General features: G+C 41.4%; 16 protein-coding genes and 2 non-coding genes across 26 annotated transcripts; 10 read left to right on the top strand and 8 right to left on the bottom strand.

The window, feature by feature from the left end:
• Positions 1 to 31398: 31398 nt before the first annotated feature.
• trnal-cag (transfer RNA leucine (anticodon CAG)) lies at positions 31399 to 31481 on the bottom strand. Its single transcript has one exon. It is a non-coding gene; the product is annotated as a tRNA-Leu (tRNA).
• Positions 31482 to 37087: 5606 nt separating this feature from the next.
• Positions 37088 to 42542, bottom strand: znhit1 (zinc finger, HIT-type containing 1). Its single transcript, XM_085403360.1, has 6 exons — positions 42385 to 42542; positions 39382 to 39479; positions 38774 to 38849; positions 38163 to 38242; positions 37907 to 38076; positions 37088 to 37517 (listed from the first exon to the last, which is right to left on the bottom strand). Exons 1-6 carry the CDS (start codon positions 42407 to 42409, stop codon positions 37496 to 37498), a joined length of 471 nt encoding a protein of 156 aa, XP_085259486.1. The 5' UTR covers positions 42410 to 42542; the 3' UTR covers positions 37088 to 37495.
• A 5619-nt stretch (positions 42543 to 48161) lies between these two features.
• On the top strand, positions 48162 to 52977 carry tob2 (transducer of ERBB2, 2). Its single transcript, XM_085405127.1, has 2 exons — positions 48162 to 48366; positions 50689 to 52977. Exon 2 carries the CDS (start codon positions 50891 to 50893, stop codon positions 52100 to 52102), a length of 1212 nt encoding a protein of 403 aa, XP_085261253.1. The 5' UTR covers positions 48162 to 48366; positions 50689 to 50890; the 3' UTR covers positions 52103 to 52977.
• A 3596-nt stretch (positions 52978 to 56573) lies between these two features.
• Positions 56574 to 68575, bottom strand: LOC146671169 (thyrotroph embryonic factor-like). 2 transcript variants are annotated; one of them, XM_085403357.1, is made up of 4 exons: positions 67963 to 68575; positions 62326 to 62889; positions 61244 to 61446; positions 56574 to 60894 (listed from the first exon to the last, which is right to left on the bottom strand). In XM_085403357.1, exons 1-4 carry the CDS (start codon positions 68144 to 68146, stop codon positions 60679 to 60681), a joined length of 1167 nt encoding a protein of 388 aa, XP_085259483.1. In that variant the 5' UTR covers positions 68147 to 68575; the 3' UTR covers positions 56574 to 60678. The 2 variants fall into 2 exon arrangements, with proteins under 2 accessions (XP_085259483.1, XP_085259484.1); XM_085403358.1 differs by lacking the exon at positions 67963 to 68575 and adding an exon at positions 63890 to 65625.
• A 1962-nt stretch (positions 68576 to 70537) lies between these two features.
• LOC146671168 (zinc finger CCCH domain-containing protein 7B-like) lies at positions 70538 to 91812 on the bottom strand. Of its 2 annotated transcripts, XM_085403356.1 has the most exons (22): positions 91585 to 91716; positions 91263 to 91330; positions 91106 to 91142; positions 88312 to 88509; positions 86751 to 86909; positions 84812 to 84892; positions 84641 to 84683; positions 84366 to 84538; positions 82424 to 83027; positions 81841 to 81902; positions 81656 to 81749; positions 81318 to 81479; positions 80082 to 80296; positions 79309 to 79409; positions 78985 to 79166; positions 78448 to 78533; positions 77698 to 77858; positions 76671 to 76776; positions 74239 to 74347; positions 73950 to 74086; positions 73659 to 73828; positions 70539 to 72918 (listed from the first exon to the last, which is right to left on the bottom strand). In XM_085403356.1, the coding sequence occupies exons 2-22, from the start codon at positions 91319 to 91321 to the stop codon at positions 72738 to 72740; spliced, it is 3120 nt and encodes a 1039-aa protein (XP_085259482.1). In that variant the 5' UTR covers positions 91322 to 91330; positions 91585 to 91716; the 3' UTR covers positions 70539 to 72737. The 2 variants fall into 2 exon arrangements, with proteins under 2 accessions (XP_085259481.1, XP_085259482.1); XM_085403355.1 differs by lacking the exon at positions 91106 to 91142 and having other exon boundaries at positions 70538 to 72918; positions 91585 to 91812.
• A 4361-nt stretch (positions 91813 to 96173) lies between these two features.
• On the top strand, positions 96174 to 107145 carry LOC146671167 (ran GTPase-activating protein 1-like). Of its 2 annotated transcripts, none has more exons than XM_085403352.1 (16): positions 96174 to 96266; positions 97065 to 97184; positions 97283 to 97410; positions 99349 to 99408; positions 99498 to 99677; positions 99810 to 99944; positions 100160 to 100318; positions 100706 to 100819; positions 101266 to 101365; positions 101495 to 101579; positions 102538 to 102685; positions 104638 to 104754; positions 104854 to 104959; positions 105867 to 105955; positions 106031 to 106152; positions 106511 to 107145. In XM_085403352.1, exons 2-16 carry the CDS (start codon positions 97073 to 97075, stop codon positions 106590 to 106592), a joined length of 1737 nt encoding a protein of 578 aa, XP_085259478.1. In that variant the 5' UTR covers positions 96174 to 96266; positions 97065 to 97072; the 3' UTR covers positions 106593 to 107145. The 2 variants fall into 2 exon arrangements, with proteins under 2 accessions (XP_085259478.1, XP_085259479.1); XM_085403353.1 differs by having other exon boundaries at positions 106031 to 106195.
• A 2462-nt stretch (positions 107146 to 109607) lies between these two features.
• Positions 109608 to 116095, top strand: chadla (chondroadherin-like a). Its single transcript, XM_085403347.1, has 11 exons — positions 109608 to 109767; positions 110321 to 110479; positions 111042 to 111236; positions 111314 to 111469; positions 111569 to 111714; positions 111960 to 112198; positions 112406 to 112668; positions 113314 to 113650; positions 113745 to 114097; positions 114318 to 114484; positions 114567 to 116095. Exons 2-11 carry the CDS (start codon positions 110321 to 110323, stop codon positions 114856 to 114858), a joined length of 2307 nt encoding a protein of 768 aa, XP_085259473.1. The 5' UTR covers positions 109608 to 109767; the 3' UTR covers positions 114859 to 116095.
• On the top strand, positions 116011 to 116082 carry trnaq-cug (transfer RNA glutamine (anticodon CUG)). The gene has a single exon. It is a non-coding gene; the product is annotated as a tRNA-Gln (tRNA).
• A 146-nt stretch (positions 116096 to 116241) lies between the features above and the next one.
• rbx1 (ring-box 1, E3 ubiquitin protein ligase) lies at positions 116242 to 119498 on the top strand. The gene is made up of 5 exons (XM_085403351.1): positions 116242 to 116369; positions 117197 to 117275; positions 117411 to 117481; positions 118620 to 118705; positions 119339 to 119498. The coding sequence occupies exons 1-5, from the start codon at positions 116295 to 116297 to the stop codon at positions 119349 to 119351; spliced, it is 324 nt and encodes a 107-aa protein (XP_085259477.1). The 5' UTR covers positions 116242 to 116294; the 3' UTR covers positions 119352 to 119498.
• A 359-nt stretch (positions 119499 to 119857) lies between these two features.
• st13 (ST13 Hsp70 interacting protein) lies at positions 119858 to 129909 on the bottom strand. Of its 3 annotated transcripts, none has more exons than XM_085403348.1 (13): positions 129751 to 129909; positions 129214 to 129353; positions 126645 to 126693; positions 126455 to 126551; positions 125057 to 125130; positions 124845 to 124911; positions 124637 to 124721; positions 124420 to 124530; positions 123225 to 123327; positions 122941 to 123057; positions 122804 to 122843; positions 122478 to 122584; positions 119858 to 120666 (listed from the first exon to the last, which is right to left on the bottom strand). In XM_085403348.1, the coding sequence occupies exons 2-13, from the start codon at positions 129321 to 129323 to the stop codon at positions 120532 to 120534; spliced, it is 1095 nt and encodes a 364-aa protein (XP_085259474.1). In that variant the 5' UTR covers positions 129324 to 129353; positions 129751 to 129909; the 3' UTR covers positions 119858 to 120531. The 3 variants fall into 3 exon arrangements, with proteins under 3 accessions (XP_085259474.1, XP_085259476.1, XP_085259475.1); XM_085403350.1 differs by lacking the exon at positions 129751 to 129909 and adding an exon at positions 129561 to 129669; XM_085403349.1 differs by lacking the exon at positions 129751 to 129909 and adding an exon at positions 129471 to 129589.
• A 1201-nt stretch (positions 129910 to 131110) lies between these two features.
• Positions 131111 to 140324, top strand: xpnpep3 (X-prolyl aminopeptidase 3, mitochondrial). The gene is made up of 12 exons (XM_085403346.1): positions 131111 to 131246; positions 131330 to 131443; positions 134657 to 134779; positions 134865 to 135052; positions 135193 to 135412; positions 136823 to 137007; positions 137107 to 137169; positions 137512 to 137625; positions 137745 to 137830; positions 138514 to 138697; positions 139268 to 139388; positions 139469 to 140324. Exons 2-12 carry the CDS (start codon positions 131377 to 131379, stop codon positions 139633 to 139635), a joined length of 1518 nt encoding a protein of 505 aa, XP_085259472.1. The 5' UTR covers positions 131111 to 131246; positions 131330 to 131376; the 3' UTR covers positions 139636 to 140324.
• An 8649-nt stretch (positions 140325 to 148973) lies between these two features.
• ep300b (EP300 lysine acetyltransferase b) lies at positions 148974 to 180157 on the top strand. 4 transcript variants are annotated; one of them, XM_085403345.1, is made up of 30 exons: positions 148974 to 151109; positions 152693 to 153279; positions 154262 to 154441; positions 156044 to 156353; positions 156797 to 156910; positions 157060 to 157296; positions 158139 to 158244; positions 158341 to 158469; positions 158607 to 158724; positions 158841 to 159024; positions 159243 to 159320; positions 159953 to 160032; positions 160169 to 160327; positions 160433 to 160933; positions 161201 to 161440; positions 161545 to 161725; positions 162280 to 162398; positions 164301 to 164540; positions 165357 to 165445; positions 166542 to 166622; positions 167902 to 167958; positions 168109 to 168186; positions 168659 to 168726; positions 171587 to 171737; positions 172829 to 173089; positions 173200 to 173365; positions 173597 to 173764; positions 173850 to 174011; positions 175278 to 175559; positions 175697 to 180157. In XM_085403345.1, the coding sequence occupies exons 1-30, from the start codon at positions 151016 to 151018 to the stop codon at positions 178763 to 178765; spliced, it is 8289 nt and encodes a 2762-aa protein (XP_085259471.1). In that variant the 5' UTR covers positions 148974 to 151015; the 3' UTR covers positions 178766 to 180157. The 4 variants fall into 4 exon arrangements, with proteins under 4 accessions (XP_085259471.1, XP_085259469.1, XP_085259468.1 ...); XM_085403343.1 differs by having other exon boundaries at positions 162280 to 162431; XM_085403342.1 differs by having other exon boundaries at positions 162280 to 162431; positions 166512 to 166622.
• An 8373-nt stretch (positions 180158 to 188530) lies between these two features.
• cbx7a (chromobox homolog 7a) lies at positions 188531 to 193478 on the bottom strand. The gene is made up of 6 exons (XM_085403340.1): positions 193095 to 193478; positions 191941 to 191984; positions 191742 to 191807; positions 191557 to 191623; positions 189556 to 189856; positions 188531 to 189463 (listed from the first exon to the last, which is right to left on the bottom strand). The coding sequence occupies exons 1-6, from the start codon at positions 193161 to 193163 to the stop codon at positions 188937 to 188939; spliced, it is 1074 nt and encodes a 357-aa protein (XP_085259466.1). The 5' UTR covers positions 193164 to 193478; the 3' UTR covers positions 188531 to 188936.
• Positions 193479 to 196755: 3277 nt separating this feature from the next.
• top3a (DNA topoisomerase III alpha) lies at positions 196756 to 216093 on the bottom strand. Its single transcript, XM_085403339.1, has 19 exons — positions 215533 to 216093; positions 214351 to 214410; positions 214188 to 214261; positions 214021 to 214096; positions 213755 to 213863; positions 213495 to 213638; positions 213223 to 213393; positions 213024 to 213124; positions 211614 to 211688; positions 211406 to 211488; positions 210903 to 211113; positions 210574 to 210759; positions 210291 to 210420; positions 209514 to 209627; positions 209255 to 209420; positions 208979 to 209125; positions 208227 to 208349; positions 201397 to 202145; positions 196756 to 198936 (listed from the first exon to the last, which is right to left on the bottom strand). Exons 1-19 carry the CDS (start codon positions 215761 to 215763, stop codon positions 198773 to 198775), a joined length of 3114 nt encoding a protein of 1037 aa, XP_085259465.1. The 5' UTR covers positions 215764 to 216093; the 3' UTR covers positions 196756 to 198772.
• Positions 216094 to 216601: 508 nt separating this feature from the next.
• On the top strand, positions 216602 to 227324 carry smcr8a (Smith-Magenis syndrome chromosome region, candidate 8a). Its single transcript, XM_085403338.1, has 3 exons — positions 216602 to 217792; positions 219423 to 221183; positions 223798 to 227324. Exons 1-3 carry the CDS (start codon positions 217191 to 217193, stop codon positions 224252 to 224254), a joined length of 2820 nt encoding a protein of 939 aa, XP_085259464.1. The 5' UTR covers positions 216602 to 217190; the 3' UTR covers positions 224255 to 227324.
• A 6985-nt stretch (positions 227325 to 234309) lies between these two features.
• Positions 234310 to 241145, top strand: polr3h (polymerase (RNA) III (DNA directed) polypeptide H). The gene is made up of 6 exons (XM_085403336.1): positions 234310 to 234570; positions 235627 to 235723; positions 235903 to 235989; positions 236928 to 236991; positions 237122 to 237356; positions 240590 to 241145. The coding sequence occupies exons 1-6, from the start codon at positions 234460 to 234462 to the stop codon at positions 240638 to 240640; spliced, it is 645 nt and encodes a 214-aa protein (XP_085259462.1). The 5' UTR covers positions 234310 to 234459; the 3' UTR covers positions 240641 to 241145.
• Positions 241146 to 241283: 138 nt separating this feature from the next.
• Positions 241284 to 249485, top strand: csdc2b (cold shock domain containing C2, RNA binding b). The gene is made up of 4 exons (XM_085403337.1): positions 241284 to 241855; positions 243357 to 243727; positions 244448 to 244570; positions 247413 to 249485. Exons 2-4 carry the CDS (start codon positions 243546 to 243548, stop codon positions 247573 to 247575), a joined length of 468 nt encoding a protein of 155 aa, XP_085259463.1. The 5' UTR covers positions 241284 to 241855; positions 243357 to 243545; the 3' UTR covers positions 247576 to 249485.
• Positions 249486 to 250939: 1454 nt separating this feature from the next.
• pmm1 (phosphomannomutase 1) lies at positions 250940 to 261491 on the bottom strand. The gene is made up of 8 exons (XM_085403335.1): positions 261072 to 261491; positions 259938 to 260055; positions 259002 to 259078; positions 258709 to 258800; positions 258382 to 258481; positions 256798 to 256873; positions 253742 to 253857; positions 250940 to 252521 (listed from the first exon to the last, which is right to left on the bottom strand). Exons 1-8 carry the CDS (start codon positions 261153 to 261155, stop codon positions 252399 to 252401), a joined length of 786 nt encoding a protein of 261 aa, XP_085259461.1. The 5' UTR covers positions 261156 to 261491; the 3' UTR covers positions 250940 to 252398.
• Positions 261492 to 284333: the final 22842 nt, after the last annotated feature.

Genomic DNA, 284333 nt, shown 5'->3' with positions numbered 1-284333 from the left:
CCCGTGGCTGGATTGGTAAAGGGCAGAGAGCTCCAGTCCGACTCAGACGCCAGCAAGGTGGAGGTGGAGTACTGGTTTGGGCTGGTATCATCAAAGATGAGCTTGTGGGGCCTTTTCAGGTTGAGGATGGAGTCAAGCTCAACTCCCAGTCCTACTGCCAGTTTCTGGAAGACACCTTCTTCAAGCAGTGGTACAGGAAGAAGTCTGCATTCTTCAAGAAAAACATGATTTTCATGCAGGACAATGCTCCATCACACGCGTCCAAGTACTCCACAGCGTGGCTGACAAGAAAGGGTATAAAAGAAGAAAAACTAATGACATGGCCACCTTGTTCACCTGATCTGAACCCCATTGAGAACCTGTGGTCCATCATCAAATGTGAGATTTACAAGGAGGGGAAACAGTACACCTCTCTGAACAGTGTCTGGGAGGCTGTGGTTGCTGCTGCACGCAATGTTGATGGTGAACAGATCAAAACACTGACAGAATCCATGGATGGCAGGCTTTTGAGTGTCCTTGCAAAGAAAGGTGGCTATACTGGTCGCTGATTTGTTTTTGTATGTCAGAAATGTATATAAGGTCTTTACAAGCTAACAGATAACAGATAAGCTAACGGATAACAGACGTCTCTGAAAACATCGGAGCACTTTTGCAAATATGTGATAACTTGATAAAGCTTATGTTGCGGCTACTCCAACCAATGGCCGCGGCAGGCTAAACATGAGGACCCTGATGACGCGCAACAATAAACGCATACCATACACTTCTGTATCATTTGCTTCTTTATTTCCACATGCAACCGTCCAATATCGGCACATAGGATTATCTACTAAACAAACGCACAGATTGCACAAACAAATAACTGCAACTTATCAATAACTGCACTAACTATTATGTCAAATTACAACCTGGTCTATGGCATCAATTAGTACTCAAATATACAAACACCATTAGGGCTGCCACGATTAGTCGACTAGTCACGATTATGTCGACTATTAAAATCGTCGATGACTAATTTAATAGTCGACGCATCGTTTGAAGCTTTGTAAGATCACAAAGGACGCAGGAATGAGTAGTAGGATTTAAGGGTGTAATAACGGACTGAAACAGAAGATGGCAGCACTGCATGTACAAGGATGCCAGCTGCCGTTAAACCCCGAAGAAGAAGAAGCTGTGTCCCAGAATTCATAGCGCAACCCAGCGCAGTTGTCAACAATGGCGGCAGCTAGTTAGTTTTAACTTTACTCTTATTATTCTTTCTGGGTCACAAAATAAACGTTTAACATATTTTCAGGCGAGAATGTAGCTGTGTAAACCTCAAATATCTGCTCAGTTTATCAAGACACCACATATTTTCAAAAGCTCTCCGACGTTTTCGGAGACGTCTGTTACCCACTAGCTCGTTAGCTAGGCGGGGGCAAGGCTAACTAGAGCCGTGAGAACACCGGACTCCCGGCAAATCGTTTTCAAACCCACCACTGTCTTTCGCTACTCAGGTTAAACATGATATATAAGTCACTTAGATAACTTAAAATGTTATTGTTTGGCTTTCTTTAGTATTTTATTTGTTCCTGAGTAAATCGGTTTGGCTAAGATTAAAGTTATAGTTTTTGCACAGCTAAATAAACTTCAAGCAGACAGCTGATCATCAGAAGTTTGAGACGCTGGATAATATACTCCGGTGTCCTGTTATATTTTAGAAAGCAAGGAGTTTATTAAACTTCACCGAAACAATCTGCAAATTTCATTAAAAATTAATAAACTACCATCTTGTCTTTATTTTTAGTTAGCACAAACACTTCAAGCTGTAAGCTAATGATAGTTATATAAGACCAGATGCTGCTGGTGCAATAAGCTGTATGCTGTACGTCCAATGGATGATGATCTGATTAGTCGACTAATCGCAAAAATAATCGGTGACTAGTCGACTATCAAAATAATCGTTTGTGGCAGCCCTAAACACCATCAAGTTACAGTCAAATATATCAAATCATTCAAGTTGCGCTCAAGTTGCGATCACGTTGTGTTCAATTTGCATTTATATTGCGATAATATTACGAACATGTTGCGGTCAACAGAAAGTTTTGCCTCGTGCTCACCCTACCTTCTGCTCATCACATCAGGTGCTGTGAACTAGTGAGTGCAACCACATTTATCTTATACCACACCCATGAGACACGCCCCACACCCATGCACCAATACAGTGAGTCCATTTAAACCAACCCACTTAGTCAGACGGAAACAACTCATATGGCTCCTACATACCGGCCCCTAATTATTTTAGAGCAATAATTACATCATACTTACCATGGTAGGAGACATATTGATAAACATGATCTATCCTTTATCAAAACATTCAAAGATACAAATTCAAAATAAACAAATACACATTAATACAAATAGACATTTGGAAAAAGTCAATCTTCATGACTCTTCTGCTTCCTGTAGAAGACACACTTTAGTGATCGGCCTGTCCAAATAACCAGTCTTTGTTTTAACACGAACCCGACGTACAAGTCCTTTACTGTCAGAAATTGCTTCCACAATCCTTCCAGTCACCCAAGAGTTACGAGGCGCAGAATCATCGACAACAATAACCACATCCCCAGGAATGAAGTTCCGTCCGATTCTCTGCCACTTCTGACGCTCTTGAAACTGGGGCAGGTACTCCTTAACCCAGCGCTTCCAGAAGAGGTCAGACATGTACTGAACTTGCCTCCATCGACGTCGTCCATACACGTCCCCCTTCTGAAACACTCCTGGTGGTATCAATGGCTTGGTCTTAAGCAGCAACAGATGGTTAGGAGTCAAGGCCTCCAAATCATTAGGATCAGTAGAGGCTTTAGTTATTGGTCTACTGTTCACAATAGCCTCTGCCTCACAAAGAACTGTACAAAGGCCTTCTTCGTCCAAATCCTGCACTTTCAAGATGGAATTTAACACCTTCCTGACAGACCTTATGAGACGTTCCCAAACACCGCCATGATGGGAACCAGCAGGAGGATTAAAAATCCACTTTATGCCCTTTTGCAGCAGCATCTCATGAATCTGTGCCTGATTCCATCCTTCCACTGCCTCTCTCAACTCGCGTTCACCACCCACAAAGTTTGTACCATTATCCGATCGTATCTCCAATACCTGACCTCACCTTGATATAAATCGACGAAGCGCATTGATAAAAGAGTCTGTGCTCAAAGATGACAACACCTCTAAATGCACAGCTCTCACTGCCAGGCATGTAAAGATAATTCCATATCTCTTTACTTCACACCTTCCACGCTTAACTTGAAAGGGTCCGAAACAATCCACTCCAACCCGAGAAAATGGAGGTTCATCGGGTGAGATGCGATCTTGTGGAAGGTCTGCCATCATCTGACATCCTGATGCCGCATGAAGTCTGCGACACACTATGCATTTAGCCAAAATCCTCCTTATGGCAATGCTTGCACCTGGAACCCAATACCTTTGCCGCAATTCGGACAGCATGTGGTTACGTCCACCATGCCCTATTTTCTGATGTACATGTTGAAGTATTAGGTCAGAAATATGCAGATCCCTGGCTATAATTGCGGGATGCCTTGCATCTTCAGGCATAGCTGCTCTACTAAGCCTACCTCCCACTCTCAACACACCATTCTCAAGCTTAGGATTAAGCCGATAGAGCTCACTACTCACTACATATCAAACTGTAGCACGTCCTAGTGTTACAGTACTTGATGACGCTGCTATAATAATGCAGTAATAACAGAATGTGGCTAAACATTTACACTTCCTTTCAAAGATTTAAGTTCATTCTAGTTAATTCTCTGAATCGAGCACATCCTAATACAGTAGACAGCTCCAAAACAAAAGGGAGTACATTTTTGAGTCAGTCAGCCACTTTTGAAAGAACAGTAAATCGAAATTGTAACTATGTAACAAGAAGTAGACAAATAGCCTTCTAACTAGTGGTGGTTTCTGCACATTTTTTGTATGCAACTCAATTAAAACTAAATAAATTATAAATATTGAATTATTCCGTTAATTTTAGCAGTAATAAGACTTACAGTAAAAGTAAACACCAATATATGTGATTTAAGTATAATAAAACTATTATAAGGTCACAAAAAAATAAATGAATAAATAAAATGATGTATAAATGGGTCAAATCTGTCACTGGATCACTGTACAGTGATATGCAAAGTTCTGGCAACATCAAATATCCTGTTTACCTATGTTCTATGTTTATTTATTTATTTATTTATTTATTTATTTATTTATTTATTTATTTATTAGGAGGTTTTTTTGTTTTTCTGGAGTTTTTTTTGTTTGTTTTTTTTGTTTGTTTTGTTTTGTTTTAAAGATATCATGGCTCCTTAGATCTGTCTGGTCAATGTCTAATACCTGCTGCTAATTTTAAGTAAACAGGTCACCGTCTTTATACTACACATTTCACTAATTTCTAAAAGTTAAACAATCTTTTAAATTTTTCTAATGCAAGGGTTTCATTAAGTTACCCCTGTTTGATGTTATGATGACCAGTGTTGGTCAAGTTACTTGAAAAAAAATAATTAGTAACTAATTACTGATTACTTCTCCAAAAAAACATAATCCCGTTACTTTACTGACTGCTTATCTTCAAAAGTAGTTAGTTACTCAGTTACTTTTTTAAAACATGATACACAACCTGAATAGGCAATAAAGCAATAGACCTTTCAGCCCAATTCTACTTTTTCTGCATAATCCATCATACAAAATGTAATCAAATAAAAAAGTCAAAACTATGTCACAAATGTCAGCAGTGCAATGATTTGATTTGTGGCCTCTCAGCAACTAAAATAAAATAATATTTAAAAAATCCCTGTTTCAGACCCCCTGATGAGCTGGGGTTTGTGTTCTCATTTTCTTTCCCCCCACAATCTGAAATAAACTCAGATGTATAAACCAAAAAAATAAACCAAAAAAAGTTCTTTTAGTGATGCAACAACAAAGCAGATACTGTATGCCATAAACAGTATAGAGTGAGAATGCATGTCAATGTTATTTAAAAAACACTATAAAAGGGTATGAATGTGTGTGTGAATGGGTGAATGAGGCATGTTTCATAAAGTGCTCTGAGTGTGCAAGTGGAGCAGAAAAGTGCTGTATAAAAAACAGACAATTTACATTTATGTATTATTATGTATTATATAATTGTCCCTTTTTGTTTTATTTAAAATCTTCTTTCAGATGTAACTGTTTTCTGTTTTGAAGACCGCAACAAAACGAATGTCAAAAACTGACCACAGGGCGATATATCAAACTAAAACATCTTAAATCCATTTCTGAGGCTGGGACAGACTCATGAGCATGAGCCAACAAAAATGTCACCACAGACTAAGGCACTGCAAACTAACAGAGCATAACAGAGATTTTTATACAGACACCTTTTGGAAAGAAGTTATTACTGCAACAGATCTCTCTAGCGATTGACTTTGGAGCTGTACATAGCTGGTTCCACGGTAAAAGGGTGACACCTATTGGTGAAAGTGGGTAGTGCAGCGGGTTCAGTACAGTGAGTAGAAAGAGAGAATTTGCTACTCTCCGGGCCATTTATAAAATAAGCACAACTTATGAAATCCAGTAGTTTTCAAATACAATGAGCTGCTGTGATATGCTGTGGCAAATAAAACCACTTTTGCTCTGTTTTGACGTATTTTCGTATGATCATTACGCACCACTTTGATGGAGTAATTATGTGGATGCCTAAATATTAAAAAAGCCGCCATAAGTGAGGTTGAACTGAGGGAAAAACTCACTAAAAACAATTGTTACAGTGATTTTTAACAGTAGGTACAAAAATGCGTGATTTAACATGACAGGTTGCGTGGTTGCTATGCGTCTCCAGGTTCTATTTGCATTGCATCTTTTGGTATAGTTCTATGGAACGCCAGGACTGCCATAATGAATTAATTAAATACACCATTAAATAATTAATTAAATGTGGCAATAATTAATTAAAATTGGAATTAATTAATTAAATAAATAGTTATGACACATGTAATTAATTAATTATTGACACATTTAATTAATTATTTATGTATTTCACATTTTAATTAATTATTGACACATTTAATTAATTAATTATTGACACATTTAATTAATTATTTATGTATTTCACATTTAAATTAATTATTGACACATTTAATTAATTATTGACACATTTAATTAATTATTTAATGATATATTTATTTATTTCATTTTGGCAGTCCTGACGCCTGGCTCTCGTCATGAAATAATTTTATCTGTCAGCCTCACCCATCAAACTCAGGGGGCGGGGTTAACGCTGCCCATGCAGCTTCTCTAACATTTGATTGGTTGCCGTGCAAAGTAAGTCAAAACAGGTCGATCCTAGATAATCGATTGCTTGTGTAGACTTGGGGCAGCCAGTTATCCCAGAATGCAGATCAAATCACAGGCAGCAATGGTGGTGGTGTAGTTTTAAAATACCCCGTTTTTCTGTCACCAACTACACTTTTAACAGTGTTTTAGCCGCGAATGTCGCGACGTATGTCTGGTCAGGTTGTCAACATAGAACATGTTTGCAAAAGTGCTCAGATGTTTTCAGAGATTTCACTAGCTCTGCTAACAGTTAGCATGCAGAGTGCACCGAGGGGGTTACGTTAACCGGTTTGTTTACATATTCCACTCTCCGTGTTCCACATGTTGCATTCGCAGATTCTCATTTTCACCGAACGATCGTCTCTTTCCGCCTGGTCTTGTGTCTCTGTGCTTCTGTAACATAAAGAACGAGCTGACATTTTTCTCACGAAACCAGCGATCAGCTCAACAGATCCTCAGTTTACCTGCATGCATCCTCCTCCTCATCTGTCAGCTGTTTAACACCTGCTGCTAATTCAAGAAACACGCCTAGTTACCTGGTGATAGTCACAGTTTAACTGGGCAGCCGGTGCTCGATATAACGCAATGTCAGCGCATTTTTCTGCACAAGATAAGTAAATATAGTGTTTTCCCCGAGCGCAGAGCTGCTGGAGCTCGTTTCCTTACAGAGCACTTTATAGGCGAACAGCTTTATCAGCGGCTGATGTCCAATCACCGGCACACAGCTTTGAAACCTCAGCTGAGTTTTAGCTCTCAGTGGTTAAACGCTGGACTTCATTCACTCAGGTTCTGTCTGTCGGGTCACGTTTACTTCGCTGTTTTATTTACAACTGAGCAAATCGGTTTGGCTGAGGTTAAAGTTACGTTTTATAACTGCATAGTTTCACAGACGTTTAATGGTTCACTGGCACATGTGTTAGACTGAACTATCATCTAAATATCATCTGTTTTTTAATAGTTATTCAACTGTATTCTAAGCACCAGCTGTCTGTTAGAATGTGATTTTTTTTTCTCTCTCTGTTGGCAGAGGTATAAAAATGCGCAGGAAAATCTGACATGCATGGCGAACTTCACCGACGATATTTAGGGAGGAATAAACACACATCAAACATAAATGAACCATTTGTCTGTCTCCATAATTGAGAGCATTTTCTCTTCTTATCTCAACACTCTCTCTCTTTTTTTTTTCTTTTTTTTTTCTTTTTCGGTCATGTTATGTTTACCTGTCAAAGGCTTGTTACAAACTATGAAACACATGGTGCAGACTTCTGGATGTTAGAAGAAAACTAATACTGCTCATGAATGAGACTAAAGGCAGGAAGGTGTCCTTTAAAACTAAACATGTTAATAGGACCTCCCTGTTTATATCATAGTTTATGATATAGCACGTGTATTTCAGTAATAGCCTGCTGAGGCCACTATACGTGCTGGCCTCATATCAAATGTGAAGGCAGACTGAGTCTATGTTTGAGGTTTGTTTATATCTAATCTTCCTTTTCAAACATTTAAACAGCAGCGAGTCTGCAGCTGAGGGAATACAAACTCAAATTGTCGGAACAGGTTTGCTCGTTTCTTGGATTCATTTGGTGATTTATTAAATGTATAACTGTTATTCTAATCTGCTGCTGGGTCTCTTACACTTTTCTTTATGCTGTATATTTTCACGTCTCTGGAATAGTTGGAAGTTAGATAGTCAGCTGGGAAACTCTGTGTTAACTCATGGAGCTGAGGATATCGTGGACATGCTGACCTCGCTGCGTGGTGTACAGAGCGAGGTCAGCATGATTAATATTCACAATAAAAATATTAGCCGAACATCATGAAGTCTGTATGTGTTTCATAGTGTCGAACAACCTTTGTACAGTTAAAGCCAGCAGTTACTACATGACGGAAACACCAACGTTATCTCTTTTATGTGTTTATACACAGGTCACGCTGATTACTGAACAAAAACCCAAAGATCAGATGTTAAACAGATTTATTTGCTCTCTCTCCTCCTTAAACATGTTTTTAATGTTAGTTATAATTCAGAATTGGCGACTGAAACACGTAGGACACATAAGAACATCAGGAAATAAAACACCGATAAATATAACCTCAGTAAAAGAAGTCAGCGGGGGTTACTACAGCTGTGTACCGGGGCCTGCGCTTTGTCGGTGGGATTGCTTGCGAGGCGAGCGGGTCTATCCCACGCTTTGCCGTGAGACTGGGCAGACATCTCCGAAATCATCGAAGCACTTTTGCAAAGAGGCTGTATCTTGACAAACCGACCAGACACATGAAGATTAAACCACTACATTCTCGGCTAAAAAAATATTAAAACGGTATTTGGTAACACACAAACAGGGTTTTTCAAAGCTCAGTTCTGTTAGCTTCCACATGCCGGTTGTTGTGTGCTAGAAACAATGGCCACCAGGCCAAAGCAATGGTTTTGACTCGATCAGCGTTAACCCCGCCCCCTGAGTTTGATGGGTGAGGCTGACAGATAAAATTATTTCATGATGAGAGCCAGGCGTCAGGACTGCCAAAATGAAATAAATAAATATATCATTAAATAATTAATTAAATGTGTCAATAATTAATTAAATGTGTCAATAATTAATTAAAATGTGAAATACATAAATAATTAATTAAATATGTCAATAATTAATTAATTAAATGTGTCGATAATTAATTAAAACGTGAAATAAATAAATAATTAATTAAATGTGTCAATAATTAATTAATTACATATATCATAACTATTTATTTAATTAATTAATTCCAATTTTAATTAATTATTGCCACATTTAATTAATTATTTAATGGTGTATTTAATTAATTCATTATGGCAGTCCTGGCGTTCCATATAGTTCAGACAGATTTCACTCGGCGTGTTGTGCAAAGCTACAAGGGATTTCTGCAAATTTCTGCAAAAGTAAGACAACTTTCTGCTCAAGACTTCTTGCAGCCTTACAAGTGTCCAACTCCCATGTCACGGAGGAAAGCGACCCAGCAACCATCATCCATCATGGAAAAATGTGAGATTTTATGACCATTTTCAATAAGTTTTGAATATTTACTCGACGGCCAGAAAGAGTTCACTTTGCAACAGGGCAACATGAAAATATAGACGACATAAATGTGGATAAAAAGCATTAAAACTTAGGCCTGTGCATGTGGGAGTTATACTTGCATGTTAGACTGTTGCACTGTAGCTGTAAACGGGTAAACTGTGCATAAAGTCATTTAAACTAGTATGTTACCTATAATAACGTTTTCTTTTGCGTGTATTAAATGATCTTGTGGCAGACATGTCACCAAAGTTTGCAGCTGGGATAAAAATTTTCAGTTTTTGCTAATAAGTAGAGTATCTTACATCTCGAATTAACTCAAGTGCATAATGATCACCAGGCCTGTTTCTAGCTTTTTTTGGGGGGGTGGGCTGTGCATGTTCCTGATTGGGGGCCTTTATTTTGTATTTAAAACTAAAATCAGGGAATAAAACAAGTAAACACTGAGACTTTATTCACTGTAGAAAAGCTAATCCCCAAAATGTTTATTTACAAATATGCAAGCCATGTTCTGCAGCATCATCTGAATTCTCAAATGTACACACTGTCACATGTTTACAGGAGCCACATGTAACTGTGATCATCTTTAAAATCCTCAAAGCTTCTGCTTTTGGGCTTTTTAAACTAAAGTTTTAATCTCCTTCTTCATTGTGGCTTATGCTACAATTATTCACCTGACAAGACAGTCACCTCTGGGTAGAGGTCCCTCATTACACCACAGCCAATGATGATCTTGAACTCATTACCCCCCACACACAAGGCAGGGCTCTCCTATTATTGTAGCTTGCTTTTCTTTATATCCTACATGTCATTTTAAACCATATAAGTGCCACACGTGACCAAGCTTAGCCAGTTACAAAGGTATTTTGTGCATCTGCATTGTTCAAAAACGGCAATAAGCAGCAATGATTATAACAGAAATTAGAGTTTAATACAACATGGACTTTGGTGTTTGTTTAGCTTATGCAAATTATTATTTGACATGTCATTTGGGGGTATGCAGCAGTGAAGCTCTAACACGACGAGCCCATAAGTTGACACGTCTTTTATTACACTGACCTTGATGCATTGTCCTGGTTTTAGTTCTTATGATTTTATGTGAACATGTTGGATATTTTTTGTCGTTACAATCACTGTGGACAAGTTATTCAACCATGCAAGTGGTTTAAGTAGTTTATGGACATATGAAAGGGTTTGTTATTTTTTAAATGTTTCATGAGCTACTAACTGATGTCTGCATTACTGTCATTTTTGTGTATACCTGCAGCTTACTGTGCCCGATCACCTCAAAGACCATAATTATTGTAAGAGAAACACTGCATGCCAGGCCCGTGATGCAAAGAAACCCAGAGCCAGCAGGAAACAACCGTGCTGCAGCAAGGACCAGGTTGGATGTGTAAAATTTCAGGAACAGAATCATTTGAGGGTTTTGGAGTTTGGACTTCATTGTGGTTCATCAAATTTAGATTTTTGTCTTGTTTGAAAAAAATGAGGTCGCTATTAACTACTGACATTCCCTTGTGTGCTTCTGACCTTTCCCCAGGTTGTTAATTCAACCCAGAGGCCCCGGCACCGTGACAGAACAGTCAGTCAGCCCCGGAAAAGGAAGCGAAGCCCAGCATCCAGTGCCTCCCTCTGCAATCTCACATGATGACCTGCCAGTGGCAAAAAAATTGCCCCCCAGACCTGAGCCATGCAGTACCGACCACCAGCCAACCAGCTCCAGTGACAGCCCTTTAAAAATCCACAACCTCTCAGTGGAAGATTATCAGCGAGTCTACCATGAGGTGGTAGATAGCATGCTGACGTACGTTTGTCTCCAAATGTCCTGTCACTTTTTTAAATCGCCAGCTCTAAAATGGTTACAGTATGGTTTTTGACCACATGCATCATTTTGATTGAATTTCTTCTTGCAGGTCCAAGAATGGCCGCAAACATACCTACAGTTTAGAGCTGGGGAGAAGCACTAAAAAAAAGCTGTGGGAGAGACTGAATCGTCCTATGGTGGAGACATCAACCAACGAAGACGGACTTGAAAAAATTGACATTGCGTATGGGCAAAAAGTCAAAATCCCACAATATGATTTTCTGTAAATAGTTCACATGTGACTTTGATGATTAAAATGTAATTTCTGCACAAGTTTGTGTTTCTGTGTATTATAGATATATTCCACTGTGTGTTTGGACAACTGTTTAAGGTCACTGAGAAAATTCATAAAACCTTCATAGGACTTTTATTTTGAAAAATCACTACTTATATTATTATTTATCTGACTCAAAAGGGCTCATTTGAAGTCCTTCTTGACCATGATATATATTCAGGCACTGTGAACAAAACATAACATCCAACTTTAATTCACTCGCACCTTTGTCTTTTTAAAAGACAACACATTACTTAACTTCCTTGAATAAAGTGCAGAATGCTAGAGATTTATGTCATTCTGTTTGCATACTAAATATTCAATAATCATTCATGTTCTCTAATGACCGGTGCCCAGTGTTGTGCCAAAAAGTGATCGTTTGCCAAAGTGATTTCTGGTATTTGCCAAAAAATAATTGACGGTAACAGATGTAAATGACTTGCTGTCATATAATCTGTCAAACGTTTCTCTCATGAATGAGATCAATTCATTTTGATCCAAAAAGAAACTTCCTTTCATCAGATGTGACTTTTATTCAGCTTTCATTTATTCAGGTAAAAAGTGTCGCGGACATTAAAAATGTCGTTTGAGTTTTGAAATTTACATTTATGTATGTGGAATTTCCCTAATAAGATGGAGCGGCCGAAGAGTGAACTGTCAAAAGTACTGAATATGACGTCACTTATTTATGTGCGAATGTGTAATAATTAAAGTCAGTCATATATCCACAAACACAACAAGCTGAAAGTCAGTGATATATGTATATGTATATATATATATATATATATATATCATAATAATCTGACAATACTATAATATTGGCCATATTATATTTACATTGCCACAGTGAGATGACTTTAGTCTCATGAACAACATTAACTAATTGTTATTTACTAACTAATCTTAAATGACTGTTCAGCACAGGAATGAAGCCCAACAATCATGTTTTACAGTCCCGTGGTCTTAGCCTCAGATACTCAACTAAAGTGATGTCATGACAAAAATGAATGACCAACAAAACATTTTTCTCCTTCATTTCTGTCAAACAAAGCTGTATGTAACGTGTCTCGCGGTTAGTATCATGGTTGCTAGGCAACCTGAACAGCGCGACGAAGCGTATACCGTCCCATTTCACAAGCCTCTCACTTCCGCACTTCTCGTACTTATAGTACGCACCGTACGTAGTACGCGTAGTGCGCGTACTTCAAGCGTGCAGTCTCTTAATTGGGACACAGCCACTGACTAGAGAAAAATCAACCGAGCGTGACTGAAGGTTACCGAAGAGAAAACAGATGATGGTTCCAATGCCGGAGAGATTGTCGAACGGAAAAGCCATAGAAGTTCCGTAGTGTGAAGGTATTTCGGCTATTTCAAGTCTGACAGAAACAGAGTAGCGCGCACTGTAAATTGTGCCGAAAGCAAGTCTGGAAATACAATAAAGCGGTGCATGCTCAATCTCTGACTGGAAGCCCTAATTCGTCATTCGCCTTTTGTCAGACTAAAGTAACTGTTAAAACTGTTTGAAAAGCTCAGCTATACAACAAGGAGAGATTGAGAATTTCCTTTTAGTTCTCAGTTTATTTGATATTGACAAAAGTTAGTCAATTTTGTCTGATCTTCTGTAAAACAAACTAAGATTTATTTTTAGAATTAATATTTTGTTTCTAAGTGGAATTGACAATTTAGTAGTCTGTTTCGTTTGTTCTATTTTGAAACTTAAACGCTTTAGAGGCTGCTTTTGTGTAGTTTGCAATATTTGCCTTTATTTATCTGAAAAAGTCTCATGTTCCTTAAGTACATCTACCCTGTTGAACTTATTATGGGAAATAAATATTTAAATCAAAACAAGCTGATTATTTCACATTTTACTTGTGAGCAACGGCACATTTAAATCTTACAAATATAGTTATTTGGCTTATATCGTGATAGATATCGTTATCGCCTGAAATGAAAAAAAAACATATCGTGATATGAAAAAATCTTATATCGCCCAGCTCTATGATAAATATAAATATATTATATAAAGACGGTGATGTTGATATCTTGGGAAAAAAAAAAAAAAGGTTAACCGTTTAAAAGGCAAAAGTCAAAAAGAAAAAGAAACATATGCCAGCCAGTTCAACCAAAGACTCCATTCAATGATTGATGAAGTTGAAAAGCTTAAAACAGAACTTGAATACTACAACAAAAACAACATACAATCAATAAGAAACGGATCACGCTTCTATGGACCAACGATGCAGCCAAATTGTTGACTTACTATTGAAACGCCACAAAGAGGAGAAAAATCAGATGCAGCAGTTTTATGATGAAAATACAAAAAAAACTCGAAAACAAAGCTTATGCTGCAGAAACAAAGTTAAAAACAGTCATAGGAATTTATGATAATTATATAGAAAAGCTAGAGAATGAAATAAAAATTGGTAAAAGTGTTACCATGAATGCAGTTAAAAAACGCAAGGAGGAACATTAATCCTCGCAGCATTGGATTGAGGGCCTATTGACATATAATATATAGCTAAAGGACCAAAATAAATTTAAGGATAAAACTGTGAAAGAGTTAACAGATGAGAAATATCAAATGTGCAAAGTAATAGAAGATCAAAAGGCCCAGTATATGTGTTGTGTGACGGCTGTGTGCGGACAGGGATAGGACCCAAGATGCAGACTCCAGAGACAAACTTAAACCAAAACAGCTTTAATGCTGAACGCAAACATAACATAACTGGGAAAAACTCAAAATAAACTAACACCGGTGGACTGGCAAAACACACAGCAAAATAAACGGTAGATCGCAACATGGACACAGAGAAACACAGGGCTTAAATACAGAGGGAGCAATCAGGGAATGAGTAAGAGGAGGGAAAAACAGCTGGGGCAAATCAGGCCTAACGAGACCAGGGGAAGCAAAACCAGACACATTAACATCAGACATGGACTTCCAAAGTAAAACAGGAAACATAACACAGACTCACAGGCAAGCACTAAAACAAAGGGAACAGAGACGTGGGACCAGGGCAGACACCGACACTGACTGGACGTGGAAATACAGCAGACAGGGAAGACAGCAACAAAGGAACACAGACAGAAAACCAAAACACTAAAACTCTAACCAAACCCCACCCAGAGGACCTTAACTTAAGAAAAACCCGTAAAGCAAAGCTAGAATATAAAGAGATAACAAAATCAAATAACCAAAAACACAAAACACTGGGTCACCGACCCAGGAACCCTAACAATATGGAGATCAAACGCAAATGTCAGAGAAACATTAGGGCTCTGGCATTTGAAAGGAAAATAAAGGCTATGGTCGAAGATGAACTTGTTTCTTTGAAAAAGAAAAATGCAATAATAATAATAATAATAATGGATTGGATTTATATAGCGCTTTTCAAGGCACCCAAAGCGCTTTACAATGCCACTATTCATTCACTCTCACATTCACACACTGGTGGAGGCAGCTACGGTTGTAGCCACAGCTGCCCTGGGACAGACTGACAGAAGCGAGGCTGCCATATCGCGCAATGACCTAATAAAGGCCCTATGCACAGAAAAGGAAAAACACAGAAAGACAGCAGTGGACAGGCATAAGGTAAAAACGGCACACAATCAGGCACTGGCTGAAAAGGTGGGTCTCGAAGAGAAACTGTGCTCCACAATAAAGCAAAGAGAAAAATTTATACACAACGCTAATTGGCTGGAGAAGAAAGAGCACTACTTCCAAGAAGAACTGTACAGTGCATTTTGTCCTTTGGAAAGGCATTTCCAAATGCAGTTCACTTCCGGGAAAAGAAAAGGTGAAATTTACAGATATGTTCCTCAACTTGAAAAAGAAATGCGTAGACGGTGTGGAAGGCATCCCCTTTGTTGGAATAACAAAGGAGTTTCTTGAAAAACAGCTGAACTGTCTATGTACCAGATGCAAATATCTAGAGACAGCTTTACTAGATAAAAAAACAGGAGCTTGAATAGTTTCAAAAGAAGTACAATGGTATGGTATGGTAAAGTCTTTCACTTTATTCAAACAAAGACAGGAGCTCATTGGACCAGTGAACCAAATTATTGAAAAGGCTGGCAATGAAGTATAAGAGATAGGTCATCTAAAATCTAGAGTGAAAGACATTCAACTCAAGCTTAAATTAGAAAAACAGAAAAGACATAATTTCCTTTACATTGCTTCACCCATCAAAAGGTCACGGGAGCGAATATATCGCCTATTATCCTTTTTTGGACTGACGAATGTCGGCTGGAAATTTTTTACATATTGCCAAACATAAATATGGATAGAAAAAAAGTCCCTATCCCTAAGGGCTGCACCTTCCGAAAAAGTTTTGTCCTCTAATACAGCGGTCCCCAACCTTTTTTGCGCCACGGACCGGTTATGCCCGACAATATTTTCACGGACCGGCCTTTAAGGTGTCGCAGATAAATACAACAAAATAAAACTAGTACCGGTACCGAAAAAAAGAAGATTTATTCATAACACATGTGAAAAGACCAAGGAAAGCCGAGTAAACGATAAAAACGATAACAAAATAACACTGAAAACCGATAAAAACCCTGAAAACTATACATTTCACACCTGAGCCTAAACTCTCGCGGCCCGGTACCAAACGACTCACGGACCGCTACCGGTCCGAGGCCCGGGGGTTGGGGACCGCTGCTCTAATAGCTGCTCACTTTTCAATTTCAAACAATCAACAGAAAATGTCACTGAGCAATTTTTAAATGAATTTTAAAGTTGTGGGGTTAATTTTCTAAGTAACATGAGCTGAGAAGCAGCAGCAATGCTAGGCTAATGCTAGGCTAACAAGCTGGCTAGCTAGCAAGTTCAAAACCTGGTTTTAAACTGAAAGAAGGTACAAAAACAGTTTACTTCCAAGCCAGAGTATCACGCAAAAAATCACAGAAATTATCTCTTGAGCTCAAGCTGCTCCATCTGAACCCAGTAGTGATGGGTCATTCGCGAACGAAATGGCTCTTAGAGCCGACTCTTTGACATTAAGACGCGAGCCGGTTCCTTATCGCGAGCCGTCACGTGGTTTTTTTTCTTTCTTTCTTTCTCTCAGCCTCTCGCACTTTTTTTTCCCCGCTTCACTCTGCACGCGAGCCTTGTGCTTTACGCTGGGTAGAGGGGGGAGGGGCGGTAGTTACACTCAGTAGCACAGGAACAGAGCCAGAGGGAGAGAGAGAGAAAGAGAGCCAGGGACAACAACGTCACATTAGAAAGGTATCCGATTGTTCAGTCTGACGTCACTAGCCGTGTCTGGGTCTAAACTCCGCTGCAGGTCCATATATCAAACGATCACTATGGCATTACTGAGAGTTGAAAAACTCTTTCGTCTTTAATAAAATGATCAGCGTTCTGCTCTACCAGGTGTAACAATTGAGTTTAACATCCAGGCATCCATGAAAACGGAATTTATGACATTTAACAGAGTTAGAAGTTAGCAGGGAGTTAGCTCGCTAGCTTCTATCTAAATACAATATAGCATGTCCTGACTGCGGGGTTTTGGAAACAAATTAAAACGTACAGCTCTGCTATCACTTCCAGCATAAATGAAGACAGAAAACTAAACAGCAGTGACGTTTGTAGGGTTACTGAAGTTGGGCTAGCTGGTATATAATGATGTGCTACGTGACCGCTACCGACACAGCTATGTTAGCATAATATAAACAAGCTAACTTTTTTTCCACTCGATAAAAGTTAACGTGAGTGTTCTCGGTGGTCAGGAACAAATATAATCGCATGGCAGGATGCTGTAAAAGGACCAAACTTCAGCCAGGAGAACAACTGAGATAATCCATCCACAATACGAGGTTAGTCATTCATATACTGCTGCATGGGCTGGGCTGTAGTTACATCCTAAGGTTTTAAAAACTGAGCTTAAATAAATGATTAGTGGTAATAAAAGCCAAGGGAGGTCAACAGGGATCACTGACTGTTTTAGGAGCTTTTTGAGATCAAATAGAAGAAAATACATAACATTAAACATGTTAACAACACAAAAGCCATATTAAACACAGACTACTTTAGACCCGGAAGTAGGATTCGTCGCGTCATCACTGAACAACCGGATAGTAATCATCCATAACGATTTTCGGTAGGATTCAGAAAGTTTATTCATGCGGGCCCATATGACAGAGAATATGCATGTTCTTTTTGTTTTCATATTATAATTTATATTTAATTGTGTTGTGGTTTGTGTTTGTGGTTTTTGTGTTGGTTTCACTTTAAATTTGTAAACGAAAAAAGCTTAAAATTTATAGTTAAAAGTTGAAATGTGAATAGTTGATTTTTGTATTATATGATTTATTTATTACATTTTATGTGGCGTGAATAAATAAAAGTATATTTACCGTGGCCCCTAGAGACAAAGCACATACAAATTTCAAATCACGTACGAACTCTGAAGCATGTACAAACTCCAAAACACGTACAAACTCCAAAACACGTACAAACTCCGAAGCACGTAAAAACTCAGAAGCACGTAAAAACTCAACACGTACAAAAGACAACAGAAGTGCTCCAGGATGCTGGGCGCAGTGTTGAGCTTTTGTTATCTTGTGGCTATACAAGCCAGCAAGTACCAACAACCGGATTTGGTGTGTGGTAGTAACAGGTAAATGAACTTTTTTTTAAATTATTTGAATATATATGAGTGCCTGTGTATAAATACACAAACAATACACACATGTATGGAGTGCCAGGACTGCCATAATGAATTAATTAAATACACCATTAAATAATTAATTAAATGTGGCAATAATTAATTAAAATTGGAATTAATTAATTAAATAAATAGTTATGACACATGTAATTAATTAATTATTGACACATTTAATTAATTATTTATGTATTTCACATTTTAATTAATTATTGACACATTTAATTAATTAATTATTGACACATTTAATTAATTATTTATGTATTTCACATTTTAATTTATTATTGACACATTTAATTAATTACTTAATGATATATTTATTTATTTCATTTTGGCAGTCCTGGCGCCTGGCTCTCATCATGAAATAATTTTATCTGTCAGCCTCACCCATCAAACTCAGGGGGCGGGGTTAACGCTGATCGAGTCAAAACCATTACTTTGGCCTGGTGGCCATTGTTTCTAGCACACAACAACCGGCATGTGGAAGCTAACAGAACTGAACTTTGAAAAACCCTGTTTGTGTGTCACCAAATACCGTTTTAATATTTTTTTAGCCAAGAATGTAGTGGTTTAATCTTCATGTGTCTGTTTGTCAAGATACAGCCTCTTTGCAAAAGTGCTTCGATGATTTCGGAGATGTCTGCGCAGTCTCACGGCAAAGCGTGGGATAGACCCGCTCGCCTCGTAAGCAATCCCACCGACAAAGCGCAGGCCCCGGTACACAGCTGTAGTAACCCCCGCTGACTTCTTTTACTGAGGTTATATTTATCGGTGTTTTATTTCCTGATGTTCTTATGTGTCCTACGTGTTTCAGTCGCCAATTCTGAATTATAACTAACATTAAAAACATGTTTAAGGAGGAGAGAGAGCAAATAAATCTGTTTAACATCTGATCTTTGGGTTTTTGATCAGTAATCAGTAGAGGTGGGGGAAAAAATCGATACTGCGTAGTATTGCGATATTTTGTTTGCTAATAATGTATCGATACAGGGACAGCAGATATCGATATTTTGTTCCAAAAACTTCCAGTCCACCAGATGGTGCGGTTGAGCTTTTTCTCTAGTGAGGTCAGCAGAGGTTAGGTCAGCACATGGGAAAATAGATCAAACAAAGATGGAGGAAGAAAAAGAGATCAGGAAAGCGCCATCTGCGTTTAAATCAAATGTCTGGACGTACTTTGGATTTTTTAACAAGGATGGAACAAATGAGATGGATATGACACACGGGATTTGCAAGGTGTGTCGTATGAAAATAAAGTACTCTGGGAATACTACGAACATGAGGGCCCATCTTACACGGCACCATCCAAAAATAGCATTAACCGCGGACGGGAAAGCTAGCTCTGAATCAGCTCCACTGAAAAATCAACCAACGCTGGACACTCTTAGCTTAGCAAAGCTATCTCCCAATTCAGAGCGAGCTAAGAAAATAACACAATCTATCACGTACTTCATCTGCAAAGACCTGCGTCCTTACAACATTGTGGAAAACGAGGGCTTTTCTTACATGATCAAGATGCTGGAACCCAGGTATGTGATACCATCACGACGTTTTTTTCTACATAGATGTGAAGCGTAAAGTTGAGGAAAGTTTGAGCACAGCAGAAAGGGTTGCATTAACTTGCGACGCATGGACCTCGCAGGCTGTGGATTCATATGTGACTATAACAGCTCATTATCTCACAGCGGACTGGCAACTGCTGTCTTACGTTCTCCAAACTCGAACATTACATGAAAGTCACACCGGAGCGAACATTGCAAATCTCCTGCAAAATGCAGCACAGGAATGGGGGATTGCCGACAAAAATCTGGTGGTTGTCACCGACAATGCTTCTAATATGACAATTGCCACTCAGCTAGCGGGATACCTGCATGTGAAGTGTTTCGCCCATACGCTCAATCTGGCATCACAACGAGCCTTAAACCTGCCTGCAGTAGCCAGGGTCTTGGGAAGAGTGTGGCACATAACTGGGTTTTTCAATAGAAGCACAGTGGCAAACCACGCTCTGGAGCAAAAACAGAAAATGTTACAGCTCCCGACTCACAAGCTCAAGACCGATGTCTGCACGAGATGGAACAGTGCTTATGACATGCTCCAGCGTTTCCTTGAACAACAACCTGCGATTTGTGCAGCGCTGCTGTCTCCCGAAGTCAGAAAGAGTAGCACAGATATCTTTACTCTAAACGAGACGGATATTGGGAACACTGAAGAAATTGTCCGGGCCTTGAAGTCAATGCAAGTCGCGACTACTGTGATGTCTGAGGAAAAGAATCCTACTCTGTCTCTCGTAGCACCGCTGCTAGCACAGCTGTTGCACGACACCCAAGACAACATTGGTGACACAGCGCTGGTCAGAAACATCAAGCAAAGTATCAGTCAAGATCTTAAGAAGAGATATGCCAGCACAGTCGAGAGGAACACCCTCTACACAGCATCAGCTATAAACGCATAAAAGAGATAACGTTGGTGTTTCCGTCATGTAGTAACTGCTGGCTTTAACTGTACAAAGGTTGTTCAACACTATGAAACACATACAGACTTCATGATATTCGGCTAATATTTTTATTGTGAATATTAATCATGCTGACCTCGCTCTGTACACCACGCAGCGAGGTCAGCATATCCACGATATCCACGATATCCTCAGCTCCATGAGTTAACACAAAGTTTCCCAGCTGACTATCTAACTTCCAACTATTCCAGAGACGTGAAAATATACAGCATAAAGAAAAGTGTAAGAGACTCAGCAGCAGTTTAGAATAACAGTTATACATTTAATAAATCACCAAATGAATCCAAGAAACGAGCAAACCTGTTCCGACAATTTGAGTTTGTATTCCCTCAGCTGCAGACTCGCTGCTGTTTAAATGTTTGAAAAGGAAGATTAGATATAAACAAACGTCAAACATAGACTCAGTCTGCCTTCACATTTGATATGAGGCCAGCACGTATAGTGGCTGTGTCCTGTTTTAAGATCATACATGTAAAATTGAAGTCTGCATGATGTGTTTCATAGTTTGTAACAAGCCTTTGACAGGTAAACATAACATGACCGAAAAAGCAAAAAAAAAAGAAAAAAAAAGAGAGAGAGTGTTGACATAAGAAGAGAAAATGCTCTCAATTATGGAGACAGGCAAATGGTTCATTTATGTTTGATGTGTGTTTATTCCTCCCTAAATATCGTCGGTGAAGTTCGCCATGCATGTCAGATTTTCCTGCGCATTTTTATACCTCTGCCAACAGAGACAGAGAAAAAATCACATTCTAACAGACAGCTGGTGCTTAGAATACAGTTGAATAACTATTAAAAAACAGATGATATTTAGATGATAGTTCAGTCTAACACATGTGCCAGTGAACCGTTAAACGTCTGTGAAACTATGCAGTTATGAAACGTAACTTTAACCTCAGCCAAACCGATTTGCTCAGTTGTAAATAAAACAGCGAAGTAAACGTGACCCGACAGACAGAACCTGAGTGAATGAAGTCCAGCGTTTAACCACTGAGAGCTAAAACTCAGCTGAGGTTTCAAAGCTGTGTGCCGGTGATTGGACATCAGTCGCTGATGAAGCTGGTTCGCCTATAAAGTGCTCTGTAAGGAAACAAGCTCCAGCAGCTCTGCGCTCGGGGAAAACACTATATTTACTTATCTTGTGCAGAAAAATGCGCTGACATTGCTTTATATCGAGCACCGGCTGCCCAGTTAAACTGTGACTATCACCAGGTAACGTAGGCGTGTTTCTTGAATTAGCAGCAGGTGTTAAACAGCTGACAGATGAGGAGGAGGATGCATGCAGGTAAACTGAGGATCTGTTGAGCTGATCGCTGGTTTCGTGAGAAAAATGTCAGCTCGTTCTTTATGTTACAGAAGCACAGAGACACAAGACCAGGCGGAAAGAGACGATCGTTCGGTGAAAATGAGAATCTGCGAATGCAACATGTGGAACACGGAGAGTGGAATATGTAAACAAACCGGTTAACGTAACCCCCTGGGTGCACTCTGCATGCTAATTGTTAGCAGAGCTAGTGAAATCTCTGAAAACATCTGAGCACTTTTGCAAATATGTTCTATGTTGACAACCTGACCAGACATACGTCGCGACATTCGCGGCTAAAACACTGTTAAAAGTGTAGTTGGTGACAGAAAAACAGGGTATTTTAAAACTACACCACCACCATTGCTGCCTGTGATTTGATCTGCATTCTGGGATAACTGGCTGCCCCAAGTCTACACAAGCAATCGATTATCTAGGATCGACCTGTTTTGACTTACTTTGCACGGCAACCAATCAAATGTTAGAGAAGCTGCATGGGTAGCGTTAACCCCGCCCCCTGAGTTTGATGGGTGAGGCTGACAGATAAAATTATTTCATGATGAGAGCCAGGCGCCAGGACTGCCAAAATGAAATAAATAAATATATCATTAAATAATCAATTAAATGTGTCAATAATTAATTAAAATGTGAAATACATAAATAATTAATTAAATGTGTCAATAATTAATTAATTAAATGTGTCAATAATTAATTAAAATGTGAAATACATAAATAATTAATTAAATGTGTCAATAATTAATTAATTACATGTGTCATAACTATTTATTTAATTAATTAATTCCAATTTTAATTAATTATTGACACATTTAATTAATTATTTAATGGTGTATTTAATTAATTCATTATGGCAGTCCTGGCACTCCATACCCATGCTTTCAATTGTGTAATTTAAGTGATCTAGTAGCTCTGCTTTGGAAGTTCAGTTCATGCTAGAAATGTGTGTTGGAGTTTGTACGTGTTTTGTCTCTAGGGGCCACCGCATATATTTATATATAAACATATATAAATAAAACTTTTTTTAACATTAGTAATTCCTTTTGTGCATAATTTTATATTATTGTTAATAATAAATTAATTAAAGCAACAAAACAACCTGAAGAGCCGGTTCGGAGCCGAACCGAAAGAGCCGGATCTCTAAAAAGAGCCGGAAATCCCATCACTAGAACCCAGGTTTGCTCAAACTAATCCAATAAAAAAATGTGGGTGCCATGAACATGCAGACTAATCTGTGCAAAGCGAGGAGGATAGCAGTGACATGGCATTTTCAAACCATATCTTTTAAAAGCCTGCACTGAGAAGCAAAATTTCTAGCTTACTTAGTTTTTCCAATTCAAGACAACTCAAATAAACTGGGTTGATCAGCTTTTTGAATAAAAACTACTGGTAACTTATTTAAACAAACTGAAAAAAATTGAGTTTAGTATATCCTTACATTTTTTAATTAAACACAATGTTAGATTTTACAGTGTACATGATAATGGAGTGCTGGTGGAATAAAAGAAGAAAATCTTTATGTTTCTTGGGGATTAAATTCCAAAATGTGAACAAATGCCTAAAAACGTTCCAGAAGCTCATCGTCCAAACTGCAGTGTAATTATAAAACAGAAAACCTCTATTAATTAACAGAAAATGCCCTATTTAATTATTTTGTGTGGACATATTCTCAACAAAAACATTTTTATATTTCATAACACTTTACAGATATTTTTTTAAACTTTATTAATCCAGAAGGAAACTTGTGTGGTCAGCATTTACTTTATAAAACTAAATACTAAATACAAAATGTATTGATAAATAATCATTACATTGAAATTTTCTTCAGGAAATGCATTGTCTAGTTCTATAAAATCGTGGGGTTTTTTTAGGTTTAAGGCTGGCAGTTTGCTAGCACACACAACACTGAATAATAATTAAATACGTGTTTTTAAATAACACAAAATTCAAGTCCTTCTTCATGTTTCAGAAAAAATAATAATAATTTATTTAGATTAAATAAAATTAATTTTTTTTTCTAGCTTCTTTTCTCCACTATAACTGTGTTTACAAGATGTTCCAGTGTTTATGTGGCTTAAACAACAAATACAAAAGTAAATAGGCCTTGGCTTGGTCAGAAGAATGCAGCCAAAAGGACACAGCTAGGGCATATAGTCAGCATCACACAATGACACGCAGCACACAAAAGAGCTGGAAGATATACAGAAGACACCACTAGACTTATTTATACACCTACAATTTCTGCAGTTTGTCCCTTTGCAACAAAATACAAAAGTAAACAAAAAGCTATTTATTTATTTTCACTTGCTAGATATGGGACTGACTTGAATGAGGAAAAGAAAAGGGAGAAAGGAAGAGGGGGGTGAAACAGTGGAGAAGAGGGACGGGGATAAAGGGCAAAAAAAACCTCCTCGCGTTCTTTCACTGCATTGGCGGTCACACCTGTACTAATTTTTACTCTTCTCTCAAGCTTTTCTATTTGGTTATCATACATTTCTATGACCTTTTCTAACTTTGTTTTTTCAGCATTAGCTTTGTCTTCGAGTTTTTTAGTATTTTCGTCGTAAAATTGCTGCATCTTATTTTTTTTCCCTCTTTGTGGCGTTTCAATAACAATTCAACAACTTGGCTGTTGTGAAATTCCTGACGTGCAACCTTTTCTTTTTCTGTTTCCAGCGGTCCTTGCAGGACTTCGACTTCTTCCTCATGTTTTTCTTTAAGTTCAGCCAGAGTTTTCTCCGTCTCTTTTAGCTTTGAATGTTTTAACTTAAATGCATTAACAACTTGTGTAATAATTCTAACAAAAGGTTTCTACTTTTATCTGTTTGTAACCCTGGGCTACACAACATCCATAAACAACATGTATCCATTCAATATCAATCCAACCAACAAACCTGCATTAACCCAACCATCCATAAAGCCAGCAACCATCCCGCCAACATGCATCAACCCAAAACTCCAACCAGACAGCATGCATCATAGTAAGACTAGGTGGACTGCTGTGGATTCATTTGGATCTTACTCTGCACAGCTGCAGAACACTGTTGATGTAGCTCTCGTCCTTTTCCACCTTATTCCTGAAAAGGCTTGTTTGTTCCTTGTCAGCAGGGTCGATGTCAGCCGGCGATTTAGATCATGACAATTTCCGTTTGATCTCCATATTCTGGGCCTTTTGGTCGTCTATTACTTTGCCCATTTGATCTTTCTCATCTGTTAATTCTTTCACAGTTTTATCCTTAAATTTATTTCGATCCTTTAGCTATGTATTATATGTCAATAGGCCCTCAATCCAATACTGCAAGGATTGATGTTGTTCCTCGCGTTGATTTTTTTTTTTTTTGCCTGTCCCGTTTGGTTCTTTTGCCGTCAGAATTATTGTCTAAAGGCGAGAAAAGATGCCCAACAGATTTACTTTACCAAATTGACCATCCCAGCCTTGCCGTAATGGTCTATTTGATTCATATTTTATTGTTTATTTTATTTATTTATTTTTTATTTTCACTTGCTAGATACGGGACGGACTTAAATGAGGAAAAGAAAAGGGAGAAAGGAAGAGGGGGGTGAAAGACGGGGGTGAAACATGATGCACAACTAATCAACGTCATTGACAGGCTATGACAGCGTCCTTATGTGCCAACACCGGTATTTTAGCTAGCAAAGCGGCATAGCTCACTAACTATTCACTTTAGCTAAAGTTATTAAGTTAGCTAAAGAGTTGGGATGCTGTGTAAGACATAAATAAAACTAAAATGGTTTGGGCACCGTTTTGCATGTTTCCCTACTGTAGGGGTCTCTGCAAGCATACAGAGGGGGTACTCTGAGAGGGTACAAGATGACAACTTTGGAATTCTACTAGAAACAGTCGATCATATTTGTTTGTCAAAGCTGAATTCAGGGCAAACTACGCTAAATTAGCGTTTTTAGCTAACAGCTACAATAAGCATAAAAGTTACTGTACGGCTATCATTTGTTAACATGACGCTTGTTCTTATACATGTAATACATTTATTACCAACCTGAGAGTTTATCCGCTGGTCATTCGACATGACGAATGACTTCTGAAGTCTTAATTCAGCTCAAGACGCTGTAGATTCCCGTCGGTAACACTTTCGGTCCGCTAGTAAAACGTAGTTCTATTAATCTGCGCTTGAACCGGAACCGGATGTAAGTTCCAAAAAACTGAATTTTGGAACTGAAATTGAATTGTAGAACTGAAACTGAATGGTGAGAAATGAAACTGAAATTATTCGAGAGCTGAATTTTTAAAGGATAAAATGCAGTTTCAAAGCAAATCAATTCATTTTCAAAATATAAAATTCAATTTCAATTTAGTGATGATCATTTTCAAACCATAAATTCAATTTCAAATTAGACTAATTCAAATTCAGTTTTCAAAAGCATTTATTCAAGTTACAATTCAGATTCAATCTGAGCAATTCAAATTCAAATTGAACTTATTCAAATTCAGTTTCTGATGGCACAGATTTCTGCCCATAAATGTCGACTAATCAAAAAATGATATGGCAACATGGCATTTAGTTGTTTAGGAAGTTAGTTAATGAGTCAGTTAAAAAGAGGGGGAAAAACAAAACAAATTTTTGGTCTTTTTATGTTCTCATTTGTGCATTTTCTCTTCCTTACTGCATATAGCTCCATACAAACAATAAAAATGTGTGATAGTCTCAATAAATTGTCCTCCGTCCTGCATTTTTTATTTTTTTTTTAAATGCTTATTATTTCCACTTTGATCTTAAACGTAACAAATATGTGATTTAACCCTCCTCTGTTAGTGAACGGGACTTGAAAATGGCAGGGCTTGTGGTGTCTTACATAAACTCAAGCTTTCTGGCTTTAGATGATAAATTGGTACTCCATGCTCTTGTCTAATTATGATCACTTCTTGATCCAAAAATTCAACATGGTGGTGTCCATCACCAATGGCATGTCCAGCGGGGTGGCCTGTGCCCCCCCAGGCCACCCCAAAGGTAAAACAATAAAATGCAATCAAATATCAAATGTACGATTTTCACGGTGAAGCTCAGATATCCGAGTGTAAGTGAATGCAGCATCGGCTTCTGCACTATGTGCATGACGTTAGCAAAGGTAGGAGAGCCAAGCACGAAAGATGGCACCGCATGAGGCAATTTTTCGGTGAAAGAAAATGAGGACAGAATAAATGTCCCGGTAAGTAATATTAAGTTTGTTGAGTTTAGTAAACTTCGGTGAAATTAGAATACCAAGGAAAAAATAACACTTAAAGAATTATTGCAGCCTTTGAATATTTCAGACAGTATGCTACTGAGGGCAGCTAACATAAGAGTTATGAGTTATAAGATATAATCTAAGTCGTAACATTGCCGTATGGAGCTGCAGATTTGGTTGCAGGTTAACATACCTGAACTGGCCATCGGGCATACCGGGCATATGCCCGGTGACTTTTTTTTTTTTTTTTTTTTGTAAGGGCATGAACAATGAGAGGTGGTGGATTGGCCAGATGCAGGTCGATGTGTAAAAATAACTCAGTTGTTTGGTGGTGGCTATGGCGGGGCTTCCACAGAGGCCAGCAGGTGGATGAGGGAAGGGGAGGCAGGAGAGCCCCGAGGCAGGAGAGCCCCGAGGCAGCCGCCGGTCCGAGTGTCAGGTGAACTGAACTTCAGGTAAGAAGTTATGACCTGCAGTCTATCTGGGTCAGATATAAACCAAATTTAGGTGCAGTTTATTTTCGTTGTGCTGACTTTTTACAGTCAGTTACAATAACTCGTACTGCTACTAGCTAGCATGACGGAGTTTATATACAGTTGGGTGGGTGCTATGATGTTACTGATAGTGAACTTTATTTTATTCATAAGGTTAGTTAGTATAGTTGCCAACGGCTCCTTAAAAAAATGGAATGGTCCCTCATTGATAGAAAATATTACACGTTTTGTATTGAGCTGAGAAGAGACGCAGTTTCTCCCGTACTTTCGCTATAATGAAAAAAAGACACAAAGCTGGAGTTATTCTGTTATTACGCTGCACAGCTGCCTCCTCTCATTCTCCCCCCTCCCTCTCCTGTTGCTACTTCAATCATGAAACTGATCAATGATCAGCTGATCAGCTTTTCTCTCTTGTTTGTTTATCGCCCACTTTGTGCCAGAAACAGGAAACCAGCAGATGTCGCGCTAAACAACAGCAGCACGTTTAAGCTTGATCAGCTGTTGTTAGAATTTATTTAATATTAATTTCTAGTATCAGCTGATGTTTGCTGGAGCCACAGCTGTAAAAGCTGCTGGTCATGATATCAGTTTGGATATGTGGTGAGAGGGAAACATGAAGATGAAACCAGGAGATGTCCTTACTGAATCATCAGAGTTGAACAGGTGATGGAGAAACAGGTTTACCTTTTAGGTGACATGAATGAGTTGAAGGGAAGTTATGAACTGTTTCTGAGAGACAAATAACACCAGGATCCTTTTCTAAGCAGCTGACAGCTGGTAACTGTGCAGGGACGGGTCTAGGAAAGTGTTGCCAGGGGGCCAGGTAGGGCATTAACAGGGAAAGGGGGGCACAAAGAAATACTTTTCTTTCTTATTCTCATTTAAAATATCTAGCTTTTATTAAATAATTATCTAAATCTTACAACCAAAGTTTTTATCTGACGTAAAATGTATAGAAATCATACATATACCAACAAGACAGTGTACATCACTGTCACCACAGCGTTTGTTTTCATTCAAAGTCTTTATGGCTTTAATACCTGGTGGGCCGGTCTCTAGTCAAAATGCCAGATTTTCTGTCCCGGTCCAGCCCTGCAGGTTAATACTTGCAGTGTCACCATGCCAGCTGACTGTATTTCATCATCAGCCAGTGTTGTTCTTTATCAATATTACCAAAGTTTACCATAAGGCAGCATAGAAAGTATTTACTTGCTTTCAGGTTTTATTCAAATGTTAGTCTTTTCAGTTGTTTCCCCACTTTTTTCCTGTTTCAAAATCAAACACCAGTTTGTGAGAAGATTATCTTCTTTTTTTAACAGGCACATAAAGTTTTGCATTGGAACTGGCTAATTTGTCAATTGTTTGTTACAAATGTTCATATTTTAATATTCAAAAATGTTTTTGCCCAAAACATGTGTGCACTATATGTCAGTAAAAATACTATGCAAATATTGCTGTCCTTGAATGCTGAGTAAACACTGACAAAGCACTGATTGTATCTCTTGTACTTTATCAACGCAGTATCTAAAAACTTTGCACCGTAGTGGTTAAAATCTCATTCTAATAAGAGTTAAAAGCACGTTCGGTTATTAGGTTTACAGGGTTATTGAAATATGGTTAACGGTTGGTAGAATTTTTTTTAAACATTATCTGCCAATTACATCTGCCACCCTTCTCCAAATCTGTGCCCCTACCTGGCCCCCCCAACAAAAATTTCCTAGACACGCCACTATCCATCACACTACACACAACACAGAGTGCAATAACCAGGGGGTGAGGTCACGGTGGCTGTGTCCAATTTGATATCACATGTCAGCGTGTTTGCTTCAGTTCATCAAGCTCCTGAAGCCAAAGCCGGCCAGCCTGAGGCGAAAGAAGAAACAACACCCCCAGCCGATGCACCAGTCAAGGAAGAGCCACCCGCTGCCACTGCGGCTGCTGTCTCGGCACCCTTGGAGCCTGAGCCCACGCCATCCTCATTTCCTGATGACACTTAGCTGAAGAACCACGAGCCTCATCTGGGACCCAAGCCTCGCACCCACAACAGGGTCCTCAACCCTCCCAGAGGAAAGTCTAGTGTGGTATTCTACTGGTCAGCTGAGCATGCCACCTCTCCCAGTTTGTGTCCATAAAGCTCCCCTACACTGCTCTTTTGATGGTCATGTGATCTGTACACCTAAATGCAGCCCAGTTATTGTTGTTGTTCACACCTGACGCCTGGGCTCATAAGTTGTCCTCAACATCTTGCATTTCCATCCCCCGTTTCTGACTCCCTGCCGTCTGTCTTCTCCTTGAAATTCTTCTATAATGAAACCAGCAATCACCAATGAGTCAGCTGAATGGTTGGCTATAGAATAGAAGAATAGAATAATCCTTTAATTGTCCCACAAGGGGAAATTTGGTTGTAACAGCAGCCAGAAAGACACATATACAACAAACAGGACACAGAACAGAAACACACAATTTTTCTTACATATTTACATCAAGGACAATGGTTACTATAAACAGAGTACTAGAGTACTGTACAGTTATTAAATTAACTACAGATAAGAGGTAAACCAGGTTGTAGTGCGAATCGGTTGATTAAATTATTGCAGTTACAGCGTAGATGTAAACATCTATGATTGTTGGGAGCAGATTGTACAGTCTGACAGCTGCAGGGAGGAAGGACCTGCGGAAACGCTCCTTCATGCATGTAGGATGCAGCAGTCAGTCACTGAAGGAGCTCTTTAACTGTAACACTGTTCAGTCTCAACTTTGCAGTTACTGTTTTCATCATTTATGTTACAAGCATTTGTTTGGAGGCACAGTCGTCTGCTTTTTGTGTGTGTGAGAACATTTCTGCATCTCAAGAACGGTTTAGTTTGGACTACTTGCACAATTTTCCGCTTTAAACTGACCTGCAATTTGGTTTGAGTAAAAACTTCACAGCCAACATTTGCTCAAATTTCTGGGAGCTTTCTCGGGTGAACACAGCCTCTCGTCAGTTTAATATATGAAGTGTCAGATCTTTTTGCATGTCCACTTAATTTCAGAATTTAAGAAACAATCCATGTGACTGAGGCCTGGTATCAGCTTGGCATCCTTTCATCTCTCTAGCCTTTTAGTTAATTATGCCTTACTAAAAATGTGTACAACAGAGAGCACAATCTGTGATTAGGTATTGAAACAGCTGTTTACTCCCCAGATGTTTGTGTCCTCAAAGAAATTCCATTTTGATTTATGTGAATGTATTGTGCAGGTACTTTCTCTGCTTCGCCCTCATTGCTTGCTTTGTCTGAGAACATAATCTGCCTTCTTTTAGCTTGGGGTAGGCCTCAGTTTATGTTTTAAATTAAAACGCTTGAAGACAAAGTGAACTCTGGACAAGCGTGCGGCCTACCTGAAGCCCAGGTGGGCTTGTTGATAATCACATTTTCACACTCATCTCGGGGCACATCCCTGGTGTTCTGGTGCCAGCCTGTCTCCTGGGTTTTTCGGTGTGTGTTGTTTTCCCCACATACAAAAATGGAGCGCTTCTGCCTGGAGGGAGTTTTTTATTTTTGCTTTGCACCACACAGAATCTTAGATTAGATAGAACTTCTGCTCTGTAGCACAGCTCTGCAGAGGAACTTGGGTGGGTTCCTCCGGGAAAATCGGTAAAGGCATGATGTCAGAAGTGGGATTCTAACCTACGCCTCCAGGGGTGACTGCGACCTGAACGCAGCGCCTTAGACCGCTCGGCCATCTTGACAACTGTATCATGTGACATCCATGTAGAAGTTTTAAACATTTCTATTTTAGGCAACGGTACAGACAACAGCACATAAAACACTGTGTGTGTGTGTGTGTGTGTGTGTGTGTGTGTGTGTGTGTGTGTGTGTGTAAAAACTGAGATGTTCAGAGGTCTTGCTTTATGGTATTGAGCAGCCCACACAAAACAGGGTTTTTATGTTTTAATGTAGGTGCTGATGTAAACCACAATGTTCAGCAAACATCTATCAGGTTATTGGACTTGTTAAAAAAACATGAGGAGCAAAAACTCCATGACTGCTCTTCTTCTCCTATGTGGGATATGTTAAAAATGGACAAGCCGTTTGACCATATGATCACTTAATTAAGCTGCTGGATTTGCTAAAAGTTTAAATATTTATACTGCTTTGGTTAATGGGTTTTGCACATTACTCTTAACTTATTGAGTGACTATTAGTGAGGGTCATGATAATCAATTCAATTGAGTAATGGGCTAACTAAGTATTTCCAGACTAAGAGAAAAAGTTCGCGAACATATCCGTAGGTTTAGGTTTAGGTGTAGGCATTTCTGAGAAAACTGAAGAGCAGAAGTGACATTCTTACTTCAATTTGTCAAAGTTCATGTGAGTTTCAGTCTGTTCAGCCTGTTTTTGTGTAGCACCAAGCAGTAGACCTAAACCTGGATGTGCTTCTGAGTTCTGCCTCTAATGAAAACGGATGAGCGTAAAATGCAGCCATTGTTTGTAGTTTGCTGCCACCTACTGAGTGAAAAAAGAACTGAAGTTGTAAAAAGCAAACAGACGTTAATGCAAATGCTCTAGATTGACTTATCATCAGCTAGTGTTGAACATGTCTATAAAAACAGAAGGTTTTGCAGGTCTAAAGCTTTAAGATGTTTGTTAACACAACTCAAAGAAGAAAAACATCAGCCATTGTTCACCCCATGGTTGGTAGCTACACAAGCCAACTGTCAATCAGGGTGGTGGAGGAGTGATGATTTGGGTTTGTTTTACATCCACAGGACCTCTGCTCCTTTCAGTCATTGGGTTCACCATGAATTTCTCTTTATACCAAAGTGTTCTAGAGTCAATGCAATGACCCAGACAAAGTTCAGACTTCAACCTGATGGAAAGCCTTTAGTGCAGCCTTAAGAGAGCTGTGCATAAACAAATACTCCCAAACTTCAATAAACTGAGGCAACATTGTAAAGAAGAGTCGGTCGAAATTCCTCCTCCACAGTGATGCGAGACAGCAATAAAATCAAACAGAAAACCATTGCTTCAAGTTATTGCTGCTAAAGGTGCTGAAAGTTTCTCTGTGCTGCTGTTTTTCAGGAGTCACTTGGGAAACATCTTCAGGACCAAACATCTTGACTTTCAGCCCTTATTGGCCATGCTATCTATGACAGAGATGCAAAATCTATAATTTCCCTTTTAACAGGAAGAAACCTGTGGCAGAAGCAGGATAAGGGAGAGGTAGCTTAAAAATAAACAACAACAACAACAGAAAGTTCTGTGAAATTATCAACAGAAAGGATGTTTGAACAAAAAAGTTCCAAACTGCTTTTAAAATAATTCACAGACTCCACTAAATGTTAGTGGTGTGTCGTACTGCAAATTTTGATATCCATCCAACACCAAGTATATACATTTACTACTGGTACTACCAATACTGATACATTCACATTACAAATGCAGTAAAAATCAATGTGTCATGATTTAGGAGATGCATCATTATCAGTCTGCAAAACTCTGAACATATTTTAATGACGGCTGATGTTTACTCTCCACTTGAGTTAACGCAGCAAAACACACTTTTCACCTTTTTGTGTATTTTTAAACTAAGTTGGATTTTTTGTTTCTTTTTTGACACATGGAATGTAAATGTGCATTTCTTTAATGCATGAAGCCTCAGGGTTTGTGTTTGTGTGAACAGTGCGATTTATAGTCGCCTGCACCAACATCGTGCCAAATGCATTTGCCTTCTGCCTGTTAGATTTTAACTCACAAAAATGTACTTGTGGGAAACTGGCACAAGTACAGGGGAGAAATTAGAGCACTGTGTGTGCTGCCCACATTGAGGGGAAGAACCACAAGCAACATAACTTGCCAGTTTTGGAAATATTGTTTTTAATTTATTGCACCGATGTCAGGCAGCACGGTGGTTAGCACTGTTGCCGCACAGAAAGAAGGTCCTGAGTTCAATTCCACCATCAGGCCAGGCTCTTTCTGTGTGGAGCTTGCATGGGGGGATAGGTTATTGAAAAATTTAAATTGCCCATGATTGTGAGTGCATGGTTGTCAGTCTCTATGTGTCAGACTGGCAACCTGTCTAGGGTGTACCCCGCCTCTCGCCCTATCCTGTTTTGAGAATATGAGGCATAGTTTCAAGAAATGTGTTTAAGCAATCGCGAAAAACTGTAAAACACTAAAATCTCATTTGTGTTATGATGAAAGTCTCTAATCAAACAGAATTCAAATATCAGAAACGTTTCATATGTGGAGTTAAAAATTAATCATTGTTTCAACAATATATTTGTTTTCATAAACAGACAAGAAGACAACAACAATCTGCTCCTCCCATTCAACACATGTCAGTCCATATCCCAGCAAACTAAATCATCTCCATTTACACACATCAAATAGAAACATGAACCACTTGTAATGATTAGAAACTTGATGAATTTCAAATCTGGTTTGGGGAGTCATTCAGTGAGAAACAGTGAAATGATTTTCAATGTGAAAAGGTGGAGAGCAGGAACAGTGAGAACTAAAAAAGAAACAAAGGGCTTTGGAACCAAGAGGCAGCAGGAGGACAGCTGCAGTTTAACAGCTTCAACTCACTGACAGGAAACAACATGAGAAATATAATCATCCTCAACTCATCTGCTCCACTGACACCTTCAACGGCAACACCTTCACATCATCCCCAGTTTGAATAAATGGAAACATCCTGTGAGCGAAAGTGAGTGAAGGTGTGTATGTGTGTGTTAGTATTGGGCCCAGAGAACGACAGCTTTCCTCTGTTCCAGTCCAGATTCACTCTGATCCTCTGGAGCTTCTTCTGAACCGAGAGAGCAGTGAATCCAGCTGATGGTGAGCGTGTTGAGTATTTACCTAAACAGACCACTACTCCCCAAAATCCAGACTCTGTGTTTCCCTTCCTCTTGATAGACTCTTCTACCACACCAAGCATCCAGCTTGTACTGTCTCCAACCTCGACATCCCAGCTGTGAGTCCCTGAGTTAAAGCCCTCAGAGCTCATGACAGAATAGAACCAATCAAACCTCTCTGGATTATCAGGAAGCCGCTGCCTCGCTCCTTCTCTCACTGTTCAGATCTTCAGACAGGATAAGGTCTGGATGAGCAGTGTTTGGGTCCAGAATGAGAGGAGTGTAGGAGACCATGTCCTTCATGTTGTTCCAGATGTTGAAGGTCAGGTTGCCCAGGTGTTTGGCTCAGTCTATCAGAGCTCCTGAGGGCAGCTGTGGATCATCCAGCAGGGGGCAGCGCTGGACTTTTTCCACTGCAGCCTTGTAGTTGTGCAGGAATGAGCCACCTTCAGCTCTCAGCTCCTCTTCTGTGGCTCTGTGTCTGAACGAGCTGCTATCGCTCTGCCCAGAACCTCCATCATCTCCTTCATCATCCCACTCTTCTGCTCCTCTTCCTCCCTCAGTGCGGCCAGCCTGCTAGAAACTGGTGAAGCTTCTTAAACTGCTCCTTAATCTGCTTCTCTGTGTGCCGGGCCTGGACCTTAATGTGTTCTGCTGTTTGATCAAACTTCACTTGAACTTCTACACAAACCTTTAACTTCTTCTTTAAGGCCTCCAGAGTTTCCTTAAATTCCTTCTTGTGTTGTTGTGCAGCTTCATCGATGGGTCTGAATCTGTGCTTGGTGTGTTTTTCTGAGTCTCTGCAGACGAGACACGCTGGCTGCTGATGGTCGAGACAGAACAGTTTGAGTTTCTCAGACTGCAGACAGCAGAGAGCCTCTGAAGCTCTCTGATCTTTCTCCTGTAAGAACAACTCACACAGGTTTTCTTAAAGCCAGGTTTAAAGGTGGTTCATACACTGATATTTCCTTACAAACTGGACAGTCGTGTTGTTCTCTCTCTCCACCATCTCTTTAGACAGTCTTTACAGAAGCTGTGGCTACATGACAGAAGAACAGGATCTCTGAAGACCTCCTGACAGGCCGGACAGCAGAGATCCTCCTCTGATCTGGAAGCCATTGAGTCTGTAGTGAAGCTGAAAACAGCAGACAGGAAGTACAGTCAGTCCTGGCTCCCCTCCCTCCTCTGCTACCTTCACTGAGTCGTGTTTTTGCTCAAACTCACATTCAGTGTGTGGAGCCTCAGCAGCTTGAAGCAGCAGTGTTGGAGTTTTCCACTTTTCTCTCCTGTAGCTGACTCACAGGAAGAAGCTAGTTTGTTCTGAACTCAGTCTGATCGTCTGTGCGTCTGTCTTTAATAAAGAAGTGGAACAGCCTCATTCCTCGTTCTTCTCAGAAGTGTGACATGAGGGGGTGGAGCTTCATTCAACTTCCACTTATTTCACTCAGGTGCGCCCACATCCTCATTTTAGTTTTGACAGTATTTTTGTGATTTGGGGAAAGCCTCGGAGAGGACTGGCGGCGGCTCCTGGGCCTGGCAGATCCCCATTTATTTATTTATTTCCGAGAGGTGAAGAAGTGAAAAGACTGAAGGGGGGACAGGAAAACCACAACGAACAGCTTGTAGAGCTGAGGGATCATATACATAGATAAGAACTGAAAAGGGCATGTTTGGAGGCGTGCGCCTGCTCCTGAAATTAAGATATTTTATCCCAAAAATGTGTGAGTGTGACAGCAGAGTGCAGGTGTTTATTGCAGGTCAAAAGACCTTTTTTGAAGCTCAGAAAATAAAGTGTTGCAGGTGTTTGGCAGCTTTTGTTTCAGACTTATATAAAAGTGAAATGGATTGTAAACGTGTGTTTTTTGGCTCCTCTCACTGAACAACCAGCAGTTACTGCAGGGGTGGGCAACTCCAGGCCTCAAGGACCGGTGTCCTGCAGGTTCTAGACATCACCCTGGGTAAACACACCTGAATCATATGACTAGTTCACTACCAGGCCTCTGGAGAACTTCAGGACATGTTGAAGAGGTAATTTAGCCATTTGAATCAGCTGTGTTGGATCAAGGATCTAAAACCTGCAGGACACCGGTCCTTGAGGCCTCGAGTTGCCCACCCCTGAGTTACTGTAACTCTTCCATCAGGCCAACGCCAGCATCAAATTCTGTCTGACACAAACAACAGCTTAGAATCTAAGCTTTGACTTAAAGTCAAAGATTAAATTATATCTAAGCCTTAGATGGAATTTAATCTTTGACTTTAAGTCTGCCTCTTTATTCTCTGAAGCAAAGTTTAATCAATTTGAGTTTGTAAGAAATGTTGTTTAAAATTTTCTGCTGGAATTTTTTTCAGGCAGATGTTTGATGGTCAGGTGGGAGGCGTTTAATGAAATAATGTGGAATGACCTGTACTTAGAAAAATCTCTAGTGATGTGAGCGGCTCATAGAGACAGAAACATGACTGCAGATGGATGCTGTAGATCGAGTAGGAGTCCTGGATTAGGAGACTGTGTGAAATCAGATCTGATTTATTGAAATATGAAGAAAACATTAAAGTTACACAGATATTTACAATTAATCTGATTCTGCCCACTCAGATGATGATGATGATGATGCAACAAACGCGTGCATGTATCTTCATTTGCACCAGAGCTAAGTTATGACAGGTAAACAAAGAACTGACAGAGTAAAGAAAAATATACAGAAATACTGAAGCAGCCAAATCTCCCGAGTGAATCTGCAATGCTGCGACATCACAAGAAGCCTCCTGTCCACCTGCACATGTCAGTCTCTGTCCAGCTGCTCTCACAGCAGCCAGCAGAGGCACAAAGGGTTCAGACTCTCTTTATGATGCAGTTTCATGCATCCCATATGCAACCCTCACCTCCATCACCAGGGCAGTGGCAGTTAGAGCGTCCACTTTAAACACCTGCAGAGACACACAGGAGAAAAAAGATGTTGTTAAGCATGAACTCTGGTCAGGAGATTTTCCAGTTTCTTCAGATGGTGACATCACAGCGTGTCAAAGAGTGTTTAAAGTCTGTTTCAATGAGCCTGATCCTGCAGATAATCTCCGTATCTTAGAGATGGGTGTCCTCATTCTGCTTTTAGTGGTTCCAGTTCTTACAGCAACCCTCCAAAACTGAACCAAGACCATCAAAATCAAATCCATCCAGTCACAAGAGGCGGCCCTTTTTTGGAGAAGTAACTCGCTGACATGAGGTAAACTTCTGACCTGGTACATCGTCATGGTAACTGATGCTGAGCATCTATCTAACCTGAGCAACCAGATCTCCAAAAAACATGTGGTGTGTTTACCTCGTCTCTCTGTGTGTGCACAGACACTTGGTGCTGCAGTAGCGCCCCCCGCAGGTGGTGCAGGTGTAGTGCGACGGGAACCCACAGACGCAGCAGAAGTGGCGTGCAGGTAGCGAGGAGGGCGGGGCCGCCGCTGACAGGTAGTTAGGCTCTGGCTTCTCTGAGAGATTCTATCAATCAAAGGAGAGGAGACAGTGGGTCAGCTAACGACCACCTTTCAGCCAATCAGAGAGAGGAGAGAGGGCGTCTGACTCACCTCCTCCTCCAGCAGCGTGGTGAAGTTCTTCCTGAAACGCTGCTTGAAGTGGTCGCCCCTCGTCTTTCTCTTCTTCTTCTCTGGACGCACAGACAGAGAAGAAGGAGGACAGAGAATGTTTAGAGGATTTTTTGGAAGATTTTTTAATCACAAACACGTTTCCTAATATGGACTTTTCAGTTTTTAAATTGGTCGGTGTGGTGACAATGGAAAAATATTTGCAGGTTTTTAAACAGGATTTGATCTGGTTGTAATTTTCCACTTCTAATCACTACTGTTGGGCCAGCTGTGGCTCAGGAGGGAGAGTGGCTCATCAGAAGGTCAGTGGTTTAGACCTCAGCTTCTCCAGTTTGGATACCAAAGTATCATCAGGAAGGATGATGAACCTCGAATTGTCCAATATGCCTTAATTTGTGAATACAAGAAATCTCAGAGCTGTGTGAACCATGTGAAAAGTGCTTTGAATACTTAATTAGAGTAGAAAAGTATTTTCTAAGTACCAGCCTATATACAGCTACTCAAGTTTCAAGGAATAAAGATTTCAGCTGCTACCGTGTAAAAAGTGTCAAAAGTGTAGGGTTCATGTGCACATTGGACGGTGAAAAACTCACCTGGTTCTTCAGACTCACTGAATGCAGGTAGGCGGGCAGTAGGACCTGGGGGAGGAAGGGAGGACAGAGGGTCGTCCTGGAAACACAAAACAAGATGTCATTGCTAAGCAATAATACAGACTGTTTATTAACAGCCCGTCAGACATACATGAGCCAATCAGCATCACTAACAGGTGGACATGTTTAAAATCATTGTATTTCATTATAGCAACACCATGTTTACCTATGTTCATTCACCACTTCTAGTTTCTCTAAGGCCACATCGAGCAGCTGGAGATGGTGAAAGAGGGTTAGAGGGTTGTGACCTCTGACCCTGACAGAAGCAGAACATCAGTGATCAAGCAGCTCATGCGCCTTACAGGTTACTATAATGTGTGACATACACAGAGAGAGCTCTGAGCTTTCTTCTGATTAGTCGCCCGAACTGCACAATTCAATGTTAGAGGATTTCTAAAGAAGTCCTGCTTAAAATCTCCACCTGTGCTTGTTTCTATGTGAATGCGAGGTGGATGAAGTGATCCCCGTGTACAGAGTGGAGCTCTGTGTGGATGTTAGAGGGAAGTGAGAGCAGAAAAGCTGTCAGTCAACTTTAAATTACAGACACGGACCTGGAAGTTGTCTTTTTCCAGAGCCTCCAGCTGACGGGTCAGCCTCCTCTGTCTGGTGGCTTCATCCAAAACTCTGCGCTGACCAGCCTCCACCCGAGCTGTTGGATCCAAACACACAGTTTCCATCAGTTGGTATCAGTGATAAAAGACCCATCGACTCAGCTCATTTCTATAAAGTTCTGTGTAGTTTTTCCAGCATGTAAACCAAAGGGAAATCATCAGGACTGCTAATTGTGATACAGCACACAGTCACCTCACAGAGGTTCATTCTGAGCAGGAAAAAACAGCTGAAAGCTCAAAGGCTCAGCAGTTTAAGGGATTTCAAACCTGCCACAGTAGCAGCTTAAGGGTCTGCAAAAGTTTTAAACACAGAGTGTGACCATGCTGAAAAGCTCCAGTGATGGTGATGTTTTCCCTGTCGGCTTCACCTTCTCTTCACGTTCAGTGGGACTCCTGGGAGGAAGCTTTGATGCACTTACAGCAACATAATGTTCAGAATCTCTCTCCAGGGCTCTCAAAATTTCAAAATCCCTGGTAGCCCTTCAGGCAGGGACTCTTCAGTTTTTGGTAGCCCAAAATAAATGTAAGTAGTTCGAATAAAAAAGAGAGCAATTTTTTGATTGATGTTTTGTTTCCTGTTTTGTTTCCTTTACAATATTATACATTAAAGTATAATATTGTAAAGGAAACAAAACATTAATCAAAAAATTGTTGAAAAACAAATTACAACATTGTATAAAAATTACAATCATCAACTCAAATACTTGGTTCTAATTGAACAGAAATTTCTATGAACTTGTAAGAACTGTGTAGGACATGAATCAGTCTGTGTCAGATCCTGAATTTAAAATTTCCACTGAAGTCACGGGTAAGAGGCAAGTGGAACCAAGATCTAGGCCATTTGCTTTTTGAAGTTTGCAAAGACTGCTAAATTTTGCCAGTGGTAGTTCACTCTTTGCAACATAGTACGCTGTTCTAAACAGATTTTTCAGGTTTATTTTTAGTATGTTATTTGCAATTGGTGTTTGTTCTGGGAAAGATATTGCAGACTGAGCAATAATGCATTTCTTGCATTTCTCATGGGTTCTAATGGGGGCCTTTCTTAAAATGACTGGTCCCAGTAACAAAGGCGCTTATCGACTCAGAAATCGAGAGAAAACCAACAACACACCCGGCAGAACATTATGTTATTTACACGGGTGCACATAAATGGTCCGCATGTGCGCATTCGCTGTCAAAATAAAAGACGCGCACCAGATAAGAAGTTGCAACGCGCGTTTGCGTCCATATAAAAAGCACTGTTTTTGTCCGCTAGAGTGGGATTTTCACGGCACATTCCGCACCACATCTCTGTGCGTTCATCATTTGTTTGAAGCCAGCTCACCTCCTGCAACCACTTTTCCGAGAATACGCGCTTCTTTTGTGGTTCGGACTCCTTCTGACATTTGTTTGGAGGTGGAGGAACACCAAAGTAATTGCTTAAAGGAGCTTCTTCGACATCTTTAAGAGTTTTAAACAAATGTCTGTCCTCCAGAAAATCTTATGTATGCAAACACGCGTTGCAACTTCATATCTTGTGTTTGTTTTTTTTTGTTTTTTTTTGACAGCGAATGCGCACCTGCGGACCACTTATGTGCAGCCCCGGTTATATAGCTCGTCATATTGCAGCCACAGAAATTCTTTTGTCCATGAAACCATAAAGCTGCACTTTCTTTTTGCCTTATAGTCTGATTTGTACGGTGGCTGGTGGTAAGCTTTTCTTTGGCTGTCACTTCTTCACCCTGACCTGTCTTATTTGGCTCAGCAGAACTAAAATATATATCCTGCTGCTTTTACACACACACACACACACACACACACACACACACACACACACACACACACACACACACACACACAGGTCAGCGATTCTCTGTGCGATCAACCTCTCATGTTTAAGCTTGCTGCGGGAGACTTCACTTGTCATGTTTGCATAGTAAGCTAACGATTGATAAGACAATGTCAGAGGAATTGGTGCACAAATTATCATCACTCACAGATCAGTGCTGTCGCTCTCTATACACAGTTCGCGCGATTGCAAAGTGAAAGCAAAAAAACAAGCGCAAATTCAAACGCGATTTCAATATGTCACATATTGACAGTGGCTCACCGATGCCAATGACATAATTACCCAGCTACATTTCCGAAAGAATGCAAAAGCATTGACATATATTTTCCCTTCCTACGATAGCCCGACGGGCAGGGCAGAGATAGATTTTGGTAGCCCGACTGGAAAAATCGCTAGCCCCGGGACGTCGGGCTAGCGATTTTGCAAGCCCTGCTCTCTGCTCCACTCCGTGTGTGAGGAGATGCACTCACAGTGAGACTGAGAGCAGGGAAAGGAGAAACTATCAGCAGAAAAGCCTGCTATCAATTTAGGACTGGAAAAAGCTGGCTGGTGTGTCCCTGAATTACCCTTTACTAGTAGTTTTAGTGTTTCCTTCCAATCAAACCATACCGCACTGTGAAAACGTTAAATTTATCTCATTCTGTTCTCGTATTATTGTCTGGAAGCTCATCAAACAAAATCTGAACCAGTTAAGTACTTAACTTAAATTCGGCTCACAGCTGGAGCCCAAAAAACATCTTTTACTTCAGTGAAACACCCAAAATCCTTCAGGTGGTCCTGGTTAAATAAACCGTAAAGTAACATCACCTACGGTCGATCCTCTCCTATAAGTTGGGGTTTTTTTTTTTTAAATAACTGGACTATTCCTTTTTAACATGTATATGTTAGAATAAAACCCTGCAGCTCTATAAAAACAGTAATAATAACATTAACAGTAAACAACACGAACCGCTCAGCAAACCGGAGTTGAGTTTACAACCAACGTTTCCCCTGTGAGCTCCAAGTTAAAGAAGATAGAACAACAGAGGGGCTCTCTGTTAAAGTGTTTTTACACCGTCTGACTGCATGACAGTGTTTTATATTCAAAAGAAGAGTTCAAACAGACCAACACTCACCGGAACCTTTCTTCTCCAGCACCATCTTTGTTCACGTCCTCTGTACGGCGGCCGTGTAAGTCCCTGTCAGAGCAAACGAAGCGCGTTTGTCATCTTGACCGCTGATAGGACAATTAAAGGGTGACAACTTTTGATGATTTTGATGGCTGATCTTCATTCTACTTCATTCTAATTCTACTTTTTTCTGAAGTGAGTGTTTTATGTTTGTTATTTTAAATAAAGTTTGAGCGTTTTCTTCAGTCTGTTGTACCAAAATATGCTAAGAATTGCGCTGGGAGACACTCAACAGAAGTGGAGGATCTACCGTTTTTGTGAGGAAAGAAAAGACGAGAGGTAAGTGTGTAAGCCTAACTATTAGCCTAAAAATCTGTCATCAGTTTTATATGAATCATGATAAAACACACCTAGCATGTTTTGGGTTCCTGCAACTGGTCCGTCAGGTTATTGTCTCCCCAGAAACACTTCCCTTGTGCCTTTGGAAATCTGTTTTTTCCTATTTCTGTTTTGTTTTTTCCTATTTCCGTTGTGTTTTGTGTTCTTTTGCAGTGTTTTTCTTATTGCGGATGTTTTCTTAAGTTGCAGTCTGTTTGGCCTCTCAGGGCCACCATAGTAGAATTGCCACCTGGAGATGATATATTGTACTCAGTTATAGTGGTTTCATTGGACAATGATGTGGTGAATGATGGAGCTGCCAGGCTGGAGGGAAAGAGAAGAGTCAGATGTAATGAAAGAGGTCATGCTGAAGTCACTGCGCAGCCATTATGTAAAGTTCTGTGAATTAGTAAAACTCACATTTAATTTCATAAAAACATCACAAACCTTGAATTGCCTGATTGTACATCATCATCACTGTGGAAGCTTCAAGAGGTTTCACAATAATTTAAGTGAGAAAAACAGAGTCCAGAAAAGTATGTGCAGCAAACAAAAACAGTCTCTGATAAGTTTAAATGTATTTTAGCTTATTGTTATAACTTATTTATCTTGTGTTTTATATTTGGGAGGGGCATCTAAAGTAAAGGTAAGATATTTTACCTGGGAAACCTGTTTTGATCTTTTAAATGTAACTTATTCGCTTCTAATGAGGACCGAGCCCTGGAGGAAAAGACACAGACACTGTTTTCTTAATGCTGAGAGTCCAGCTAAGCTTTGCTCTGTAAATGATGCAGCAGTTAAGAGATATCAGTAGTTTTACCTGAGACTTACATCACTTATGTCTGCATGCATTGAAAACCTGATCTGATTCATATAGAAACTAAAGAGAAGTAAGCCTCGTCCCTCCGTTGCACAGGCACTCCCGACATTCTCGGGCCTGGAGCATAATTTCCTGTGACAACCTCCCCAACATGTGCAGCTTTGCTCTCAGGTCTGGAACGTAAAAGACGATTTTTTTCTGGTCATTAAACGTCACTTTATACGTCACACGGCTCAAAACGGTTTATCCTTTCTCCCTCGTACTGAGGGGACTGAGGAGACTCGTCCAGCCTGACTGCCTTGACATCCAGGTGTCTTCCCTGCTTGCCCTGATATGAAGAAACCCGAGAAGCCTTGCAGGTCAAATCTTATTAATCATATCTATTATGGCCACTCCTCTCTAAATCGTGGTAGTTGTTGATCTGAGATGGTTAGAGCTAAAGGCTAGAGCAACCTATTAGAGCTGTTTGGGCTAATATAGATTTATACCCAGCTTTATATGTTTATTGTTTTACAAGGGTTTAAAAGGGAATGTCCACAGTTTGGATTTGATTACAACTGCTTGGCAGGAGCCAAGCAAAATAAAATAAATAAAAAGAATAATAAAGAATAATCAAATCACCTCAATTCAACTTATTTAATTAACCCACTGAGGTAATTCTGACTTTGTTCTTGTCTTTAGGGGGGGAGAGGCTGGTGGTGAGAAGATGTGTTCCACCTCAGTGCTCTGTGTTCATGGAATTAATCAGGAAAGCAGGATTCCTTGATTGATCCCACTTCTCTCAAAGCTATAATCAGCTGAGAAAACCTTGGAAGTCTTGAGAATCTTCTTGAGAATAATGGAAGTCGAAATCCTTCTCAGAATTATAATCCAACACAGTAATTATGATGATAATGATGATGATGGTGAACAGAAATAAAACCAAATCAAAGTCCAATCTGTAATTCCAATCTCTCCTTCATGCCTATGGTGGAATTTCCAAAGGCGAGAAGTAAAAAATTCAGAGATCAGTGTCTAGTGTCCTGTGTGTGCTCTCATTAACACACACACACACACACACACACACACACACACACACACACACACACACACACACACACACACACACACACACACACACCCCTGATCAAAAACATAACCTAACTGTAACCCTGACACTAAAACCACATTTTGAGTCTCAAACATGTCTTCAAACTCACGGGGACCAGAATTTTGTCCCCATAAAAAACTGTTGGTCCACATCAGTATAGTAACATTCCCACTTTTGGTTCCCAGAAAGATATCTAAACATGGTACACGCACACTCACACACTCATGAAAGTCAGACTCTGTACAGGCTCTCAGTGACTCCTGTTATTAGAATCACTGTTATTCTACTTTGTGAGACAGTTAAATAAAGGTGTTTATTTTTCTGTGATAGATTCATGTTTAATTTAGTTCATTTATTTGTTGGAAAGAGTTAAAATGTATTAGACAAGATAATAAAAAGGGCAGCACTGATTGAAAACCTGTCTAAAATATGTGATTACAAAATAAGTGTTTGTTAAAAGTTATAAGGTGCAAAGTGCTGTGAAGTTTGGTTGAGGTAGAATTTGTGATGGTCACATGACCAGAGCTTAGCTAAGAGCACAACCATTGCATTGTGGGTCAGCACTAGCATGGATACAGAGGTGCAGATGTATTGCATTTTTTTCCTGCAGGGGCGATCGTGGCTCAAAAGTTGGCTGTTCGTCTTGTCATCAGAAGGTTGCCGATTCGAGCCCCGGACAGTCTCGGTCGTTGTGTCTTTGGGCAAGACACTTCACCTGTTGCCTACTGGTGGTGGTCAGAGGGCCCGGTGGCGCCAGTGTCCGGCAGCCTCTGTCAGTGCGCCCCAGGGCAGCTGTGGCTATAATGTAGCTTGCCATCACGTGTGTGTGAATGAATGTAGTGTAAAGCTCTTTGGGGTCCTTGGGGACTAAGTAAAGCGCTATACAAATACAGGCCATTTACCATTTTATCATTCCTGTTCTGCTAGTTCAAGACTGTTTATGGACCCTAATATGAGATTTTCACTGCTATGCAATTGATACCCACTTTTATTGGTTAAACTGCAGGGATGTCTTAGATACACAATGAACTCTAAATCTCTTTATCTCTGTTGTGAACTTCACATGAAGTTTGTGTTAACAGAATCAAACTGATGCAGATCTCCTTTGAAAATACACACTCACTAGACAAAATAAAAACAGACTGCTCAAAGTAAAAGCAGAGCTCCCCCCCATGTGCTCTTTTAACAGCTGGTAGTACAAAACACAGTGACAACGATACCCTCACTACAAAAGCACAAGATATAAAAAATGGGGAAAAAATTGCATTCTGGGGGTTGTTACAGTGAAATAAAAACAAAAAACAAAACACAGACATCTGAAAATGTTGAATTTTAGTAAAAACACTGCTTTGTAGCTTGATACTGTCATTACAGACAAAGTGAATATTCAAAGCCTTTGGGCGTTCATTTGAAATGCAGTAAGTGTCCTTATCAGCTGGAAGTATTAAAGCCATAAGATGACTTTTGAGAGCAGCTAAAAAACATTAAACAACAGCAATGTTGAGCCTGTTCCAAAATTTAAATGTACATGCGTTGAAGGTGGGAGATTTGTTGAATTATTAAACACATTTTTCTTCAATCAGAGGCTTAAATATCAGCCTAGGGTGGCTCTATTTACCATTGTTGAGTCAGTTATCTTTTTGTGCTACTTTTTTTGAAGGATTGTGAAAGTGGGGATACATGCTCCTGGCTGAGCATTTCTGCTTACATCTTAGAATCTCAGTTTTAAATGAAAGAGTGAATGTGAAGTTCTAAATGAAAGAGTGTGTGAGGGTGTTAGTTGTGTTGTCCGAAAACAAGCTTATCTACAATGTGTCAGTAAAGAGTGACTTGCACTTCTGGTCCGTTGAGCAATGGTTTAAAAATTTTTACTGCAAACTATAAAAGGAACCTGGATTTAAATAGAACATAGTAGTGTCGGATGTAAGTGAAGGCAATACAAGTATAAGGTGTCTATGGAATACATCTTCAAGGTTCACACTGACCAAGTGGAGAGCTACAGGCATTTCTCTCAGTCAGCTGATTGTGTTTAGGAAAAAAAAGTAGCTAAGTACACTGTTATTGCTCCACGTTGTTAGTGAGGTAACTCTGGATGTCGGTGGGTTTTGTTAAGGTTGGTGTAAACAAAAGCAGAAAAATAGTAAAAGATGCAGACAGTAAAAATCTGGTTTATTTCATGATTACAATGAAACATTTTCACAGTTGTTTCATTGTAATCATTTTTAAGTAGCATACACGATAAATGGATACTACAACATAACACACGGCAGTGAGAAGAAAAACTCACCATCTTACCAGTTTTTATATTCTTATAAACTTAAAATAAACTAGTGATATTAGAGTTTAGTGTTTTAAGTCATCTGTTAAAAAACACGAGTTGACAGTTTTTTCTACCAGCATCATTACTCAAGTTAAACGTACTGCTGATGCTTATACCATTGCGAAATTTGCTAAATAAATATGCTTAAGAGTCTTGTGTTGTTTGACATCCAGCTAAAAGGTTTAAAATAAATAAATAAATGAATGAATAATATATATATATATATATATATATATATATATATACACACACACACACACACACACACACACACACACACACACACACACACACACACACACACACAGTGGGGAACTAAAATGCTCAATAGCATTATTTTACATTTAAATTCAATACATTTAAATGTAAAATAATTTTAAAGAAATGTTTGAACTAATAATATTGATTTGTTTATTTGTTTTTTGTTTGTTTGTTCATTTTTAATTTTTGCTCTTTTCAGCTTTGTTTTCGGTTTATGGGGTTTTTTTGTCATTTATATGAAAAAATATTACATATACATAACTGTATAATTGTTTAAATGAAATTTAAAAGAAAAAGAGAAAGAGAAAAACAACAAACGCGCAATATTTTTACTGCTATCTTAACCACGTAATTCTGCAACATGAACACCATTTCCCACAAGCCCTTGATGAAAGTCTGGTCGCTTTAGCGGCTGTAGTCCAATAAGGTGAGGGTCCTCCCCTATCTCCGCCAATTAGGACTCTGTTGCTGTCACTGCTTATATTTTTAGTAAATTGTTCAGCACCATATGAAACTACAAATATCCCTCCACCATAGAAACTAGATCGCGCTGGGTCATTTATAATGTTCTAATAGCTGGAAAAGCGCACTCCCCGACTATACAGTGGGGTGTTTGGCTTTTTGGCTATTCGAGAAAACTGATTAATCAACACCATGCTATTTGAGCAGAAATTAAGGAGTCACTTTTATTTTTATCAGCTTAAATTTGGATAAACTAAACCTATGAAATACAGATAATAATATAGTGGCGACAGGAGCACATTATGCTTCGACAGGAGCGTCAGAACCGCTATGTTGAAAAGATAATAATGGGAAGAAAGTAGTCCCTGTCGTCACGGGGGTGTGGGCGAGTCACACTGTATAAATACGCTGGGTTGTCAAACAGCAAAGTTTACTGGACCCTCCATGCAAACTGTCAGCTGAAGACAAAGTGGGGAAACCTTGGAGAGGCTTTCAATTATTTGGGCAGCTGTGGGGGAGAAAAAATATATATATTTATGATGGTGAAAAAAATGTAAACTATTTCGCATCTGAACCAGTGAGTCGACACATGAAATCGGAGTCCTCGTAAGGGAATTTAAAAAAAACAAAGACAAGCTAGTACATCAGTGAAGCTAGGTGAGTAATTAACCGTCAGCCGGTGCGCGGGATTGGTTGCTTTTATGTTCAATAAAAAAGGACTGGATGTTACAGTCCCTGATAATGCAAGGACTGTAAAAAATGTAAACAAATATATAAAATTTGTTGACAGCGGGATGTTGCTGTTATTGTTCTTCTAGAAGCTTTAGCTGTCCGTTAGAGAAGGTGCACAGGGTTGAGCCCCTGGAAAGACACAGCTTTTGTTTTGCCCGAGCCCGTTATAGATTAGCTAAAGCGAGCCTCCCGGAGTGTGTTCAGCTCACGTTTATTTTCCTTCTGCTGTGCTTGCGGGGGTGTTTATGCCGAGAGAGAGAGAGAGGGGGCTGCCGCCTTCGTTCCTCAGATACTTGGTCGATAGGCTGCTCATCACTTAATTAGCTTTATAATTTAATTTACAGCGACAATTTGCCAGGGAAGGCTTCTCCACTTGCACATCAGCTAAACCAATGTCTTCTCTGGTCCACTGCCTTTTGACTCGCAAATGTCACTAATCCTTTCTCCAGGTAGACCTTAATGCGTTCTTGCAAACATTGAAGACATTTGTCCATGTTTGTCTCTTTTTTAAGGAGGCACATGTGCACAAAATTCCAAACGTAAGGAAAATTAAAGTAGCAGACAGTTTAATTTCTGTTGGTAAGTGAGGGACACGAGTACAAATTCCTGCAACATTCATATCCTTATTCTAGGCAATCATGCAGGCCTCCCTCTGCTGCCCTTATACACGGTTTTTTGTTTTTGTTATTTTCATAGCAAATTGTGTAGCTGTGCCGCTTGTCTGGTATATAGTGGATGTTTAGCTGTACTGTGTCAGCGCTGTACTAATGCCTGCATGTAAACAAAAAATACCACCCCAGATTCTGCTGATGACCTGACGAGAAGGAAAACAAGACTAGAATCAAGTCTGCCAGTGAAAATGCAAATGTTTCAGTTATGCAAGGTGGTGGGGCTTGTGTCTGTGGAAAGATTGAAGTCTTGTTTGTATTCCTCAGATTTCACTCTGAAAGCCACACATCTGTGGACAACAGCTGAGCTGTTTCTCTAATGTCATTGTTTGACATTGGATCTTGTGTATCTTGCTGCTTGCTTCCCTTTTTTTTTTTTTAAATGAGAGGTGGGAAATGCAGTAGGTGGCTTAGAGGTTTGTGCACTCAAGGTTTTTGGAGACACTGATGATGGCTGTTTCAGGTAAAAGACCGGTGCAGTCCTTTCTTTGTCAGTGTAACTCGTTATTAAGGTGAGGAATTTGCACCTCAGATGATGCAAAAACAGGGCCCCTACTTATAGCCTCATCCTAACAGCCCCCATCTTATCCTTCAATGTCACCCTTTTTTATGCAAGGGGAAAAATGCAAGACCTGTGGTTTTGTGTCACCCCTGCAGCCCTGCGTGCAGGCTGTGCAGCTTTATCTGTAGCAACATTAGAATTACCTTTAATCTGAGGCATTTTTCTAATCTTAGCTTCCGAATCCCCATCTGGCAGGGAAGTGAATGTGAGTGAATTGTTTGTGTGCATGTAGGAAGGAGGAGGGGAGGAGAGGTGAAGGGAGGGAGATGGGGTGGTGTTGAACACATTCAGTGCATTCTGGGAAACTGTGTTCTGTGGAGTCGGCTAACTGTCCTTCCATTTTACACATCTTCTCCGGTACATCCTTTTGTATTATGATATGCATATAATGTTGCTCTCAGTGGGAATGTGCATGGTGACGAGTGGACTCTTGTACGATTGTGTATTAAAGCAAGAAGCACTTCATGCAATTGCATTCAGATTATGCAGGATTTACGAAGTGCACAGCATCTGTTACATCCACCCTGAGGCTGATAAACAGGAAATATAAAAGGGTAAATTTTAGGATTGCAGGATGCAGGAGTTATACTTCATATCACTACTGTAATTAAAAAAAATAAAAAATACCAGTAGGCATTTGAATAGATATCCCGATGCTTGCACTGGTTGGCAGGTGCATGTATTATGCATTTTTCAGTGTTGTTGGAAGCTTATGACTCCATTAGGATTTTGGCTTTTTTTTTTTCTTTTTTTTGTATCGAAAGTAGTGGCAGGAATTTCTTCTCTTGTGATGCATTATGTGTGGGTAATTGTCTTGTATGTAAGACTTGAGTTTTTTTTTTTTTTTTTTTTTAAAGCTCACTATAAAATAATACTCTGATTACAATCCCCCTGTAGCCCCGTCTTTCTGTGTTCCAAAAATACCACATTAACTGTCTGTTGTGAGAGATCAGCTGAAAAAACAAATTCCTCATTTTCACACAAAGTTATATTGCTCTTCTCTTCTTGTCTTCATAGTTGAGGACCTGCCAACACAAAACAGCCTGTAACCTGCAGCCTCTGCCTTCAAGGTGCCTTTACCATGGTGACACTAAAAGAATCAAACACTGCACAATAAGTCAGAGGGGGACAAAAAGATTTGTTGCCACTGCATTGCCTCACTTTCATCTCATCCCCTTTGAACACTTTGTTCCCACACTGGCACTAACCCGGTGCAGACATGCATCTGGAAGTGAAGGTCGCGCTCAACTTCATCGTGTCCTACCTGTACAACAAGCTGCCTCGTCGACGAGCCGACCTGTTTGGCGAGGAGCTGGAGAAGATACTAGTTTCTCGTTTTGAGGGTCACTGGTACCCCGAGGCCCCACTGAGGGGCTCTGCTTTCCGCTGCATTCACCTGGGTGCACCGAGGGACCCTGTGGTGGAGTTGGCTGCCAAAAGAAGTGGGCTGGACACGGAGGAGGTGCGGGCAAATGTTCCTGCAGAGTTGAGCGTGTGGATTGACCCTTATGAGGTGTCCTACCAGATTGGAGAGAAGGGTGCGGTGAAAGTGCTCTATCTGGAGTCCCCCCCTGGCCTCGGTTGTGACAGCGAGCCGGCCGAAGGGGTCATCAGAGAGGCTAAATTAGATGCAGAGATGGAGGATGCCAAGAGCTTGGGCTTTAATCCAGATGCTCAAGTGTTTGTACCAGTTGGAAGTCAGGCATCTCCTTCCTTAATGCCATCCCTCTCCAGTTCTCCCACACCCCTATCTGCCCAGTCCTGCCCTGGAATCTTCAGCTACCCCAGCTCCAGCACACCCACCGATCCCAGCATCCATTCCTCCAACACATCTACTCCTTCTCCTCCGAGCGGCGGTCTGCCCTACCTCTCCACTCAGCAGCCACCTGCTGCTCTTCCTGCTGCCCGTCCACAGCCAATCACCTTCACCACTGCCAGCTTCGCCGCCACCAAATTCGGCTCCACCAAAATGAAGAAGTGCAGTGGGGCCGGGTCAGGGTCTGCAGGCTCTGGTGTCATCGTACCACCATCTCAGAGGATACTCTCCCGCTCTCCTACCACCATCTCAGCACCAGAGCTGCTTAAGCACAAGCCCCTCTCTCTCTCCTTGCACTCCCTCGGGGGTCCCATCCACAGCCAGCTCTCCCCCAACGCCAAAGAGTTTGTCTACCCTGGATCTCCAGGCCCTCTTTACTTTGATGCAGACACCCAGCCCATGCAGCCTCTTACCAGCCCTTTCCAGCCCTCGCACACTATCAACACCCACCCACCATTTGATCCGTTCTCCAGCCCTCCTGCCCAGAGCGTGGGCATCATTGGCAGCAGTGGAGGGATCTCTTACATGGAGAAGCCACCATTTGTTGAGGGTTTAGGAAGCTACAACCTGCAATATCCCAGCCAGTCTTTCCAGCCTGTCGTGCTGGCCAACTAAGCCTTCATTTGTAATAAGAATTGTTGCAGGAGCAGTTGGGTGTACGGCAAAGACCCTCCTGATATTTTCAGTTTTTCTAACAAATTGTTCTAATACTAATGTGTGTTAAGAATTAGTTTTACTACAAAGATTTACAATGTCCACTAAATATTTAGTGTGATTTGTTTGGTATCTCTATAACCCGCCCCAAACCCCACCCTGCTCCTACTTCCTGTGTCCATTGCTGTTACCCGTTATTTGTATTTGTGTTGGCTTGGAATGGGTGCTTCTGTTTTTTTTTGTTTTTTTTGTTGTTGTTGTTTTTTTTTTGTTGTTTTTTTTTTGTCCACCTTTTTGCCGTCTCCAATTTCATGTTTATGATTTTGCAATGAATGCTAATGTGAGTTTTTTTTTTCCTTTTTTCTTCTTGTTTTTTGGGACTTGTAGTCTAGTGGACTCTAGTATAGCTCCATTTTGCACTGCACTGTCATGCTGTGAAAAAGGACTTTGCCAAGTCCTGCAGGGAACGACGGCTGTGGAAAACTCAGCACTTTGCTCTGCAATCTGCTCTGCCCTACTTGCCACAAATACGGGGTGGGGTTGGTGGAGGGGCTCTGCTCTCTGTGCATGTAGTTCGCTTCTGTTTGGTCGTGGTTCAGAGTGATTGAGAGACTCGTTGCTTGCACAGTGAAGCCCTGTTACCTTTGAAACAACCTGACGCACGGGCATATTTCAAGTCTTGTTGGTGGACGCATGTTGAAAGCAGGTTATCATCAGCTGGAATGGGCACGTGACCGGGGTTTCAATGAAGCAAGGGCAGCTAAGGGGAGAATCGAGGCGCTAAGAGTAATGTAGTTGAATGTATTGTACCTGTCAAGGGAAATTGCAGCTGTGAAGGTCAGCAAAATGGATTTGGGGGTGGGGGGGGGTACCTTTTTTTATGAATGTGAAAACAAATGAATCTTTTGAATTTTAAGGCGATAACCATCTGCTGATTAGGCCAGTTGTGCACATAAAGATGCAAATTATGGTTTCACACATATTCACACATATTCAAACATACACCAGTCAGCAGCATATGAAGGTGAACAGGCAGGAAGGATGAGAGGTGGGGGTGGGGGGGTGGGAATGCAGCAGTAGCTCAGCATTAGGGATTGTGATAAATGGCTTAGCATGACTTTGACTATGAAGGAGAGGCTTTCCTCTGCATGGACAGGAGGGAGGGAGGGAGACGGTAAGAGAGAGAAGCAGCTAGAGGGTTCTGTTGCCCCCTGTGCCATTCAGGGTGTACTGGCTTAGAAAGCAACGCTTTAACACCCAGAGCACGTTTCTGATGGGCTTAAATGGTATTGAAGCCAAAGGCTCACTATTCTCTCAGTCCTCTTAAAATTCTCCAGCGATCTCTGCTCCTCCGGCTGTTGCAAAGGAAAAACCAGAATTGTACAGTTCAGGTTGCTCTCTTTATTTTCTTTTTCTTTCTTTTTTTTTTTTTTTTTTTTTTTTTTTTAAATTTATTTCCCAGCTGCAGTGATGCGAACAGAGATGCAATGAGGAGTGTTCTTCTGTGGCATCTGTCGTGTCACTGGATAGCTTGTCAGAGATCTGATGTTTGTATTGGTGCAGTTTAACAGCGGGGCCTGATGTCATTGTTGGTTCGTCCCTGAAAGAGAAGGGTAACCTCCACATGTCCACGTCCAGCGGTCCAGCACTTTATTACCAGGCTCCCGATGCCGAACCGTTCCTTTGCCCTCCGTTTGGCTGTTGCACATTTTATTCAGATGTCATGAAATGCTTTGGAAACTCCAATGAGCTACATTTGCATCACAAACGGGAAAGAGATGCAGTCAGTCTCACTCTTGGTTGGCTGGTTGTTTAGTTTTTTGTTATTTTGTTAATGTTTTTCAGACTATAGATATTTTTGTACTAGAAGGACCCTTGTCTTGTCCTCATGTTGGTTTTGCAATGTGGCATTACTGTCATATGCAGCAAGCTTTAGTTGTTTTTGTTTCAGAGGGAATGAGTGGGTGAAGTGTACACCTCTGTAAATGTTACAGTTGTGAGGGAAAAGGCTTTTTTTTTCTTTCTTTTTCTTTCTGATCTTGAATCTATTTCCACCATTTTTTTTTTAATATTAGTTTTTGAAAATGATCACTAAAACATTTGTATAAGACATGCAGAGTCCAGGAATATGTGTATAAAAAGTTCTTATGTTGAGATTCTTTGTTTAGTTTCTTACATGCTGAAGTTATTTTTTCAGAAAAATAACATGAATATATGCAAATTGAGATGTAAATAAAGATGTACAGAATAAAGTATTGAATGTTTATTGTACCTTGTACACCATATGTCTAATAAGACGGGTAAATGTAATCATTCTTCAGTTTGCAGTTGGAGTTAGAAATGTTTACAGTGGGTTTGTGTAGGAAAAGATGGCTGATCACCACTTTCTGTGCTCCGAGGGCAGTCTGACAGCACTCCTCCCCATAGGCATTACATTTAAACCAAAACAATGTATTTTCTTTTTTTTTTTTTAATTTAAAAAAATTAATTAGTCCTATTTTCACGTAGCACACACTCTGTATATTATAAACTCCCCAACACTTTTAATTTATCTGCATTTCAATTCCCAGATCTGCTAATATTAAAAAGAACAAAATGTTCCTTCTATCTTTATCGTTTCTTTTTTTTCTTTTTTCTTTTCTTTTTTATTTTTTTTGTCTTGACTGAGCCACCCTTGCTCCATCAGCCGGATCCTTATGGTACTGATACTATAGCCATAATCCCTGACTGTCTTTACTTACACACCCTTCTCCAATTCAATGAAATGCCATAAGTTTTTAAACAACCCTGAAGGATTCAAGGGGTTTCTACCTCTCTCCAATATCTCTCTTCAATAAGAAGGCAACCGGTTTGGGAAAAGACGAGGGAAATGAATGTTGCTCTGAACTGTTGTCAACCCTGGTTTAGATTGTGTTAGGTTTATTTAATGGTGAAAACATTTGGAGGGATTCTTTGAGTCATGCATGACCAGAAACATTTCTCTGTACCCCTCACATCCTGATTAAAACCAAAATTGAAACAAAAAATAAGCATAGAGGCGATGGTGGTATTACATTTCCTAATAACACAAGCTGGAGAGTCAGCTCTTAGATATTTGAAAGAAGTAAATAAAGGGGGGAAGCACCATAAACTTGAATGCGGGCTGTTCTAAAATCAGGGTTGAGCAGGAATGACGATGGAGACAAGAATTTTGTATTCTGATGTCGTTTTGCTTATATTGATGTTTGCGTTTTACTTTGCACTTTGGGATATTTCATTGGCATAAAATAAATTTATTTTCTATGTAAAAAAAGAAAAAAGTGAATAAACATTAACCTTTAAGAGTAAAATGGATCTAATAAAATGTTCAGATGATGTATAAATAGTGTTTTCTTTCCTGCCTGTATTTTATTATTATTCTTCCTATTTTGTATCTGATCTGTACACCCTGTAGATGTATAATGAATATTTCACTACTGAGATGCAATGACCTGTTTTCTGTGCTGCCCCCTCGGGAATGGGGAGTTACTACTGCAGTTTCTTATTGTATGAGATCCTTTTTTAAGTTTGTAATAAAAACAGATTGGCAAAAAATTATAAGCATGGAAAAATTAAGCTGATTGTGTCGTCCTCATTTGTGCGTGACAGTGCGGGGGTGAGTCCTCCTCCTTTGTGGTCTCTGTGCGGGTTCAGACCCCTGGTTCGTGCGTGAGAGTCCTGGAGCAGCTCATTGCTCTGATTGCGGTAAACAGATTCGAGTGATGTTTGATCAATAATTCAAAGCAAGGATGGAATTCTCAAATGGTGAGCAGCCAGCTTGCTCACCAGCCCACCTCAGCTGGACCCATCCCAGCAGATATTACTTTGCATTTCATCACCTAGCACTCCGTCTGCCTGTCCTGCCCCGTGCTGGTGTCTGTGTACAGCCAGCTGGAAGGTTGGCTTGCTCATGTCGTGGTGTGACAACATGCATAGCTCTGCATCCTCAGCACCGCATCCCTCATTCTCTTTTCATCATCTAGCTATCTTCCCTCCCCCACTCTCCATCTTTACCACTACCTGATCCTTTCCACTGCTTGTCCCCACCTCCTGCTTCCTCGCCGTCTTTGCTCCATCTTCCACACACACACCCATCCCTCTGGTCTTTAGAGGCTGCTTATGTGTTACGCAATTCTGCTCCCCTGTCTGTCGATGTGATCATTACGCAACATCTCCTACTCTGCTGGAATACTGATGAGCAGCAGGAGAGAGGTAATGGAGGGACAATAAAAAGGGGGGGGGAGATGTGCACTCAGGGGGCTTGTGTTTCTGTGTGCGCGCGTGCAAGTGCATCAAGGATGAGGACAATGCCTTCATTTATCCACCAGCTCCTTGTGTTACCCGACATTTGTCACACAGCCGCCGCAGCTGGTCAGCAAATCAGGCAAGGTCAAAAAGACAAGGCCACGTGTCGGTAAAACTCCAAATTTATTTCATATGCATAATACAAGATACAATTAGGACACGATACTGCAGTTGCATGTATCCAATACATGATAGGGACAATACAAAAACGAGAAAAAAAACCCACATTTATATAAAAATCAGAACAGAAAGCCAAAAACACCACAAGTCTTTAAAAATGTTTCCAGAAAGAGATTTAAAATGGTTTTCCGGGAGCTACTTCAAATAAGTAAACAAGGACACGGTGTTGTCAATGCGAAGCATCTCAAACCAGTGTCAAGAGTTTCAAGCAATAACCTTAAAACTGAGGTTTAGATTGGAGATCTAGTCGTGCTGCTCTGAGCACACCTACAAACACCTGTGCGCACACACACTTGTGCCAGATGTTCTCTGTCAATTATTTGTGCATTTCCAGGATTCTAGTTTTCCTTAAATATTACCCAAAAGTAGCACAAAGGGTTTCACAAGTGCAGGAGCCATCTTTTGTCAGTAGGTGGCAGAAGACGCACCTACATCCAAAAGTCATAACTGCAGGTCTGCATGCAGAGAATTGGGGAAAAACTCCAACCTCTTTAAAAGGAAAAATGATTTCATAAGGAGCTTCACATCAAACAGAAACTGCTACATACTTTATGCATCACTATACAAAATATGATCTTTATTTTATTGGCTTCTAAAAACCTCTCGTGGCCAGTACCAGTTTTTTCTTTTTAAATGTCCAAGTTTGCATTCATCAGCTAGACTGATGTCTAAAGCTCAGTGCAGTCGATGTGACAGAAAAAAAAACCCAAGAACCAGCTGTTACAATACACTATCAGGAAACTCAAATGATCATATTAGCAATCAAGAAGACAAGAAAAAAAAAACACACACACACACAAAAAAACAAACAAACAAAAAAAGCACCAGCTGATTCCTGTGTATCCAGATACAGATCAATCTATAGCAAATTTAAAAAAAAAAAAAAAAAAAGATAATAATCCACAGTGATTAAAAGATGCTGCTTTCAGCTGTTTTCACCACAAGGTCAAGCGCTGGCTGCACAAGGAAAGGCGGTGCTGTCATAAACAAAAGGACATCGCAGCAAAGATGCTCTGCTTTTTTGTTTTTTTTCCACTGTTCTGCACAATACACCATCAGCCCACGTCATCCCCCCAAAAACCAAAGAGCTCTAGTTTTCAGTAATGGTTCACAGACATAAGTACACTTGGTATAAAACTTGTTTTTTAAAAAAAACAAACAAGGAACAGAGAGAGAGAGAGACAGACAGGTTCACTGGGTTTCATGCATTAAGATCTCGGACTACAGAGAATTAAGAACTGGAAGCACGAATGATTTTGGGGCATTTCTATTTAGTACATCATAGTAAGTATACATACAACATCACTACTGAAATCAAACTAGCATTACATAACAGAGTATTATTGCCACATTTATTTTCTTTCCAGGATTATGAGCACAAGCTGGCTGATAAAAATCAAAAAGAAAATTATAAGTTTGAGATACAGAGTCCCATAACAGTCTGCAACATATTTACTAATTAAGATTCACACTCAGAAGCTTTGGCGGAAAGAACTCAGTTTATAAAGTCGGATTTAAGGTTTTGCCAAATGGAACTAAGCTGCTTTGTACGTGTTCTTTGCTTCAACCAACACTTTGTAGCCATGCTCCATGTTTTACCTTTCACAGTAGCAAGTGTTGGACGAGGTAAAGGAAAGTGCACCCTGTCCTTTGTGTGTTCACAACACAATACCCCCACCCCACAAAAAATAAAGCCCACATTACTATATAAACCTGTTTTTAAAACAAACATCCAAAAGCACAGTTCACCCTTTGAATTCCCTGCTTTGTCATTGGTTTCATTATATAGGTATTATTATTATTATCCTAAGGAGAAATAAAATTATCTGACACATTGTTTGTACATCACAATCAACAAATGCATCATTACCCAAGAATAAATACAGCACTCATTCAACTATTTGGCAAATATAAGGAATATTGTAGGGTTAATAAAGACACAGAGTCCCCGTCTTAGCAAAATAAAGACCAGGAGACATATTTACAAGGTTCAGAAACAGCCGACTTTGAGCCTGCTTAAGATAAAAAAACAAAAAGCAACCAATCAATCCAGTCCTCTCGACACCATTAGGCAGGCAGTGACTCTAGCACACTAACTGCAGTGTGCAGTAAATAAACATCCCAACAGCACTGTGAAAAACCCTTAAACCCACCCCTCATTTCTTTATATTTTGCTTTCAAGGAGCCACATTTTGTTATTGTTTAAAGTAGTCTTGAGCAATAGTTCTCCAGGATTTCTAAAAAGCTCTTTCAAAGTTGATTTTATTTTTTGTTTGTATTTTTGTTACTAGCAGTTGTCACAAAACACATACTTGTTTTAATTTTTTGTTGAATCTACGCAAAAGATCAAAAGTAACAGTTTGATGGGCATTAAACAGTTTTCAGATCTTGTTACTATTGATGAAATTATGAAGGCAGAAAAGTACTGTTAGATTTTGAGCCATCATACAATACTATGTGGAAAGTGTCGTAATTGGAAACAGCTTTATTTTTCAGAATGGCAATCATCTCAAACAACACAGTGAAAGCATACCTGAATAGAAAAACATCAGTCATGGATTGGCCTCCCCAGAGCTCAGACCTCAGCATTATTGAAGCAGTGTAGGATCATGTTGACAGAGAACATAACAAAAAGGCAGAAACATCCAAAGAAGAGCTTTAAATGTCCTGGAGAACTATTCCTGAAGACGACTTAAAGAAATGAGAAGAAAGCTGCCTAAGAGAGATCAGGCTGTGTTGAATAAGGTGATCCTTCCAAATATCAACTTTCAAGCTGGTTAGAATAATACAAACTCTGTGTTTGTCTTAGACACTGTATTTCCATGTATGTCAATAAAATCCTGCATCTATATCCCACTTTATCAGCAAAATTTTAGGGAATGAAGGGTGGCACAAGACATGTGCGTAGTACTGTACATGTGAACATACCCCTCTACAATCAAAGGCCTTGGAGATCAAATGCACAGCATGCCTTTAACAGTAACCCACAGATAGAAACTACTACTCTTTCCCCATATATAAAACAATCTGCTCCTTCACTGAATCTTTGAGTCTCTGGAAGCTGATCTTAGTAGAAAAAAAGATGTTAAAAATCACAGAAGCTTTAGACCTACTTTGCATTTTCATTAGTATGCTACCATTAAAACAGCTCCCACTGTGATCATCGTTAATAAGGTTGACAGCTGCTACCAGCTTAATCTCCGCACACCGTGTGTGTGTTTTCTTTTCTGTTTTTTAATGAAAAAGTGCAAAATGGATTATACACTATAAAAATGGTGCAGAGAGATGATTATATATACATAACAGTTGTTTTTAAACAGTGTGCAGAGGCGTGCTTGTGTGACGGAAGAACTCTGACTGGACCACACCTTTCCTGAGGTCTCCCTCCTCTTACCCTCTCCAGACTGGGAGTACCACCTTGAACCTGACTCCGGCTCATTTTTCATCTGTTCCTCTCCTACACTGCGCAACTTCACTAAATATTCTTCTTCTTCTGAGCCTCCTAATTAAGTGCAACACAAGGAAAACAGGAGGAGTGCACCTTTCTAAATATGCAGCTTCTGACTGACGCTACTCGTGCTTTGGTCCATTAAGGTGTGCTGTGCTCTGACGGAAACTGCTGTATCGAATTTGAAAGCGTGCGATTCTTTCTAACCGACCCGCTCTTTTCATGTCGCTTGACTCTCTTTGAACTTTTCTCGAGACGACCATATTTTCCATGTGTGTTTGACCATGGGAGAATCCAGAACGGTCCACTTCCTCTCCGAGTGTAGGAGCCAGGCGCTCTCCACAGGCCTTCCTGTGACCACCGCTCCCATCATGCCTCACTGCCTGCCAGTGTGCATCCAAAACTCCAGCGTTGTGTTAGAAACTGGAGCCGAACACAGTGACTGGAGGTCAGCAAAGACAACAGTGCAAATTTAGATTCCCTAGGTGTTTATATCTGTGTTGAAATTTGCGGGGAAGGGAGTTCTGCTTTTGTCTCGTCATGGGTTTTATTGTGAGTTTTCTTTTTTCTGTTATTTATTTATTTTTTACAGTGGGCCGTACTTGGCTTCGTATCGAGCCAGGACGTTCTTACAGCGACCGCAGTCTTTCCGCATCTCAGCCACTTGCTGCCTCAGAGCAGCATTTTCACGCTCCAGGAAGGATGCACGCACGGTGATCTGGTTCTCCTTAAGGCGGCGTGCATCGCGGGAACGCTTCGCTGCCAGATTGTTCTTCTTTCTTCTCGACCAGTACTTCTCATCCTAGAGGAATGAAAAGGGACAGAAAGAAGAGTTAAACCTGCCCACATAAAAGAAGGGATTGGATTGAGGAGATCATCAGCTCAATTCTAATGTTTTATTGGGCTAACGTAATCACATAGAAATACAAACTAACTGATGGAGTTGGAGCTTAAACATTCTGCAAACCCAATTTTGATAAATGCATTTTTCTGACAACTGAACAAGATGAAAAGAGTGGAAATTTTCTAAATATATGTCAGACTTAAACTGTATGACATATATTAACTAGTTTTTACAACAGTGTTTTTTCAGACTGGAGTGAACTGATCTCAACTGCAGTTTGGGAAGAAGAAAATTTGATTCCACTGACCTTCTGCTCATCGGGAACAAAAACCTTCTTGGCCTTCTTGATCATCGGCTGCGGCTTCAGCTCCTCCTGGGAGAACCTGTGCTTGCGTGGGTTGAACAGCTCACCCCCGGGCACGCTGGACAGGACCAGGTCTGTGGGATCTGGCTGGAAATTAATGTCCACCTCAATGGCGTCTGGGTCGATTGGGGAGGGCGTGTTACGTTCTGCAGAGTCCAGCAGGGGAAAAAGTAAGCTTGGACACAAGACAGGTAAACGGCAATGAACCAGGTGGCCAGACTTCACACCACTACTGTGAAACCTGTTAGGGAGCTATGTAGGCTTCATTGCTCTCAGCCGCTTATCCCACAAAGATATTTTATCATCGCAAACACTCATTAAAAAAACAAAAACAAACTGAGGGTTATACAAAAGAAGCACAAGTCTTTGTGGGAATAATAACCATACCTACATAAAAACAATTATAAAACGTAGTAAAACAAATAAGTTCACTACATGCCACACTGGAAAAAAAGGCTTTAAAAGTTTCTGTGCAGCTCAAATGAAAGGTGTCTAAGTTGGACACCTCCCAAAAATACATTTACGTAAAAAATATTTCCATCACTGCTTCTGTGTCAGTTTGTTAACATGTGACTAAACTGCCTACAGTGAAATTATTTGACTATATTAGCATTGAAGACCTAGATGAAAATTATATGCAAAAATCTGCCTTTCACGACATCACTTTAGCAGAGTAATAATGCACAGAAATAGCTGGGCAAGCACCAAAATCTGTATAAGGTATGTCCTACTGCCAAATGCTCTGGCATACCGCATTTTATAAAGTTGACGATATTCCTTATTTAATCCAGCCTATCCCAGTTGTCATGAGGTGAGAGGCAGGCTACACCTGGGACTGGTCACCAGTCTGTCACAGAGCTTGTTTGGCTAGATTTGGTAACATTTATTAATCGTTATGACTCAGGTAGCCATGCCAGCATTGATATTCTTAGACCAAACTAAATAAAACTAGAGCTGCATAACTGAGAGGAAACAACAGTTTTCATCAGGTGTTAATGTTTAACACATGCAGTAAATCTGCTCACCCGCTTTCTTTACTTCTGCTTTTGGCGTTGCCTCCTCAGGCAAAGATTCCTCTTTTTGCTCTTCCTCTTTTTCTCCTTCTTCTTCTTGTTCTTCTTCTAGCTTAGCCGGTTGTAACGTGGTGACTGTCACAGGCTCCTCTGGATCTGGGGTAGCCATGGAGGCAGAGGGGGGAGATGATGAGTCTGCAGCAACAGGAGTAGCGGGAGTAGTTGTTTCAGTAGTAGTAGGAGTAGGAGTGGTGGTGGTAGCTCCTGCAATAGCCTTGGGAATGGCTTTGCCTTTGTCTTCAACTGTCAGCGTCTTCTGCAGCTCCTCCTCCTCCTCCAGGGTCACAGGGATACCGTTCTCCAGGAGGAACTCATCCAAGTCCATGTATTCCAAGTGGAATGTCTCCCCATCATACGGAATGGTCTTCTCCCAAATGGCTGGGGTCAGGGAGGCTGATACCCCTCCACTGCCCCCACTTCCACCACCACCTCCTCTGGAGCCTCCACCAGCATTGTTTGCCACAGCCCCTCCTCCATCCACATCTTCAGATGAGCACAACTTCTCCTTCTCTATTTCTACATTAAAGACATAAAGCATAAAAGGAAAAAGTGAAATTAATGGCTGCTTGCTGAAAATGAACAGTTCCCTTGTCCAAATATTATTCAGTAGTAGAGGTGGGTGTATCAATCTGAAGGACAACAGTATCAACAAGACAGAGGATCGAAACAAAGTATCAATCCTAAGTTCAGTATATAACCCACTGACTTTATTATTTTTTGGAAACAAAAAAAATTAAGCAAAATATATATGTAACATTCAAGGTCTAAAAAACAGTTTTAACAAACATGAAAAGTTGAAAGGCATGTATTAATTACAAAAAAATCCCAGTCATTACAATGTGTTGCAAATTGGTGATGACCTCATAAGTAATGACACACTACTCTCTGCTACACAAGTTGCCTTTGTAAGTATCGCTATTGGCGATACTGGCCCTGTATTTACTTGGGTGTTGAATGGATACCAAAAATTGCAGCATGGTACAACATTATTCAGGAGACACGGTAAGAAAGTGAAATTATGAATGAGAAGAGGCTGGGTGGAAAGGGGTGGTGGTGATGTGACACCTGACAAACAAGTGGGTAAACAAAGGCGGGCTACATCCAAGAAGCCCTACAAGCGGTCTGACAGACTGAGGCAGAGAGAGGGAGTAGATGTTAAAATGAAAGAAGATAGTCAGAAAACACCATCACCATCAGCCAGCAACCAAAGAAAAGTAGCTCGGGCTGTTTAATGAAACCGCAGGGAGTCCGCTCTGTCCTGACTGTTTCCAGCCTGGTTTAGCTCCTTGATTGTCAGCGCAGAAGAGCAGGAACTTTTTGTTCTTCATCGTTTGCTCCACGCAACAGAGGGCATGTGAGCCAAAACCACGACCACACGTTTTAGGCGAAACACCAGACGCTGATTACTACCCAGCTTTAAAACCTATATACTCGTGGTTCATTTACAAGCTGAAAAACTGGGCAGCATTTTAATTTAAATTTATTATTATTATTTATAATAATTAATAATGCTTACCGTCTTCTCCTTCCTCCAGGATGTTCGGAGGAGGTATGTCCATAATTTTCTTTAAAACAAAAGGAAAAGACTTCTGGGGTGACGCTGTAGCGGTATTACCGCTGGGCTCGAGCTCCGTTGCCATCGCGGCTTCGCCAGGCATTGTTCCGTGCCGAGCTCCGAGTACACCGAGGCGACGCTGCTTTTTTTTTTTTTTTTTTACCGAGAGCTGCGTCCGAAAAACAGGAACACAAGAACCGCGTTTAGCCGCTGGACTCGACACTATCGCTGATTTTGAGCCTTTTAAGCCGAAAATGCAGATTTCTAGAGTCAAAAACAACACCACACCGAGCCTCTTCTTCTCCTTACCCACGGAGCACGCTCGTTGGATATTCAGAAGTTCCGTGCCACGCCTCTTTCACGCAATAGTAGCAGCTGATTGGCTGTCAGTACTTCATATATGAATATATTACTGCAGCTTCATTTTGACTCTAATCTGTGGTAGCTCTACGTTTGGTCATTGGCCACAAACACACAAGGAAATCATGGCTTTACATAGAAGGAAAAAAAAAAAACAGACCCTATAAGCGCAACGTGAATGCAACACTCGGCCTCGTGCAGTCATCATATTAACATCTTTATTAGAAGGCGTTAGAGGCACGAGGTACTCACACTTTCACGGCAAGAACTGCGTGTCACGCGCGCACGCATAGCGCAAATACCCACACCCACATAAACACGTTGTGAGCTCGTGCAGTCGCTTGTTTTCTGAGCGTGATACTCGTGGCCAAACACGTGCGCCCCGCCCGCACCCGACTCACGTGAAAGCACACTCTGTCGATGGGCGTGGTTTAAAGATTCTCTGCACGTGCAAGCCAATGCGAGCTGGTTGAAGCGGGCACGCGCACGACAGTGTTTTTATTTTATATTGATTTAATAGTGCACGCGAGGTATAATCTATAACGTCTATCACATATTTCCCTAGATACGCTTTAACTCTACGCGCACCAGCTTCCAGGTCCTCTCTGCACCGAATAATAATAATTAATATAAAAAAAAATAAACCCTCACTGCCACAAAAAAAAGAGACGTGCGTGCTTCCGCGCGACGGAGCGCGCACGACCTTGTCTCGAATATTGTTTTGTTTCAGGAACACGATGTTCAGCCGCAGTGAAATTCATTTTTTTCCTTTTTCCCCCCTCCAAGTTCAGCACAAGTGCCATGAGCTTCTACAGACTGAACACTGAAACCGCACACCAAAAGACTGGTGTCCTAATACTCTGTCCACGTACAAGGTTAGACAGGGACACATGAGACCAGGGTTTTTATTAAGGTTTCTGTGGCCACGAATACTAGTGAGCGCATGTGCAACATTTTGTATCGCATTACAAGGATGATAAAGGTCAAACTGAAACAACAATAAGAAGAAGAAGAAGACGAAGGGGGAGTAGGAAGCATGTTTCAATATTGGAAATGAACTGTTAAATCATTTGTTATGCTTTCGGTTCACACAATACAAAGTTTTCATTCTAGGTCCTGCAGCTCACTGGAAAAAATACAAAACAAGAACCGGTCTTGGCTGGAGTCTGCTATGTCTACAGAGCAAACCAGAGCACAATAAACACTTATCAGTGCCCTCTGCTGTCTATTTAAACTGATTAAATTTACACTCTTGAAACAGCTGAGACAGGAGTCTGCTGTTGTTCAACACATGTGAACAGAGGGAACTTTGTATGCACACTGAGATGAGGAAGAAATAACTGAATTAAAACTTGATGGTGATGCTTTCTGCATGCTTTACAGGGGAAATTACAGAACTATTAAGGCCTCAACCACAGTAAACACAATAACAATAACACAATAATCTGCCACTGAAGTGTCCTGCGAAGACACTGCATATCACAGGGCCAGCATATTATGTACTAGTGAGTCAGCATTGGTTGTCAACAAGATAATAAAATGCAATATTTATATTTGAGTTTCTAACACTATAATTACTTTGCATGTCTGTGGGATTTTTTCTGGTGTCACAAACATGTGTAAACATGTAAATCTAAAGCCAAACATTGTATGCCAGGGTATCAGGGATGCAAAGGGTAGTGCTATTACAACTTTGTACAATTTCTTCATCTGTATACCAGCATCATGTAGGTAAATGTGCATAGAAAGTATGGATGGAAGTATACTTTATTAGCTTAAGATAATAATATAATAATCAGAATATAATAATATGTAGTTAGCATTGTGAAAGACCATGAGAGCAAAACAAGTTTCTATAATACTGCATTTTTTAACCTCTATCTACTCTACTGAAAAGCATCCTTGGCTTTCTTGAAAGACCCTATACAAATCTATGTTGTTATTATTATTTCAGGTTTGCTAAGCTAACTCTCAGGCTACTGCAAAACCTGGTTTTGTTTTGTTTTTTACATAAATAATTTTGGATTTTTGTTATTTTTACATGACTAGAAACCTACTTACAAACTACTAAACATACTACAAACTTTACTGGCACATGATTTGCTTCTACTAGCCGACTCATTTTGCTTTATTTGAGTTTTATTGCTTTTACTGCAGAGTTCCTTTCAGTTGTAACCACATTTACTTAAAGTGCCCCCCGAAGGTCAACTCTAGGGCATCATAGATTTTACATGCTGCCAATGTATATCATACACTTATGACACACAGCTAAATATTCGCTGTAAATCTGCTAATACAGCACATGTCTGATTTCAGGGGCTGAATGACACAGACTGGTCTTTATGAAGGAAATCAAACTCCAGGGTGGTTTTATTTCCTATGCATCATTAGCCACAGCTTTACTGCAAGTTGTTTGACCCAAATCTGACACTGTGCCTTTGAGCTAGCTGTCTGGTTGTCTATAGAGATGAACAAACTCTCTGATTAGTCATGAGAAGATGGGGACTGCATACTAAGATTTATTTATCTATTTATTTTTTTAACAGGTCAAGGTATATTCGAAACCTCACTGTGACCAACTTTGGTGATACTGGAGCAATTAGGTGTTCGTACCCACATAAGTGCCATCAAACGCTTAAGGAGACATCAGAGCACAGGTGAAGTAACACAACCCCAACACATTTAGTTCAGTTTCAGCTGGCAGTCTTTCTTGCATGCCCTGCATGTCACTCCCTCTCACATTTCCTATGTCATTGCACTAGCAACTTCTAATGAAAAATAAACCAAAGAATTTATTTATTTTTAACAGAAAGTAAGCTAAAAAGTGTGCATAACATAAGCAGAGTGCATAAAGAAGCTAATGAAATGATGAAACTCTTGAGTGAGGACTGTTTCAGTGTTGTTGCATCAGTTTCAGGCTACACGGAGAAACAGCATAGACAGTCTGCTGACACAATACACCTCACAGCCTTTCATCACCTGTGCACACTTCAAGAGATTAGAGTGATATTCTGATTACCACATACTACTGCACTCAGTAAAATAATGAACTGAACAGGAGACATTTAATTATGTTTACGGGTGGTTTTACTTCTACAGTTTCCCATACAGAAGGGTTTAAAGTGTCTGCTAGTAAAATAACTTTACACTAGAGCTGGATTAAGTACTTAGTTCAATGCTGAGATGTAATGAAAGCACTAGTCAGTTTTAATAGGCAAAATAACAGAAGTCACTTCATTAGCTTTATGTATAAAACCACTTCATGTGTATCACTGAAAGCAAGATAAATAAGATGAAGATACCATGAAGAATTGCAGGGCTGCTGCATTACTTGTATCTCAGACTCTAATAAAATGGCAACATAGCAATTGTCACAGGACAATATTAAATCATAAACCTTAAAAATAATGTAACTAATTAATTATACTCATTTTACAACCAGTGCCATAGTTTAATCCTTAATATTCATAGGCCTCTATGTCAAATTTTTATGTGGGAAAGTCACATAAAGTAATGAAATATAGTAAAAACGTACTTAGCGTTTCCATGAATGTAACTACACACCACCATATGCTACTTAAATAAGTCTGCCAACTACAGACTGGACGCTAGCAAAAGCAGCTCTCATAAAAAGATGCAAAAACAGTTATAACGTTATTTTAAAACATGCTTACCACTGTCATCAAAGGCCGGGAAGGGACAGTCGGCCAAGTACCTGAGCAGGTCCGGCACGTCGCTCCTGTCCTCGAAAAACATTTGGTTAGCCGCCGTCATGTTGGACAACTTGTGAAACTGCCCGCTCTGCTCGAAAACACAACTCTTATTTACTCCGACGAAACGACTACGTGCGCTTTGCATCAACTTTTCAACGTCACGGGGACGGATGCATGTGTCCGAACACAATCAGAGTTATAATTACCAATGCGAGCCACGCCCCCTCAGCATGTTGACGCGGTGACAATTGAGCGCGCGCACGCCAATCATACCGCAGCGCCTATCAAAAAGCAGGGGGCGGGCTCTGGAGAATCACAACCAAAACAACAACCTTTAACGGCGCGGCTCCGGCTTTCCCCCCCACGCACGGCAGCACGTGCAGTGACACTGTGGGATCTGGAGCGCCACGTGCCACCTAGTGGCTTGATTAAAAATTGCACTACACAGTGACCACCATTCAAGCCAAGGTGTGTCAAACTATTATGCTGAAACTTGTTAACCACACTCAATGCCATTATAGTGTTATAATACTATTATAAAGTAATGCTTTATAGTATTAGAGCCTATATCTGTGAAGGTTCTCAGTCATCCAGGTCATTGTAGTCCAAGGATCTGGGCAAAAAAGTGTTTGGATTACTTTGAGTTTGAGTTTTAAGAAACTCATCAGTCCAGACGCTTTTTCCAATTAGAGTATATACTTCCACACATACAAATACACTACTTTCACCCTTTAATTCAAGGGCTTTAGCAAAAGTTTTGGATTAACTGTTTAGGAATTACAGGAATTTACACATGTTAGTCCTCCCCTCAATTTTCAGAGGCTCCAGAATTATCGAGCTTCTACAGGGAGTGCAGAATTATTAGGCAAATGAGTATTTTGTCCACATCATCCTCTTCATGCATGTTGTCTTACTCCAAGCTGTATAGGCTCGAAAGCCTACTACCAATGAAGCATATTAGGTGATGTGCATCTCTGTAATGAGAAGGGGTGTGGTCTAATGACATCAACACCCTATATCAGGTGTGCATAATTATTAGGCAACGTCCTTTCCTTTGGCAAAATGGGTCAAAAGAAGGACATGACAGGCTCAGAAAAGTCAAAAATAGTGAGATATCTTGCAGAGGGATGCAGCAGTCTCAAAATTGCAAAGCTTCTGAAGCGTGATCATCGAACAATCAAGCGTTTCATTCAAAATAGTCAACAGGGTCGCAAGAAGCGTGTGGAAAAACCAAGGCGCAAAATAACTGGCCATGAACTGAGAAAAGTCAAGCGTGCAGCTGCCAAGATGCCACTTGCCACCAGTTTGGCCATATTTCAGAGCTGCAACATCACTGGAGTGCCCAAAAGCACAAGGTGTGCAATACTCAGAGACATGGCCAAGGTAAGAAAGGCTGAAAGACGACCACCACTGAACAAGACACACAAGCTGAAACGTCAAGACTGGGCCAAGAAATATCTCAAGACTGGTTTTTCTAAGGTTTTATGGACTGATGAAATGAGAGTGAGTCTTGATGGGCCAGATGGATGGGCCCGTGGCTGGATTGGTAAAGGGCAGAGAGCTCCAGTCCGACTCAGACGCCAGCAAGGTGGAGGTGGAGTACTGGTTTGGGCTGGTATCATCAAAGATGAGCTTGTGGGGCCTTTTCGGGTTGAGGATGGAGTCAAGCTCAACTCCCAGTCCTACTGCCAGTTTCTGGAAGACACCTTCTTCAAGCAGTGGTACAGGAAGAAGTCTGCATCCTTCAAGAAAAACATGATTTTCATGCAGGACAATGCTCCATCACACGCGTCCAAGTACTCCACAGCGTGGCTGGCAAGAAAGGGTATAAAAGAAGAAAAACTAATGACATGGCCTCTTTGTTCACCTGATCTGAACCCCATTGAGAACCTGTGGTCCATCATCAAATGTGAGATTTACAAGGAGGGGAAACAGTACACCTCTCTGAACAGTGTCTGGGAGGCTGTGGTTGCTGCTGCACGCAATGTTGACGGTGAACAGATCAAAACACTGACAGAATCCATGGATGGCAGGCTTTTGAGTGTCCTTGCAAAGAAAGGTGGCTATATTGGTCGCTGATTTGTTTTTGTTTTGTTTTTGAATGTCAGAAATGTATATTTGTGAATGTGGAGATGTTATATTGGTTTCACTGGTAAAAATAAATAATTGAAATGGGTATATATTTGTTTTTTGTTAAGTTGCCTAATAATTATGCATAGTAATAGTCACCTGCACACACAGATATCCCCCTAAAATAGCTAAAACTAAAAACAAACTAAAAACTACTTCCAAAAACATTCAGCTTTGATATTAATGAGTTTTTTTGGGTTCATTGAGAACATGGTTGTTGTTCAATAATAAAATTATTCCTCAAAAATACAACTTGCCTAATAATTCTGCACTCCCTGTATATTGAGGCTGTCAATCAGTTTCATGGCGGCTGAGGACTTTTACTTTTTACTTCACAACAAATGAAGCGTATAGATAAAGAGATGAATTTCCATTTATAGGTAACTAAATACGAGACCGAAATAAAGGGCAGTTCAACTGAAAGAGGTTTTCATTTGGCTGAAAAATCAAAATAAAGCTATCACATACACAGCAGAAACATCAGTAGTAGCCCCAAATCAATAATCTGTTGCACTGTTAAAAAGAACAAATACACTGACCAGCTAAGTAAAAATGTCTGAAAGACCACAGAAGATGTTAAAGTAGCTAAAGTTCATGAGGGCAGAATTATTTCGATGGTTAACAAAAACAACTTCACAACATCTAACCAAGTCAGCACACTTATGAGGAGGCAGACATATTGTTCAAATTTACAATCAAAAGAGGCTTTCAGGAATGAAAAACACAGAAAGTTTATCATGAGGTGAAAACTACTTGTTACAGATTAGACTTTGGCAGAAAACATCTAAAAGAGCCTTCACAGTTCTGGAAAATTCTATGAACAGATGAAAACAAGATGAACTTGTACAAGAATGATACAGAATACCACATTACCTTCAAACATGATCGGGATGTTATGGCATGTGCATATACCTTTGCACCTTTGCAGCTATAACAGCTTCAGCTCTTCTGGGAAGACTTTCCACAGGTTTAGTAGTGTTTATGGGAAATTTTGACCATTTTTCCAGAAGTACATCCATGAGGTCTGCCTCTCAGTCTCTGCTATAATTCATCCCAAAGGTGTTTGATTGTGTTGAGGTCAGAAGAGTCAACTTCTTCCACACCAAACTCGCTCTATAATCTCCCCTCTACCAAACTTTAGACTTGGCACAATGCAACCAGACAAGTACCGTTCTCCTGACATCCACCAAATCCAGAATCATTCATCAGATTGCCATATGGATAAGCATGAATCGTCTATGCTCTAGAGTCCAGTGTGTGCTTTATACTACTGAATCTGACGGTTTGTTGTGTTTGGTGATGTAAAGCTTGGACGCAGCTGCCTGGTCATGAAAACCCATTGTATCAAGGTCTGGCTGCACTGTTCTTGACATAATCTAAAGGTCAAATGAAGTTTGGAGGACTATAGCGGTTGATTCTTCAGAAAATTGGCAACGTCTGTGCTCTATAAGCCTCAGCATCCACGGAACACACTCTGTGATTTTACATGTCCTACCACTTCATAGTAGAGTTGCTGTCATTTCCAGTCGTTTCCACTTTGTTATAACACCACTAACAGCTGACTGTGGAATATTTAGCAGCAAGGACATTTCACGACTGGACTTGTTGCACAGATAGCATCCTATGACAGGACCACCCTGGAACTCACTGAGCCCCTGAGGATGACCCATTCTTTCATAAATGCAGTCTGCATGAATAGGTGGCGAAATTTATAAACCTGTGGCCATACAATTGATTTAAACACCTGAATTCAATGATTTGGATGGGTGACTGAATGCTTTTGGCAGTATATTTTATACAGATAGCACTATAACTGGTTTACTAGCGTTCACTGATACTATGACTGCTTATAGAAGCTGCAGGATGAATGGTGACGTGTACAGAGTTACACTCTCTGCCCAGATTCAGACAAATGCTACAAAAGTGATCAGAGAGCTCTCCACAGTGCAAATGCACAATGATCCAAAGCACACTACAAAAACAACCCAAGAATCTCAAGGCAAAGGAATGATATTCTTTCGTGGTTGAGATAGTCATTGGGGTCAAGTACTCCCTTACCACTCAATTAGTTCAAATGTATTAAACAGAACACAAAATTGGACCTCTGCTGTCTTTGCACGAGTACAAATCAGAAGTACAAGCCAGCTTGCCATATAGGGGACATTTTATTGCACAATGAAAGTTTTGAAAACCTCCTTTCTTAATGAACTGCACAATGAAGGCACACTTCAGTAACATTCCCTGATTGAGCAAAACACAAACAGAAGGTAAAACAACAAAGGCACGAGGAAGGCTGCAGGTATGGCATATGAAACCTTTATAAATCTTCACTGATGATCATTTTTTCTTTCTTTCTTAATGTGGCACCACATAGCCTTACGCTCACAGCACAGTGCAGTTAATGTTTTGGCTGGAGAGACACGAGCTGTGAATGTAGCGCCGTGAAGTCACAAGAAAATTAAAATATGCGCTTTTTTAAATTCAGGTTTGTTAAATATATATGTGCCTTCGAGTGAACTGCTGCTGTTGGTTTTAATTTGAAAACTCTTGACAAACTGAAATGCTGTTTGGCAGTTACAAAATTGGCTCACAAAGTCAAATTCTTGTTAGTCCTGAAGCAGGAAGTTGTATTTTCCAAAGTCGACCTCATCAGGCATGACGAGCATATCTTCCCTAGCTTTGGCCAGCTTTTGTCGTAAGAACTCTCGTCTCTCTATCCACTCCTGGAGCTCCTCCGGGCTATGGGCGTAGTCACAGCATGCACCATCAGGACAGCTGCCATCCAACCTGTCAGTTATTAAATAAAACACTATGCTGTGAGCTTTACTTTAACTAAACACTACCATACGATTTAGTCCACTCACTCAGCAGACTTTATAACTTAATCTTTGCTGGATGATAAAGTGTGAGAGTCCTTCTGTATGTTAGGACCTGGATACTTCCTGCACACAAGTGACCTACAGCTCTGTACTGTCCTCAAACGCCTCATATCCTGTGCTGCACAGTTTGTTACAACAGCTCAGGTTTTGCAAACTGGTCATGTGATTTACACCTCACACAGTGGATCTATTATTCTCACTTATGTTCACTCTTAAACTGTACTGAGGTAGTTTTGCATGATTTGCAGTTCACAGTGGACTTAGTGCAGCCCGTCAGTTTCTTCTGTCTGAAACAAGCAGTTTTAGCTCCTTTCATCCTCAACTTAAGCCAGCTTTTTCTCTGATTGGCTGTCCATCATAAACAGTGGGTGGGGCCTCTGTGGTCACAGTCACATATGTGTCCCTGAGATGACCATACTCGGGATTTCCCCTCTCTATGACCTCATCAGAGCAAAGAGTAGGAAAGAAAATGGACTAAAACAGACACTGAAGCCTGAAGTGGCTCAAGTTGATTACTTGTACATATGCTGACTTAATTTCTGCATTTATTAAATTAAAAAAAAAAAAAAAAAAAAAAAAAAAAAAAGCATAATAGCTCACTTTTATTCATTGTCTGCATGTACAAACTGATCCAGGAAAATTTCTTACTTGGAGCACAGTTCAAAGCGTGTACCCGGGAAGCGGTAGCTCCACGTCAGAGCTTCATCTTCTCCCTCGCAGCTGAACACTCTGTCCTTGTGCTTCTCGGTGGAAATGTGCTGCTGCCACTGCCGCTCGCTGTTACTGTGTTTGCCACACAGGCGGCAGTGAAAGCCACTCTAAAATAAAGACGGGAAGAAATACTCTCATCTTTTCTTACTAACTGAAAGAACAATATGGGAGTTTTAAGATTTTCAGACTTTTGCTTTGTTGAAACAAAGAGAGAAAAGTGAAACCCACCATTGGCTCAGCATAATCAGTGGGCATAGTGATGTATTTTTCCTCAGGGCTGGGCTGGTTGACCGTGGATCCATCTGCTTGACGATTATAACCGCTTAATTCCAGCCACATGTCATACATCTGCTGCATGTCTTTCACTACAGGCACACAAACATCAGATCACTGAGAGGACATTCAGTGAGTGGACCTCTTCTCGTACAAACTGCACTTCCCTCCTCATGCAGATAAGAAGTGCTTCCTTTATTTTTCCAATCAAACCAAATAGCGTTGGCTGCTTTTAGTAACTTACAGTCATTATTTTTCATATACATCCACATGTCCTTCTCCTCTGGGCTGTGAGCAAAGGTGCAGACCCCAGAGTAGCTACATTTCCTCTTCTCCAAAATCTGTGCACACATCTGTCAGGAGAAAGCATCACGCTGTTAAACACCGATCGCAGACGACGCCCTTCCCCATCATTTGAAATATCAACACTAGAGCCTGCCCGGACAATAATAGCTATTCGCTGATATATCGGTATCAGAATTTATAATGACTGACAAGCAGTGTTGGGAAGGTTACTTTTAAAATGTATTCCATTACAGAATACAGAATACATGCCCCAAAATGTATTCTGTAACGTATTCCGTTACGTTACTCAATGACAGTAACGTATTCCGACTGGTGGCACTGACGTCACATCTTATGAAGACTCTAGAGCGGCTCTTCCTCAACCTCCTCCGACCACAGGTACAACATGCCCAGGACCCACTACAGTTTGCATACAAGGCGGGTGTCGGAGTGGAGGATGCCATCCTGTACCTCCTACACAGAGCCCACTCACACCTGGATGGGGGAAAAGGCACGGTCAGGATCCTGTTTCTTGACTTTTCCAGTGCCTTTAATACCATCCGGCCCTGTATGCTTCAGGAAAAACTGAACAGGATGGAGGTGGACCCCTGCCTGGTGGCTTGGATCTCCGACTACCTCACCGACAGACCACAGTACGTCAGGCTGAAGGACATCACGTCTGACACAGTGGTCAGCAGCACAGGAGCACCACAGGGAACTGTGCTGTCCCCTCTTCTCTTCACCCTGTACACCTCTGACTTCTGCCACAACTCTGAATTATGCCACATTCAGAAGTTTGCAGATGACACGGCCATCATGGGGTGTATCTGGGATGATCAGGAAGAGGAGTACAGAAGTCTGGTGAGGAACTTTGTCGCATGGAGTCACACAAACCACCTGCAACTCAACACCTCAAAGACTAAGGAACTGGTTGTGGACTTCGGGAGGTCTAGAGCAGGTCCACTGCCGGTTCAGATAGAGGGGGAGGAGGTGGAGGTGGTCAACAAGTACAAGTACCTCGGGCTGTGGGTGGACAATAAACTGGACTGGTCATGCAACACAGAGCACCTGTATAAAAAAGCCCAAAGCCGACTGTACTTCCTCAGGAGGCTGAGGTCTTTTAACATCTGCAGGAAGCTCCTGAGGATGTTTTACCAGTCGGTGGTTGCTGGAGTACTTTTCTATGCTGTGGTGTGCTGGGGGAGCAGCACAGCAAAGAGGGACTCATCCAGGCTGGAGAAACTGATCAGGAGGGCTAGCTCTGTGGTCGGCATGAAGCTGGACACTCTGGTGACAGTGGCAGAGAAAAGGACATTAAAGAAACTGATGGACATTATGGACAATGCTGGGCATCCTCTGCACACGGCCATAAACAACCAGAAGAGTCTGTTCAGTGACAGGTTGCTTCTCCCAAAGACAAGAACTAACAGACTCGTAGCCGAAAAATAGCTTTACTTTGTTGTGTGGGTCAATTTTTCTTGCGAGAGACAGAGAGAGGCGTTGAAAGACTGCTCCAACGGAACTTATTGTTTTCGGAGGAAAACACGAACACGGTGTACAGTCGAGTCTTAATAGCTTACTTACAACTGGGCTCGTCAGGCTCTCTTCTTGGCTGAAGTGGTTATTATTATATTTACATGCTTCCAGCTCCCGTTTTTCCTCGACGACAACTCGTACCTTTCCACTCCCCTTTTTCTCCCTCCTCGCGCTCACAGACCCATAACGTGTATGGCAGTCCATTCTCCCTGCAACACGGACTACACTGCCCATGATGCTACATTCTTTAGAGCTATGCTTGTAGCATTCTGCCTGTTAGCTTAGCACAACAACAACAACAACAACAACAACGAAAAGGCGCTCTCTCACCCAGGAAACACACAGTCGCAGAGAGAGAGAGCGTCACCCTGTAACCATGGCAACCGTAGCGCTGCCGCCTGGAACAACAGAACGTAGCTGTCAAACAAAACCCAAACAGTCCTGACCCGCGACAAAATGAAACAGGAAAGTACCGCAGTGTAATCCATTTATTTCAACAAAGTAACTGTATTCTGAATACCACCTTTTTAAACGGTAACTGTAACGGAATACAGTTACTCATATTTTGTATTCTAAGTACGTAACGGCGGTACATGTATTCCGTTACTCCCCAACACTGCTGACAAGTGAAATTTTAAGAAATTAAGCAGTGATGGGGGAACACATTACTGTTCAACCAACAACGCACAGTGCCATTTGTGAGACAAAGTATCCAACTTCTCTACTGGAACGCTACAAATGCCACCAAATAATGTAACAAAGATGAGGGAAGTCCTCATTTGTATCAGTGCAGGGATGATGTCTATGATGCAAGTCCTTGGTTTAAATGCCTTCTGCTTTAAAGTGCAGACTTACATAATACTGTGCAGGGAGATCCTTGGCGTGTGGCAGTGGTCGCACCTGAACCCATTTACTTCTCTCTTGGGACTTGACCAGCAGCACTCGCCTGTCTTTAGTCCACCTGAAGGTGACGACAAAAACGTTGTAAATATGCTCCGTGCTTTGGCGGATTTATCTGGTGAGGAAGAGAAAAGCTGTAAAGGGTCCATTTAGGTGCCTTTGTAAGAGCAGTGCATCTGCAGTTAAACAGCACTTTCTGTTTGATTGCAGTGACAGACATTGAGGGATTATCATTCGATTGGTTGGTGAAACAATTCTTCAACACAAAATGCCCAGCGGGGTGTTTTGACTGCTCGGCATTTTAAAATTCATGTAACTCTGTTAGATTAAAAGTCCAACATCTCTTATTTATGACTTTTTTAATAGTTTTTTTTTCTTCATATGGTGAATTTTGCCGCGTGTGGGACAAAAAGAAAAGAAAACATGGACTGTGTGATAAACTTTCACTGTTGTACTTTAAAATAATGTATTTATTAAAATGTGTGCTGCTTATTAGCAAACTCTATATATTTTACCTTTATGATCTAAAATGAAATATTAAAAATCACTGCAAAATGAATAAAAATCCTAAAACTTAACCTTAAATGTTTTTTAAAAAATTAAATATTTCTTATATGAGAAAAATGAGCTGAATGACTTCCTTGTTATTGATGCTGTTGTTGCAAGACGTGGTCAAAGCGACCCCCCCTGGTGGTTCTACTGTTAAAATTGAAATACAAGAGAAGTCGCTGCAGTGCAAAAAATGTTTCTCTTTCAGTGATTCATTCATTCATTCATTCATTGCCAGACACACCCTGGAGGGAAAAATCACATAAGGTCAGGAGGTCTGAATACAGTTTAATTGGCTGTGTTGAGGTGCACTGGACAATGATTAAGTTTTAATCACTGAAGTGATCGCCTAATATGACATAATATTATAAAATATTAAAAATAAAACTCTAGACTCGTACAGGAACTGAGCACCTGTATTCACTTTACTCACGCATGTCTAGCTTTAGCACCGCAGTGCTTGAGGCCTTTGTCTGGCTCACTGATCAGGCCGTCCAACCAGCACTGACCGCAGGCAAACTTCATCCGCATGTTAAGACTCTTCCCAGCACCTCCTCCCCCTCCTGGTTTGCTCCCACCTCCTTCAAAAGGCACCTGTTTAAATTTAAATGACAAAAAAGGGACGTTCGTCCACAGATGAAATGTTAAATAAAGTCACAGGCTGCTGGATGGAAGTCTGCATTTAGTATCAGCAGTAACGCAAACGCACACACATTGTCAGGCCACTACAAGCATACTGATGATAAGTATGACCGTCCTCATATCAAAATCTACTGAATGGTTGACAAGATGAAACATTCACCTTACAGAGCATCATCTCAATTCAATTCAATTTTATTTATATAGCGCCAAATCACAACAAAAGTCGCCTCAAGGCGCTTCATAGATACAGAGAAAAACCCAACAATCATATGACCCCCTATGAGCAAGCACTTTGGCGACAGTGGGAAGGAAAAACTCCCTTTTAACAGGAAGAAACCTCCGGCAGAACCAGGCTCAGGGAGGGGTGGCCATCTGCTGCGACCGGTTGGGGTGAGAGAAGGAAGACAGGATAAAAGACATGCATAATACAAGACATACAATAAAAGACATAATAACAGTAACATTAAAGAAGAGCCAGACTGGAACGGGTTAGTAAGAAAAATACTATTTCTATAAAAGTGATCATCACAATGCTTCTTACTCTGTTTCCTTTCTGTTTGCTTGAGTTTTGCTCCTGCTTGTCATGATACTTTGCGGATATTCTCACAATCTCATCAGGGCTGACACCTGAAAATAAAAATGCATAAAGAAGGAGAACGATTACAGGACAACAGTGCACTTTGATGGACTTTTTGAATGAATATTGTGGCAGTGAATGTTTTCCACAGTGGAAATACTGGCAGATCGCGATGGATTTTCTGTCATCGATGAATGAAATTAACTGTTTATTATTTCTATTTATAGTATAGATCATTTTCATTGAGTACAATTCTTCAGTGCAACTTAATTTTCACACTGCTACTACATCACTGCTGTAAATGGCATACTAAGGAGGAGTGATGCTATATAAATGATGAATTAAACACTTACTACTAAAACATAATAGTGTGACATTATTATAAAGCACAGGTTTGGTTCAGATCATTTCAGCACACAAGCTCTCAATCTGTTGTTCTAAGTTTGATCTCAGTAATTAACAGTACTATGACAACAGTAAAGCAAAGTATTTGTCAGGCACCTGTTTCTCTCTGCACCTTCCAGGTTTTGAGCTCGATAACAGAGTGGGCGTAGTGGCAGTTGTCCTCTCTGACACAGCCGTACCGGATGGCTTGGTTGCACAGATCCATGTGACACAGGATGCTCAACGGGCGAACCTTCTTGTAAATCACATTGTGGGTCCTCACCACGAAAGCCAAGCACCTGATGGGCACAGAGGGAAAAAGAAAGCGTGATGGAGACAGATGAGAAGGCATACGGAGCAAAGAGTTGGTGCAGGATTAGAAGTGAGAGTGGGTGAGAGAACAAGGACTTGTAATGACCCGTATGTTGTAAGCACACTCACTTATTAGCATCAAAGTTGTGGCGAACATCCAAGTTAGAGCAGATGGTCTGATCGTCTTGGAAGCGCTTACTGATTATTCTCGGTTTACTGTCATAGCACGCCTGGAGAGACACGGCAGGAAGACGAAGATTTTGAAAGGAAAGGAAGAGAGACCGGTGACGGAAACAAAGGGAGAAAGATGGAGAAGATCATCTTAGAAATGAAATGAACATTTGTCGTGATGGAAGCGTGCTACATCCAGACACAAATATTACAAACATAGTGTGCATTGGCTAACATACAGTCAGCAGTTTACATCCACTTATCGTTGGATTTAACTGCATTGTCTTTGAACTCCCCTTTTTTCAAATTCACACAGGTTTAACATTATACAAATTATAAGTGGTTATATAAATTATTACCACTGATATCTGTGTTTAAATGTCCCTTAGTAAGATGCACCTCAGCCAACACTTTTGATAGCAATCAACAAACTTCTGGCATAATTCTGGTTGAATATTTGAACACTCTTGGAAGAATGGGTACCATAGTTCATTTAAATTGGTTAGTAGCCACACATTTTCAACTCTCATAGTTCAAAAGAACAAATGGAAAGTGGTACTTTTGAAGTTTCCAGATTAAACATTTAAACACAAAACAAATGGAGAAACTCCAGCATGCATCATGTAAATCTTTAACATTAATCCGATCAGGTTAAAGAGCTTTTATACCCCTGCTCCATTATCAAAGAGAAAAACAGAGATTTCAAATAAACACAGCTCACGTGCACTAACCTGACAGAGGAACATGAACGTGCCTTTGTTTTCCTGTAGGAGGCATATGATGCTGCTCACGGGGTCCAGTTTAAAAGCTTTTGTGCCAAACAGTCGGGTTCTGTCCAGCCTCCCTTTCTTCTCCTCTGTCCAAACATCGATCTCCATCTGGTTGTAGGCAAACGTGCATTTCTCTCCATACTTACACACACCCAGCTCTCCAGACTTCAGCAACTCTGGAAATATAAGAAAACACACATTTCATTCACATAAGCGCACTAAGTATGCGAGTTTTACTGCCTTCCTTCTTTCACTGCACAGAAATTTGAAGTGTAGTAACAGGCACACACACAGTATTCGTGTGCAATCCACAGCTGGCTCATTCTCAACTCTCTGCAGCAAATTAACAGAAAATCTGAACAATTTTCCCCAAATTTATCACATTTTTCAATGTTTTCAAAACATGCTCACCTGGTTAGGGAATATGGAAACAAGAAACACTGAGTCCTTAAAATATCTCTGGAAGAACCAACTGTGCTCTGGGGTGACTTTGAAAACTAAAACGACTGTAAGCTCTAATCTATTCCCGTATATTTGGAAAGACATGGTGATGAGTCAGCTGCTCTTGAACTTCAGGAACTGGTCTGACTGAAGGAATTTAGATGACTTGGATGTAGTTACTGAAAATGTTCTGCCTGAATATTACCACCCTTGTTTGTTTCTGGCACAGGAAAAATAATTTTATTGATGTTTCAGGCTTTACTCACAATGAAGGTTTATAAATTTTTGATGTTTTTAGACATTTTTCAAATCAACTGTATGTTATGTGGCTTGTGTGGGGTTTTTCTGTGTGTATTTGTATGTGTGTTACTAGTTTATACAAGTCTTGGCCAGAACAGGACAGGTCAGAAATTTTGAAAGTCAACAGTCATATTTTCCTGGTTAAATAAAGATAAATAAATACATAAAATGTGTATTAAAATATTCTTCTCTCTTCCAATAGACTGGTCAGACAATTAAGGGAATTGGTATAATAAAATTTTATTAATTGTATTTTTTAATCATAAAAGAAATTAAACTTGATGAATGAAAAAGTGGGAAACTAGTCCCTTATTGTTGATTATCTGGCAACAACTTATAAATGTATGATTGTCACCATTTTCAGACTTTACCATTAAAGACATATTTATCTGCAATAATAAGTAAATAACTATGAAAAATAGAAGAGACTCGTGACCTTGATCTTGAGCTCCTTACCTTTGCAAAGTAGAAATCGCCCACCAAAGGCCTTCAGTATGGGCAGCGGTCGCACTCTGGTCCAGTCTAAAGGGGGGTCGGCTTTTAGTCTGCATAGCAGAATGTCTCTCTTACAGTTGTGGACCAGGTCTGGCTTGTGAACGTAAGTATATATCCCTACACCTGTGAAGGAATTAGTGCACAAATACACAATACATATTGATCAAACATTAAAGAGGAAAACAAGTTCTTTTAAAGTTCCACTGAGAACAGCAGGGCATCAAACTTCCCACACTGTAAAACCATCACCAGCTGATAAGCAGCAGGACCATTTTGATGTCACTCAAATCCTACCATACCTTCTCGAGGGTAGCAAGCAGAGCAGGCCTGCAGGAACTCATGGGTGGAGGACAGAGGGTTATACACTGCACCCGGCCTTTGGTTTTCCTTCGCCTTTGTTTCCAAGGTAAGAATAAGACATCAGTTAATGCTAAGGAAGATACAAGGAAAGAAAACGTAACACAAGCCTGATCATCAGTCTTACTTTGTAATGATTTTTTGGAGATCGCATTACTGGAGCCGCAATACTATGAGAGCCTGAGATACCTGAGGAGCAAGGAGAGAACATAAATTATGAACTGCATGAGGTAAAAGGGCTGAAGCACCAACCTCAGACGCTAAAGGGGAGCTGGCCACTTCATTAGGTACAACTGTTCAGCTGCTCACTAATGTCAATATTTATCATATAATCACACGGCAGAAACCTGATGCATTTAGGCTCACAGACATGGCTGAAGTTCAAACTCAGCTTTAGGATTTAAATGTGGCAGGTTTGAATGTTTCAGAATCAGCCGATCTGCTGGGATTTTTCTATGCAACCATCTGTAAGGTTTACAGAGAGTGGTATGAGAAAGAGATAACATCCGGCCAGTTCTTTGGGAGAAAATGCTTCGTTAATCCCTGGGGAGAATGGTCAGACTGCTTCAATTATTACTAAATAATAACTGTTCTTCAGCCTTTCTGAATATCTTTAAATGGGCATGTGAATCATACAAATCGGTGTATATCGGTGGATGTTTGAGCAAAAAAGCATCCCTTATAATAAGCCAGATATAAATCATAGTCACCTGCTGAGTTGAAATCGGAGAGCGAGTCCAGGCCAGACCCCCCGACTAAGACTGCTGACGAAACTACTCTAACACCCTCTATCGAGGAAAATGAGTCCAAGGAATCAAGGGAGTCAAGCCGGTCCATGGATCTATTCCTAATTTTAGAGACATGATCGCCCTGGCTGCTTGGATTAGAGAGTGTCTCTAAGGGATCTAGTTCATCTAGCAGCTCATCAAGAGACTTTTCTCCTACATCCAGCTCTGTTTTGGCCTCGATAACTTCTTCAGCAGCAGCAGCCCTCGGCATCTTATCCAAGGCGTCATCGAGAGAATCGAGGGAATCGAGGGAATCAAGACCGTCCAGACCGTCCAGCTTCGTAGGGGTCAGTAGTAAGTTTGAAGCATCTGCAACACCACCTTTTTCAGAGGTCGAGAGGTCGTCTAGGATATCCAGTGTAGCAGCTGAGGTGCCGAGCCCAGAACCAGAAAAGGAGTCCAAGGAGTTGAGTTGGTTAACGGCTGAGCTGAAAAAGGCCGGGGGTAGTTGGGGTGTCGGTGCGGGCAGGACAGATGGGCCTCTTTGTGTGCAAGTGGATGTCCCGCTGGGCACTGAGAATACGTCCTGTCAAGAAAGGAGGCAGGATGTAAAAAAAAAACATAAGCAAAACATGACAATGCCTCAACTGGATAATTAAACATGAAAGTTGGAATGGATGCTGGCCGACACAGCTGGTAAATAACCCATATACAATACTGCATTAATCAATATTTTGGCCTAAGTAATGGATCAATAAAACCACTATGCACAAAGGGGAATCACCTGACTCTATAAAGTCCTTGATGCCTATTAGCTTGTTAGTTTTACTTCATCATTTCTGTCCCCAAGTTATGTTAGCAACTACTACTGTTTTGACAGCTTGTTTCTAATCTTCCAAGCAGGGGTGTGTTTAAAAGGAGGCATAAAGTGGCCCTGCTTGCCCCTGAAATATAATTTCTTCCCCATCTAGATACTGGAGGTTAGAGAAGGGGGTTGCTTTGATTGACAGGTATCCTGGCACAGAGATTGTAGCAGATTGGTGTCTTCTAATGCATTTTGGAGCATTTTAAATTGAATTATTTGTTGAAAAATATATCCTACTGCGTGATACAAACTATCCAAGATGTTTAGCTGAGTGAAATTATACTATTTTAGTAACCTGTTACTTAGAGCCAGTTAGGAGATGTGTGACTGGGAGTTGCACCCATGCAGTTTATTGATGAGGCTTGCAAGCATTAGCAGATATCTTACAGCCCAACAGATATATTCACAAAAACATATATTATATATTGGACAAAATGAGCTTTTTGCTGGTATATCAGCATCAGCACCTACAAACCCCCCAACAAGATTCTGAGAAACGCCTTTCGAACATGTTATAATTGCCAATGTTGTCCACCAGAGGGCACTCTGCAACTTTCCAAATGTATTGGCAATAAGTTTGGAATGGCACATCCTCAACAACCTGCCAATCCAAGCAGAGCATAAACTAATAATCCATGTTTTGTTGTGACAATAAAACAAGATTATTTTTAAACAGTACTGACATAAATAACTACAAATAACAAAAGTTAGGGAGATCTGTTGATATTTTGTGTGTCTGTAAGAAAACCACTGACACTGAATCTTCCAAAACAAAAAAATATGCCTGTGTTCAGTAGACTCTTCTTTAATTTCTAAGTATTGTTGCATTTCACTCAGACCTCATCAAGGACTCACCATACTTTGCCTTGAAAGAGGTAAAAGGTAAACAGAATTCCCTGTGTTGGGTGAGCTGCTCAAAACAAGAAGTAAACCGTGTCTGATTTTCACTCAAATGAAACATTTGAGCACTTATATCACTCAAACATCATCTTCCATCATCAGCAACAAAAGTTAGTCCGCTGTTCTGAAAGGAAAAAAAACACAGCACTTGGAGTTTACCTCAGCTGTTTCCGGCTCAGTAGAAACACAGTCCAGCAGACTGTCTATGTCATCTCCCATCAGCTCGGAGTCCTCGATAGTGCCCGACCTTTCAGGTACTGCAGAGTTAGTAGGTGTGCTGCAGCTGGTAGGTGTGGAAGGAAATGAGGACTGAGGCACGCTGGGGAAGTTGACTAAAAAGGAACAGAAGTGCATTTACTTGGACCATTCTTGTGTTTGTGTACAAAATGATCAAGAACAGAGAGTAACAGAGCCACAAATGTCAAAATTCCCACCTGGTGCAACGCCATTACCATTTTCTACATTACCGCCTGACATCTGGAGAGAAGAACATAAATCGCTGTCAGATTTTTGATAAAATGACTGTGTCCTGTCTGACTATGACTAAGCTGAAGGCTGATAAAGTCCTACAACCCACAATGAACCAGATTTAAACATTTACACACCTTTGCGCTGACGTAAGGTTTTCGAATCTTCAGTCCTAGATGGTTTGCCAGTTCCTGTGCGAGCTCATTCACCTGTTGGTCCTGCCAACAGGTAAACGAATGGATTTACTGATATGCTCCAAGCTACAATTAACATATATGCGATGAACAACACCGAGACTGAGACACAGATAAGTTTATCTCATCTTGTTAAAAAGTATTCATCGTTTCAGTTATGGAAAAAAATGCATTCCTTCGATTGGATGCCTTCATTTTTTTTTAAATAAAAATTAAATGAATGGAAATGCAGACAACTGATTAAATTTTACTAAACATGAATGAAAAAAGGAATGTGATGAAATCTCTCTCCTGACCTCCTCCATACACATTAACAGGGATTTAAAGATGCAGCAATTTTCTTCCACTTACATCCTGGACACCAGTATGTCACAGGGCTAAGACTTGGGGACATCTCTCAGGTCCTGTGTCTTTGCTAGTTGTTAATTAGCAAAATTTGGGAATCACCTTGTTGTTATTTTATTTTCACTAAGAATTGGGGATGTGTTTTTGTGACAGGCTGTAGTTACAAAGTGTCTGAAGATACTATTTAAAATTCATTATTTGCTAAGGTCAAAGGAGCTTGCAAAGAAAAGCGTCTGGACTTCTTTAAGTTACTTGAAGACGTTTCACCTCTCATCCGAGAAGCTTCTTCAGTTCTAAGGTCAAATGGTGGAGAGTCCCAGATATAAACCTAGTGGGAGTATCCCCCCACAGAGGGACAAAAGGAATTGGATAAACGTTTGGATTTCTCATTCCAGATTTTCATACTTCAAACATTTGCTATGATAAAGCACCTTTCATCATATGCCTTTGGAATATTAATATAGGGCTGGGCCATATTATACCGTTCACGGTAATACCGGTATAATGTTAGGCAACGATAGGAAAATGAAATATCGAGATAGAATATGAATAGAACGCGCATGCGCAGTGCCTTTGTTTTCATACGCACATGGCCGATTGTTGAGTGAAACAGATGAACCAGAATTGGTTTGTAAAAATGGTGCAACTTCCGTGATGTGGAACTGGTTTGGTGTTTGTCCGTCAGATACACAACAAAGCACATTTTTTTGCAGAACATGCAAGCGGCCATCGTTATTGTCGGACTAAGATGCTCTTAAATCTGGGAGTAATCTGGGTCCTAAACTCCGTAATCCTCAGTTCAAACGAACACTGCAGCATCACTGAGAGTTAAAAACTGTCTAAATTCTTTCATCTTTAATAAAACGATCAGCATTGCTGCTTTACCAGGTGTAACTATGAAGTTTAACTTCCAGGCATCCATGAAAACAAAATGTATTACATTTAACGGAGTTAGAAGTTAGCAGGAAGCTAGCGGAAGTTAGCTCGCTAGTTACCTAAGCATGATATAGCATGTTCTGACTGAGAGATTTCTGAAACAAATCAAACGTACAGCTCTGCTATCACTTCCAACATAAATGAAGACAGGAAACTAAACAGCAGTGACGTTTGTAGGGTTACTGAAGTTGGGCTAGCTGGTATATAATGATGTGCTACGTGATCGCTAGCGACACAGCTATGTTAGCATAACATAAACAGTGAAGCTGGAGGACGAACACTAACACTTTTCCACTTATAAAAGTTAACGTTAAGGTTCCTCATGGTTAGAGACAAATGCAATCGCATGGCAGGATGCTGTAAAAGGACCAATCTTCAGTCAGGAGAACAACTGAGATAATCCATCCACAATACGAGGTTAGTCATTAATATACTGCAACAACATGGGAATAGAGCAGCTGCCAGAGAATTCAACATTAATGAATCAATGGTACAGAAGTGGAGGAAGCAAAAAGAATGAGTTTAATAAAGTTTGATTTATCTGACTGCTTCCAATATAAGACTATCAGCATAAACTCTCCCATTTCTGTCCATCCTTCACCTGAGGGTTAATGAGCAGATAGCTGGCGCTGCAATCGTAGGCCTCCTTATACTTTCCAAGCCCCTTCAAACAAAGGGCCTTCTTGTACAGCGCTCTGCGGCTGTCTTTGCACACCTCCAGAGCACTGTTGCAGTCCAGCACACCTTGTTCATACTCCCCCTGTGGAAAACATGAGAGAAACACACAAAAGAAATCAAAGTAATATACCATCAATTCTTTACTTCCTTTTCCCATCTAGCTTTAAGTAAGACTCTACAAGGTGAAGAAATCACAGTCTCTTGGTTTAAACTGTGTGTAGCTGCTATGGAGCACTTCACTGGTATGCAGGTCAAAGGCTCTGCGGCCTTGAATGCAGACAAACACATCTGAATGATTTAGTGATGTTTACATATTAGAGGCAGTAAATCAGAACAGATCTGTTTTTATAAGTGGTTTCATAAATCAAGTGTGAGGGGTGGGAGGTTCAGGATAGCCTCAGTTATATAGAATGGTAAATCCAAGTTATGCGCTACAGGAAGAATAGCCACTACAATGGATTTCTACCTTTTCTTCTTAATACCGCTGTAGGCTTTGTTAAAGATTAAATTAGATGTTCCATGCTCCAGTGTTGCTCAAGCATTTGATTTTTGCATTTTTTTCTTCCAAAAACAGGGATAATTTCCACAAAAGTAGACATCAACTAAATCATCTATTATTAGCCTTTGTAATCACACATGCATAGATTTGGCAATATCTGTGCTGACTAATGGTAAACACTGCTGGGCTTGGCTGGATATTCGTGGACACGTGCATGTCACAGACCTCTGGGCCGCTACAGTAGCATATTCAAGCAGGACAGCCTGAAACCGCCTGGGCATGAATTTTATTGTGTGTTTGGACCATTTGGAGACCTCTGTTGTCCCCTTAATGATGAATTTTGATACCTCAAAAAATATCAACAAAATGCGGTTTGATGATCCCAACCTGGTTAACACATTCACCTAATGTGTGAAAGACTTCCAGTTAAAGACCAGAAGGAGGCATAAACCCAACAAAAAAAGCTGTGTCGAGAAGGACGTCCAGCATGAAATCTAATCCATCTTCTGTGGTGACACCTTGTGAATAGGGGAGCTACTCAAGACAATCCAGCCACCAGCAGAGAACGTGAGTCTGGAGCACAGTGGAGGAAGAGCCATGGAGTTCATGTTTAAGAATGTTTACAATTGGTTTTTGTTAAAGTAGAAAATATAGATGTTATCAACTAACCACTCAATAGATATTAAAAGCTCAGGTTCAATCAACAATCATTTCAGGTTGATCCACTTTTATGTGGCTCATGCACATTTAGGTGTGGAGGAGAATTCCTCACAAGCGTTTGTTTCAAAATGTCTCAGCTATGGAAAAGAAAAAGAAAAAAAACCCTCACTCCCTTACATAGTGAGGTAGATAAGCCTTATATGTATTACACATGCTGCTATACTAGAACTTCATCGTGAGATCTCACAGCATGAGACGTTAACCTGCCCCACTTCATTCCTATACCCAGAACGCTGCACAGACACAAGATCAAACGTTATCTCACCAAACTGTGGTAGGCAGCCGCCCGGTTGACATACAGGCTCTCGAGCAAAGCTTCGGGGATCTTGATCTCCTCTGTTTCAGCGTAGCATGACACATTCAAGCCTTCGCTGAATTCTTTGACAGCCTGCTCGCACTGGCCATCCCTGAAGAAGGCGTTGCCCTCATCGAGCAGGTTGCACACTAACTGGGTCAGGAAGTCCTGTGAGGAGCAAAAGAAAAGAAAGGAATAACAAGCTTTTTTTTTAACCTATGCGGACCTGCGCTAACGTCTTGTAAGTTACATTATGTTTTTAAGGTCCACCTTAATATTGACATGCACGTATTTACATTAAGGGGGTTAGTATAGTATTTTAATACTATTCTAAGCAGGAGTTTAAACTGCATTAGAAAATGTTGAATGTGTTTACAATTCATTTGGTTTATGTTAAATCATATATAACTTATTATCACTCTTTCTCATATGTAGAGACATTTCTCCAAAATACATTTCACTTTTCATAGAGTTATGGAGTCACTGTGCAAAAATGGCCCATCGGGAATCAATCTGGGTGCTGCTAATCAAATGTAGCTGATTAACTGGTTTTCAGCAAGTGTGAGCAAATCTATAAAAGCAGAAGTTTTGTCAGGTTGCTGGTCTGGATCATTGGACTTCAAAATGCTTTTCCAAACATTTTGAAGTCCATCACTTTGCAGTGAGAAAGATCATTCACAAGCAGGAAAGCTTTAAGATAAATAGTAATCTTCTCAGGAGTGGAAGTCCCGACAACTTCAACCCAAGGTCAGATTGTGCAATGCTCAGAGAAAATACAAAAGCCCCAAGAGTTGCAGCGCAGACTCTACAGGCCTCGGTTCGCACCTTAAATGTTAAAGTTCATGACAGTACAATTAGAAAAAGGTTGAACAACTATGGTTCAGAAGGATCAGAATCACCAGACTGAAGCAAAGTTGTAAAGAAAAGTGGGCCAAAATTCCTCCATAACTGATAAAGTCATACAGAAACCCAGAGCTCCAAGTCATCGCTGCTAAAGGTGGTTCTACAATCATGCTGTGCACTTAGGACTGCACATAACTAGGGCTGCTCAATTAATCGAATTTTAATCACGATTACGATCTGGGCTTTCAACGATCATTAAAAATGACTGAGCCGATTATTAGCCCCTCCCTCATTTATCCGCGACACCTTAAAGGCCGGTCCGTGAAAATATTGTCGGGCATAAACCGGTCCGTGGCGCAAAAAAGGTTGGAGACCGCTGATTAAGAGGACCCGAGGGAAGCTCGGAAAGCTAAGCAGAAGTTATTTGGAGAGTGACTGCCGTTGGTTGAAAAGAGTTTAAAAAAAAAAAAAACTTCAGTGGTGTTGCACACTATTTTATATTATTTTTTTAAAGTCATTGTTAACCCTTTAAAGCCGGTCAGAGCAGCACGCTCCGTTTTGCGTAACTATTGTTAAATCCCTGTAGAACCTGAACCGTGTAAGCTAGCGCAATAATTTGTTTTGCATATGAAACCGGAGGAGTTGTACTTACATCTGATGCCATCAGCTTGTCCTCGGTCACGGTTTCGTTCCACATATAGCTTTGCAAAAATTGCATAAAAAGCGCTTGCAGGAACAAAAACATAATATTCCAGAAACATGCTTTGCCGTTCCTATCAGCTGTTCGTAACCCTTCCCACAGTGAAATGATGCACCTGCTGTTTTCTTTGCAAATTTGCATCATAGGATTATTTTTTGTTTTTCCTGCAGTATATAAAAATTGCTGTATCTCCAAAATAAAACTATGAAGACACTCAAAATAAATTTCTTGTGGTGGGAAACTATTTTTTGCAACTTTATTGTATTTAAAGTTTTGAGGGATAAACCTCTTAAATTTCTCCAAGTAGAAATATATGTAAACAAAACAAAAGCGATTTTCAATTTTTTTTGTAGTTTATTGCACTTTTTTGCAATTTATGTAATTACTATGGACTTAATGCATACATATTATTAAAATATGGGCTATAACAGTTGTATTGATGTATAGCAACTTGAAATGCTCCCACAAATGGCACTACAGCATGTAAAATATATATATATATATATATATATAAGCTCTGGTGGACTTGGTTCTATAGTAGGTCTTAAAGGGTTAAATAAATATCATCAAATAATCGTGATCTCAATTTCAGTGAAAATAATCGTGATTATCATTTTTGCCATAATCGAGCAGCCCTACACATAACCAAGATTAACTACCAATGGTTCATCGCATACTGCTGCATGTTTTATAGAAAATTACTCTGTTTTCTGAGTGCAGAATTATTATATGAAGAGGACTGGGTTCAACTGAAACCCACAACTATGATGTTACACAGCAGATGGATCAACACAACCTACAAGACAGCTGCAGAACTCCACAACTTTGCCTTTAGATTTCTGACACTTGCATGAGATGTAACAGAGACAAAGGTGCACTGTTTAATGGTATTCAAGCTGGAACCCCTGAGTCTACAGGTTTCCCTGTGGGGTTTATGCATTGTTCTGGAGGTGTAGAGTGGGGATGTGGTTTGTTTCTTCAACAGTCAACGGTCAATAAACGTTAATAGCGAGCAAACATGGACTGAACTGAGTAATGGGGGAAGATTATAAAGAGTCAAAAGAAAGCTATCCGGCGCTTGATTTTACATAGAGCCAGGAATAGAAAGAAGGAAGGTAGCAAAAAGGACAGAGTGCTTCACACCAAAGCATGCACAGGGCCAGCTGCCCTTTTTATGCACAGGGCATAAAAAGCAAAAGCACATAACAGCATTAGCACTACCTGATAGCCGTCGGGGTCAGGATAGGCCAGGGAAGACCTAGAGCAGAGGAACTTGTTAAAATCGTAATGACACAGCTAGGCTGTGAGGCGTGAGTAACCCAGGGACAGTTTCACTTTCTGTCTGGGTGCGCTCAGATAAAAATTAAAATGATCTTACTGTATAAAAGCCAGAGCTTTGTTTATCTCCTCCTTGCGTTTCTCTCGGCCAGGGTCCATGTTTGTCCACTGGAGTGGGAGACACACAGACAAACGGAGAGGGATTAGGAGGAAATACCAACTTCAGTGACAGTGGCTGTGACAGTGGGTGTATCAGAGCTACTCTTCGATACACCCGCTTCCTTTGAAAGTAGTCGAAAAGAACTACAAGCCTCTATAAACACTCCCACATTCAGCCTCATTCACCGTTTATCACTGGCGCAAACATCCAGCACGCGAGGCCGTTTGTGAGACCAGCCTGGGCCAGCATCGGACACACCTACCAGTAGAAGAAGAGGAAGCCAGGAAGTTCATTGAGCCGAAGCAAAGTTTAAACGTGTGCCATGCTGTTTCCGGACGAAGACGGAGAGACTTTGACAGGAGCAAACCCCGAGGAGGTTTCGTTTGTAACCGCCCGACACTTCCCTCTCCTCGGATAAGTTTCGATTCTCTGCAGCCTGAGTACATCCAGACAGCTGCAGACCTCCTCCCCGTTACAGGCTGCAGTCACGTGACACGACAAGCGCCCATGCGTCACAAGCGCGCGGCCAACCAGCGCTCAGGTCGTCATCGTGACCCTCGGAGACCTGGCGGCGTTTGTTTAGTGCGGCCTGCGAGGAAGACAGCAGTGCCGTGCTGTTTACATTACAAAAATATTAACTCGATTAATTGGTAGATAAATACAGTGCTGTGCAAAAATTTTGAGCCACCCTTGATTTCGTTTGATTTTGCACAAGCAGTCGGACCTTCTCATTTTTTAAGTGCTCTTGAGCACCAGGTATCCGGGCTTTCTGTGGGTCTTTCAAAGGTCTTCTTTGGCTGCTTTTTCTTTCGTTTCAGTTTTGTATGTGACCATGTTTACAGGAGCGTTGTTGTTGATTGTTAACCGACTGAACTCTGATCTTTGAATCATTCAAATATTAAAAAGGCACTTAACTCAAGAGCAGACAAGTTAGAAGAGAACCAATTTTATATTTTTACATTTTAAACAACAACAAAAAACACAATTTGTTCACATTTCTTTAGTTGAATCTACAAAAAAAACCAAAAAAACAAACAGTTTGACAGATAACCACTGTTCATCTACAATCACGATGAACACCGGTGTACCACAAGGCTGTGTGATGAGCCCTTTCCTCTACTCCCTCTTCACCCACGACTGCAGACCTGCTGATGGTTCCAACACCATCATTAAGTTTGCAGATGACACCATGGTGATTGGCCTCATCAGTGACAACGATGAGGCCGCCTACAGGGAGTAGGTGGATCGTCTGGCTGAGTGGTGCGACAGAAACAACCTGCTGCTTAACACCGAGAAGACCAAGGAGCTCATCGTGGACTACAGGAGGAATGCTGACCCACATCCACCCATCCACATTAAGGGGACGGCTGTGGAGCGTGTGAGCAGCTTCAAGTTCCTGGGAGTCCACATCTCCGAGGATCTCACCTGGACGACCAACTGCTCCAAGCTGGTCAAGAAGGCTCACCAGCGCCTCTTCTTCTTGAGGACTCTGAGGAAGAACCACCTGTCCTCAGACATCCTGGTGAACTTCTATCGTTGCACCATCGAGAGCATCCTGACCAACTGTATAACAGTCTGGTACGGGAACTGCTCTGCCTCGGACCGGAAGGCGTTGCAGAGGGTCGTGAAAACTGCCCAGCGCTTCGCCGGAGCACCACTTCCTGCCATAAAACACATCTACAGGAAGCGGTGTCTGAAAAGGGCTGGGAAAATCATCAAAGACCCCAGTCACCCATCACATGGACTCTTCACCCTCCTGCCCTCTGGGAGGCGCCACAGGAGCCTCTGGACTAAGACCACCAGGTACCGGAACAGCTTCTTCCCCACAGCTGTCAGACTCCTGAACTCTGCCTCCTGACATCTGACCCACATTAACACATGGACTGAACATACACACACACACAATGGACAACTGTACCCTCAAACACACAATAATAACATGGACTGAACCACCACTCACAACCACTAGCACTTTATATAGCCTCTGTAGAAACTATCTACACCCTCACTTATCTTAACTGCACTACTGTATAGCTCTGTGTAAATAATCATTCTGTACATTCGATAATTTTTAACCCTACAACTGTTTACAACTTGCATAGTTCCCATTTCTGTATAGCTGTATATCTCAGATTTCTGTAAAGTTATTTATTTCATATTCTGTATAGTTTTTCATATTTATATCCTGTTCATAGCCTGTACATAGCTTGTACTCACTACAGCCTGTACATACTTATAGTTATAGAATATTCACAACATACTTAATACCGTGTACATTATAACATACCATAATAGACCCATTTCTGTAATATACTTACATATCTATATTATTGCTAATATATATTGTAATATATCTATATCACTAAAGCACTTCTGGATGGATGCAAACTGCATTTCGTTGCCCTGTACCTGTGCATGTGCAATGACAATAAAGTTGAATTCTATTCTATTCTATTCTATATAAAATTGTATTTATCCATTACCAAGGTGATTATCTCAGCATGATGTCCAGTGTGTCCTTAAAACATCTGATAAGACAGGAGAAGTGGAGCACAAAAGAAGAAGCAGCTTAAGAATTAGGCGAAATCTAGCAAAGACCTGATACCTGAACCTTCAGCTGATTCATTTACTGTTCACTGAAGCGTCATCAGAAATGGTTTCAGTGTGAAAAGGCTGTCAAGAAGCCATTCTTAAGGGAGGGAAATAGGAAGAAAAGCCTGAGGTGTGGCACAGTATATGTAAACTGGACTTAAAATGATGGAGTTATCAATTCAAATTTGACATTTTTAGAAATTAGAGAACAGATACAAATGTATAAGCACTGTCACGTCTTTTAAAAAGCTATCTTAAATAAACTGAATTACTGTATTATACAAAACATTCACATTTATTCCCAGTTTACTAGACCCCTCTTTTCCTTTTTTTACTCACATCGCAATCTTTGCTGTATTTCCCCCTACATTTTTTAATTTAGTGTATGAAACACTTCAATAATATTTAGAAATAATGATATGAACTGGCATTAAGCTGATGTATAAATAAAGCTGATATTGTTTGATTTACTCTAACTCACATGGTATTTGCATACAATAAAAAATACAAACCATGATACATAATTTCTTTACAGGCATAACTATACAAAATAAAATTCAGAGGGGTTTTATTTTGGTAATATGATAATATTTTAACAACCAAAAGCAAGGTTGTTGCGCCCCACTTTGCCTGCTGCACTGGAAACCTGTCAAACCTGTTTGTAAAGGAGATGATCAAGTTTGAGCATAAAAAATGGTTCTTAGTTTAATCTGAATGTACTACATTTCACTTTACAAAATCGTTATAAATGGTTTAATTTCTGTTATGCGGTCAAACTACATGGATGCATGAGGTGGTGATGAAAAAAGTGTTAGATAGATGAAACAGCACCATTTTGGAGGGGAAGAAATGATTGAATGAGCCAATCAGAAGCTGGTAAAGTGCTGTAGTGTTGGTGAGAAGGCATGCTTCAGACTAAAAACAGCAAGGACAACAAGGATACCTATATAATACTGTGATAAACTGATGATTAACTAACGGTTCATCTTATATTTGTAAGGTATTTTAAACCTTTTAAGCACTAAGACAAAAATTGAACTAAAATCACACAACTATGGGTACCATAATATTTCCTGAGTCCGCACAGTCACAGCACACAGAAGGAAATTTTGCGTTTAGCAGAGCAGATCAGCACAGTCAAGAGATGATGAATCACATGATCATATCCTGTAAGTGTGACAAATAGAAGGAGATGACCTCTGATCTCCATTGAAATAAAACTGCTGCCCTTTAGCGCATCACAGGCTCTGGACATATTTAACTTAACGAGCTAGGGCCTACCAGCTCTGACATCCACAAGAATAAAAGCAGTTTGACAAAGCCTGCATAAATATGCCAGCAGGCATAGCGGGTAGGTCTTTGGCATAATGCCAAAGACCTACCCGCTATGCCATTTGTTGACTCGTCTTCACCCCCATACACATCTGGAATATATCAGAAAGAGGCCCACCATCACACTGCTGTATGGCACCTACAAGTGTCTGAAATTACAAAGGCAGCCCTCAGAGGAGAAAACGTGCAGTTTGACCTCATGACTGAGGACACACACAATCACATGCAGGCATAAGTGTTCATAACTCCGAGTTTAAAGTTTCTGGTGATCATAAAGATATGCAAAATCACCATTCAGATGGTAGTGAGACCTGCTATGATGTTTAGTTTGGAGACGGTGGCACTGATAACAAGGGAAGAAGCGATATTGAATATATGGAATAAAGGATGTTAAAGATGGAGCTGCCAGTTAAGAGGATAATAAGAAGACTACAGAGAAGATACATCGATGCAGTGAAAGAGGACATGCAGAGAGTTGATGTGAAGCGGATGGTGAACTCTAAAGGGAACAGCCAAAAGAAGAACAAGAATAAAAGAGGATCTCTGTAATGTTGCAACTAGTTTGTATTTTCCATGAGAAATAAAACATAACAAATTGGCATGGCAGAATATTTTCGAAGATTAATGGGTTATTAACATCTCAGGATTTGTTGCTTTTGTTTCTGATTCACTTCCTGGCTGACCTTCGTATTTTATTTTTGTAGTTTGGCTGAAGTTCTGATGCTGGCTTGTTTTAGACAAGTAATCTAAAACTTCAGTATAAGAACAAAAGCTATTCATTAAAGGCAAAGAAAATAAATAAACAAATTAAAAAACAAACAAACTTCAAGATATAAAGGTTATGAGGCTGCTTTTTAATTTTTGAAGACAGACTAATATTTTTGTTAAGGTCCTTCCTTACCAGTTGGTGGCGGTAATGCACCATTTTCGCTGATAAAACTCACGAAGAAGAAGAAGAAGAGGCGCAATAGCGAGGGAGCGACCCGCCGGACTGTATTCAAGCGGCACAGCAGTGTTGTGGTAATGACAGCATTCATTTATATAAAGAGTAGACTCATGTTTAGCTAAAACGCGATTTAGGGTGTGTAAAATAACTAATTCAACCCGAGGGCTGGGGCTAACCTCGGCGCTGGCCAACTTGAAAGGTTTGCTAACAGATGACTGACCGAGCTGTAACCACGTTGAATGGACCTTTGCTAGCACGTGAATCTTTTCTGTTCATATTCGCATAAGAAAATATGTAATTATGGCATAAAGATGGATTATAAATTCCAGAAACGATCGTAAAGGCTCCACGGACACGAGCCTGTTACAGTTCATGCAGGTATATTAGCATAACGGTAGCAACGTTAGCCCATGCTAGGCGCCGGTTGCTTGTAAGAGGAAATCCACCCCAAAACAACTCTGTCTCAGTGACCGTTACGTCAAAGCTGTCGGCTGTCTCCGGGTATTAGACGAGCACACAGAGTGCAGACGTTATGTAGGAGACTGTAGAGATTACTGGTTACACAGTGTAGACATGGGAGCTCCGGTGGTTTTCCAGACTTAAAATCAGTGTTTGAGGTGCATTATTCCCTCAGTGGAACAAGCGCTTTCAGCTGTTTTTGTGTCGCAGTAAGGCTAGCAGTAAGGGTAGGTTTTCCAGAAAAAACCCGCGCTCTTTAAACCAGATTGTTCACACCCAGCTGAATAATTTAGAGTTTGAATGACTTCTTTTGGGTGCTTTTGTTTTGGTTCTGTTAGCATCTGGTATTGGGCAGAGGAGTCAGACAGCGGAGTTTATCATGAAGTTTAAAAAGTGATGCATTTGGTCCTCAGGTGCCAGGATGGCGACAGACGACGTTGCGCAGTTGGCTGACTCTCTGGCCAAAACTGGAGTGGAGGATGGAGAGCTCAGTTACAAAGGACAGGGAAGAAAGCTGGATGATGCTCAGTCAGGTGAGTGTCACTTAATCACTAAAATAATCCAAAGGCTTGGCTTTAATGATTTTTCTTATGTGTTACCTGTTTTAATATGATCATTTGAATCTCTGCAGTTGAGGAGATGGTGAAGGAGATCCAGGACTTTGAGGGTTTACAAGCTCTGAGATTGGAGGGAAACACTGTAGGTGTGGAGGCAGCACAGGCCATCGCTAAGGCCCTGGAGACAAAGAGTGCATTGATGGTGAGACGTTTTTCTCTGTTCATCATCTCTAACATTTCAGCAGTTTTATATTTCTCCACAATAAATACGAACTAATAAAAATACAATTAATATTAATATAGAGCAGGGCGATATGGCCAAAAATATTTATCACGATATATATTTGAAAATTTGCGATAACGATATAACTGACGATATAATTGATGCGAGACAAAATACAACTCCACAACATTACTAGCGCAAAAAGACAACCTTCCATTTATTTTCACTTAAACAAGAAGCTGGTTTTTATGTACATTAAAGCTTTATAAAAATGTAACAGTGCAAATGCAAATTCCTTGCTGAAAGTTTAACCAAAAGGCATTTCCAGTAGAAATGGGCTGACATATCCTGAGCATAACCATGTATAATATCCACTGAAGTTAAAAAGAGGTGCTTTGCAACATTAAACTGCAGTGTGCAGTATGTATTTTTCGGACCATAAGGTGCACGGGATTATAAGGCACATTAAGCGAAACAAAGCAGTCAGATAAATCAAACTTTATTAAACTCATTCTTCTTGCTTCCTCCACTTCTGTACCATTGATTCATTAATGTTGAATTCTCTGGCAGCTGCTCTATTCCCATGTTGTTGCAGTATATTAATGACTAACCTCGTATTGTGGATGGATTATCTCAGTTGTTCTCCTGACTGAAGATTGGTCCTTTTACAGCATCCTGCCATGCGATTGCATTTGTCTCTAACCATGAGGAACCTTAACGTTAACTTTTATAAGTGGAAAAGTGTTAGCGTTCGTCCTCCAGCTTCACTGTTTATGTTATGCTAACATAGCTGTGTCGCTAGCGATCACGTAGCACATCATTATATACCAGCTAGCCCAACTTCAGTAACCCTACAAACGTCACTGCTGTTTAGTTTCCTGTCTTCATTTATGTTGGAAGTGATAGCAGAGCTGTACGTTTGATTTTTTTCAGAAATCTCTCAGTCAGAACATGCAATATCATGCTTAGGTAACTAGCGAAACTAGCAAGCTAACTTCCGCTAGCTTCCTGCTAACTTCTAACTCTGTTAAATGTAATAAATTTTGTTTTCATGGATGCCTGGAAGTTAAACTTCATAGTTACACCTGGTAAAGCAGCAATGCTGATCGTTTTATTAAAGATGAAAGAATTTAGACAGTTTTTAACTCTCAGTGATGCTGCAGTGTTGTTTGACCTGAAGCATACGGCGTTTAGGACCCAGATTACTCCCAGATTTAAGAGCATCTTAGTCCGACAAATATGACAATAACAACGGCCGCTTGCATGTTCTGCAAAAAAATGTGCTTTGTTGTGTATCTGATGGACAAACACCAAACCAGTTCCACATCACTGAAGTTGCACCATTTTTACAAACCAATTCTGGTTCATCTGTTTCACTCAACAATCGGCCATGTGCGTATGAAAACAAAGGCACTGCGCATGCGCGTTCTATTCATATTCTATCTCGATATTTCATTTTCCTATCGTTGCCTAACATTATACCGGTATTACCGTGAACGGTATAATATGGCCCAGCCCTATATTAATATTCCAAAGGCATATGATGAAAGGTGCTTTATCATAGCAAATGTTTGAAGTATGAAAATCTGGAATGAGAAATCCAAACGTTTATCCAATTCATGGCTTGGGTGAAGGGGGGTTGGCATCCTGCAGCTGCCTTAGGGCGATAGGTTGGGTGCACACTTAAAATAAGAAGTTTCATATGCAGATGAACTGATAACTTAGTCTGACACAATGTTTAAATATGGCTGAAAACAGCCTTCTGCTCTCTGTCACACTGATACCTGCAACAAGCATGGGTGAATCTAATAATAATTTATATGATTAACTGCCCTGTAATGGAATACAATCAGTCAATCAATCATCTTGTGGCTTCCACTGACACTGCTCTTATCTCCTTGCTTCCTTCCTCCTCAGCGTTGTTACTGGAGTGACATGTTTACAGGTCGCCTGCGCTCTGAGATCCCACCTTCCCTGGTACTACATGATTATCAATAACACATCAATTTTGACTCCCAAGCGGTTAGTTTTGATTCACTTCCTATTTTCCTATTTTTGTTTTGTAGAATTCACTGGGTGATGCTCTGATGCTGGCGGGTGCCAGGCTCACAGTTTTAGACCTCAGCGACAATGCTTTTGGACCCGATGGAGTAAAGGGCATTGAGAATCTGCTAAAGAGTTCCACCTGCTACACACTGCAGGAGCTACGGCTCAACAACTGTGGCATGGGCATCGGAGGTGGCAAGGTAAGTGTGGAGATGACACGTGTTCTTGGATAAGGTCGTCATTGTCAAGAATAAAGCATCAAAGATGAAAACCAGACAAGTGGACAGATGCATCCTAGATCATTATGACTGTACTTGTTTTGTACTCCTCAGATTTTAGCTGCATCATTGATCTACAACCATAAAAAATCCAGCGCTGCGGGATCGCCCCTCAGCCTGAAGGTGTTTGTTGCTGGAAGAAACCGACTGGAGAATGACGGAGCCACTGCCCTCGCTCAGGCTTTTAAGGTAAGACTGATTTTCATCGACAGGCTTCATTTTGATTCATCAGAACGACTGTTTCTCATACGTCTCTTAATGATTGACACGTTTTATTCTTGGACCACTTCGTATAAATAATTATCAGCCAGTTTATGCTGTCAGACACATTCAAAGTAGATCTTTACAGTTTTATCTTTTATGTGTAAGCAGCGAACGTGTACGATTAAAGTTTGTCTTTCCAGCTTATGGGCAGCATGGAGGAGGTTCACATGCCCCAGAATGGCATCAACCACGCAGGTGTGACCGCCCTGGCCGAAGCCATGCAACACAATCCAGGACTTCGAATCCTCAATCTGAATGACAACACGTTCACTGAGAAGGGGGCTATGGCCATGGCTCAGGTATACATATGTAAGGGATTAGTAGTTGCATATCTAGACAGTGAGTTGTTTTTTTTTTAAACAGAGTTTGTGCACTCATGAAATACCTGAAAAGTATTTGAAAACGTTCATTTCCCAGGCCTGGAAAAAGAATCTTGGATAGTCTTGAAAAAGGCATGGAAATCTGCTTCACTGACACCTGCACAAAAGAGTGATTGGTTTAAAAGGCACAGAGGAAAGATCTGTATTGTTTATATAACTCTTTAAAGTTATGCCTTCACAAGATACATTTGTACAGTGCCTGCAAAATAGGACAGAATGATTTGAATATAGTGAAAATATGCATCACCATCATTTGTACTGGTTATTTTCAGCCTGATACAGCAGATACTGTCTGTGTCTTCACAGGCCTTGAAACACTTGCGGAGCATCCAGGTGATAAACTTTGGAGACTGTTTGGTACGACCGGAAGGAGCCAAAGCGATTGCAGTGAGCGTGTCAGAGGGGCTGCCGATCCTCAAGGTAAGTGAGGGCAACCCTCTACTGCCAGCTCTTTGTTGCAAGTTGTTGTTGGCAGTAGGCTTGGACAATATTTAATTTTTTTCCCCCTATCATCCTGACAACAGGGCACAGGGTTAATGATGGTATTAGAGTTGTAACGATTCATCGATTAACTTGATTATAAAAAAATCTTTAATGTAAAAGTTTGCTTCGACGCTTATCGTTTAATTCACGCTCAGTTGTCACCATGAAAGCTTTTCTCTCACATTTGCAACAAAGAATAGACCTGCAGTAGAAACCTATCTAGGAGCTCGCGTGTGAAGGAAAACTTTACTTTACAGCTGCTCCTATCCAACGCCTTTTGTTTTACATAGTGGAAGTCTACAGTGACGTTACAGAAGTTAAAATAAAAGCATATGTATGTACGTGGGACACCTTTCTGAATAAATAGTTTTTATGTTCCACAGGAGCTCAATTTGTCGTACGGTGAGATTACTGAGGATGCTGCTCTGGTCGTAGCACAGGCAGTAAAAGACAAGGACCAACTGGAGAAACTGGACCTAAATGGTACAAAGAATGCAGTCGGTGTCAGTCATGATGCTTCTGTTGTTTGTTTGTATTTGAGACATTATGGAGGAATGTTGTTTTAGCTGCATTTGGCTTCATGGCTTGTGTGAAAGGATCTCTGGTTTTCAGGTAACTGCATCGGAGAGGATGGTTGCAGAGCCTTGAAAGTCGCCATGGAAGCCATGAACATGAGCGAGCTACTTGGATCACTCAGGTAAATCACAGCTTAGTCTGACTCCTGTTTGCTTGAGCTGCATCCACAGTGGTTGTGATTCATAGCAGAAAGTGACATTCAGAGCCTCCCCCCCCCCACAACTCTCTTTTTGAGGTTCTTCATATGAATTTACAGCAACTTAAAAAAGTATCTCAAAGACAAAATATTATAGATACATCTTTCATGCCTTGGATTTGTTAAAGTAGTCAAAGAGTTGCCCAATGACATGGAATAAGTCCCACCTCGGTGGCTTCGTTTGCTTCCAGTTCAACAGAATAAGTTTTCGTCAATAACAGCGCAAATCCGATTAACATGTATTGATTATTTGACAATTCTAGGGTTGCTGCTTTCACCCAAAATAATGTCTGGTTTGGGCCCCGAGCAATTTGCTTTAGCAAAATTTCTGACAAGGCCTGAAATGTCTTAGTGCAAAATCCTCGGATGTGTGGACAGGTTCAGGATTTTTGAGCTAGAGAAGCCGGTATTTGTTCGCTTCGATCGCAGGATGAATCGTTTTAGGAAGGAAGCCAGTTTGCGTTTTGATAAATGTAGCCTGTGTAGAACCTTGAATTGTAATAGGCCTTTATCTGGCACATGCTGACGAGGTCCGTAGATGCTCTTGAGCCTTCTGACATCTGCTGTCTATAATCTTTATACTGAGATCCTCCTGCCAGGCTTCTCTTAAATACTCTACTCAAATACTAACCAGCATGACGTGGACAGTACCCGAGATAAACTTTTCTCAAATCCCAGGTGAGTGATTCAAACAGCTGCCAACTCAGGATACCATTGAATGACACGGTAGTAAATACTTCACATGTCAGATGTCAAATATCAGTTTATCAAGTGATGTGAAACGCGCAAATCGCATCTACTGTGGACGCAGCTTTAGGTCATGAAGTCTTTTTGCAAAGTCCTCACTACAGAGCTGTGCTTTAAAAAAAAACAACTTCTTCAGTGATGATGAGGGCGAGCCAGAAGATGATGATGACGAGGAGGACGAAGACGACGATGAGGAAGAAGATGATGACGAGGACGATGTGGACGAGGAGGAAGTAGAGGAAGAAGAGGAAGAAGAGGAGGAAGAGGAAAGCACTGGCAATAAGGTAAGACATGTCTGTTCATTGCAATAGTTTTAACACAAGTTGGCTCAAGTTAAATGAGTAAAATGGCATCAAATGTGTCTGTAATTATAATTTTTTAAATTCTAACCATTAAATCTCTACAGTGGGGCAAAAAAGTATTTAGTCAGCTACCGATTGTGCAAGTTCCCCCACCTAAAATGATGACAGAGGTCAGTAATTTGCACCAGAGGTACACTTCAACTGTGAGAGACAGAATGTGAAAAAAAATCCATGAATCCACATGGTAGGATTTGTAAAGAATTTATTCGTAAATCAGGGTGGAAAATAAGTATTTGGTCAATAACAAAAATACAACTCAATACTTTGTAACATAACCTTTGTTGGCAATAACAGAGGTCAAACGTTTACTATAGGTCTTTACCAGGTTTGCACACACAGTAGCTGGTATTTTGGCCCATTCCTCCATGCAGATCTTCTCGAGAGCAGTGATGTTTTGGGGCTGTCGCCGAGCAACACGGACTTTCAACTCCCGCCACAGATTTTCTATGGGGTTGAGGTCTGGAGACTGGCTAGGCCACTCCAGAACTTTCAAATGCTTCTTACGGAGCCACTCCTTTGTTGCCCGGGCGGTGTGTTTTGGATCATTGTCATGTTGGAAGACCCAGCCTCGTTTCATCTTCAAAGTTCTCACTGATGGAAGGAGGTTTTGGCTCAAAATCTCACGATACATGGCCCCATTCATTCTGTCCTTAACACGGATCAGTCGTCCTGTCCCCTTGGCAGAAAAACAGCCCCATAGCATGATGTTTCCACCCCCATGCTTCACAGTAGGTATGGTGTTCTTGGGATGCAACTCAGTATTCTTCTTCCTCCAAACACGACGAGTTGAGTTTATACCAAAAAGTTCTACTTTGGTTTCATCTGACCACATGACATTCTCCCAATCCTCTGCTGTATCATCCATGTGCTCTCTGGCAAACTTCAGACGGGCCTGGACATGCACTGGCTTCAGCAGCGGAACACGTCTGGCACTGCGGGATTTGATTCCCTGCCGTTGTAGTGTGTTACTGATGGTGACCTTTGTTACTTTGGTCCCAGCTCTCTGCAGGTCATTCACCAGGTCCCCCCGTGTGGTTCTGGGATCTTTGCTCACCGTTCTCATGATCATTTTGACCCCACGGGATGAGATCTTGCGTGGAGCCCCAGATCGAGGGAGATTATCAGTGGTCTTGTATGTCTTCCATTTTCTGATGATTGCTCCCACAGTTGATTTTTTCACACCAAGCTGCTTGCCTATTGTAGATTCACTCTTCCCAGTCTGGTGCAGGTCTACAATACTTTTCCTGGTGTCCTTCGAAAGCTCTTTGGTCTTGGCCATGGCGGCGTTTGGAGTCTGACTGTTTGAGGCTGTGGACAGGTGTCTTTTATACAGATGATGAGTTCAAACAGGTGCCATTCATACAGGTAACGAGTGGGGGACAGAAAAGCTTCTTACAGAAGACGTTACAGGTCTGTGAGAGCCAGAGATTTTCCTTGTTTGAGGTGACCAAATACTTATTTTCCACCCTAATTTACGAATAAATTCTTTACAAATCCTAGCATGTGGATTCATGGATTTTTTTTTTCACATTCTGTCTCTCACAGTTGAAGTGTACCTCTGGTGCAAATTACTGACCTCTGTCATCATTTTAAGTGGGGGAACTTGCACAATCGGTGGCTGACTAAATACTTTTTTGCCCCACTGTATAAGGAAAAAAATATACACTAGTTCTAAGTAGGATATATGTAAGATATGGGCCTTATTGAATCCAAATGATGACTAACATGTTAAAGTATTGAGGGACGTCACTATTATGTCTAACAGAAGCCTCATTCTGTACTGAATAGGTGACAGGAAGTCTAAAATCCACACTAGCTGTGATCATATGCACACATTTGTGTTTTGACTTTTTCCTTTTGCCTTGTTCTTACAGTTTTCCACCCCACAGTCAACACCTCGACCCCCAGAAGTCTCCTCCTTCCTCAGCTTTCCCTCCCCTGACAAACTGCTTAAACTGGGCCCCACGAGAGCATTGCTTATTGAGCAGCAGGTAGCAAAGAAATCTCCAGTGACATTAAAACACACTTGTAATCCTATGCAAAGATCCAGCAGTTCTTTAGTGTGTAAACATTTCTTCTTCCGGGCCCAGGTGGATGTTTCAGACGCTACAAAAACAGCTGAAGCCTTCCTCAAGATTGCATCTGTGTACAAGGAGGACAATACTGAAGTGAAGAATGCAGTGTTGGACAGTATTGGTAAGACACTTTGTGGAGTTGAGTCATCTTGCAAATGCCAGACTTGTGTGACATTTGTGTATTTTAGTTATTTTGTGCTAAGCTGTTTGATTCTTTCTTTCTTTTTCTTTTTTTCACATATTACTTTGAGTATTAGTATAGTTTTCTCATTTTCAGCTATTGCTGAAGCTTAAAATGCTCTTAAATTATTTTTATTTAATTTTATTTAAATAATCCTACAATTTACTTCATCTAAGTCATTAGAAAGCTCAGTCTACTCTGGAAAAAGTGGTTTTGGCTCATCACAGTTAGAGCCAGCTGTCACGTTTGGCTGCCACTTGCAAACAAAGGGTTTGTGCGGAAGGTGGGCGGGGCTTCTGTCCTCACCGGTCTCGTCGAGTTCATACGGAGTCAAAAATTTTAAGTGGAGCTTTATAATAATAGATCCACTTAAAGGTTTATTTAGAACAAAAGCCACATGTAAAACTGGCATTTGTTTCTGTTGTTGTATACAGTATGTGCCAGAGTTTTTTTTTTTTTTTTTTTTTTTTAATGTATGTTATTTATTTTCATTGTTTTTACACTAGCATGGTGTGTATGGATTTATGAAGCAGTATAAAATCATTAGCTTCAGATGCTGGTAGTTGTTTCCATCCAAGAGAGCCACGCTAACCTTAAGATATAACGATATATATATGTATACGTTCCCCACACGTTGCACTTTTTTTTTCATATTATTGTAATTTTTCCCATCAACAAACAAATTGGTGGATGGAAAGTTGTGCTTTAAAAAAATAAATAATCTTATTTTGCTTTGCATAAATGTGTGTTTTGTAGTGCTTGGAGTTGGAGAAACTAAACTTGTTGTCAGTGATGTGTTATTCCAGTGTTGAAAATTCTGTTTGTAAAGATGGTTTTCCTCTTGCAGATGGGCTCCTGAGGAAAGCTTTCACCTCCTCTTCCTTCCAAGGCTACAGCTTTGTATCATCTTTGTTAGTGCTGCTTGGACTTATTAAGGTATGAAACACTCTGCAAAATGTGTCTTTGGTTTGCTCCCCCCCCCCCCTAATGTTTTTGGTCCTCTACCTTCAGAGCGAGGATAAGGTGAAACCTGTGATTGTGGTCCCCGGCCACCTCCAAGCTTTGGAGCATGTCGTTCGACAGGACTACTTCCCCAAAGAGAGCGTGGCTGTGCTGGAGGCCTTCATGTCCCGGTAAGGACGTGACAGAATGAGCCAATCAAAAGGCAGCTTCCAGGTACAAAACGCCATTATTTCCTATCCTTAGTAACGTAGCACATAAATGCTTCTGCACCAGGTGCGTAAACAGATGGTGATTAATTCGCCCTGGTTTTATCTCACTTTTGTGTTGGAGAGGATTCATTATATTCTTGATTAAACTATTTATATAATGCAATATTTTGGTGCAGTTTACTTATAAAAAAATTAATAATTAAATAATTATTGTTGATTTTGGGGTGTTTCATGGGATCCTAGAAAATCTCCAGATCTTTTAATGAAAAAATTGTAATACAGGATAAATAATTGTACAATCTGCACGTGTCATTCTTAGGAATAACAAGACCTTGGAGTCATGTGGAAATGCTAAAAACAATCTCCAATCAACACTGCAGAGAGTCCGGTCTCAGAGCTGAGGACTGTGGACACGTGCGCATAGACTGATCATTCATGGCCTTTGGAAACCAGCACACACAAACACAAAAGTAAAAAAGAGGAGCACTTGAGAAAACCCCTTTTTTCCCTGGACTTCGGACATAACTTGAATATGTCTTATGAAATAGAAAAAGCTCTGAAGGTGTGAAATTGTTGAAGCCTTTTGTATATGTTCAAATAACTACCAGACAGCACTGACACCTTTAACTTCACCTTCTTTGTATATGGGTGAATGAGAAAAGGCCTCACGCTCCACAGATGACAGCTGTAAACCAGGATCAGTGTGGACTTGGCACTTGCAGCTATTGTGGCTTCTCTATTTAATTTTCACCTTTGCTGTTCTCTTGTTTCACACCAAATATTTGTTATATATTCACAAATATTGTCAAATTGTGATATTAAAATATCTATTGACAAGCAGAAACAAGACTGTAACATACCACATTAAAATGCATTAAATAAATTGAAATGTATTTTCAGGTTAGACAGTTGTTGATGAAATTGTGTTGCAAAAATAAAGCTCATTTGAGTGTTGTTGTTGTTTTTTTTAAGTGTCTGCAAGCTGACTGTGTAGTTTCTACAACCCCGATTCCAAAAAAGACAAAATGCTGTTTAAAGGAAATAAAACTGGAATGCAGTGATTTGCAAGTCTCATAAACCCATATTTTATTCACAATAAAACATGGAAAATGTTAAATATTTAAACTGATAAGGGAAACTACTGAAACAGCTGAAGGAAAATTCAGGTTAACTGGCAACGGGTCAGTAACGTGATTGGATATATATTAACCAATCTGGCAAAAGACCTTGTCCACAATTTACGGAGCAATTTCAGAATAATCTGCACATTTGAAAGGCACCATTAATGTTGAATGGTATAAGGTCAGCTTTTAGAGCAATATGTGCTCCCATCCAGATAATGTCTTTTTCAGAAAAAGGCCTTGCATATCTCAGCAAGACGATGCTAAACCTAGCGAAGAGGTTCAGTGCTGAAATGGCCTGGCTGCAGTTAAAAGAAGAAGGCTGTTGTGGTGAACGTGGCTCTTTCCCAAATAATTTTTTCCTTCTTCGAATGTTGCAGTCAGAATAAAAATGGGATTTATAAGCATTTCAAATCATTACACTTAGGTTTTTTTATATTTCAGATAGCATCCGAGCTTTTATTGGAATGAGTTTTATTTAAAAATAAAAAGCAAAACTTTAAACTCCAAAGATGTAATGCAGATACAGATTTTACAGTAATGCAAAACGGAGAAAGAAAAGTTGAAATGGTAGTAATAACTAGAAAAAGTTGCATTTCCTGCGAAAATGCTGTGTGAATGCCTTGCAGTGGAATCTGAAAACAGCAGGAGAACTATCTGATGAAAACACTGTGTAGAAGCTGAACTCTTTGCTGAAAACTGCTTTATTTGAAAGGGTACACTGAACAGTGTCACTAAAGCAGAGTGCATGCAAGCAGAGGTGTGCTAACAGCAACAAGTAGGATTCAAACCTGCACCAACAGATCTCACAGCAGCTGCTCATCTCACTGAGCCAAAGCAGTTCTTGTCCCAACAATAGATATGATGAGAGAAAAAATATGCAGGGGGCCGAAGAAGCTGAATTGTGCTGAAAAGAGGTAAAAAAGCTGAAATTCTTCTGAAAGAGCAGAAGAGGCTGCAATTTTTCAGCTACTCATTGAGCCAAACTGGTTCTCACGTAACTGAAAAAAGCTGACAATTCTGATAAAAACAGCAGAAGAGGCTGAGATTTGTGCTGATAAGAGGTGAAAACGCTGAAATTTCTGCTGAAAAGAGGCAGAACAACCTGGTTCTGCTCAATTTCAGTCCACCAATCAGAGGTACTGCGCCGTTTTTTGGAGTTACAAAACGTTGTGTAACTACTGTAAAACTCGGTGGGATAGAAGCACTTGTCCTGTCACTTGTACTGGGTGAATCGGCAGACTTTGAACCTTCACTGCGGACAGAAAGGACAGATTTCCACCCCTCAAACAAATGTAATTTATGGCTCAACGGTAAGATGACTGTAAAAACTGCTTCGACCGTGAGTGTCAGCAGTGTCTGAAGATGAATTGGCACAAGCCTCATTTGTTAACTTTGCTTTGTTAAGGAGATATGACGATTTGAAAATGGCTCTCATTAAAGAGTTCCAGCGCTGATTTTGAACAAACTCTCCATTGACTTTCTATGGAGAGTTTTCAGACTTTGTGTTGCTCTGAGGCAATCTGATAAAAATCTGTAACTTCCACAACAATGATAGTGACATTTTCTGAAAGCCAGCAAAAATCCCCACGTTTTGATGTATAATTTGTGGAGGTTGAGTGAAAATTGAGTGAGTAGCAAGAAGTTGTTCAGACATGAAGAGAAAGTTCAGAAAGGACAAGTTGTCACTCTGAGTTAATTGCATAGCAACCATAACAACGCATGTATTTTCTGGAAAATCACAAAGCTGCAACTGAAAACTTAAAGAGGCATTAAATTAAAACAGTAACACATATGAAAAAGCTGAATCACACATAAAAAGCCCAATAATTTGAGAACATTTTAAAGTTTGAATGGAGTTTCTACATGAAAGTATGAGGAAGTAGTTAAGTTTCAAAAACAAGCAAGTTTTAGCAGAATTGTGGAAGTTTTCCATTCATTTCAATGGGACAAAAGGAAAAAAGTGTAATATTTTAAAAAGTATAATAGTAATAAATACCAAAAGATATAGCCGGAATTAGCAGAAATAACAGAATACTTTGAGGCATTCACACAATTATTATTGCCTGATGAAGCAGGCTTTTTTAAGGTTATAATGGAAGCTTATGGATGAAACTCCGGCATTCAGATTTAAAAGCCTTGATTTTTCCAAACCAGCAGTGAGTTATTTCATCTCATGTGTCAGCAAATAGAAGCTGCTCGCTTCTTGTGCCTCAGAAAATGTGAAGCCAGTGTGTTAATTTGCAGAGAGAGGACACAAAGATCAGGGGTCACCACAAAAGAATTTACCAAAGTCTTGTTTGTTAGCCTGTTGGACCACAGGCTGTAAGTACTGAGCACACTCAGAGTGAAGTAAAGCCCTCAGTGAACAACTTAAAGCCCGAACTGGCAGATTAAATCCATCTCTAATTCTTGTTACCAAGGAAACACTGATAGCACAGCCATATGGTTAAAGGTAAGCCAAGCTGCTTGTTTTCAGTGAGTCTGGGTTTTGAACTCGGATTTTCTTTGGAGTTTAGATTTCTCATATGGTAGCATTCAGTGTTAAGCTATATAGTGTAAGATATTGAGTATCGATCAGTTTTGATCATCACCTGCTACATCTATATTTTAAAAATGGCAGATAAATGATGTGTGCCATGTGTTGCTAAAGCCAAACCGTTGAGTTTTGGGAACCAGGAACCAGTTGTGGGAGATCAGGGGAAATCAAACAAAGTAAAAGGCTATGCTGGTTTCAACCGTGGAGAGCTCTTCTGCCTCCTTAAAGATACCTTAGGTAACATGACAATCCTTCAAAAATATTTTATAGACATGAAAGGAAAAGCAGAGTCCTTTATCCAACTAAATGAGGAGGAATCCATGTTTCAAGACCCCCAAATCTGTTGTTTTGCTTCTGTAAGGTGCAGAAGAGCTTTATAACTTGAACTAGTGTGTCTAGTGTCTGTCTCCCAACCCGGGGCCTTTAGCCACTCCTGTAATTCTATTTCTAACATGTGTTACTGGCACAGATGCAGATCTTCTCTGCTGAAGTCGTCCTCCTTGTTTTAACACTGTCTTTACCCGTGGAAGCCAAAAAGTGTCCCAGAGCCTGCAGTTGTGACAGCATCACACTCACAACAGCCTGTGTGGGCAAGAACCTAACAGATGTCCCCTCGACTGTGGAGGAGGTGAGGAATTCAGGGGTTTTGCTGTATCTTAGACATGTAGGCTTTTTAAACTGAGGGTTGATAACAAGCTGGATGGATCCTCTCCTCTTTACTCTGAAGGATGGCGCGTGCATGTGTTTCAATAACAATTTCAAATGCTCTCCTCTTAACCTGACTGAGATGCTCTGGCACGACCTGAAAAGGGTTTTCAATTAAGACATCCCAGAAATATCGATGAACTGAAACAGGTTTATAGGACAAAGATTTCTCCTCAGTGAAACATCAGAAACATCTAAAGGGAGTTTGCTGCTGCTAAAGAAGCTTCTGTAAAATACTGCATGTAATTATTTTCCAGCCTGTGTTGTGAATGATCACTCATTGTCCTCAGTAAAGAAAGAATGAAAGCGTATAATTATGAAGCACGGACCACATTCTGTGAGTAATTAGTGCTGAAATCAAGAGAGAGTGATTTTAGAACCAAAGAGTGATTAGCTAACCAGACTTATTATCTGAATAAACCAGCCTCACTCTGGTTTCCGTCCTGGCATGTAATTGTGTGTCCAATACTCATTGTTTCCTCTAGATTACTGTGAAACTCGACCTGAGAAATAACAACTTGCAGGTGCTGTCCAGGGGGACATTCATGCACACACCCTACCTCACCCATCTCAACCTGCAGCGCTGCAACATCATCGAGATTAAAGAGGGCGCCTTTCGGACTCTTGGCCGAGTGGTCTCTCTAAACCTGGCTCACAACAAAATTGAAATCCTTTACCAAGTAAGATCAGAGGCCCGCAGTTTTTCCTCTCGAGTCTTTATTATGAGAATGATGTTCTCTTCTTTTCACTGCTGCAGGAGTCCTTTGACGGTCTCTCCTCCCTGAAAGAGCTGCGACTTGACAACAATCGCATCGAGGAGATCCAGCCTGGAGCCTTCACACAGCTCGGCTTCCTCAACACACTGGCCATAACCCACAACCAGCTGGTTTACATCCCTAACATGGTCTTCCAGGTACTCCAAATTATGGGTAAATACGTTAATAATCTTTTTGGATGTGTTTGGTAATGCGATTCCACAACGGTCCTCCTTCTCCTCCTCTTCCTCCTCAAGGGGCTGCAGAACATTAAGTTTCTTCGTCTTAGCCACAACTCTCTGAACAACCTGGCACCTGAGGCGTTTGCTGGGCTCTTCACCCTCAGCCGCCTAGACTTGGATCACAATGAGCTGCAGTTCTTCCCCACACAGACAATGACGAGGTGGGACAACCTGGACGACTGTTATGGGACGTATTGATATGTGTGTTTTAATGTGTGTTTAGCATTGAATCCTCAGCTGCAGCAGCACTCAGAAAGAAGTCAATAATATATATATATATATATATATGTATATATATATATATATATATATATATATATATATATATATATATATATATATATGTAGTAAAATTTGTGAGCTTTTAAGTGACAATTTTAAATTGCCATGTCCTCCACCTGTTAAGACTCCGTGAGGTCACACGGCTGCACATGAACCACAACCCCATGGTCTACCTCGGGGAAGATTCCGTTTCCATGGCAAAGCTTACACACCTGTACCTCAGCCACATGTCCCTTCAGGACCTCTCAGACAAGGCCTTCTCTCAAGCCCCCCTCCTCTCACACCTTGACCTCAGCCACAACCATCTTCGGTACGTGGAGCCCTTCTCAGGCCCTAGAGACCTCACCAGCCTCAACCTGACAGGTAAAGCCTGTGTTCTGATATTTTTTATTGGACACAGATTTTTACTTTAACATAACAGGCTTTCATTTTTTCCAAACCAGCAGATGTAAGTGATCTGACTTCTCATGTCTCATAGTGAGGCCAAGAAAGAAAGATGTAGGGGGGTGATAGCATACCATGTGTCATTTTTACATGCTGACCAACAGGCATTTCTTACTTTTTCTAAAGGGAACCCCATCTACTGTAACTGCTACATGTCTCCACTGAGGCAGTGGGCGAGAGTTAGTGGTGTGAAGCTGCTGGGGGCCTGCTCTGGACCTCCTCACCTCTCAGATGAGCCTCTGCAGGCGGTGTCTCCTCTGGATCTGCGCTGCAGGAGGGGGGAGTCACCGGTGGAGGAGGAGGAGAGTACGGAAAGAGTCCCACCCACGGTCACAGCCACTGCCAAGCCAAAGCAGAAGGTCAAGTGTCCAGCTAACTGTGAATGTGATGTAAGTTGGAGACAGAAAACACTTCTGGGACACAATGAAAGCAGGAAGAAAAAATAAAAACTCCAGTTTCTCATAGATTTGCTGTTTTACCACACTCTCACTTGGCTCACTTGTACTTACTTACTTCGCTAATCACAGTAGAGCACTTGGCTCTCAGACTGTGGCTTACTTGTGATTCCTAGGATATTTAAAAGTAGAATGGGAGGCACAGCCTTCAGCTTTCAGGGCCCTAATCTGTGGGACCAGCTTCCAGTTTGGATTCAGGAGGCAGACACCCTCTCTAGTTTTAAGCTAGAGAGCTATGCTAAAAGGGTTTTGATAAAGCATATATTTAGGGGCTGGATCAAGTGGCCATGCTATATGAATAAAATTGAGTTGAAAGCTCTAAAACTCCACTGTAGGTAGATGGGTAACATAGTGGTAGATTTTTGGCACACCACAAATAATGCTTCAAAGGCCTTTAAATGAAGGCTAATGCTGCATGCTACAAGGCAGCTGTTTTACTCATATGTTTATCAGTGTCTCAGAGCACTGTGATATGTCGGTATTCTATTAAGTAAACCCTCAGAGTACTTCCTCGATGACTGTTTGTTATTTCCACTGAGACGTTTTGCAGGTTTCACATTCAAAACTGATTTTCTCTAGACTGAGACCCAGCATGCCACATGTGAGGGTCGGGGCCATACTAGAATCCCACGAGGCTTCCCCGCCCAGACGCAGTTGCTGGACCTCCACGATAATCACTTCCACTACCTTCCAGCCAACAGCTTCCCAGGCAGCAGCCAACTTGTTTCTCTTCACTTGCAGTCCTGCAAAATCCATGAAATTGAAGGTGGTGCCCTCCAAGGGATGAAAAACCTTTTGTATTTGTATCTTTCTGATAATGACCTCATGTCCTTGGGCCCCAAGGCCTTTGCTGGAGTGCCCAAGCTCACCTACATCCACCTGGAGAGGAACAAGCTGGCGCAGTTCCCTGGATCAGGTCAGTGGAAAAATTACATTAAGTCTGCCTCAGTAGATACTATCTACAAGAAACACTGGAACTAAAACATGGCTGTTCTGTGTCTTTCTTCTAGCTCTGTCACTCTTACCAAGTCTGGTTGTGTTACACCTGGAGCAAAATGCCATCTCTAAACTTAAGACCAGTGGGTTGCTGTCCTCACTGGGCTCTAAACTTACTGAGTTATACCTGGGCAATAACAACTTAACTTACATTGCCAAGGGCGCTCTTGACTCTGACTCTCTATGTACCCTTCACCTGGATTCAAATCAGCTGACTGAGGTGCCCACCCACGCTCTGCTTGAGACCCCTAATCTGCAGGAGCTCAACCTCTCTGGGAACTCAGTTCGTTGGGTGGGACCAAATGCTTTCCAGCCCTTATCCAAAAGTCTGAAGAGACTTTACATGGATCATATGGGAATGGAAAAGGTACGAGAGACCCTTTTAAGCTAATATCACAAGTTCGTTTGCAACGTGTTTATGTTTTCTCAGCATTGTCAGTATTTGAACACCAGCCAGGTTTCCAATATCTAGTCCAAACGTGACTGTACTGTTTATGTGAAAATATGTGCTGATTATTCACTGCACTGAGGGCTTGTTCAAGATAAAGAATTTTCTTTTCAACTCTTTGTATTGCACCACTGTGCAGATCTCCAAGGATGCACTGCTGGGGCTGGCCTCAGAGCTGCGGACTTTGACTGTGAGAGGAAACCAGCTGGAGGAGTTTCCTGATCTGAGCCCACTCACCGGCCTGGAGACTGTGGACCTGCAGGACAACCCACTGCGTTGTGACTGCTCTCTGCTTCCTCTGCGCAGGTCGGTGTAAGATTTACCTGGGACTACAGTTAGAATGAACTGACAGCTTTACTGACTCTGTCTCTTTGTATCTGTGGCTCAGGTGGATGGAGAATGTTAGTTTGGAGCTGACCGCAACTTGTGGTCACCCTCCTGAGCTCAGAGGTCAGAAGGTCCGGGGCATCCACGTCTTCAAGTCCTGCCCAGAGAACACTTCTCCACCAGAAAAGAAGAGTGCTGCATATCCAAAAGTGAAGAAATCCAAAGCAGACTCCTTGAAATCCCGAAAAGTCAAAGCACAGACCACAGCTAAAGTCGCCAAACTGCCCAGGAAGCAGCCTCAAAGAAAACCTGGGCCACCAAAAGTAACAAAGAAAAAGAAGATACTGAAATGAGAACATGTAACTCATTTTCCTTTTCCTCTTTTTTTGCAATAAACCTGAGTGTTAAGGAGCTGGGTTTTTTGAAAGCTACATTTGTTTGGTTCTAAATTAAAATGTTGAGCCATGCAAGTCTTTTGTATCCAAGCGAAAAATCAAAGTCAAAAAGTCAGAGGAAACCTGACAGTCACTCAGCCAATCTCTCACCATTCTTGCAGGGATACTTTAATGCAACACTAAAAAGGTTTGTTGAGAGAGAATAACAACGCATTTTTAGAGGAGCCCAACTGCTATGCATATTACAGAAATGTATATTTAGTGGTGCACATACTAATTTACAGAGGCCAAGCGTCAAGTGTCTATAGGTGAAATCAGCGAGGCCATGTTATCCCACATTGTCCCTATGTGAGACGGCACAGCAATATCCCACATTGGAATTGAGTGTAGTTTATAGAAGAACCACATAGCCAAAAAAAATCTTATCTATGGGTGTATCCATACTGAAAGCTAACAAAAACGGACAAACACAGCTAGTTATGTGCAGTACTGCAAATGTTGGTATTGATCTGATATCAAGCCAGTATTCCCTATACCAATACAAATATTTTTAGCCTATAAGGGCAGCTTATGTAAGGGAGATCAGTGTTTCATGATTTATGAAATAGTCATCAATATGCAAATTCTGAACACATTTTAATGACCACTAAAATCACTTTGATTTTTTTTTTAATTTCCCACAATAATTAGTTAACACGACAACAAAACAAATCTTTCACCTTCTTAATTATTTTAAAACTATTCTTTTTTTTTAGACCTGTCTTTTAAGCACTTTTGGTCAACATCTGTTATCTAAATGTGCTATAGGTTTTAAATATTCTAGACGTGACGGTAAATACAAAATCTTTCAGATATTTTCATACAGCATGTCTGAGCTATAGTTTTTTAATTCCAAAATTCAGTGGGCTACAAACTGAACTTATAGGATAGAAGCAAAGTATTGATCTTATCACCGTAGCATCGATGGGAGATCAATAGTAATTCAAACTACTTGGCAGTGTTAGCAACATTTGTGCTCTAACAATTTACTATATCTAATGGGAAATGACAGAACATTGTGTCTGTGATACCTACCTTTATACTGAGGTGTAGTTGAGGGTTAGTCGTGGGGGTTCCATGGTGTAATGGTTAGCACTCTGGACTCTGAATCCAGCGATCCGAGTTCAAATCTCGGTGGAACCTAAATGTTTTGGATGGAGAAGCTTTTCGCTTTGTGTTCATGAAAGTTAACATTGTTAGCTTTTGAAATAAATATAAGAAAATAACTATGATCTGTCTTCATTACGCCGTCAAATATCGATATAATACGCTTTAAAATTTCTCAAATTCGACGGCGGAAACTGCCGCTCTTCTTCCGCCTGATTTGGCTCATACGTCATACTCTTCCGTTCAAGATGGCAGCAGCAATGGACGTGGATACACCGAGCGGTACTAATAGCGCAAGCAAGAAACGATTTGAAGTAAAGAAGGTATGGCTGTAAAAAGTCTCTCACCGGGGAGTTACTAAGAAGCTGTCTAATGTGAACAATGGACGCTATCATAGCTCAGTGCCGCTCACTGCCTTTACTAAGCTAACGCTAGCATGCTAACTTTAGCGCTATGTCACTGTGGCATAGGACACTAGGCTTGTAGCTGTTAGTAACGAATACCCACGAATTTGCACTTCCCATTAAGGGGCCGAGAATCAACGCCCTTACAGATATCTCTGAATCAATAACAAAGGTGTAATGGGCAGAAACACATCAGCTGTTCAAACGGTACCCCGGCGGAATTAGCCTAGCTACACATCACACGTAATTTTTGTTTTGTATTTAAAAATAATGTTTACACGTTTGACATGCTTTCGATGGCGACTGTGTGTCTCGTTCTTATGCTATTCTTTTCTCAATAAGCTAGACTCAAATGATATATTTAGGGCCCCATGCCTTAAATCTCTAATGATTTGAGGACTTCTATAGAGTTTACAGTAACATCTCAGGCGTGTTTCTGGGATGGGGAAGTGGATAAGGCCCTCTTACAGACACTCAAGAGATGCTTTTGCTTCTTCTTTTTCAAATCAAAAGACATTTGACACTCATAATGAACCAAAGTTAAAATATATATTTTTAAATAAAACATATGTTTATGTCATGTTTGTTATTAAGCTCAAAAAGTGCCCCTCAAGTCACAGCAGTTTGTGCACTGCTGGCCCTCGTGTGGTTCAAATAAGGGGATATAGACATTTTTTAAATTAAATAATCTCCAGATTATGAATCTTGGATCATATATTTGTGTGATTTTATTTTTCCCCCCTCAGTGGAATGCTGTGGCGCTCTGGGCCTGGGACATTGTGGTGGACAACTGTGCTATCTGTAGGAACCACATCATGGATCTCTGTGAGTTCAGTTTTACATTTTGGTCTTTGATCTCTTTGGTGAACATTTTGACAGTAAATGAGGTTTGCTTATCATTGTAGGTGATATGGTGCTTTTTATGTTGACACATTTCTCTTTTCCCTCCTCACCCATTAGGCATAGAGTGCCAGGCCAACCAAGCTTCTGCAACCTCTGAAGAGTGCACTGTAGCCTGGGGTGTTTGCAATGTAAGCTTCTATATAACATGTACAGTGTGATCAAAATGGTCTCAGCTCCCCTTTAAGACCATTGCTCTTTGTTTGAATTGCACTGTGGAAGAAAAATCCTGATCTGACCACTTGATTTTCTCTGTTTTCTCTCTGTCTTTGCTGTGTGTGATTGGCAACAAAAGCCAATCACACACAGCAAAGAAGATGAAAATGGGTGTCTGAAATTATTTTTTGGGAACAAAGGAGGAAGTCATAGGAAGTGTGTGTGCCCTGCACTCCACAGTTCAGGTTGTTTCTACTGAATGATCTCCCTGGGACAACTCAGGATATCACAGTAGAACTGAGTCTTCACAGTCTGACCCTGGTGTCTGTAGCACTGACAGTTGTTGATGCTCCCTGTTCAAATTTGGCATCCATACTGAAAACATGCAGATTCACAAAGTCAGATTAGGACTTCTAAGGAGTGATCTTAAAAAGACGATGACAGGCACCTCTTGTAACAATCATCTCTGCTGCCAGGAAGGGCAGATATAGGAAGTTCTATGTATCGGGCAGAGGTGATCTTCCAGATGATATATCATTATCAAAAATGATCAGCATGCTGATCCATAAAGGTGAGAGGAATCATGTTAAACACAAATTAATATTAGTATAACTTCTGAAGCGATTTTCCCAACATTGATCATAATGAACTTTAATAGGAATTTCCTGCACAAGGCTGTTGTGCTTATAAGAGCTTGCTCATGCCAGGTTTATATGCAGGAACTATACATGCAATGAACACTATTTAAATGGAAGGTTTTAAAGTTTCCCAAATCCTTAAAAATGGTTTTAAATAATCTGGGATAACTTGATCCTCTGGTCATTTTGTTATTTTAAGCGCACATGATCTATTTCTTTGTTTTCCAGTTGTGCCTCAAAGTTTGATTGTTGTCGTGTGGAAGTACAAAGAATTAGTATTAGCAGTATTGCCAGGTCTCTCTTGGAAATGAGATTTTTGCCTGGATAAATAAAGGACTAATAATAAATAAAATACATGATACTTAAATATTGTAAACCTGAAGTAAAATATCGATTTTCCACTAGAGAAGTTATTTTTGTTAAATAAAATTCTTTTAGGTAGTTTTACCATCCTTCTACTGTTTCTCTTTTCCAGCATGCTTTCCACTTCCACTGTATTTCTCGCTGGCTGAAGACCAGACAGGTGTGTCCTCTGGACAACAGGGAGTGGGAGTTTCAGAAGTGAGTACCATGCATTACATTGTATACAGTTTTACTGTGTGGTCCAATCACAAGGGTTTAAGGTAGTGATGGGCAGATGAAGCCCCATGAAGCACTGAAGCTTTTCATCCAATTGGTTCACCCCAACGCGAAGCTTCATGAAGCTTCATTTGCTCTAGCAGGACACCTACTGGACGTAAAAATAATAGCTGGCATGAATTTGAAGAGTGTGGCATTTTGCACACAGCCTGTAAATGTCAACAACAAAAGGAGTGTGTAAAACACCTATAGTGTAGTGATGGCAGTATACTGTGTATATTTATGCTGGCAGTATGGAAAATGATTATTTGCGGCAAAGTTCGAACCGCTTCATGAACCAGTCACGTGGTACAGCCGGGCAGCGAGGCTTCGGACGTCATCATTTTCAGCTCCTCCCATAAATGAAGCAAGCCTCGATACGCGCTTCGCGGAAACGCCCCCTCCATTACTCGACACACGCTCCGAAGCCTCGATACAGAACGTCCCATCACTAGTTTAAGGGGTTCCTTGGTTAACAGTGCATTTGATCATTTGTTGACCCGCAGAGAAAATTGTTTATTCTTTAAAACTGAAGAGCTGTACTGACAGAACATCCTCTCTGTCATGTTTTCACAGATATGGACACTAGCTCGTTTATCCTTCACCCCTTTGTTGGCTTCTGCAAGCAGCACCCTCACTTTATCCTTGTTCTGACCCGCTTATAAAAGCTGTTTCTCATGTATTTTGTTCTGGTATATTGTAAGTACAGAAATAAACAGGAATCTTGTGAAAAATACAGCTTGTGTGACTTGTGTTGTCGGAATTTTAAAGAGGAAGGGACAAGCAGCACATTTTCAGGGGTTGTGGGCAAAAGACTGAGTTAATGAAGGAGATCCAAAGGACAAATCAGCCGTCTGCTGTGACAGGACAGTGCTCAGTCAGATCTGCTTTGATAAGAGCCCAGCCGGCTGCGTGTTAGAGTGGTAATCCTCTGGCTGAAAGACAGATGTTGTGGATGGATTAAGTAGCTGGTGGCCCACTCTCCCACCAGGCCGGATTTATCAAAGTACCTTTAAAGACCCACATTTGGAACCAGCTGATGTGTTTGTAAACAGATTGAGGCAATGATTATGACAGGTTTAAAGATGAGTCGAGTTTTCTGATCATTCTTTCCAGTTTAATTATCACAGGAAAACTGAAGTCAAAATAAAAATGAGTGAACTCTTTTACACATGACATTTAACGGGAAACAGAACTAGAAATGCAGATCAAACCTGATTTGCAGGAACAGAGCTTTTATTTTTGTGAATTTTTCCAACAGGGTCAAACATGTTCAATACTTTTTATAATAATACGTCTGATAACAAGAAGGGCCCACAGTGGTGTGAGAGTTCAGCTCCGTCCACAGAAAGAAAGAAACCAGTAGCTAAATCATAGTGAGTATTAAACAGCGGTAGAAATGTTTCTAAGCTAGCGTCTTAATGCAGGAGGCTCCCGGTTTGGCTGTTCATGACGCAGGTTAGAAAACGTCAACCTGTGGTTTAAGTGAATTCCCAGCTGAGATGTGCTGGACGGGGTGTATAAGTATCAGACCTGACTCCTAACCACCGGGCTGCTTTGTTGACATGTTGCTAAGTGCTAACAGGTTGATTAAGAACATTAAAAAAAAAAAAGAAATTGCCAATCTTCCTCTACACCATGCCAGATAACCCGTCACCTGCTCCCCTGTTTGAACTACACACAGTGAATAATTGTTGAAAAGCTTTGCTCTCCAGATTGTTTCACCACATATCCAATCGTTCTTCTCTCCCATTTCGGTCCCGTCCTGTCTATGGCTGTGGAGGAGCTCCAAATTTAGAGCTCAGCTTGGTGACGAGGGCCATGATTTTGGGGTTGTTCTGATACTTGGAGATGTTGGCCGGGTTCTGGGCGACATCCTGGAAGGCGGCCATCACCTCAGGGTCCTGGAGTTGGATATTGGACAAAAATGGGGTCAACTTTGCTCATCCAGGGCATTTCCAAATCAGCTTAACAAAAACTGTTGGATGTTTTTTTGTTTTTTTTTTAACCATAGGTCATATGGTGGTCTTACTGATTCAACAATGCATAACAGCCATGTGTGGCTGAATGATTTATGTCAGGAGTAGGCAACTCCAGGCCTCAATTGCCGGTGTCCTGCAGGTTTTAGATCTCACCCTGGGTCAATACACCTAAATCAAATGATTAGTTCATTACCAGGCCTCTGGAGAACTTCAAGACATGTTGAGGAGGTAATTTAGCCATTTGAATCAGCTGTGTTGGATCAAGGACACATCTAAAACCTGCAGGACACTGGCACTTGAGGCCTGGAGTTGCCTACCCCGATTTATGTACTGTTCAGCATAAGAACTTGATTTAAATCCAGACACACCAGCCTGTCTGGCACCAAGAACAATGTTGTATTGAAAGCCACTTAAATCACCAGTATGTTGCTCAGTCTGAACTTCAGTTTGTCATCTGGATCATGTCTACATGCCTAAAGGCTGCTGCCATGTGATCGGCTGACTAGACCAGGGGTCAGCAACCTTTAACACCCAAAGAGCCATTTGAACCCGGTTTCCATGAAAACGAAAACACTGGGAGCAGCAAATACTTTTTGACATCTAAAATGAAGATAACACTGTATATATTGTTTTTTACCTTTATGCTTTGTGTGAACAACTAAGGTGTGTTGCTTATGAAATCCATGAAGTGCTACAGAGAAAATTACATTTTATTTATGTAATTAACACATTTTGAACTCTTAAAGAAATATAACAAAAGGAAAGACACCCAGCTGAACTAAAATGATCCAGCAAATAAAAACTGTTGTGAGCCGCCACCCTTATTTGGGCTTTTGGATCCTTGACCTGACTTTTAAAAAAAATAACTGGAAAAAAAGTACTATGCTGCTAAAAAAGAAAAATAGATATTTGCAAAATTCTGCCTAAATATGTATTTTACCCGGTTAATGTGTCTGGCGGGGCGTGGTCTGCAGCGCCACTGCAGGGGAGGCGGACACACCTGAGCGGCACACGCAATCACGCCTCGCCGCCTTAACGTCTGTGCCATCTATGCTGTTGTGTTGGTGTGTGTCGGGCTGTGAGCTGCAAAGCTACAGCCGGCTGTATGCGTAAAGCAACCGTGAGTGAAAAGTGGTCAATAAAGAGAAGCTGAAAAGCATGTTCATGCAAACATCGTCAGGTCTGCCGTGATATGTTTACAGTGGGACTTCTGCTCCTGAACCTCTGCACACAGCATCTGCAAATCGGGGCTGTACGAAGTCACTTTCATCTTTACGCAGGACTGTAAGCTGTCATCTGTGAGGCGTGAGCAGTGTTTGTTTTTAACATAGTTCACGGTGGAGAATAGCTGCTGACATAATGTTAAAGGTGACATCAATGATTTTTAAATGTCAAAACGATGAGAATTTTTCCTAAACCAAGTAGAAATACAGTTTCTAGGTATCTGCCTTTATTGAGGTGCTGGCTACACTGTGCAGACAGCTTTGTCAGTGAGTAAAAATTAGAACAACAACTAAATTCATCTCCATGCTGCCCTAAAGGCTAAAATAATCATTTGTTACTGTGTGGAAAAACAACCAACCCACTCCTGAAGCTCCCTGGTCTAAGTGTGCGTATCAAAATTGTTCTATTAGCCGTCCTGTCTACAAGACTCTCCTCAGCACCGTGTTACGTGTTAAAATAACCAACCCTAACCATGGGACAGCTGTGATGTGGAGGACAGAGTTAGTCACCTTCATGGCATTAAGCAGCTCAGGATCTTTCAGGAGTTCACCTAGACCAGCCATGCCGGGACCAGCTCCGGCTCCACCTGGGAATCCGCCTGGGAATCCACCCGGACCTGCCAAGCAATGATTAGACTTATACTTGCACTTATGTGTCTAATAAATGGATGCATAACAGAACCCTGACATGAACACACAGCTTCACACATTGTTCTCACCCTGGACGTTGCAGACACGGGATGATCAATAAAACAATCAGTGTTTACAGGAGTATAAATTATGGGACTCCATCATAAGGCATTCGGCAGTAAAATGAGTTGCTTTTGCTCTCCTACCTGGGAAGAATCCTCCTCCAGCCTGTCGTGCTTCCTCTTCCTGTTGCAAAACAATGAATGAGACATTCATCAGTGTCATACAGTTTTTGGATTTTTTCACTCCTGGAAAATCTGTGGAATTCCTCCCAGCAACTCACCCTCTGAGCCCGTGCGTGCTCCTCTCTGGCTTTCTTTATCCGGTCTTGCTTCTCTTTGATCTCCTTCTCTTCTCTCTTGCGCTCATATTTGCGTCTGTGCTCTATGATTTTGTTGGCCTGAAAATTACAAAGAGTTCATCTGCATTAAGATCGTGTAAACAGATCAGGACTTTGCTGTTTAACTGCAACCTTCTACATATTGAACTACCTGCATTACTGTTCCCACCAAAAAAATGAAACTGTGGCAAAGCGTTTTTTAATCTTTCTGTTCACTTCACTATTACCTTTGGCTGGACCTCCTTCAGCATTGCACTGGCATCCTCATCATAGTCCAGTTTACAGGCTGTGGCCAGGTCCCTGGCTGCCTCCTCCCAGTGTCCCAGCAGCCTGCAGCAGGACAAACATCAATTTACTGACAATATTTGGTTTCCATTTCCAGTTACCTTCTTCAGAACTTTAATAACTCACATATTTAATCACTTTAGGACTTATATGGCTGCTTGAGTTAAAGGTATTTCTAAAAGCTCCTAAAAAGCCTTCAGTTGATCCAAAATGCTGCACCTGTAGCACCAACAGAGACTAGACACAGAGATCAAATTTCTCCCACATTAGCTTCTCTTCTCTGACTCACTGCTAAATCCATAATTGAATTTACAATCTTTTTCCTCACATATAAAACCCTGATCAATCAGTCCTCATCAAATCATCCTGTTACTCTCATAGAGCACTTCACTCTCACACTGCAGGCTTACTTGTGGTTTCTAGAAGTAGAATGGGAGGCAGAGCCTTCAGCTTTGAGGCCCCAGTTTGGATTCAAGAGACAGACACCCTCTGAAATATCCTTTAGTTAAGAAGCCACTACTGGGCAACATTACATTTTCTCTACTTTCATTTGTCGTCATCTCCCTATGCACTCCTTTTTTTCCTTTTCCTTCACCCCCAACAAGTTTTTTTTTTAAATAAATAAAACCGAACTGAACTAATTGAATACAGTGAAGCAGAGCTGACAGAGATCTGCTTAACATCACCTCCCTTAATCTGACTCACTGAAGTGTTTTTGTCTGTTGTTGGTGCTATTTGGAGCATTTTTAAGGCCCCATTCACACAGGCCAAGAGGGAAAATGCACATTCCTCCATCTGTTTGGTGATTGGTGGTTGCTGAGGGCTGCTGGCTGTTGCTAGGTAAAAGAGGGTGCTGTACCAAAAAACCTTGTCACATGTAGTTTGCATGGAAGACATCAACTTGTCTGCAAACTTTAAAATTTTACTCTCCGACTGGTTGTGAAAGCTGAAAAAGTGTGACATGAACCAGAAATGGACAATATTCGCCTTCAAAATAAAAGCATGTCTTATCACTGCAAACATCATGAGCACTGACCAGCCCATTTAGGGGAGTAATTCAGGCCTGAATGATGCTTTTGCGGAAGTTTGGAATGAGAGTTTGGCTATGTTGCCTGTGCAGCAGAAGCTCTCTCGTACCTGTGAGCTTTCCCCCTCCACTTGTAAGGCTGTGCAGAGTCTGGATTGATGCTGATGGCTCTGTCACAGTCTCTTATGGCTGCGTTGGGTTTCTGCATCTGGATGTAGACACTAAAACGAAGAGAATAACCAGTTACACTCAAAGGCATTCAGAACAGACGGTATCTGAGGGAAGAAGAGGCGGTGGTTTCAAATGAAGGACACAGTGGACTCTCACCTTGCTCTCTTGGCATAGAGGATGGCAAGGCAGGGGTTAAGCTTGATGGCTTCAGTGAAAAGATCCAGAGCTTTCTGCAGATCACCTAAAATATATTTAAAATGAGACATTACAGATCATAGAGTCCTTTTAATTTCTTCTTCCATGTACAGGGAGAAGCATTCAGGAATTGCATTCACTGTTCATTGTAAACAGACCATCAACCCACCTTCTCCTAGAGCGTTAATGGCCTCCATCTTCTTCTCATTGGCCTGGTCCATCATTTCCTCTGTGACCTGTGGGAGAGTATGGATATCTATGCCTCAAGTCTCTCTAAAATTTAAAATATAGTAATTTCTCTGTCTCTGAATCTTAGTCAGGGGCTCAGCTTCCAACTAAGATAGGGTTAAATTTTGATTTAATGTATGTGCATAATTTTACCTCAATGTCTTCAAGCTCGCCCATATCCTGCGGGTCATCAATGTCTGGCTCGATCACTCCCTCTCTGTCGATTTCTGAGAAACCAAACACAAAAACATAACATAAATAATTAAGACGGGAGCAGTTTGTTCTATAACTTGGAGGGTAGACAATTACTCGCATCAGCATCCCTGCAGGACTGAACCATTATTGTTGGCGGGGAACGTTTACTCAGCTCCACACTAACTGAAATAAGCTCAATGAAATTATTGGTGTAGCTTAAAAACAGGTTAACAGCTAGCAAAAACTGCACCACATCTCAGCTACCAACAAGGGATATAATGTAAAAACATTCTATGTTGGGATGTTACACCAATTTTTATGTGACCACATCAGAACTGTTACATATCAGTGAGCTATTTTTCTGCACATGCGTCCAGCCACATCTCCACTGTGCTCCATCTGTCGATAGCATTAGCTTTTTCAGCCTGGATGGAAAAAATTCTATCCTGATCTGAAATGGCTCAAGTTGAAGCCAATTGGACTTCTTTTGGGTTTCACGTCTCATCCAGTAAGCCCCTTCAGCTCTAAAAGCTCACGGGATTGTCAGCGTGGAAACACGAATGGTGGTTAAATCAAAACTGGATGTAGACTGCCTCCTGTTCTCTGTCCAAAATGTGAACATTAGAATCCTCAGGAGAGCATCCTTTGTCCTTTAAAGGCAAACATACAGCCCAGTCTCATCCTGTAGAAGAGGTGTTGTGCCATGTGGCTGTGGAATGGTCGCTCTCATGTCTATAACCAAGCACTCCTCTCTGCACTGAGTTGTTTAGCTAGGGTTTTTGTCTGAGTGTGTGGCTGGGTCTGAAGTGCCGTGGATGACAGCGTTATTCTCCCAGTCACTGTGCTCCTCACTGGTTGATGCTTCAGGTTCTTTTCGGTGCATTTTTGGTGACTTGATAAAGGCCCAGTTTGGATATCTTTTAATATGTTTATGTCTGTGTGTTTTCCCCGGCATCCTCCTTGGTGAACTTAATGTTTGTATCCTGATGGTAACTGTTCAAGTAATTTCTCTTTAGTATTCTTACTTGATTCTTGTGTTAACTCCCTCATTGTTATAGTTTAGAAATATTTAGAATAAGGAATTTAGATGATTGCGGGTAAGCTCTGAGTCTGTTTCAGTACTAAATAATGATGTTAAAATGCTTTAATAGGATGTAAATAGAAGTGTTTTCTGTTTATTTATAATTAATTAAAACATTCATTGATAAATAAAGGACTAGCAGTTAAAGTGTACTCTATTAAAAAAAATCTTCTGTAAATTGTGTTCATTATTTCATTTAATCTATTAAATTTACAGCATGTAAATCAAAGCTCCAGGCTGTCATGAAACAAAGTGTTGAGTGGGGCATACAGTACCTATTTCACTCTCCTCGCTCTCAGACGGCACAGCAGGCGCAGGCTCAGGCTCAGGAGGCGAAGCTGCGGTGGGTGGAGGGCCACAGGGACAGCCACCCTACAAGTCAGAAAGCACGCTTTGTTACGATGAGGTGTAATTTCTGACATTAGCATGAAGTAAAAGGCAATTAAATAATATTTTAGGCATCACCTGGCATGAGTCACTTGTCTTGGGTGGTGGAGGGATTGTTGCACCCATGCTGCAAAACAGAACAATAAAATAAACACAAAACATTAAATTTTAAGACATTGTTTTGGAGGAAAAGCCTAAACAGATATTGCAACAGGGTTACTTCACCTGAACATATTGCTTAGTTAATTTCTCAACATTTTAGTGTAATCAAATCATATACACCATCAGATTTAAAGTTACGTCCCTCTCCTTGGTACCACTTCACTGAACCACAGCATCTAAAACTGCAAAAAGTGAGCTTAAATTGAGTAAAACAAGCAGCGCACAAAGTAAGGCCACTTTAATGATCCCTGGGTCGCTGGTTTCTGATGATGATTTTGAGATCACATCCTGTGTTGCGAGACCCAATCTTTGTGGCGTGTTGGCCGGTTCTGCACCTCTTGAGTTTTGTAACTTGGTTCGTTGCCCCGCAGAAGTCGCAGGTTGTTTGAAGACACAAGTGTACGATCGTGTACTGACGCCCGGAGGGAGATATTGCAACTGTTTGAAAACGTGTGTAGAAAGAATCAACCCCCCCCCTAAAAAAAGACACTCAACAAAGTCTTGGCTTCAAGTTTTGACTCCTTCTCTTTCTTATCGGCACTTGTGATGCGATATTGTCGGAGCCCTAACAACTATCATTTAGGAAAATACTGCAGCGACTTTTTCATGGCTTAACAACCAGTATAAGCCTGTATCTGTGTGATGACGGTACGGAGTGAGCAAAGCGATCACAGCGGACGATATATTGGCACCTTAAAACATTCATTCCGTGAACTTTGATTTGAGATTTTGGCCCACATGCCTCTATGATAATAATTGTGAGGACAGATGCTGAGAAGGTGTACTCACTAGCCCCTTACCCTACCTAACCCTATTTAACCTGTCCCAAACCTTTAAAGACCGTTCTTTTATCCCCACAGGAAGTTGTGTCAGACCCCCAACAATCATAGTGGGCTCCTGGTGAGCCCAAGAGTGTAGTAAAACAAAACCTGTATTCAAATCCATCAGAAAACTAATGATTTGTAGTTAGGTGTTAAAAAATTAAGTTAGAGCTCAGCAGCACACACATATATCAGATCTGTCCTTTGGTGGGTGTCTGAATACTAGTAGTCTAGTTTTTAATGTTTTGGCTAATTGGTTTTTAATTCAGTTTTTCAAAGCAGTTTATTTCTAAAAATTCTCAGCAGCACAGACAAAAGTCTGCTACTTTAGTTAAAGTTACAGTGCTGAAAATCTCACCACCAGATGTCAGTCTTTTGCAGACTGCAGTCAACTGATTTCAGCTTGTTTTTAAACCCCCCCAATTCAAGTGCATAATCCCATCGAACTTCTGCAGGACAAACAACTGACTGCAGTTCATCTGTATTGAGTACAGGCTGTCAGTCAGCTGTTTACCTCAGTTGTCAATGTGTTTCTAGGTCTATTTACACTGGAGGCAGCTGTAAAACTGTGAAAGCTTTGAAAGAGTCTGAAACGAATCGCTTTCTTCAGATAACAGTGTCACTGAGGTTTGTTTATCACATGGAACAGCGATTTTTAGGACACAAGAGACTAAAATTACCTGGCATAATGTTAGCTTATAACCAACTTTTGTTGTTTAGCCTGCTCATTGTCTGCTCAGGAGGGTCGCGTGTCTAATCGGCTGACAATACCCAACTGTGACAATATCAAGAATAAATAAGCACGTTTATGCACGTTTCTGTGTGTTAGACCTCTCTGAGTTCAATTTAGGAGATGAGGCTTGAGGTGAGGAGCAAGAGGATGATGTTTTATTAAGATGCCATCGTGCGTTTTTCACTTCTTTGGTGAAGGGGACCGATAAAACCTAGGTGTAACTTTTCATATCTTGAGTGGGAAGGCGCAGACACAAATTAAATCTCACCTCCACCGTACGCGAACGCTTACGATTTCTCTGCGGCCTCTGACGTATGCTGCTGGTCTCTACCCACATACAGTGATGTACATGTCAGTCACTGTATTCAAGTTTGCAGGGTAACATGGCGGCTTCCATAAAGTGACACCTGCTCCTCTGTATTTTTTTAAGAGAACTAATTAGTTTATGAGAACCTCAATTTGTTGGAAATGTAATTACACACTAATCGATGCATATTCTTAAGCACAATATCTTTTTATATTAAACAAACTCAAAAAAAATAAGTGACTGCACCTTAAAAATATATACAAATAATAGTACCACAGTCCGAGCTGTTCAGATGAAAAAACAAAACAGTTTTCTGCATTGCAGAGTTGAGGTATTAACATCAACGGAAGCAAAACAACCTCTGGGGTTTTAATTTAACAATTAGTTGTGTTGTGAGGCTTTGCTTTGTGCACCCTACGGTGGGGGGGCCGTGTTCTTTACCGTTAGGTGGGCGGAACAGGGCATGTGGTCAACTCTACAGTCTGTTTCAGATCTCACCTAAGCACTTGTTTTGGCATTATGAAAAAAAAAAAAATCATCTGTGATTCCTTAAACCAGGAAGACCAGCATTAGACAATGGCTTCCCACTGTTTTTAGCAACAGGTAAGTTCCCAGTGCACTGACTTTAGCAGCCACGTCCGGAAGAAGCCCATCTCTGGAAGATGCAGGATCCCGGGATTAGCCTCGCACAACTGCACGAAGCCTTTCAGCTCGGCCACTTTCCGTGGGTCCATGCTGCAGTTTCACGTCCACCAGACGGAGCTCTAGGTGCAGGGGGAAACCAGAGAGGAAAAACAATCAACAGCTTAGCAAAGTCCGGAGTTGTGTTTAGCTGCACGTAAACAAATGACAGCATCCGTAAGCTAGGTATGCTAACGCACAAGGATTGAATGAGCGTGCGCAGTAACCAGCTCCACAGTTCAATATAAAACCAGCACCAAGCGCTACTGAAGCTTTATAAATGAACCAACCACGCAACGCCTATGAGTATTGACTGTTTCAGGGGTCGTAGGTCAGAAGTTTCTAGAAATGTGAATTCATCTGTGACGCGGCGACCGTTTGACGCATAATAACGTCGTTAGCTTGCTGCACCGCGGGCCATGATTAATGAAAATAGTTCGTAGATGCAAACATTATTTTCAGGAATAAAAGCAAACTCACCCTGCCGAAGATATGCCTAACTGACAGTTAAGGAAAAAACACACAGAAGAAGCCTGCAGTCGATGTTAGTACTATAATACACCTTCACCGACAGTGGCGTCGCTCCTGGGTTTTCATTCAGGCGTGTTATCGGACAGACCAAGGAGGTAAGGGTGGTGTGTGCCCTGAGCATGGCCTGACAGAAACGGTTCCGCTTCACAGCGCGTGCGAATCAACTCAGCTCCCCCAAACTTTGTAAACCCTAGAAGTACGAGATTATTTCATTAGAGGGGTTAATGAACCCAAGTAGTAAAAATGTTAACATTATTTTCTTCTTATATAAATATCTGTAAAGAGAAATATTAAAAAATAATATTTAATATAAATATATATATATAAATATTTAATATTCTTTCTACTGACATAGTGAACAGCATTTCCTGTAGTTGTACTGGATCATTTTAATATAACAGTGCATTTAGATTTTTTTTTTACTAGTCATGGCTGTATCAGCATCGTGACAATAATAATAAATAAATTAATAAGCACTTTAACAGGCAAACAGTCACAAAGCGCTGTATACAAGAAGAGGAACATAAATACGAAAAGTTAGTGCAATAATAGGCAATAAAAACATACAAACCCATCCCACCTTGAACCTTGTCTCGTTATTCCCTGAAATGTCACGCTCAGGGTTAAAATGCACAGGCAGCATGTTACCTCATCATTGAGTGGGCCAGTTTTCCCGGAGTCTAGCCTCCCAGGCAGCAACGCGCCTGACGGTTTAGGCACTTTCATTTTCTAATCATATACGCTGAATTTCATAGTGTAAATCGCTAATAAATATACACGTATTTGTTGTTTCTACCATGTAGTAGAAATGCTAGAAAGAAGCTCCTGTAATATTCTACTTTTTTTTTCTTGTTGTAAGTTAAAATCATACTAAATAATAGAGTGACAGTGTTGTGCTGGTTTCTAGTTTAGTAGTTTATTTTTTTTATGAGAGAGCAATGTTTGTGACTTGTTTTTACAAGCTGATGGTGTATATTATGGAGGACATACAGTGCCTCAATGAATCAAATAAATACATCATTCAGTAAATAATAAAATCTGATAATTAATTAAAATATGAAATAATACATTAAATAAATCTATACATAATTAATTGAAATATCAATAATGTCATTTAAAACATTTAATAATTTATTTGTTAACAATTTTAATTAATTACATTTAATTAATTGTTTAACTAGTTATTTGATTATTTTTGGCACTCGATAGCCTCCATTTTATTGAGTGTACAAATGACTAAAATAAAAGCTGCTTGTAGTCGGTTCAACAAGTAGGAAAGGGAAAGGGAGAGGGTTCCGCTTCTCTACCTGGGAAACCAAACTCAGGGAAGCAATTCTCATGAACTACAAACGAGCGTGGCTAGCAGACGTGAGAATAGCGAGCTAGCTAGGTGTAGCTGTCATTCAGGGTACATATAACTGCTGGAGGAGAGACTGTTAACCTCGGTAAGTGATAATAAGTTACTTCAGAGTGTCTCTGTGAATATGAGTGCTCGGTAGTTCGCTGACTGTCACACTTTGTTCCGCAGGGGAGCGACATGCTGTGACTGATCGGTGTCCTCAAGTTGCAGCAACAATGTTGCTCTCAGCGAGCGCCTTGGTGAGGACCGCTGTCAAGCTGATGCCACGGACCTGGAGTGGAGGTTAGAGACAGTAACTTTACAATCACTACAATGACATTACTGTGCAAAAGTCCTGAACCATGCCTCTCTTATGTACATGTTGGGTGGGAAATGGGAAAAAAACCCGTCTAGAGACAGTATATAAGGCAATAACAGAGCTTGAATAATTCTAACCAGCTTGAAAGTCAATATTTGGTACGACCGCCTTTATTCTTCAACACAGTCTAATGTCTTTTAGGCAGCTTTCTTTTCATTTCTTTAAGTAATCTTCAGGAATAGTTCTCCAGGATTCTTGAAGGACATTTAAAGCTCTTCTCTGGATGTTGGTTTTGTTCTGTTCTCTTTCAACATGATCCCACACTGCTCCAATAATGTTGAGGTCTGTGCTCTGGGGAGGCCAATGTGTGTTTTTCTAGGTATGCTTTTACTGCATTGGTAGTGTGTTTGGGATCATTATCATCCTGAAAAATCAATCAGACACTTTCCAGATAGTATCCGGTTGTTAAGTGATGACGTATAAACCCTGTTTCCATTAAGGCTGGTGTCTTTTAAAAGTGTTTGTATTGTGTTCAGTTTAATCTGAACAAGCCCTTAAAATAGTCAGTGATCACTGGCTGATCACCTCTCTGGGTTTTTATTACCGCCATTTGTCTGCAGCACGTTGTAAAGCTCAGTTGATTTAAACCAGCTTATTGTTTGGGAGCCGCCAAATATTTGAATGTGTCAGAAAAGTATCACTCTGAGGCTAACGAAGATTTGAATGGGTGCATGAAGCTGTTGTTCATAGCAAGTAATCCAAACTATGCAGCAGGATATCAGTGACTAACCACGTGCTGGGGATGGATCATCACAGGCGTTCTGCTGACTGAAGTTTGGTCCATTTTCAGTGTCTTTTTCCTGTTGTACGATTGCATTTGTCTTTGCCCATTGGGGTCTCTCACATTAACTTTCATTGAGAGCAAAAAAGTTTGCGTTCATCCTCCAACTTCACTGTGCTAATGTGTTTTTATTTTCCATATCAACCATAGCTCTGTCAGCTAGCCCAACTTCAGTAACCTTACAAACATTGCTGCTGTTTAGTTTTCTGTCTTCATGCATGTCCAAAGTGATTGCTGCGCTGTACTTTTCATTTTTCAGGATAACTCAGTCAGAATATGGTGTATCATCTTTGGATAGAAACTAGCGAACTTACTCCCCACTAACCTCTAACTTCATAAATCCTGTTTTTCATGGATGCCTGAATCTTAAACTTGATTGTTGCATCTGGTAGAGCAGCCACACTTTTTACTTCATTACAAACTAAAGAATTTTGGCACTTTTTAGCTCCCAGTGATGCCGCAGTGTTTGTTTGAGTTGAAGAGGAGTTTGGACCCTGAAACGGCGAATGACGTAAGACTTAAAAGGCAGATTGCATGGTAGATCAAAGTCTGATGGTACTTTTCTGCATTCATAATTCCATCAATTTTGACAAGATCCCCAACACCACTGGCTTAAATGCAACTCCAAACCATGATAGAGCCTCCACCCTGTTTTACAGATTGCTGTAGACACTCACTGTTGCACCTCTCTCTTGACTTCCCCTGTACGTACTGATGACAGTTTGAACCAGAAATGTCACATTTGGATTCAACACTCCATCAGACCTGTTGTCACTGATTTTTGGTCAAGTTCTTGTGTAATTTGGCATCCCTCAACCTTCCACTGAGACCATTTCTAATGACCCTTCAGTGAACAGTAGGTGGATCAACAAAAGGTTCTTATGGACACAGCCACCCCTGTGCGTCTTCATTTGGCTCGAAACTTTTGCACAGTACTGGAGCTTAGATCCACTGAACTGAACTGGCATGTAGTTACAATGCCATGATTTTTTTTTTTCTTCTTCCTGATTTATTTATTGATTATGTGTCCCATTTATGTGGTTTAGCTAATGAATGTGCAAAGATGACCTGAGAAAATACAAAATGTGGTCCTTAAATGAAGGTTTAATTAAAAAAAAAAAAAGTTAAATTGAAATTGCACTCCGCTTTCCAAAAATGTGGTTAATTAATCACAGTTCATGATTTAGCAAAATACTTTTTCACATTGGGTCAGGTAGGGTTTTTTTTTCTCCTTATTAAATAAAATATTCACTTAAAACTGAATTTTGTATTTACTCAGGTTATATTTTTCTAATTAAAAAAACAAATGTGTTTGTTGATGAGCTTGATGATGATGTGTACCGACTATGCGGAAAACGAAGAAATCAGGGAAATGCTTTTTCACAGCACTGTACTGATGGGCTACTCTAACTTCACCATTGCTTCAACCTGTAAAATACAGCATATGTTGATGCTCAGATAATAAATATCTAATAAAGTCATAATAATTTAACGTTGTCCAGCGCCGCTGTGCTTTTTACTTGTTTATATAAAGGTATGTTTTGTAATCGCTCTTTTAAAAAAATGTAACTTCAAACCTTCACCACCAGTGGGCAGCGATTTACCCGTCGGTACACTGAAATACTTTCTGATGCGAGACGCTGCTCTATGCTGATAAAGCTGCTGTGACGCAACTTATTGGTTTGCGAAGCCTGGAGCTGATCGTTGTCACTCCCCCCCACCTCTAGGTGATTGCTAAATGAGCCCCCCCCCCCCCCCCCCTTTTTTTTTTTTTTTAATGGTTTTGTATGGATAAAGTTTTACATATTGGCTGAAATCAGACACACCGTAACTGAATACATATGTATAATATTACATTTGCGCTAGTTTTACACGTTAAAAAAATCTGTTAATGTCACAGGGCTTAGATCACTCACCAATTTTAATAGTCAGTTGTCCCATGACATCCTGTTGTTACCTAGTAACATGAGCAAAAGGTAAGTAGGTGGGAGATAATAGATTGTTAATGCAACTGATTTCTCTCTCTATCTCATTTTGAAGACACCCACTCGTCCCACTGATATGTTGCATGAAACCGTAAAGACAGCCAGACTTCTACCCAGTAAATAATCATCGGGATGCTTTGTAGTGGCCTGAAAATTGCTATAAATGGGGTTGGGTCTTTTTTTTTTTTTTTTTTAACTTTTACTAACGTTTAGTACCGAACTCTAAAATTGTTTAAAAAGATGCATGAGAAAAAACTACTATATTCAATACTCCAGCATCGCCCAGCGGACAGAACTGATATAACTTTGCTTTAGTCAAACTGAACTGACCAAAGCACCTGTTTACAGTCTGTGTGTGTTTCTGTCTGCAGGATGTATTTGGTGCCTGTGCAGAAACATTTCTGTGAAACCTGGCGGGTTGAAGCCAAAGACGGTTCCACCTCGTTACCTTGGCCAGCCCAGTCCTTTCACTCATCCGCACCTCATCAAACATGGTGAGTATTGTTTACAGTGGACAGCTGATCTTGTAAAATGTCATTTCTTAATTTATTTCTTTAAGGAAAGCATGCTTCTCCTCAGGTGAGGTAACCCCAGGTTTGAGCCAGACGGAATATGAGCTCCGCAGACACCGACTGGCCTCGCTTATCGAGGCTCAGGCCGAAAGACTCGGACCTTCTGCTTCCTCCAGCACCCATGTGGCCATCATTTTGTCTCACCCAACTAGATACATGACCAATGACATCCCTTATCCCTTCCATCAGAACCAGGTGAGCACTTGCTTTCAAGTTGCATTCAGTTCAGAATTCTTCAGAAAGGAGAAAAAATTAGATTTTGCTCTTCTTCCTTTTCCTGGGTGAAATTCCTGGGTAAGTTTTTACTAATTCATCTCAAAACACGTGTTCCTCAGGATTTCCTCTACCTCAGTGGTTTTCTCGAACCTGACAGTGCCTTGGTTCTTCACGGGAAGGGTCAACCAGACCAGGCTATTTTGTTCGTCCCTCGCAGAGACCCGGGGAGAGAACTGTGGGACGGACCGCGGTCTGGGAAGGACGGAGCAGCTGCTTTGACTGGCATAGAGAGAGTTCATAGCATAGAAGAACTGGGTGTTGTACTCAAGAGCCTGAAAGGTGGGTGCATGGGAGTGGCGGGGGGGGGGGGGGGGGGTTACTCTTTGCAATCCTGCGGAGAGAAAAAAAAAAGTGTTATGGTTCATTCCTACCAGATCACTAACTGCCATATCTTTCTCTGAGAAAGGAAAAGGAGGCCCAATGGTTTTGGGTGGTCAGTCTGAATTACGCATGTTGCTTGAATAAAGAAGCAAAGTGACACTGCTTCAGGGTCTTTCACAAACCTTATTATCGCAGGAATATATATGGATGGATGGAGTGTTCTGGAAGCAAAACTTCTGCCCAGGAGTGGTGGCCCTATCAAATTAACCTCAAGGTCAGAAAATCTGCAAAAGACCCACAAGTTTCTTGCTTGTACAGTTTGGGGGGAATTAGGTTTATAATGATGCAACAAGCCACACGTTTGGCATTATGGCCATAATACACAGCACAGGGGAAAACCAACCACAGCATATCAGCACAAGCACTTCGTATCAACTGTCAGCACGGTGAATGGGCTCATTTTCCAGCCACAGGACTCGGGCACCTTGAAGTCATTGAGTTGACAATGAACTCCTCTTCATACCAAAGTATTCTCCACGCAGACAGGAGGCCCTCTGTGCAGCAGCTGAAGCTTGGCACAAATTAAGCCATGCATTAGGACTATGATCCCTAACAGCAAATGGGTGAAAGAGAAAAATCAAGGTGTCAGTCAGACCTCACCTGACAGGCCTAGACTCGCCTCAAGTCCAGACCTCAGCACAACTAAAATGCTTTGGTGGAAGTTTAAGAGAGCTGTGCATAAATGAATGCCCACAAACCTCAATGAGGTGAAGCAACGTTTCTCCACAATTATGTAAGAAACTGATAATTGAGGTTATTGCTGCTGAGGTGGGTTGCTCTTCATCTTCATAAACGAAGAGCAGGTGTACTCAAAACTTCACTAGAAGCAATAAATAAGGATTCTAGAGTTGTGCAATGTGTGACCTGTTGATTATTGTTCTGTGTTCACATTGTTTTGGCTCTGCACCTGCGGATCTGCATGGATTCTTTTGTCCTTCAACTGTAAAATGCTAATGGGGTATTGTCATCAGCCCATTGAACAGCCGGGTGGATGTGATAACTTAAGAGTGAGGCAAAGTAGGATTTACAAATTGATACCATAGGTGCATCTACTCAAAATCTGGGATGAGTATATAATATAATTTTATTGACTGATGTGAAGACGTTCTTTTTGACAGGACGGTAGTAAAGAAAGATGGGACGTGTGTGGTAAATAAAAATGCAGTTGTTGGATAAATGCTTTCCTATTTCAGTGCCAAAACTTTTCATTTAGGTATTAAAATGTTTTTCCTTTTTTTTTTTCTATTTAGCTCTTTTATCACTTCAAATTCACTCTTAGCATTTCTGTCTTCTCTGATCCTCTTCCAGGCACTATGCTGTGGTACGACACTTCTCAGCCGGCTCACCCTCAGCTCCACCAGGCTCACGTGTGTCCCGTTCTGGAGGCGGGGCCGACACCACGCACTCTCAGACCTCTCATACACTCTCTCAGGGCCCTCAAAAGCTCAGCCGAAGTGGCTCTCATGCAAGAAGCGGGTCGAATCACGGCACAGGTTGACATTTAAATTGGTTCTTGTGAAGCTCTTGAAGACTCCAAGTGAATGTTAGATTTATGAAGTGTACTTGCAGCAGCTCATATTGTTATCTTTCAGGCTTTTAGGAGGACAATGGCTCTGTCTCAAGGAGATGTGGATGAAGCTGTCCTGTTTGCTAAGGTGACTTCTGTGATGACCTTTGTCTTCACTGCCTTTACGTGTGCGAGCAGTCATTATCTTTGTGTCTTTCATTGATTAGGCTCATGATGTAATTATTAGAACAGTAAGTGTTAGTTTATTGATTTTTACAGTTGGAGAAGCAGCTTTGAAATTTTCCAAATTTCCCTCCTAATTTCACAAATCTGCTTTAAAAGAGCAGGTATGGAACTCCAGAGAGTTGTACCTTAAACTGAAAATGCTGTTTAAGTCTTACAGTGTCTACTTTATTTGTTACGTACTGTACTGTGCAAAAGTCTTGAGCCTCCCCTCCATTCTTTGTATTTAACATAACCTTTTTTCCAGTTTGATTTTGAGAATCGGATCCATGGTGCTAACTTTCTTGCGTACCCTCCTGTGATTGCTGGAGGAAATCGAGCTAATACTCTGCACTACATAAATAACAACCAAATAATCAAGGTAATTACTCCATGAACACGTCAGAGGACACAGATATTCCTGAGAATAATTACTTTACATGTATTTAAGTAGCATATATGACTCATTACGTTTTGCTCCCTCCTCTTTGTCTCCATCAGGATGGTGAGATGGTGTTGCTGGATGGTGGTTGCGAATACTTTGGTTATGTCAGCGATATCACTCGAACGTGGCCAATAAATGGAAAGTAAGTAAGCTGATTACCCTTAAAATATTTGGTGCCAACAGAAGTGATAGTTTGTTTAATGAGCTCATAAATATGGAGAGTTTATGCCCTCAGGAAGGACACAAAAGCTTTTTCAATATGGGGATCTGAAAAATTACCTACCACAGTGCGTATTGGCTTGCATAGCAACAGATGATCTAGTGTGGCAACCCTTAATAGAACCAGACATTTGTTTAAAAAAATAAAAAAAGGGGTGATCTAGCTTTTGGAAATGAGAGAAACTAAACTACAAAACTACAATCGCTGATTGTAGGTTTCAATCCTTTACGCCTTGAGTTGTGGCAGAAGTTCTTTTCCATCTGTTATCATGACTTCGCTAACGATAGAGTGAAGTTCCCATTTGTGCATCGCAGCCCATGAGTCAGTGTACAGTGTAAATTTGTCAAACTTCATTTTACATCCAGGTTTATTTAGTCATCTATTTGTTCCAAGTATTTGTTTCCAGAGTGCATGTGTTAATAAAGGTGGTTCACATCACCTCCAATCCTGGTTTGGTGATCGTGGTATTCAACTTTAAACTTCATTTTATCTGATTTCTAGAATTTAGGTCCCTTAAATTAAAGAAACTGTAGTCTGTTTTTGAAGGTTGATCAGTTCCAGTCACAGAAATAAACGTTTTGGGGGTTTTTTGTGTTCAATACTAGATTCAGTCCTGCACAGATTGAGCTCTACGAATCCGTCCTGGAGGTCCAGCGTTCCTGTTTATCTCTTTGCTCTCCAGGCGTCAGTCTGGATCACATCTACAGCACCATGCTGGCTCTGCTGGGACGACAGCTTAAGCGGCTTGGCATCCTCGGGGCCAGTACCAGCGATGCTGAGGCGCTAAAGGTAATAATTGGAAAAACGGTGGGTGCCCAGATTGGTTGTGCACTTCATATTTAATGAGGCTCATCTGCACAGTGTCATGGTCCCTAGAGGAGGAGTCCGGACAAATCGTACTTTTCCTCAGAATTTTTACACATGCAGTGGACTTCAAGTGGTCGTCAAAGAAGTATAACAGGAATAACTACTCTGTTGTCGGGTCTTCGGCTGTCCGTATCTGCAACAGAGTATAATTTAGGCTTCAGAAGGAATGCTGGCGTTATATTCTTATGAAGTCAGATTTCCCTTTCAGTATTACAGGTGATATCTTGTGTCGGTAGTTACTAAAGCTGGAGCTTCAATTCAACATTTCAAAAAGTTTTTTTTTGTTTTGTTTTTTTGTGTGCAGACCAGATGACCTAATCCAGAGGATTCCTCTCAGGTCCATGCTGGACTTCCATTCATCTTTTATTTTGGTGTTTTAAGTGCTTTTTAATGTGGTTGTGCTTTGTTAAGGTTTATGTGAGGTTTGACTTTAGTAGAACCACTCGTCTGACTGCTGCAGCCTTTTTAACTATTTATTTATTTAAATTCCAGGCTGCAAGGCAGTACTGCCCCCACCACGTTGGCCATTACCTGGGCATGGATGTCCACGACACTCCTGAACTATCTCGCTCGCAACCTCTTCAGCCAGGAATGGCCATCACCATAGAGCCAGGTTTGAAATCCACACGGTTGCACCTGCATGTAAATGTTCTGTCCCGTTACCGTTACGGCTCACATTGTGTCTTGCTGCAGGGCTATACATCTGTGAAGACAACGACCAAGCGCCGAAGCACTTTCGAGGTCTGGGTGTCAGGATTGAGGATGACGTGGTTATCAGAGAGAAGGGAGGACCTCTGATTCTGTCCTCTGACGCACCAAAGACCATCGCTGATGTAGAGCGGGCCTGTGCACAGAGATAGAGCAGGGAGAGAAAGAGAACTGACCGAGTGCTACTCACTGCTATCTGTTTATATCCTGAGACTCAGGGCCGTGGTGCATTACAGGTGGGAGCACACAATAAGACTTTAGTTTTTAAGTCACAACAACCTGTTATCCTCACTACTCTGTCTATGAAATACTGGCTGCATTAGAGCAACTCAGCTCCAAGACATAAAACCAAACAGCCAAACATAAAGTTGCAATTCTTTATTTACAAAAAAAGGCAGATTACAGATTCTATCAGTGAGCCAAATCTGACACTAAAGCCTAAATCAACATCTACAAACAACAGCTAACATCCAGCTACCACAAAAGTATTTTACGTGATAAAACCGGTTTGATTCTCACCATGTTTTCTGAACTATGGTTCATTTTCATATCTCACTGAAGAAGTTGCACACAGAAGTGCATAATTGTTTTCCAACTCATACTGCAGTACAAAGGATCCAAAAACCTGAGTACTGAAAAGGCTGCTCGTCATAAATCTGGAGTTACTGTGATGTCTTCATTAATCTGCTGAATGTGAAAAAGGTCACAAGAGTGTCAGTGTGTGTTGGATTTTGTTTTTCTTTTAGCAGAGAGGAGAGTTGTGTTGTTTTCTAAATTATTGTGTATTAAAATATTTCCAATATTTCTTTCATAACTAATAAATTCAATGGGTTTAACTTGGGTTACTTATGGAGGATGTTTTGTTGGTCGATCATAGTGAGAGATGACATTTCCTTCACTATATTATAAGGGTCAGTTGTCCCCTTATGTCTTGGACAAAAAGGACAGTATTGTAGGACCATTCATTCAATTCAGTTTTTATCTACATGGTGTCAAATCACGACAGAATTCGCTTCAATGTGGTTTATATTGTAAAGTAAAGACCCTACAATAGGCAGGAAGAAAGTTTAAGCGATACCAGACTGTGGACAGACCAGCCCTAATTCAATGCTTTATCAAAAATGAAAGTTTTAAGCCTAATCTTAAAAGTAGAGAGGTGGTCGGTCTCCTGAATCCAAACTGGGAGCTGGTTCCAGAGAAGAGGGGCCTGAAAGCTGAAGGCTCTGCCTCCCATTCTACTTTAAATACTCTGGAAACCTTAAATAAGCCTGCAGTGTGAGAGCCAAGTGCTCTTTTGGAATGATAAAAGTCATGAAATGCTTTGGTCCTATTGTCAAATCTCAAGGTTTAAATTTAAAAGATCTCAGTGCATTTCAGGTGACAGCTGGTATATTTATACTTACTATCTAACTAGTATATTTTTAATAAAAATATATTTAATGTCAAAGTCAGGGAAAGTTCAAGAGTTTTTGGTGGTTAATCTGAATATATATGTTGCTTGAATGAAGATTGATAGTATTAGCATTAATGCAGTATTAGTATTAGTTCAGGGTCAATTACAGATCTTATCATCACAGGGCTTTGCGCAGTCCTGTGGAGTACTAAGTTCCTCCTTATTGCTTCCATAGAAACTCAGAGGGTAATCAAAAGCACATCAGTAATTGATCATAACAGGTGTGTTTTGTGTGGGTTCATTTGTGGAATTTCTGGCCTTCTTAATGATGTTGGGACCATCAGTTGTGTTTTTCAGAGGTTGACAGCCCTATTTGACAACTGTTAGAATTCATATTGTGGTAAGAACCAATCAGCTAAGTAAAGAGAAATGACAGTCTATCATTACTTTAAGAACTGAAGGTCAGTCAGTCTGAAAAAATTGCTAAAACTCTGAATGTGTCCCCAAATGCAGTCGCAAAAACTATCAAGCGCTTAACAGCACTTCAGATTAGAGCCCAAATAAATGCCACACAGAGTTCCAGCAGCTGACACATCTTTACATCAACTGTTCAGAGGAGACTGTGTAAATCAGGCCTTGGTGGTCAAATAGATGCTAAGAAACAGCCACTAAGGAAAAGCAACAAGCAGAAGAGATTTGTTTGGGCCAAGAAACACCAGAAATTGACATTAGACCAGTGGAAATCTGTGCTTTTTGAACAGTTGGTCTCTACATGCATGGTTCGCCCTGTGAAGCATGGAGGAGGTGATGTGATGGTGTGGGGGTGCTTTGCTGGTCACACTGTTGGGGAATTATTCAAAATTGAAGACACACTGAACCTGCATGGTTACCACAGCATACTGCAGTGACATGCCAACCCTTCTGGTTTGCGTTTAGTTGGACCATCATTTATTCTTCAACAGGACAATGACCCCAAACACACATCCAGGATGTGTAAGGGCCATTTGGAGAAGAAGGAGAGTGATGGAGTGCTGCACCAGACGGCCTGGCCTCCAGTCACCTGACCTAAACCCAGTCGAGATGGTTTGAGATGAGATGGACTGCAGAATGAAGGCAAAAGGGCCAACAAGCACTCAGCATCTCTAACTCATTCAAGACTGTTGGAAGGCCATTTCAGGTGACGACCTCGTGAGGGAATGGAGAAAAGGAGTGTGCAAAGCGGTAATCAAAGCAAAGGGTGGCTATTTTGAATCTAACATATAAAACTTGTTTTGAACTGTTTGTTTACTACATAATTGCATATGTGTTCATTCAGTTTAGTTTTGATCCCTTCAGTGAGAATCTACAATGTAAATAGTCATGAAAATAAATGAGAAGGTGTGTAGTGAACGTCAATCAGGAGAATATTAAACCCTTTTAAACATAATGCAGTCTAGTACATTATCATGAATGATCATATTATTTTGACACTGGGAAAAGGAAACTGGGAGCTTAGTGCATAATATATAGTATATTTTAAATATCATTACTTTGCATTAACATAAAACACCTATGTAAAATGAACATATGACTTAAACTGATTACATTAAAAATCATTGCATTCCATTTAATTTTTTATAAATCCATATAATACCATGTTTCTTTTGGGTTTTTTTGACACTGTCGTTTTTATTAACAGTTTTGTCACAGTTTTACATTTCAGGGGAAATAACCAAACAAGCACACAGTCAAAACAAACAGAACTAAAGCGAACAAAAGGTGTGGGTGCCAATTCTAATCAACTACCATATGCATACCTGCCTTTACTCCCAGCATACGTACTCCAGCTTATATACATACTTTTATACATGCATGCATATATGGATATACAAAGTTATAGACCTTAAATGTTTTGTTCGTTCATTAATTTTCCTTGGTGCCATATAACAACATTTAACCAGTCTTTTGAAGAAGGTGGATCCAGTTTGTACCAGTTTCTTGTTATAGCTTTCTTTGCAGCTATCAATAGGATATATGTCAAATACAAGTCATCATACATAACATACTCTCTAATATTCCCAAGATATACAGTTTTAAAATTGTGTGGTAATTGATAGCCCAAGATATTGCTTATTACAAGAGTCACGTTCTTCCAAAAATGATGCAGTTTCAGGCACTCTCAAAACACGTGCGTATGATGTGCTTCCATGTTACCACATCTTCTCCAGCATGGCAAACTGTCTTGAGTCTGCTTACTTTTGATTTTTGGTGTAATAAAGAATCGAGTAAGATGTTTCCATCCAAATTCTCTCCAGCATCTTGAGTTAGTCGTTGTGTTCTGGGTTTCACACATGTCTAACCATTCCTCAGTTGAGATATCAGTTTTTATTTCCTGCTTCCATTTCTTTTTTATGTATTCAGTTGATGTTGCCATGTTCTCTCTTAGGTTTTTATATAGTACAGAAATTTCCTTGAATTGGAGGCACCTGTATGATTTGATTACGCAATCAAGCACGCCATAAGACGTGACCATATCTCTAGAGTGTGGGATGTTATAGGATCAAGGAAATGCTGTAAAGTTTTCTTAAGTTGCTCATTTCCAAGAAAAGTCTGGACTGGGACATCCTGTACTCTTATTTCAATATCTTTCCATTTAGCATTAAAGTTCTGATCACACCACTTTATCGCTGGCCTGGTTTGGGCCGCATGGTAATAATCTTTTAGATTAGGGAGTCCCACACCACCTTGCTTCCTAGATAGTTGTAATGTTGTGTATTTTATTCTAGGCCTTTTACAGTTCCATAGAAATCTACTCATTTTTATTGTTGTGATTCTTGCACTAAAGTCTAGTGTAAGAGTTGACCATCGGTTTAGATCGTGTTTAATCTGAGTGGTCAGTCCATCATAATTTGTTTTAAAAAGGTCACTCAATTGTTTAGTCACAGTTACACCCAACTATTTCATTTGTTTTGCAGTCCAGTTCAGTTTAAACTTATTTTAACCTCTTTGGATGGCAAATAGTTGAAAGCCAGTATCTGAGTTTTGGTCACATTAATTTTGTACCCCGAATGTTCAGCAAAGATATTAATTACATTAAACAGTGGAATTAAAGTTTGGTTTGGATTTTCTAGGTAGACTATGATATCATATCATCTGCAAATAAGCTGATGATGTGGTCTTCCCCTTTAATATTTATTCCTCTCACTTCCTCACTTTGTCGGATGGCCTGTGCCAGGGGTTCAATATATAGAGCAAAGAGAAGAGGTGAGAGGCAACAGCCCTGGCGGGTACCCCTCTCTCTCTCGAGAGAGAGAGAGAGAGATTTGCTCCGTTAGGCTGCCATTGATTCTAATTCGAGCTGTAGGAGATTGGTAAATAGATTTGATGCACATCACAGCACCGTCATTAAAGCCAAACCTTTCAAGCACGGCATATAGGAAGCTCCAATCTACACTGTCGAAAGCCTTCTCTGCATCCAGACTTACTAGGGCCGCACTGCCCTTTTTTGTTTGTATCGAATTAACTACCTGGAGGGTCCTTCTTATACTATCTTGAGTTCTACGTCCTGAGATAAAGCCAGTTTGGTCTTCATTAATTAAATCTGTCATAATTGCCCCATATCAAGATAAGATAACTCTTTATTGTCATACATAGTACAGTAGTACAATGAAATTGGAAAACTGTCCTACGTCGGCACTACATATAACACAACACGACACGATATGACACATCACAACGCAACACAAACAACACAACACAGTATATTAACTTAGTAATAAAAAAAGAAGAAGTGTATGTGTATTGCACACTGTTATTATTGCACATTAATTATTATTGCACCTTGTTATAAATATAAATATTATTATTGTTATTGTTTTAAACATTGTTACCTCCCCCCTAACAAAGTCCAGGCAGGTAGCCAGTCAGGTCAGCTATTTGCATTGATCAGGGCTATTGCCCTGTTGTAAAAGCTGTCCTTGAGTCTATTTGTTCGGGACCTCAGCAGCCTGAACCTCCTACCAGATGGCAGCAGCTTAAACACCCGGTGTCCTGGGTGTGTGCAGTCCCGTAGGATGCTGCGTGCCCTCCTGAGACAGCGAGTGCTGTACAGGTCCTTCAGGGAGGGAAGAGGATGCCCAATGATTTTTTTGGGCCATATTGATGACCCTCTGGAGTGCCTTTCTGTGTGCTGTGGTGCAGCTGGAGAACCACACACCGATGCAATATGTCAGCACACTTTCAATGGAGCAGCGGTAGAAGACGGTCAGCAGCTCCTTCTTCAGGTCCATTTTTCTGATGATTCTCAGAAAGTGGAGACGCTGTTGGGCCTTCTTTAAGACTGCAGAGGTGTTAGAGCTCCATTGGAGGTCTGTGTCTATGTGCACACCTTTCCACACACTCCCCGTTGATGCTGACAGGCTGGAGCTCGGACTTCCTCCTTCTGAAGTCAACTACCAGTTCTTTTGTCTTGGTGGTATTTAGCTCCAGGTTGTTATCTACACACCAATCTGACAGCCTCTGAACTTCAGCTCTGTACGCCGTCTCATCTCCCCCTGAGATGAGCTCCACCACGGTGGTATCATCTGCAAACTTGATCCAATGTGTTTTCCCCCCTCGTTGCACATTTAATATGCTGTTCAAATCTGGGGAATACTGACCTTAAATCAGCATGGTTGAAGTCCCCAGCTATAATGTGCACTGCGTTTGGATGGGAGTTCTGCTGGTTGCTTATTGTCTTGTGCAGCTCCTCCATCACTTAGCAATTATTGATGTGTATAGTTTGTAGTCCACATTAAGTACCGATATGGGTCTGTAATTGTTACAATATTCTGTGTCTTTTCCCTCTTTAGAGATTACTGAGATAATCGCCTCTCTCTCCATGAGAGAGGGGTTACACCCTCCGAAAGGGTATGATTGAAGCATTGGTATCAACTCCTCCTTAAAGTTCTTGTACCACTCTGAGGGAAACCCATCGGCCCCTGGTGATTTATTAGCTTTAAGTCTTGAAATTGCTCTAGATATTTCTTCATGACTGATGGGGGCAGTTAGTTTGCTGTTTTGCTGCGTACCAATACGTGGTAAGTCTAGGGAGTTAAGAAAAGCAGTTTTTTTGTCTTTATTTGAGGAACATGGTTGTTTATACAAGTTTTGGTAATATTTCCTAAATGTTTCTTCTATTGCTTCCTGGCTATACTGCAAGTTATTTGTAGATGGGTCCCTAATCTTGTGAATTGTATTAGCAGCTTGCTGCTGTCTAAGACGCCGTGCTAACAGTCTAGCTGCTTTTGGGCCGTTCTCATAATAATCCTGTTTCAAAAAGTTTTTTTTCCACTTCTTCAGTCAATATATTGTCAATTTCCTTTTTTAGTGTTTTGATTCTGTCTTGGATGTTTTGTTTTTTAATAAGAAAAGATGTTTTACAATTTTATTTTTGTAAAATTTGATTCTCATCAGTTCACAACATGAGTTAAATCCATAGAACGTAGATTTGGAATCTGACCAGAGGATTGGAAATCAGCTTGTGCTTGTAACACAGATGCTGAACTCACGCCTCGGAATAACACACTAAAAATACTGCCTTTTAAGCAGCTGTAAAACAGCTTGTTTCCATTTAAGCGCTGTTTTCAATAAATTGCATGCTCAAAAAAATGTTTCGTCTCGCTCCCATTTCTTCTTTTTGCATGTTGAAGCTCTACTTGGAACCTTGTTAAGAGCCAACCATGCAAAATATGATTTTTTTTCCATTTTTCAAGTGGTCTTAAACTTTAGATTGGGACTGTTTATTGTAAAAGCCAAAAAATATTTGGAGACCTCTTTTGAACTTGATTTGTTTTGTTTATTAAAAAAAACCAGTTGGTATAACCTGATATGTTTGGGGGTTTTTAGAAACAAGGAAAAGTTTTATGTAGTTTAACATCTTGTTTGTTATACTTAGTTACAAAAAAGGTTTTATTTTAATATGGATTGGTGTTTATCAATGTGATAAATATTTCCATATGCCTTTTGTTTTCTTTTTTCAGTTTTAACGTTAATAATATTTGGAGAAAAAAAAGGTGGTGAGAGTGTCTTGTCTCCAGATGCATGACATTGTAATGATGGGGACTTTGAAGATCCATCTTCTAGCAGCTCATCTGTCTCCCAGTTATTCACTCAGGCACCGTTAAATGACTGGAATGAGATTTAGATGTGCCAAAGGAAGCGACTGTCGCCTCAGTGAGGAAAAAAACCCCTGCCTCCAGAAATCAAATTTTTGAGAATGATCTTATTCCATTCGTCCAAGTGGATGATGATTTTATCTTTGTGTTGATGTTAAAGGTCTTTTGAGTGCAATGGGTTGTTACAATGCAGAGGACTGGAGGTTGTTTGTTGGTAGTTTAAATGCCAGCCTAATCTGGGTCTTGCTGCAATGAAGGCAGGTAGTTTGCATCTGTGACAATTGGTCGTTCTGTCCAGCTACACCCATGAAACCAATGAAAATATGCAAATTGTGTTGAAAAAGCTGAAATGCAACCAGCACAAATCGGCCAAATGACAGAAAAAAAATGTATTTGTGACAAAACTGTACATGATTAAATATTTTATAAGATTTTTTTTAAATGTTTATTAAGTAATATTAACTCTTTTCTGCTAAATAGCATGCTTAGATTTATTGATGCAGGGCTGTGATGTTAAAGATTTCATGAAAATTTAAAGGGGTTATTATTCTGCTATTGGGATTGTGTTCACATACCTGCGCTGTGGAACTCAACTGGTATTCACCACTGGCAGATCCATGACTGCACATATGATGTTGGGACAGCAGGTTTCCCACGGTGTCTCCAGAAGCACACATTTGTCACATGTGCTCAGTCTGAACCTGCTCTCATCTCTCATCACCAGCAGTGGTCTGTGGCCACCACCTGCAAACCCTTTCCTTTTTTATTGGCTCTTCAGAGCACCTGTTGTCACTTTCATTTGCACTAAGCAAGGTGAACTGGATCCACAGTGGTTTCTGTTTGATAACTGGACACACTGATATCTCTGGAGTAATCACATGATACTTTTTTTTAGCAGTGTATTGTCTCTGTAACAGAAAACACTTAATGAATTCGCCATTTTATTAGAATCCAAGTATCTTTGATCTATCTGTTTATAAGGTTGGGGAAACCTGCAGTCAGCTGAGACTGAAGAAATCACTTGGATGAGTGATGAAACGTTTCTCCCACTGAAAACGCTGCGTCCAGATGAACAGAATCAACTTTTGGGGATAGAATCAAAGTTATTTTAGAATATTTCATTAAACACTAATGTGTAAATGTTAGCCGCCCCTTATATTCTTTTGCTTAGAAAAATGGGAAATAAGTGCGGGAATTTATTGAAACATGTGCAAACGTACATGTAAAAACAATATATAAGGCAAAAACAGGATGTCTGTGATTCTAATGAGCTTGAAAATCAATATACGGTACGACCTCAAAGTCTAATCACTTTGAGGCAGCTTTCTTGTCATTTCTTTAAGTAGTCTTCAGAAATACTTCTCCAAGCTTCTTAAAGGACATTCAAAGCTCTTCTTTGGATCCCGTTGCCTGCCTTTTGTTCTGTTCTCCTCTCAGGATGAAACCAGATAAGATTTTGAAATCTTATCTATGTACCTATTTTCAGTGATATCAACAATAATAGCAGGAAATTAAGTAGGCATATAATGAATTTTCTCTTTTTGTTGCCATGTTTTTCAAGTAACCTATATTTGACAACAGCACAATAAAACTGGAAATTCTGTTTTTGGTGTGCCACCCCAATATTTTTAGCGGCCCCTATATGGCCACCAAAAAATTCTGGACGCACCCCTGTTTAAAAACTGTACTTTTCAATATTATTGTCAAATAAGTCGCTCTCCACTTTCGCTGTAGTGAAAGCCGCTGTATTTGACTGAGATAAAAGTGGAGCGCCACTGTCCTCTGCAGATTGAAATCGGCAAAAATCCTCAGAAAAAAGGGAAAAAAATGAGAAAAAAAAAAGAGCCCAGAACCGGTTTCCGGACACTCCCGAACATTTACGAAGACAACCTCTTCTTCCCGTCGTCGCGCGCTCCCTCCTCCCCCCTTTCACGCCTAATGTTGCTGTACCTCAAACCCTCCCCCCGTATCAGAGGAGTAGAAACAACAAGCCGCCATTTTGTTTGTGCGGACAGACCGTCAGAAACAGAAGGAGATAACCGAGAGAAGGAGCGACTCCGCGACCCACGACAGCCGCTCCGGGAACCGCCGGGGGACGAAAGAGTGCCCGAATCCTGTCCGTGCTATCCGGGGAGAAAAAGCGTCACGAAAACCGATAAGACGTCAGTGGGGGGAAAACCGAGTCGGTGACATATATATGTGTATATGTATGCATGAGAAGGAAATACTCCGAAAAAATCCTAGGAAGGGGGTGTTTGCGGAGCGGAGACGGGGAGGAGAGGCGGAAGAGGACGGTGTCTCATAACGAGGGGGGGAAAAACCTGCCAAAAAAAGAGAGGAGGGAAAACATCAACATGAAAAATCATAATGTGTCCGTCGCGGAGGAAGGAGAGAGCCCGCATAGACAATTATATAAATAAATTGCTGCCGGGCAGAAGAGAGAGGTGGAAAGAAAGACGGGTTTAAAGAGAAGGGGGGGAAAACTGCCAGGATCAACGCGGAGGGGGAGCATTCACCATCACAAAGAGTCAATGAGAGGATTTTGTCAGCCAAAAATATTTCAAGGAGGAGGGGGTGTCAACATAATTGTGCCGATCTGAAGCTTTCCGCTTCCGAAATAGCCGTCAGATTTTGATCAATTTTTCTCCAGTCGCCGTTGATCCTCTGCTTTTGCTTCAGAGCTTTTCTTTCTTTTTTCCTCCTCCACGCGTGGCCAAGACATCCTTAAAAGCGACGATATTTGTGACTTAATCTGAGGTTTTTTCTCTAAAGTGTTTTTTTTAAATACCAGGAGAGGAACCTCTTGTGGAGCACAAGATAAGTAACCCAACAGACCGTCCTCTGCAAGAGAGGAAAAATACTGATTGGATCAATCTGACTGCCCGCTGATAGGAAATTTGCGCTGTGATCGTCCTCGGGAAGTGTACGGAGAGATAAAGTGTGCATGTGGGAGATTGCACAAGAACTGTGATTTTTTTCCCCCTTCTTTTTTGGTCTTGAAGATCTTCTGTTTGCAGCCGTGCTGACTGCAAGACATCTCGCGCAAGCGGGTTGCAACAACCACTACGTGCAATACGAGTCCTGTTCTTTCTGACTACAGTGCCTTTTGCATGGTCAAACACTTAAGTGCACAAACAAGTCGGCATGTACATGCAGAACACAACGAATTCTATCATTGGGTTATATGTAGTGAGACATATACAGCCGCGATAGACTTATTTTTTACCCGAGAAACCGTAAGCCCGGCGCGTCGTCCTCTCTGTGCAGCTGACTAATTTCTTCAGCTACTTTAAAACTGGTGCAGGTTGTTTGTAGTGCAACTTTAACCGTGTCCACTGCCTCGTTTTACTTCTGAGGGAAATCGGTGGCACTGAGAGAGGTCCGATCAGAGAGGAGGAGAGAAATCTGTTGCATGAGAGAGCTTGGCTCCTGGAGTTAACACAGGAGACTGAAAGAAAGGAGGAAAAAAACAACTCCTGGCTTCTGTTTGCTGGATCGCAGTTGTCTTTTTTGTGCCCTGACAAATTGCTCTCCACCCCCCTCACCCGGCTTGGAGCGATTCGGATTTGAAACGGAGATTTTCTCCGCCGACTATGCCGGGCAGGACTGAGTACAGCCTGGAGGACAGATCTTGGGACGGGTTTTGTGTCGCAGAAGAGGCTACATGAGGTTGTCAGAGGGCCGCACGCTTGCCTTTTTTGCCGACTCCACCTTCCCACCTCCGCCGCCGCCTCCTCCTCCTGCTGCTGCTGCTCAAATCTGTGAAGAAACAAAATCTCCGACTGGGGAGGGGGACTGATATCTGCAGAGGAATAAAAACGAGAGGGGAGAACTGAAAGAACTCAACACTGCTGTGCCTCTCTCCCCTACCGTCCCCCCCGAGCGGTGGGGGAACGATCAGAAAGGTTGCTTAAAAGGACTGGGAGACGCAAATAAAGGGGGTGGGGGATTGCATTTGCCCTCCGTGGATCTAAAGCGTTTTATTTTTAATTCTTCCAAAAAAATATGGCCGATAATGTTCTGGAGTCCGGCCCGCCTTCAGCCAAGAGGCCCAAGCTGTCCTCTCCTGCTCTCTCGGTGTCTGCCAGTGATGGAAATGGTAACTATTTGGCATGCATTATTAAGGCTGGATAAAATATAAACCAGCTTCACTGTGAGGTGTGTGTAAATTGCCGGTCAGTTTTCGGAGTCCCTGCAGAGTTGCATTAGTTGCTTTGACTGACATGCTCAAAAGTTGCTGCTTGCGAACAGCAACATGTTGTTGTCTTGGGGAGTTTGTTTGTTTGTTTATTTTTTAAAGTCTTAATCCGAGAGTTTTTGGCCGCTAATCGGGGAACATGGTAATAGTTGTGGCGACAGGAACAACTTTTCCAGCACTTGTGTTTTGATGCGTTAGCCTCAACAGGCTAGCTAGCAGCAACTATTAGGGTCCACCTCCAAACAATGGAAGAGGCGAGTCAGCCCGGTTTGCTTCAAGTTGTAGAGGTAGTTTTGAATTGAGTAGTTTGAAGAATTAAAGTGCCGACACATTAAGCACCAGGCTTCTTGGATATCCCGATAAAAACTAGAGAAAGATAGGGTTTTTCCGAGGCAGCTTTAAGAGAAAGTGAGGGTAGCCGAGCAGCTAGCTAGTAGCTAGGCAGATAAACCCACCAGACCGGCTCAACTGAGCCCTGCATCTGGTTAGCAAAGACAAAAACCTCAATGAAACAAGTCTTTTTGAGTATCAGTCGATAACCAGTGACTCTAGAGAGAGAAATACCATTTGCGGTATGATTATTGTGTCTTTAGCGCTAAGCATACTGGGTTTTTAATAAACTATTGTTATATACAAGCTAGCTATTGTTCGACTTGAATAAGTTAGGCAGAGCGTCCTTGTCCCGCAGAAGTTACAGCTTTGTTAATTTTCTCACTGCTGCTGGGTTTAAACGAAACAGTAAGCAAGCCACAGACTTTGACATATCTTCTTTGGTGCCCTTTGTTCAGAGGCCTTTTTCCTTTTAGCTCTTTGGTCGTACTATCAGAGCCCATTCTGGTTCTCTGTCCCCATTGTTTGGCTACACGGCGACGCTGCGCCGCACTTGGTGCAGCTCACTTTTTTCTATATAATAACAACAAAGCGTGTCGCAGGCAGAGCAACTGGACGTGTATCACCTCGTATGTGAAGTTGGATCTGTTAGTGCAAATACATCTTTGGAAGTATTTGATCCAAAAAGTGAGAAGTCATTATGGGAATTTCAAGTTTAGTGAGGTGCCAACAGCTCATAAACTACCATAAAAATGTAGGTAATGCTCTTGTCACTTTTAAATGAAAGTTCTACTTAAAAACAGGTTATGATTTTAATGTGCCTCCTGTTGCAGTAGATATGACTTCCTCCACGTCTCTGCAGTTTGTTCCTCTGAACCATAGAACTGCAGTTCAAATTCACACACCTTCCAAGGTGCTGCACTGTTTACCTCTGTGGCTTCTCGCCTTGTCCCGACTCCATGTGTGGCATCCCACAAACCACAAACTGGGGCTCTGGGGAGAGGTCCAGGCTGTGAGAGGCAGCTAGTGCTGGTCTTGTTTCCTGCCTATACACTCTAATAGTTGATTATTAAAAACAAAACACAAAAACCCTGTTAACAAAATCTCTAGTTTTCTGGCTGGTAATAATTCTGTTTTTCCTCCTGTATGCCTAGATTTCGGTTCACTCTTTGAACTGGAGCATGACCTCCCAGACGAGCTCATCAGTTCTTCGGAATTGGGATTGACTAACGGAGGGGATGCCAGTCAACTCCACAGCAGCCTCGGAGGAGGAGGTGGTCAGGATGCAGCTGCAAAACACCAGCAGCTGTCTGAGCTCCTGCGCGCAGTAGCAGCACCACAGCAGGGTGGCCCCACTTCTAATAGCACGCCATCTGGGGCATCCATGGGGATGATGGGGGGTGTCAGCGTTGCCCCTGGAGGACCTCAAGGCATGCCTCCCCAGAGCCAGCCGCAGCAAGCTGGATTAATGCAGCAGGTCGGCATGGTTGGAGCGCACAATCGGGCAGCAGCTATGGTGGGAGCCCAGAAGGGTAATGGTGGACAGCAGCCTCAGCAGGGGCTGATGGGGGGCCAGGTTGTTAATGGCTCACCTAGAATGGGCTACCCCGGCAGTGCTGGCATGGGAAGCAACAGTAATCTTTTGCCAGATGGCCTACAACATCAGCAGCAAGGCGGTCAGCAAATGGGAGCCGGGAGTCAGGCAGGGATGAGACCACAGCAGCCTGGAGCACTGAACAAGGTAGGCAGACTCAAAGCAAGTCTCATTTGTGTTTAAAATACTATTTTTCAAAGAGATTGAACTGGTCAAACTGGCAGGTTAAACAGTTTTGGGATGTACCTGTCAGAGTTCAATTCCTCACATGGATATAAAATATGAAAGTTTGAAATTACTGTTGAAGCCTGGAGGTATATGTCTGATTAGAGCATGGAAAGCTGTAGGCAGATGAAGCTGTGCACTTGCCACTCGGATAAAACTACTCATCTCCAGCACAGGTGCAGATAGAAATGCGGTTACATGTTGGATGTACAGCTGCATCACAGTTTACTCTGTGGTATCGATGGTTAACCCACTTGCTGGTGACTTGTTAGCCACATGATGATTGTGATTTTTATTCTAGAGGCGTAAAGACGTTATCGGAAAAGACGGTTAAATGGTTTTAAACAAGGATTACTTCTTTGCGTTAGTTTGCGTCTCTGGGACTTTTTCTCAAGAGTAACAGGCCTGCAGCTTTGTTTGAAATCGCACTGTTAAACCCAGTAAATTGCTTTATTTTCTCTCTGAGCTTGTAAGTAGGGATCAGCAGTTCAATTAGACACTTACACATGGCAGCAGGTTACCACCCACCTCACAGTGCTGGTACTAAAGGCTCACTCTCACTGAAGTTTAGGCCGTGATTTGCTGCTGTGATAAGAGAATAGTTTGGCCAGATGTTGAAGACCATCGCTGATACTGAAATTGTTTTCCAAGTCGAAGAGGTGGCAATAAATCATGTCTGTGTCGTAAGTTTATTTTGGAGAGGGAGGTGAAGTACAGTAACCAGACAGTCATGTTATTTAAAAGGTGACTAAATGTGTTGATTGTCTGGTTATAGTACATGTTGTGAAAAGTAAAGTAACCTTTTAAACTGTTTATTATCACACTTCTTTCTTACATTGTCTTGTCTCCTCCTCCCCCTCTTTTCATTTTAAACCCCCTCACCCTTTTCTCCACCGCTCTCCAGATGAATATGATGGCCAACGCGGGCCCCTATGGCGGTCCGTACGGCCAGACCCCTGGCCAGGGGATGCCTGGAGCAGGGCTGGGCCCACAGCTCCAGAATAAAGCAGGCCTCCCCAGCAATATGGCTGCCCAGTTTAGCATGGAGAAGAAGACACCAGCGGGTCAAGGCATGTCTGGGATGGTAGGATTTGTTGGTTTTTCTTCTGTTTAAAACTCTGTAGCCCATATAGGAGCCTTTTGGCCCTTACTGCAAATTAAACACACATTTTAACTCTGAATGACTCAAAGTAAAACCAAATATTGAATGAGATTCAGATTGGAAGAAAAAGTGTTGAGGGTATTTCACAGTCATCCTTACTGTATTAAATATATCCTTTGAAAGGCTGAAAACCAACTATCGTTGCCTCCGGTGCTTTTTTCCCTCCAATATTGACAACTGGCAAATGTATGGAGGTGGAAAAGTAGACGCCAGAGAGCTTAAACTTTTTACCTTATTCTTTACAGATCTGCTTCAATAACTTTACATTGCTATATATGATTGCACAGCTTTTGAGATTTGCCATTTGCAACACATCCTATCAGAGGCGATTAGATGATGTGTCTTATAAACTAGATCAGTTTGAGAGCCAGATGGGAATTTGTTTTATTTTGTGCCTTTAATTACTCAGAAAGGCAGTGTCCAGATGAGCATTTTTTTTTTCTTCAAATATTGGCCTTTCACTGGCAGTCGTACAAGAAGTCTTTTACTCCCTTCCAGACAGTGTAGCAGCTGAGATGACATTGACACTGAGCCTTGCTGACACATAATAATAATAATAACAATAATAATAATAATAATAATGGGGGTTTAAAAGTTTTGAATGTCATTTTTTCCCATTTTTGTTGGTGCGTTGTCAGACTGGGATGGGGTCATATTTCTGACTCGATCTCAGCACCCAGTCTCCACACTTGGCTTCAGTCAGCTTGTAGGTCTCATTGATGACTTCCAGTTTGTTTTTGTTTTGTCATTACCTCTTTAGAAAAGATGGGCTGCATCTGCTAAATAACTGTGTCCCGTGTTATCTTAATGAACACAGTTGTGGTGGAGGGAGTTTTTGGTAAATAAGTAGCTCAGATCACCTTTATAATAATCCCACCTATCTCACAGAGATGAATCATGATAAAGATCAACCAAAAGCCTCAGGAGTGTAGTGTCAGATAGCAGTGACTCACTGCAGGTTGTTAACTTAGTCTGTGTGTTTGAGTGTAAGAGCTGCCCCCAATTTTTGAGTTCATTCACATTTCCAATTAAATGAGCAGGTGGATGTTCTGCACTGATTATCATTAGCCAAGAGAGATGATCAGAAGTCAGCTGGGCGCTGTCACCTGCTCTGCTGCGGTTACATTACAGAGTTACTTATTATGCTGTATACCATTTGGCTCTAATTAAAAACTGGCCTTTTTTGTGCTTTTCAGCAGGCTCGTTCGTGCTTTAGATTCTTCTGCTGTATTTAATTATTAAATAGCTGAAAGCATTATTCAGAAGTAGACTTTTTCCTCATTTCTTCCCATATTAGTTTACTGATTGTTGAATCAAGTACCTGATCTTACCGAGTGTATTAAACTTCTGAAACTTATGGCAAAAACGGCAGTTTCAAAGATCCATGCTCGGAGACTTCTTGCAGCATGGATCTTTAGCTGCTAGGTGCTCAACTGTTATAAGATTGGTTACTGAAAGTGATCATTTTGTGGTGGATAATCTTTCTAATGTGGCCTGTGCCTCTTTTCTACTCTCCATCCTAAGACGACTCCTCAGCAGCAGCAGCCTGGACCAGTTGGCGGTGTGTCGGTCAGCGGGGCAGCAGCAGCAGTGGGAGGGGTGCAGGTTGGACTCAATGCTGTGGGGGCGGGACCCGGCGCCACACCTCCTACTGCAGACCCCGAGAAGCGGAAGCTGATTCAACAGCAGTTGGTCCTCTTGCTGCACGCGCACAAATGCCAGCGGAGGGAGCAGGCCAACGGAGAGGTACGACAGTGCAACCTGCCTCACTGTCGCACCATGAAGAACGTGCTGAACCACATGACTCATTGCCAGCTTGGCAAGTCCTGCCAGGGTGAGTCTGCTGAATTACACCGATGGCTAGTTTATATGGTGTGTGGTTTATCTCATAAACACGATGGTGTCATGCATCTGCAACACTTTTTTCCCCTTCTCTTGTTCTTTTACATATTTTCTTTTAATCCCTGTTGGTTTGCCTCCCAGTTTTTCTCTATCAGGATGAGTTATTTTCTCTTCAGCTGGCTGTTTTACTGTAATTCCTCTCCTTGTCTCACCGAGTCTCCATCTGGACGTAGTTTTGTTTTACTGAGTGACTCATATAATAAGTTATTACCTTTTGGCTCTTATTTTGCTTTTTTGTTCATCCTTGTCATGTTAATCATCTCTTGCCTTCACTCTTCACACACCGTTTCCCTCCACTTGCTCTCCCATCTTTTTTACTCTTCATCTTTTATTTCCTTTTCTAAAACATTTCCTCACTCTTGTCTTCTCCTCCAGTGGCGCACTGTGCCTCATCCAGACAGATCATTTCTCATTGGAAGAACTGCACACGACACGACTGTCCTGTCTGTCTGCCACTGAAAAATGCTGGGGACAAGAGGAATCAGCAGCGTGAGTCCTTTTCAGACTTTGGCTGTATCTGCACATTAATTCCTTAATTAATTATTATTTCTAATTTAAACAATAAAGTGCATCACAGTGGGCTAGAATTCACGATACTCATCTCTCGTTACCTCTGTTTCTTTCTCCTGTTGCCACAGCTCTGGGCAACAGTGCTGGGGTGGGTTTAGTGAACTCCTTGGGTTCAGGTGTGCCAGGAGGACAGTCCAACGCACCGAACCTGAACCCTCCCAACCAGATCGACCCCAGCTCCATAGAGAGAGCCTATGCTGCACTGGGCCTCACTTACAACCAGATGCCACAGCAGCCGTCGCAGGCCAGCGTGCCAAACCAGGGGCTGCAGGGACAGCCCGGGATTAGGACTGTAAACAGCATGGGTTAGTATATAGAAACCTGCTAGGAATATGATGTCCTTAACCTTTGGGGAACAACTTAAGCAGCCCTGTAATGTTTAAGTAGAGCTTTTCGGAAACTTCGAATGAGCTGTTTAAAGTTGTTCAGAACTTCTCATCAGTTGCTGGCGCTGCCTCAGGTGTTATGAAAGAGGCCTAAACATGTAACTTTACAAGTCTTTGGTGAATGCTGAGTGTTCTTTAGTTCCTCCTTAATCTTTTACAGTTCTCCACTGAAGTTTAATTTACATTTCAGTGACGCTGAATGCAACAGTCTATGCTAACATCGTTTGTATTTCTTCCCCGCCTATATTCACACTGTACTTAACAATCCAGACCCAAGTACACTTCAGTTTGTCTGGGCATCTCGGCTCCACTCACTCACTCACTCACTCACTCACTCACTCACTCACTCACATACATACTTTCAAGGAGTGTTTTTTTTTTTTTAGAGCACAATGTGATTTTTGTGGCTCAAGCTGAGACGTTTTTATAAACGGTGAGAAACGGTCTTTTCACGTGCCTTAAAGGTTTGCTAATTATTTAACAGTGATTTCCATGGTGCCAGCTGTCATTGTAAAAACGTGACGTTTTTATGCTTTGGCGTGGTTAGCGATCACACCAGATGCGTACCATATATGGGTCCAACTGAACCGTGTACTGGGATCGGTGCGCAGTGATCGCACTAGTCAGACCAACCTGGCTTTATCAGACAAATGTGATAGGGCACGATATAGACAGTGTAGTGTGAGTACACTCTAAAATCTAAGGTAAACACTAGTCTACTTCCTATTTTCTATTCTAACTCCAAAACCCTCTCTTTCCAGGGGGAAACTCTATGGGAGTGAACGGTGGAGTTGGGGTGCAGACCTCCAACCAGCATTCCTCGCTACTGCCAGATGCCATGTTGCACAACTGTATGAACGCGCAGAGGTCAGACTGCCTTTCATTGGCCACATCTATTTACTACTTTTTCATTCGGGTTGCGCTGGCTGAGACCTTAACTAACTCATCTGTCATTTCTCTCAGTCTGATGAATGATGGTGTGGGGAGCCTTGGTTCCTTGCCCACGGCTACTTCACCTTCTGCTGGAGGCATGAGGAAGTCTTGGCATGAAGACATCACACAAGACCTCCGCAACCACCTTGTCCACAAGCTGTGAGTCTGTCGTGTCCTGCAAACGTTCCAACAGAACAGAGGCAATGAAATGAATAAACAAGTTATTTCCAACAGTCGGTGTAAACGTAATTGTAGATGCACATTTTTCCTATTCGTGTGTGTGTGTATCTGAACAGTGTGCAGGCCATCTTCCCCACTCCTGACCCAGCTGCACTGAAGGACCGGCGGATGGATAATCTGGTGGCTTACGCTCGAAAAGTAGAGGGGGATATGTATGAGTCAGCCAACAGCAGGGTAAGAATCCAGTGTGACTATTAGTTGGCAGATATAGAAAAAATAACTTTACATACATTAGTGTTATGTGCTGTTGGGATTTATCCTGTAAAATCCGCTTGCTGCGACTCTTCTAGGCGGAGTACTACCACCTGCTGGCAGAGAAGATCTACAAAATCCAAAAAGAGCTGGAAGAGAAGAGAAGGACGCGGCTCCAGAAGCAGGGCATCATGCCTGGCCAGCCTGGCATACCCTCTGCGGGCCTCCCACAGGGGCCTCCTGGCATGGGACAACCTCCCATGCCGCCGGGGCAACCACCTAGTGAGTAAACATTATGTTATTACCTCAGTCAGACACTCGTCTACAAATACTGCTGGCATACAAATAATCAAACTGATTGCCACCAGTCACATCTTTGCCTGGTACAAGATACAAAACACAAAATTTCCTTCTCAAAAATGAAATGTAGTCCAGAGGCAAAGGTGTAATTTTGAAGTAGACAAGGAGCTCACTTTGATTCCTCGTTATTGCTCTGTCAGATGGGCCTCACGTTGATCCATCCATGGTCAGACCACCCGGCCCCAATCAGATGGTCAACAGGATGCAGAATCCAGCAGGTACACAAGTATAAATGACTTAAAATCAATGGATTCTTGAGTAAATGTCATATACTGTATTTATTTTAGACAGGAGTTCTAGACCAGTATTTAAAAAATTTAGAAATCAGGAAGTAGATATGGCTTTTCCCCCATTGTGGAAATGTTTAGCAGAGAGCTACATTAGAGGGTTGGTTCACCCAAATTATGTGCAGATATTTATTTCTTTCTCTCTGCTGCCATCCCAAATCATCAGAGGTGAGCCGAATTTTGTTTGTGGTTTTCATTTTTGCCATTTTTTTTTTTGCCAGCAGTTTATGTTAAATCTTGTTAAGCAAAGTCTGTAGCTTTTTATTTTTGTTAATTCAAACTTTCTACCAAAAAAAATGTCCTTATATAAACTGCTGATAATCTATATTATTAATATGGTTATCACTCTAATCTTTGTGAACCAAGGCTTAAACATCTTCAGAAAAAGTTTGAGCCAAATTTAAATGAGATTACACGCTGCCACGACCAGGAAATACTTACTCTTTATATCACTTTCTTTAATATGTCTGCATAATCCAAACAGTGCAAGTTACAGCAATGCCCAGTGAAAAGTGTTTTCACATGCCTCGATTTTGTCCTTTTTTTTTTTTTTTTTTTTTTAGGAATGAACCAGTTTGGTCAGATAGGTGGGATGCAGTCGATGGGTCAGAGGTCGACGCCTCCTCTTGCTCCGCTGAACCAGGTTGGCATCACTGTTGCATTCTCTGTCATTACTTTGGGTTCATATGAATACCATTTATTGACTCATGTGCTGTGAAAAGCTCTAACTGCAGTAGAAGAGCTTACATGAGACTTTACGTGACTTGTTTTGTTTCCAGATGGGTATAGGAACAACGAGGATGAGTCAGCCTAACGCCACACCGTTACAGAACCAGTATCTCCCTCCAGGCCAGTTTCCTGGGTCCAGTCCAGGACTTGGTCCTGGTGCTGGTGCCGTTGGTATGAATCAGTCAGGAACACAGAATGCTGTGCATGCGGTAAGGACTGAGTTGAAGAGTGACATTACTTTGTAACAAGTTTAGAATGATAAAGTTTCAAAGAGGATGACTAAACATTATCCTGTGTCCTACTCTCTGCATCAGAACCAGATGTCAACACCGCCATCCCACCCAGCCAGCAGCCCCGCTCCCCAGTCCGCCCCTTCTGTTCCAGGCTCCGGAGCCCCCGTAGGCTCTATGGGGTCTGTGAATGCTGGTGGCACTGGGTCTCTGCCTAACCTGCCTCCATCCTCCAACCAGTCCAACGCTTTCCCTCATTGTCCGCCTATGCGAACAAACTCCCCGTCACCAGCACGCAGCTTAACACCTCAACCCCATCAGACACCCCCGAGGTTACCTGGTTGTCAGACCCCGCAGCCGCAGACCCCCAGCACACCCCAGCTGCCCCATCCCCAGCACCCTCAGCAGCAGCAACAGCAAGCCCCGCAGCCGCAGCCATCAGTGCACACGATGAACTCTGAGAAAGCTAATCACCTTCAACAGCAGACACTTGGGGACATGGCCTCCTCGGGCCCTCAAACAAATCAGACTTCTTCAGTGCTGAATCAGAATGCTCACGTGCCATCACAGCAGCCACAGACCCCGGTGAGCAGATTAGAGTCTTTCTTTATTTTGTCTGCTCTTACTCCACATTCTTTCCCTAAGACTAAGTTTTGTGAGCCTTTCGTTTTGAATTGGTTCCCTATCTGACTCTTATTTTTTTGTACTCACAGGAAATATGGGAAAAAAAATCATCATGTTTAGTTTTAGCAGATGACTGTGTAAACCCAACATAACATGGCACGTGTCCCGTTTGTGATTTCTAACTTGCCTTTTCTAAACCTCACTCCATCTCTGCCTGCTCTGCCTCAGCTATCTGCGAAGCCTTCTCTGACAGCAGATGGTCAGGTTTGCTCTCCAGCATCAGTCACCAGCAGCACTGATCCCACCTCTCAGCTCGCTTCAGCCAACGGCCCTGCTCCCAGCCAGGAAGATGTGAAAATGGAGGTGAAGAAACAAGAAGAGGACGACGAAGGAGCCGATGCTCAAGGAGACGGCAAGGGGAAGATGGGAAAGGGTCAAGCTGATGTGAAGATGGAGGAGAAACCAGAGGTGAGGCTCTTCAAAATGAACTTCCTGATGTTTTATTTTAGTCTTCTTTTAGTCTTCATTCTGATAAAGAAATTTGTTAACTGACACACAAACCTTTCTCTCAGATAAAGAAAGAGAAGCCATCAGGAGACGGGTGTAAAGGAGAGCCCATGGACACGTCTTCATCTTGTGTGTCATCGTCAGTAGCGACAAGTGAAGACAAGAAGCCAGAAGTGAAGAAAGAGGAAGGGTCAGGGTCAGCAGCCACCAACAGCTCCCCAGCTAACACTCAGAGCAAGAAGAAAAGTAAGCGTCCACTGTTGTCTTTGTTAGTGATTAACAGCTGTAGCATCTCCACAGTGACAGCTGTGTAACCACAAACTGTGACTCATGTGAAGCACTGTCATAGAGAAATAAGTTGAAATCACATGAATCTACTCGAGGAGAAAGATGAACTTCTGTGAACTTTATCATTGTTTCTGACAGTGCTGGCCTGTGAATGTGAAGTAGCGAAGGCTGTCGTAGCTTATTAACAGTGTTGTGCATCATACCACAGAATAATATGCAAAACATTGCATTATGTATGAGTGGTAGGCTCACGCAAGCTGTTGCTTAAGCCTGCACCCATTATTCCTGAATTATTGTGGTTCTGTTCTTTCCCCCCCTTTTTAGGAAATATTGCCCCCCCCCCCCCCCCAAAAAAAAAATCAGACAGAAAGAAAATGAACAATGAATAAATTAAAGAATAAACACACAGAGCTGGAAATGAGCACAAGACGTCCTCTTTTAATAATGCAGTTGGGGGGGGGGGGTTACTGACCGCTCCCTGATCCACTCCCTGACTGATTCTCCTTTTCCAGTTTTTAAGCCCGAGGAGCTGCGTCAGGCTCTGATGCCCACCCTGGAATCTCTGTACCGGCAGGACCCGGAGTCCCTTCCCTTCCGTCAGCCGGTGGACCCCCAGTTACTGGGAATACCCGTACGTATTCGAACTAGTAACAAAACTAACCTGGTAAGGGACTGCACTGGCTGCCATTTTGCTTCAACTCCTCTCAAAATTTAGCTTATTTTTGTTTTTGTTTCTTCCATCTTAAATATTTTTCTTTCTCATACTTTTCGTATTTTTTTTTCCCACACTTTAATTTTACTTTGTACTCCTACCTCAATGGTTTTTTTTTTTTTTTTTTTCCCCCCCACTGCATGTCATATGTTTACGTGTTTGTATTTGTATGCTACTTTTTGCCATTTGTAAATGAAAGCAGTGGCTCTTATGAATGCAAATTTAATATGAAACAACATCAAAAGGTATTAACAGCTGAAATGTATTTTAACTCCATATTTAAAAACTTCATAATATAAGAAAAAAAAACCGGTTGAAAGAATATTACACATACCGGTACCTAAAAATAAAGACTTTGCACGGGATACACTCTGGATGATTTGCAGTTCACGAGCCAGTCGCTTTCATTTATGTATTTTAATTTGTTGCCATTTGACATCAAGTTTTAAAGTTGCATTGCTTCAAAAAATGTTTTTTTTAAATATATCATTATCATCATCATCATCATCATCATCATCGTGGTAGTGTCCCATTGCTAGCTTTCTAGTTCAGTTCCTCACCAGTAGTAGTGTAACGGTGTTCAGGTGGGCAGTGTGTAGAGGTGGGTGACCTTCAGTGGGTCCAATTTGGAGGGAAGACTACTTGATAAGATTCAGGATGTTTTTACTCTGAATCGGAGCAACTGTGTCTGTCCTCCCACTGCAAATATGAACATTAATAAACAGCAGTGATTAGCAAGCCTGTTGGCTCACATCTCCTTCTGGAGCACCCACATTCAAGGGATGTAACTTTCTGCTGCTGAATAACCATTCAGCTCTTTTTTTGGGGGGGGGGGGGAATGTAACTTACAATAGTTTGGATTAATAAAAAACAAAATATAGCACATTGCTGTGATATATATTCGGCCCTGTAATAGAAATTAGGCACTGCTTGTTTGTTTTTATCAGGTTTTTTTTCCTCTTGTGAGTGTTTTCACTCAGAGCCGATGGACCTCCTTTCTTCTGACACCCCTCTCTGCCTTTCAAACTGTGCTTTAGTTTGAGGAGAAGCAGAATGCCTAAGACAGGAAAAGAAAAACAACCCAGAGAGGCGTCCCTCCTCTCACACTCACTTGCTTCACCTCAGCCCTGTTGATTTTAACTCAGCCAACATATTGCCGCTCGTGCTGCTAGCATAGCTGACGCCGACCACTCGGCTGCTAGAAACAGTTTATCTCTGTCTGCCTTGTTGCTTTTGCCGCTGCTCTATTCTTCTTGGTTTTGCACCCTGATCACAACCCAGAGACTCATTTTCCCCCCGGCTGTGTGGCAAAATGAGCCAACATACTTCCCAAAGCAAATTGATAAATAATAATTTTGCAGTCACATTACTGGGTGTCATTTGCATTATGTTTACATGTCATCTTTAGGTAGTGTTTAAATGGGTGTATGAGCTGACAGCACAGACAGGGACTTGACTTTTAAAGTAGGGTGCAAGGCAGAGAGCTGGAGGGCAGAAGTTGTCATGTCTCTCTGTTTGCACGCGAACCTTCTTCTCTACAGCGCTCAACAACATTGTCCCCCTGCACCCTCTTCTCTCCCTACTCTGGTCCCGCCTGGTTGACTGCGACGCCGTCATCGCACCTTCACCTGATGACCACGACGACGATGACCTTGATCGTACTCTTTTTTTCCCCCCATCTCTCAAACTCTTCCCTTGGGTGATCAAATGCTCCCACATCTCGCTGCTCTTTCCTTTCTCCCTGCTTCTAAATCTTTCTCAACTACCTGAACTTTACATTGACTTGCCATTCTTACCTGGACGGCGTCCCTTCCAAACCAGGACTACTTTGACATCGTGAAGAACCCCATGGACCTGTCGACCATCAAGCGGAAGCTGGACACGGGGCAATACCAGGAGCCGTGGCAGTATATAGAGGACATCTGGTTGATGTTCAACAACGCCTGGCTGTACAACCGCAAAACCTCCCGCGTCTACAAGTACTGCTCCAAGCTGGCTGAGGTGTTCGAGTCGGAGATTGATCCCGTCATGCAGGGCCTGGGGTACTGCTGTGGGAGGAAGGTGAGGCAGAACCATGTTTTTTATCATTCCTGTGTGTCTGCAGGTGTAGACTAATAAGTGAAAAACTTTATCTACCATTTCTGCAGATCAAACCTGCTGAATAGAACCTTTTTTGTTTTGAATCTAGTTGAGCTTCAGGTAGTTTCCAGAGTGGGTTTTCTTATTTCAGTTTGGTTTTTGTTGTTTGAAAATGTTGCATTTTAGTTTTTATTAGGTTCAGTGTTAACCTTAGTCTTTTTAATGATTACTATATGGAGGGCATATGTCAGAGGCAGGTATTGCAATAAAAACACAACTTTTTAAACACATACTTGTTTTTTTGTAACCAAACTATCAGATACTAAAACTAAAGATTTTTCCTGCATTTTAATTTTAGTTTTTGAAGTTCACAAAATCGTTTCAGTTTTGTTTTTATTTAAAGTCTAGTTTTTATAGTTATTTTGGTTAACTAAAATGTTTTTTTTTCACATCTTAATATTAGTTTTACTTTAGTTTTAGTTAATTATAATAACCTTAGTTCTCTCCACTCAGACAAATCCTCCGCATCACTGCGTGGATTAGGATATAGGATTAGAAGAAGCTGAAAAGGGAGCAAAGAAATGTAATGTGTTAGTTAGTTTTGAATTCAGATAAGTTGTCCCCTGGTTGCCATTGGAGACAAAGACCCCGAAGTCCATCTTCTCTTTTTTTTTTTTTTTTTTTTTTTTTTTTTTTTTTATACAGTCTGTGACTTTATGTAAACCTGGTACATCTAGTGTTAGTGTGTGTTTTTAAACATTTATTCATATGAGATTTCTTTTTGTCTCCTCATTGCAGTTTGAGTTTTCCCCCCAAACGCTATGCTGCTATGGAAAACAGTTATGCACCATCCAACGTGATGCTGCTTATTTTAGCTACCAGAACAGGTAAGGGCTGTCGGCAGAACTTGGTTCTCATTTCTTTTTTTCTTTTTTGCTGTGACAATGCAGACAGTGAGATCACCTCGTATGTGTCGTGTTGTATTCCTCACACTGATATTTCCTACAGCATAGCATCAATCAGTCAGTTCAATCACAGATGAGTTTTAATTTGGCTTCAAATGGTTACCCTGGCACCATCTCCATACTTCACCACTTTAATTTCCATGTTGTTGTCATTCATAAAGTGGGCTCCCGTCGTCCTGCACAGTTCCTCTTTTTTTAAATTTGTTGCACCACTGTTCTCACAACCAAGTTGATTTCACATTTTCTAAAATGTACCGTCATGAGCAGAGTGGGAGGAGGTGGTGGTGGTGTCATGCTCGTCACCAGAAGAAAGGTTCCCACTTTATAAATGACCAGAAAGGATGATGGGTCTCTGTTGCTTTACCATTTAATAATTAATTTTTTTCCTCATCCACCTTTTCATGTATGGAGACTCCTCACTCCCTTCCTCCTCCACAGCTCCTAGTGGTCTCTCATGTTGCTGTAATGTTGTTGTTGTTGTTTATCACTGAACGTCTGATGCTAATCTTTGCTTTGCCTTGGCTCTCTGTCCTCTGTTGGTTGTTGTTCACATCCTTCTCCTTCCATGCTCCTCGACCCCTCCCTCTGTCCCTCCCTTCATCGTCTCCGTCTGATCTGTAACGTTTTATTTCACGCTTTTTATTTTTTATTTTTTTATATTCATTTTGACCTCCCTTTCCCCATCTCCCTCCCTCCTCCCTTTTCCCTTCCCTTCTCCTTCCCCTCTCTCCCTCCTTGTGTTTTTTTAACGCTTGTGATGTCTGCATTGGCCTGCTTTGGTGTGACCAATCATCCACTCCGAAATTTACGCGCAAAATCAAAACACCCGCCCACACAAAAACCCTGCATCACGATTGGCTGCCGGCGACGACCTACCTTGCCCTCTGCCTCCTCCTGTGTGTCCACCCCCTGGCCTGTCCTGCCCTGATTGGCGGCTGCTTCTTCGTGCCCTCTCTGTGATTGGCTGTGCTGATGACGAACGGTGTAGTTCACCAAAATATGGGCTTCTTGCTGACAGGTATCACTTCTGTGAGAAGTGTTTCAACGAAATCCAAGGCGAGAGTGTCTCCCTGGGGGATGACCCCTCCCAGCCTCAGACGTGAGTACCATCACATTGTCTCCTTCATGCAACGCACAACACAAGACAGCTTGCTTCATCTCAGAGGTCCTTGTGTAATGCTTGAAACCCACTCCTTTTCTTTAGGCTATCAAATATATTTGTGAATTTATTGAAAACTAATTGGAAACTTTATTTTGTTTTAGTTTTTTTTTTTTTTTTTTTAAGAAGAAATGCTTCTGTCCTCCTGAGTGAAACACAGTTCAACACACTGATTTTGATAGGGTTGTTGTGAATGCAGTGAAAGACTATTGTGCAAGCGACCAGCACTAAATTACGTCACGAAAATATAATTTGGTGATCAAAAATACAGTTTAAAAGTTAGTTTGTGTCCTCTAAATGGTATCATCAGTGTCTCCCAACACTGCAGAGCAGCTTTTCTGCAGCGATGCCTCCGCAGAGGAACATCTTTGGAAATAAAACTGCACAAAAAAAAGGCACTCAAATGTTTCCTGTTGTGTACACCTATAGCTTAGCTGCAGTTTTTTGTTTTGTTTGTTTATTTGTTTTGTTTTTAGTTCCTCAAGCTGCTTTTTCTTAATTAATGTTACTGTTGTAAAAGCATTGCATTTTTATTAGTGGCGCCACACTGTAGTGATTCACTCATTTGCTTAACACACATAAGATTCCAGTTCAAGATCGGGAGGGCTTCTGGTGTAAAATCTGCTGAAAGAAGCTTCACTTCTTTCCTTTTTATAATTTAAGTCTTTGTGTTTCTCTTAGGTGTGGATTTGTTGCTCGTCTGTATTTGATATCACTGTAACATAATCGTCCTGAATCTTTCTGTTAGCCAAAATGAGAACCAATGCCACACACTTATCACACATGGTAGTAAACTGAGCTCAGCCTGGGCAAAACATTCGCTAAGTGGCATCTTGCAGCTTAGGAAACAGGCTGCAGATTTTACTGATCAAATGAATAATGGAATAATCAGTCACAAAGTTCTAGTCCTGATATTTACTGACCCAGTTGTTGAATGAGCGAGAAAATGGTCCAGATAATTAACAGTGAGTCCTATAGGATTAAACAGTGTTGAGCTGCACAGGATTAGTTTGTGGCGGCTCTGTGGGTTAGAAGAGCTTCCTATTATTGCTTTGTCTTCCATGACAGATGATCAGGATGAGAGCATGTAGAGGGGAAGTGTTGAGGCAGTGGGCACATTTTGAATTTGTTGTAAACATTTCCGAATGAAGGAAATGCAGCCTGCAGTCTGCAGAGGGCTGAGTTGATTACAGCTGGTTCTTTCTGATTTTTCCCACAGCTCCATCAACAAAGACCAGTTCCAGCGGAAGAAGAACGACACGCTTGACCCCGAGCTGTATGTAGCCCTTCTTAACTCATTTGAGAGCCATTATTGTGTTAAAGGTTCTCGAGGAATCAAGCGGGTTATTTCCTCGGGTGTGATGTTTTCACTGTACTAACTTTTGAACGTCTGTCTTTTGTCTCCTCGCGCTCTCTCCCCGCTCAGACTTGTGGAATGTATCGACTGCGGCCGTAAAATGCACCAGATCTGCGTCCTCCATAATGAAACCATATGGCCGTCAGGGTGAGCCAGCTATCACAGACACACACGCGAACACACACGCTCTCTGCGTGACTGGGTCTGGAATATAATCTCCATTCTTTTTTTTCTTTTTTTTTTAACTAAAATCACTTAATATGCCCAACTACAAATGTTGGGTCTGACATTCACTTTTCCAGCTGCTGCTGATTTAAAATAGGTTTTAAATCTCAAACGCTACATCGGGGTGGGGGTGTCAAAAATGCTTGACAGCGTGGCGGCAGTCCCGTAACAAAGAGACTCATTCCTCCAAGATTGACCTCCCTACATGTGTGGTCTGTTTTTAATTGAGAGATGTGAGTGATTTCCCACTCATTAGAGTTGTTTAAAGAAAGGAGGACTAGCATGAAAGGCCGAGTCATGTCTTGATTAGAGCCGCTTTGTCACTGTCACTGCTGATTATTGTGACAGAGCTGATGGTAACCTCCAAATCTAACCGTTGAATTTTCACTTCCAGATTTGTTTGTGACAGCTGTCTCAAAAAGGCCAATAAGACACGGAAAGAAAACAAATACGCCGCCAAAAGTAAGTGGAATAAAGCTGGGCTCGTCTAATGCTTAGTCCTTACACCTCTGCTTCTCTTCTTCGCCCTACCCACATATTTTTAATAAAGCACCTGTTTGAGAGAGGCAACTAATCAGAAGAAAATTGGCTTGGACAATTATTTTGATCGGTGCTGAGATTTGTGATTATGTGTCAGGATTGGTCATTGATTTTTATATATTTATTGTAGTGACAAATGTTTTTATTGCACTGTCACATAAACATAACACTGCGTTCACACTGTTATAACACTGGTGTGCATTCCTGCTAATGTACAAATCTTCTCTTCACATGAATTCAATGCCTCTCTTAGAAGATAAATGAAAAATGTATATAATTTAAAAAATGTACCAAAACTTGCCACAGAATAAAATCAATGTTGACTGTCTTTATGTTTACATTATGCTACATCACCTGTTAAACAATCTTGATAAATAATCTAGACAAATAAGGTTTGTGTCACCGGCAGTAAGGATTGATTTACTTCCACTAATATATGTTTCAAGCGCAAGCATGAATAAAACCTTCAGTATATATATATATTTTTTTTCATCTTTATTGTCGTGAAATAGTGATATAATTTCAAGGCAATATCAGCCACCCTCTACTTCCTCATTTAAAGTGTGACCTAGAGATGAGGGGCAAAAAATTAGACTGACCGACCAGTCTAAAACTAGGAAACACAGTTAAAATCTAAAATAACAAAACAATAAATCATCGAGCCATTTTATCCCAATTATGTGAAATCGAGTTTCGGGGGCAAGGAAGGCCAGACCTCCTTTTTGCCAGCCACCTCCTCCTGCTTATCTGGGGAATCACCAAGGCATTCGCAGGCCGGCCAAGAGGGAGATTGTGTCCTGGGTCTCCCCCGGGGGGGGGACTGCTCTCAGTAGGACATCCCTAACCCGAACACCTTACCTAAGAGGCAACTGCGTTAGCTGGCTCCTTTCGATGTAGAGAAGCAGCGGCTCTACTTTGAGCCCCTCCTGAATGACTGAACTCCTCACCCTATGCTAGGGAAGAGCCCATCCACCCTTTGGAGAAAGCTTATTTCCACCGCTTGTGTCCACAATTTCATTATTTTTTTCCTTTTAAAAGAAAAACGATAATAGTGTTAACAAAAAGATCAGGCTGAGATTAAAAGCACAAAAGTAGCCAAAGTCGTATTTTCCCTGGACATTGAGGCAACAGTAACTAAAGTAACCTAATCTTGAAAATCTGTCTGGGTTGTCGTATCTTTGATCTTTTTAGCTGCTTGAAGCCCTCACTTCGAAGTATGTAACCGCATCAGTGATTTCTGTCCACTGTATGCTCTTCCTGTCATGTGGAGTGCAGCACCAGCAGGCTCTTTTGTTTACATCTGGGTTGCACATCAGCAGCTGTTAGTATCTCCTCCTTCGTAGCCTGGTTTTTGCCTCAAGTGGTTAAACAAGTTTGTTTTCACCTTCAGCAGGAACACGTTTCTTGTATATTTTGAAAAGCACTGCACTTCAGTCATCATCTGACACAGTTTTTAGGAATGCTCAGATCATCTAATTGTTGCAGGCAGTAGGGAGTGTAAATCTATGGCATTGTCATAGCATTAATATGACCTTATGTCTTTATACCAGTATTATTGCAGACAGTATGATAGTGCAATTCATTTATTTACTCTTTTAAATACCCGTTTCTGCAATTCTGTTCAGTATTACCCCCCTGCTATACACTGCAGGATAAATGAGGATTATTTTGAACTGTAAATCGTGCAAAGTTACTAGAATGGTGTTGTTTTTGTCACCAGCAGACTCAAAAAAACAGTAAAGAAAGCTGCCAGCAAGGCTCTTTTTTTGTTTTTTGATGTAGATTTGGATTTTACCCAGAAAACTATGCCTGGTTAGCATTAGTCATCCATGCTGAAAGAAGGGATTTCTCAGTGTTTTTATAAGTACATTTAACTTAGAAATGCCATCCTATACATAAACCTGAGTTTCCCTTCATTTCTTTACACTTTGCTTTCCAATGATCCAGACTGTCCTGACTTTAGTTTTTTGCGTTTTCGTGGTCTTGAGCAGCAGTTTCTTCATCTTTCAAAGTTTTTGGACATTGGCTGCTTTTTCAGTCCAGTCCTTGCATCTGACTTTTTTCAGGTCCAGTTCGATCAGGTAGTCTTTTGAAATGAAATTTGCCTCCCATCAGTCCTAGCAATGCGCTTTCTTCTGATGCTTTGTAGCTCTGATGTGTGCATCAGTGTAATCGGTATACCAGGAAATCGTGCATCAACAAAAATTCCCCTTAGCTAGGAATTCAAAGTGCGATTAAATGCATTATTTTTTAATGCGTTATATTTTCAAATTCATTGCAATTAATGCGTTAAATTTCCACCCCTACTTTAAACACTTTGTTACTAGCAGCCTGTCACAAAAACACATTGTTTGTTCCCTTATCTTTAGTTTAATATATGATAATGCCATCGGTAACACAGTTTGGCAGACATAAAGTGGTGTTTTTGCACCAATGAGTTGATTCATTGAGATATCTCCCATATCTCTGTGGGGTGTGCAGTTTGTGCTTTAAAAACCTGAGGAAACTGAACAAATGGAGGACAAAAGATTAGATTGATTATACTGGAGTGAGGCTGATGAAATGTGTTGTATGGAGGTCTGTTTCCTGGATACAAGGTAGTAGATATTTGTTGGTGGAGGTTTTCAATGAATGAAGTCAGAAAAAGGCTCTGTCCCACAGCTGCTTCCAGTTTTTCACAAATAAAGAAGTTAAAATACTTGTTCACCAAAAACTACAGTGTGAGAATAGTGGTACCTCTCAGCCCTGTTATTTGGTCACACCTGTTTCTCTGTGTCCGCAGGGCTTCCTCAAACCAAGTTGGGGAGCTTTTTAGAAACTCGCGTGAACGACTACATCAAGCGGCAAAACCATCCCGAGTCTGGAGAGGTCACCATTCGTGTGGTCCATGTCTCAGACAAGGTGGTTGAAGTCAAGCCGGGAATGAAGTCCAGGTAAACAGTTAAATTTCACTGCTGCTGCAGGTTTTTGGGGAACATAATTACTGATTAGAGGTGGGAATCCATGGAAACTCCTAATTGCTATGGGAGGAGTTATTACGGTAAGCTGTGATTTTGGTAGGTGAAAGTTTTGAGGTGCTACATATTATTACATGTATTAACAAAAATATCAGTATGTGCATAAAAAAATGTAAGTGAAGGGTAATAAGTTAAGATCATGTTTGTCAGTTTTGCAGGAACAATGAAAAATGATTTAAAGTGTGAGAAAACACTGATCCCTGTTCTACATAGAGTTAGCGCAGATATATCAGTGTGGCGGATATATTGGTGGATATTGATACTGATATGTTATCGGTATCATTCTTTATATCAGTGTTTGTAATGGTCAATAAATGAAAATGAAAGTTAAAAAACAAAGGAGAGAAATATCCTAAACAAGGTTATGAGATGTAGTGTTGTGTATATTGTCCTCTAGGGGGCACTCTGCACCTTTCCTGTTAATATCATTTGTTTGAAACCCGATAAACGCTCAAAACAATATTTTAAACTGCTTTGTCATACTATCTTAGTAGGAACTCATTAAGAAAAACTACAGATAACAAGTATTGGGTAAATCTGTGCTTTGTGTGTCTGAAATGAATAAAAAAAAACATCAGCTAATATATCAGCGTTTTAAATGATCAAATATTCTGTCGGGCTCTGCAAGTATGTATGAATCCTTGAGGGAATCGGTGAGAAGAATACTTCCCTACGTTTCACAGCGACGAGGCAAATCATTATGAGATTATCAAAAGGGAAGATGAGAGGTGACTCAGCAGTGAGTGAGGAGATTAAAGATTAAATCAAGTGTCCAGCAAGTCGAGAAGGAGGAAAGCTGCAATCTGAATTGATTTCAGTGATTACTTGCGTCTCATTTAACATCCAACCCCTTTGGCTTTGACAGTTTTGTCCTAACCAGATTTTAGCTCACTCGGTAAAAGCGCTGCATGGCTGTAGTCTGTGTTCACACGTGCCACAGTCAAGTTTCTTCATTTGCTGATAACGTTTGACGCCAGTTTTCTTCACCTATTTTTGTTCCCTGTCAGGTTTGTGGACAACGGAGAGATGGCCGAGTCTTTCCCGTACAGGATGAAAGCCCTGTTTGCATTCGAGGACGTTGACGGAGCGGACGTTTGCTTTTTCGGCATGCACGTTCAAGAGTACGGCTCAGATTGCCCTCCTCCCAATCAGAGGCGAGTGTACATTTCCTACCTGGACAGCGTGCACTTCTTCAAACCTCGACACCTCAGGACTGCAGTCTATCACGAGATCCTGCTGGGCTACCTGGAGTATGTCAAAAGGCTGGGGTAAGACAGGAGCTTAGAGTTTCTTTGTGTTACATTTGCTGTTTCTGAATGCTTTTAGTTGCATGAAAAGCTCAGTTTTATATAAAAGGCTCCTTGTCTCCCTGTCTCAGGTTTACAACAGGGCATATCTGGGCCTGTCCTCCTAGTGAAGGGGATGACTACATCTTCCACTGTCACCCACTGGACCAGAAGATCCCCAAGCCTAAACGCTTGCAGGAATGGTACAAGAAGATGCTGGACAAGGCTGTGTCTGAGCGCGTAGTCCATGATTACAAGGTGAGACAGTTTATCCCTAATTCTCATGCTCTGTGTCTGGTTGTCCCAGATTCTTTGAGCAAATGAGTCCATTTACAAGCTGTTCTTGTAGGTACTCTGGTAGTTTCATGTGGCTTCTTACGGTTTCCATCGCCCTGGACTGTCTTTAACATAGTTTTCTTGCATGCTTTGTGTGACCCTCTGAAACCTCATTAACAGCATTACCTTGTTTCGTCCTCGTCATCCCTTTAGGACATTTTCAAGCAGGCAACAGAAGACCGGCTGACCAGTGCCAAGGAGCTGCCATACTTTGAGGGCGACTTCTGGCCTAACGTCCTGGAGGAGAGCATCAAGGAACTGGAACAGGAGGAGGAGGAGAGGAAGAGGGAGGAGAACAGCACCTCTAATGAGAGCACAGATGTGAGTGGAACAAGGTCCTCAATTTTTGTCACAATATATATATTCGCGGTGTCCTCTTGCTTAATTGACATTTAAACGTTCACAGGCCATAAAAGGAGACAGCAAGAATGCCAAAAAGAAGAACAATAAAAAGACGAGCAAGAACAAGAGCAGCTTGAGCCGAGCCAATAAGAAAAAACCAGGGATGCCCAACGTTTCCAACGACCTTTCCCAGAAACTTTACGCCACAATGGAGAAACATAAAGAGGTATGCAAGTCTAATTTAGTCGTAGTGCCGCTGCTTACTCTCTTACTCGACACTGCAGCATATTTATACCACTATCAGCCATCAGACTGATTTGTGGAGCAGTTCTGATATTACTTACTTAATACGGCGGCATTAAAACACAGTCCATGTGCTTAGTGCAACCTCAAAGATGCCTTTTGGCAACACAACCATTAACAAGAAAGTCACCTTGTTTCATGGCCTGTATATAAAAGATGGAAACAGCCAGTGTTATGCCACTGCTGGTTTGTGAGCTCCCGTTTTTGAAGCTTCATCCATACCATCATGACCTGTTGTCAGCTGTGTTTTTGGCACCAGAAGTGACTACAGCTGGACAAAAGGGGGAAGGGAAGTTATCAGCTGACACCAAAAAGCAAGTTGCACACATACATTGTATGCAACAGACTAATAAAATCCTTTAATTTCACGCACTGAAATAAATTATTTTGAAGAAGCCACAAAGCAAGCAGCTGCATTTAAGTCTGCCCCAGTTCAGAGGTCCAGTTCTGTGACACCTAGCAGGAAGCTAGTGGTCTGAGTGGCACCTACTTGTCCTTCAAAGCAACCACGCTTCTAATGATCCTCAACTTTAAGTCTAAAAAAGAAAAGAGACCAAAATTGTTTAGTGCAATGATGGTAACATTTTATTAAAAAACAAAACAAAACACTGACTCACTGATCTGCAGGGGAAAAAAGACACATTTTCCCTCAGTTTTATCTTCCCGCATAAACATACTAAATCAGATCTTGTTAAAGGTTGGTTAAATATTTCAGGCCATCAGGCCATCAGACTGCTGAACACGTCATAGACACCTCAGCTTCACTACTGGAACTTCAACATTATGCACTCCACACTGTATATAAATGCCACTTGTTTTACACATATTCAACTCTGTATATTTTATATATTTTATTATTATTATTATTATTTTATTTTATTTTTTTACTATTTAATTTGTAAAAATGTGTATACACACACACACACACACACACACGTAGGAAAATATTTAGTATACACATCCAGAAATGCATACACTATTATATATTGTACATATATTTATTAGTTTCAGGTTGGCCATTCTTGTATTTTGCTCGTTTGTGTTGTTGTGTTTGCACATCTCTGTTGCTTGTGGGGCTCGCACACAAGAATTTCACTCACATGTGCTGTGCCAGTGTGCCTGCACATGTGATGTGACAATAAAAAGTGATTTGATTTGATTTGATATTTTCCTCGCTTTAAACTGGCAGGTCTTCTTCGTCATCCGCCTCATTGCTGGTCCCACCGCCAACTCACTGCCCCCCATCACCGACCCAGATCCTCTAATGGCCTGCGATCTGATGGATGGCCGTGATGCCTTTCTAACTCTGGCCAGAGACAAGCACTTGGAGTTCAGCTCTCTCAGGAGGTCCAAGTGGAGCTCCATGTGTATGTTGGTGGAGCTCCACAACCAGAGCCAGGACCGCTTCGTCTATACCTGCAACGAGTGTAAACACCACGTGGAGACTCGCTTCCACTGCACTGTCTGCGAGGTGAGAAACATTTAAACTGTACTTTATGAATATTCAGATCTTTTTTTTAAAGCACAATTTTTCATTTCACAGTAGCATATGTTAGTTAATCTATCAGTTTTGTGTTATTAAACGATTAATTTTGCCTAATTTTCCAGGACTATGACTTGTGCATCACCTGCTACAACACTAAGGGTCATGAGCACAAGATGGAAAAGCTGGGGCTTGGCCTGGATGACGACAGCAGCAACCAGGCAGCGGCAGCTACTCAAAGCCCCGGTGACTCTCGCCGTCTCAGCATCCAGCGCTGCATCCAGTCGCTGGTCCACGCTTGCCAGTGTCGCAATGCCAACTGCTCGCTGCCGTCCTGTCAGAAGATGAAGCGCGTTGTGCAGCACACAAAGGGCTGCAAGCGCAAGACAAATGGCGGCTGTCCTATCTGCAAGCAGCTCATTGCTCTGTGCTGCTACCACGCCAAACACTGCCAGGAGAACAAATGTCCTGTCCCGTTCTGTCTGAACATTAAGCAGAAACTCCGGCAGCAGCAGCTGCAGCACAGACTGCAGCAGGCCCAGATGCTGAGAAGGAGGATGGCCACCATGCAGCGGGTGACCCAGCCAGCTGGAGGGCCACCGGGCGGATCTGCAGTTGGACTTCCATCACCAGGAAACAATGTTACCACAGCGCCTAGTACCCCAACATCTGGTGGAACGCAGCCTCCAACTCCTCAAACCCCGACTCAGTCAATGCCTCCAGTCCCGCAGCAGGGAATGGGTCCTGGTCCAGGAGTGCAGCAGCAGCCAGGAGGGATGCCTCCCCAGCTTGCCCTTCATCATCAGTTCCAGCAAATTCCAGGAGGAGGAGGGGGAGGTGGTGGTGGTGGGATAATGAACTCTCCACAACATCAGCAGCAGCCCAGTGGAGCAGTGACCAACCCTCAGCAGCTCCAGCAGCACCACAACAGTTTGCCTCAATTTTCCAGCAGACCTCCAGGCTCCTCACCAGTCCACCAGTCCCAAGGTAAACCAGTCCTTGGCTCTGCCACGCCTCCCCAACAACAGCAGCAGCCTGGTGGCGCTGTCATGACTGGAAACATTGGGAGCCAGCAACCTCCTAACCAGCCGCCGAGCCAGCCCTCCCTTCCACAGCAGCAACCTTCTGGCCCTCCACCGGCAGCTGTAGAAATCGCTATGAAGATTCAGCAGGTGGCTGACGCTCAAAGGAAGATGGCACTACAGAGACAGGCAGCCCAGGCAGCTGGAAAGTTGATGCCTTCTCACACTCAACATCAACAAGGTCAAGGTCAGCAGATGGGCATGGGACACCCAGGGTCTGTAGGCATGGTAGGAGCCCAGGGCATGCCACCGCAGACCCAAGTGGCAGTGACAGCTGCTCGGGCCCACATGGATCAGCAGCAAGGTGCTCCTACAGGGATGATGGTTGGCACCAGCGGGCCCATGCAGCAGCCTCCTCAGCAAGGTAACATCCCACATGGCCAGCTGCCCCCTCAGGTACAGCTCCAGCAGCAGAGGATGGGAGCTCCACTTCAGAACCCACAGCAGCAGCAAACACAGTGGACAGCCCAGGGGATGCCGCCCCACCAGAGACAAGCTATGATGAACCAAGTGGGCCACACTGGCATGATGGCCGCTCAGCAGCAGCAGCAGCAGCACCAACAGGCTCAGGGCCATGCTGCCTTGATGAATATGGTGCAGCAGCAAGGCGCTGGAGGCGGGGTCACAGGTGTACCTGGAGCCACTGGTATCCAGGGGGTTGGCGCTGCTGGTGGAAACTTCCCCCAAGCAGCCCTCCAGGAGCTGTTACGGATGCTCCGCTCACCTAGCTCTCCACCTCAGCAACAGCAAGTCCTCAACATCTTGCGGTCAAACCCACAGCTGATGGCTGCTTTTATCAAACAGAGGGCATCAAAGTATAAGGGGGGGCAGGGGGGCCCTGGCGGACCAGGGGCTGTGCCAGGAGGACCAGGTCCCACAGGGGGGCCTGTTGGAAATGTCATTGGAGGTGGGGCACCACAGGTGAACTTGAATGCTGCTGGTGTTAGTCAGCCAGGCATGCACATGGGGGGTCAGGGAGGGGCCAATGTGAACATCGCCACTATGGCTCAGCTGCAGCAAGTACAGCAGCTGCAGCAGCAGCAGCAGCAGAGACCGATGCTCAGCGGTTTACAGCAGCAGCAGGTTGCAGCTCTGCAGCAGCAGCAGGGAGTGGGGAGAGGAATCCAGGGCCAGGGGCCACAGATGGGAAACATCAGCAATCCTCAGCTTAGAGAATTGTTCATGAGACGGCATCTTCAGCAGCAGCAGCAGCAGCAGCAGCAGATGGGTATTAATCATGGTCAGTTTCAGCAACCACAGCCACCACAGGGCCAGGGATTCATGGGACAGCCGGGGATGCAGCCTCCCACTGTGGGACAGGGTCCTCCTGGAGGTCCGCCTCTTGGTCCCCAGCAGCCTGGTGGTCCACCGGGCCAGCAGGGGCAAGGCTACCCAGGCTCTGTGGCCCAGCAGCAGGCACTCCAACAGAGGCTTCAACAACAGCATCATCTCCAAATGCAGCAGCAGCAGCAACATACCATGGCTGGCCTGCCAGGGGGTGATGCAGGTCCAGGTGGAGAGGGTGTAGGAGGCCCTCAGCAGCCACCCCAGGTCCCTCAATCTGCACAAAGTGGACCCCAACCTTCTCAGGCCCTACAAGTGCTCCACCAGAGATTGCTCCAGCAGCGACATATGGGCCCCGGTGGGTCACCAGCCCAGCACAGTAACCCCATGAGCCCTCAGCAGCCGCAGCAGATCACCCAGTCTCCACATCCACACCTGCAGGGCCAGCCTCTGCCCACATCCTTGGCTAACCAGGTGCGGTCCCCACAACCGTCACCCAGACCCCAGTCCCAGCCGCCGCACTCTAGCCCGTCCCCACGCATGCAGCCTCAGCCTTCTCCGCACCACATCTCCCCCCAGTTGCAGACAGGTTCGCCACACTCAAGCCATCTAAACCAGCACCACCCGGGAATGGTAGTTCCTTCACAGCAACAGCAGCAGCCAACGACTCAGCAGCAGCAGCAGCAGAACACTATGGAGCAATTTGGGTCAGACCAGAGTGCCATGCTGTCCCAGCTGAGTGGCATGGCCGGTCTGCACGGGCCAGGGGGCAACAGCCAGGACCCGCTGAGCCAGAACATGAATCACAACCCTTTAAACATCATGTAGGACTTCTCCTCAAAGTGTCAAGCTGAGCTGAAGTTCTCCGTGATCCTTCGCACAGACTGCACTCGCCCAGGACAGTATTACTGTTATTATTCAGCCTTCTTTTTTTCTTTCTTTTTTTAATACTATTATTAAATGTTATTTAAAATGTTTTCAATAAAGATGCATTGAACTGAACTTCCTATGGGAGATGAACAAGAAATCAACCAGTTGTTAAAAGAATTAGAATAAATAAATTGTAAGTTATTGCTGTTAATATATATATATTTTTTGCCAATTGTGGACAAAGAGGGAGACTGCTTCTCTAGCACCCCCACCCACCCCCATCCTGCCACCTGTTACAGAGTACACAAAAGGTGATATTTTTGGGGGATAAATACAAGTACTTGCCTTTTTTTGTTGTTGTTGTTTTTTCAGAAATGGTTTTTAAGATTTTAAAAGTGATCGAGAATTAAAGAGGAAATGATTTCATGCATACAAATTTTTTTTTAAATAAATATATATCCATTTTGTTTTGCTTATGTCAAACTCTTTCTGTTTTAGAGTGATGTGGATAATTGTTAATGTAGATCCAAATATGATGCATATCTTCCCTTTTTTATTTTTTAATGTTTGGGTTTGCTTTATTTATTTCTTTTATTTTGGGAGGGGGCGGGGTTATGTACCTTGAGACTGCTACGATTCCTATAGAAATATATTTTTGTTATTGACTGTTAAGATTTAGATGTCTGTAGTCGACTCTCTCCAGCTGGGGAAAATGTTGGTGTTTTCTCGCAGAGGTTGAGGGTCTGCTCCGAGTCTGACGTGTTGAACAGATGTGTTTCCGACGTTCCCGGACAGCTTTTTGTTTTTCTGGGACATCAGTCATGCTGGAAGACACTCTTCTCCCCCCGCCTCACAAACATGCAAAGCCCTCTCCCTCGAATGTGTGTGCACTCCTTCCTTTTTAAAGACTCTTAAAACGGAGCAGTGGAGGCTTGGGGAGGGGGGTGCATACCTGTGTGCCTGTAACATTTTGAGTACATTGGCTGGGATATGAAAAACAAAAAGAGTGGGGTGGGGTTTTAGTGTTTTTAGGATTCTGCTGTTTTGAAGTAAACAGAGGATAACAATCCAAATGAACTGTGTTGCACAGAACTGAGGCAAAAGAAGGTGATGTGAGCAGCTGGTTTCCGTCTCTTTCTGCCTCGTCCCCTTTGCTGCTTCCCTTGGACTTTAAATCCCCCCTGCCTACTCTTCGAGAGGGAGTTGGGGTGAGCTTCCTCCCCATGAACTCCATCCTCTTTATCTTTCTGCTAAGACCTTTGGGAGGTTAATTTAATATTTTTTACTGTACAAAGGAAACAAACTGTGGACTCAAATACTGTTTTTATAATAAAATGAAAATTACCAATAGCGGTGCGTCCTGTGTGTGGCTCTTTGTTAGTGCTACTATAATTACTTGATAATAAAGAACACATCTTTCAGCATTTCATGCATTTTGAAAAAAGACTTTCAGAGACCTGGAAATGTTCCCGACTTTGGGTCAACTTCCGTAGTTTAAATGTGTTAAAGACTAAAAAAATTGACATGACAGTTGACAAAAAGATTCTGACATTTTTCACAGTGCATGTTTGAGGTACATTTTTCATTTCCAAATAAGGAAAAATACACATTAGAGGATAGAAACAAAGTATCGATCTGATGCCAATACCAGCGTTGGTGTTGACGGATGAGATGTACTACAGACGAGCTCCACATCAGGTGCTCACATCCAAACCACAACCATTCCGAAGTGATCTCTCAGGGATACGGTTTTGAAAGCTTAGAAGAATCACTTAGCTGTCCCAGACTTCCCATTAATCCAGTCTTATGACATTAAATACATGATCAATGACGAAGATGATCACAGTTTACAAGCTTCTGCTTGCCCTCATTCCTCAATCTGGGGGGCAATTTGCACGTTTTCCAGCGTGATATCACGAGATAAAAATGATAACTAAATGGCAGAGGTGGGACCAAGTCATTGTTTTGCAAGTCTCAAGTAAGTCTCAAGTCTTTATCCTCAAGTCTCAAGTCAAGTCTCAAGTAATGTCAGGCAAGTCAGAGTCGAGTCTCAAGTCACTGGTGTAAAAGTCCGAGTCAAGTCACAAGTCTGAAACTTTGAATTTCAAGTCCTTTCGAGTCTTTAAAAAAAAACAACGAAAAAATAATGTTGCAGTTATGCTAAATGTAAATATTAGACCATGTAATTTTTTAATCTGTGTTTTTCTCAACACATGACAAAATAGTGAACTTAGAAAATATACACAAATTGTGAAATTGCACCTCTTTAAAATGCAGCTCAATTAAACCTAGCTCCAAGAATAATTTTCACCGACAGTTCTGAGATACGCTGCATGTTATTCTTGGATGCGGTTGTAGGACCGGCTTTAAAAATCGCATGACAAAAATATCATACACATTAAAAAAAACTGTATCACCAACGTAGCCTGGAAAACATTTGCTAGTTAGATGAAGTCAGCTATCTCATCGTAGCATATTTATATGCATATTTATAATCATACGGTTCTTGGAGTGAGTGCATACACTCATGAAGTTTAGTAACTTCCGGTCACTGCAACAAGCCCAGGTACAGTTTACCGACGGATGGGTGCAGGACCTTGAAATGCACCGTGTAGAACGAAAGACCATCGTACGTATCATAAGTTTACCAGTCTCACAAATCGTCGTCATAAATACACATTCCTTAACCGTTTATTAATAGGACCTTTGAGATCAACGGTAATTAATTAGTAGTGGAAATAATTTCTGGTACCTGAAGGAAACGGTTTCCAGGGCCTAATCCGTGGATCGACTTCCTTCGAGGCGTGGACGTCTATCAGCAGAGAATGTACCTTAGTCTGTAACACAGTCAAATATATTCTCAAGTAATATTCAAGCATGCCATTCAGCGTGTTAGTACGAGCTCGGGAGCAGCTTGGGAGAACAAGAAAACAGAGACTGCTTTAGATTGTCTTCCCAAAGTGACTCAACTTTATTCACAAGTACAACAGTTTATATAGAGGGTAAAATTCATGAGACAGCAGATTTATCAGTTTAAACCAGTACAGACCAAGATAAGGCAGCGTCTTCCTGCCCTTGGGTGAAGAAGCATCCTTTGTGTAGTGTATCAGTTCAGCTACAATTGTGATTATCTCAGCGACATATTTTCAAGGCACAAAACGAAGAGTTCTTTCATTAGTGAAATCTGAAACAAACCATTTGGCCTTCAACAGGCGTCTAAAAGATTAAGAAACTAATGTAGCTGAGGGAGTGATCTCTGTGGTATTTCAACCTTGTACCAGCCTGTGATTCTCACACATCAATTCTTGGGTCAAAGAGAAAAATAACTAAAACAAAGGGGCCTTATTGAATGACAGAGTTTTCCTGTATAATGTCACTATAAAACAATATCCAGTAAATGCTCCCATGGTACTAAAATACCTAACAGTACCCATCACAGAAATGTAGCAGTGACAATAATACTGTATGCTGTAATCGTACTGGGCAATTAGTGATACAAAAAACCTGTTTTATCCTGTGAATAAAAGTATATGTTTTTGTCAATGTACCATAATAACAGAAGCGAAACGCAATATTGTGTCAGGACAATTCACTATTTATGCACAATAAACAAAGGAGCATAGCGCGACAATTTCTGTTCAGCGCCAGACTTGCTTGTAACCTATATCACTAATTATGTTATGAAAATGACGTATTAAGTACTAAAAGACACTGACCTTTGTGTAAATGCTTGGAGCAGACTAACCTGTGAGCTGGAGTGTTCTGGGACGTTATATTTGATCTTTGAATGGCTGCAATCCAGGCCGTCTTTGTCACTTCGGAAACATGGCTCGAACAATTTCTCTTCAACGACGTAATCCGATAACAACCGATCTCTTTACCCGTCGGCTTCCCGTGGCTGTCATGCGACCGGCTATTGCAGTTAATAATACAACAGCTTCTTGACATTTTTGTGTTTCTTTTTATCGCTGTATAACTGATTTTAATTGAAAGCCTGTGTGCGCTACTACCGCTTGCCACGAGTTCCCAGAATCCTTTGCGGTTCTACCCGTGAATGACGTCACATTTTCAATCTCTATATAATATGCATGTTAAATTTTATATTTGGGGTAAAATATCAAGTCTTTTCAAGTAAACCGGTTCAAGTCCAATTCAAGTCCCAAGTCATTGGTGTAAAAGTCCAAGTCAAGTCACAAGTCTTACAACATTTTTTCAAGTCAAGTCTAAAGTCATAAAATTAATGACTCGAGTCTGACTCGAGTCCAAGTCATGTGACTCGAGTCCACACCTCTGCTAAATGGCCTGGAGATCATCAAATTCACATTTTGGATCCATGGCCAGGAAACTCCCCAGATCTTAATCCAACTGAGGATTAGTGGTCAATCCTTTAAAAGCAGGTGGACAAGGAGAAGCCAGCAAACTGTGATCGCCATCAATCAGGATTTGGCCAAGAAGCTGATATCCAGCGACAGAAATGATGAAGAAGAAGGGCAGAGGCTGCAAACACAGAGCACTTTGTATAGATTTGATTCATTTGCCAGTGAAGTCTTACTTAAACTTAACGTAATGCTTACTTTGTTCTTTGCTACATCACAGAAACAACAGCATTTGTCTATGTCCACATCTCTCTGGATATTTCTGTGAGTGTGTGGAGTTACAAAAAGCACCCATTTATGGCATCGCAGTTCAGTTCTTTGTTTGTAACATCTAACCCTGAACACTTTGTCATTGCCAAGAACAAGGTCAAGAAATGTGACGCTTGCTAAACCCTGAACCTGCTTCATGCTGAAGGCTCCCGGCCACGATGCACCGAAGATAGCTTACAACAAAGGACACAAAATTCAAAGAACAAGCTTGGAACACCCTGATGGTTGCAGAGCGGTACATCATAACTAATTAACAACCAGCCCAAAGAGCTTATATGAGTGTATCATTAATTAAATATAAACAGTTACTTAATGGTTATCAGTAAGTAGACCTAATCCACCAACTTCTCCATTACTCCTTTATTATTTCTGCATCCGTGCATTGCTGATTCCTCCATGTTTCAACTTCTAAATCCTCCAGTACAGTACAGTCACCTCTGAGTATTTTGACTATATCGTCTATCTTATGCATAATTTCCAACTCCAGGCCGTATACACTTGAATGGATATTGGATTCAGGGATGTCAGGGGATGTGTCTTTGTGTAATGAGGGAGAATGCGGCCTAAGGAGATCAACAGCCCATTTCAAGATAGAAGATAAATAATAGGCAGTGTCTTTTCCTTGGGCGAAATGGGACAAAAAAAGAGATTTGACTGACTCTGACAAGCAAAATAGAAAAAGTAAAAAGTTTTTCAGAGGGGTGCAGCATGTGCCATGATCACAGAACCATCAAACATTTTGTTGGCAGTAGTCAAAAAGTTCACAAAAACATGCTGTGAAAAGAAAAGATGCAAATGAATTGCCAGAAATTGGAGAAGAATCAAATGTGAAGGTGCCAGGAAGCCGTTATCCTCCAGCGCTGTCATAATCCAGTACTGCAGCCTACCTGCAGTGCCCAGATGGTAAAAGGCGTTCAGTGCTCAGAGACACGGAAGCTGCGTATCCGACTGAAAAGTCAAGACCGGGCCAAGAAATATCCAAGGACAAACTTATGGACCAATGAGATGAGAGTAACTCTTGACAGAGGATATGGATGGTGGCTCTTCCACTTCAAATCAGACTCCAAGGTGGAGGTGAGGTACTGGTGTGGGCTGGTGTTATTAAAGATGAGAAGGTCTGCATCTTTCAAGAAGACTGTGAATTTTATACTGGCTAATGTTCCATCGCAGGCCTTAAAGATGAAAGAATAATGACACACGGATTCAGTCCCAAACCACACCTAAATCCCACCGAGAGCCTGTGGGAGAGTCACTGTGAAGGAAAACAGCACACCTCTCTGAACAGTGTCTGGGAGGCCGCGGATGCTGCAGGAAAGGTTGATCGTCAGCAGATCAAGAAACTGACAGATGCCATGAATGGAGGTGTCTGGCAACAGCTTTGGTGTTTCAGTTTGGATGTATCCGTAGGTCGGCATACCTTCTTTGAACAACATGTGACAATCAAAGCAATTTTATCCCTTTATGAGCCAGCCCCTGTGAGAAACTGAAACAGTGACTCAAGAATGTGTAGTTTCCCTCACATTCAGCAGAATCTGCAAAGCTTCAGACGTCTTGGTGTCTTGGGTCTGTTGGATAATAGACAGCCTAACCTTCCTCTGATTACAACAGAAAGGATTCCCTTCACATACATTAGGTAAAAGCCATGCTCCACAAAAGTGCATGCCCTGTGCTCATCCATTTCTACTTGTTGTTATTGAAAGCCCTGTGTTAGTTTTTCTCTCCCCATGATCGTGGGAATTGACACTGATTTTTCTCTCTTCCAGTTAAACACTGTTATTTCAGCAGCGCCACCATTTCCCGTGCTGCACTCCTCTGACACGCTGACCCATGAATCACACTGTTCACTAGAATCTCATGGCGTCACTTACAGGAATGTTTTGCGTGAGAGCATTATGCCCTCTAGTGGAGGGTTTAAAAAAAACAAACAAACAAACAAAAACCCAACCAAATTTCAAACCACTGGATGAAGAATACAGTGTTGTTTGTCTTTAAAGAGGCATTGATAGAAGTGTGTGAGTGACTGAAGAGAAATGAAGAGAAGTTTGGCAATATGTGTTCAGGTTACTGTCTCCTCTTTGATCATTAGAAACTGAAATATGTGGAATAAAGCAGGACTTTCTTACCTTCAGTTTTGTACTTGATAACTGAAAGGCATGCTCTGCTCTGTTGGACTGAGATCAGGTCAGAATCTCCCGTTTCATTTCATCAGGCTGCTTCTATCAGCAGTCACATCAACCAGGCCCGCTCCGGAGCAGGTTAAGATTCAGATTAGAGATCAACAGGTATGAAATCAGCACCCAGTGACAAATCAGTTCTCCAGAAAATTGCATCACCATCAGTATCAGTAATAAATAATGATCAATTCTGATTTTAGACACAACTTTAATTCTTAATTGTTTTTCCCCTGTTGCCTGAAAGCAATTTTACCACAACCTCTCACTGACCTCACATCAAATTGAATTCTGTCTTTATATTTAAACGTTGCTCTCACACCCTTAAACAACAAGTAAATGGAGTGGGTTATTCTTTGGTGTAAAATTGGCTTTTTCCTTTTACATTTTCACTGACTCTCTTTTACTCGAAGTACAGCTACTAGCACACAGGACAAACAGCAAGAATATCTGTTCAATCAGTCACATTAACTTCACTCTGACCGGCCTACTGAAGTGATTTCCACGTCTCCTTTATCAGGCCATGTGCAGCAATACAGAAGCAAAGCATATAAAGGTTCTCTGTAAAGGAGTCCTAACAACATGACACTCTGCAGCCACACGTGATTTACGGAGGCTCTAGAACTCAACTTTGATCACAGAGGAGGATGGATGTGTCTGAAGATGAAGACCATCTTGAGGTCATTTCTGATTCTGATGATTTCCAAATGAGGAAAATGCCAATCATATCCCTGCAAGCACGACAATCGCATCAGAAAATGGTAAAATATAATGATCTTCATCCTCAAATGCACATCAGGCAAAACTGTTGGCATGAAGCATAATGAAGACAGCACCAGGGCCCACTAGGATGGCACGTGATAGACATCAAGTCAGCTTTTGAGCCCAATTCAATACAGACAGACAGACATGCTCAAAATGACTAAAGTGACTGTGGATTTTGGGGGGAGAACTGGAAGCTGGATAAAATGCATTTGTATGGATGTTTGAGGGTCCCATGTATGGTCAAAGGTTCAATCAACAGCCAGTTTGTGGGATGCAGAGACATATTTTATGCCATGATGGCCCTGGAGACTATGTTTTCTGCAGAGTAAGCCAATTTGACAATTGAGAGACAAGCACTGCCAGATGAGATTAAGACAAATTGGCACCTATTGTTAGACTAGATTAAAAAAAACAATGTCATGAAAAATGATTGTATTTTATATGTAAGTCCTTCCAGTGTATATAATGAAAAACTAGTGATATCCTCACTGAACCCCCATGTGTGAGATGTAAGAAACTAATTGTATACTGCACTAATTATTGAATGAAATAGTAATGGAGTTAATAATGCTAAATAACGTGTATCGTAATTTTCTAAAAGTTTCTGACACTTTTAGATAACTAAATATGCCCCAAGTCAAACTGACCCAGGAACAGCGTTGCTGTACCGGAGAAATGAACTTGAGGGTTAATCACCATTTGATAAGGTGTCTGGAGTGGGGATCATTTCTGTGAAAACAGGTCAGCTCATGAGCGGTTTCTCTTCGCATCATTCTGCTACAAGTTAATCTAGGTTTCATCTTTTAAAAGAAATTTCCAGAGCTGTGCAGGCTCTGACACAGTCTAATCGAACCTTCTTGTTATTGAGTTTAACCAGTGGCTTGTACCTTGTTGTGAACATTCATGAAGGCGTCTTTTGATTTCAGACTTTGACGATACACCTACCTCACCTCCTCGAGTGTCCTTGACTTGGCTGGATGTGGTCTAACATCTAACCAAGGTCTGGTCTTTCACGCTGCTTTGAGCTGCATTCATTCTCTTTTTAAGACTGTACCAACTGGTTTTTGCTCTCCGTGTAAGGCCAGAAAAACTCCAAATAAATGGTTCACTTACATGTTTTTGTGCCTTGTTCTCCAAATTTCAGTGAACAGCTACCAAATGCAACTTTTCTCTGCTTTATTTATCATGACACGACAAGGGCGTGAAACTGCTCGTCAGTTGGTTGTTAGGTTTCGATAGTGGGTTTGAAACAAATCTCTCATCACGAGGCACTAAAGCAAAACTACAACAAAGAAGGTTCATTGTCAAAAAAAACAACAAAAAAAACCAAAAACCTTCCCAAGAAATGAATAAATAAATTTGGATACATCTGTGTTTCATGACTGGCTTCGTCATCTCTTTCAGAAAGGTAACACAGAAACATGTCTTTATACCCACCCCCTCTAAGCACACTCCAGGCGGCAGCTACTGTTGTACACATTTATTGGAAATAGAGTCAAAGTAAAAATGTATTTTTTAAGAGAGAAGACATCTTTGACATTTCATGTTTGTCAGAGAGAAAGAGACTTGTTTGGACACACCGAGTGACATAAGTTAGTTTAGCTTATACGTGTGACATGCAATAAATAAAAGCGCACTACGGTCCGGCTGAATGTACACTTGCTTTCATTTGCACATTACCTACACAGCAGCTGAGTAAAACGACACCTCCTGTTTTGATATGCACAAAGGCTAGTGAAGAGAGTGGACTATCAAATGGTAATACAAAAATAGAACCAGGTAGCATTTCATACTTGAAAAATAAAGGGACAGACAAAGGGCGAACACGGCTGAGTACTTGTTTTTGTGCATCCATCCTCCTTGAAGCGCAGAACTTCATCTAAGCGACAGGCATTAATTCTCTGTCTTTGTTTTTTTTTTTTTTTTTTCTTGCTTTTGTGACAGAAATAAACCTCTTCAACAAAGCACAGGACAGGGCTTTGAGCATGTGTGGCACAGACTGACAGGGCATGCGGTTAGCTCTGTGCAAATACTAAAAAAAATAATTAAATGACAAAAGAAACATCTTTACAAAATCATTTGTAAGAAAGAGGAGCGACTGAAAACGGGCCCCGAGAACCGATCTGAGTGTGAGACCGATGTCTTGCTGGAAAGCACTGAGAAAAGTAGCTGCATCTGAGTAGTTATCTGAACTGCATCGTTTCAGGCTGCTGTCTCACGTGTGTCTCACTCTCGGTAAACCCAGCGGCCCCGGGGAAGAAACCAGCCAGAGACCTATTTAGTCTGCTGGATTCTTATGGATAATTTGAGCACTTTTTTAAGGGCCTCAGGCTTCCTATCACATCTAATAAATGAGCCACAATAATAAAATTACCACTCACTTTTTATGCAAAGGCAAAAATTTCTTCACCGAACTCAGCGGGAAATGAATGTAGCTTTGTAAACATGTAGAGTTATCTTACATACGTGACCGTTTTACATGTACAAAATGAGTGGCAAGTCTAATTATGGTTATTCTGAGCTCTCGGTGCCACTCGTCACCCTTGTTCAGTAGCCCTTAAAGAAGCCTTCGGCCACCCTCGCTTCTTTAAACGTCACCGTCACAGAGTTTATAGTCACTTTTGTCAAGATGACGGTCTTCGGCTGATCTGCTGTTGGGGAAGCAGTCTCTGGGGCGACGATCGAATCGTCGCCTCTCGCTTCCTCCTTCCTCACCTCAGCCAGGGAGCAGACGGTAGCGGCGTCACCTGCCGTCCCCCTGCTCCCCCGAATGCTCACTATCACTGAGGTTGCATTGCTTCTCTCCGGGCCTGACTCCCAGCCCTCCTCTCCTCTGTCCGAATCTGACCTGTCACTCACAGAAACTGCATCGCCCAGTCTGGCCTCAGATGCAGAGGTGCTGTCCTTTGATTGGCTGCGCACAAGCATTGGCTTCGGTGTCGAATCGCACTCGCCCATGATGTCGATCCACGTGTGCGAGCTTACCGGCATCAGGTCACCACCCAACTTCTCCCCCACCTGCAGCTCCAGGTCATGTTGCTCGAGCAAAGCAGGTGAGCTGCACTCTGACAGGCCTGAAAAGAGATGGTGACACATCTTGTTCATTTTTAAGGGTCAAAGGTCATGGTGGGGCTACTGCGTTTTGTTATCAGCTTGACAAACCAACCATATAAACTGCCTTCACATCTCTCCCCCATGGTGCTCTCAGACTTCTCTTCTTCACTGGTGCCGCCCCAGTCCTCCTCCATGGGCTCCATCTTCTTCTTCTGCAGATGCATACGTTTGCCATCTCGCCCTCCTTTGGCCACCCTCTGCCAGCCATTCCTCCTCACCTGGCGCTGGTACATGCTGCCGTGCTCAACGTGGTCCACGTCTGTGCTCATGGAGCGGGTGAGGGAGAGGCGAATGCGGGGCGGAGGCTTCTCCGTCATCTTGTGAGCGCTGCGGAGGTCCATGGCAAAGACATTCTGGGGGAGAGCAGAGATGGTGGCAGGTCAGAAGCTGTATGACTGCGCACACAAGCAGGAAGCAAATACAGTTCTGCCTTTTGAGTTACTTACAGTGGAAACATAGGATGCATTTCATTTTTGACAGACAGCACGTGTATGGGAAATGTAGTCGTAAAGAAAATGCTGTGATATTCAGTTTACTTCTGCAGCCAACACCACTATCCAAACTGCAAACATTAGCTGTTTAGCATGTTTAACACCTTTGTTTTATTTTTGTTTTTTAGAAATGTCTTAATTCTGCAGAAATTGGTTGACAGGATGGTTTTAGCTAGGATTAGCTAGGATGGTGGAATACTAACCAAAAAATAAATACATAAATAAATAAAACAATCCTGCTGCTGTGAATACCGTATTTATAAGTACAGAAAATGTGCCAATATCTGCCATTAAAATCAGATTAAAAGATGTATATTTACAGATTTACTGCAGTTTGATACAAGTAATGGAAACAGTCATCATCTCACGAAACACCAGAACTGTTCTAAACTCGCTTCAAAAACAAGTAAATGGAGCTTAAAGGTGCAAAATGCAAATTCCAAACCAGCTATGCCCGGCTTGCCTTTTTTAAAAGTACCACCTATTTACCACAACAGGCAGCAGTGAGTTAGTGTTGCATGCATACTGTGTCGGTCCAAAGAAGGAGCACTGCACAGTGCACACAGTCTGTGACTCTGTCCAAGTGTTAATGCATGATTTTCTTTTAAGGACCCTCTCTGGTCCTCATCGTCATGGTGATATCAAGAGCTTGACTTGGCTAATTTGTGATGCTCTGATATCCACGTGTGGGACAAAGCTTGACAGCAACTCTTACAAATTGCACCTTTAACGACTGAAGTGATAATGACACAGTGAGAGCAACGACCATTCGGGGGTCACACCCCTCGCTTTAGAAACATGTCTTTTAAAAACTACTGAGGCCATTGCGCCTTGATCTCTGCTGGGGTTTTGTATCTTAGTGATTGATTATCAGCGCTAATGGGTCACTCTGTAAAGAAACTGATGTTTTAAACTGTTAAAACATCTGGACAATAATGAACTGTGAAGAAAAAACAACAAAAGTATTGTTCACAATGATACAGCATTGGGGGTTTTTTTGTTTCCTTATATTTCCAGCTGTTTATGAGAAGTAAATGTTTCAATCAAAGGGGCATTCTGGCAATGTTATACATGAAACTTACATTTGAGTACCATTCAGCTAGTAAAGCGAGCTTGAAAAATAATCCTGCTGATGTCATGGTGATGTAATTGGGGTTATTGGGCTGGAGCTTGAGATCAAGTTGCATTAGCAGCAGGGTTACAGGTCAGGCGGTTCAGGCGGCAGAAGGCAGAGTTTGTTGGGTGCTAATGGTAAGGTCTGTGATTTGACACTGAACCTAAGGCGCTCCCATCAGAGGAACTTTAGGCCAATAAGTAACTAAGAAGAAAAAAGTCCCAGGATTCCTACATCCCAAAAATTTGTAAGCTTAATGTTAAATTGATGGAATACCCCTTTAATATCTTTTTTATTTGTTTGTTGTGTGTGTGCACAAATACCAAAAGTCATCACCTGGATAAATGTGCAACTGCCTTTAAACAAACAAGCCTGGCCAGCAGTTAGGATTAATGAAGGAAGATACAACAAAGGTTTGTGAGACAAGAGGAAAGGTAAGTGTCGCTACCCGCAGGATGGGCCTCCTCGGTCTAAGACCTTTCCTGCGATAGGTCAGAGTTCTTATCTTCTCCCGGCTGGAAAAGAAGCAGACAGAGAGAGAGAGAGAGAGAGAGGTCAGAAACAAAAGCAAGAATATGAAAGTGTGACTAACAGAATGAAAGGAAAACCACAACAGTTTCTGTAATTACGCACTTCTCCTCGTAGGCCAGAACAAGGAGAGGGTCCAAAATATTGTCCTCTGGTTCCCAGGTACTGTACCTGCCAGCGCACACACACACACACCCAAGATGTCAGTCTATCTAGTATGAAGAAGCACATTCTATAAACGCTCATAAATATACACCGGATGAGGGGGATGAGGTCACTAGATGATTACTCAAGGCTTACTCACTTTTGGGGCCATCCCTGCCATTTCAATAGATACTCCACAGCACCCTGAGGAGAGACAGAGGGGTGGGGGTGGTGTACACTTAGAGATGATGCAGCACACACACAAAACACGTGCTCCAGCGCATACAGAACCAAGCTGCTGTCGCTTTAAAGTGTGGATGGGAGGGACAGAGGGAGAGTCACGAGGATTTTTACTTCTTTTTTTTTAAAGGGGTGTTTTTGTGAGGGGTGACGTCAATGACAGCGAGGCTGAGTGGCTGCAGCTAGTCTCTCGCTGGCGATGACGTGACCGAACGTGGCTACAGCAGGTGCCGGTTTCTACGATTCTCGTGCACGTTCTAGAACAGCCCTCCGCTCGTATAGGTGGGGCCACACGTGAAGATGAGGGGAGGCGGGGGCATGTAAACAACGCGGTGCTGCGCAATTTTATCTTAAAAAAATTAAAATCTTTTTTTACTTTTTAAATTATCAGCTCGAAAATCAATGCTCGCAGTTTGTCCCAGTGAAGACGAGATAAAAACAAAACAAAACAAGAGCAGCTCCGACGTGCGCACAGTGCGCGCTTTCAGGAGAAGAACGTGTTTGTTTACAGGCTCTATTAAACTTATGCGAGAGCGCATTTCTACATTATAGTGCGCTCGTGCTGCTCAAATTATCACCCCCAAATCCCCCCACCACCCCCAACTGCAAAAAATCAATGGGCCACCACCACGAAGGAGTCAGCGACGGATTTACGCAGCGCTCACCATCTAACCGAAAATAAAGTGCGCAGCTGCCCGCATAGCTACTGGCCGTCAGACCTGTTTTCAGGTCACACACCCCCCTTCTTCTTCTTCTTCTTCCTCCACACATTTCACTACAACTGCGTAGGCTCCTCCAAAACACGAACACGCTGCAGCAGCTGCAGCGCCAGCCGTTGCACATGAAGGTTACAGGATGCGACTCGTGCGCTAAAACAGTGTTAAAGTTTGGCGCAGTTGCATGAAAACAGATCGGTGTTGTGTCTTAGCGTAAAAGCTGGAGAAGGATTTGGGAGCGACAAAAGTGCGTAGCCAGGTTTTGTTTGTGCATGGCAACCGGAGCAGAGCGCTCCTTCAAGAGGGAAAACAAACACAGGCGATTAAGTTTTTCTGTGAGTTACGTGCTCATTCTTACCTTTCTCACCCTCTTATTTGTTATCGACTCCACTGCAAACACTTGGTCTCCAATTGAAGACAGCTCCATCGCTGATCGCTGAATCCTGAGCAGGACGCGAACTGGGTATCTATGCTTTTTCGGTTGTTGTTGTTGTTTTTGTTGGCTTTTTTGTTGTGTTTTTTTGTCGCAGTGCAAAAATTTAAATAACAGATACTATTTAAAGACGAGTATGTGTGGGGAAAACCCTCGCACTGTCACGGCGGATGCTCGCTTGTTTTTCTGCCTTCGCTTCTTCCCCTTCACGCCTGCTCCTGCTGCCTGCCTCTCTCAGTGTTTAAAATCTGCGACACATCAACAGCAGCTTTAAGTCCTGCGCGCTCTCACACTGTTGCGTAGGGGCCGAGCCTCCAAGATACGTGCCCGCACCCGCGAGGCCGCGCACGCAAGTTAGACTAGAGTGCAGGAGAGGGGCAGAGGGAAAGAGATCACGAGGACAGGATTATTAAGGGTTACAGCTAGGGGAGCTGCTGCTTTTTTGCTCATGAATTATTATTGCTTTTGTCGTTCATAAGTCAAAATTTCGGGTGACTGTCTGGAAATTTCTATTAAATAACTCCATATTTAATAGATTTTTACTCAATAACGCGAAATTTCAAATTGGCTATCTCGAACTTTCGACTTATTCAGGTGTTAGAATAGCTAACACGAAATCTGAACTTACCTCTGTCTGAATTTTTTTTCTAAATTAAACATGATTTTTTTTAACATAGCTGACTATGTTAAGCTTAAAATGTGTAGCTTCCTGTAGAAACTTACTTAAATCGCGAATTTATTATATAAATAAGCATTTTTTTTGTATTTCTACCATTTAAAAGGTGTTTAAAAACACTTAAGAATTACATTAATTTATAACCCAATTGTTGTGATTGATTCCACCCTCCATGGCCCCCCTATTGTAGAAACAGAGCTTCCATAGCATCCAGTTTTCTGAAAATGTTAAAGCCAGATTCTCAGTTTTGTTTGGCTCATCAACTTAATTTCGCATTAATGCAGAAAAAGGAGGAAGAAGGTAGGATTCTTCTGAACAAGGCTAACAAAATATTGTCAACCACCTCCACCCCCCCAGTAGCAAAGGTCAATGTACACATGTAGTGTGTAGATGCTATCAATCTTTCCATCAAGCTCTGCACCAAAAAGCTAAAAAGTTCACTCACTGAAAACTACAAAGACACTATGTCAGTCTGGTCTAAGATCATAATATGACTTTTAGGGATTTATTTATTGTTTTTTAATTTTCCCACTTTCACAAGTCCTTAGATGCACCACTGGACTCCAGCCTGAGCATGAAACAATATGAGCTCTATGTATTTTTATGTAACAGAAGTAAAGCTCAGCAAAGATCAGAATCTGCAATGGAAATGAAAGCCTCGCCTTCTCTCTCTCCCTCTCCCGTGGAAACGTCCACCCCTTCAACCACGTTTGATCCAAATATGGAACGAAAGAGCTAAACACTGACAGAAAGTCTTAATTTTACATCCTGAATGCTAAGCAACCTCTCTGCAGAGAGGAGAGCTGGAAATACAGCTGACTATAACTAAGATGAAGGTCTCAGCGATTAAATAATAACTGCTCATGCGATCAAGGAAAAAGAAAAAAAAGATGTTGTTTAACAGTGTGATCTCACGCACTTTTCAAACTTTATACCTGAGCATCTATTCACCCAGCCCCCAGGTGAGAACAGCTCATAAAGGTGGCACAAGTATTGTGGAAAAAGGGCCCAGAGCCAAATTCCTACTGTCTTTCATTGAGGTTGGTGTGGATCAGTTTACAGAAAAGAAAAAAAAAACTCTTTGTAACTCCACACAAACACAATTCATCCACACGGCCTGTGGTCCACGCTCTCTCTGCACCTGGAGCACTTGCATCACTTACGCATTGGGTGCCATGGCAACTGTTTCCACGGCAACAACTGAAAAGCTGGATGATGATGATGATGATGATGACACAGCAGGAGGAGTTGACAAACACTTCAAGGATGAAGAATGAGCTGAACTTGTCGACCTTTGACCTCCCAGTTTTGAGATTATATAAACATGTTAATCCAATGACACTGTTGTGTGCATGTTTAAATGTAGCCTCCGAGATATGAAGCAACAAACTGCTGTGAAAACACAGGACAGATGTGAATGTTGTTACCTTACACGCACAACATACTAACAACAGACAATTTAAAAATGTCAAGTGTATTTTTCAGTCAAGAGAAGCTTGAAATGATCCAGAACTTGTAAACATGTGAAATCATCCTATTGCAGCTTGTTTCTATTGCTCATTTAGGGCGGGGCTAATCCAGCATTTGGGCGGGGCTGATTTATAGACGATATTTGCTGATATGTCAGTATCGGCATTTGTAACGGCTAAAAATGCAGAATGAAAACATAACGGCGAGATGAGAGACACACCTTTCACCGTGTTATGAGTGTTGGATTGTGTTCACCACGTGTTTGGACCTAAAGCTACAAAGAACAACCTGCTGATCTGAGCAGAGTCAGGCAGACTAAACAAGTAATCTGTGACTTGTTGTGATGATAAAAGACGATTATTTTAAAGTTTTGTTGTCATGTTATTTTAGTGAAGACTCACAAATAACAGCACTGTTATGCTGGAATGTGTTTAGGTTTTGAGTGCCTGAAAGATAATAAAAAAACCCGTCTGAAATTGGCCACACTTTACTTATTTAACACAACATCAATGGAAAGCATTTTAAAAAGTAGCTGTAACATATTGTAACAACCTGATGAGATTGTGAACAGTGGTTATGAGAAGTTTGCAGGAGTATGAAATGCAGTAATTTACAGTGACCTTATTAAGCATTAATAAACTGTTAAGAACTGAAAGGTTATCAGATTATATGGTTACATGAAGAGTGACAGAAATATTAACACGTTTTAACATTTAGAATTAATTCCGTACTCACTGTTTACTTAAAACAAAGATAATTTACTGGTCCAAACAGCAGAGAATATACATCCTCATCCTTTGATTTAAGAACTACTGCATGATCACCATCATTATAAGAACCAAAGTCAGTCACCCCAGTTTATATTGACTGGGAGCATGAAAGCTAGATTGTGATTAGATTAATATCTTTACCATGACTCAGTGTTTTAATTATTACTTCCTTCCCTGGTCAGTGGCTGTGCCTTAAAAACTTTCAATTTTTAGCTGCACACACAATTTAAAAATTTAAATCTACGCCAAGATGCCCCTGATGATATAATGATGACCTCACTGAAGCTATTCTGTCAGAGTTTTTTGAGCAGAAGAACTTGTAAAAGTGGCAGAGTGCCCTTTTAATCTGATTTTGTGCAGTGAGTATTTCCACACGGGCGCTTTAATAACCAGCAGTGAGTTTGCACAGAGCGCTGTGGTGTTTTAGTTCCGGTAAAGTCCATAAAGCTCTGGTGATCTGACCGCCTGTTCTTTATGGTCCTATAGGGAAGAGTACACCTATCAGTCTGAAATACGGGATAAATGCGCCTCTTTTCCCGTAAGTAGGAGGTAATTCCTGCAATTCAGAGAAGAGATACGGCGGTCACATGACTCGTTATCTGCCCGGATACTACTGTAGCGGATTTGGGAGTCGGGATGGAGCGGCAAACACAACACGGCAGGACGGATCACAGCGCTCGCTCCCACCCACATGTTATGACTCACATATGAGTCACCAAACGTGCCAGTAAAATCAGGGCTGCTTCACTGGAATACGACCAGCGAAAAACATTAGTGTAACTTACAGCCCAGTACCGGGAATCCACGGGTTTATTTCTCCTGTCCTACACCCGCAGGGGGTGCATTTCAAGGGAACAAAGGCAAAAGGCATTTATGGGAAGACGGAACCGGTCAGACTTTTCCCTGGAACACAAAACTGCACAACTTTAGGAGAAAGAACTTGTTTACGCTCAGCATTTGGTTTTAAATAGGCCTATGGGTGTGCGTTTCTGTAGTCGGGCCTTGTGGTGGAAAGATTGCAAAGTTGCAGAGAAATTTTGACTACGTCTGTGTACTCGAGTGTTTTTGCACACTACGGTTCATCCCGTGAAAAATCACGGAGTGATTTGAAAGAAGTCATGCAAATCTTACCTTCAGACTATTACGCAACATACAGTCTGAGCTACAGGCCTTAGTATGGCTATATTATCAAAAATAACTGTATGAAATATGCTCGCACTCCCTCTGTGTTACAATTATTTTTTAACACAGAAAGACTATATTTTATTTTATTAATACACAAAAAACTCACAAACATGAAGCAAGTGCAACAGAAATATATAAAAGCAAAGACGTAGTCATTTATATAATCATTAATGAAAAATGTGCTTGGTACAAACTGAATGTGACTGCATTAAATTAAAGGTGCACTTTCACGGGCTCAAAATTATTGGGGGTAAAAAAAAAAAAAAAAAAAAAGCACATTCATTACAATTATGAGATCCTTTAATGTACCTGTAAAAGTCTTCATGAAGGAAAGATTTTGCATGGCTTCATAAGTGTTATTGGATATGAAAGTTACATACTGAGAGATGTTGTGGGGAACTTTTTTTAGATTTGGTTGACTCTATTCCTACTTTACTTATGCATCGGAGTATTTCAGGCCAGAGCAAGTCTGTTTTCATTCATGCATGCTCTGCTTAGTCATAAATTTTGTTTCGTTTCCAAAGTAGGGCCGACTGAAAGTTTAAGACTCAAAACCAAAAGTAAATGAACAAAGAGAAGCAAACAACAGACTCAAAATAAAAGCAAAAGCTAAAGCTAATGGAAAACCCCGAACACTCCAAGCGAAACCAAAAGTTCCCTCTGTCATGACTGCAGAGATTCAATGTACTATAAAATGTTAAAATGAGTTTATTAACTTTTATCAGTGCGAACATCAGATGACCAGTCCAACCTTTGCAGTGTAAAAACAATTTTTTTCCCCCGCCTTTTTCTTCCACCTCCATAAATCGATACATGAAAATATTCAGATATCAATACATTTGGCCGATTAGTCTTGACCGGCATGCACGCCGTCTTTTAAAATGAAGTTCATTTGTCAGAGATGGCGTTGCTCCTGAGTCAGAAATATACAGGATTTTAGTTAGGATTTCGAGATTGTAAAAAGCAGAAAAAGACAGTGGAGTGGAGGATCGGTTGATCCAAGGCCATGTGAGCAAATTTTCAATAACTTGCTAAGCGCTTTCAGGTTGCTGTGGTTACAAACGCGAGTAATAAAACTAGTTCAGCACTTCAGCGTTTGTCTCAGAGTTTATTTTATGTGTGCTCTCCAGCATACATGGATCGTGTACAGTTCTGATTGGTTTGTTTTACACTTCAATATTAGCTTGACCTTATTTGTCCTCCCAAGCCCCACAGAAGAGTCGCTCATCTGGAACTGATCTGAGTACAGCTGAGGCATCGGTGCTGAGTGAAAACAAAAAGAAAAGCTGCAGTTTATGCTGCTGTTGGGCACTTTTGGTATTGGTTTGGCCAACACATGTGGGTGGAACACTTTCTGTTTTGCACACACTTATCCTGTTGACCCAGTTGCTTTGCAGATGCCCCACTCTATGTATAGTCCAAGTTGTTTAAAATTTAAAACTGAAGTCACAGACTTCATTAACTCTGCCCAATTATGGGGTGGCTTCAGTCACAGACAGCGGTCATCGCTGAGGACAGGTGACTCGGGTGTGTCCTGGCATGTGGCAGATGCCACAGGTGCGAGGTTTCTTAGCAGCAGGGGGTCTGTTAGCACTCGGACCTCCCATCATCTTCCTTCCCTTCCTCCCGCCGTCTCCATCACTATAAAATCCACCACCAAAACCACCTGACACGGGGAAACAGAGATCAGAGTTAAAAGAGTCAAAGTTACCAGTTATAGCATAGAAAGTACCAAAGAATTTTTTTCAGCATGTTGGGACTGCAGGTACATGTCATGTTGATGCCTCAAGGTCTCTGTGTTCGTGAGTCGTGACAGTACTTTCTTTTTTACCATCAAATGGTGAGCATAATATCCTTTTTTTTCTTAAACAAACATAATGTGCTTTGTAGAACTTTCGTAGAATTTTACAGCCAAATCACTGCAGTCAAAGTCCACTAAAACTCAATAGCATACACTGCAAATGCCTGTCTATAATACATTTATAATGTCAAGTACGCTTGCTTTTACTGAGATGACTCATCTTTTCAGAGAATCTATTAGAAAGTCTTGTATTGCTTGGTCTGAAAACCTGAATATGTCCACGAAGAATATAAAAGGTGGACGTAGTCACTGGAATGTGACAGAGCGCATCCAGGAAATTTTGTAGATCAAGTGAGCAGTTTGGCAGTTTTTCCATCTACTTCTGTACTCAGACTTCCTTCTGCCACCGAATGTTCAGTCCCTGCTGGCCAGTAGAAGCACTACAGGTTTAATGAATGCACTTTGACTCTGGGTTCAATCTGAGACCTGAAAACTATGCCCATCCTTTTTATCCTAGACAGATAAGACCAGATAATTAAGATTAAGATGAAGATTAAAAAATTTCAGCTGGTAAACTAAAAGTCTTCATGCCAAGTTTTGATGGCGTGTAACAATAAAGAACACCGACTGGATTTCCCTAAGTATCCTGTCAATACTTTATTGGTCCATACTTTATTAGTATACATTATCACTTCTTGCATCAGTTTTATGATTTGTTGTTGATAATGTTTCGCTGTGTGTTACTTTCTTATCACATGTGAACTCTCGCTGCAGTATGAATAAAGAAATTTGGACCTGATAATAACGGTGTGTTTTGAAGGGTGACTATGCTTAATCAAACCACACTGCTTCAGTTATTACAGATAAAGCTTTAATTGGTTCATGTGGGCATCTACAGAGCCAAGGTTATTAAAAAAACACTTCTGTATTTATTTACAAGTTTTAGAGCCCGATCAATATAGGATTTTTAATATCGATACCGATATTTTGGTTACTTAATCATCTGATATTTTGGCTGATATTACTTTTTAGCCACACCAAACACAAAGAGAGATCCCTGACATTTGTTATGTGTAGTTATTCAATACACTGTTGAGGCACCTAAGATAACAAGCAGTTTAAGAAACTGCAAGTGGATTTGCAAAGTGCACGTGGTCGACAAACTGTGCAACGTCAACACTAATAACGTGGCTGAAGGGTGCTTCTCCTGCCTCGTCTTTATTTCACATTTATTGACTGTTATAATTGTCAAGAACGACATAATAGTGCATAGTTAATATCAGCCTGCAGATGAATCAGTCAGGCTCTAACATTTGTCTCGTAATATGGTCATATTAGAGACATTTTGAATTTGTTGTTTACAAACATCTGCCAATGTCAACCATGTGACTTAACCCAGTGAAAGTGGGTACACCAGTATAAGATCAGTGTCTATGCGCTGCGAAGATCAGCTTCCAAAACATAAGTCAAACTAGTTTTCTATTTTTAGGCTGTATTTATGTTTTGGAAAAAAGATACGTGTAGTTTGTAGATGCTATCCATATGAGACCAACTTGTTGATAAAGGTTCACAGTGAAGGCAAAACACAATCTGAAAATGAGCTCATCCTCATGTTGTCCTTGTGACTCACTCGTTCCTACGCATAATATGTGTTTCAGGTGAAGCCAATACAAAGGCAGTATATCCGCAGCGCATCCACGTCAAAGCCCAGGCTCAATAGCAATGACCTCAATAGAGCTGGTGACTCCATACGTTGTAACAATAAAGCAGTTCTGTTAGGAAGTTTGTGACGAGATTTCCCTGAAAATCAAGCAGCTGCTAGAAACACTTGTTCAACTATTTGTCCTGCCAGGAATGTGTTTGTCCATACTTGTTAAAGGAAATAAAGATGAGAATTAATTTTATGCCCATTTAACAAAGTAATCTAACTAATTACATACTTTTCCTTTTCACTACCTGAGCCAAAGAAGTTACGTGATTGGTTCAGACTGTTTGTTTTTTCTGTCTGCCTGTTTGTTAAATGAATGACTCAAAAGGTTGTGGAAAGATTTGCATTTTTATCAGAGGCGGGGCCTAACTCATGTGTAAGTGACTGATGACTATGAGTCACTGTGTATGGATCCAGGAATTTTAGGAAGCATTCTTCACTGTTTTGTGTGTAATGTGCATCATATCTTCACAAATGCATATTGAATTGAAGTAAGAGATAACAGTGACACAGCTCGTGCATGTGTAGAGGGAATTTTCAGCCCTGTTGGAGGTATGTGGTCTGACATTGGATTATGATTAGGAGCTCAGAGGAGGATTTGTGTGTGAGAGCCCCACCTGGTGGAGGTACGTTCTCATCATCCCACTGAAAGAAGCCACACTGCTGCTCTCTTGGCTTCCCACAGGTGTGGAACATGCGACCCTTGTTTGGACCGTCCTTCTGCACCGTTCGCGTCACGGCTGCCTCGTTGCAGTTGCACATCACCTGTTCCAAATGTCCTGGTGCACCCGCTTCCTGCCCTCTGCTTCCTTCAGATGTGTTTCTGAATCCCAGAGATGGCCTAGGAGGCTGGGAAGTCCTCGGTGCTGGCGGTGGCAGCCCTCGATTCTGTGGCGCCCCCTGCTGACTTGGTTGATCTGCCCAAAGAAAGAAGTTGCAGCTCCCGGCGTTGCACTTGTAAAACTGCCGGCCTTGATTAGGGCCGTCTTTGCGCACAGTCAGGAGGAGTGCATCCTGACCACAGTTGCACACGATCGCGTCACTGCTGGCGTTTATACTCATACTGCGGCCACCTGGTGGAGACGTCGGCTGTGGGGTCCAGGAGGGCACAGGCGGGAGAGAATGGCGAGGATTAGAGATTCGGGTTCTGGACGGATCAGGTCTGGGTGGCCTTGGAGGTGGAGGATGAGGGTCATCTCCTCTTCCACCCCCTCCTCCAACTCCTGCACCACCACCACCTCCCCCTGGTCTGAGATATTTCAGGTCCAGCACTTCTCGGAGGATCTCGTCACAGCCACCGATGCAGCCGACAAACTCCAGAGGCATCATGGGAGGAAGGCTACCCCTGCGGAACTTGAACTTCAACCTGAAGAAGGGAGGACACACAGGAGGCAACCTCAGTATGCACATCTAATAAATGAGCTGTGCTGTGTGGCAATCCATCACTTATTTAACATCCAAAGAGAGTAAGTCACTCTAAATGAGTCAAGTAAGCTACGGGTAAGCTCAGTCCTCTTAGCTTGCTTGACTCATTCAGAGTGGGCAATTTTAGTACAATCAACACAATCAGAATCAAATACCTCAGGTAATTTCAATTATTATACTATTTGTTCAGCAGGCCGACTGTTTCCACCCACAAAAGTCAAGTGGGTATTGTGATGGCTGTGGTGTGGAGTATTAAGATTTCACAGTTCACTGTTAAAAAAAATCCTCCTGCATAACGTTATTGCAGAAAAGATTCTTAAACACATTCTTGACATAAATAGTTATATTACGGCAGAGGAGGGCAGAAGGCTGGTGGCGCTGACTGGTTGGGACCTTTCTGGATTGGGATCTTCTCCCTGCACCTGTGTGAGTTTTCTTCAGATAGTCCGACTGACTCGTGACCCTGCCTCTCGCTCTGTCGCTGACAGGCTCCAGTTCACCACACTCTTGTGGATCTGCACATGTGCTGCAGAAACACCATGAAGCTAAGACATCAATGATGACAAATTTCTAAAAAACAAAAAACCCAAGCTTTGCTTTCTGCACTTTTTTCTAAAAAAATGTTTTCTATTAATTATTATTGGTCAATATTTGTGCCAATACCAACATGTATTTGACACTCCAGCATGGCCCCATGAATGGATCTATCAGCTTGCTAATCCACCCCTTTGATGCAGAATGACGATCATCATTGTTTGGCATAAAGTATGTAGAGATATGAATAAACTCTAGAAGATGAATCCTAATTACTTAAATATTTCCACTGACAATGAGGTTCATTCTGTTGTTCTGTGCTCGGCTGTGACTAAAAGACATTAGAAGGAAACGCTTAAAACCCCCACACACATCTGGATGTCTTAAGGTACAGGGTTTCCAACATGATATAATTGGCTCAGTGGTAACGACGTGTGAGTCACTTTTGCGCTTCTGCATGGACATTTGATTAATATGTGCTTCACTGGCGTAATTAAATTTGATCCACAGAGACGATTTATCAGTGAACCAAAGGCATATCATATAGAAGTTTAATTCCATGCAGTGACATTTTCTGTCACCCTCTGTCAATTTTAGTGGCTGTAGGTAACTGAAATTACCAGTAACTCAGGAGTATACACCATGACTTATGACTGAAATGTAATAAAATATATATTCTCATAGAAAACTGTGTGAAGCACTGAGGACAAACAGTCCACCATAAAGTGGCTTTTTCAAAAATCTGTACATAAGAAAAGTTGGTAAAACAGGGCAAGTTGCCGTGGCAACAAGTGAGGCGGTAGCACCAAGCAACAGTCTACTCCTGCGCACATCTGCATTTATCAGCATATGAAGTTATCCAACAAGCTGCACAGTGATATCTGATTTAAAAAAAAAAACAAAAAACTACATCGCTGACATTGTTCTGGAGAGAGGGCTGGAGCTCAACTTTGAGCTCGCCACCAGATTGGTTGCCATGGTAACAGATGCTGGTGTGGAGCACTTTGGCTCACTGCGAGTGAGCGTGCCCTATATTTGGACTGAGCTGAGCCACGTGCTCATAGGGTTAACGCCTACTTGTGTAAACAAGATTTGGAGAAATTTCTCGAGAGCGTCAGGGCCGTCGCTGTTTGTTTGCCTGAGAGGGTAGCATAAGGCACGGAGGGAGTTTAGCACTGACGTGACCACTGAAAAAATAAATAAATACATGTTTTTTTTCAGTTAATGTGTGAGTTAAGTCTCTGTTGTGCTGAGAGGACGAATCTTTTACAAAAGCACTCATAACTTAGACATCCCTCCCTAAATCAGTCAAGTACAAAGCACCTTCAAAAATCATGCGTTCTGAAATATAGTTAGCAAAACAACACGTGAAACCCCTCACAACATAAGGGCTCTGGCTTAATCGTGTTACTGTGCCTTATGCCTGTGATGAAAGAACATTCAACACCAGTTACAGGTGCCAGTTACCAAAAACACAACACTCAAACACATGCAGAAAGCTGGACTGCTCCTGCATGATTCGAGAACGTGTTAATTTCAGTGAGAAACCGAAACCGAAATGATCGTCCAGGTCTGATGGAGACCTCAGAGCTGGATTATATGGAGCAATTTAAATGAGTTAAAGACAACAGGAAAGCCATGAAGCAGTTGCTGATTAAAAAGCATCACTGAGCACAGCGTGTGAGCACTCTAACAGAGAGACGTGAAGCATTGCAAATGTTTCTGCACATTTCTGCAAATGACCGAGTGTCCAGAGTTTGACCAGTTACTGGTTGAATACGTCTTTGTGATTAAAACTGATCACCTTCTATCAGTTGAGTAGTTTTGACTTCTAAAATATGTTCAAACTATTTCATTGTGTAAGTCAGCACATGCAGAACAATTCATCTAACTGTCAAAGTCTGCAAAGGCCACATGTCACTAACTGAGCTGAGATACATCTACCTGTAGTACAGTCTGCTTACAGACTGGTACTTATACGGTGCTTTTCTATATTATCTGAGCACTCAAAGCACCTTTTCCTAGAAGCCTCATTCACCTAGTCACACAAGGTTTGTTCAATGCACTTTGGAGTTCATTATCTTGTCCAAGCACACTTCCGCATGTGGACTGGAGGAGCCGGGGGTTGAGCACCGACCTGCTGATTAGCAGACTCTACAGACTCTCCTGAGCAAAAACTGCTTAAAGTCTGGTTAACTGATTTAGTTCCTCTTCAAACTTGATTTTTATTAAATAGTGGAGCGTTTCTCACACCGGGCCTCTGGTGTCCAGTTAGCTTGTAAGTCTAAGTCATGAGGCTGGATTTGTAAAACATTTTTATATAGCTCGAGAGCAGCTCAGGAGGATCTGAGTAGTGCAGCAAAGAGAAAACAACAGAACATCAGTGCAAATACTTTACAGCATATGGTTCTTTGGTATTTCCACTGTTAAGCTGGAAGATAGCGTGTTACTGGGAAATCTACACCATAGCTACGTCATACACGCAAACCTCTCTGAAAATCTACACTTTAACCGTATGCCTGATGTGTACCTCCCTAGAAATGCAACAACACGTCGTGGTGACACAGCGTGCATCTGCACTGACTGGTCTGTTCAGTAACAGTTCCTCCTGTACATTTCCAGCTACCCTTTGTTGCAGCAGTTTTTGAATTTATCAGTGAGAGAATAACAACCATTGTACTTATATTGATGCTAATAATGCCAATAATAGATATATAATGACTCACACATGTCAGTAAATTCCTAAAAGAATGGACGTGAGGAAATGTACAAAGAAGTGGAAAAACAGAAGTGAAAAATTTTGTCCCTGACAAAAAAACAAAACTGACCAAAACAAAGAGAGGTGGGGGGGACAGGAAAGAAAAAAGCCCCTGCATTTCTATCGACTATAACAGCAGGTCACTAACACAGGGTAATTAACACATAATGCAGCATAAGTGCAAGTGTGAATAGGTTATGTGGCCCCCTGTAGCACAGACCCTGACAAAAGTCTAAATCAGCAGGCATGATTTAGGGAGATGATTTAGGTTGAGACTCTTTTCTGCGTGACGCTAGGGGACGTTTACCGAATCCTAAAACAGTTTTGTAACTGTAAGAGTCTTTTGGAAATCTGAGGCCAGAGTACATACTTTACATGTTATATGTTATTAAGAGTCTACATGTTTTTGTTCTGTACATATTCAGATTTTTTCTGCGTTGTACTGTATTGTGTGACCGTTGCAGGGAAGGTCGCTGCTCTTTAAATCAGCATTTGAACTTTGATACATAACAGTGGTCAGTTAGGCTGAGATAGATGTATCTCAGTACAATAAGTAATCAGTAATCATGCAGGACAAGACTGCTGCAGTTAAAGTCCACTCTTATTCTAACAGTACCAAACTTGACATTTGCTGGTTATCTATTTTTGGGGATGTGTCTTCAGTGCTGAGGACTTCAGAAATATAATTAGTAAACTAATATATTTCTCCTGGGTTCATGTGACAAGCAGGAAGTGAAACAAAAAGAGCACTTCATGTTAAAGCTGTGACTGTCAACATTAGTAGGCTGTCAAAAAAACAGGAGAAGAAAAAAAACAACACAAAAACCAGTCTGTCAGCTGTTTTTCCAACGTACTTATTACTGCTTAGGGTACCTTACGCTCTTCTGGTTAGAGCAGAGAGTTAGTGTTACACTTCCTGAAAGACCTTAAAGACTACAAGCATTAGAGACACACACACACACACACACACACACACACACACACACACACACACACACACACACACACACACACACACACACACACACACACCAAGTAGGAGGCACTCTTTGGCCTCTTGTGAAGGCCGTTTATCTACAGCACTGACCACATAATGTGCGATCACTGCTCTGGCTGGACAGCAGTGGATTGCAGAGGAAAACAATCCCAACTCCTTTAGTGCAGGACAGTCGTAAATACGAATGCTTCTTACCTATTTGTCACTCACATTGCATCAGAGGACATTTGCATAAAAACTGAGTAGCACTACAAATCTACTGTGCACAGTTTAAATGAGCCTAATGAAACACACAGAGCCAGAAGGACACAGTGAACAACGAGGACATGTGTGTGAAGACTCTTCAGCCACGCTTACAGCTCTGTGAGTCTGTATTTAAGGTGTAATTATTCTTCAGCTGGAGTGTTAATGACACAGTCAAATAATATGGCTCAATAAAAACCATATGCAAAAACTGATGAAAATATCAAAATAAATACAGGAAAATACAGAAGAAAGAAAATGGATGTTTAAAAATGTATTCATTTATTCAGAATCCATTCTAAACTGTGTCTCTGTGGCTTTTAAACCCCCCAAAACGCATAGTGTACGCTGTTAAGTGCCAGGAGGATTGCCAGGATTTATACATCAGGGAAACCTCTGGCGAAGCACATGGCACAACACAGAAGAGCTACCTCGTCAGGCCAGGACTCTGCAGTCTATTTACACCTGCAGGCCAGTGGACTCTTTCAGTGATGAGGATGTTCACATCTTGGACAGGGAGGAACGCTGGTTTGAGCGCGGAGTCAAGGAGGCCGTTTACGTGAAAAGGGAAAGAACATCTTTGAATCAAGGAGGGGACCTAAGGGTACATCTTTCACCATCTTACAATGCTGTGATTGCAGCCATTCCCCAACTCTCTGTGAACGGTACTCACAGCCATTGATCAGTGGTCTTTGATCAGTGAGCTTTGATCAGTGGTTGTTGATCAATGGTCATGAGAATTTGCATAATTATGATGAAGGAACTGACCTATTGTTCCTTCAGTGGTGCTAGCTTCAGTCATTATGCGAATGTACTGTTGATAAGATTGGGGAAACCTGCAGTCAGCTGAGACTGAAGAAGTCACTTGGATGAGTGACGAAACGTTTCTCCCACTGAAAACGCTACGTCCAGATTAACAGAATGGTAAATGGCCTGTATTTGTATAGCGCTTTACTAGTCCCTATGGGCTAAGGGCGCTTTACATTTTCAGTCATCCACCCATTCACACACTGGTGATGGCAAGCTACATTGTAGCCACAGCCCCCCTGGGGCGCACTGAGAGAGGCGAGGCTGCCGAACACTGGCGCCACCGGGCCCTCTGACCACCACCAGTAGGCAACGGGTGAAGTGTCTTGCCCAAGGACACAACGACCGGGACTGTCCAAGCCGGGGCTCGAACCGGCAACCTTCCGATTACAAGGTGAACTCCCAATTCTTGAGCCACGATCGCCCAAGAATCAACTTTTGGACATTTTATTTTATTTATTTTATTTTTTTAAAGGGAAAATACAAATAATCTTTTTGTACTACAAAGCAAATTACAAACTTGAGTCTTTGAGGAAGAGACAGATCAGCATTGTCACAGCATTACTCAACCCTTGATCCCAGTAAGCTAGCCTTACTTTATTTAGGACATTTCAGTTTGGTAACTTATCAAGCACTCCTATGAGGCTTTAATACTGTCCAGATTAATACAAATCAATACTCACATATGAATGGGGTGTGGCTGACAGGTAGGACATGTGCTTTCATCTCTGCTGACCTCGAGCACCACGTCGGGAAACCACACTGCTGTTTTACAGGCTGGGAAGCCCACACACGACAGGTATTTACTGCAGGAGGAGACAGAGAGCAGCTGAGAGGTCAGAGTGCAGCGAGGGTGCAAAAAGCGTTTATGTCCGCTACGATGGTAGAAACCTCCCCCCCCCAAAAAAATAATCAAAATGAATAAATGTAACTAAAAAAATAAAAGTAAGATGTGATGGGTGCGTCAGGTAAAAAGTGAATCACATGAAGTTCCTACCACACAGGACTGTGGTGGCAGTGTTAGGATCTGAGGTTCCTTGAGCTGGTCAAGTTCAATCTTTTTCCATTAGTATGCCCCTTGGTGGCACATTAAAGATGGCAATGCCAGAACTCATCAGGCTCAAACTGTGATAGTTCAGCTCAGGGAGAATGACACACCATTTTCACACACCACGGAGTCCAGACTTTAACCCCAGTGAGAATCTTTGGGATGTGTTGAGAAGACTTTATATAACAGTCCAACTTTCCCACACTGGGAGATGCCACAGCGCATGTGTGCTTTTACCAAAGGTAAGGACCAAAATATTAGAAGGTGTGAGTTTCTTTTTTTGCCCAATCGGTGTATTTTTAACAAATACATCTCTACTGCCTGCTGAGGAAGGTTGGAAGAACGCATCCTTCTTTTTTACAGCTTCCGTTGTTTCCATCGTCTCACCTGTTTCCCTCTCTCTTCTTCTTCAGCACCATGTCCCGACCACAGTTAGGGCACTTCCTCACCGGCAGCGGGATCTCCATGTCCTGCTGCTCTGCTTCAGGGATCTCGTGAGCTGCACCGAGATAGGGAGACAGCGCTTCATCTAACCTGAGGGAACAGCAGACATACGACTTCTTACCAGCAGGATGCAGCGATAGCAGGAAAGGTTACGCACTAGTTTTAATATTGAGGATGCAGACATACACACGTGTAAACTACAAGGTAAATGCAACTAACTTCTTCGCTTTCCTGACAGACTCAATGAAGACGGTCTTGTATTTCTGGATGTGATGCTGCAGCACGCTCTGTTTGTCCTTTCGGCCTTCTGACACCAGCTTGAGGTCTGCTTCCAATTCAGCACGCAGGTTCGGTTTTGACATCTCATAGCCCATGGAGTTATAACCTGCACGCACACACAAACACGCACACATTGATATGTACGCAGCTTAACTGAGTGACCGAGCTTTACATTGAGTGCGAGCGTGCGTGCACATACCCTCCACCAGCCCCATGCCCAGCTCTCCAGGCGTAAACCTCTGGTCAGCTGTCAAGCCCACATACATGCGACTCTTTATAGTCTCAATGTGCTCAGCGTGGGTTGCATCTGTACCTGTAATGTGAACAGTTAGCATAGTAACACTCACATTAGACACCAAACTGTGAGTACGGAGCAAAGAAGGTCTATACTGAGAGAAGCACGTGTTAGTAGGTGGAGCTGCTTTTATTAAACCAGATCAACACACAAAAAATATCCACATACACTCACTAGACACTTTATTAGGTACAACTTGTTAGTTGGGTTGGACCAAGTTGGACTTTCTTTTGCCTTAATTGTCCGAGGCCCCAATTCAACAAAGTGGGGGTAAAATGTAATATTCCCTCATTTGCCGAATACTATTGACCTGAGTCAATATAATCATGAATCTCTTTATAGAGATCACACTTTAAAGGTAATATTTAATTTAAACTATGATATTTAATTCACTAAATGATCAAAAACTAACAACATATTTTATAATGAAACATTTCTTCCATTAAATCACATGACAGTGAGCTGGTCTTGTAAATATAATATTTTAAACTGACACTTTATGTACTGGGTCTTTAAATCTCTCATCCTGTGAAAAACCACACATTACATATATTCATCATTTAAAGTATTTATGGACTAGTGACAAGTCGACAAATACACAAAACTAACTAACAAACAAACAAACAAACCTAACAACCCACAAAAAAACAGAATTTCTGACTTTGTGCGTCAATTATATACCAATGCCGTGCTTCTCCATCAGCGATATGAGGTCGGCTTCAGTGAGCAGCTGCGGAGGACTCGTCTGTCCATCCACCATCTCAATAGCAGAGGGCTGGAACTGAGAGCCTTGTTCATACACTGGAATCACCTGTAGAGCACATTTGAATATGTTGTCCACAAAAAGCAATAACGTAGAGATGTGTAATGAATGCCAAGAATGTTTCAGTCACTATTTGAGCTGGTTAAGTGGGTTTAGAGCAAAACTGGTAAAGTTTGGTCAGTCTAAACACCCACACTGTACCTTTGTGCTCCACCTGTCATAGGGGTAAACATCCAGGTAGTTCCTTGCAATGATCATGAGTCCCGAGACGGAGAACTTCTCCTGAGCGATATCTATATCAACCACAGTCTCCTGTCCCAAAGCATCCTGGGATACACAAGCTAAGAAATGGCGAACAATGAACTCATACACACGTCCTTCATTGCCCTGGGAAGAACACAAAGAGACAACAAGCAGTGTTTATTGTAATTATCTTCTCAGATTCTGTGGTTGTTTTCTGTTCATAAAATTGAAACAATAGAAATGAAAAAATAAATAAATAATCCCTGTTATTGATCACACCAAGCTACCTGCAGTGTGTTAGTGAACTTGGTGGGATGTATGGGAGGGTGGGCTTGGTCAGAGTTCTTGCCCTGTCTTGGGTTGGGTCCCCCCGGCTGGTCAAGCACTCGCTGGGCGAATGCCCCCCACACCGGGCTGTGAGCCTGCTGCTCCACCAGTGGGGTAAGAGCCAAGTTTGCTGGAAAAATGTTGGTCTCTGTGCGGGGATAGCTGATGAACCTGAGCAGAAGAAGAAAAAAAAAGAACAAAGAAAAGGACGCATGATTCACGATGTAGGAACGCTCTGTAAATGTAAAATCACTGATTGCCGAACCTCCAGAGTGGACGTTCTTTGTGTATAAAACTAAGAAAACATCTAAATGGACTTGTATGTTTCATTGAACCCACAGACACTCTCACACATCAGGCTTAAGAGTGAAATAAGTTCAGACATCGAGACATTAGTTTATTCTCTGGAAAGCAGTTTTTACATCACATAAAATGCTTTCGACTAAAAGATTCACACACTCACCCCTGAGTATAGAGCTTTTCTGCAATTTTCATGGTCTCTTTGGCACTTATTCTGAGCTTCCGTGAAGCCAGTTTCTCCAGTTCCTGTAGGCCAGACAAATGAAGAAGACTATTTGCAGTGGGCCAAAGCAGCAGGACAAAATCTTTTTTTTTTTAAAGTTGCTGTGTGTTTTACATTTATGTGCAGCTGTTTGGCTTTTTATTCTTACCACAGTGTCCAAAGGCAGTGGCCTCCATTTACTCTTAGGTTTGCTGGTTACTGAGGTGACTGTTGCTATGGGATCCTGGAAATGAATGAAGTGATATTCTCTTTTCACACGCGGCTTTTATATCATTTTATTTGTGCAGGTTGAAAACACTTGAAACTTACTGTGGTGTCCTAACAGCAGCAGGAGAAGCATAGAGATGCGCTAACCTCACACACAGTTGGTACATGTCCATGGTGCCTTTCAAGGTGGATACTAACCTTGGATTGTACTTTTCACTCTTTTACTTTCTGCTGTTGGTTAGATTTAGCATCCTCAAAAATATTATTGATGTTACTTATCTGTTTGCAACAGCTGAAATAAACACCAGCTATTCTGGCCCAAGTGGTGTGGGGTTTTTGTGCATTGAAAAGCTTCTTGAATGGCGACAATGACCCCCCACAATGGATAGTTTAATTTAGTAGTAACAGGACCTGTAGTGCTTGATAATGTGAGATGCCTACCTAATCAAAGACCATCTCAATCTTGAGCGTGAGGTGTAAATAATACAGATTTTCAAATTGAAAGCAGAAAAAGGAACACAAATGTTAAGTGAGGAAGGAAATTGTTTCAGCACCTGTAGTCTGTTTTGGTGAAAAGCTGTGAATGCAAACAGGAAATGTGAACTTCTGTTTGTCTCCTCAGGACACATTTTAAAGTCTATTAACAGTTTTTCTCTGCCAACACGGGGGAACAAATTTAAAAAAAGAAAATAAAAGAAAGCTTAGTGGAGCCATAAATGGACCACACAACTGAATGCTGAACTCTTTGGTTTTGGAACTACATGTGAGCCGTCTCACCATGTTACTATAAAAAGATAGTGTGCACTTTTAAGGTATAATGCAGGAACTTCCTTGCTGGCCTTCTCTAACCAGAATCAGGCTCTCATTGCCCCACTAGAATAAGTTCATCACATCTACAGTTTGACTTGTTATCCTCCAATACTCTAAAGAACTGCAGACTAAACCCAGCGCACAGAGACAAACATTGCTGAGTCTCTCTGACTTAAGTTTTTCTTCCGATTCTCACATTTCTCTCTGTGGGCAACAGTGAGAATGAAGTGTTAATTACTGGGCTCGACAGTAAACAATACACGTGTCTCGATGAGAGTCATAGAGCCAGATGACAACTTTGTTCTCTCATCAATAAGCAAAAAAACCCCCAAACCAAAATATAACAACACAAAACACTCATGGCTGTATAAACACACAGAAAAATCACAGCAGCTACAGTCTCACATAGAATAACAACTAAAACAAACCCATAAAAGCAACAGATTAGAGGTCGTGACTATTTCACGAACAGCTCATGAGTTTTTAATCACTGAAGGAACAAAGTGTAGGATATTCAACATAAAAAAATGCAGGCACATACCTCCATGCAGATCTGGTAGAGCACTAGACAAGCTGTGTGATTGAAGAGGCGGTTTCGTTTCCAGTTAAACTCCACACAATCCTCCTCCACCTCGTGGATCACTGAGGCAAAGAGAGACACGAAGGAGAGAGGTGAATATCCTTTTAAAACCCAAATCACTGAATTTCTGCTGAGTATTGGGGTGTGTGCACGGACAAACCTTTGATCTTATAGAAAGTCTCGGGTATGAATGCCTGGATGGCTTTGAAGCGCTCCACCACAAAACCCAGAGTGGGAAACTGACAGCTGCCGTATGAGATCAGCTGATTGGCCAGGGACTCTGGGAAGATCTTCTGCAGGCGAAGTGTCTGGAATCGAGTAAAAGATGCACCTATGAAGGATGCATCAGACATTTGTTGAATCACTGACCTTTGACCCAATCCATTATCCCCACAAAGCCTTCCATGTGCTTAAGAGCGAGTGCTGTCTTACCTATACGCAAGTCCAGCTCCTGGCGGACATCAACTGCATCGCTGACGTTAGCATCAGGCTCTGTTAGAGTCTCACAGGCTCTTCGGATTGAGTTGGGCGTGATCTCAGAAAACTTTGCCCGAAAGACTTGTAAATTTGGCTTCACTGAAAGAAAACAAAATGCAGACAGAGGAGATGTTTTTAGCAGCAGGTTTTTCACATGAAGCCTGAACTTCTGAGGCCTTACACAGTCAACAAAAACATCCAGACTTCTGCTATACCTGCTTTGCAAACATCTATGATTTCGAAGCCAATGTTTTCTCCCTCTCTATCACAATCAGTCCAGATGACCAAGGCCTGGCACAGCCTCACCTCCTTCTCTAGCGTTCGCTATGTAAGAAAAAAAGGACAGAGAAAAGGAAAGTGAGGAGAGGAAGAATGTTATAGCAGTTGACTTAATAAACAGTAAACTTTGAACTGAAATACAAAATAATCATTTATTTCAGTAGATGTTTCCTATTATTAGGAGGACAGTTAATGAGCCTACCTTAATCTGTAACATATTATCCGGACAATATTTCTCTACTTCTGCATCAAACAGCAGCACCGGATTGCAGCTGTGCCTTTGGAGAGAAAAGGATAAAAAACAATAAGCTTTTTCTGTTAGCGTGTTTGATGCTTTATACCCCCAAAAAACAAAATTTTTAAACTTACCATTTCTGAAATGGAGCTTTAAACTCCAGACCCAGTAAATGCCCTGATACTGATGTCATTGAGACAGTCACATTCTGGTGAAGGAAGCACAGGGACAAAAATCAGACACAAAGCGAAACGCCAAAGAACAGACATTTAGGTAAATGTATGAAATTTTCCTTACTTGCCCAAAGAGATGATATTCATACTCATAGATTTTATTAAACTTCGACATTCCTTCCCTCTAAAATAAAAAAACAAGACAATGAGTGCTGGAGCAACCAAAGATTTGTTGTTGTATTGTCAGATGTATAGATGGAGAAATCGGTATGGTTGACAAGTCAAACTGTACAGGCGTTTCTTATTTTGCTCACCATATTTATGTAAGCTACACAATACAAATGTGTCTGTCAGAGATCTTGTTATTGTGTGTGTGTGTATATGTATATATATATATATATATATATATATATATATATATATATATATATATATATATATATATATATATTGCACATATTATTTAAATGGAGTTTAATTTACTCGAGTTTAAAATACATCTTTGTTTATCAAATGACCAAAAATAACAGACAAATTCACAGAAACAAGTAACACAATCTCACTGCTGGTCCAGCTATATGTGGGACCAGTTGTGCTTCTGTGAGTGTTCATCCTCCCAAAGGCCTGTTTTTAGCCAGGAGAAACCCTGATATATCACAGTTGTTACTCACAACAATAACATATCCCAGGGTTGTAGAAAGGTGCCTGTCATAAAGCCATTCTTAAGGAAGTAAACAAACCCAAACTTGAAACTTCTTACTCAAATCTCTTCAGCATGTACAGAGGAAATCAGCCTGTCTACAGCTATCTGTAAGACACGGTGCCATGGTTTGGGATTTCATTTCAGTCAGTAATGTTAGGGAAATTATAAATACAGAATTGGATGGATTAGATTTGATCCACTCTAACTGTACTATCTCTGAAAATGTCCAATTGGCAACAGCTTCATTTTCAGCATGACAATATTCCCAAACACACTGCTAATGCAGTAAAAGCGTTCCTGGATAGAAAAAAAAACACACACACAATGGAACATCAGTCATGGATTGGCCTCCCAAGAGCCCAGACCTCAACATTATTGAAGCAGTGTGGGATCATCCTGAGAGAGAACAGAATAAAAAAAATGCCTTATATACTGTATTTCCATGTATGTTTGTGTATGTTTACTTAGCAAAATATAAAGAAATGATAGGTGGCTCAAGACTTTTTACCAGTGCTACACATTTTGGAACTGATAGAGAGTTGACACATTAGCCTGGTAGATTTCTCTGTCTGAGGTGAGTGTGTGAGAGGGGATGTGACTGACCCTCCTGGCCCTGCCGCTGGACATAATTTCAGAGATCCCCTTAGCAGCATCATTTTTCTCGGCCACGCAGAGGACCCGACGGATCTGCCCCCGGCTTCGGATCATGTCTGCCTCCTGCTGCAATGTGTCCTGGAGGACACTCTGCGCCGCACAGAAATACCTCCGCTGGACTCCCGGCCGCCGTAGTCCCGATAAAAGCACAGATCTCCTGAGGAGACACGCTACTAGCATACCCGCTCTCACGTGAAGCAGCCGGCTCAACGGACAGCTTCAGCGCTGTTCTCGTCCCATTTTGTTAGCATGCTAGCTGATGCGGGGAGCTACATATTATCAGCTCCCAGGAACTTCAACAAAGAGCAAAAAAGGCAACTAAAGCTTGACTAACTTCACTTCCCACAAATAAAACAGCGAACAAAGAGGAAATATATGCCTGCCACACGAAAATTACCAACAATTAGCAATAAAAAAAAAATGAAGAGGACCTTAGACACAGGAACACTCTTACTTCTGTTTACAAAATCCGCGCCTGCCTGTCAAAACTGCCGTCATCAAGGTCGGAACACTGTCGCAAATATCCTGACGCAAAACCTCAAATGAAAACCTTAAAACAGGCTTAGAAAGAATATTACAATACGTCCACTCAATTTTACTTTTGTCTAGATGTGTAGCATATGTTTTATAATTAGTTTTTTATAGAATAACGCTAACGCAATGTTACTCGGTTGTTAAAAAAATAAAATACACTATAAATACACCCATTTTTTACATGCCAGAATAACTTACTATTGGTAATTTGGAGTTTGATCATTGGGTTTTACTTTCTAGAATATATTACATTGTTTTTTTTTTTTAAATCTCTAAAATGTAAAATTGATAATTAATTAGTAGCTTTTAAGGCTCTATAATAATTTTGGAAAAAAAAACCCAGATCTTATTTCCTAATATGTATTTATACTCGTGGAGTGCTTTAAACCTCTATATTGACGAATTCAAATAAAATAAAATAAACTGAATTGACTTTCGGTTTCAGGGTGGATTTCCTTCCTTACGTTGATCACGTGACCGGGCGGCAAGCAGCTGAGTAAACATGGCGTCCGTGTCCGACTGTGGGAATTCAGTGCAGCGCTTCAAGCTGTAAGCGGCGTTTCTGCGGCCCCGGTGTTTGAGCCACGGACTCAGAAATTACCGTGATACAGGGCAGACGTGAAGACTTGAAGAGGAGGAAAGAACAAGCTCTCCGCTAAAGCAGCTTTATCCTTTTTTCTCCTTCTTGCACAGCAGGGATGGCCTGATGCCTCCTAGCACGCTGTGATTGGCGCTGGATAATTGCTTTTGTTAACACAGACGCTGATTTGTGTTTCTGTGAGTCAGCTGCTTTCTTTCTTTCTTTCTTTTTTAAAATAAGCGATCCTCTTCTGTGGACTAAACTATGCAGGGGCACAGATGCCTTTAGGGACACCTGTGTCCCCCCGCTTTATGACTTATATAAAACAGATTGATTTTCTTGGACCCCTTTCAAGTCGCTTAATCAGCATCACCTGGCGAGGTGCTTTATGGACTGTGTGAGTGCAGGATGACCAATTTAACTGTTTTTTAAGGCTATTAGTGGAACTGCACTCGTGTCTCGTGTTTCTCATGTCTTGCTTAGAAACACCACTATGATAGGCTCCCCGGATGTGGTGGCTTTCGCTAAAGAGGACGAGTATGGGCAGACCAGTCCTGATCCCTGGCCTCTCCCAGAGGAGTTCTCTGTCCCCCTCTATCCTCTGGCTGACTCCAACCCCTGGGCCAAAACCTCCTATGCCAAGTTCACCAAAGACTTCATCCTCATCTCAGAGTTCTCTGAACAGGTGGGCCCACAGCCTCTCCTTACTATCCCAGATGATCCCAAAGTCTGTGGCACTTTCGACCTCAACTACTTCTCCCTGCGCATCATGTCAGTGGACTACCAGGCCTCCTTCGTGGGGCATCCGCCTGGCACTGGCTACCCAAGGCTCAGCTTTGTGGAGGACTCCAGGGTGGTGTTGGGCGACTCGAAAGAGGGGGCATTTGCCTACGTGCATCACCTTACCCTTTATGACCTTGAGGCGAGAGGCTTCGTGCGGCCCTTCTGCATGGCCTACGTTGCAGCAGATGAAAAGAAGATCATGCTGCAGTTTCAGGAGCTTTCTCTTCGCTTCTCGCAGGCTTCAGAGTGCCTGAAGGCCGGGAACAGGAGGGCATTTGCCAAGGAACTCCAGAGGAAGCTCCGAGACCTTGAGTAAGAATGCCAGCGCAACCTTAACTGTTCTCCTACATACAGTTTAAAAAGACTTCATCCAAATGAGAAGTTTACATCAGATAGTTGTATTCAGATTCTCAGTGAGCAGGATTTCTTGGCAGCTTGATCTACTGATGTGTGCTAGAATGATGCTTCTGTGTTTCTGTGGGCTAGAAGGATCAGGGATGGGTGTCATTGTAGAGTACTGACACTCTATAACACAAACAGGTGCTCTAAATGGAAGGTAGGGGATTCTCAACCCTTAAAGGAAAAACCATGTGTGTTTAGACATTTAGCCAGCAGAAAATAAGTGATGAGAGATTAGTTTGATTTGATATAATTTGATTAACTAGTTTGATTTGAACTGTGAGGCTGAGCTTTGGCACAGCTGTTATTTGAATAAAATGTTAACATGATGGCATTAAAAATATGAGTAATCTGATATTTAATTGATACTATGTTGATAGGTTTCAAAATATTTTTAAACTGCTATAATGCTAAATGAAATGTGAGAGGATTATCCTGTCCTCCGGCGACAATGTGCCCTCACCAGACACTTTATTAGGCACATCTTTGAAGCACCGTGTTGGCCCCCCTTTTACCTTCAGAACAGCTTTAAATCTTCATGGTTTAGATTCAGCAAGATGCTAGAAGCTTTTCTCAGATTTTGATCCATATTGACATGAGAGCATCACACAGTTACTGCAGATTTGTCGCATGGACATCTGTGATGTGAATCTCCTGTTCCACAGGAGAGCTTCCACTGAGATCTGGTGACTGTGGCAGCCGTATGAGTACAGTGAACTAATTGTCATGTTCAAGAAACCAGTTTGAGATGATTAATGTTTTTTGAAATGATGTGTTATTCTGTTGAAAGCAGCCATCAGATGATCACTGTAGTCATAAAGGGATGGACATGGTAAGCAACAACACTCAGGTGGACTGTGACGTAACAAGAAACTGTAGCCTCAGTTTTTTGTTCTTAGCTGACCGGACCCAGTGTGGTCTTCAGCTGCTGTACATGTTGTGTGTTCAGTGACTTTCCTCTGCATAACTTGGCTGTAACAAGCAGTTATTTGAGTAGCTGTAACCTTCCTGCCATCTGGAAATTCCCCTTTGGTGTCAAGAAGACATTTTCTCCCAGAGAACTGTCGCTCACTGGACATTTTCTGTTTTTCAAACCAGTCTCTGTAAACCCAAGAGATGTTTGTGTGGCACAGTCAGTAGTAATAGCAGTCGCTTCTGAAATATTTCAAACAATCCTTAAATGCTTTGAGTTGCTGCCACTTGATTGACTGATTAGATATTTGAACAGCTATATCTCGTAAAGTGGCCTGTGATTGTATTTCTGTACAGAATTTAATCCATTTTGTAGCTGTCAAAAAATCCATTTGACCATTGATTAATGTATTGGTAAAATCAGTTAGCAGATCAATACAGATATCATTGGAGCCACAAATATAGCATTGCTAGAAATAAAATGATCCCCACTCTGCTCCAAGATGTGGGTCTCAGCTGCAGGTATCCAGTGTTTCCTGTGCTGGGTTAGTCTTATCCTGTTGTGTCAGGTAATATTTATATCCCTGTGTGAAAAACAGGTCGATCACTATCTCTGTTGTGCTCTCCTCAGGTACACTCACTCTGTGCTGCAGCGGGAGGAGGGCCTGCAGAGAGAGGCGGGGCCTCAGAGCATGTACTCTGCTCATGCTGTGGAAAAGGCCAACGAACTGGCCAACGTGGAAAAGAGCATTTTTGAACACAGGGACTTGCTGAAGCAGATCAGCTCCTACCACCGCCGTCCACGACGGGATCCTCACGCTGTCACCTGCCAAAAGTGTGTGGACGAGTCCTTGAGTGAGTGCGAAGAGCTGCTGAACAAATACGCCAAGATTGCCTACCCTTGTGGTTACAGTGAGAAAGCGGGGAAAGGAGAGGATGGACAGGGTCATCCTCGTGGACAAGGTGAAGATGATGATGAGGAGGAGGGTGTTAAACGCAAGCTCTCCTACACGCCACAGCTGATCAAAGCTAAATCTGCCAAATGTTTTGACAAGCGCCTGAAGACCCTGCAGGAGCTGTGTGACAAGACTTTCTATGAGGCCACTGTGGCGCTCCTGAAGGAGACAGAAAGAAGTTTCCGGGGTGACCTGTGTTACCTCTACACACGCCGCCTGGACAAGGCACTGCAGAGAAAACAGAGAGTCACTGCCTTTTTGTTTGAGGAGGACCTCAGTGATGATGACGAGGATGAACTGGGAACACTAAGACCATTCTGTGCTGTGAACCATGCTGTAGATAATTATGTACTCTTAAATCCGCCTCCTATTGTTCTGACACCAGAACCTCATGAGCTGGATGCGCTGGAACGTCCGGAGCATCTAGACCCGGCTTCTGAGACCAGTGTTACTCAGGAGAGTGAGCTCGGACTTGGGGAGAGTCATCTGGAGTCCTCTCCTTCAGACCAGACTCTTGAAACCCAGGAGAGCTCAGAGGAGACCAAAGGAAGCTTCAGCAGTGATAAGAGTGGAGTGGGTCTAGCAGAGATGCAGCAGGGTCTGGTTAGTATGAAGTCAGAAGCGCCTGATCCTGATCCTGACTCTGACTTGACCCCTGACCCAAACCATAACCTGGAGAGAGAGAGCAGCAGTGAAGAGATGGAGACAACTGCAGGGGAGGATGAAGGTGAGAATGGTGGACACCAGACACCCGTGTCTTTGTTGGAAGTGGTGTCTGAGCTTGAGGCCAACCGGGAGGAGGAGTGTGAAGGAGTAAGTGGGTCTGAGTTGCTGGCTCCGATAGACACAGCATGCTGTATGGCCCAGGAGGGTTTCCTCTATGAGGCTTCTGCCCCAGAGGCGGTGCCTCGTCTCTGCCAAAACTCCCATCTGCAACCCTCTCAAACTCTTGTGGTCAACCAGGAACCCCAGGCCCTCCTTCCACTCCAGGATGACTACACTGTCGGCTCTCCGTGCTCGGAGAGCCCTGTGACTGGGTTGGAGCTGCCTAGCGGCCTCCTTGGAGATGCAGTTTCCCGTACTTCGGCGGAGGATGGGTCAGACTGCACCATGAGTGCCTCCACGGGGTCCGATCAGACCGCGTCACCTCTCGGCTATGGGGCGGTGGTGACCTTGCGTCAGAGGAAGAAGGCTGGCCAAGGAGCCTTGAGGTTTGTGCGTCAGTACCCCTTTGCCATCCAAGCCCTGTGGTGCCTGCTGAGTGGCAGAACCCTGGTGGTGCTCGGAGCAGACGAGGGGAGAGTCCGCCGGTTGGTGGCGGCTCTGGCTCTCTTCGTACCGGCTCCGGGGAAGTGTGGAGAGAGGGTTCAAGCTTGGTTGTCCTGTCCCTTCACCCTGACTGACCTGCAGAGGTGGAAACTCATTGGATTACAGAGGTATGAATGGAGTCAAACTCTGATGCACTTCGGTATTATAGGTAGTTAATCACAGACATTCATACTTTCTAAGCTCAGGTAGGGTAGTACTAGGAAAATCAAACCAATGAGTGAGGATGCTTTTAACAAAGATTAAATAAAGCATAAAGTTTGCTTTTCACAGAACCTTAGCAAGTCTCCATCAATGTGAAGTTTGAAGTGACTGTTTATTCTACATTTTCTTGTTTGTGTTGCGCCGTACGCTACTCTTACTCATCCCCCGTGACTCACACTTTGATGACTCACACAGCCAAGCATACACGCAATACAACCTTGAGCACATCTGTCCCTGAACTTCTTTTTCTACTCATCTTTCTGGTGACAGCGTGGGCTGCGAATCCCCCAAAGTCATTCACACAAGATGGGGATCCAAGGCGACTGAGTGTATTTGTTACACTCATCCAGTTGATACATACACAACAAGTATAACATTCAGAATTGTGCAATGCTAAAGCTGTGCAGCAGGTAATGTAACACTACAGTGAAATCATTCATAAGTAGATAAAGTATCAGAATTGGTACATAAACTCTTTTATTATTAAAAGACTTGCCTTTTTAAATGATCTTAGTGTGAAATCACAAATCATTAATCTTCCATTTAGAAGTCAACTTTAAAAGTCTAAAGACTCAGAAAAATTACAGTCTATTTAATTCAACTCTCTATCACCAAATCACAACAGTCACTTCAAGGTGCTTTATATTGTAAGGTAAAGATCCTACAATAATACAAAGAAAACTCCAACATTAGGAAATCATCTGTGAGAAAGCACATGGCAACAGTGGGAAGGAAAAACTGCCTTTTACCAGGAAGAAACTTCCAACAGAACCAAGCTCAGGGAGGGGGAGCTATCTGCCAAGAGTAGTTATGAGTAAGGGGAGGGAGACAGGACAAAAACACATTGTTGAAGAAAGCCAGAGATTATTTTTTTCAGTAAAAGGACTACATGTTACAATCCCTGACAATGCAGATTACATGCAGAGTGTTGTGTAAACACATATTGAGTGAAGAAGAAATGCCCAGTGCACCATGGGAATCCACCAGCAACTTGAGGCTGTTGCAGTGTGACAAAAATAAGGGTGGATTGAGGTGACCTGATCCAGCCCTAACTATGTGCTTTATCAAAAAGGACAGTTTTAAACCTAATCTTTAAAGTAGAAGAGGTGTCTGTCTCTTAAATCCAAAGTGGGAGCTGGTTCCACAGAAGAGGGGCCTGGGAGCTGAAGGCTCTGCCTCCCATTCTACTTTTAAATATCCTACTTTTCTTTTTTTTAATATGCAGATTGAAGGATATATATTCTGGTCAGAAAAAGACTCAAAGATTCCTCACTGTGTTACTTTACAATGAAGTAAACAAGAAAAGGGGAGAACATTAACTAATCTCAAACACCTGGTAGCATAGTTAGATTAGTTACACAAGTTACTGTATATAACAAACAGCTGGGCAGTGCAGTGGTGTATCAGTCAGCTTGAACCTGTCCAAAGACCAATATGAAGTGGCTGTTTATATGACCGTAAACGGCTATCCATCTTCCTGTGTTAGCCTGTTTTTAAAAATAAATATATATTAAAAAAAAAAGCCAAATCAAAAACGTAGGTAAACAGCTGAATGCATGAAATTAAATGAGTCACGTGCAAATAAATTGTAAGTGGATGAGAGTTAAATATCCAAACCCAGTTGCTACCCAGTTGATGGTGCTATCAAAGGGATAAAAAATTAATTCCTTGATCTCCCCAGCTCTGTGCAACTGTAGCTGTCCTTGGACTGTTAAAGTAACATTTAGGTTTTCTTGCTCTGAAGACAGTTTGTAGTCTTGCTTATAGCTAGCAGTATATAAAAAAACAAAAGTAAAACCTTCAAAATGTATCTAGTGATTGAAATTCTGACATAAAACAGCAGTTTTCCAAAACTGTAATACAGGCCAAATTGGAAAATTGTGTAACTGAAAATTCAAATGGCTAATGGGATTGTTTTTTAATTAATGGCTCCACAGAGCCCTTAATTTGGTGCTTTTACCCACTTTTAAAATATTGTTTCAGTTATCTGCTGCACTGTACATCAGATGTGATTTTTGTGTCCCATCAGATTGTTCTCATTAGTTTAATTGTTTTTCCAAATACAGCCCTTTGCATACTGGGTTTAACTATTACATGCACATGCTACAGTATAGTTTGGCCTGTGATTATATTCTGTTAGGTGGTTGCTAGGCAAAATAGAGATATCATAATGTATCATGCATACGTTTTTGTTTTTTGTTTTTTTTTTAGAGATTAGGTGTTATTGGCATAAAATTAAAAATGACCTTGTCCTTTACCAGGTGTTATAGGTGCATAAACCCTACACAGGTAATTTTTGCCAGTTGCTAGGCAATGTGATGATGCCAAAAATAAGGGAGGATGCAATGAGATGAATTTTCAGGAGCCTGAAATGTTCCAAGTGTGGTTGCTGTCTGAACTCCTGATAGTTCCTTTTATCATGAGACTCATGAGTAGCATTCAGAATTGCCTTAGTTGTTTTTGAGTAACGGGAGAGAGGGAGAACTAACAGGGATCGCTGTCTCGCTCTCTTCCCCACAGGGTCGCATCCCCGCTGGGCTCTAGCATGCTTTACTCGCTCTCCCGCTACAGCCGCTACATCTCCATCCTGGACGCTGACCAGACGACCTTGCGCTGCCCGCCGTATCGTGGCCAGCTGCTCACTAACATCGCTGACCACCGCACCTACATCCGCCGGGGCTCCACCTACTTCCTCCACTTACAGAGTACGCTCTGTCACCTAGCGGCCAAGGCCTTCTTGTTCACTTTCACCCATCACCTCCACCTGCCAGTCAGCGCCACCGAGGGGCCCGAGGTCGTGGAGAGCCGCCGCCGGTGCTTCCTGCAGGAGCAGCTGGGGCTTGGCGAGGAGGACAGCCAGATACTGCTCTACCTCAGTCAGCTCATCACTCAGCAGTACCTACAGCCCAATGGCAGTAGTGCAGCAGCACCGTCTTTTAGTTTTAACTACACCACCAGCATTTTATATAAGATCTAATACTACACAGGGAGGAGGATTGTTACATTTTTGCAGAATTCATCTGTGATATTTCACTTTTTAATGGACCAAATGTGATCTTAATAAGGTCTAAGGTCAGTTTAGTTTCAGGACAAAACTCACTGCACTTGTTATTGTTTTATCCGTGCTCCATCTCCCCGTCTCTCTCTGCCTTGCTGTCTTTTTTCCTTCAGAGCAGAGAGAAGGATACAGAGTGAGTTGTGACTGTGTGAGTGGATCACTTGAGTGTATTCGATCTGGAGCATATTGATGCAGCCACCGAGCAGAGCAACAGAGCGGATGAAGGCTGGCGCGCGCACGCACACACACACACACACACACACACCCACCCACCCACCTGTTAAATGTTACAGAACTCAATCTGACGCCACTGCTCGTGTGTGCTCAGCTGGCAGCTTGCAAGCAGGTTCGGTCTCAGCTAAGTGTCACCTACCAGTCACGGAGCAGTTTGTCAGCTTTGACTTCATTCGCGCTATATGTAAACATGTTTTTCAGGCTTATGGGAACAACCTCACATATGCTGACACTTTGTGCCCATCGAGGACAGACGTCTGCTTACGACACCTAATTAGCACCGCGGAGGCTTATTACAGCAGGTTTTCGTGACATTCCTATCTATTTGAAAATCACCGCAGAACTTTCAAAGGTCAAAAGACTTTAATTTTCTTCGTTTTGCACATCCACACTTATTTTTCATCCTCTCTTTGTTATGAATTAATTTTAAAGCACATTCCTGCACAGATGAATGTCCTGCTACCGTCTGAATTTGACCGAGTTAGACTTAACCCATGAGAGCACTAAGGGCTGCTGGGTTGCTCATGCATGAAGAAGTTAGAAGAACTTGGATTCATTCAGCTCCATGTGATAAGTTGCATGTATTGTAATTGCACACGAATTTAACCATGTATAGAGCCAGCAGCTGCCGAAACCTGTTGGTATTCACTCCTGCTGAGCATTTTCACTATTATTATTCCTCACACAGTCAGGAAGATTTTATAGCCTCTTAACCTAAATGTATTCGATTTCACTGTTGTCTTAAACTTGTGTGAGGCTGTCGTGGTGTTGGGGTGTTCGCTGTACTGATAATCTTTTCGGTTTCGTCGTGTTTAGATGAAGTGACTTTGACCAGACGCTGAACAGTTTTGAGGACGCTTTTTGTTTTGTATAGTTTTTATTATGAGAGGAAATTCTTTCTCATGCTATCTGGGGTTTGATTTCAGACAGTTGCCTGTCCTTTATTTAACAAACCTTTGCTGGGGATGTGTTCTGAACAAATCTCTGTTGTGTATTTATTGTTATTTTTGATTCTGACCATTTGTCTGTGATTTGTGCACATTTGTGTTTGGACAATTGAAGAAGTAAGACATTTTAAAGTGGCTGTATTATTATTCTAATTTACAGAACCATGCTTTCATTGCTGAGCTCCAGTAGTGTAACTTCCCATGATTCACACAGTAGTCGGTATTTATCTTACTTTATATTGGGCACCTTAGTTCATCCAGTGTGTGAAACAAGCTGTCCCTTTTAGCCACCTTCCTGCTGATTGGCTGCTCTTCACCTGACTTTTACTACAGAATCTGGTGCAGGTGACTGGCGCCATCTCCATGTACCCGTTTATAAAGTTCTGAAAACAAACTGTAAGCCTATTAAAATGCACAGTTTCACGACTTCCCAATTCGATCCAGAAGAAGAAGATAGTGAGTTTAAGGTTTTACAGACAAGTTTACGCTGTCTGCTTATTGTGGGACAGAACACTGGATATTTATTTCAGCGTTTGCACAAAGTATATCCTCTTTAATAGTTGTATAGATGAGGAAAGTGGCTGAAATTGACACTAAAGTGGAAAACTGTAAAGAAATACCAAAGGTATGTGGCCACTAAAGTGTTCTGACAGTACAGTATAACTGCTATTACTTCTAATCAAAGCTCGCAAGCTTTAGCATAACTGCAAGAGCAGCTTAGCTAAATGTAAATGTGCCCTTCATTGTAATTACTAACTTACAGGTCACTTATAGCCTGGGGTTCGGACTCCTCAACCTTTAAGCATAATAGGTCCACTTTAATTATTGAAGTTATATTGGCCAGTAATGAAGAAGCGTCCTCGACAGTGTCTTTAAATTTTATTGTTCCTAGTTCTGTGGCGTCAGTGATTGGAGCTGTCATGGTAACTGTACTTGTGAATGCATGGTTTTAATGTGAAAGGTCAAACAGCATAGGATCAAGTCTGCTGTCTTCTAACTACAATCAAGGCTTTTAAAACAATTGACAGCAATCTGAAAATTTTAAAATTCCATTCAGTGTATTATTTCCGTTTAGTGCAGTTCGGGCTTAGTGATTATCATTCTTTTGCTGCATGTGATGTCTGTTTAAAGCGCTTGAAAGCTACTTTTTGTTTCTGCTCAAATGTTACAGCATTTGTTTTTTGTTTTTTAGTAGCTAATGTCTCCCTAATGCAAAAAGCTGAATGTAATCTGAAAAAGCCATACCACAGTGTGCTTAACATGTTGTCACTCAGTGTCCTTACGTTGCCATATCATGTCTACCTTTCATCATGAGGGGGTGCTGAGCTGTCTTCCGCTCCGTACGGCGGTGTGTTTGCCAGTGACCTGAATAAAGCACGTTGTGAATGTCTTGATGTTTTTAATGCCATGTTGATGATATTCATTTATTAAATTATTTTTTTGCCTGATTAAGCACTTGTAATTGTGTTGATAATGCTGAACCTTACTGTGAGAAACTGCAAAGACAGACCAGCACAACCTGCATTACAAATCACCCTTAAGCAGGACAGAGACCAGCAGATTTGTGTCTGCGTGAGTGGCTTTAGTGATGGCAGAGGTGTCAGTGTTTGAGGTGTCATGAATAATAAATGTTCAGCTGTGAATACATCTAATTGCAATGCTGGAGCAGCAGAAGGAAAAGTGGCTGAGGGTGGAGAAAGTGCCAGTAAATGAATAATGTGGGGAGAAAAAAGTCTGCACCAATACAGAAATGATTCCTCTTGATTTTATTTCCATGCTCTGCAGGAAGTGAACGTGTGGGCAGGTCAGTGTCTAACTTGTGATATTTGGTTCAGTCTTTAATGATCAAATGATTTTGTAAGGAACATGCCTTGATGTCTCTGGTGTTTGTTGTTTAGCATCTTGGTAAAATTCAAAGACGATAAACTGTCTTCATTATATCTTGCTTTTGAGAATATGTTTTTTGGAAGAAATATATAAATGTGTAGTACTGTGCAAAAGTATCAAGTCACTCCTCATTTCTCTATATTTAGCTAGGAAATGGAAATATAGGTGCATATACAGGGAGTGCAGAATTATTAGGCAAATGAGTATTTTGTCCACATCATCCTCTTCATGCATGTTGTCTTACTCCAAGCTGTATAGGCTCGAAAGCCTACTACCAATTAAGCATATTAGGTGATGTGCATCTCTGTAATGAGAAGGGGTGTGGTCTAATGACATCAACACCCTGTATCAGGTGTGTATAATTATTAGGCAACTTCCTTTCCTTTGGCAAAATGGTTCAAAAGAAGGACTTGACAGGCTCAGAAAAGTCAAAAATAGTAAGATATCTTGCAGAGGGATGCAGCAGTCTCAAAATTGCAAAGCTTCTGAAGCATGATCATCGAACAATCAAGCGTTTCATTCAAAATAGTCAACAGTGTCGCAAGAAGCGTGTGGAAAAACCAAGGCGTCAAATAACTGCCCATGAACTGAGAAAAGTCAAGCGTGCAGCTGCCAACATGCCACTTGCCACCAGTTTGGCCATATTTCAGAGCTGCAACATCACTGGAGTGCCCAAAAGCACAAGGTGTGCAATGCTCAGAGACATGGCCAAGGTAAGAAAGGCTGAAAGACGACCACCACTGAACAAGACACACAAGCTGAAACGTCAAGACTGGGCCAAGAAATATCTCAAGACTGATTTTTCTAAGGTTTTATGGACTGATGAAATGAGAGTGAGTCTTGATGGGCCAGATGGATGGGCCCGTGGCTGGATTGGTAAAGGGCAGAGAGCTGCAGTCCCACTCAGACGCCAGCAAGGTGGAGGTGGAGTACTGGTTTGGGCTGGTATCATCAAAGATGAGCTTGTGGGGCCTTTTCGGGTTGAGGATGGAGTCAAGCTCAACTCCCAGTCCTACTGCCAGTTTCTGGAAGACACCTTCTTCAAGCAGTGGTACAGGAAGAAGTCTGCATCCTTCAAGAAAAACATGATTTTCATGCAGGACAATGCTCCATCACACGCGTCCAAGTACTCCACAGCGTGGCTGGCAAGAAAGGGTATAAAAGAAGAAAAACTAATGACATGGCCTCTTTGTTCACCTGATCTGAACCCCATTGAGAACCTGTGGTCCATCATCAAATGTGAGATTTACAAGGAGGGAAAACAGTACACCTCTCTGAACAGTGTCTGGGAGGCTGTGGTTGCTGCTGCACGCAATGTTGATGGTGAACAGATCAAAACACTGACAGAATCCATGGATGGCAGGCTTTTGAGTGTCCTTGCAAAGAAAGGTGGCTATATTGGTCGCTGTTTTGTTTTTGTTTTGTTTTTGAATGTCAGAAATGTATATTTGTGAATGTGGAGATGTTATATTGGTGTCACTGGTACAAATAAATAATTGAAATGGGTATATATTTGTTTTTTGTTAAGTTGCCTAATAATTATGCACAGTAATAGTCACCTGCACACACAGATATCCCCCTAAAATAGCTAAAACTAAAAACAAACTAAAAACTACTGTTACGTCTGGTTCAGTTTGGGTAAGAAGGAAAAACAGCCGAGTCCGTGTAGGTGACAAAAATAGTGATTTTATTACACACTTCTAAAACAGAAGCATGGGAAGACAAGCGTACAGCCACAGATCTCCAAAGAGTGGACCGTTCCCCATCCTTATATAACCCATGATGACATCACACAGTTAGACCTTACTGGAAATGATAACAGTCTCCCCATAGTCCAAAGTTCTCCTTATACAAACATCAGATGATACTTTAGAGAAAAACAAGTGTGTGACATGTCATGTTGTGCAGTTCTGTGAGCCTGCGTGTCCAACTAGAGAATGTCCTGACATGACCTCCCTGTGTAAATAAGTGTGTGTGCGAACGTGCGTGTTTACATAACTCTGTATGTGCATGTTCTGATGTAGGCCTGCAAATGAATTAGAACAAGGTCCTGCTGGACCCTCCAGTTTGGACGGTGAATACAATGCTATGGATACCATTTGAGACTTGATTACAATGATGATAATATGCATACATTAATCTTTACTCAGATTACCATAGATATAAAACAAAGATTATACTGTCATCAGATTCCACAATGGTAAATGATTAATGATTGATATTTCTAATTATAACTGTGATCATAAGAATACAAAATAAAATATCTCCTGGTCACACTACTTCCAAAAACATTCAGCTTTGATATTAATGAGTTTTTTGGGTTCATTGAGAACATGGTTGTTGTTCAATAATAAAATTATTCCTCAAAAATACAACTTGCCTAATAATTCTGCACTCCCTGTGTGTGTGTGTGTGTGTGTGTGTGTGTGTGTGTGTGTGTGTGTATGTATATACACTGAACAAAAATATAAACGCAACACCTTTGTTACTGCTCCCATTCCCCATGGGATGGACGTAGAGACCTCAAATTCATTCCAGATACACAATATAACCATCCCTCCCAAACAGTGGTCACAAATCAGTCCAAATGTGTGGTAGTGGGCACATCTGCTATATTGAGATAATCCATCCCACCTCACAGGTGTGCCACATCAGGATGCTGATCTGACATCATGAGTAGTGCACAGGTGTACCTCAGACTGCCCACAACAAAAGGCCACCCTGGAATGTGCAGTTTTGTCTCACAGCAAAATGCCACAGATGCCACAAGCAATGAGAGAGCGTGCAATTGGCATGCTGACAGCAGGAATGTCAACCAGATCTGTCGCCCGTGCATTGAAGGTACATTTCTCAACCATAAGTCGTCTCCACAGGCGTTTCAGAGAATATGGCAGCACATCCAACCGGCCTCACAACCGCAGACCTCGTGTAACCACACCAGCCCAGGACCTCCACATCCAGCAGGTTCACCTCCGCAGGGGCGTGCTGGGTGTTTTATATATATATATATATATATATATATATATATATATATAAAACACCCAGCACGCCCCTGCGGGCGGTTTATCCTTCAAGCTCGGGTCCTCTACCAGAGGCCTGGGAGCTTGAGGGTCCTGCGCAGTATCTTAGCTGTTCCCAGGACTGCGCTCTTCTGGACAGAGATCTCCGATGTTGTTCCCGGGATCTGCTGGAGCCACTCGCCTAGCTTGGGAGTCACCGCACCTAGTGCTCCGATTACCACGGGGACCACCATTACCTTCACCCTCCACATCCTCTCGAGCTCTTCTCTGAGCCCTTGGTATTTCTCCAGCTTCTCGTGTTCCTTCTTCCTGATATTGCTGTCATTCGGAACCGCTACATCGATCACTACGGCCGTCTTCTTCTGTTTGTCTACCACCACTATGTCCGGTTGGTTAGCCACCACCATTTTGTCCGTCTGTATCTGGAAGTCCCACAGGATCTTAGCTCGGTCATTCTTCACCACCCTTGGGGGCATCTCCCATTTTGACCTCGGGACTTCCAGGTTATACTCAGCACAGATGTTCCTGTACACTATGCCGGCCACTTGGTTATGGCGTTCCATGTATGCCTTGCCTGCTAGCATCTTGCACCCTGCTGTTATGTGCTGGATTGTCTCTGGGGCATCTTTACACAGCCTGCACCTGGGGTCTTGCCTGGTGTGATAGACCCCAGCCTCTATGGATCTTGTACTCAGAGCTTGTTCTTGTGCTGCCATGATTAGTGCCTCTGTGCTGTCTTTCAGTCCAGCTTTGTCCAGCCACTGGTAGGATTTCTGGATATCAGCCACCTCCTCTATCTGCCGGTGGTACATACCGTGCAGGGGCCTGTCCTTCCATGATGGTTCCTCGTCTCCCTCCTCTTTCTTGGGTTTTTGCTGCCTGAGGTATTCACTGAGCACTCGGTCAGTTGGGGCCATCTTCCCAATGTATTCTTGGATGTTCGTTGTCTCATCCTGGACTGTGGTGCTGACACGCACCAGTCCCCGGCCCCCTTCCTTCCGCTTAGCGTACAGCCTCAGGGTGCTGGACTTGGGGTGAAACCCTCCATGCATGGTAAGGAGCTTTCTTGTCTTTATGTCAGTGGCTTCTATCTCCTCCTTTGGCCAGCCTATTACCCCAGCAGGGTACCTGATCACGGGCAGGGCGTACGTGTTGATGGCCCGGATCTTGTTCTTACCATTCAGCTGACTCCTCAGGACTTGCCTGACCCTCTGCAGGTACTTGGTGGTTGCAGCCTTTCTAGCGGCCTCTTCATGGTTCCCATTTGCCTGCGGGATCCCCAGGTACTTGTAACTGTCCTCTATGTCTGCAATGTTGCCTTCTGGTAGTTCAATCCCCTCAGTTCTGACTACCTTCCCTCTCTTTGATACCATCCGACTACACTTCTCCAGTCCGAATGACATTCCAATGTCATTGCTGTATAGCCTGGTAGTGTGGATCAGTGAATCGATGTCTCGTTCACTCTTGGCATACAGCTTGATGTCATCCATGTACAGGAGGTGGCTGACAACTGCTCCGTTCCGTAGTCGGTATCCGTCGGTATTCCCTCCACGCTGACCAGGGACATTTACAAGAGCCCGATGGCCAATTATGTTCCCCCACCTCCTCCCGGTGTCCTAGACCACCTCCTCCTCCTCCACCTCTTCCTTTGCATCTCTTTGGATCCATTGCTTAACCAAAGGTTTTTAGTGGGAAGTTTTTGCAGCATGTACAGCATAAATAAGTGCGCTCGCATGCTCTTTTTTGTCAGCATCATAAGATCTGCCACTAACACCAGATGGTGATTGGAAATATATTATCTTCGAACTCTTGTAAAAGTCTTTTGGAGATCTTTTTAGTTTCTGGTAGTTGGCCTCCATCGTCCTCTGTTTTTCCACACCACACCATGAGAATAACCTTGTTCGTAGTTTTCGCTTCTTTCGGAAGAGGCGATCTTTGAATGACCACTTCCTGGTGCGGCTGAGCTACAGCCAGTGCAGTCTTTATGGAATATCCAGCACCTTTGAAATGTCTTTAAAAATGGCTTTTTCAAGACTTTTGATCCTCTTTTGTTTGATATTTAGTGGTTTTTCTTTAACTTGCGCCCACAGAGACGCTGACTCTTCGGATGGTGACACCTTTGCCTTTCTTGAGGCGCTTGTAATTACGGCATTTATGATCTCTTTAAAGAGCATCTGTTCCTTGGTGCATTTTTTGGGCCCTCTGCTACGGAGAGATCAGACTCCAGATCAGCTGACTGTGGCTCCTCCTGATTCAGTTGCTGGGTGCACGGATGTGGGCAGCACACACAGTGCTCTAATTTCTCCCCTGTACTTGTGCCAGTTTCCCACAAGTACATTTTTGTGAGTTAAAATCTAACAGGCAGAAGGCAAATGCATTTGGCACGATGTTGGTGCAGGCGACTATAAATCACACTGTTCACACAAACACAAACCCTGAGGCTTCATGCATTAAAGAAATGCACATTTACATTCCAGGTGTCAAAAAAGAAACAAAAAACCCCAACTCAGTTTAAAAATACACAAAAAGCTGAAAAGTGTGTTTTGCTGTGTTAACTCAAGTGGAGAGTAAACATCAGCTGTCATTAAAATATGTTCAGAGTTTTGCAAACTGTGGAGGAGGAATTTCGACCGACTCTTCTTTACAATGTTGCCTCAGTTTATTGAAGTTTGGGAGTATTTGTTTATGCACAGCTCTCTTAAGGTTAGGGTTAGGACCATTGATCAACAGCCATGGCCTCCTTGACTCCGCGCTCAAACCAGCGTTCCTCCCTGTCCAGGATGGAACGCTGGTTTGAGCGCGGAGTCAAGGAGGCCATTTACGTGAAAAGGGAAAGACCATCTCTGAATCGAGGAGGGGGCCTAAGGGTACATCTTTCGCCATCTTACAATGCTGTGATTGTAGCCATTCCCCAACTCTCTGTGAATGGTACTCACGGCCATTGATCAGTGGTTGTTGATCAGTGGTCATGAGAATTTGCATAATTATGATTAAGGAACTGACCTCCGAGCCCATTGTCCCTTCAGTGGGCTGGTTTCAGTCATTATGCAAATGTACTGTTTATAAGATTTGGGGAAACCTGCAGTCAGCTGAGACTGAAGAAGTCACTTGGATGAGTGATGAAACGTTTCTCCCACAAAACGCTACGTCCAGATGAACAGAATCATCTTTTGGAGATTTACTTTCCTGGATGATTGAGCATGCATCAAGATGTAACACTAATATTTTTTTTTAAATGTACACTAGTATGATAAGACAGTTACCATGGACTGACATGAGTTAAACTTAAACATGAATTATTATTGTTATTATTAATAACAATAATTTACATAAACCTATTAAATCTTTGTTGTAATGAAAATCAATCAATCAATAATAATTGTCGATAGAACGAAAGTCAAAATGGAATTTCTTTACAGATTTGTCGTCAGCTCTTAAGGATTTAATTATTACATGATTTATGACTCATCACATTTTTGGTTATGATTTATGATGTATGTATAATAATTTATTATAAAAACCTGTATTGGATTAAGTAGCAGAATGTAACTTTTGCTAACAAATTAACAATTTCAAAATTGCAGCGCAGACTTCTTATTCAGCTACTCAGCACCCTTACCGTAATCTCGGTAATAAAGTAGCAACCAAATTCAAGGTGACTTTGGTAATTGCCCTCAACAGACCAGGTTTTCTGACTTGACTTGACCCTTCTGGACTACACAGCCGGGGGTATGAAGTACCAGAACCTCCAAGCTTTTGGCCCTTTCTGGCATGTCGTGGCAGGCCTTGGTATGTTACACTAACGAGTCCATGGTTTGCGGTATTTTTTAGCAATTGCAGTGTTACATCCACTAGGTGGCACCAAAAACCTGCCGTAGCCGTTTAGAATTGCGACATGCCGTAAATCAGCTGTCGCAAAAACAAACAAACAAGAAACGTGGATACTACTTTCTAATCATTAATTAATGTTTTTATTGCTTTTATTATTATTTCAACGCATGTTAATTAGTGGGTAGGTGACCAGTGTCCGGTCATCATGTTCGTGCTGGTGGAAATGGTCGACACGGTGCGGATTCCGCCGTGGAATTTTCACCGGCAACTCAACGAGGCTGTTGCGGAGGAACTGAACAAGAAACTGGCCAACAAGGTGATGGAGACAATTCTAGCAGACTTAGGATCAATTTTCACCACACAAAACATAAGCTGTACTAACAGTTCATCCAGGGTCCTTTATAAATTCATCCTCTTATTTTTAAGCTATACGCGTGGGTGGCAAATGCAAGGAAAAACCCGACCTCTGCACTGAGTGGATTCAGTGGCTCTGTTATTCAGTACGATTTGGTTTCACTTTGCCCTTTAGCAGATAAAACTAGTGTAGGTCACTAAACAAAGGGCTTAGATAACTCGAACACCTGTGTGAGATCTTGGAAAGCACTCACCATTATCATCGTTATCACTAAAACATAAAATGAGGGCGTATGTTGTGGAAAGTGATCATCCCTCTAATAGAGTTCAAGAAAGGCTAATGTTTCCATGGCATCTGGTGACCCTAAACCTTGCTGAGACCCATCCAGGTTATCTGAACTACTCCTGTGGTCAGAGCCTGATCAAAAAAGCCTTTAGATACCCATTACTAGTCTCCTTCAACGGTACAAGCCTTTAAACACTGAAGTTCTTGATAGTTCACCTCATGAGTAGTACTTTGAGAAGAGATGCAATGTATTGAGGCATCTTCAGTAAGAGAAGACATGGCATTGCCACCTAGACTTGAGATACAACAATTTTAATAGGGAATTCCATTTACAAACATTTTTAGGATAAGACTGGTCTTTCTTTCGGAAACTGAGCCTCAGTGCTGTAAATAAACCTGCCATCATCAGTACTCTAACCCATAATGAGGAATGGAAATGATTCTGTGAGAAATGTAAATATTTACATGTCTTTAAAAAGTGCACACAGCTCTGAAAAATATTCTTTACTTTGTCTTTTTGGCTAAAAAAAAAAGATACATTTAATATTATTCCTTAAAAATATGTTGCTACTGTATTTATATTAGGCATATAGCAGAGTCCTGATTTATAGACAAGAAAGCATTTATTAGCAAGCACATAATACCAGTATTTGGCAGCTAAAATACTGAACATATATTGTCCTTTTAGCAGAAGTTTGTGTGTTAAATTGTGTAGTGCTGTGCTTACATTAGGTGGTCTATAACGTGGGACTCTGCATCTGCTTGTACGACATCACAAAACTCGAGGACTCCTATATATTCCCAGGAGATGGAGCCTCTCACACCAAAGGTATGACGATCATCATCAAATAGCTGAGACAGCCTTGCTGTAGTTGAGTTAAAGTCATATACTGCTTGTAATACCTCAGACATCAAAGCAAAACTCACCTTTTTCTACTGTTAGTGCACAAACAAGGTAGATGGTGGTGAGTGGTACCTCCTCCTTACCTTCTCTGGTCTTTGTGTCAGTTCATTTCAGGTATGTTGTTTTTCACCCCTTCCTTGATGAGATCCTCATCGGCAAGATCAAGTACTGCAGTCAGGAGGGAGTTTACGGTAATTTTTGACATCTGCACAGCACCATTTTAACACATGTGTCTGCACGTTTATTCTCCACACCCTCAGAGGAAGGTTAGGGCGGCAACAAACAAGCATTCTCCTTGCTGACTGATATTAGCCTCGAAACCAACCATCAAAATCTCCCAGAGTTCAGGGTGACATCTTTAGAAGTTTTTTTTAACCAGTATTTAAGCTATTAACTGTGCAGTAATGCAGAGACTGTCTACAAATCAACATTTTGGAACCTTTTGCTTAAAAAATATAAATAACTTGTCAGTGTCTCCAGTGCCAGAAGGTGCCACCCTCATGTATGCTTTATTGGTACCCTCCAAATAACTTTCCATTATGGTTAAGACAGTATGGAAGGCACAGCAGGAACCTACAGAATGTCAAACACTGTATCAAAAGATCATAGAAACAGGAGAATACAAAATCAGTCCCACCGCATCATTCAAAATCATGGATGAGCTCATCTACCGTGTTGTCAAACTTACTGCACAAGACCCTGTTTCAAGTCTACATACCAAACAGCTTTCAGTTGCAGTTACTGGAGTGTTACCACCACGATCATGGGATTTTTTTTGGCTTTAAATATTGGAACAATTAGCACCGTGCGTTGTGAATTTTAGTAAATCAGTTTGGACGCTTGATTTAAATATTCTCCTCCCTGTTTTTGTGCCTTTAGAAAGAAGTTCATATGCAAGCGGGTCGGTCGCATCTTATGTGCAGTCTTCTCATTGCGCAGTCTTTGTAAATACTGTATATAAAAAAACATCATTATATATGATTTTTGATTAAAATATTTTCTACAAGGTATTTAAAGATGATCGTGAAGCTTTTCTTTAAAGTCTGCTTAAGAAACTTCCTGTGTCCCTACTTTCATCTGCAGCAGGCAATATAAAAGTACCTTTCTAAAGCACTTCTCTGCTTCACAGTGACCATGGGCTTCTTTGATGACATTCTCATCCCACCAGAGTCACTTCAGCAGCCTGCAAAATTGTATCCTGACATACGTTTCTGTGAATTACATAAAGTGCAGGTTTGTTTCCAAATCCCTGTTATTATAATCAAAATGATGTTTAGGTTATTTTCTTAGCTTAAGTGAAGCCTTCCTTAGTTGCCACTTCAGTGATGAAGCCGAGCAAGTTTGGCTTTGGGAGTATGAGACCGATGAGGGTGCCCATGACCTCTACATGGACCAAGGAGAGGAGATCCGTTTCAGGGTGACAGATGAAGTCTTTGTGGATACGTCACCAACAGGCCCGGCCACTGCCGCCTCTGATACGGCGGCACAACCGGGACAGTCAACGGCACCACCGAAAGAAGACGGCGGGGAGAAGAAAGAGGCACCATATACGCTGATTGTAAGAAAATACACTTTCTTATCGTCTTCATTAAACATCATAAAGCTGTGTTTTACTACCGCAATCAGTTTTAAATCAAAAGTCAGATGTGACTGAAGTGCAGTGAAATTGCAGACTTTCAGCTTTTAATTCAAAGCGTTTCACAAAAAAAATTGTATTGGCTGTTTAAGAAATTTATACACAGCCAAGATTTTCAGACGGGAATTGGAAAACTGGTTTTGTGGCCTCACATTTTTGTTGCTTTTCACTGTAATTTGTATATGAGGCCAAAAGAGATGTCAGTGGCAGTGAAAGAAGCAGTCATTAAGCTGAAAATCCCAAATAAAAACATGTCAGAGAAGCACAGCAGAAACCTCAGTAGGAGGCAAATCAAAAAGCTGGTGAAGAACTGACCAGCGTAGCAACCTCAAAAGGCCTGAAAAGACCACAGAAGACAACTAAAGTGTGTGACGATGGAATTAAGAAAAACAGCTTCACAACATCTAACCAAGTCGGAAACACTTTTGAGGAGTGCCAAAGTGTACAAGCTAGAGACACTTTCATTAATGGAAATACAGAGAGTTTATAGCAAAGTGCAAACTGCTGGTTACACTCAAGGATAAGAAGGTAAGATTAGATCTCACCTGAAAACATCTAAAAGAGCAACAAGGAGAAATCAAGACGAACTTGACTGACAGATAGAGGAAAGTATGAAGGAGTGATAAGCCACATAATACCGCATTGCCTGTCAAACATGGAAGTGTTGCAGTGGAAATGTTATTGCATATATACATATAGACATACCTGTGTAACTGGTTTACTGGTGTTTATTGATGACGTTACCCATTTTTGAAGCAGCAGGATAAATTGTGAAGTGTAGAGCGCTGAACTCGCTGTTGAGATTCAGACAAATGCCGCAAAACTGGATAATGACCCGAATTAAACTGTAAATTTAACTCAAGAAACGGGAGGTTCTTCGGTGGCTGAGTCAGTCACCTGACACCCACAAATACAACACAAACAAGCAGCTACTGAATGAGGTAGAGCATCTCAAAGGAGGAGACGGAGCATTTGGCGATGACCACAGGTCTTTCAAGACTTCACAGTCACTGACTACAAAGTGTTTCCATCCAGTTTTTAAAAACTATCTCTATTTTTAAATGACAATTAACCAGTTGATCAGTTAATTCTGAGCCTTTGTACATGACGGACTTTGTATAAAAATGTCTGGAGTATTGGGATACATGTACCGGCGTTACGTATTGAAAATACAAAATATGAGTAACTGTATTTTGTTACAGTTACCATTTCAAGAGGTGGTATTCAGAATAAAGTTACTTTGTTGAAAGCGATGGATTACACAGCGGTCTTTTCCTGTTTCATATGTTAGGCTGTGCGCTCTCTATTTTTGGTAATTCCACGCTGGTGGAAACCCCAAAAAACATGCATTAAGAGGCTCCAATGCCTGTGTCTCAATCTCGCGGCCCAGGTCACCTCTACATGCAGCCTGCATTATGACGTGAAGAAATATTTTTTAAAATTATTGTTCAAAAAATCTTTTAATATGAGGGCAACAGGCAGAGTGTTACAGGCATAGCCCTAACGAATGTAGCCTCATGGGCAGTGTAGTCCAGTTGTAAGTAAGCTATTAAGACTCGACTGTACACTGTGTTCGTGTTTTCCTCCGAAACAATAAGTTCTGTTGAAGCAGCCTTTCAACGCTTCTCTCTGTCTCTCGCTAGCAAAGTTGACCCAGACAAGAAAGTAAAGCTAGTTTTTGGTTACGAGCCCGACACGGAGCCCAACACATTAGCCAGAGGTCCCTTTACTACGGTTCGGAGCCGCGGACCTGTTTTATATATGCACGGAATAGTTTTCTATATGAGATCGCTGCAAAATTTGCAGCCTTACCTAATGTCCACCCTACTGTTACTCATTTTGGAATACATTTTAATAGTAACCTTCCCAACACTGGTAACACTTAATGCAATGCTTTCCTTTAACCCCTTGAATTAAAGCTCGCATTATGACTGATCGATATAAAATCCACTGCAGTGATGTTGAGAGGCAAAAACGACAAAAAAGTGCCCAACAAATTATGGCGCTAACTGTAACCGTGTGGTAATTAAGGCGTTGCCTTCATCTGTATGGCTGAAGGAGTCAACCAGGTTTTTCTTACCAAGCTGTCTCTAAATGGACACAAGAAAAGTTTTTTTTTAAACCATCCTTTTCATCGCTCTAGTGAAAGAAGTAATTACCACTGTGTGACTAAAGTGATCAAGACTTTTGCATCCCTCTGTGTTAGGCAGTGGGATGTGTTGTGTCAGTGTCACAAGCTAAGAAAAAAAAAACAAGAAGGCAATAGCAGTTTTGTTCTCTAGCTTTTCTGGGGGGACCACCTTTGGAGCTAGACCTCGTTTCTTATGGTCGTGCTGTTCGGTCTCATGAAAATGATGCTGGGAGCTCGGACATCTAGAGATAGCAAGATAAAACACTTGATTAAAGTAGATATTTCCTATGAACTCCTGACTCCTGTTTGCAGTGCAGTAGAAGACCATAAACTTTGCTATCTTTACCTAACCCGACTGATACAGGACATTTACATTAGTGTACAAAGAAGTAAGAGGAAGGTGCAGCACTGATGCGAGACAAATATCATTACATTCACGTCTAAAAATGGGTCACTATTAAAATGTTATGTGTGTGCATGTTAAAAAAATCTATCAAGCCCCAAATAGTTTTGTCTCTCTTTACTCATGCATACAAAATTAGGTACATGCTTATTTATAGATAACTTTTTAAATGCTGGATTGCAAAATAATGTCAAACTTGTGGCAGTGGAGCTTTTAGCTTTTTGGAAGCTTTTTTTCTGCTGTTTCTGTGTTGTGTTGTGTTCAGACCCGGAGATCATTTAGAAGCTTAATTGATGCTTAAAACTGGAGAAAATTGATGGAAAATTCATAACGAACAAGACCTGTAAGCAGAATAGATAATGTGAGTGGCATCTGTAAAATCTGAGTTCTTCCATAGTGACAAGTTGCTCTTTTCAGCTCTTCAGCTTTATGTGAAAGCATAGTAGCCAGCATTGATTTTCTTTGTGTCTACTACACCAAGAATTGAAGTATGATGTGACCGGTATGTATACGTTTTCCTGAAACAAGAGACCTACACAGCCTTGTGGATGTGCAGTGGCTTGAACTCTTCTAAAAGTCAAGGATCACACCCACCCTGACCTTTTCCACTTTTTGTTTCAGGGCACCATCTGTGAGCCAGGGCTCGGGCTGCTGTCATGGTGGAACAGCTAGCACTGAGTCTTTAACGCTAGCTGTTCAAACATCATAGCTGATCTGAGGCACGAGGGACCCTCGGCAAAGGTCGCTGAACCCCACTGTTTTGGTGCCTGTTTCCACCCATGTGGCATCCGTGTGATGGAGAACCAGTTCTTCCTTGGTGCCTTTTGAGCAGCAGTCCTTTCTGTGTCACATGCACAACGTGGGGTAATTTAAAAGGGACGAGACAGTTTGTATGGAAGCACTGACTTTATGCAAGAATATTATTTACCATTTAATGTAATTAAGTTGAAATCTTTCAGGCAGGGGGGAGAAATAAGTGTGACCCTACTGTATATATAAACTGCATCCAGCGGCAAAATCAAAAAGAATATGTCACCAGCATTGCATGTTGTAAAAGATGTTATTTTTATTTGACATACCTCCACCTCCAGGATCTGCTGCACACATCCTCAGTGTGTGCTAACCCCCCACCCCTTCCTGTTTTTTTCCCCCACAATAAAAGTCGAAATGAGAGCTAGCTGCTCTGTGGATTTTTCATTCTGTGTGATTATAGAAAGTATATCAGAAAGGATTAGTGAGCAGCCTTTAAATCCTTCAGTGTAATGGGCAGTGAAGGACACAGTCAGATCTGCCCTCTGCACACTTAATGTCAGTCTACACACACAGATGTGTTTATTGTGCAATCAGTGGGCTGTTTCATGTGACAACTGCATGGTTGATGTTGTGAAACAAGGACAGTCTGCGCTGGAAAGGGAGCAGCAGAAATGTTACATATGAACTAAGTCAGCATTTGAATAAGTAGCGTTATGTAGGGTACTAAATAATGTGAACACGAGCTCATTTTTGCATCCTGACTCTGTCAGCAGTCATCAGTATAAATCTATAAATGCAAAGCCGTCAGTAGCAGCGCATAAACGACATACACGGTGAAACCAGCCTTCACCACACGAGGCTGGCATGGAAGTCAAGGAATGAGGGAAGTCATTTTCTCTCCCACACACAGTCACATCACGGCATCGGAATCTCCGCCAGCTGCGCAGACTCACCAGCACCCCCCCCCCCCCCCCACACACTCGCCCCGCCTCTCTCTTCGTCACATCAGGGTTTTCCGTCGATCTGCGCGGATTTGGCTTAATTTATTTAATTACTCGTTATATAATACGCACTGACTTAAAACACACGCACTCACTCCCTGTCCGTCCTCAGCCTACTAACGGAACAGATGCAGTAAGTATCATTTCTGGGAATGCATACGTGTGTAAGTGCCAGCAGAGAGGGTGTGTGTGTCAGTGTGTCTTTGTGCTTGGATCGGGACGTACTGTATTCTTTGCACGCCTGATTGACAGTCAGAGCTGGATCAGAAAAAGACAGGCTTGATGTGTGTTTTCCTGATTGTGTGGAGGATCGGTCGCCTTCCGTCGTCTCTCTGACTGTTGACGAAGCCACTTTTCACCCTGCTTTTGTTCCAACTTACACAGAGCACACAGAGCGCTTTATCCGCTTATTTTTTCGCAGAAATTGCACACTTGCAGGTGTGAGTCGAGGAAAATGTTTCTTTACGCTATGAAAAACGAAAACAAAGGAAACGACAGTTTATCCGGTTGTAAAGTGTATAATAGTGGATTCTCTGAGGACAGACTTCGCAATCAGTCAGGCCTTTCCATCTAAATTATTTTTGCTTGATTCATTTTGTCATTCAGATGTTCTCCAGCTGTTGCATGTGGGTAAAAGTGAAAACTGTCGCTTCATTTCTTTCCCCCCTCTGTGATAAACACCTTAAAAGTCACCTATCATTCACGCAGAGAGCTGCTTTTCTTTAAATTTAATTTAATTTATTTATTTATTTGCATGCAGACTGCCATATCAGGTGCTAGTATAAGTGGGCCTTCTAGTTAGTCCTCTGGGATTACACTGACGTCACGAACGCGCCACTCTCCGCGGACTTCTGCAGCTGTTTTGACGTCACGTAGCGTGCCTGCATCATCAGATGAGTGGGCGTAAAGAAAAATACACCCTACACACACACACACACACACACACACACACACACACACACACACACACACACACGCGCGCGCGCGATATCCTACCCAGTTTATATGAAATATAGGCTATTAGTGTTATATAGTGTTATATAGAAATATAGTGATGTTAGTTTTCAGGACCATGTTATTAGTTTTAGTTGAGTAAAATTGATACATTGGAAGTGGAATTCAGGTAGCTGTAAGTTGAATATTATCAATATTTGCAAAGAGGCAATCCCAAAATGAGTTTATGCACTTATCCAAACACAGAAACAGCTAAATAATGCTTTTAGTGACTCTTCTTAACCTGAAAGGAAGAACTGAGCTTTAACTGTGTCATCATGTGCCATGTCTTATACATCTGCACTATAGGACCTCTGCTAAGGATTTAAAAATGTGAGATGTTGGCATCCAGTTGCATTGCTCATCTTATTAATCTGTCAGTGACAAATCTCCCAGCTTTGTGAATCATTATGTGCATGGAGGGCTGCAGATTTATAGTGTATGTATTGTTAATTAACGCGATTTACACTACTCGCTTGCACAATAACTCTTCTCCTTCAGCGAACTTCATCTATCTATATGAAGACATACATTTGGATCTAGTTCTTTGAATTGTTTGTGGTTTTTGGCTTCAACCATCAGGCCAAAATATGACAGCTCCTTGATCTCCCTGGTCTCTCTTGCTCTCTGTTTCCTCACAGCTAGTCCTCCTAACAGACCTGAGGCAACAGCGCTGACCTGAATTTCCCCCAGACCTGTTTCCCAAACTGAGGCGGGCCCCTCTGAGCATACGGGCTAACAGATACACAGGAAGACAGACAGCAGTGTCAGCAGCTACATCTACAACATCCCCCCACCCCTAAATCGTCCTCTTCTTTATCACGTCTGACATGGCGGACCCCAGTCTCACATCGCCCTCTGGGACCCCTCTGCGTTCCCCCAGCAGCTCTGTCACCCTATCCTTCCCCTTCTTGAGCGAGAGGAGCCGGGTGTGGGAGGAAGGAAGGGAGCAGCCCCTGCCGCGAGAACTGCCCAGCCCACTGCCGACCAAACGCACCCGCACATACTCTGCGTACGTATCATTAGATTATTTACAAAGCAGTGAGAGATGAAAAGTTCTCATGCACTTGCATCTTACTTCAATGTTTCCATCTCTTACTTTTAAAAAAAAAAAATGCTTGGCTTACATTTAAGAGAATAATCAGAACCAGAATCAGAGAGACTTTATTTATCCCCAAGAGGCAATTAAGATACTGCTTTAACTTAAGTATGCTTAAGTTAAAGGTATATAAAATAGTTTAATGTAGTTCCACCTTGACTCAATACAGCAGCAACATTAAACTATCTGATCCAACACTGACCGACAGGTTACCCCAGGTTGCTGAGTACTTTTACCTGCTACAGAGTAATTTTAAATTGCAGTATTGTTACTCAGAATGTGTGAAGGACTGACACATCGTGGGACGATTGTGCCTCAGCAGATTAGTGCTCTCGTCTCTGCTGTCGTTGCGCCGTGACGTTGTGAGGCAGTGTGTGTGGGAGCAGATTTCATCAGCACTTCATCTGCTTTTCTCACCTCCTTGTTAAATGCTTCTCTCTGTTATCCCACGCCTGCATTTGTCAGGCTGAAAGAGTGTGACCCATTAAATGTATCACATAAGCATTGTTCCAGACTGCTTTTTGTCTTATTTGTTTACTCTCCGCTGGAGGAACAGAACAGCTTTTGGACTATAAAAAGCCTATTTTATTGTTGATGTAAGCGATTTCATTGTCTTCCTCTTTCTGTCCACAGCACTGTGCGCGCTCACTCAGGTCCAGTTTTTAAAGGAGTATGTAAGAACTTCTCCAGGTCACAAGGTCACGGTTTCATCCAACCTTCCCACGGCGGTGAAGACATCTTTGTTCACATCTCAGAGTGAGTGGAAACAAAGCTGAACGCACAGCAGACTAATATGTTGTGTTAGCTGAATAAAAAATAGCGGATCTGGAGTGTCAACTGCACAGGAAGGACAGGAAGAACTGAGCAAACATCTCTGTACTTATTTTCAAATCGAAAGCATTTTTCTCTCTCACTTTATTACTTCTCTTACTCTGAATCCAGGAAAAGCTCATCTGTAGTGATTTTTTAAAATGATTTTTTGACAAGCAATGTGGCAAATGTTAGTAAAGACTCTGCAAACTGGTGCAAACTGATTATGCAGGATGATCCTGTTACCCTGGGGCTGTCTTCCAATTTTCTTTCTATGAACGGATGTCTGGACCTTATTGTGTAAAGGGAACAATTCCTTTAAAGAGAGCAGTCTTACATTTTGGAGAGGATTGAGTTGCTTGGATGAGGCGTTTTACTACTCTCACGTCTGTTTGTGAGAGTGGAAGGAGGAGGCATGTAGCTTTCTCTGTCAGTACACATAAATGTAAAAACAACAGCCACTGTTTTAAATCTTTTTAAGTTAATTGGTAGCTCAGAGGAGACGAGAGATCGATGTTAGGCTCTGAATGGAGGGGAAAGAGCTGCTTTCTCCTCTGTGTGCTCTAGCTCCACACTTCATCATGTGAATGGTTTTGGTATTTTCCCAAATGTCAGCCTATCCCTGTAAGTCGCTGCTTCTTTGGTTCATTGTGCAGTGTGGAGGAAATTTAGACAGAATAGTTAAAATAGAAGCGGCTTCAAATGGTCGTGATTTTCAAACAGGTTCTCACATGTTGTGTGAATAACGCGAAAAAGTTAAAAACAGATTTTCTGTTGTAATTTTTACATAAGCGGATTATAAATTGTTGATGGCGCCTCCTGTACAGCTAGGAAATACTCATTTGACCCCCTGCTGATTTTTGAATTTCCTAACTCACAAAAAAATGATTTGCATGTGACTGTGTGAAATAAGTCTTTGATCCACTACAAACCTGCAAGAATTCTGACTCTCACTGATGTGGCACACAGCTTACAATCAGTCAGTTACACATGTTTATGATCCAAACTCATTATGCACATGTACCACATCTGTTGACAGTTTCTCCCATTCCAACCTCTCCACTATGATACTCAAAACCAAAGGCCGACCAAGGGACATCAGGGACAAGACAGTAGACCTGCAAAAGAATGGAATAGACTAAAGACCTTGGTCAGAAGGAGACACCTGTCTACATGATTACTGGGAAATGGAAGAAATATAATATCAGTCGTCCTCGATCTGGAGCTTCATGCATGATCTTGCCTTATGGCAGCCTGGACCACAGTAACCAAGAACACGCTGCAATGGACTGAAATCTTGCAAGTCCCTCTGCTCAAGAAGTTTTACAGTTTTACAATGAACACCTAAATAACTCAGAGAAGGATTAGAAGAAAGGATTATGGTTAGGTGAAAGCAAAATCTAGCTCCATGATGGGTCAAGTTTTGGACCCATGGTGGGTCTCGAACTTGACCCGCATGGAAAAAGAGAAATATTGAGTATAAGTCAAAGAACACCACCCCCAAAGCCAAGCACAAAGGTGGAGACATTATGCTTTGAGGCTATTTTTCTGCTAAGGGTACAGGACAGGTTCAGTTTGTTCAGGAACTAATAGATGTGGCAATGTACTGCAATCCTCCCTCCCTCAGGCCGAACACTGATGGGTCGTTGATGGGTCTTCTAACATGACACTGACCCAAAACATACCGACAAAGGAGAGGCTAAAGAAGAAACACATTAAGGTCATGGAGTGGCCAAACTAGTCTCCAGAAAATCTGTGTCAGGGCTCTGTGTGCGGGCAGGTGGAGATGTGGATCCAAGTGCAGGACTCTCAGATGGAAATATAACTGAAAACCACAGCTTTATTGCTGGCACCAACAAAACAGAAACCAAACATGAAACCACTAACTGGAACACAAAGGCAGGATCTGAGGGTACGACGCGACACTGGGTTGAGGACAACACAGGGCTAATATACACAGGGTGGTAATCAGGGAATGGGTAACAGAAGGGAGACACAGCTGGGGGAGATCAGGGCTAACGAGACGGGGGAGCTAAGCTGCACACACGACACAGAGACAGACTAGACACTGAACAGAAACTGCAATACACATGAGAACCCAAAACCTAAGAACTGATACCTCACCAAGAATAACTGAAACAGATCTATAATAATAATAATAATAATAATAATAATAATAATAATAATAATAATAATAATAATAATAATAAACAAAGCACCAGAACATCAGAAAATAATCCATAATGCAAAAATAGACCAAAATATAAGAAACTCAAAATGCTGGGTCAACACTGACCCAGAACCGTAACAATCTGTGGAGGGAGCTGGTGATTTAAGTTGCCAAGCAACAGTAAAGAAAACTAAAAGATTTCTGTAAAGAGTAACATAGGAGTAGTAGTAAAGAGAAGTAGCAAATCCCTCATGAGATGTGTGCAAACCTGGTGACCGACTATAATAAACTGTGCTAACCAACAAAGACTTCCCCACCACATGCTAGGTCATGTTTTGCTTGAGGATCAAATACTCATTATTACTCAATGACATGCAAATCATTTGATAACTTTCATGTAACCTGTTCTTTTTTTCTGGATTTCTTTTGTTGCTTCGTTTTCCATTGAATCTACCATATAAATTAGAGACTTTGTTTTTTGTAAGCAAGCAAACTTACAAATTCCGGCATGGATCAAATAATTGTTTCCCTCACTCTGTGTTCCTGTCAGCTTTTATCCTCATTGCAAAGCAAAACGCTCTAATTCTGTTTCATTGTCCTGAATTTTCTACGTTTCAGCATCGAGGGGGAATACGTCCCAGTCGAGGGAGATGAAGTCACATACAAAGTATGCCGGGTCCCACCCAAAAACCTGAAGGTGCAGGCGGTGGAGGTGAAGATCGCACACCTCAAGCCAGGAACGAAACATGAGACCTGGTCTGGGCAGATCATCAGCTCGTAGGGAGGGAGCTGTGGGCCTGTTGGGCTGCACTGGACTGGATTTGGTGTGCGCTGAAAGAGGGGCTCTGGGACTGACACTTTTTTTTTAAAGGTTTTCCTTTCACAGAAAACATGCCCGGTGTTAATAAGAGTCAATAATGAAGTTGTTTTTGTGTCTACCCTACAGAGCTGACATGTCCTGTTCAAAAGTGTCCACTGCTCTCATGAATTTTGTTTGGGATTGTAAACTGACCTGTGAGAGCTTTGAAAGGATGGGTCTGTAAAGGATGAAAAAGTAGAAAAGACATCATGCTGTTATATTATTCTGAAAACTGACATAAGTGAGGAGTAAACTGGGCAGAGAAAGTTGAACAACAGGCTGGATTCGGTTTTACTTCCCCTGATAGCAGCTCACCAAAGTTTCAGGGATCACATGTCTGGGTCAGATCACTTATCACAACATACTCACATGTCCAACTTTGAACAGATGAGTAGGAACTTTGTATTCAATGTGTTAAAATATTTAAAAAATAGTATTAAGTCTGAAAAGATCTAAAGAAGTTAAAACTGGTTTAGCATTAAAAACCCACAAAAACAAAATCCCTACAAATCTTACAGTAACTACTTCCATATTTGCACCCATGACAGGACCTCCTTTTTGTTTCAGATCACCATTTTAAGACACACAACTGAGAGGGAAATGTTCTTCTGTGTTATTGTCAATGTTAGAGTAAACTTTTAAATGTTGTCTGTTGTGATGGGAGACCGAGGCAGACAAGATCAAACATTAACATTTCAAAAATATGAAATATATACAGGTTACTGCAAGCGTTTCCTTTAAGAATAACCACCTTTTACTGTATTGTCTTGTTTGTGGTCACTTCATTTTATCGTTCGCTTGTTGGTTTGTTTGTGCGTCTGTATGTCAGACTGCTTTGTTTTTCAAATAATGCAGTTAAAAGTTGCACTTAAGAAACTTTCAATACGAAAACTGCAGCGGTACTCGAGACATTTGTCTTAGTTTGTTTTTAAAAAAATCCTTTCGTCAAAGGATCTGGAGCCATGGATTACTTGTGTGTACATTTTGTTTTCTGTTCATAGAAACATATATGTGTGTGATTTACTGAGTCATTGTGATTGTGAACTGCCAATGCGTTCTCATCCCAGAGCGTCAAATCCTGCTGTTCTCTCAGATGCGGCTTGTGTTGCCAAATTATGCATAAGATGTCCTTTGACGTCTGGACCTCAACACACTGCCTGTGGCATTTGTGCACGCTGCAAGTTAATGGTCCTCTTTAAAGTCCACATGAGGAGGTTGCAGGGATGGTGGTGCTGCAACTCAGAAGATAGTTTGCCAGGATTCATTTGTTTGCTTCCTGTTTGAGAGCTTAACACTTTGAAATGTGGTTTACTTGGTTTTTGCTGGATGATTTTAGTTTTCAGGCCTAATTATTTCACCACTTTCCTTTCGCTGTACTAACTAACAAATGCAAAAATGTGAAAAATAAATCCTGAAAGATGGGGAAAAATGTGATCCCAAAGGGTTTTTGTTACACACCTAATGTCTAAACCTAAAAGGCCACCGTGTGTGTGCGCCAGTGGCTTTACCAAAACGGGAGTATTAGACGCCATGAGAACGAGAACGGGCTGCAACCAACTTGACTGCAGAGTTGCAGAGCTGGGTGCCAATAGTGCATATTGTCATATTGTTGTTCTTCAGGTTGAAAACTGTACTGTAAATCATTTTATGCATTCCACTGAGTCTCTGTCTTTCTGTCAGTGTCACTGCCTGATTTTTTTTAGTTTTTTCATTGTGAAATTTAACTTCATTAATTGGTGTTTTTGTCTTTCTGTAGACGAGCCACCGTTGTGGTAATCCTAGTCATCACTTCTACTGAGCCTTGAAAGAACATTAAAGCAGGTTATGATTCACTTGACTCTTGGAAGGTGTGTCTATTTTGAAAAATGCTTGACCACTGCAACTCAGGCAGCTTGTGTGGTAGACGGCTTGCAGAGGAAATGGCTGTTTCTTGTGGATGTAGCTGCTGGAGAGTCTTGTTTTAAACTGTTAAGCTGTTATTATGTATAAGAAATAAGCACTGATAAAAAAAAAATCACATAAGTAAACAAGGAAAAAGGTGATTTTTCTTTCCCTTAAACAGTTTATTAGAGACTGATTAATTTTGCTTTTTTTTATTTTTTATTTTGCTTCTAACACAATAGAAGTTCTCGTTGAGACCATTTTAAATGTGAGTATGTGCTGTATGAGTAACAAGCCTCTATGGTAACTATTTCATGCACAGTTAGTTACATGAAATATAATATTCAATGGTTTAATGGGTTTTTAATTAGAAAAGAAATTATTAAGGTTTGTTTGAGATATATTCAATATAAAACCAAGTATTAACAAGTACAGCCTGATATTATAATCCATCCAGTGGACAGTCAGCCAGTGCAGTGATGATGTTTGCAGCTTGATTGGTGGATAGGACAACTTGAACATGTCCAGTCAGTGGGAGGAAAGCGTGGTGGTCAGGGTGGAAGGCAGGATGTGGATCATGTGCAGGAATAGGGGCTTATCACACCATAATCAGCTGACAACAGTCAAAGAAGTTGACAACAAAGAAGGAGGAAGCGAGAAAAAGAGCTGCAACAAAAAGCATGAATAAAATGACAATCTTGCAGCTCTAAGTCAGAGGCCATCTAGTGACTGGGTATAGAAAGACAGGTAAAAGGCTGTTTACTGAAGAGCCACCGTCCCAATCTGGCTTTGTTTCTGGCTTCAGTCTCCAATTCAACCACAGAGAGGTGGAGCTGGACTCTTTGTCTCTGCAGTGTTAGCACACCCAGGAAAGGAATCGTGACAAGATTACAGAGAAAGTTTTTGTCAGCCTGAAGTGCTTCACATGTAAAATAGCTGAGAAAAACACCAACACCAACAGAGAGCTCTGACTGGAGAAACAAGTAGACAAGTGATTCCTGCACACTTTGATGTTCAATAAAGAGTTACTGGAAAACACATTGAGGTCCTTAGACAACATATCACACTGAACAGAAAATGAATAAACATTTAATACAGTTCATTTTCATCCATATGTTACCAATCTTACAGTCAGTTTACAGGCTCATATCCAGATGTGCATGTCAGTCTACACGACCCCTGTAGTCTTTCAGGTTGAAGGAGTGCTTACAGTCAGAAACAGATATGTTCCATATATGACTTACTAAAATCCACATATTCGCATCAATGATCCATGAAGTACGATGATTTTTTTCAAACCAATAACAGATGTGACTGAAAAATGATGCCAACACATTTTAAACATCATTAAAAGGCATTTTTGAAACACTTTAACCTCCTAAGACCCGAACTCTTCCACAGCATGCATTTTTAATTTCTCTTTGATATTTGGGCTGATTGGGGCCCGATGAATGTAAAAACAAAGAATTACCAGATTTTTTTTTTTTTTTTTACCTTATTTTTGTTTTTAAGAAAAATAAGAGCCACATATGAGGATATTCGTTTAAAATTTCGACAGAACAGTAGCAGCATAATGTCCTCGTAAGTGGATATCAGGCCCTTGTAGAGCAAAATTGAGTATTTTGGTCTAAATAACCCAAAATGTGATGTCCACATATGGGGACACCAGGAGGTTAAAGAGGACCTATTATGCTTGTACATGAATGAACACCTCAAGCTTCAGACTGCTCTAAAACCTTAGTTTCACTGAGTTTTTTCCAATATCGGCTCCATCTACTGATATCCTCAGAACCCAATTCTCTCCTGTTGTTCTCAAACCTTTGGTTTAGGACAAGCAGCCAATCAGAAGAAAGCTTGCATAAGAGGAGAGGAGCTAAAGTGGCTTGTTTCAGACAGAGGACGATCTGCAGCAAGGCTCAATGTAGGATAAATAAAGACTAGTTTGATCAGCATGAGTCAAAGAATAAATATAAGCAGCTGGAAATGAGCCTGAATGTTCCACTTTAAGCAGCTGTTGATAATGTCGTACAACTGGAAAACCATCAGCAGATGCAGTCACGCGTATCACATGCAGGCAAAAGCCCAGCTTGTAAGAAAAGGTTTCCATATTGAGCCACGTAAGTATACAGTGACAGTAGCTTAATTCACTGATTACAGTAAAGAATCTTTAGAACCTTCCCTTGGATGTGATTTATAAAGCTTTGAGAAGCAGAATGAGAAATGGCACCAAGCTTCTTTCTGTTAAAGAAGTTAAAACAAAAATCCAATGTTCCTGTGATCACATGGTAAAACAGTCAAACACGTACAGTTCAGACATTAAAAACATCTGGAATGATTCCTCTGTATCCTCGACTTGAGATCTAAGAAAGGCCCTTAATTCCAATCTCGTTTTCATAGAAAATCCCATAAATCACCTGTTTAATGTCAGTCTCTCACACTGCTCGCCTCCATCAGCAGAGTTAAAAAACAATACATTGGCAAAAATTATGTCAGCATTAGTGCAAGTCTTACATTTTTAAAAAACTGCATCAAGTGTTACAATCTCTCAAAGTGAACGTGATAACACGTCACAGTAACGCGACTCTCCGGTCAGAGCACATCTCCGGGCACAGTCCTCCGCACATGTAACACTTCCCTCGTCAACGTCCCTTCTTTAAAAAAAAGAAAAAAAGAACTGCGACTTTCCGAACAGGTGTAGCTCATTCACCCCGCTTCAGTCCATTTAAATTTAGTAGAAATATTAAAAACATGGAGAGATCGGTATTGGTACCTTTCATCACTTTAAAACAGTCTGAGCTCGCCAGCAGACGGCCACAGACTCGTGTTCAGACGGGGCTTGAGGAGAAAGGGGGCAGTTCGGGACATCAGGACTCATGTGGTAAAGCGTCAAAGAAAAGCTCCCGACAGAGCCGAGCTGTGTCCTCTGGAGAGTAGACCGTGAAGCCGATGGTCCGTGGGTCGTTGAAAATTTCATAGTCGTTTCCTCCCTGCAGAGAGAAAAGAAAAACCATTAGATTAGTGCCGCCTGGTTTGGCTTGTTTTGTTCTCTCTGAGCAAAACAAACCATAAAAAACAGATAAAGCTTCATTTGGCTGAGGCCTGATTATTCTGGGACCGTTGGACTGAGATTGCAAAACAACTGAATGGACACTTAACAAGCAGGAGTCTTTCCAGGGTTTCCCAGAAGTGCAGCTGTTTCTCTTCACATCTACACCCTTTTACATCCTTATAGAAAAACTAAGTTATACGTCTCCACGTTATTTCTGTCAAATATGGTAAAAATGAATTTTGATCAAAACTTATCAAACTGATTCAAAGAGAGATTTTGGTCCAAATCAACATGATAGCATCAGACAGTTGCTGAAAATTTGTCAGATGGTACGAGGGATGAACATAGTCAGATAGGCTGATGTGTTTAAATGATGCTCATTGGTACACACACCATTACACCACCAGCCGGCAGGATGGATTTCATGCTGTTTACAACAAATCTTCTGCTTCTGTAGCCCGCTTGATATTTTCTATTTTTCTGTGTAAACGCTCACGTTAGGCCATCTGACATCAACAACGACGGCACGTTCAAAGTCACTTCTTCCCCATTCTGACCTGTACCTAATGAAGTGGCCAGTACATGTAGAATCTAATGCTATTAATCCAGGAAGTCACTTTGTCTAATTTCTGCACTTCTTCTAGATATGCAATTGCTCATAAATGAAAACATCTAGGAAAAACATAAACAGGCTTACTGAAACTGCAAAACTCCTTGGTGCCAATTAAACATCTCATGTAAAAGTGAAAGCAAGTCAGATTTAAACCTTTAGACCAGCATTCTTTCTAATGGCCAGAAGGGGGAGGACTTCTCTGTTAGCTAAAACAAGTCGGACTGGATAGAAATCATAAACACTTCCCTAGGAAGTTATAGTTTCAAGTCATTTTTAATAGAATAAACATTCATTTTATAAATTATGGTCATCATAGGAAAACAAGAGGTACAACAAGGCCTTACTTAGAGAGTGGTTACACTGTGGCTGATGAGTTGTGACCATGTGAAGAGTTTTTCACAATTGTCTTCAACATGCCAAAGCACAAAATATGAAAAATGAAAGCCTGACTGGCCAATCAATGAGCTATTTCACAATCACATACAGTTGGGGTGTTGTAGTCTCCAGAACATTCCTGCTTTTTAACCGTTTATGACTGAACTTACATCTGAGGTCTCATTGCCAAAAAAGTAGATGGCATCCAAGCCTTCCCTCTCCAGCACCTCTAAACAGAGTCTCTTGTCCCAGCCCTCTGGGAAAATGTCAAAGCTGATGAGGCCACCTAAGAGGAGATAATGACAAGAAACATGGCTGTCATTATAATGACTCAGACTTTAAATGTACACTGTGTGTTTCGCGAATGATAGCTTCAAAGAATAGCTTGTATTATAAAGTAAAAAAAAAAAATTCTTTTGGCTTCTTACTGACAACATACAGCAGTGTTTTTCTAGGAACTTTGTTGGCAGAGAAAACAGCATACTAGGAAAAGGAATGTGTCCCCAAAACACACTTGTGTACGTCAATCTTTGTCGAAACAGCGCTGAGCACTTTTCTGTGTTTAAAGAGTCACAGAAAAGGGAGCAGAGATATTATCATGGCTGCAGGGTGATTTATGTTGCAGCTCAAGTTTTTTTTTAAACTCTAAATGTAACAGAAGAAGCTCTGTCGTTGCTCTGTGCTGACTTGAATGACCCCGGTGACATTTAAACTGTGAAATGTGGGTGAAACATCTCGCTCGGAGGCCTTTAGCAGGACCTCTTTCTCTCTTTCCCCCATCATACCTTACATTTTTTTGCCATCTTGTCTTTCAGTTAAAGCCTTTAGAGCTCAAAAACAACAACAAAAGCCGAGAAGCTTCCAACCAATCAGAGCGCTATTTCCCTCACACACCCTCCACACGCCTCTGTCCTAAACACCTTCAACCTCAGACTTTAAACATGGCAGTTCTTCAGTCACATCTGTAATCAACCCACCCCAACCCTCGACATGCATTCTTCACCCTCATCAACTGACCCCAGATGACTGCTGACACTGCACAGATGTACACATCTGACCTTTATCAAAACTTACTCAACCGCTTCAGCTAAATAGTTATACATCCACCTCTTAATCGCCTTCCTCATATAAACAGAGCCTTCTTTAAACTACAGGCATTATTTAATTGAAGAACACACAGGGTGTCGTTTACCTCGTGTCAAATGTTTGTGTGCACAGTGTCCCTTACATTCTGTACTCTCAATGCAGATTGGATAGAGTGTCACTCAGTTATATAACTCCTATCACAGAGATCAGCTAATATCAGCAGCCATTCGCAGGAAGATAAACTCTGAGCAAAACAAACTAATAAATCACCACCGCTGCACATCCTCTGGATTGACTGACCTGTTTCTTTAGGTGTCATTAATAAAACACACACAGCTGCTTTAAACAAAAGAGAATACAAGTATATGCTCAGCAGAGATGGGCAGTAACGCGTAATCCGATTACTTTTTTCAAGTAACGAGTAAAGTAAGGGATTACTATTGCAAAAACGGTAATTAGATTACCGTTACTTTCCCGTAGGAACGCTGCGTTACTGCGTTACTAAAACCGTGATTTTTTTTGTGAGAATGTCTCACGACAGTGACGTAAGCGAGTGCGACGTTCGTGACAACAGTTGTGTGCAGATCAACAATGGATCATATATCGAGTGCGGGAGAGAGTATGAGCGTGCAGCGTTTAAAGCTTGGAAGTACTGACCTTACTTTGAGTTTGATTCCATAAAAAGCGACAAAAACATTAGTGTCCATCGTGCGTGGGAAGAAAACTTGTTTTTACAGCGAAAAAACACCCCTAAACTTCCAAGCAAGCACCGAGTGCGCTACGACGTAATGGGAAACTCACAGAGAAACTCGCAGATTCTTCAACTGACCGCTGCGGCACACCTGCACCAGGGTAAACCTCCGCCTACCCCACTCCTGCTTTACAGGTGAAAATAGAGCAAAAGGACCGCTAGTCTTTGACTTTATTTATTTTCTGCTGTGTTTTACTTGCATCTATTTGAAAGACTGAGTGTAAACACACACAAAAAAAATATTTTATGTGCTGGAATGTGCAGAAAATAGGTTTAAATATGAAACAAATTTCTTCCAGTCAGAGAATGTTGCATATAATTAAATTTTTGCTTGATGCATAAAGTTAAAAGATTAAAACTAATAAAACAAGTTTTAAAAAGAGACGTTTCCATTTGATTACATTTTGTATGATGGATTATGTAGAAAAAGTAGAATTGGGCTGAAAGATCTATCACTTTATCACCTCTTCAGGTTGTAAATCGTGTTTTTAAAAAGTAACTAAGTAACTAAGTAATTAATTATTTTTGAAAATAAGTAATCAGTAAAGTAACGGGATTACTTATTTGGGGAAGTATGTTGGTCAGTGTTGGTCAAGTTACTTTTTTCAAGTAACTTGACCAACACTGATGCTCAGTATCTTTCTATTCATTTATCTGGGGAAGTAAGATCTAATCCCTTCTTTTGCTGCTACATGTCGAGGATGTTCACAAGCAGGTTTGCCGTGGGTAAACAAGGCCAGCTGTCTCGCATGTGGGCAGCCTTCATGCATCACCAGCTGAAGTTCACACCTCATGGAGCACGTAAGCAAACATCAAGTACTTGATTCACCTTCCCTGACACACTTTAATAAAGCAAGACAGGGAACAGCGAGTGTGTAATAGTTAACCGAGGCCTCAGATCAACAGCACAAGGTCCAAGACACTGCATACAGGTGGGAGACAGAGGGGCCTCTTTGTAAACTGAGATAAGATACAGCAGGCAGATAGATGTGGTTTGTCATTAAACTACATGGTATTGAGCTGAATACTGACTTAACTGAACATGAAAACAACATAAAAACAAAGGCGGTCTTACTGGTCTGACAAACCAGAAGAGTGAGTCGCTTAAAATAGTTCAAAGCCTGAAAGAACCAGTGTTAGGCTGATGATGGTGAACTGATTTGGCTGGTTCAGGTATGAAATAATAGCTGATGTTTTGATGATAACTGAAGTGATTACCAAGACAAATAAATTAAAATCAGAGTGATAAAGTATCAGTTGCATACTATTTTAATCATCGCTTCAAGAGGTGTGTCCCAGTAATGTCAGCTTTCTTGCATGAAGATTTACAGAGAGCTTTATTATATTTATCAGTGGGTGTGAAGATGCTTTCAGTTTAAACTCTCTCACCTTTAGTAAACCGTAGTCCTTTTCCAGCAAACTCCTTTTTCAGAGCAGCAACAAATTTCTCTCTGATCTTCTCTCTCTGTGGAGGGAATGACAACCCAGTTAGCTCGATGGCAAAAACGAAGTAAAAGTGCTTTTGCAATGTAAAAGTTCGTCAAGTTCACAGAAACCGCTGCAGTAGCCATGTCATTTTCTCTATGAATACAGCAGAGAATGCAGGAATTTAAATGTTAGCAGGTAACTGAAGAGTTAACCTTCGACTTCCTCCATATCGCCTGTGTCTGTGAGCCATCAATGGGCAGCTTGTTAAGCGGTCCTGAAAGCTCGCCATTGTTTAACGTCCTTTGTCTTTGTAACCGAGACAGTAACACGACTTGCTGTAACTCTCAGTGACTGATATTTGATATTTAATTTTAAGGTTCATATGTCAGGACATAATAAAATCAATCATCTGGTCCTTCAGCTTCTAAAATTATTTAAATCTAAAACTAAATCAAATGCAGTGTGTGGAAAAACTTCGTGCACCCCATGAGTCAGTAGATTGTAGAAACACCTTTAGCAGCAATAACTCGAAGAGCTGTGGAGGAATTCAGTCCGACTCGTTTTTGCAACATTGATTCAGTTCATTGCGATTTGTGGATATTTGTTTATGCACAGCTCTCTTAGAGTCCCACCACTGCATTTTAATCAAATTGAAGCCTGGGCTTTGATTGCAACACCTTCATTCTTTTCTCTTTCAGACGTTCTGTTGTAGATTTGCTGATGTGCTTGGGATCGTTGCCCTGTTGCATGACCCAATTTGGACCAAGCTTTAGCTTTTAAACAGATGGCTTCGCATTTGAGTCTAGAATACTTTGGTATACAGAGGAGTTAACGGTGAACTCAATATCCTGTGAGTGTAAATCAAAGCTTAATTATCACTGTGCTTGGTAGAAGGATCAGCAGACAGCCAGAGATTGTTTTTTAGACTTAAGGAGGTTGCTGTCCTATTTTTACTCATGCAGAAATACTGATCCCTTATGTTGATCTGAATTAGCAGAGAGCTTTGTCAAGGTAAGCGTGTTCAGTGTTGGATGAGTTTTCAGTTCAGCTGATTAAATGCGAGTTTGCTCGGTTAATGTTATCTCTAGAAAGCAGTGCATGTTCACAGTATTCAGTCTTGTTCACAGGTATTCCCAGAATGTCTTAATTTAATTTATAAAATATAAATATTTACCTGTCCTTGTATCCTTATCAGTACAATATTGCCACACAAATTATCATAATGCTATGCTTTATCGATTTCTTCCACCGCCCCTAGTGTTTAATGGTTGGTCTAAGGTGTTCATGCTGATATGCTGTGTTTCGTTTTGGCCAAACATCTTAATCTTGGTCTCGTCTGTCAAAAGGACTTTGTCCCGGAAGTCAGATGTTATTCAGATGTTTTTTTTACAATGTTTTGTTGCTTTTTCACCCTTTTTTTGTAGCAAAGAAATGGCAGCTTAACTGCACTGCATAAGTTTTGCTGTTACTAAAATGCCTGCAGGGACAATAAATAAATACATGGTGTTTGCTTCTGAATAAAGTACTTCTGCCAATGAAGTTTACCTTGTCGATTTCAGAAAATTCAATTCGTTCCTCTGCCGTGCAGCTCCGACCGATGGGGGAGATGTTGATCATTCCGTTCCTGAACTCAATAAATGTACCCCTGCAGCAGAAAGGCATCGTCAGGATATAATACTTGAGTTTAAACATAATGTTATAGCTTCATATTTGATGAGAAATCACAACACAATTGTGTTTTCTTGCTTCAGTGCCTCAGGTCATTGCTAAAATACCTCACATTCCTGAAAAGCTGGAATTCAGGTTTGTCTTTCTGCCTTAGGTTAAAATAGCTTGTAGCCTAATTCTTGTGAGCTCTTTTTACCATCTCACCTTTTCTTCGGCAGTTTGATAAGTCCCATGTAACTGAGGCAGAAGTTGATCAGGTCCTGCAGCAGCTCCTCCCCGATCTGGTTTTGAATGGCCTGCAGGGATTAAAATACACGAAAAGACCAGGGTAAACAAATGGAGTAAAACTAAGTTTTACAACATGGTTTATGACAGCAAATTACTTTCTTTATGCTTTTGTGCAATCTTCCTTTCATTACAATTCTACTTGTATTCTTGTTACTGTTATTTTTTGAATCAGGACATAAAAACGTGTATCTGAGTATAGGAGGACTTACATGTTTTGAGAGGAGTTTCCCATCTTTGTACTGCACTGTCCCATTTTCAGCAAACACATAATCAAACTTGTGTATCACTGCAAGAAAAGAGACGGGTCAAATGTACCTAAATGTGCTCATCTATTTCTCTTTAACCTACATACTAAATTTGGAGCAGCTCCTTCGCTAATCGGAAGACATACCTGCTATATTTACCCAGCAGCAGATTAAAGTGTATGTAACGCTGGCTACACGAGTTTAATCCTCCTGACTTTCACACTCACTCTGCACTAAGACAATGATGAGGAAGCTCTGTAGCTGAGCCTGTGTTAAAGCTGCTTTTATAACTTTAACAGAGGCAAAAGCCAGTAAAACAAAAGCATGCAGAACTGCATAAAAACATGTTAGTTACAACAGCTGTATCAAATTTCAAATACGCAACGTTAATATTACCTGTGACATTGTAACACAAAGTAAGTGAAGGTTCACCTTTGGCACACTTGGCAGGGTAAATGAAACTGCCGAGCTCTTTTTAAGCACAATGCAGCTGCATTCCAGCGGTAACCTCATATTGACTGACAGACAGGTTATCAGCCTGCCTGCAGCAGCTGGGCGTGAACTCAGCTGAGAGGCTGCTGGTGCAATGCCCGTGTTACAATTGTGTGCTTTGGCTGCTGGTTTGGGGAATCACAAGATCATAAAGTGAAGTGAACATACATGCAACACACATGAAGTTAATGACTGGCCGAACCAGCTTGCGCTGTTATTTATTTATGGCAGGTCTCACGTTTAGAAGGAAGCTTGCTTTAGTTTAATTTGCGGCTTAAATACAAAATTATTTCCAGAATTAATCATAACCTCAGCTCTACTCCCTGCAGCCTGTGTCAGGGCATGTTGGGTGATGGAGCTTGCTGAATCACAAGCGTCTGTGGCTGAGACAGGAAGAGATCTCCTCACCATCATCTCCCTCCCCAAGCTGCTCTGCAATCTTCGAGTAGTCCGACCCTCCCACGATGCCGATCTTCACCTTCTTACGCAGAGTCTGGAAGAACTCATCCAGCTCTGGGTCGATTTTCTACAAACAGGAAAAACACACTTTAATTATCACTTTATGTTTTAATGACACAAACACACCTAAACAGACACACATATCGTCATCAACAACAAGCTCTCTATCTTGCAAAGAGGTGTAGTGTCATTTATTTGGAGCAGATTTAAAGTTTCCCAATGTAAGGAGGAAAACTCCCCGAACTGCACTCAAAGGAGACCACATTATGCAATATCCGGGCACTGACGCGTCCTGCACACACGCACACTCACACACACACCAGTGATCCTGCATGAAACTGAGCATAGAAAGTCAAAGACAAAAGAACAAGAGAGTGTGCATAAATCAGACGCTCCAGATACAAAAATCAAAGGCTCTATTAAACCTTAGATAACTGGTAACAAAAATGGTTATTTTAAATTTCCTGCAATAAGCCAGCTGAGCAATGCATTCTCAGTTATTCTGCACAGCAACATGTGTACCTTACTGAGAGGCTTTGCATGCAGCTGCATGGCGAAGCCTGCCTTCAGTACCTTATGATAGAAGGACTTTCTGATGCACAGTTGATGTTGTGAAAGGTTAAAAACTTGGTAATTAAATTGTAAAAAACACCTCAAATAATAAATACAGGTTTGAATTCACATTGGATTGAAACCTCCTGGTTGACAGTTATGAGTTTATTGCATCTTAAAGTGCATAGTGTCGCCCTACACTTTTTTTCTCCGAGATGCAACTATTACATCACAGCCCTGTGATTGGTCAGTTGCAGAGATCGCCATGGAGCACCATTAATATAACACTGAAGATATACACCCATGTGCATCCCCGCAGACCCGTACCTGGGTATGTGTATAGGAGGAGCAAGGAGTGCAAAAGGAAAGTAAACACTGTGAGAAAGAGCACGTGAAGTCATCAGGACACCGTGTTCTCTACAGTAAGGTGCCTCTCATCAGAGGTCAATGATGAGGGCAGAAGAGGAGAGAGCTGTCATGAAATCTGATCATAACAATAATAATAAGATTATCGATGGGAAGCGAGCTCACCTCTCTCGGTGGTGTCAGAGTGCCGTCCACATCAAACAGGCAGAGGACGTTTCTGTCCGGAGAGAAGCCCTGTGCTTTCTCCATGTCTTCTGCTCCCTCACTGTTCTTATCTAGAAATGTTCAGCAGAAATGCTACTGCAAGGTCCACTCTCGTGTAAAGAGGCGCATAAAAATATCTAATTTACATAATGGAGAAAAAAATGCATCCGCTATCAGCTGCAGTGCAAAAACCAACAAAATAAAATATAAAATGAGCTTCCAGCTTTATAAATAAGGATGGTTATCTCTCTCAGTGCGAGGCTCTTCTCTCCCTTATCTTTCTTCTGAGCCGCAGTCCTGCTGGTTTGTTTTGGGTCCGCTTGGCTCAGTGAAGCAGCTCTGCTCACACTTCAACACACGTTGCGTGCCGTACGTGTTGGATTTTTCTGTTTCTGTTCTGCAGCGCTCATTAAATCACCAGCCAATCACAGCCAGGGGACATACGTGACGTCAGGAGGCGGGGCAGGTTAATTTACTCGCCATTCAATGGCCGACGGCCTTTCACCTACAAGCGATGAGCAGGAGCTAGGAGTGGTTGGAATAAGGAGGGTGCTGTACGTTTGACACTGAGTAAAGCTTTGTTTATGAATGAGAAGAGTCTGAATAACAGTGTAATTGCGGAAGCCCAGGTTCAGCAGGATATCATATGATGCAGGTTTTTCTAGAAAAGTAAGCCACAGTATTTCTAAAATAGATCCAGATGAATTAATTCTCAAGTTCCTCCAGAGTTTTGTGTTTTTGCAGTGAGTCAGAATTATGATCCAGGGACTTTTTCCACAATGCAGCTATAGCTCTTCCTGTTTCTTCTCAATGTATTAGCATGCATTTAAAATTTATCTTTGGAATAGAAATTTAAGGCTTTCCATATTAGATCTTTGCATTCTATTTTCTAATTATTATTATTATTATTATTTATTATTATTATTATTTTTTTACCAGGGATAATGTACATTAATAAACATTTCTGTAAATTAGCCACAGGTTAGTTTAAACTAAATTTCATCTGTAGTTCATGGCTACATATTTAAAGCACCTAATCAGTGAAGAATGTATGTAACAAGATTTTCAAAGTTAAGTAAGCTGTACTTTTGTAAAATTTTCTAAAACATTTTCAGTGTTCTAGTATATAGAGACTGAAGCCAGACTGTGACCATGTAGTAATACAATAATTAATATTGTAATAAAAATGTGTTAATTCTGTTCTTATAACCCTATAATAGCAAAAAGCATTTTCTTTATATTCATGTCCTCAGGCTTAAACCCTTAAACCCTGGATTTGATTTGGTCCTGGTCTCCTGACCATGGGCAGGTTTGCTGCATTTGTTGCAGTTATGTCTTTAAAAATTTGCACAATAGCCTCATTTTGCAGTTTTGCCTCTGTAAAAGACAAATTGGTCACTGTGAGTTCAGTATTTTCATCCTACTATAAAGCCAGTTCTTATATTTAAAATGATGTATTGGGGATGTGTCTAAAAATGTTAAATTAATTCATGCTCTGGACAGCTGGTTGTTTGTGGTCTTCCAAATACCCTTTTCCAAATGGGAAGTTGCAGAGTGCCCTCTGGTGGACAAACTATGCAACATCCGTCATAGCATAGTTGTAGGACAGGGACATTAGCCTCATTTTACATTGTGGTCCACTTTGATCTTACAGTTTTTTCTGAATGCTTAAACCCTAACTGTGATTCCTGTAGCACAATCTCTAAAACTATTCAGACTTATAGCAAAACCACTCACTGAGTTTGCAAAACTAAAAGCACAAAAACTGCTTTGCACTCAGTTTGCAATTTTGTAACACACACTTTGCAAAACTGTAGGCACAATTCACTGCACAACACTCAATTACCAAATTTCCAACACACTCCTAGCAACAGTATACACATGTATGGCTATCATTAACACTAATTTGCCAATTGTCTGGCACACTTTCACATGTGAAAACTTTTTTAGATAATTCGTTCACTTTGCAATCAGCCTAAGCACTATAATACAGGTAAGCTGTGTGTGCGGAGTACAATGGAGGGAGCAGAAAGAGTGAGAAGTAGAGGAGGCCGAGGAAGAGGACGTGGAGGTGAAGAAGTAGGATGAAGAGGACGACAAGGACAAGGAGGAGCAAGAGGAAGACGAGGAGGGGGGAGAGGAAGATGAGGAGGGGGGAGAGGAAGGGTAGGAAGAGTAAGAAATAGAATTACTGATGACATCAGAGCTACAATAGTGGACCATGTAATCAACCGTGGAATGACCCTGAGGGTAGCTGGCCAACGGGTCCAGCCTAACTCGAGCCGCTACACTGTAGCAAGTACCATAAGGACATCTTGAAATGAGAATCGGTTAGTACAGTCACTTCGCACAAAGATTTGTAGCACTGCCATATGCCAATGAGAAACACACCAATACCATTGATGTAAAAATACTGAAATTGTTACTTTACAGAATTGCTAGATGACCAGATGCTGGGGGCAGAGGAAGCATGTTCACTGCAGACCAAGTAACCCATATAGTCATTATGGCGATTGCAAATAATCCTATACTTGGAAATGAACACTTGTGTTTGTTTTGATGTGTTTGAATAAACACCAGTGCTTGAAGTTTGGATCCCTCTATGCTTATGGATCTATGACAGAAGTATGAGCTCAAACTGACATAGCCTACCTTGTGCACAGAGAAAGCAAAAGCCAGATGTGTTTTGTATTCATACCATCAGTGTGCAGTTGGCGCATTGTGTGCTTAGTAGATGATGGCTTGTGTGTACTGTTTGATACGGAAACACCATTTTTACGAAGGTGTGAAGAGTTAATCTAGCTGTGTTTGCTTTTGCAAGAGAACTACAATGTTTTGATGATTGGGTGACAGGTTTTCTTATTTGTGTGAAGAGTTTTGCAAAATTAGCCAATAGTTACAAAAAATGTGCTTAGGCATTCAGAAAAAACTGTAAGCAAGCCAGACCAAATCAGTTCAATTCAGATCATTTATATCGTGCCAAACACACACAAAGCACCACTAGTAAAATTCCAATTTCTGTCAATGTACACATTTAATCCCTGAGATATCTTCATAATAGAAAAAGAAGCCTAATTTGAACTGCACATCTCCGTCTTTCTATATGATGAAGAAATGCTGCTCCAGCAAAGAAAGAAATCAGTCAGCATGACTCTGTGGGATTAAGCTATTCTCTACATGTGTAAAACTGCAGAATAAGATTCTGGGAGCTCATTGCCCAGACTGGGCTGTAAGTATAAATAAGAAGATTTTTATTAATTCACAGAAAAGAAAAATAATAACTTTTCTGTCATTTGGTTGTTTTCTATTACTCAATAACTTTGATGTAAGATAAATGTAGCAAAAGCTGTAAAACATATGAAAATACAGTTAGAAGTCCAAAATTTTTCCAGCTCTATGCAGCGGGCAGGATTGAAGTCTTTGCCAGACTGAAATCTGGCCCTGGGGCCTTATGTTTGACACCCGTGTTGTAGGGCATTTCTCTGACCTTCTCTTTACTTTTTAAATATTCATTTTTTGGCTGTTGTAAGTGGGAGTACTGATATATTGGCAAATTGGCTCCACTATTTATATATCGGTTGGGCTCTAGTTGAATTTAAGTTATTCTTAGTTAAACTGGTGTTTTTGTAATAGTGAAGATGGAGAAGTTAGAGGCTGCGTGCCTGATGGAAAGCTTTATTACATTTTATTTGCGTTTGTGTGATCCAAACAAGGAAAATCAGAATCAAAGACTTACAAACACACCCCCTCAGCGGGAGACAGTCATATAGGAACAAGCATCCCAGAGAAAAGTAAAATGCGTCTTCACACACCAGCCAGTGTGGGTAAAATGACAATCTCTCTGACTCAACGCAGTGACCCCCAAACTGGGGATCCTCCCCGATCCATCAATAAAGCAATTTAAAATAGAGCTTTTTGGGAAAAACCACTGATTAGTAAAGCAATTTCAGAAAGGCAGGCTCTCGCTTTGACCAATGAGAGAGTGGAGGAGGTCCAGTTTACAGTTTTTTCTGATTGCTTAAGCACATTTTTTGTAACTATTGGCTAATTTTGCAAAACTCTTCACACAAATAAGAAAACCTGTCACCCAATAATCAAAACATTGTAGTTCTTTTGCAAAAGCAAACACAGCTAGATTAACTCTTCACACCTTTGTAAAAATGGTGTTTCCGTATCAAACAGTACACACAAGCCATCATCTACTAAGCACACAATGCGCCAACTGCACACTGATGGTATGAATACAAAACACATCTGGCTTTTGCTTTCTCTGTGCACAAGGTAGGCTATGTCAGTTTGAGCTCATGTAACTGTAACTTCGGTCGTTGCTGTGCTTTTTTTGGAAATCGAATTTCCCAGAGGAACCCACCCGAGGGATTAATAAAGTTCTATCTTATCTTATCTTATCTTATCTTATCTTACTTCTGTCATAGATCCATAAGCATAGAGGGATCCAAACTTCAAGCACTGGTGTTTATTCAAACACATCAAAACAAACACAAGTGTTCATTTCCAAGTATAGGATTATTTGCAATCGCCATAATGACTATATGGGTTACTTGGTCTGCAGTGAACATGCTTCCTCTGCCCCCAGCATCTGGTCATCTAGCAATTCTGTAAAGTAACAATTTCAGTATTTTTACATCAATGGTATTGGTGTGTTTCTCATTGGCATATGGCAGTGCTACAAATCTTTGTGTGAAGTGACTGTACTAACCGATTCTCATTTCAAGATGTCCTTATGGTACTTGCTACAGTGTAGCGGCTCGAGTTAGGCTGGACCCGTTGGCCAGCTACCCTCAGGGTCATTCCACGGTTGATTACATGGTCCACTATTGTAGCTCTGATGTCATCAGCAATTCTATTTCTTACTCTTCCTACCCTTCCTCTCCCCCCTCCTCATCTTCCTCTCCCCCCTCCTCGTCTTCCTCTTGCTCCTCCTTGTCCTTGTCGTCCTCTTCATCCTACTTCTTCACCTCCACGTCCTCTTCCTCGGCCTCCTCTACTTCTCACTCTTCCTGCTCCCTCCATTGTACTCCGCACACACAGCTTACCTGTATTATAGTGCTTAGGCTGATTGCAAAGTGAATTAATTATCTAAAAAAGTTTTCACATGTGAAAGTGTGCCAGACAGTTGGCAAATTAGTGTTAATGATAGCCATACATGTGTATACTGTTGCTAGGAGTGTGTTGGAAATTTGGTAATTGAGTGTTGTGCAGTGAATTGTGCCTACAGTTTTGCAAAGTGTGTGTTACAAAATTGCAAACTGAGTGCAAAGCAGTTTTTGTGCTTTTAGTTTTGCAAACTCAGTGAGTGGTTTTGCTATAAGTCTGAATAGTTTTAGAGATTGTGCTACAGGAATCACAGTTAGGGTTTAAGCATTCAGAAAAAACTGTAACCTGATCTCTGTGAAACAGCTGTTTGGGGGTTATGACCACCACCCTCACTCAAAACCTGCGACCCCGAGTGACCAGAAATGATCTCCTGCTTGACTTACTGGAAAAAGCCCCCTGACTATAACCCCTGGCCACAATTAGTTACTTTATTAATTAGTTACACACAATAATGTGTGGATGCTTTATTGAGTTCCTGTTTCTCCTTATTCTTTATCCTTTATTATTCTTCAAGTTGCTGCTTTCTTTGCTGCTTAACTACTCCCTCAGTTTTCAGCCAATTTTCACCGTTCAAACTTTAAACTCTTCTGTTCTTTGTGCTAATGCCTGCTTGCTGGGCTGAGCCATGTTTTAGCTCAGTGAGATGAGCAGCTGTTCTCAGGGCAGGAGGGCGGGGTTCAATTCCCGCTCATCGCAACATTTTTTTCAGTTAACAGTTCAATCTTTCAACTGTTTTCAACACAAATGTCCGCTTCTTCACCACTTTTCAGCAACATTTTCAGTGTTTTCACCTCTTTTAAGCACAAATTCCAGATTCTTCAGCTAATTTCAGCACAAATTTAAGCTTCTTTACCTCTTTTCAGTTTCTTCAGCTCTTTTCAGCATAATTTTAACTTTTTCACTACTTTTCAGCACAAATTCAAGCTTCTTCAGCTGTTTTCAGCACAAACTTCAGCTTCTTTACCTCTTTTTTTTAGTAGAACGTCTGCTAATTCACCTGTTTTCAGCGCAAAGTTCTGCTTCTTAACCTCTTTTCAGCAAAAACATTCTGCTGATTCACCTCTTTTCAGTACAATTTTCAGCGTTTTCACCTCTTTTTAACACAATTTTCAGCCTCTTCTGCTCTTTTCAGCACAATTTACAGCTTTTTCACATCTTTCCAGCACAAATTTCAGGTTCCTTATCTCCTTTTTGCTGAACATTCAGCATTTTCACTTCTTTTCAGATTATCAGTGGAGTCCCTGATTTTCCTTGCCCGGTTGAGCTGTGTTTTAGCTCAGTGAGATGAGCAGCCATTCTCAGAGGCCCGGGTTCAAATCCTGCTTGTGACAACAACATTTTCAGTTCACAGTTGAACTTTTTTTAAACTCTTTTCAACACAGATTTTTGCAACTTTTCATCTTTTTCAGCCATTTTCAGCAGACAGCTTCACCGTTACAGCATCCACACAGCACTTTCGCAGGAAATGCAAATTTTTCTAGTATAAAATTGAATCAAGAGAAAAAGTCTCCTTTTAAAACTCGTTTAGTTACTTTTAATCTTTTACCTTTATGCACATTACATCAAGCAAAATTAAATTATATGCAAGAAGAATTATGACTGGAAGAAATTTGTTTAACAGTTAAACCTATTTTCTGCATATTCCAACATATAAAATATTTTTTTGTGTGTGTTTACACTTTCACATAGATGCAAATAAAACACAGAAAAAAATGAAAGATTCAGCAGCACTATGTCCTGTCGCTCTTAAATCTTAAATTTTCACCTGTTTAGCAGGAGTGGGGCCGGTGGAGGTTTGCCTGGTGCAGCAGTGGTCATGTCAGTGGGGGGATCCGGGGGTTCCTTTGTGAATTTCACATTCCCATTGCAGCGTGCTAGGTACTTGCTCAGATTTCAAGTTTAATTTTTTGCTGTAGAAAGAAGTTTTCTTCCCACGCAGTGTACAGCAGACGCTCATGTTTTTGTCACAATCAAACTGAAAGTAATGTCAGTACTTCCAAGCTTTAAACGCTGCATGGTCGGACACTCTCCCGCACGCCATATTATCCATTGTTGATTTGCACACGTCTGTTGCTACCACGGACATCGCACACTCGTACGTCATTGTCATGAGAAACTCTCACAAACAAAATCACAGTTTAGTAATGCAGTGTGCTTGTGGGAAAGTAACAGTAATCTAATTACTTTTTTGCAGTAGTAATCCCTTACTTTACTCGTTACTTGAAAAAAATAGAATCAGATTATAGTAACCTATAACCCTGTACATTCTGGCAGTAAAACCTGGGACTCTGCAGTGCCACCAGCTGAGAGTTATTAAGTTACACATTAAAAGACGGTAGAAGGAAGAAGAAAGATAGCATGTGTAGAATAAAGAAAGAGAGAAATACAGACAACAGCGCCAGAGTAAGCTGAGAAAAAGAAACTGAAAAACTGAGAAAGGGAGAGAAAAACAAGGAACAAATGGTGCTGTGTAAAGAAGAAAATTGAGCAGTGAAAATAGAGCATTTTTAATGGGTAAATGGTAGACTTCTCCAGATGCAATTGGTGATCTAACAAATGTGGCCCCGAAAGAGCAGTTTGTAAGAACTAACCTTCCACTTTTTGACTGCAAATAGTCCTTGAAACAACTTTGTCAGGTAAGAGAAAAGTAGCCGGGCGCGGCGCTGTGGTGTAGTGGCAACGGAGATAGCGTGGTGCAGAGGAGCTAAGTGAGAGCTAAGGCTAGCTTCCCTGCCCTTTCTAACTCACCTCCGTTCCTGTCGCTCGAGGCTGAGTTGGGGAGTTGGGCAACTTCGCTTCGCGTTGCCCGTGGACTGCCGGAGCTTCGATATATTCCACGGACCCGACGTTTGGGACCACGTGAGTCGGCGGCATTTGGATTACCCTGCCATCCAGACGACGTCCGGGTTGTTTCATTGGTTTGCTGTATTGTGATGTTGGGCCCTTTTCCCATAGCTAGAGTGGTTCGGGAGGGGTTGAGAACTCACAACCTTGGGGAGTAACAGCCTGTTTTATTTGTTTTATTGGGGTTTCTTAAATTTTTTGAGTATTTTGGGGTTTTTCTTTCTGTTACTTGTGTTCTCCAGGGCCCCGTTAACGTTGGTGGACGGTCTAGGTTCACGAGGGCCAGTTGAACAAATAAAAGGGTTACACGTGATTTAAAAGTGACTGTAGTATGTTTCTGTCAAACCAGGTTGCTTTGGAATAGGGGCACCCAAGTTGTCTGGTTGGGTACGGGTATGTGGGGCTAGGCTGAGTTAATGGTTAGACAGCATAGTGCACTCCGGGCAGCCGTTGTTTGCAGGTTCAAGCCCTGGAGCCCTCCCCTACTGCACCAGCAACAGCCAGACAGCTAAAACCATTCTTACAGTAGTAAGTGTCCGGGTCAACTGTACTAGGGGAGGTCACAGACCCAGATCCCACTACCCCCTGGTCGTTCAAGGCAGCCCGTGCACTTCTATACCCCTACATAACAGGGCTAGTAGACCCTCACACTAGGTTTAAAAAGGGGAAGAAAGTGAGCCTCTAAAGCACTTTCAATTGTTGAGATTTGTTTATTATCTGTAAAATTGGTTGAGACTGTTAAGTCTTGGTGTAAAACAGAAAAGGGGAAATTCAAGCTTTTGCTCCCTGTATTAAATTTTTTGGAAGTTTTTTAACATGCAAAGTTTGTCGTTTGAACATGCAAAGTTTTCACATTTTTTTTATTTTCTGTTGCTTTGAAATGGAGATTGTGTAAAGGGGCATCTTTACACAGCCTGCTCCTGGGGTCTTGATCATACAGTACAAACAAAATGTTCACGTTTCTCCAACGCTGTCTTCCCAAAAGTTTCACTGGATGGCCAGGAAGCGTTCACGATGTCTTCTCGGGCGCTTCTCGGGCGCTGATAATTGGCGTCTGTCTTGTATCAGTGACGGATGTAATGCGACATGACCATTCAAACAGCAGTCGCTTTCTAAAACATTAGATATGTATCGGATTCAGTACCACATACGAAAGTGACCCAGGTCCGATTTGAAAATATCGGATTTGTGCTGTTCACAATGTCATACCATGATCGGATATGGGTCGCATAGGGTCAAAGAAGTCGGATTTGATGCGCTTTCACCTGCAATGTGAACATAGCCTTAGAGCTTGTTCCTGTGCTCCCTTGATCAGTGCCTTTGTTCTGCCTTTCAGTCCAGCTTTGTCCAGCCACTGGTAGGATGTCAGTACGTCAGCCACTTTCTCTATCTGCCAATGGTACATACCGGCCGATCCTTTCTATGATGGTTCCTCTTCTTGCTCCTCTTCTTTCTCGTGTGTCTGCTATCTAAGGTATTCACTAAGCACGTGGTCGGTTGTGGCGAACTTCCTCATATACTCATTGATGTTTGTTGTCTCCTCCTGGCCTGTGGTTCTGACTCTCACCAGTCCTCAGCCTCCTTCCTTTTGCTTAGTGTGCAATCTCAAAGTGCTGGATTTGGGGTGAACGCTGACCCTGTGGGATTCCCAGGTAATTTTAGCTGTCCTCAATGTCTGCAAGATTGTCTTCTGGTAGTGCAGTCCCCTCAGTTGTGACTACCTTCCCGGACTACCAGCCGTTGTGGTCGTGCGATGAACTGCTGCCTTTGGTTGGCCACCCGCTGCTGCTGGGTGGTCAGCCACTGTGGCTGGGCAGTCAGCCGCTGCTACTGGAAGGTCATCCGCGCATGCTGGAAGTTCATTCGCTGGTGTTGGATGGTCAGGCGGCATTGTTGGGACTGTATGCCACTGCTCTAATATCTTGTTTATATTTTAAAGACCAAATTTCCAAATGCAGAATTTGCTTTAAACAGACTAAATTGTTCCCGTTTTGATCTAGATTTTGTATTATATATGATGCGATATTGTGTCCACCCAGTAGTAATCTATCCCAGTTGGATTTTTGTGCATTTTCATTGTGTTTTTATGTTCATTTATCATAATGTCTGCTTCCTTGTTGCCCAGGTCACTCGGGAAACTAACTTTTTAAATCTCAGGGAATTTGTTTATCGAAAGAAATCATTGAAATTACCCAATGGGCAGAAATTACAACTGCGATAATGATGACTAGCTCCCCTATTTATCCGGAAAGTTTTTTTCCTAATATCATCACTTTAATTATGTAAATTTCCCCCTGAGACATTATGTCCTCTGTAGTTGACACAGATAAACAGAGAGGTGCGTTTTTTCCCTCAGTTCTTAAGAGGTTAATAATGTTAAATCATATACAAACACCAAAAGATTTTGGTTTAATCGAATATATAAAACAATATATTTGTAGATTTGGAAAAAAATGTGCGTCATTGAGTGTTGTAGTTCCCTAACTCCTTTACTTTGCAGTCTCTAAACAAAGGCCGTGTGAGACTACATTTTAATAGCGCCATATGTGATTTCAGTCAGTAGAGGGCACTGTTTACTGTTAACTTATTTGTAGTGGCTCAGCATACAGACAACTAATATTATACAATCATGAGTTAATTTACAACAGCAAGATGCACTCCAACAACACAAACCTTCACCAAGGCAACTCACTGTCAGGGCAGTACTTACTATTAAGGGAATAGTGCTGTATTTTGTATATTTTCATTGTGTTTTCTTTGATATTTTGAAACCTTTTTCATGTGAATATATACATGCATGACATTTATTTCATTCTTTAATAAAATTCATTTAAATGTTTAATAATAAATATTAAAAGTATGCATGAGAATTCTACATGTATTCAAACTGTTATGTATCTAAACACTGATAATCTGTTACTGCTGTGTGCATAAAGTCATAATAAAATAAATGTTACCAAAACAAACAAAAGTTGCACAATTTTAAGCCTATTTTTAAAAGATAAAAGACATTTTATGAATGTTTCACCTTATTTAATCCTACAGAAGAGGTCAGAGGTTCAAAGTAACAATATAATTAGAATAATTCCCTAAATGTCTGTATGTTGTCAATACGAATGTCAGTGAGAAACATAGATTTAACTAGTTATAGCAGTTTTTATCACTTTGACAGTCTATTGACTTTGAAGGAGAGGTCAGAGGTCAAATGTGACATGATATCTGAAATCTGCATATGGCCAGGGACTTGCAGGGGGTGTGAGCACCTGCCCATTTCCTGATGGGTGCCCCAAGTGCCCTTTTCATGAGGCATTTTTTAAAACTTTATTTTATTCTTTTTTTTTTTATGTCTGTGTTTGTGTGTGGAGTCCTGCCTGTGCCCCTCAACAATAACATTTAACTATTATTCACAATTTTGCTAAATAAAATGATCTGTCTTGCATTAGTCACATGAAAACCATGAACCAAAGCTCACCTTTGGCAGCAGAGCGCGCTGGTGGAACAAGCTTGCAAAGCGCACGCTCGTTTTTTGCTGCCTGGGCGATGCGGAGCTGTAGGGGAAGCACCGTAATTAATTGGGAGACACAGACTGATGCAACAAAAACCAATAAGTAGGGTGTACAGCGTACACTATAGTCTATAACAACAGGAATATTAGGTTATTGTGTGCACGATGAAAGCTGTCTTGTGGCAACTGACGAATTGAAACAAATGAGCGTGCTGTGTGTGCAAAAGCGCAACAAAACATTACCTGTCCTTTTATTAAATGCTCAATTAGTGGTGGTCATTAGCTGCTAACTAACTGGGTAAGGGTTACAGGGGTCTTAGTCTGGCAACCGTTTTAGGGAACATATTTAGTTTTAAAGTAAGTTACAGGGCGTTCCCCTGCCTTTCTGGTATGCATATCCACATAATTATGGATTATTATAATTACGATATAAAAAAAACACAAACTGTAATTTAAAGAAAATACACTAAGAAACAGATTAGATTACATTTATATTTCGAATATGACAAAAATGCAGATTTTTCAGCAGCAAAATTATTGTATCTCTACAGTTTAAATGTTTAATAGGCTTTCTGCCTGTACAGATAGTCAAACAGATTGAATCATCATAAATGCATTATTTTATATTTATTATTTATTTTTTAAATTCTTATCACTTAGCACTAAGAATGAATAATAAGGGAAGGATTCTGGATCAGCACCATGACACAAACTTGTGGCCATAGTATGTACAGTATTCTGGAGAAGGTATGAAATGTAACTGTATATGCATGTGTGTATGTGCGTGTGTGTTTTATGTGCATAGATTTTTTTTGTTACATTCTTACCCTACTATGACAACCCCTTTCTTTTGCCCTACTAATACTCTGGTTTCAGTTTATTTCCCACATTTAAAAAAAAAATCTGTTGTCTTATGGTTCCAAGAGCTGTCACCAGTCTTTGCATTTAATTGTTATCTCATTACATTTCTTTAATTAGCTACCCTCTCTCCTATGGACTTTTTAATGTCTACAGTCTCAGATCAACACAGCCCTGTCCTCCAGCATTATCAGCATCAGGAGCAGCAGTAACCCCTCAACAGCAACATTGTACCCCATCAGGTAAAACATAGGCTACGTTTGCTTTGCATTGTCCCCACCCGATTACAGTGATATAGTTTGATGCGTTTTCATATTAGGGCACATAGAACCATATTCGTCATGAATATGGTTCTATGTGCCCTTTTTAACTTTGAGCACCTGCCTCTTCGGAAATCTCTGCATGGCCCTGCTCAGCAGAGCTCTGACTTTTGGTCAGTCTTGCTGTAGTGCTGAAGAGAAACCTAGGGTTGTTCTTATTTCCTTCAATAAGTGATGAATAGTAAGATGTCTACTACTGAGGATTTTTTTTTAAAGCAGCAAATTGGCTTAAACTGGCTCCAGGCTAAATGATGATCTTCTAAATTAGTGAGAGGATATTTCTTCTCCAGCCTACGAGTTATCTGCTTTAAAAGAAGTTGTTACTTGAGTCACCTTTGCCTTCCTATCAGGTTAAATGCATCTGGACATTGTCCTCTGGCATAAACAATGCATTTTCTTAAATTGTCACTCACTGGGTATTTTTTCTTTTTAAGACCGTTCTTTATAAACTTCTGAGATACTTCTGTGGGGAGTTCCACTTTCTGAGATTCTCAGACTAACCGATCTAGCACCAACAACTATGCCACATTAAAAGTCACTTAAATCACCTTTCTTCGTTATTCGTTACTTCGTGTGGTGGCAATCGCGGAGCTTCCACAGATTCAGTAACATTAGCAAGTGGATGAGGGAAAAGGGAGGCAAGAGGAGGAGAGAAGTTATGACCTGCAGTCTATCTGGGTCAGATATAAACCAAGTTTAGTTGGAGTTATGCTGACTTTTTCGTACTGCGTGCTAGCTAGCATGACGGGGTTTCTATACAGCTGGGTGAGTGCTATGTTACTGATGTTGAACTTTATTTTGTTCATAAGGTTAATTATTAGAGTTGCCAGCCGTCCCCTAAAAAACAGAATCGTCTCATATTCAGAGAAAATATTACGTTTCTTATTGAGGTGAAAAGAAACAGTTTGTCCCGGACTTCAGCTACAATGAAAAAGACACAAAGCTGGAGTTATTCTGTGTCTTTGCTGCACAGCTGCCTCTTCTTCTCTCATTCTCCCCCCTCCCTCTCCTGTTTGTACTTCAATCATGAAACTGATCAATGATCAACTGATCGGCTTTTCTCTCTTGTTTGTTTATTGCCTACTTCGTGTGGACGTCGCGTTAAACAACAGCAGCATGTTTGATCAGCTGTTGTTAGAATTTATTTAATATTACTTTCTAGTATCAGCTGATGTTTGCTGGAGCCACAGCTGTAAAAGCTGCTGGTCATGATGTCGGTTTGGATATGTGATGAGATGGAAACATGAAGGTGAAACCAGGAGATGTCCTTACTGAATCATCAGAGCTGAACAGGTGATGGAGAAACAGGTTTACCTTTTAGGTGACATGAATGAGTTGAAGGGAAGTTATGAACTGTTTCTGAGAGACAAATAACACCAGGATCCTTTTTTTACTTAGCTGACAGCTGGTAACTGTGCAGGTGCGGGTCTAGCAAAGTTTGGCCAGGGGGGCCATGTAGGGCATTAACAGGGAAAGGGGGGCAGAAAGAAATACTTTTCTTTCTTATTCTCATTTAAAATGTCTAGCTTTTAAAAAATAATTATCTGAGTCTTACCACAAACGATTGATAGATTGATACATATAAACCATCAAGACAGTGTACATCACTGTCACAACAGCGTTTGTTTTCATTCAAAGGCTTTATGATTTTTCCTATAATGGTGGGCTGGTCTCTAGTCAAAATGCCCGGGCCGATTTTTTGTCCCAGTCCAGCCCTGTATGCAGCTTATCTGCAGTCTGGTGTTACCTACATCTTTCTATTCAGAAGGCAGAATTTCCGAGTTCCGAGTACAATCGAAAGCACCACGACTGCCGTTTTTGTGTTGGATGTAAAAAGTGCACATGACGCTTTGACGTAGGCTAGAATCATGGCGGCAGTCAACGACTGTCCAGGCGTGGGATTTCTCTCGTGGAAATGTGCACATTATCTTTTCCTTTCTATTGGTAGGTGGCATAGTGCACTTGTGGCAAGTAAGCAAGCTAGAAGACTGGCAGTCTGGCTGGGTATCCAGTTATGGAAGCAACACATTAACAAGAGAAGTCTGAGTAAAACCAAAGTTACTTTCCCTAGTAACTAGTTACTCTGAAAGTAATGAGTAACTTGAAGTAACTGAGTTACTTTTGATGGAAGTAGCTAGTAATGTAACTAAGTTACTAATTTAAAGTAACTTACTCAACACTGGTCTTTGTGTATGTGTATGTACACAACGTGAGTGCTGTATTTTTTGTTTTTATTTTTGAATGTTGTTATTCCTGAATAATTTGCCAGTGTGAACTAAAACTCATCTTAACTGACCGTTTTCGAAGACTGAGTCCTTGAATGAACCTGGTGTTGCTGAACACTCACAGAATGAGGACATCCCCGGAGGAGAGGATGAATTCAAGCCTTCACAAACTGCATATTTGGAGAAAGGTAACATCTTAACAAATAAATAGTTGTACTGCACTACAAGGGTGTATATTTCATTGATAGGTTTGCTGTATATAATACAAAATTAACTCTATATGTTTCTGTTTGTTAATATAAACAATTTTACTATTCTCAGTGTGATTAAGTAAATGAGTTTGCCAACGGCACAAACAGATATATTCTGTAACATGGGCTCAGATATTTTATAGTTTTATGAAACAATAACCTTGGAATTTCTGCTTTTTTTCTTTTTGATCCTGTAGGAAAAGAAAGAGAAAATGCAGTTATTAAGGAAAAGGTAAGAGTCAGTTTTTAATGCTTTTTTTTTTTTTTAATTGAAGAACTAATGTATGTTTAAAAGAGAATGTCTGTTATTAACTGATCAGAGTGGGACTTGGTGTGATCTTCTGCTGCTGTAGTCCATGTTCTTCAGTTTTTAACTTCAGAGATATTCTTCTGCATACCTTGGTTGCAATGAGTGTTTGACCTGTGACATTAACAACACATTTTTACCCAGATAATTATGGCTTACTGGTTATTTTCTCTTCTTCAGATCATTCTCTCTAGAGATGATTCTGTGTGAAAATCCCAGTAGATCAGCAGTTTCAGAAATACTCATGCCAACCTATCTGACATCATTAACCACATCAAAGTCACTTAAATCACAGTTTTTTAAAAAAAAGTTCTGCTACATTTTTTCACACTTTATCGGGTTGTCTTGACCATGTCTACACAGCTAAATCCTAAATATGCCCAGTTGCTGCCATGTGTTTGGATACTTTTGTTAACAAGGTTTGTGTGTTGCTGTTGATGTGCTTTTCTTTTCTGACTTATGAATGTTGTTAATCCCACAATCTGTGAACTAAAGCTCAACTAAACTATTTTTTTTCCATAGTGCAATCTATTGAAAGCCCCTGGTGTTTCTGGACACTCACAGAAAAATGATGACAATACAGGTGGAGAGGGTCACATCAAGCCTGTACCAACTAAAACTAAGAAGAAAGGTAACATTCTATCACATCTTAAACAAAACAATTTATTTATACAGCTACTCATTCTAGGTTGTTTTTGTTTGTTTGATTATTAGTTTCCCACATTTTGGCATTAACTTCATAAGATGCAGTTGTAAAGTAATGAGACCATAGCAAAGTCTTGGATGTCAAGGACCTTTGCATCTAACATTTTTAGTTGATTGCAATTGATTCAGTTCACATTACAATAAATCTGGGTTTCTATAAGAAATGGATTTGATCACAGGGTAATTATGGGATAGTTAGAGATTTAAGGAATTTATGGGTCCTTATTTTTTTTAATTTTTTTTTTTCATTAAGGACCCTTATGGGTTTGGCAGCACGGTGGCACGGTGGTTAGCACTGTTGCCGCACAGCAAGCAGGTCCTGAGTTCAATTCCAACACCAGGCCGGGGTCTTTCTGTGTGGAGTTTGCATGTTCTCCCCGTGTTTGCGTGGGTTCCCTCCGGGTACTCCGGCTTCCTCCCACCGTCCAAAGACATGCAGCTTGTGGGGATAGATTAATTGGATAATCCAAATTGTCACTAGGTGTGAATATTCGAATGAATGTGAGTGCAAATGGTTGTCTGTCTCTGTGTGTTGGCCCTGCGACAGACTGGCGACCTGTCCAGGGTGTACCCTGCCTCTCGCCCTATGACAGCTGGGATAGGCTCCAGCACCCCCCGCGACCCTGAAAAGGAAAAGCGGAAGCGAATGGATGGATGGATGGATGGAATTTATGGGTGTATTCAATATTCAGTTATATATTTGAGGAATACATGAAGGCAGTTTATATCTGTAGAATTATGAAAAGACTTCTGAGTTGAGTCATAGGTAATTGTGTATGTTTTTGTTCTTTGTTTTGTTTTGATAAGATTTCCCAGGCCTTATCTATTTATTTCTTCTTAGTCTCCTTCTGAGTGGTATTTCTATTGGAGTTCTATCATAGAGTGTGATTTACAGTCTAATTGGAACAGCTCAGACACAACCCATGGTCAAAGAAGGCAAAAATAAATTGAATGAAGACTTTTGGCTAAACTGTGTATTGCACCTTTTTCGCCCCATAGTCCCTTAATCTGTCCCTCTGCTAATCTGGTAAATCAATTGTCTTGTGCAGGTACCTCCAATATGACAAGGAGTGTAAGCGAGGATAAGGTCAGAATCTTTTTTATTTACTTATTCATTATTGACTTATTTATTTATTTGTTTTTTAACGTTTATCCCACACAGTCTTAAGAATTTGTCAGTTCCTAAGTGTGCTTTATTTCTTGCAGCAGTCAGTGACTCAAGTAAAAAAAGGACAATGTACAGGAAACATTGAAGGACTTCTCAGCAGGCTTCACCTTCAAGACAAAAAAACAAAGATGTCACCAGCAGACTTACTTAAAATATGTCCTCCTGTGAAACAGATCCATGACACATCTGAGAAAGATCTAGCGCGTACATTTCTTCAGAAGTTATCAATGCTGGACTATCGAGCCAGATACATTCCTGTAAGACAAGACGATGCTGATGTGAGCTATTCACAAACTGTTACGATTTCTGACAGTGATGACTTAGATGCTCTATTTAGCACCAGTGTAGATTCCCAATCAAAAGAGTGTCATGTGCATCCATGCTGGGAGTTAACCGTCAAGAAAAGATGAAGAGAGAATGAACAGAGAAGAAGAAACGGCTGATTTGGGCCTGTGTTTGATTTGGGAGGCCACACAGGAAGCTGTGAGAAGAGGGGACGAGGACCGGTGAGAGGTGAAGGCTGGACGTGTTCAAGTGAAAGTATAGGAAAATTGGGTTGAAAATTGAGGCTGAACTTGTGGGGTTTAGAAATGTCCAGAGCATCGCAACAGAAAGGTGAATTAAAAAAAGAGAGAGAGAGCAGGATGAAGAAATAAATAAACTAATAATACATAAATGAATAGAAAAATCTTTTGTATATGGCGAGGTGCTGTGGGCACCTAAGTCTTTGATAGTGTAGAATTTTCAAGTCAATACCATGGTTGCATCTACTGAAAATCTCTGTGAAGCTTAAATCTCAATGACCTTGACTTCAAGGTCAGAGGTCAACTTTTCTGAAAATCAGAGGAGTTTCACATTCATAACACAGGTATGTCTACTAGGAGGCTGAAGGGTAGCACTATATATTTATAAACAATCAAAAACAACAATTATTACGCAATTTATTTCCAATTTGTATGGAATTTATTTCTGTAAAGGTGGTGTTTTAGGTCTGATTGAAGGACTGATGTGATGGTAAGGTGTCCACTGCTGCGCTTTGAAGATTGGTAGGCTTTTTTTTTTAAAATTTTCACAAGAATTGCTACTTCCCCTAGAGTTTTGGCCACTCCAACAATCAGAAGATTTCCCTATGAGCAAGCATTTAGCGACAGTGGGAAGGAAAAACTCCCTTTAAAAAGGAAGAAACCTTCAACAGAGCCAGGCTCAGGAAGGGACAGCCCTCTGCCACGACTGGTTGGGGTGGGGGGAGTGAAAATTTAAAAAAAAGAAGCCAAAGTGATCATTTTTGGAGCAGCTTAATTAATTTTTGCATTGTAATTTGCTGTTAATGTCATTTTCCAACCCCAGTTTGTATTTTTATCACTTTTGTCCAGGGTGGAAGATGCCATGCTGGAGACTGATTCAGTATGGTCTTTCAATGTTGATACATGGGAACCTTTTAGAGAGGCCAGGGCTGAAAAAGGGATGCCGGAGAACCTGAGAGGGTGTTATCCGCTGGTGTGCATCCAAGGCCAACATCTGTTTAATTAGGCTGACAAATAAGCGTTGGCCAGCTTCTGGTCCTCGTCTAAACATCATTAGCTGTTCGAGGTCATCCAGACGTGTAAGTATTATGTATCTTGTCTCCAGGGATTCATGTCCTGTCCCTGGAACAGAGTCTTTATATTGTTCTTCCGTCTTAAATGTCCAGCGCTGTTGCTTGTATTTGTCTCCAATGAAATAGTTTTCAGTGTACACGCCAGAGTCTAGCACATGATCTGGCGGCTGACCCTGAGTCTCTATGATGAATTTCAGATAATCATAGTCATTCTCTGAAGGGTAGAGTGGCACCCCTGTAGCAAGCTCCACAGCCACCAGCCCCAGAGACCACATGTCACTTGCTTCATTGTAAGGAAGGCCAAGCATAACCTCAGGTGCACAGTAACCAACCGTCCCCACAAAGTCACCAGGTATCACTGCAGACGCAGGACATGCGAGGCCAAAGTCTATAAGTTTGACTTTGATGGGAGACTCATGGCGGTTTACAACCATGATGTTTCCAGGTTTGAGGTCAGCGTGCACTATTCCCACAGAACTCAGGTGGGACAGAGCATTTGTGATTTGACCTAAAATTGGCCTGACTTCGCTTATGGGGAGACCCTGTTTATTCCGGTCCCCTATGTAGTCCCACAGGCATTGATCAAGGAGTTCAAATTTCAGGCAAACCCGCTCTCCGTCGTGGAAAAAGCCGTTCCATTGAACAATGTTGGCGGCATCTGGATCCAACCTTCGCAGCTGCTCCAAGATGAAAATTTCCACATGTGCCTGTTGCAGAATATCAGGGTCGCTCTTGTTGACTTTAATGGCAACAGCTTGGTTGGTTGTTGTGTCGCGACATTTGGCTACAATACCAAAGCCCCCTTCTCCGAGGAAAGCCTCTACCTTGTAGTGCTTTCCCAAAATGCTCCCTTTAACTAATTCAAGCTCATCTGAGCTGAATGATGGACTGGCTGATGTGTGGACGAATACTTGCTGAGAAAATTCAACCGAGTTTTGAAAACTGCAGTTGATTTTCTGTGATCTCTTGCTTTCCAAGTTTGAAGGGTGCTGAAAGACCACAGGGTTTTGTGATCTTTCAGCACTCATGTCAATGCACAGGGAACTCTTAGGGCTGAAAAAGGGATGCCGGAGAACCTCCGAGGGTGTTATCCGCTGGTGTGCATCCAAGGCCAACATCTGTTTAATTAAGCTGACAAATAAGCGTTGGCCAGCTTCTGGTCCTCGTCTAAACATTATTATTTGTTCAAGGTCATCCAGACGCGTCAGTTTTATGCATCTTGTCTCCAGGGACTCATATCCTGTCTCATACTGAAATTGTTGGTCAGTCTTAAATGTCCAGCGCTGTTGCTTGTCTTTGTCTTCAATGAAATAGTCTTCAGTGTAGACGCCAGAGTCTAGAACATGATCTGGTGGCTGACCCTGAGTCTCTATGATGAATTTCAAAACATCATAGTCTTCATTTCCAGGGTAGAGTGGCAGCCCTGTAGCAAGCTCCACAGCTACCAGCCCCAGAGACCACATGTCAATTGCTTCATTGTAAGGAAGGCCAAGCATAACCTCAGGTGCACAATAACCAACCGTCCCCACACGGTCACCAGGCATCACTGCAGACGCAGGACATGCGAGGCCAAAGTCTATAAGTTTGACTTTGATGGGAGACTCATGGCGGTTTACAACCATGATGTTTCCAGGTTTGAGGTCAGCGTGCACCATTCCCACAGAACCCAGGTGGGACAGAGCATTTGTCAGTTGACCTAAAATTGGCCTGACTTCGCTTATGGGGAGACAGTGGTTTTTCCGGTCCCATATGTAGTCCCTCAGGCATTGATCAAGGAGTTCAAATTTCAGGCAAACCCGCTCTCCGTCGTGAAAAAAGCCGTTCCATTGAACAATGTTGGCGGCATCTGAATCCAACCTTCGCAGCTGCTCCAGGATGAAAATTTCCAATTTCGCCTGTTGCAGAATATCAGGGCGGCTCTTGTTCACTTTAATAGCCACAGCTCGGTTAGTCATGGTATCACGACATTTGGCTACAATACCAAAGCCCCCTTCTCCGAGGAAAGCCTCTACCTTGTAGTGCTTTCCCAAAATGCTCCCTTTAACTAATCCAAGCTCATTTGAGCTGAAGGATGGGTGAGCTGACATGGTGAAATGTGTCGGCTTGGTCGGTGAATTGCTAAGTAAAATTCTCTCAAAACTCTCCAAAAAGGGTTTGCTTACTGTCAGGTCAAGGTCCGTTCAGCATTAAAGTTTAACAGAGCAAAGCTCCTACTTAAGGGTTTTTTCTCTCAGCAAGATGATGACATAACAAAGGATCTATGTCATCATCTTGTGATGTCACAAGATGTCACCTTTTTTCACAAGATGCATTCCATTTGGATCAAAGGCATTCTATTTTTTCAGTTGAAACACTAAAAAAAAACAATGTTTCAACAGGCCAGGCTGCATTTTCTGCTGCAACATCTCAACAGGAGATAATAAGATAAAGACAAGGAAGACTGGTGATCTATCCATATCAGCAACATCGGCAGCTTTCTAGTGCAGGAAGTAATAAATTCAGCCCTCGTGTTTGCACTACAGGTTGCTTTCATGAGTATTTCTGTTTTTGTGGTGGGGGAATTTTTCCTCGTTCCAACGATGTAAACAAAAACATTAATTGTGCTTTCCGCAATGACTAGTAATCATTTTGTCCTACTGTTCATTTACAGAACAGGAAAGGTTTTGTTTGGTTATGATTGTTTTTCAAGAAATACTTCAATCACAGTGGGGTAGTCTTGATTAAAATGTTATGTGAGAACTGTGGCACCATGTGTGACCAGATATTGGCATGTAGTCGTCGCCAGACTGTCATCAAAAGTGTGAAGTTTGGGACAGACTGGACAAAATACATTTTTAGAGATGAAAATCTTATGTCCAGTGATAAATGATCAAAATTCCACCACAAACATGGCTTTGACAAAGATGTCCCTTTCTGAAGTAACCCCAAAAAGTTCCTGAAGTAACCAAATGGAATTTAACCAGTGACCTCTCACTTTGCAGGCGAATGTGTAAACCAGCGATGCCTGGAAAACACTAAAACTGTGCCAAAATGTCATTTTACATTCAAAATGGCGGACTTCCAGACTTCCTCTTTGGATTGGGTTCACTGAATCTGTGTGTAATAAATGTCATACACGTATTTCAAGCTGTAAATAAGTTGTTAGAAGTTCATTAAAATTTCTTAAGTGGTGCTGTAGATCCATTTCCGCAGTGCCAGTCACTTTTAAAAAAAAAAGTACATTTTGACCTGATGTGAAGAATGCAAAGAATTTCATTAGTTTGGAAGCATGTTTGGTATATGATATACTTGCCTGACTAACAATAATTTATTATTACTATTACTACTGTTGTTGTTGTTGTTGTACAATGGAGCCTTTCCCCTGTGAATGACCAGCTCCCAGCTAAAATGTGTATTTTGTGCCATTTATAAGGTCAGTGCTTTATCATACCTTAAACTGTGCAGGGTAAAAGCCTCAGTTGCTGGGAAAAGCACAGGTGTATTAGAGTTTTTCTGAATTGCTAAAACACTAAACCCCATTGTAAAAACTAAACTGTCAACTATGAAAACTCTTTCATCAAATCAGTCCCACTGTTGCCAAAATCTTAAACACTATTCAAAGCTCAGTCTCCCATTTAGCAAAACTCTAAACACAAAACACACTTAGCAGTGTGGTGCACCTGTTGTCGTGTGAAGGCTGTGTGCAGTAGTGATGTCTCCTGTGTGTCGAAGCTTTGAAGCGTGTGTCGGGTAATCTCGTGGTAGTTTTGTAAAGCGCGTATCGAGGCTTGCTTTGATTACGTATGCAGTGATGTTCGAGGCCTCGCGGGCAGTCCGTACCACGTGACTGATTCAGGAACTGGCTCGCCGGTTTGCACCAGATTCTAAATAAATTGGGCAGCAAAACGCAGCTGATTCCCCGTCACATTGTGTTGTGGAATTGGATTACGTCCCAGTTACATACTTACTTGAACATTTCTCCTTCGATGGAACCAGCAAGGAAGAGAATATTTGTCTGACAACATTTAATCTCATCTCTCCTAATAAAGTATGCACACAGTAATAAATATCACAAATGATAAGTACCATAATATAAATCAACAACACCACAGATCTTATAATCTGATTTCTGTCTTTTAGTTTATTAAAAAGTGAAGCACCACACACTAGTTTGTGTCATTGTCCAGATGTACATAAGCATGATTACACAGTTACACAATCATACCAAAACTCTGTCCTGATAGTTTCCACTTTCTCTTTTGTATCAGACATACTGAGACAATATTCGGGATAAATAACCATGAAAACAATTTATTTATTTATTAAGTTTAGAGGTTTACACATCACAT

The sequence above is a fragment of the Rhamphochromis longiceps genome, linkage group LG4, assembly GCF_057381845.1.
Source record: "Rhamphochromis longiceps isolate RC_006_pf linkage group LG4, R_longiceps_female_GT1.1, whole genome shotgun sequence".
Taxonomy (NCBI): Eukaryota; Metazoa; Chordata; class Actinopteri; order Cichliformes; family Cichlidae; genus Rhamphochromis; species Rhamphochromis longiceps.
Note: the sequence above shows the minus strand (reverse complement) of the source record. Positions and strands in the feature narration are given on the sequence as shown.

Excerpts from the sequence above, each read along its gene's own strand:
- znhit1 (XM_085403360.1), bottom strand. The coding sequence starts at position 42,409 with ATGGTGCTGGAGAAGAAAGGTTCCG. Across the intron at positions 38,077-38,162 it reads CCACGCTGCTGGAGGAGGAG|AATCTCTCAGAGAAGCCAGA; the intron begins GTGAGTCAGACG and ends TTTGATTGATAG. Across the intron at positions 37,518-37,906 it reads TGCACACACAGAGAGACGAG|GTGTTTAAAGTGGACGCTCT; the intron begins GTAAACACACCA and ends GTGTCTCTGCAG.
- tob2 (XM_085405127.1), top strand. The coding sequence starts at position 50,891 with ATGCATCTGGAAGTGAAGGTCGCGCTCAACTTCATCGTGTCCTACCTG.
- LOC146671169 (XM_085403357.1), bottom strand. The coding sequence starts at position 68,146 with ATGCAAAGCGCACGTAGTCGTTTCGTCGGAGTAAATAAGAGTTGTGTT. Across the intron at positions 62,890-67,962 it reads CCCGGCCTTTGATGACAGTG|AAATAGAGAAGGAGAAGTTG; the intron begins GTAAGCATGTTT and ends TCTTTAATGTAG. Across the intron at positions 61,447-62,325 it reads AGCAGAAGTAAAGAAAGCGG|AACGTAACACGCCCTCCCCA; the intron begins GTGAGCAGATTT and ends TGGACTCTGCAG.
- LOC146671168 (XM_085403355.1), bottom strand. The coding sequence starts at position 91,768 with ATGTACTCAGGCTGCAGAGAATCGAAACTTATCCGAGGAGAGGGAAGT. Across the intron at positions 81,903-82,423 it reads CTCCGATTTCAACTCAGCAG|GTATCTCAGGCTCTCATAGT; the intron begins GTGACTATGATT and ends CTTGCTCCTCAG. Across the intron at positions 77,859-78,447 it reads GCAAACAGAAAGGAAACAGA|GTGCCTTTTGAAGGAGGTGG; the intron begins GTAAGAAGCATT and ends AAATTTAAACAG.
- LOC146671167 (XM_085403352.1), top strand. The coding sequence starts at position 97,073 with ATGGCGACAGACGACGTTGCGCAGTTGGCTGACTCTCTGGCCAAAACT. Across the intron at positions 99,409-99,497 it reads CTGAGATCCCACCTTCCCTG|AATTCACTGGGTGATGCTCT; the intron begins GTACTACATGAT and ends TTTGTTTTGTAG. Across the intron at positions 100,319-100,705 it reads GGGCTATGGCCATGGCTCAG|GCCTTGAAACACTTGCGGAG; the intron begins GTATACATATGT and ends GTGTCTTCACAG.
- chadla (XM_085403347.1), top strand. The coding sequence starts at position 110,321 with ATGCAGATCTTCTCTGCTGAAGTCGTCCTCCTTGTTTTAACACTGTCT. Across the intron at positions 112,199-112,405 it reads CACCAGCCTCAACCTGACAG|GGAACCCCATCTACTGTAAC; the intron begins GTAAAGCCTGTG and ends CTTTTTCTAAAG. Across the intron at positions 113,651-113,744 it reads GGCGCAGTTCCCTGGATCAG|CTCTGTCACTCTTACCAAGT; the intron begins GTCAGTGGAAAA and ends TCTTTCTTCTAG.
- rbx1 (XM_085403351.1), top strand. The coding sequence starts at position 116,295 with ATGGCAGCAGCAATGGACGTGGATACACCGAGCGGTACTAATAGCGCA. Across the intron at positions 116,370-117,196 it reads AACGATTTGAAGTAAAGAAG|TGGAATGCTGTGGCGCTCTG; the intron begins GTATGGCTGTAA and ends TTCCCCCCTCAG. Across the intron at positions 117,276-117,410 it reads GAACCACATCATGGATCTCT|GCATAGAGTGCCAGGCCAAC; the intron begins GTGAGTTCAGTT and ends CTCACCCATTAG.
- st13 (XM_085403348.1), bottom strand. The coding sequence starts at position 129,323 with ATGGACCCACGGAAAGTGGCCGAGCTGAAAGGCTTCGTGCAGTTGTGC. Across the intron at positions 125,131-126,454 it reads GAGCGAGGAGAGTGAAATAG|AAATCGACAGAGAGGGAGTG; the intron begins GTACTGTATGCC and ends TTGGTTTCTCAG. Across the intron at positions 124,531-124,636 it reads CTCTATGCCAAGAGAGCAAG|TGTCTACATCCAGATGCAGA; the intron begins GTGAGAGTCCAC and ends TCTTCGTTTTAG.
- xpnpep3 (XM_085403346.1), top strand. The coding sequence starts at position 131,377 with ATGTTGCTCTCAGCGAGCGCCTTGGTGAGGACCGCTGTCAAGCTGATG. Across the intron at positions 137,008-137,106 it reads CGGGTCGAATCACGGCACAG|GCTTTTAGGAGGACAATGGC; the intron begins GTTGACATTTAA and ends GTTATCTTTCAG. Across the intron at positions 137,170-137,511 it reads AAGCTGTCCTGTTTGCTAAG|TTTGATTTTGAGAATCGGAT; the intron begins GTGACTTCTGTG and ends CCTTTTTTCCAG.
- ep300b (XM_085403342.1), top strand. The coding sequence starts at position 151,016 with ATGGCCGATAATGTTCTGGAGTCCGGCCCGCCTTCAGCCAAGAGGCCC. Across the intron at positions 154,442-156,043 it reads GTCAAGGCATGTCTGGGATG|ACGACTCCTCAGCAGCAGCA; the intron begins GTAGGATTTGTT and ends CTCCATCCTAAG. Across the intron at positions 156,911-157,059 it reads GGACAAGAGGAATCAGCAGC|CTCTGGGCAACAGTGCTGGG; the intron begins GTGAGTCCTTTT and ends CTGTTGCCACAG.
- cbx7a (XM_085403340.1), bottom strand. The coding sequence starts at position 193,163 with ATGGAGCTGTCTTCAATTGGAGACCAAGTGTTTGCAGTGGAGTCGATA. Across the intron at positions 191,985-193,094 it reads CAAATAAGAGGGTGAGAAAG|GGTGCTGTGGAGTATCTATT; the intron begins GTAAGAATGAGC and ends GTCTCTCCTCAG. Across the intron at positions 189,857-191,556 it reads CGAGGAGGCCCATCCTGCGG|AATGTCTTTGCCATGGACCT; the intron begins GTAGCGACACTT and ends GCTCTCCCCCAG.
- top3a (XM_085403339.1), bottom strand. The coding sequence starts at position 215,763 with ATGCTAGTAGCGTGTCTCCTCAGGAGATCTGTGCTTTTATCGGGACTA. Across the intron at positions 214,262-214,350 it reads AATATCATCTCTTTGGGCAA|AATGTGACTGTCTCAATGAC; the intron begins GTAAGGAAAATT and ends TTCCTTCACCAG. Across the intron at positions 213,125-213,222 it reads GACTTTCTATAAGATCAAAG|TGATCCACGAGGTGGAGGAG; the intron begins GTTTGTCCGTGC and ends TCTTTGCCTCAG.
- smcr8a (XM_085403338.1), top strand. The coding sequence starts at position 217,191 with ATGATAGGCTCCCCGGATGTGGTGGCTTTCGCTAAAGAGGACGAGTAT. Across the intron at positions 217,793-219,422 it reads AGGAAGCTCCGAGACCTTGA|GTACACTCACTCTGTGCTGC; the intron begins GTAAGAATGCCA and ends TGCTCTCCTCAG. Across the intron at positions 221,184-223,797 it reads AAACTCATTGGATTACAGAG|GGTCGCATCCCCGCTGGGCT; the intron begins GTATGAATGGAG and ends TCTTCCCCACAG.
- polr3h (XM_085403336.1), top strand. The coding sequence starts at position 234,460 with ATGTTCGTGCTGGTGGAAATGGTCGACACGGTGCGGATTCCGCCGTGG. Across the intron at positions 235,724-235,902 it reads TGGAGCCTCTCACACCAAAG|TTCATTTCAGGTATGTTGTT; the intron begins GTATGACGATCA and ends TCTTTGTGTCAG. Across the intron at positions 235,990-236,927 it reads CAGTCAGGAGGGAGTTTACG|TGACCATGGGCTTCTTTGAT; the intron begins GTAATTTTTGAC and ends TCTGCTTCACAG.
- csdc2b (XM_085403337.1), top strand. The coding sequence starts at position 243,546 with ATGGCGGACCCCAGTCTCACATCGCCCTCTGGGACCCCTCTGCGTTCC. Across the intron at positions 243,728-244,447 it reads CGCACCCGCACATACTCTGC|CACTGTGCGCGCTCACTCAG; the intron begins GTACGTATCATT and ends TTCTGTCCACAG. Across the intron at positions 244,571-247,412 it reads ATCTTTGTTCACATCTCAGA|CATCGAGGGGGAATACGTCC; the intron begins GTGAGTGGAAAC and ends TCTACGTTTCAG.
- pmm1 (XM_085403335.1), bottom strand. The coding sequence starts at position 261,155 with ATGGAGAAAGCACAGGGCTTCTCTCCGGACAGAAACGTCCTCTGCCTG. Across the intron at positions 253,858-256,797 it reads AGGACTACGGTTTACTAAAG|GTGGCCTCATCAGCTTTGAC; the intron begins GTGAGAGAGTTT and ends ATCTCCTCTTAG. Across the intron at positions 252,522-253,741 it reads TTGGCAATGAGACCTCAGAT|GGAGGAAACGACTATGAAAT; the intron begins GTAAGTTCAGTC and ends TTCTCTCTGCAG.